This window comes from Neovison vison, chromosome 10, assembly GCF_020171115.1.
Source record: "Neovison vison isolate M4711 chromosome 10, ASM_NN_V1, whole genome shotgun sequence".
In the NCBI taxonomy this organism is placed as follows: Eukaryota; Metazoa; Chordata; class Mammalia; order Carnivora; family Mustelidae; genus Neogale; species Neogale vison.
The window spans coordinates 60,667,778-60,956,135 of NC_058100.1; the positions used below are offsets into that span (position 1 = coordinate 60,667,778).

A 288,358-nucleotide genomic window follows, 5' to 3' on the forward strand; every position below is an offset into this window, starting at 1 on the left:
TGAAGTCTTGGATCCTTAATAAAAACAGCTAATAGCCAACGTTTAGGGAGCACTTTTACCGGACACTCTGTTTAATTCTTTATTTGAAGAATTCATTACTCTTTTCAAGCACTTAAGAGGGAAAGTAATACTCAACATGACCCAGGTCAGACAGTTGCTGGGGGTCAGTGACATCCTTTCTCCACAGACACAGCTTGCTTTACACTCAAGGAGGATAACTTGAAGGAAGGAGAGAAGGAAGGAAGGATGGACGGACGCACATACTGACTACTACATCTGGGATCACAGTTTATATATAATAATACTGTTATGATATTTACATATAATAATACTGTTATGATACTGTGCTGTTAGATATATAAAGGTAAGACTCAACTAAAGTTCTCCAAAAGAATAATTTGGGGGATGGCATCTAAGATTATCATGGGGAATATCTGTTATCATTTAAGAATAAAAAATGAAAGCTCTACACTAATAGGTCAACTAAAATCCAAGAAAATCCAAGACAATAATTTTTTTTCTTACCCATTTTGATTGCCTTCATGATACCTACCACATTCTTTGGAATTAGTTAAGACTCACTTTATGGCCCAGTACTGTGGTAAGTTTTGTAAGTGTTTCAAGTGATTACCTGAAGAGATTTTAATTCTCTAGCTGCTGACAAAGCACATCTTTCCTACCAAGGACATCCTAGGATTCCAGCTGCTGGGCAGTCTGTTTCCCCGAAGGGGAGACACAGAAACCTCCTTTCTGGGACTGTCTGCGGGAGGCAGACAAAACTGTTCCGTAGAGATACATTCCCTTGCTAATCCCTGGAACCTGTGAATATTTTCTGATACAGCAAAAGATGGGACTGAGTTTATCTCAGATAATCCCGATTTAAATGCAGTCACACGCTCCTCCTGAGAGCAAGGCAGAGAGACACACAGACACGCAGACAGTGAGAAGAGGGCGTGGACACCGGAGTGACGCAGCCACAAGCTCCGGGGTGCTGACAGAGCACAGGCCGGACTCTCCCTCTGGGCCTTGGCAGGGACAACAGTCCTGCCCACAACCTGGAGTTCAGACTTTTGGTCTCAGGTACTTGAAGATGTCAAGTCTGTAGCCATTTGTTATGGCAGCCCTACAAAGCAAATACATGGTCTCCTACTACTGTCTTTTTTTTTTTTTTTTAAAGATTTTATTCATTTAACAGAAAGAGACACAGCGAGAGAGGGGAACACAAGCAGGGGGAGTAGGAGAGGGAGAAGCAGGCTTCCTGCTGAGCAGGGAGCCCGATGAGGGGCTCAATCCCAGGACCTTGGGACCATGACCTGAGCTGAAGGCAGATGCTTAAAGACTGAGCCACCCAGGCGCCCCTCCTACTACTGTTTTAAATGTAAGCACCACTGAGATATCACCTTACACCAGTTAGAATGGCCAAAATTAACAAAGCAGGAAATAATGTGTGTTGGGAGAGGATGTGGAGAAAGGGGAACCCTCTTACACTGTTGGTGGGAATGCAAGTTGGTGCAGCCTCTTTGGAGAACAGTGTGGAGATTCATCAAGAAATTAAAAATAGAACTTCCCTATGACCCTGCAATTGCACTCCTGGGTATTTACCCCAAGGATACAGATGTCGTGAAAAGAAGGGCCATCTGTACCCCAATGTTTATAGCAGCAATGGCCACGGTCGCCAAACTATGGAAAGAACCAAGATGCTCTTCAACAGACGAATGGATAAGGAAGATGTGGTCCATATACACTATGGAGTATTATGCCTCCATCAGAAAGGATGAATACCCAACTTTTGTAGCAACATGGACGGGACTGGAAGAGATTATGCTGAGTGAAATAAGTCAAGCAGAGAGAGTCAATTATCATATGGTTTCACTTATTTGTGGAGCATAACAAATATCATGGAGGACAAGGGGTGTTAGAGAGGAGAAGGGAGTTGGGGGAAATTGGAAGGGGAGGTGAATCATGAGAGACTATGGACTCTGAAAAACAATCTGAGGGGTTTGAAGTGGCGGGGGGGTGGGAGGTTGGGGTACCAGGTGGTGGGTATTATAGAGGGCACGGATTGCATGGAGCACTGGGTGTGATGAAAAAATAATGAATACTGTTTTTCTGAAAATAAATAAATCAATTTAATTAAAAAAAATAAAATAAATGTAAGCACCTCTAGACTCTCCGGGAGTTAGAGGCTCCAATATGCTCTAGACAGAGTTGCTGGGAGACTGCTCTGGAAATGAGGGACATTTGTGGTATCCTTGCGTGCCTCGGAGGCAAAGCCAGGAGCCTGAGAAAGAATGCGCAAGAGCAGAGAGAGAGGAAGGGACAGGAGGGAAAAGGCCAGACAAGAAGAACCACAATAATTTTTGGTGTCAGGAAGGACCAAGGGATTTTTAAAAAGCAAAACAGTCTGATTTTTAAATTTCTTGCTGTGCTTTACTCTGATAAAAATTCCCAAATCTGGGCACCTGGGTGGCTCAGTGGGTTAAAGCCTCTGCCTTCGGCTCAGGTCATGATCCCAGGGTCCTGGGTTTGAGCCCCGCATCGGGCTCTCTGCTCGGTGGGGAGCCTGCTTCCTCCTCTCTCTTTCTCTCTCTGGCTGCCTCCCTGCCTAATTGTGATCTCTATCTGTCAAATAAATAAATAAAATCTTTAAAAAATCCCCCAATTCTCTTTATAATACAGTCAACTTCACACAACCACATCACCTGCACGATGGTCTGTAGGACCAGGGGGCGGGCTGTCACAGCTGTGCAAGCACAGACAGACAAAAGACAGCTGCTCCTCATGGCAGCAGACTGACAGCACGCTGGACGCGAGATCCCCAGTCCAGGTGTCTAGAAGAACTAACTGAGGCTTTTCTATGATGCAAAGAACATGGATCAGGGACTCCCTCCCTGGAACAGGTCCTCGTACAGCAGAAAGACTGGAGGACTGGAGGACGTCAGGAGGCTGATTCCTGGTACTCCTGCCTCTAATTCTTCCCAACGACAAAGCATTTCATAACAGGTACCCATCTACCTGCCATCAGTCTTACATAGGCCATTTTGCAATATATGCCTTAGTTCCTTCATTTGTAAGAAATAACATACTATGGTTGAGCTAAAGCCAGACCCCTGACTCTTCCCCCTCCCCACAGCGTTCTGTGCTTGGTGCTGTATCTAGGTACCATGAACAATCTGTAACACTGGCTGTGTTTTAATAATTCATGTAAATGGCATATTGATATGCCCTCTTACAACGTATTCACTTTTTTCATTTAATTTTTAATGGGTAATACATGAATATAGCCCCAAATCAAACCCAAAGAGGTCCGCCCCTTAGCAACAATGGAAACAAATTGCTCACTTCCCTATAGCTTCACCAACAAAGTCCCAACTTTCGTATTTTTGCCCATCGGATGAGAGACATTTCCATTTTTAATGTGCATTTCTCTCAGGAGTGGGGCTGAGTATATTTTCATGTATTTAAAAAGTTTTATGTTTCCTTTTCTGAGAACTGTCCTTTGCCCATTTTGCATACGAGTCCTTCCCCGTGTTCTCCAGGCAGTGCTCCCATGTCATCAGGGTGAGCTCTCCCTCTGCCCAGAGAGCTGCAAATATCCTTCTTCCCAGTTCAGCACTCAGCCCCTGATCGCCCAGTGTTTTTTGACCATTATCACTCTTTGCCTTAGCTTCTAGATTTCGAGTCTTAGTTTTACAGGTCTTCTGTAATCCAAGAAAATAAAGGACATTTTGTTTCTTCAAATCCTTTTACGTTTTCAGTCTTTTGCTCCTGTTATCCAGGTAGATAACGTTGGCCGTGGCTCCAACTGTGTCTTTATGCACAGGGCACTTTAGTTTTCCCAAAGACAATCACTGGAAAGTCTGGGAGTTTGTTCTTGCCTCACAACTGACAACGCACTACACACCCAGAGCGTGCAGTAATGCCTCTGGGTTCTGTTCTGTCCTGATGACTTGTCCCTCTCTGTTCATAAGCCACCACCAATGCAGCTCTATAATAGGTCTCAGTAATAAACGGGAAGTTTCTCCTTCATTGCTTTCATTTGTTAATATCTTTCTAGTTAGTCTTAACTGCTTTTCTCTTTTTTTACGATGCATCTATTCATTTGAGGCAGAGAAAGAGTGCACTTGCACACGCGAGTGCGAGCGGAGGGAGGGATGGAAGGAGAGAGAATCTGAGGCAGACTCCCTGCTGAGCAAAGAGCCTGACTCAGGGCTCCATCTCATGACCCGTGAGATCATGACCCATGAAATCACAACCTGAGCCGAAACCAAGAGTCGGATGCTTAACCGCTTGTGCCACTGAGAAGCCCCTTTCTATTTGAACTTTAGAATCTGTTGGCTCAAAAATAAACAAATAGTACCTTTGGTATACTCACTGGGAGGTTTTTTCATTCATAAATGAGCATTTAGAGTCTTTGAATCTTTATGATGCTAGACCATCTAAGATGTTATATTAAGTACATGATGTATTATTTCATTTATTCATGTTTTCATTTGCGTCCTTCACAAATGCTTTCTTCATATGAGTTTTACACATTTCTCATACAGATATATTCATATAGGTCTTACATTTCTCATTAAATTATTGCTCTTTTAAATAAGGCCTTTTATTCCAGTGTATCTTTTATTATATAAAGGTTCAGATACTTTTTTAAAAAAAGATTTTATTTATTTATTTGACAGAGATCACAAGTAGGCAGAGAGGCAGGCAGAGAGAGAGGACGAAGCAGGCTCCCTGCTGAGCAGAGAGCCTGATGTGGGGCTCGATCACAGGACCCTGGAATCATGACCTGAGCAGAAGGCAGAGGCTTTAACCCACTGAGCCACCCAGGCGGCCCAAGATACATTTTTTTAAACAATAGGTTCTTCTGGGGAAAAGTCCCCGGGGATCTTGTGCATTTTTTTCTTCCTCTTCTTTCACATTCTTAAACACCTCTATCATATTTCACTGTAACATTCTGGGAGCTCCGTTTTATCTTGTCAGTGTTACTTAGACTTTTACCAATTATTTTCCCTGTGTTGCCTAACTTCATTTGACCTAACGATTCAAAATTCAACTCACCATTTAAATACCTGTTTCTTCTTCCCAGCCATTGTTAAAACGGTCTTCAGAGACCTCAAGCCAAAATCATAATGATCCTATAAAGCATTAAAATATCTGAGTTATTACATTTCTGAAAGAAAAATGGGATGACTTGGAAATAAATACATATATTATACAGTTAAATCCCTAATCATGTATACTGTGAAGAGAGACTGTGCTGTAAATCAAGAAAGACTGCATTTGGCTTCTAGTGCCTTCACTTCCCCCCAAAGTGGTGCCCCTAAAGTCTTCTTAAGAGAGAAAGTCAGAAGTATTAAAGCTGTTAAAAAACTATCAGTATCTAAACTAAATTTTCTCTGAAATGGAGAGAAAGAACTGAAAGAATAGGGTAAAGAAGAACATTCTGGAGGTGGTGTGGCTGGTTGTCCAAACCATGTTGAGTCATAAACAAATGCTCATCCAGCTGGCATATCCCAGAACAATCATTTTCAACATGTGGTACTCAGATCAGCAACATCAGGAACTGTTGAGAACTGGTTAGAAATGCAAATTCTCAAGAGCTGCGCCACTCAGAAAGTTGGTGGTAACGTCCAGGGATTTGTGTTTTAACAAATTCCCCCAATTATCTCGAAGCACAAAAAAAGTGCGAGTCACTGCTATAGAGGTTAACGTCCTCGTATGGAGAAAGTAGTCCCCAGTTTCGCACAGCAGGTGTTCCATTATTTTCTCCAGGCCCTGGAGGAAAGGCTTGCAACCTGCACCGGTTTTACACATCCCCTCACCTCCATGTTGGCTCGCCATCTTGAACTGCTGACCGGATTCTATCTCCATTATTTCCCGGGTCATCCCATGGTCCAATACCAGAAAAGTCTTATTTAAGGTTTTCTATAATCCCCTTGATTTTGAAAAAAGCCATGTGTTACCTGCTGTGAGAGCTGCTTGCTGGCTAATTCGTAAATGTTAACCAGCTTTCCAGAGAGTGATTTTGCAGATTTGAAACCAAATGAAAACAGCATTATCTCAGCAATCATTTGATAATGGGGAGTCATCATTGCCACTGGGCGAAACAGAGATTTTAGGTTATCCGGGAGCTCTACTCGACCTTTATATCTTAAGAGGGTAAGAAAAACAAAGAAATAAATAAGCAGAAAAGCAGTTATTTCATTTTCATTTTTCCCGTTGAGGAACTACACAATATAGTTTTCCCCAGAATAACCCTGTTTGTGTCCTATGTGACCTTCACTCGAAAGCAAGTGTCCAAGACAGTTTCTATCGTACTTTTCATTTCCAGAGTGTTCTGCTCTACCGACCTTTCTCCCTGTGCCTCCTCCCATGGTGCGCCTCACATCAGGTCGCTCCCACCCCGACCGTTCCCTCCACACGTTCCCTCGACAGGTGTTCACTGAGCCTGCCCAGCCTCCGCTCCTCATAACCTTCAAGTTCTCTTCCTTCTGCTACTCTCTGCTTTTTAGTCTGTCTTCTTAGTGACAAGTGGCTAACCTTTTCTTTTCTCCTGGCCATTCTGGAAGTGAAAACATCCCTCAGTCAGAAAGTTAACGTGAGACCACCCATGGGCATAAGTACAAGTAACACTTGTGAGTGTGCAGGTACAGGAGGGGTCAGGCGGCGGCAGTACATTACAATGGTACAATGTGCCATGGTACACTACAATGTCAGACGACTGCTTTGTGGCTAAGATCTCAGAAAACGATTTTGACTGTCTCCACTCCTAGCACAGATACTTACCCAGGGATCATGGTGACAAATACTGCACAAGACATGTTGATACGAATTTCTTTTCCTTCCAGCACAAACCTACAAGACATTGGTAGGAGTTCGGAATGAGCACCCTGCAAAATGTGCCACTTCTTTACGTACATTATTTTTAGCTAAAGACAGTGAAGGCCCAGAAGACTCAGGAAGAGCTTTTTACCTCCCCCTTTAACTGCTTCTACGAGTTTAGGTAGAGGGCTGGGTACAGGAAGACACCTCTCACCGGAGACAGCTACAGAGAATATGGGCTGGGCGTAGTAAGCTGTGCGGAGCTCAGCAGACCTGTTCATTCAGATTCCTCTCTGTGTCCTGTTCTCTCTCTCACCAAACATTTGCTCTTCCCGTCTACCTGTGACTTTTCTTCTTTCCCTTTGAGCCCCAGATACCTTTCCCCTTCTCCTTAGCTCAAGATGGCATACAAATCTTAATGGCCTGTCTCTGAACCTCTCATGTCTGTGTGAGGCTTATGTATGTATGCAATTAAACTTTTCTCCCGTTAATTTATCTTATGCCAATTTAATTAATGGACCAGCCAAAAGAACCTAGACAGGAAAAAGAAAAATTTTCCTCCCCTGTCCATTATAGTATTCATTACTAAGAGAACTGTGTTCTCTAAGTCAAAGTATGTTAAAACAGTAAGTGAGTTTGGTAAAGTTCCTAAGGCTGTGTTACATTTAAATCCAAACAGCACATGCTGGGGAAAAAAACAATTTTTTTTTAAAAAATTATTTTTTATTTATTTTCAGCATAACAGTATTCATTATTTTTGCACCACACCCAGTGCTCCATGCAATCTGTGCCCTCTCTAATACCCACCACCTGGTACCCCAACCTCCCTCCCCCCCCGCCACTCAAATCCCTCATCTTGTTTTTCAGAGTCCATAGTCTGTCATGGTTCATACTTTGGTTTCTTCAAGTGAAACATCCTAACATGGAAAGGTACTAAGAGAGTTTAAAGTTCAAAGAAAAAGTCATTGGATATATCTGTGACCTGTCCTGGTGGCCGGGAAGGCCTTTCCAACACTGGACAGGAGCCTGGAAACCTCCAGGCTGGCAGGAAAGTCAGTTCCGTATATTTGCTCTCTACTTGCCCAGCAAAGGAGACGTCCAAGATGTCATTCATTTCTTCTGGTCTGTGTTTAGGAAAAAAAACAACACCCGAAGCACTTCCCGGAGAAGGAATACTAAGCAGCAAGGAAGCAGAGGCACCCACCCCGTACCTGACAGAGTAGCTGTCTTTTGCTGCCTTGATCGTTAGGATCTGTGACGCAATCACGGAGAGGACCTTCACGTCAATCCGATTGAACTCGTCCAAACAGCACCACGCTCCCGACTGCACCAGTCCGAAGAAGAATCTCCCCATTATCTTGAAAACAATTACACACGGGTGAATGCTCTTCCTGGGCTGGCCCCGTGTGGTTCCGCAGTGTCTCCAAGGCCAGCGCACGCCTTCCCTAGCACAACAGCCGGGTGTGCACAGCGCTTGGCCCGCGCCCCTGGCAGGTGCAGGCAGAGGCCTGGCCCTTGGTGTTTGTGGGGGCTTCCAGGTGGGGAACCCACGGATGTCCATGTGCCGGCAGCCAAAACAAGAACACCATAGGCCCAACACAACAAGCGTGAGTGAACACACGCGCAGGAATGCGTGCTCTCCGTGTGACGCAGGAGTGCACGCCAGAGTCCCGTGGGTCCGAGACACAGCAGCCAGTTCTTCCCACTGGTTGCAGGAATCAGCTTGTGTCTCTACTGAAAATTTCGATATTTCATTTTTTCATGGTTTTTGGCCTTAATTTTGATTCTAAAAATCATTAAAATACGATTTATCTTGATGAGCAGGTTTCTGGGCTCCCCGCTCAGCTGCTCAGCCCTGCTCACTCCTGAGGGCAGTTCCTGGGGAGGAAACTAGGGTCTCTAGGTCTTGACAATACTCATGCAAACAGCTGACCTGTGTTTATTGATACTTTTCATGTGTTAAGTGAGCACACACTGGAAAGGTAGGTTCTCACAGCTAATGTGCTTTTAGCTGCCAATAAAAGGACCCTAATAAAAGGTAAATGGTCTGGACTTAACATGCAAGACAAAGTAAATGGGAGTGTTTTGAAACTGCAAGTAAATTTGGCAGAGGCGACAAAGGTATATGACATTTGAAATATGACATTTCAATGAATATTTCACAATGTTAGGAGCTGTGTCTTCTTAGGTAATATACCACCAGAAAAAAATAAGGCTGACATAAAATTGTAATCATCACTACAAACTCTGACTCATATTTCTGTGTTAATTATAACAGCCTCATTGTTTTTAATGACTACCTTTTCAGTAAACAGGAGTATACCTTTTCAGTAAATAAAAGTATAAAAAAGTAAATAAAAGTATAAAATAGTAAATAAAAAGTGAAAGTAAATAAAAGTATAAAATAAATTTATATTAATAGAGCAGTACTCTTAATTTTGTTAACAAATTCATGTTCCATATCATATTTTGTTAGGAAAAACCCCATCAAAAAATTTGAAAACCACTGTCATAAGAAGTAGTTCAGTTTCATAAAAGAAAACTGCATGATATTTTAAGTTTCTATTATATTCTAAGTTTCTATTTTATCAATTTAGAAGAATCAACAGCATTTACAGTTCTGTTAATACTTAATGTCTCTCCAAGAGAAATATTTTTCTTGTTCTTTCAATCCTCAATGAATTCTTTCTTTTATGTGCACAATATTTTTTCCCACATATAAACGAATAAGCCTTACCTTATAATCCAAATCCTCAAAACAGTTGAAGACCACACAATGTTTGCCTAAGGACTGAGAAACAAAAATATTATTTTAATAAATCTCTTGAATTATGACACAAAATACTAATGCTAAAACTTCAGGAGTAATAAAATGTCTTTACTCTTTTGAGAAAACTGCAATCTCCAGATGAAGTACATATTGAATTTAGAAAGTCACAAAACTTAGTAGAGTGTAGAGACATATACACTATTAAGTTGATTAGCACATGGAATGCTAAAAAGTCATGTTTCTAAAACACATCAATAAAAAACTAAGGAAAAAAGCATTTCAAGGAAATCATTTCAGTGACATCAAACCATCTCCTCCACTTTCATAGTCTCTGTCTCTTTCTCTGTGTCACACACACACACACACACACACACACACACACGACCAGGTAGAAGTCTGCATGCAGCTCGAAATCACCCTTAAATGAGGGCGATGCTGCCGCCATTCACTCATCAATGAGCACCGTGGAATCCCAAGTAAACAGAAGCAAACTGAGCCTGCAGAAGGCCCATGTCCCAGCACACAGCAGACACTTAAATGTGAACAGATGAGTTACATGACTTCATGGACCTGGTGTCTGTTACATGTTCTGAACATCTTACTAGCAGGAATGGGGTATATTTAAGATACCATTAAGGTCTGTGTGACTAAAAACCCCAGAAAGCGGCATTCTGGATACCAAAGGCACTTACTTTGGCTAGATCTTTGACACTCTCTGTTTTGCCCGTGCCGGTGGGGCCTGCGGGGCAGCCCCCCAGATTCAGGAGCAGCGCTCTGGTGAGGGTGAGCCAGCACCTGTTAGTGAGGGGCGTGATGACCAAGCGGGGCGTGCAGCCCAGGTACTCGTAGCCGTATGTGAAGCTGGCATCTCCTTGAGACACGGAGCACAACTTCTGTCTGTCGTTCCACTTGTAGTGCAAATGCCTGAAAACAGTGGTACAAGTGTGCATGTTATTGGGGCAAAATTAGTTTTTGTTTTCGCATGTAGAAACCTAACGAACATTAGAGGGAGTGTTGACTAAAAAACAAATGAAAGTGTTAAAAAAAATGGGAAGAGTTATGGCCAGTACATGAGTGACAACGTTAGAATGAAATACTAGAACGCCGAATCCTACAAGCGCGTGAGCACTTGCCCTGTGAGGAAAATGGTCTCGTGGAGTCCTGCTGCTTGGCTGTGATGTGGGCACAGCACAAATCGAGGATTTATGCAAGAATCCTCCCTACGAAGTGTATTGTGGTTTTCAATAAAGACGTGGCTCAGACATTGTTCATTATAACCAGGATCCTTACTACGAGGGTAACTGAAATGTTATTGTGGTATTTATCTTAAGAACCCAGAGAATCGTGAGGCTAATCCTAAGTTTGCTCATCTATAAGGCTACCAGTAAAAACCGTGACCCAGTTGTAGCTTTACAGTATATATTCTTTCCCCCCCAGATTTACGGAGATATTGAGCTAGAACTTCATAGTAGTTTAAGGCGTGACAACATAATGATTTGATATATGTACATACTGTGAAATGATCACAGTAAATTTAGGTAACATTCATCATTCACACAGTTACAAATTCACTTTTCTTGTGATGACAGCACTTGAGATCTACTCTCTTAGTATTCTTCAAACACACAATGAAGTATTATTAAACTATAGTCCCCAGGCTAGCCATTACAATCCCAGAACTTATTTATCTTCTAACTGGAAGTTGGTACCTTTGACCTCCTTCATCCATTACAAATATCCCCTGTCTCTGGCCCCCACCCATTTCTCTGTTTCTATGAATTCAGTGTTTATGGGTTTCACATATAAGTGAGGTCATACATTGTCTGACCTATTTAATTTAGAATAATTCCATCAAGTGTTGTAGCAATGGGCAAGACTTCTTTCATTTTTTATGGCTGTGTCATAGTTCATTTTTCACATGTACTACATTTTCTTTATCCATTCATCAGTTAATGAATGTCTTGGCTATTATAAATAATGCTGTGAAGAACATGGGGAACAGATACCTTTTTGAGATAGTACTTCATTAGGGAAAATATGCAGAATTGGAATTGCTGGATCATTTGGTATTTATATTTCTAATTTTATGAGAAACCACCATACATTTTCCATAGTGGGTGAACCAATTTACATTTCCTCTAATGGCACATAAATTTCCCTTTTCTTCACATCCACACCAAAATTCATTTCTTGTCTTTATGGTAATAGGCATTCTGACAGGTGTGAGGTGGTATCTTATTGTGATTTTGATTTGTATTTCCCTGATGATGAGAAGTGCTGGGCAGCATTTCATGCACCTGTTGGCCATCTGTGTGTCTTCCCTGGAATATGTCTATTCAGGTCCTCTGCCCATTTTTTAATAATAATAAAAAAACAACAACCTTTTTTTTTTGCTATTGAGTTGTAGGTGTTCTTTATGTAATTGGGGTATCTATCCCTTAGTGGATTCATGGTTTGCAAATATTTTCTCCCATTCAGTAGGTTGCCTTTTTATTTTGTTTATGGAAGTTTCCTTTCTTGTTCAGAAGCTTTTGGTTTGATGTAGTTTCACTTGTTTATTTTTTGTTTCCTTTACTTTGGGCATCTAATCCAAAAGTTATTGCCAAGACCAAGTTTACTGCCTTATGTTTTCGAGTAAGAGTTTAATGGTTTCAAGTCTTACGTTCAAGTCTTAAATCTATTTCAGTTGGTTTCTGAGAGTGGCATGAGATAGGGGTTCAGTTTCATTCTTTTGCATGGGGATGTCTAGTTTTCCCAGCGTCATTTAGTAAAGAGACTCTCCTTTCCCCATTGTATATTCTTGGCTCTTTTGTTACTGATTGGCCATATATGTGTGGTTATATTTCAGGGCTATTCTGTTCCATTGGATGATGTGTTTGCTGATGTCATACTGTTTTGATGACTACAGCTTTGTAATACAGCTTGAAACCAGGAAGTGTGTTATCTCCAGCTTTGTTCTTCTTTCTCAAGATTGTTTTGGATACTTGAGGTATTTTGCAGTTCCATACAAATTTTAGGTTTTGATCTATTTCCAGTTGAAAAAGGTCGCTGGAATTTTGAAAGGTTTTATATTGAATCTACAGATGACTTTGGGTAGAATGGACATTTTAACAATATTAATTTTTTCAATCCTCGATCATGGATTGTCTTTTCATTTACTTGTGTCTTCTTCAATTTCCTTCATTAATGTTCAAAGAGTTTTCGGTGTACAGATATTTCACCTCTTTGGTTAAATTTATTTCCAAGTATTTTATTCCCTTGGTGTAATTATAAATGGGATTGTTTTTTTCCCCATGGGAAAAAGCTTGCAGCCTTCCCATTGAGATCAGGAACAAGACAAGGATGCCCACTTTCACCACTCTTGTTCAACATAGTATTAGAAGTCCTAGCAACAGCAATCAGACAACAGAGAGAAATAAAAGGTATCCAAATTGGTAATGAAGAAGTCAAACTCTCTCTCTTCGCAGATGACATGATTCTTTATATGGAAAACCCAAAAGACTCTACCCCCAAACTACTAGAACTCATACAGCAATTCAGCAACGTGGCAGGATACAAAGTCAATGTACAGAAATCAGTGGCTTTCTTATACACTAACAATGAAAATACAGAAAGGGAAATTAGAGAATCGATTCCATTTACTATTGCACCAAGAACCGTAAGATACCTGGGAATAAACCTAACTAAAGAGGTAAAGGATCTGTACTTGAGGAATTACAGAACACTCATGAAAGAAATTGAAGAAGACACAAATAGATGGAAGACCATTCCATGCTCTTGGATCGGAAGAATAAACATTGTTAAAATGTCTATACTGCCTAGAGCAATCTATACTTTAAATGCCATTCCGATCAAAATTCCACCGGCATTCTTCAAAGAGCTGGAGCAAATAATCCTAAAATTTGTATGGAATCAGAAGAGACCCCGAATCGCTAAGGAAATGTTGAAAAACAAAAAGAAAGCTGGTGGCATCACCTTACCTGATTTCAAGCTTTATTACAAAGCTGTGATCACCAAGACAGCATGGTACTGGCATAAAAACAGACACATAGACCAGTGGAACAGAGTAGAGAGCCTAAATATGGACCCTCAACTCTATGGTCAATTAATCTTTGACAAAACAGGAAAAAATATACAGTGGAAAAAAGACAGTCTCTTCAATAAATGGTGCTGGGAAAACTGGACAGCTATATGTAGAAGAATGAAACTCGACCATTCTCTTACACCGTACACAAAGATCAACTCAAAATGGATAAAAGACCTCAACGTGAGACAGGAATCCATCAGAATCCTAGAGGAGAACATAGGCAGTAATCTCTTTGATATCAGCCACAGCAACTTCTTTCAAGATACGTCTCCAAAGGCAAAGGAAACAAAAGCGAAAATAAACTTTTGGGACTTCATCAAAATCAAAAGCTTCTGCACAGCAAAGGAAACAGTCAAAAAAAACAAAGAGGCAACCCACGGAATGGGAGAAGATATTTGCAAATGACAGTACAGACAAAAGGTTGATATCCAGGATCTATAATGAACTCCTCAAACTCAACACACACGAAACAGGCAAACACATCAAAAAATGGGCAGAAGATATGAACAGACACTTCTCCAATCAAGACATACAAATGGCTATCAGACACATGAAAAAATGCTCATCATCATTAGCCCTCAGGGAGATTCAAATTAAAACCACATTGAGATATCACCTTACACCAGTTAGAATGGCCAAAATTAACAAAACAGGAAACAATGTGTGTTGGAGAGGATGTGGAGAAAGGGGAACCCTCTTACACTGTTGGTGGGAATGCAGGTTGGTGCAGCCTCTTTGGAGAACAGTGTGAAGATTCCTCAAGAAATTAAAAATAGAGCTTCCCTATGACCCTGCAATTGCACTCCTGGGTATTTACCCCAAAGACACAGATGTCGTGAAAAGAAGGGCCATGTGTACCCCAATGTTTATAGCAGCAATGGCCACAGTCGCCAAACTATGGAAAGAACCAAGATGCCCTTTAATGGACGAATGGATAAGGAAGATGTGGTCCATATACACTATGGAGTATTATGCCTCCATCAGAAAGGATGAATACCCAACTTTTGTAGCAACATGGACGGGACTGGAAGAGATTATGCTGAGTGAAATAAGTCAAGCAGAGAGAGTCAATTATCATATGGTTTCACTTATTTGTGGAGCATAACAAATAGCATGGAGGACAAGGGGCATTAGAGAGGAGAAGGGAGTTGGGGTAAATTGGAAGGGGAGGTGAATCATGAGAGACTATGGACTCTGAAAAACAATCTGAGGGGTTTGCAGTGGTGGGGGGAGGTGGGAGGTTGGGGTACCAGGTGGTGGGTATTATAGAGGGCACGGCTTGCATGGAGCACTGGGTGTGGTGAAAAAATAATGAATACTGTTTTTCTGAAAATAAATAAATTGGAAAAAAAATTTTAAATATACAAAAAAAATGGGATTGTTTTACTTCTCTTTCTGATAGTTCATTGTAAGTGGGTAGAAATGTAACTTGATTCTTTTGTATTGACTTTGCAACTTTACTGGACTCCTTTATTAGGACTACCAGTTCCTTGGTGGCATCTTTAGGGCTTTCGGCATATAATATGTCATCTGCAAAGAGAGACTGTTTTACTTCTTCCTTTCCAATTTGGATGCCTTTTGTTTCTTTTTCTTGTTTAACTGTTCTCACTAAGACTTCTACTACCATGTTGAATAGACATGAGGAGAGTGGACAACCTTATCTGGCTCTAAATCTTAAAGAAAAATCTCTCAGCTTTTCGCTATTGTGTATGATCTTAGCTCTGGGCTCATCATATGTGGCTTTTACTATGCTAAAGTAAAGGATTGGTAAGCTAAGTAAAAAGGTATCTGCTATCTTAAGACCCAAGATTTGTTTTATGATTCGAGTACTAAATCATTTAAATAGAATTTTTATTCCCAGAGCTTTACTCCCCCAATTCTTCTTCCCCTAACAAAATTCCCAAACTTGCTTGACTGCACCTATAGTATACAGTGATTTTTTTCTTGATTACCATAGTCAAAAGAAATACCTCACAGTTAATTTAATTAATTTTTAGATTCAAAGCAGCTTAAAGGTATTTTTTGTCTTAATGAACTTGGTAGCTTATTTTTAAAATATATACAAATAAATTGAAAGGAATTTTATATCATTCTTGAATAATCACCATTACTTACTAATGGGACATGTATACCTATTGTGCACTGCACAACTTATCAGACCTTAGAATCAGATAGGATACTGTCAACTTTGTTTCCTATATCATATTTTCATTTAGTCCTTGCTTTTTTATCAGAGCAACTGCTCAAACCTAGCTTTGCAAGAATGAGAAATCATCAATATGATGATTCTAATGTTTAATGGTCTAAGGTTAAACTTGTCAACTACTTTTGAGCTACCAGTTTGTTTGGTGTCTGACACATGACGCATATCCCTCTGAGTCTTTTAAAAGTTTAAAATGTTTTGCAGTGTCCTGTAAGGTCTCTATGGGGCCTTGGGACACCCTGGCATACAACTTGGGAACTGTAGCCCTAGAATCATGATGCTCCCAGAGTTGTTTAGAATCATACGTTTCCTACTTTACTTTTCTATTTATGTTCTTCCACCTTTCAGTTTCACTTTCAAAGACAATTACTAGAAAGTAATAATGACATACTGAACTTTTGGGTAATGGTTCATCAATACAACATATTTCTTTGGCAGTTAACAATGGTATACAGTTACACTTCTGCAGTAAAAGGAATATGTGAATATATATCAAATATAAAGTATTCTGTAAAATTCAAGTGGTGTTAGTCAAATATATCAGCCTCTGGGCTCCATTTTCCCTAGAGGCTAAAGGAAATTGTCACATTTAAATAAGGAAATTTATACTCATGCAGGATTTCTTAAAAATTAACTTTTCTTGAGAATCAAAGACATTATGTAGTCAGGACAGTTATTTTTTTTTATGAACAGAGGTTTCCTTAGAAAAAAATAACTCAGAAGTTTGAAATTTCAGGTTTATCATAGGAAACTTACGCTTGCTCTCTTCTCCCCAGGGTCAGTGTCTCTATTCTCCTACAGTTTCACATTTGTGGTGTTTCATATATAAAATATTTATGTATGAATATGTACTACCAGGCTCCTGGTAGGAGAACGGGGGCTCTGAGGTAAAAAGCTGGCTAGAAACATGCTCTGGGTTGTTTCCCCGTTTAGAGTGTTCCAGAACGGACAGCACATAGGGAGAGTCGAGGCCTGAGGGAGGGCAGTGCTCTGGCGGAATGACGAGAGGAGCGAAGCCCATCCAGGAGCATGAAGCCCAAGGAAGTTAAAATAATGGAAGGGACAGTGTAAAAGAGAAGGAAGAAAGCATAGGCACCAGGAACTCAAACTGACACAGTTTGTCCAGAATTTCTATTAATCCCAGGAAAATGAAAAGTTAGATTTGACAAAATTTGAGGTAGAGAATGAATTTCCCTAGAGGTAGCCGTGTGATGAGTTATTTTAGGCAGAGTGGTAACGGGATCCACTTACCTCGTCCACTCAAAATCCCCCACACTGAAGATGCCTCTCAGCAATAAATCTCTCACAATGTCTCTGTGGTGCACGCAGAGCGTGAGCAGCGCTCCCAGGACAGCCTGCGTGCGGGAGTTACTGGTGTCCAGCATCACCAGCTCTGCAATCTCTTCTAGGTGATGGACCATGCTGCTGTGGACCTTCTCCAACTCTGGTCTTGACCGAGAACTCCCAAAACATTTGATGCAGTCATTATAAAACATGATCTGGCTCTGAAAAAGTAAGATATAAAGATGGTCATTGAAAAATAAGCTTTATAAGTTAAACCAGATGTTTTCACGATGCGTATGTGTATGTGTGTGTGAAAGAGAGCATACACGTTTGAATGTATTTGAGATTCAGACACTGAATTTTATTAATGCTCATGGTCTTATTTTTAAATAAATTGAAATATATTTACCACCAATAGTTCTAGTTTCAAAGTCTGCTATTATTAGCAATCATCGCTAAACTGATAACATCACTAGCAATCATCATTAGACTAATAACCCAGGACAGTAATAATGGTAGAAAACTCCAGCATGAAATTAGGACCATGTGCTCAGTTGAAACCAGAAATACTCTTTTTAGAGTATGTTGTCTGTAATCATAATTTTCAGAAACTCTGTATGACTTCCATCATTCAAGCATCTTTTGACACTCACCCGCTCCATAGGCGCCAGAGTTTTTTTAAAGAAGGCTGCTGGATTAATGTCGCAGTGACCTGGAAGTCAGTGGAGGGGACTTCCAGGAGGCCTGCAGGTTTCCAGCCCACGACTGGGTGAACTGGGATTGTAGTCCCTAGGATAGTACCTACTGAAGGAAGAGCATGTTGGAGGTGGAGGGGCGCAGTGAGTTCGTCTTGGGATATCGTGAATTTGAAGTGCCTATGAAACACGTAGGTAAGGCTATAAAGAAATAAACATCAGAATACTTAGCCTAGGGGTAAGAGGTATAGGGGTGGGACTTTGTTCCAGAGCAAGGTAAGAGGGGAGAGAATGTGGAACCTGATGCATCAGTCCATGTTCTAGGCTGCGTGCAACAGAAACGAACTCTTTCTTATAGGATGTGGCGGGTCAGCAGGTAGAGAGAGACCATGGCCTGGGTCTCTCGGGAGTGGGCAGGAGTGAGTCTGGGCCGGGCAGCAGGCAGCGCTGTCAAGGCCACCGCACTGCTGTGTTTGAAGCATTTATTCAAGATTCCCAGCCTCAGAGGCAGCACCCAGCAGGCCAAGTCCCCTTGCTAGGTGGCGTCCGTGCAGGTTCTGGGGAGGTAGCCTGCGAACCAGATCTCTCTCTCCTCAGATGGCTGGAAGGGAACCGTCCGTTGCTCTGGCTTAGATAAACCCGCGCTGAAATTCTCAGTGGCCGGAACATACAGGCCTATTATCATCCCCACTCCCCCAGAGCCATCTGCTGGGAGAAGGCTCCTGGTCCCGTTCCACATGCAGAAGCACAGCAGAAAGGGACATTGTCAGCAGTACACTGGGATGGGAAATTAGCAGCAGCCTGGGCAGACAGGGGAGAAACTGGCAAAATCTGTTCAACGATTCCAGTTCAAGCCCATAAGGAACTGCTTTTTATTGTTCAGCATGTTTGGAGGACCGGGGACCTGGGATGATCTTCTCTTCACAGAGCAGATCTAATGATCTGGATGCCTGGCCAACCACAGGAATGTCTAGGCTGATTCATCATGACTTCACTGCCTTTGTAGACCACGGCTTATATAAGTCCTTGCAGCGCAGGACCTTCGAGTACTTTATTAATATTTAGTCAAGTGCACAACAAAGGAAACTGGGGAGATTGGACATCGTTATTTGTGTCCATAACCCTAGGTTCTCAGAGATGTGGCAGTTGTGGTGGGGCAAGGCACAGTGAAAAGATGTGATGTTATCTTTAAGTTTAATAGAGAATTTAATGAAGTCAAATCTGCTTTACAAACACTTGAGGAGGGTAACTCAGGGGACCAGGGCTTCTTCCTGCATCAGTGCAGAACCACTGTTCCCAAGGTACGTGGGCTCTCATCACCAACAGACGTTATTGGAGTTTGCAGACCTCTCTAGAGCATTTTAAAATGATGACCGCTCACTGTCTCCAGACAAAAGTCAGTCCAGTTCCCTCTCTGCTCCCTTGGCTTCCATGACGCCTCTGGCATTCTTCTTCATGGAGCCCCTTCCTTCATCTTTTTGTTACATGGGGCTGTCCCATGGGGTCTTTCCTTGTCCTTCTATCATTATACATGGTCTACAGGGGAGATTCCCTACTGTCCTGGCTTGAACCACTACTTCCCGAGTTGTTCTTCTCAAAAGAAAACACAGGCTTTGGCTTCCTTGCTATCATGCATACCTCGTTTCTCTTTCACCTTTGAGGTCCAGAACAGCAACAGTTAGTAAATGAAGGCTCCCTGCAAAGATATCCCTGTGCTAATGCCCAGAGCCTGTGACTATGTCACCTAACAGGGCAAACGGCACTTTGCAAATGTAATTAAATCAAGACCTGCAGGTGAAGAGAGTATTCTGGATTATCTGAGTGGGGCCAATATGACCATATGTACCCTTAAACTTGGAGAACATTTTTTGCCATGTGAGCAGAGGGAGGTCTGACTGAAGAAGAGCAGACAGATGCAAACAGGGCTGGCTTTGAAAATAAAGGAATGCCAGCGCCTCTAGAAGCCAGGAAAGGGAAAGGAAGGGACTCTCCCCTAAGCCTTCAGGAAGGAACGCAGCGTTCAGGAAGGAATGAGCCTGCGGACACCTTGATTTTTGCCAATGACACCATGAGGCCTTCAACGGACACAACTGCGAGCTAATATACACGTGCTATTTAAGCAACTAAGTTTGAGGCAACTTTTTAATGACAGCAGTAGAAACCAAATACAGTGCGGGATATCCCTGAGATAATAGAGGGATATTCCTGAGGGATATCCCTGAGAAAATAATTTGTGATTTATTTTCATTCAACATTTTATTATGAAACAATTTTAAAACAAAACATAAAAAAGCTGAATTATAGATTCTTCTCAATCCATGAAACAAGATGGGATAGGGAGGGAGACAAACCATAAGTGACTCTTAATCTCACGAAACAAACTGTGGGTTGCTGGGGGGAGGGGGGTTGGGAGAAGGGGGGTAGGGTTATGGACATTGGGGAGGGTATGTGCTTTTGGGTAAATTGGAAGGGGAGATGAACCATGAGAGACTATGGACTCTGAAAAACAATCTGAGGGTTTTGAATTGGCGGGGGGGTGGGAGGTTGGGGTACCAGGTGGTGGGTATTATAGAGGGCACAGCTTGCATGGAGCACTGGGTGTGGTGAAAAAATAATGAATACTGTTTTTCAGAAAATAAATAAATTGGAAAAAAAAAGCTGAATTATAAAACCAATACCCAGATTCCCACCACCTATATTCTAAGCAATTCTTTGTTAAATTTATTTTCTCGCTTATCTATCCAGTTTTCTATCCATCTATCTGTCTCATTTTTTGGTGCATTTCAAAGTGAATGACACATATAAGTACCCTTCATAATGGTTTCTTTCTAAATCTTTGCTTTCTGGGCAGTAGAGCCACAAACTAACTCACCACCGTGAGGACCACTTGTCCTGGATGAGACACTACCCATGTGGAAAAGATCTGGCGGTTCCAGTCCTCGACCCCTTGACTTAGAAACCTACAAACAAAACATTTTACTTCTATTATTACGTGCAATCACAGTGGCCATTCAATGATCAAGCATGACAAGGCCACGGGGGGATTTTCCTTTAGGATCTCTGTTTTTTAATTCTCACTTAGGTATACGTATGGCACCAAATGTCAGAGTTACTAGAGCCTTACTGATTTATGCAAATGCATATTCCCTATATTTTCCTTTAATGTCACCAGCACTTCCCCAAAGGGGCCACTGAGTTTCTGGGTGGTAGAATTAGAAGGGGGAGATGACACATATTAGCTTTGAATTTCTAATACTATCAATGACAAAATCAGTATTTAAAATGATTTGAAACCATCAAATGAATTTTAGCAGTAAAGCCCCATATTTAGCTTTAAAAATTAATCATAAGAAAAAAAATAAGATTCATGAAAAATATGCAGACGTTTTTATTTAAGATCAAGTTAATATGTGCCAATGTATATGTCTGCATATTGTTACAACTAAAAACACTCCAAAGTTTTTAGTTTCTATATAGTCAAATTGATCAATCATCTTCACATTTCATCACTGATGCCATGTGTCATAAATTCTTGATACCAAACTTCACTCATATTCTTCTACTTCGACAGCTTCTTTTCTTTACTTATCACCTTAATTTAGAATTTAGTTTGCTTTTAAAATAAATATTGGTTCTTCTAATTTTTGATGTAATTGCAAGTGGTTTTGAGTAATTTTTAAATTATTTTCTTATCACTGCCACTGTGGAGAAATAAGTTTATAACAACTTTCTGTACGTTTCAAAACAACATCAGTGACAAATTTATGTTTTATCAATTAAAATGACCTTTTATTTTATGTGTTTGTTTTCTTTATCTCTCAAACAACATGTAGTTCCATTTCTCTTTTGACAAAATCTTTTAATTAAGATCTTACTTCTATTTTGACACTTAGCCCCGTGTTTATATTTGTATACACACACAGAGCACAACACTATATTTTCTTTATTTTATTTCCTCCAGAGTTTTGGAAATATTTATTCTGATTTTTTATAGTCTCTTGGGAGAGAGTGAATCAAGATTTCTGACTTAATAATCCTGTCTTCATTGTGAACCATACTCCTTCAAATGATAGGTAATATATGAATACTATGTAATGATATATATGTCAATTATATTCTACACACACACACACACACACACACACACACAGAAAACACTGGAACACACAAAAGTGTGCTCCAGGGCATCTACAACTTGAAAAGTCTTTATCAGATGGCAAGCAAATTGGGATTGAATTCTAGAAAGAAGAGCAGACCCACCAAAGAACACTCCTGCCAAGTTTGACAACCACAAGAAGGAGGCAGGGGTGGCTCTTCGGGATGATGAGGAGAGAGCATCCTAAGCAGGGAGTGCAGTGGCCTCTGCCTGTTCCCACACCCCCTGCCCTATTGCAGCTGCTGATGACCACTGTGAATGGAAATCTCAGAGGGCCACTGGAGCTGGAGGGGGAAGCAGAGGAGGGCCTGCAATCACATCACACATCCTAACACATGGCAGGAAAGACAGAGGAAGAGAGGAAAGTGGAAAGAAGGGAAGAAAGGAACCAAAGTTCATCAACACTGGCATTTACTCACAAGACGGTGTATCTGAAACAGCGCTGGAACCCACGTGCTGGGGATGGGACAAAGGCAGTTTTCAGCACCCAGGAGAAGTGGAAAGAAATGTCCACACCCGGGAAGATCCGCCACTCCCAGACTGGGCCTGTGCACCATCCTGTCCCCAGTGGCTGTGCAGGCCACCTGCTGCGATTAAACACAAGAACCCACAGGGAGAGAAAGAGGAGAGGGACTCGCTCATCTGACTGTGAACGACAACCAGTGCAAACACAAACCTGGGGAAGCAGGGTTAGCAAAGCTCATGCAGCCACAGACAGCTCCCTTCCCAGTTCCAACACCCGGCTGAAGCTCTCTGGGTTCTGGGGCAGCTCACAAGCTGCTGGTATCTGGCAATCACTCGTCCCGCAGGCAACGTGACACAGGAACATGAACACGTTCTGCTAGGATCAAACACCGCCAGGTCCAGCATTTGATGAAAGCGAAAGCATCTCCCCAAAGGAAATAGTGCAAGTATGTGCTCAAAAGCTAAGAAAAGGTTTCCAGATAGAAGACACTGTTTTGCCAAGTTGAATGTGTTATGAAGGTAATACCTCACCATACCATCCTGTGTGAAAACAAAAACAAAGCTTTTTCCAAAACCAGCACCAAAGGGCAACCCCAGCTCTGCTGTGTCCTCCAATCCCAAACAGCTGTCCCTGATCTCTACCCAGCTATAATCAAGCCCCACACTGCAAGGCCTGCCTGAAACCAGACTGTCACACATTCCAGTTTAACCCTTCCTTGCCAGGGCGCTCTGGGGTCCCAGCAGGGCTTCTGCTTACCCCATACACTCAGCTCTGTCTTAGCAACATGTCGTTTGGGTGACATTTGGGGGAGCTAGCATTCAAGAAATTGGATTTGAACTTAAAATTAATTCCATTCAAACTAGCCTGCAAGTAAGAGGGCAAAAATAAAAATATCTGCCACTCACAGATGCTTTCTGGAAAAAATTGCTTGGAAATGTATATAGCAGAAGGAAAACAAACTCTAAAATGTGAGACCTATGAATCAGTAATGAACAAAAACAAACCAAACCAAGAACCTTACTAAGACTAGACAATTACTGATCCATAAACAGAAAACTAACCCCATTTGGAATAAGATCCTGCATGACTATAATACAGAGGTGATGATGGGGTTTTATGCAGTGATCCAAGCTTATTGCAGACAAATCGGAGCCATTTACTATAGGCTTTGATAAAAGTATGTTTCACTTTGTACATTAACATTTTAAAAAGTATTCACTAGAAAAAAGGAAATGTTTATGACTTTGGCATGGCTGCCCCCCAAAATATGAAGAAACTCAATATAACAATAAATGACACCCCCCCTCCCCACCCAGACCTACAGCCTGGTGGTTAGAAGACATACAACGGCATGGGGAGCAGTGAAGCAACAGGACACACTGCAGGGGAATGGTGGCTTGAGAGTTCAGTAGAGGGACTCTTTGCAGACATGGGGGCAAGCTTAAGGGAGTCAACAGGGCTGGTGACACAATTATTTATTAGAAATAAATGCTAGAAATAAAACAAGGATAAGGACAAATCCACAGAAAAGGAGAACATGTTTAATACAGTTTTCCAGAAAATAAAGTAAGTGGACCGAGAAATGAACAGGAAAATCAAGTGGAGATCAACATAAGGAAATCTGTTATTGTAAGTCATAACAACCACAAATTAAAGGCAAAAGAGTATTTGGGGTTCTCGATTGATTCATTAAAAAAACTTTGAATGAATTAGATGTCTTTTAATTATTAAAAACTTTGCAAACAAGGAACAGGATTAAACTCTACTTTGATGAGGGGTATATTCCCGAAATTCAAGCATCATAAACAAAAGACAAAACGTTAGAAATGTTCCCAGTAAAATTAGGAAACAAAGAAGGATGCCGTCAACTGTACTTTTCAACACTGCACAGAATCTGTCATCCTAAACAACAAGGAAGAGATTTTTTTAAAGAAAACTGTAAAGAAAGAGAAAGAACTGTCATTAATAACAAATGGTAAGACTGTCTGACAAAAGTTCCAGCACAACGAGTGAATTGCTCATCAATTGAATTTGATTTTGAATCAAGTGAATTCCTCATCAATTGGTTTGTCTCTCAAGTGCCCGGATGCATTTTTCAGGGTTCCTTGCCCTCACACATGAGACCGCTGGCTCTCATCACATCACTCCAGGTAAGAACTGGAGCCAAGGAAAGCCACTGTAGTTACTTATGTAAGTAAGTAATAATCTGCTCTTCTCCAGAAGCCTTGTGTTGGCATTCAAGATCATGTTCATAAATATAGATCTTAAAACCTCAAGACCAATAGACAGCCCCTCTATAACCAACCACAAATAACTAGAAATGTACAAGGCAGCTCCAGTCAAAGTCATTGAAAAGTTCATGCTCGGAGGCTCTTTCCTTACTCTAAACAGACTGGAAGGTAAAAAGGAGAACACTACAGAGCCTGGGCCCAGCAAGTAATGCAAGGAAGCAGAAGCGGGATGGGCGGCAGCCCGAGCCTGCTGGGCACTGGGTCCTTCGGAAGCAGGCAGCAACATCCCGCCATGCATGACCCTAACCCTAACCTGCTTGAAAGCAGTCCCTGATCATGCTTTCCAACTGCAAAAATGCCTATTTTCCATTCAGCCACGTGCTGTCATGTTCTATCAAAGCCCATTTCATAACAGACTTTACTCCATACATTTCTGCAGATACTTCCCACTTGGATTCACAGATAATTGAACAAGTTTAAGTATATATACATAATGTGATCTTAGGATTAAAAATTGTACTCACTTTTTCAGCACATCAAACATGCTTTTCTCTACATTCACCAGCCACTGTTCCACGGCACTTCTTACACGAATTTTCCTACAGTGTTTTCAAAAATAATTTGCAAACAGTTTTTATCCATGTTTCTTGATAAGGCTGTAGACTAACTTTTCTACACTTGTAACATTCATATGCCAAAGGACCACAATTCTCTAACTTTTGTTTTTTTTCTAGATCTCAATTTGGAAAGCTACACACACAACGTATCACCTAACCTTACGGAATTCTGACATCGAAATCATGAACTTACAAAGTTAAGAGGTTCCAGTAAAACATGAGCAAACTGGGTAAGTTGTATCACAGAGATTTCTTGTATTCCTTACTGGGTCTTTTAAACAGCCAGCTGAGGTCGGGGTTGAGTTAGGGGCTCCAGTGGGCGGGAACACTGGGACGTAGCATTTTTTAATCCAACCCCATCAGGAGCCGTGTGCCAAAGGCTGGCTGGCAAACTGGACCTGTGTGGTGGCAGGACCCAGCAGACCCATAAGCCCAGCCTGGAGCCGTCTACAGCCAGAGGCGCAGCATTAACAACGACAAGCAAATAGTAGATTTCCTTCCTAAGTTTCTATAATAAAACCCTGTGTTGGCATTCAGGATGATGCCAAGAAATAGAGACATGAAAAAATAAAATTCTGCATAGGTACATTATCTCTGAAGAAACAGTTTGCTTAGCAAACTTCTATGAAATATCAGACATTTCCAAGCCGAGGTTTTCAACAGCGATGTTGTATAGAGTCTAAATGCTTAGTTTAGAACACATGTGTCATACTTGGGCAGCAGAAGAGATTCCCCTTCAGCAGATATGAGCATTATCACAGCAGGAGGACCGATTTCTTGTTTCCATATCAGTAATTGTTTTATATTTTCAAAACACTTCACAAGATGAGGCTGTGGACCAGAAACAAATGCCAATAACACTATAAAATTCTGACCTGGTTGGGAAAGAATATCACTGAGCAGAGAATAATAATATTACCTGTACAGACTCGGGATTTCTGCTATCAGCTAGAATATCAAGGAGTTCAGCATTGCTAAGAAAGTAAAATCTTGGGAAAATCCTTCTTTTGATTTCAAGGTAGTCCTGTCCAGAATCAAATGAAATTGCAGTTCATAATGTATATTTACTCATGATTATCACAGCCTTATCTGGGCCTACATTTGCACACAAAAAGCATGATATTGAAATTGCAGTATACATAGCAGCACTAGTAGAAATAAGAACCCATGCTTAATTAATTCTTAAATTGCTAAATTAATTTTTAATAAAGCAAAACTAAAACAAATGAAAGTATGACCCCAAAAACCCCACCCATGAGCACACACGCACACAGACGCCCCGCTGCATGGGGGATCAGTGGGATCACCGGCATTGCCTTCCCACACGCCCGCCTTTCTGCTGGTTTCCCAGTCCTCGGGGAGTCAGTGGTCACCTCACAACCTGCTATGAACACAGTCCTGCCAACCCCAGCCCCGCCCGCCGCTTAGTTGCCCTCACATGGGTCTTCACTCCACTTCCTCTTCTCCAGGCAAGACACCTGTTTCTACAGCCCAGGCAAGCCATCCTGTGTCCCCATCACTCTCCTACACTGCAAGCTCTCCTTTGCAACAGGCTTCCCTTTTGCCTCTCTCTCATTAAAAATAAATGCAAGCAGCCCCCTCTCGCACTTGGTTTTCCCCTAGCTACTGCCTACTAGCCCGCCTCCCCTCCATGGTCACAGTGGTTGAAGAGATCGCCTATAAACTTGGGGCCTTAGCTTACGCATCCCTCAGCCACCCCGGTGCCCTGCCATGCCGCCCCGCTGCCAAGGATGGACTGGGAGCTGCTCAGTCTTCAGGCCACGTGACATCTCGCCATCTCGCATCTGATGGCTGGCTCTGTCCCTCATCCTGCCTGGGGTGTCATGCTCCTGTTTTTCTCCATCCCTCAGCCAACTCTGTACCATTTGCTTTCAGGCTCCCTCGTGGTCCCCACACCTTAATGCTGACATGCCGTGTATTGAATTTCTGTTCCACCCGTTCTGCCCATCCTGGGCTGCTGGCTCTACGGCTCCAGCAAGGGGCTCCCTTTGCCCCATTGCTGTACACCCGAATGCTGACTGAAGAGATTTTCAACAAGTACAACACGTACTTGTTTCTACACAAGCTTCTCCTTCCTACTTCCTCTCTCTGCAGCGTGCGCCCCTTCCACATGGGTGGCCAGGCCAGAAACCTCGACAGAAGCCTGGATCTCCTTCCTCTCTCCTCCATTTGTCATCTTTCATCCTCACCACTATCTTCCTTTAGTCCCCCCAGATTTCTAGTCCTGCGACTGGTTTCTTTTTCTCTATTCTCACTGCGCTCCCATCTACACATAACTCCATGCTCCCTTCTAGTGAGACATTTCTAAATCAAATAATTTCACTCTCATGTTCAAAATCCTTCATTGTGATATTCTAGGCCCCCTGTCATCTGCCCCTGCCTCCTGGGGACTCTTACCTTTCCCGACTTTCCCTTTTGCAAACTAGGCTTCACTGGTACCGTCTGGTTTACTACTCCAGAACATGCCATGCTTGCTCATGGCTCCAGATCTGTACTTCCCCCTTGCTTAGGACGCTTTTCCTATCCACAACCACCCACACACCCTGATCCTTCTAACTGCCCAACTCAGACATTCTTCCAAAACCCAGCTGAATGATCACTTCTCCCAGACTGGGTTAATCTCTCCTCTTTCATGTGACTGAACCATCCAAACCATCACAGCATACATCACATGCTGGTATCTCTCTAACTCGCTTCCTATGACAGACCTTGATTTCTGTGATAGAAGGGAACTAACTAGGGAGTACCAGCATGTAAAGCAGGTGCTCAACACAGGAATAAATGGAAAATTACTGGTTGGTAATGATGCTTAGTAATAAAGCAAAGATACGCAAGAATTAATCAGAGGGCTTATCACAATCCTTACTCAGTAAACTTGCTGTTACTAACGAGATCATGGATTCATATAGCAGAGGGGCTTCCTGGGCAGACAACTTTCTCTAGGCTGTAACTGCCATATATGCCTATTCTGGAGGGGTCAACACAACCACTGGGACTTGTGTTTAACAAAGAAAAGATATGAAAACCTGGAAAGAGATCTTAATGGTTTATGAAGTGAAGCAAATATGTTCACCACAAATCTCAGATATTAAAACCCAGTATTTAAAATATGTACGTCTAGCTGACAATTTAATGTTTTGGCAGTGTTTAAATATATGGAATCAATAACTTATAAAATCATCAAACATTGACCTCTGGGGACAATGGTGGAGTAGGAGGACCCTGAGCTCACTTCATCCCCCCACATAAACCTAGATCACACCCACAATAGCATAAATGACTCAGAAAATGACTTGAAGACTGGCAGAACAAACCCCACAACTGAAGGCAGAGAAGAGAAGACGCCACACTGAAGAGGAGAGGAAGGGCAGAGAGGCAGCATGGAACTAAAAGGACTTGAGGGTCTGTGGGCAGAAGAGAGAGACCCACAAGCCCTGACTGGGGTGGGGGGTTGGGGGGGGCAGAGAAACAGACCCTCTCACAGGGGCCAGCATGGGGAAGATGAATCCTCCTAACATTTAGCTTCGAAAATGAGACGGGTCAAATTTTACAAGTTCTTACAACCAACAGAACTTAAAACCTGGAATTTTAAACATCAGTGGCTCAGCTCTGGGAGAGCCGGGAGGGAGAGAGGAAATGGAGTCCGACTGTTAGAGAGAAGAGACCCGCAGAAATACAGCACAGTAGCTGCAGTTTGAAAAATGCCTGGGGCATACAGGAAGGAATAGTTTACTCTCCTCAGAGCCTTTCCCAGAGGGACAGAGATCAGTGAGGGACTTCTCTAGGAACCAAGGAGCTAATGGTGTGGTTTCCCTCCCCTAGCCTAGACCCTGATAAGGCTGGAACGAACTTGCCAACAGCAACCCCCTCACTCTGGTGTGAACACAGCACCCCCAGCCAGACCTCAGCTCCAGGTCCCCTCTCAGAGCAGATGCGCACAGACTTTACAAGCACCGCACCCCTGCCCACGCGCATGTTGTGGATCCACCTCTCTCTGACAGGCCCTTGGCAGGAATGCATCCAGAGTGCTGCCACAAGCCTGCCAGGGTGCAAGCAGCCCAGACGGGGCCAGCCCCACACCTGGGGAGTGTGCAAGCAGCCCAGACGGGGCCAGCCCCTCTACAGGGAGAGGGGAGGAGAACCACAGGCCAGACTGTGACCCCAGCAGTGGGCTGGGGGTGGGAAACTGGTCTGACTGCAGGCCCTGCCCACCACCAAAAGCTCAGGGGACAACATAGGTTGTCCCCTGGTTGGTGAAGTAGTTTGGGACTACTTCATCTCTGGTAAACACCTGGTCTGACTCAACTCAAGCCCAGGGCAGCGCTTGACTGACCCACTAATGCCACAGGGACCAGACTCTGCCCACAACAGGCAGAGAGCCATCGTAGGCAGGACTGAAGGCAAACACAGCTCTGCCACAAGAGGAAGGTGCCTACAACATACAGGCCAGACACCCTGAAGTACCAGGCTCTGGGGGCCAGGGGACACTGCACAGCAGGGCCCTGTAGGCCCTCTTCTTCATAAAGTCACTACCATCAAGTGTGGGAGAGAAATAGATCCAGAGTCAGAAAAAGGGGACAGAGGAATATGCCCCAAATGAAAGAGCGGGACAAAATCACAGCAATAGGCCTAAGCAAAATGGAGATGAGTAACAAGCCTGACAGAGAATAAAAGAAACCATCATAAAGATATTCACTGGACTCAAGAAAAGAGGTGATCTCAGTGAGACCCTCAACAAAGATAGAAAACATAAAAAAGAACCAATCAGAGATGAAGAACTCAATAACTGAAATTAAAAGTACACCAGAGGGTATAAATAGATAGAGGAAGCAGAAGAACAGATCAGTGACCTGGAAGGCACTTAATCAAAAGCAATCAAGCTGGACCTGCGAAAGAAAAAATAATAAAAATGAGAACAGGTTAAGAAAGCCCAGGAACACTGTCGAGCATAACAACTCCCACTTTATAGGGGTCCCGTCCCAGAAAGAGAAGAGAGAGAAAAAGGAGGCAGAATATTTATTTGAAGAAATGATAGTGGAGAACTTCCTGAATCTGGGGAAGGAAACAGAAATCCAGATCCAGGAGGCATAGAGAGCCCCCAACAAAATCAACCCAAGGAGATCTGTACCAAAACACATAATGAAAATGGCAAAAAATGGTGACCAAGAGAGAATTTTAGATGCAACAAAAGTAAAGATTTGCATATAAGGGAAACCCATAAAGCTGATTTTTCAGCAGAAACTTTGCAGGCCAGAAGAGAGCAGCATGATATATTAAAAGTGCTAAAAGGAGAAACCTGCAACCAAGAATAGTCTATCCAGCAAGGCACTCATTCAGAAGAGAAGAAGCAATAGAGTTTCTCAGACAAACAAAAGTTAAAGGAGTTCAGGACCACCAAAACAGTCCTCCATGAAATATTAAAGGGGACTCTTTGTTTTGTTTGTTCTTTTAAAAAAATTATTTATTTTCATTTAAATTCAATTAACATATATTACTGGCTTCAGAGGTAGAGGTTAGTGATTCAACAGTCTCATTATATCACATGCCCTCTTTAATTTCCATCATCCAGTTACCCTATCCCTCTATCCCTCCCTCCAGCAACCCTCAGAATGTTTCCTATGCTTTAGAATCACTTATGGTTTGTCTTCCTCTCCGATTTCATCTTGTTTTATTTTTTCCTCTCTTCAATAGGGACTCTTTGAATGGAAAGGAAAGATCATAATAAGTAGGAATAAGAAAAGTAGGGACCTCAAAAGCATTAAAAATAAGTATATATATAAAAATCAGTCAAGGGACTCACAACATAAAAGGATGTACAGTATGACACCATATACTTAAGATATGGGGAGAAGTAAAAATTTAGTGCTTTTAGAATGAGTTCAAACTTAAGCAACCATCAACTTGATATAGACTTCTATATGCACAAGACATTATATACAAACCCAATGGTAACCACAAATCCAAAACTGGTAATACATATGTGAAAAGTAAACAGAAAAGAATCTAAGTATATCACTAAAGATGCCAGCAAACTGAAAGAAAAGAGAAGAGAAAGAACAGAGAACTACAAAAACAACCATAAAATGAGCAACAAAATGGCAGTAAGTGCATACTTATCAATAATTACTCTGGGGTGCATGGGTGACTCAGTCCTTAAGTGTCTGCCTATGGCTCCCCACATCAGGCTTCCTGCTCGGCTGGAAGCCTACTTCTCCCTCTCCCATTCCCCCTGCTTGTGTTCCCTTTCTCGCTGTGTCTATCTCTGTCAAATAAATAATAAAATCTCTTAAAAAATTACTCTGAATGTAAATGGACTAAACATTCTAATCAAAAGACACAGGTTGACTATGGATAAAATGGATAAAAAGCAAGACCAACCAATATGCTGTCTACAAGAGACTAATTTCAGACCAAAAGACATCTGCAGATAGAACATGAAAAGAGAGAAAAACAATTCATGCAAGTGAAAGTGAAAAGAAATCTGGGGTAGCAATACTTATACTGGATGAAATTAACTTTAAAACAAAGACTGTGATAAGGGACTAAGAAGGATACTATATAAAGGGGACAATCCTACAAGAAGATATAACAATTGTATTTATTTATGCATCCAACATAGGAGCACCCAAATATGTAAAGCAGCTCATAACAAACATAAAGGAATTAATTGATAGTAATACAATAATACTAGGGGACTTTAACTAACCACTTACATCAGTGGATGGATCATCCAAATGGAAAATCAATAAGGAAACAGTGACTTTGAATGACATATTGGACCACATGGATCTAAGAGATACATTCTCAACATTCCATCCTAAAACAGCAGAATACACATTCTTTTCAAGTGCACATGGAACATTCTCTAAAATAGATCACATGTTGGGCCACAAAACAAGTTTCAACAAATTAGCAAAATCAAAGTCATAAGATCTATCTTTTCTGACCACAGTGGTTTAAAACTAGAAATCAACCACTTGAAAAAATCTGAAAAGAGCACAGATAACATGGAAGTTAAATAACCTGCTACTGAACAATCAAGAAACCAACACGAAATAAAAAAAAATACATGGAGACAAATGAAAATGAAAGCACAATGGTCCAAAGTCTTTGCAATGAAGCAAAAGTGGTTCTAAGAGGAAGCTTATAGCAATACAGGTCTACCTCAACAAAGAAAAATATCAAACAACTTAAACTTACACCTAAAGGAACTAGAAAAAGAAGAACAAATAAAACTCAAAACTAGTAGAAGGAAGGAAATAATAAAGGTTAAAACAGAAATAAACAAAACAGAAATTAAAAACAAACAAACAAACAAAAAACCCCACAATAGTACAGATCAAGGAAACCGGGAGCTGGTTCTTTGAAAAGATCAACAAAATCGATAAATGTTTAGCAAGATTCATATAAAAAAGGGGGGGCTCAAATAAACAAAATCAGAGATGAAAGAGGAGAAATAACAACTGACATTGCAGAAATACAAAGGATAAGAGAATATTATGAAAAATTACATGCTTAACAAGTGAGACAATCTAGGAGAAACATATAAATTCCTTGAAACTTATAACCTCCCAAAACTGAATCAAGAAGAAATAGAAAGTTTGATCAGACTATCAGCAATGAAATTGAATCAGTAATAAAAAAAACTCCCCAAAACCAAAAGTCCATGACCAGATGGCTTCACAGGCAAATTCTACCAAACATTTAAAGAAGAGTAAATACATATTCTTCAAACTATTCCAAAAAGTTGAAGAGGAATGAAAACTTCTAAATTCATTCTATGAGGCTATGCAGCATAACCTTGATACTGAAACCACAGAAATATACTATAGAGGCAGAGTATTGTAGGTCAATATCTCTGATGAACATAGATGAAAAAAACCTCAACAAAGTATTAGCAAACTGAATCCAACAATACATTAAAAAAAATAATTTGCCATGATCAAGTGGGATTTATTCCCAGGATGCATCTGTGCTTCAATATTTGCAAATCACTCAACATGATACATCACTTCATAAGAGAAAGGATAAAACCATATGGTCCTATCAAGAAACACACAAAAAATCATTTGACAAAGTACAACATTCATTCCTGATAAAGACCCTCATACCTCAACATAATAAAGGCCATATATGAAAAGCCCACAGCTAATATCATCCTAAATGCGGAAAAACTAAGAACTTTTCCTCTACAGTCAAACAAGACAGGGATGTGGACTCTCACCACTTTTATTCAATATAGTATGGGAAGTCCTAGCCACAGCAATCAGATAAGAAAAAAGGAATATCAGGTATCCAAATTGGTAAGGATATTTGCAGAATAACATGATACTATATATAAAAAGCTACTAGAACTGATAAATGAATTCAGTATGGTTACAGTATATAAAATCAACATACAGAAATCCATTATATTTCTACACACTAAGAATGAAGGATCAGAAAGAGAAATTAAGAATACAGTCCCATTTACAAAAGTACGAAAAATAATAAAATATCTAGGAATAAACTTAACAAAGCAGTTGAAAGACCTGTACTCTGACTAGAAACTATAAAACACTGATGAAAGAAATTTAAGATGACATGAACAAATGGAAAGATAGTCTATGCTCATGGACAGGAAGAACAAATACTGTTAAAATATTTATACTACTCAAAGCAATCTACACATTAATGCAATCCCTATCAAAATACCACAGCATTTTTCACAGAATGAGAACAAACAATCCTAAAATTTGTATGGAACTGCAAAAGAACCCCAAAAGCCAAAGCAATCTTGAAGAAGAACAAAGCTGGAGGCATCACAGTCTGAGATTTCAAGATATATCACATATCAGTAGTAATCAAACAATATGGCACTGATACAAAAATAGACACATAGAGGGGTGCCTGGGTGGCTCATTCAGATAGGTGTCTAACTCTTGATTTTGGCTCAGCTCATGATCTCAGGGTCATGAAACTGAGCTCTATGTCAGGCCCCATGCTGTGTGGAGCCTGTTGGGGATTCTCACTCTCCCTCTGCCCGCCCTTGTCACTCATGCTCACCCTCTCTAAAAAACAAGACGTATAGATCAATACAACCGAATAGAGTCCAGAAATAAACCCACAATTATATGGTGAATTAATCTTTGACCAATGAGGCAAGAATATGCAATGGGAAAAAGATGGTCGCTTTAACAAATGGTGTTGGGAAAACTGGACAGCAACATGCAAAAGAATGAAACTACTTTCTCACATCATACATAAAAAATAAACTCAAAATGGATTAAAGACCTAGATGTGAAAACCTAAACCCATAAAAATCCTAGAAGACAGCACAGGCAGTAATGTCTCCAACATTAGCCATACTAGCTTCTTTTTAGATATGTCTCCTGAGTCAGGGGAAACAAAAGCAAAAATAAACAAGTGGGATTACATAAAAATAAAAAGCTTCTGCAGAGCAAAGGAAACCATCAACAAAACCAAACAAAAACCTACCGAATAGGAGATATTTGAAAATGACATATCTGATAAAAGGATAGCATCTAAAACACATAAAGAATTTATATATCTCAACACCAACCCTCAAATAATCCAATTAAAAAACAGGCAGGAGACATGGACAGACATTTCTCCAAAGAAGACATGCAGATGGTCAATAGATACATGAGAAGATGCCTAACATCATCAGGGAAAGGCAAATCAAAATCACAAAATACTACCTCCCACCTGTCAGAATGGCTAAAATCCAAAACACAAGAAACAGCACGTGTTGGTGAGGATGTGGGGAAAGAAGGAACTGACATGCACTGTTGGTGGGAATGCAGACTGGTGAAGCCGCTGTGGACAACAGTATGGAGGGCCCCTGAAAACTGAAAGAACTACCATATGATCAGTAATTCCACTACAGGGTATTTACCAAAAAATATAAAAAACACTCATTGGAAGAGGAGATGAACCATGAGAGACTATGGACTCTGAAAAACAATCTGAGGGGTTTGAAGTGGCGGGGGGATGGGAGGTTGGGGTACCAGGTGGTGGGTATTATAGAGGGCACAGCTTGCATGGAGCACTGGGTGTGGTGAAAAAATAATGAATACTGTTTTTCTGAAAATAAATAAATTGGAAAAAAAACACTCATTCAAAAAGATATATGCACCCCTATGTTTACTGAAGTATTGTTTGCAATAGATTATGGAAGTAACCTAAGTGTTCGCATGGGGAATGGATGTGTATATACTATGTGGTGTGTATATACTATGGAATGCTACTCAGTCTTAAAGAAAAATGAAATCTTGCCATTGACAGCAACATGGGTGGATTTAGAGGGTATAATGTAAAAATGAAGTCAGTCAGTCAGAGAAGGACAAATACCATATGATTTCACTCCTATGGGTGATTTAAGAAACAACAAAAAAAAAAATGAGCAAAGCGGAAAAAATAGAGAAACCAAGAAAACAGACTCATAATTACAGAGAACACACTGCAGGTTATGGGGGGTGGTGGGGAAGGGGGAAATAGGTGAAGGGGCCTTGATGAGCACCGAATAATGACAGAACTGTTGAATTATTACATGGTAACCCAGAAACTAACCTAATACTTTATGTTAACCATACCATATTTAAAAGAAAATAAAATCATCAAACTATTCTATTTCAATTTCTGCTGATTTTGTCAGTTTTGTAACAACCATAGTGCTAATGTGAATAATTAGCTCTCACTGGGTATTTCCTTGTATCAGTTCTTGTGCTCTAAGCACAAAGCCCCCCCAGGTAGGCACTACCATTATTCCCAGTTTAAAGATAAGGAAACCCAGGCACTTAAAAAATTTGTTATTTTGTCTAAGGCCTTTTAGACTGGTGCACACACTTTTTTTTTTGTTTGTTTTGGTAGTATTTTCATTAACCCTATAGTTGGCAAGAGTTGGAAATATTGTTGACAGCCAGAGGAAAGAAAATCTGCACCAAAGTGTTTCTGTTGTCTATTACATTCCCTTTTGAAGATTAAATGATTCTCCACTTTAAAGACAGTTATGGTTTTACCTCCAGACTTTTCATTATATAGTCCAGACTTGCATTGCAATTTTGCAGAATCTCAAGGACACCTGAAGAGGTGGTTATTCGCAAAGCATCCAGTTTGTTTTGTATTTTTAACATTATTTCTCTCCACATGGAAATCACATGTGAGAAGAGTTTTGCTTCTGCTGGAAGCTGCCTTTAGAAAGAAAATTTGAGATAATTTTATCTTTTGAAGGTACCATAATTAAAATCTGTAATCTAAATGCAATTTCCACAGATTATTGTTCAATTTTTAAAATGTTGTGATGTTTTATTTTTGCTCATCATTAGTTGAAGATATTTTGGAGTGTTTATTATGTATGGTGATGTGTATGGTAGGCAATACTAGGATAAATCAGACCTGCGTCCATCATTTAACAAGACTATACTCAGTGAGAGGTGTAAGATAGGTATACACAAGTTCTACTTAAAGTAAAAGTGATCTGAGTCCTAGGAAATGTAATAAAACAAAGGTTACTAAAATTCTAGAGGAAATGGGATCTGGAGAGAGCTTCTTGAGAAGAGGGTACTGATCTTCTTGAAGAAGCCATTTTTGGCATGAGAACTGCCTAATGTGCCCTTGAGGACGACAGCACCTGTGGTTGAGAACCAGTGGTCCGCCTGTGTGCTCTTGTACTTCTCTGCTCTGCTACTAAAAGCTGCTTCAGAGCTCGCCAGAGAAGAGGCAAGTCCTAGTTTCTAATGCCCCAAACCCCAGGGCAATACATGTCAAGTTCTTCCATGAGCCACCTTCCCCCTCTGCCCCCAGCCCCGCCATTTTCCCAGTCCCTATTCTGGGCAATGGGCCTAAAACTGTCTTCAGCACAGTAACAATCCTGCTAGGGAGGAGCCTACAACCTCCCCACTGTTGGACACCCTCCCAACACTCTCAGGAGGCTCTGGTGTGTCCTCACAGTGAGCATGGCGGGAGGGAACGGGCAGCATCCCCTTTCACACATTCTCTTTAAACAAGTCTCCCTGCTAACGAATCTCTCTTCCTCTTCCCCTTTTTTACACTCCCCCCTGGTAGCAGAGCCCCCATCCTTCTCTACTTGTCAAAGGCAAGTCCATTATAAACTCATGTCTTCTTTTCTTAGCACTCTCGGACAGGACTCCAGCAACCCTTCATTGAGAATCCCCTTTTCTCTCTCACGAATCCGTGAAGAACAACTTGGTGACATTGGGAACTAAGAGTCTTATCTTCCCATCAATTAAGAAATCTTTAGGAAAGAGTAATGTTGAAGTTTAAGTTTAAGGCAGTAAGTTGTTATAACCGCAAGGGATACATTCCTTAGGTATGTGGTTTCACCTCTGGGAGTCATTTCTTCAATAAACTCTCTAAAATAATCCACCTTTGGACCCAGGAGTATAATCTGAACCCTGCAAAGTAGTGCTCGCATCTTAACAGTTTTCTTTTCTGAGCCTCTCCTAGCTCCCCTTTGCCCCTAAAATAAAACTTGTAACACTTAACCTGATATTCAAGGTCTCCTATTATCTTCTCTAATACACCTTACAAATACACACTCTAGGACTTCCTACCCTATATGAGAATGGCTCCTAGACTCGTTTGTGTGATATACGGTCAACACTCCAAATTCTGTCCAGGTAACACATGTGTCACAACTTACACACTCTTAAGACCGCTTTAAAGAGAGACCAATGAATTGAGTGCTCTGAATAAAAAGAAAAGGGACACTTTTCACCAACTATCTAGGACCTCTGTTCTTTCACATGGTCCAAAGTAAGAAACTACCATTCGTGTATGAATGTTACTAAAAGCACATTTATTATTCATATCAAAACCACACTAATATTCTAGAACTAAATAGACACACAGTATTGTGGTTTAGGGATTACATTGACCTGACACTCCTTTCCCAGTCCTACCAACAACTGAGAAACAGGACTTTCAAAAAAAAATTATGCTTGCAATCTTTCATGAAAAAAATTCAGATTATACTCCTGTGCCCAAAGGTGGATTATTTTAGAGCGTTTATTGAAAAAGTGACTTCTCAGGGATTATAGGCAATAAATACCCACCATACATTTTTTTAACATGTTTAAGGCATTTTTTTTACCTTTGTATTTCTACAGAATGAAAGATTGGTTCAAGATAAAGCCAATTTCTTTGACAATTCATCCATTCCTCAAGAGTGTGAGAGAAGAGAGTCAAGTTCTGATCCCACTCATCCACAAGATCCTGAAAGATGAACACATACATAAAATCTAAAGATTCATTTAGTAAAATAAACTAAATATTTTAGTAAAAATGCTGATGTCTAAACTGATTATCAGTCACTGACATACACTGTGTTATAGAGGGTAGGATAAATAAATGTAAATCTAATTATAATATTTAGTTTGGGGGGACATTTGAGATATTCTGTTCATGCAATTTTCTATTTTATTATATAACATACAAATATTTTTAACATATGCATTATTTTATTTTTTAAAACTTAAATTCAATTAATTAACATATAATGTTTTATTAGTTTCATAGGTAGAGGTCAGTGATTTATCAGTCTTATCTAACACCCAGTGCTCATTTCATCACATACCCTCCTTAGTGTCCATCACCCAGTTATTACTCCATCCCCCACCTCCTTCCCTCCAGCAACCTTCAGTTTGTTTCCTATGCTTAAGAATCTCTTATGGCTGGTCTCCCTCTCTGATTTCATCTTGTTTTATTTTTTCTTCTCTTCCCCTATGATCCTCTGTTTTATTTCTTAAATTCCACATGAGTAAGATCATATGATAATTGTCTTTTTCTTATTTCATCTAGTTCCAACCACGTTGTTGTAAATGGCAAGATTTCATTTCTTTTGATGGCTGCATAGTATTCCATTGTGTATATATACCACATCTTCTTTATCCATTCATCTGTTGACAGACATCTAGGTTCTTTCCCTAGTTTGGCTATTGTGGACATTGCTGCTATAAACATTGGGGTGCATGTGCCCCTTCAGATCACTACATTTGTATCTTTAGGGTAAATACCCAGTAGTGCAATTGCTGGATCGCAGGGTAGCTGCGAATATTTTCAACAAATATTTTTTTGGTATGTATATTCTTTCAGTCCTTTCTTTAAATATTTTTGTACTTAAGGACATGTAATATCTTTAATCATTTATATCAATGCAACTATACTGTACACAGTGTTTTGCAACTTCTTTTTTTAATCTCATTGTGTTTTAGAGAGGTTTTACATCAGTACTTACAGGTTTTCTTCATTCTTTTAATTAAAAAAAATTGTTGGATATAACATCTTTTCCCAACTTGTATGTTTATTAAAGTAAGAGGAAAATGGTTAAAAATCAATTAGTCCTAAAATCCTTGCAAACCAATAGACTGGCCATCCCATAACTTGGGCCCCTCAAAGGGAGCCATGTATAGCCCATTTAGGTCTCCTTCCTGTTATGTGTCTCCCTATTTAAAATCTACTCTATGTTTCAATAGCTTTATTGAGGTATAAGTGACATACGGTAAGATGGCACTTTTAAAAATACACAATTTCATGTTTTGACATCTGTTTCTGTGAAGCAATCACCACAACCAAGATCATGAATATATCTATTACCTTGGAAGGTTTCCTGTGCCCTGCTGCAGCCCCTTCCTCTAGCCCCTGCCCATTTTCATCCTTAAGCAGCCACTGATCACCTGCTGAAACTAAAGCCTAGTTGGCATTTTCTAGAACTTTCTATGAATGAAACCATACAGTGTGGACTCTTTCTGGTCTGACATCTTTTACTTAGCATAGTTATTCTGAGATCATTCACGACTCAGCATGTGTCACTCTTGTTTCTTACCACTGAGTAGTGTCCTGCGGTGTAGATGCAGTGATACATTTGTCATCCAGCAGGTGGCACGGGGGCTGCTTCCTGCCCTTCACTACTACCAATAAAGCTGCTATCAATATCCAGGTGTCAGCACAGACAAAGGCTTTCCTTTCTTTTGGGCAAATACCTATGAGTGGAATGCCGACATCATGTGGTAGGTCTGTCCTTCTAACTTTTAAGAAACCTTTTAAGAGACTGTAACATTGCGAGAGGTCCCTGTTCTGCTACATCCTCGCCAACACTGGGGCTGATCCATCTTTTCAGGCGTTCCATACAGTTCTAGTGGTACCTCACTGAGATTCTAAACCTTCCCCTGATGGATAATGAAGTGAAGCATCTTCGTATATTTATTTTCCATCCAGATATTTTCTTTGGTGAAATGTCTGCTTCAGTCTTTTGCCCACTTGTTTATTTATTTATTTATTTTTTTGATTTTGAGAATTCTTTGTATATTCTTGAAACAAGTCCTTTACCAAATACATGCTGGGCAAATATTTCCTTCCAGTCTTGGCTCTTATTTTTCCCCTTAATAGTGTCTTTTGAAGGGCACAAGTTTTTAATTTTTAACAGAAATCCTTCTGTTGATCATTCTTCTGGTGTCATACTGAAGAAATCTGGCTAGCCCAACGTCACAAAAATTTTCTGTTTTTGTTTTTTTTTTTTCTCAGTGTTTCAAAAATTTCTTCTGATGTTTCAGGTTTTACATTCAGGCCTACGATCCATTCTTGAATTAAAGTTTATAATGCTACAAGATACAGTGTGAAGGGTTTTTAAAATTTTGTTTTGCATGCAGCTGTCCAATTTGCCAGCTCCATTTCTAAAAAGACTAGTTTCTTTCCAGAATTGTCCTTAAAGTTTTATTAAAAATCAGGTGTCCATCTACATGTGGGTCTATTTCTGTACCCTCTATTCTGTTCCATTTTTCTATCTTTATCTTTAAATCAATATAAAATTGGTGGTAAGTCTCAAAATCAGGTAGTGTTGATTTTCCACCTTTTTCTTTTCAAAATTATTTAAATTCACTAATCTCTTCTGCAATGTCTAATCTGCAATCAGTCTCATCTAGCGTATAGTTCATGTCAGATATTATAGTTTTCATCTGTAGAAATTTGACTTTGGTCTTCGTATTTATATTTGGTCTATATTATCTTCCATGTATCTACTTTTAAAAATATGGCATAGAGGGGCGCCTGGGTGGCTCAGTGGGTTAAGCCGCTGCCTTCGGCTCAGGTCACGATCTCAGGGTCCTGGGATCGAGCCCCGCATCGAGCTCTCTGCTCAGCGGGGAGCCTGCTTCCCTCTCTCTCTCTGCCTGCTTCTCTGCCTACTTGTGATCTCTATCTGTCAGATAAATAAATAAAATCTTTTAAAAAAAATATGGCATAGAGTTAAAATACTTGTTTCAGGGGTGCCCAGGTGGCTCAGTCAATTGGGCATCTGCCTTCACTCATGATCTCAGGGTCATGGGATCGAGTCCCTCATCAGGCTCCCCGCTTGGCAGGAAGCCTGCTTCTCCCTCTCCCGCTGCTATTCCCCCTGCTCGTGCTGTCAAAAAATAAATAAAATCTTTAAAAAAAATAATTGTTTCACTGTCCTTGTCTAATCCTGACATCTGTGTCAGTTCTGGATCAGTTTTCTTCAGTAAAATTTTCTTTTTATAACAAACTCTATTTTTTTGCTTCCTTGAATGTCTGATCAACACTGGTTGGATTCCAGATACTGTGATTTTTATCATGTGGGGTACTGGATATTTTTGCATTCCTTTTTAAAAAAATATTTTATTTATTTGAGAGAGAGTGTGCACACGAGCGGGGGTTTGGGGTAGAGAGAGAAGCAGACTCCCCAGTGAGCAGGGAGTCCAATGTGGGACTTGATCCCAGGACCATGAATTCACAACCTGAGCCAAATGCAGACACTTAACAATGGAGCCACCCAGGCACCCCCTTTTTTTTTGTATTCCTATAAATATTCTTGGACTTTGTTCTAAGTGTTGTTAAATTACTTAGAAACAGTTTTATCACTTGGGGTTTTGCGTCTAAGATCTGTTAGCGCAGCATTTAGTTTACTGCGGCAAGATCCTTTCAAGCGCTCCATCTATGATGCTCACAAATCAGTCTTCCTGTTGCGGCTGATGGACATGGGCCTTATTCCCAGCCCTGAGTAAATGGTTCCCTCAGAGCCTCTCAACTGGTCATACCCCTGGCTTCAGGGAGTTTCCTTGAGTTCACATGCCAGCACTCGGGGCTGTGGAGTCCTTGAGAAGGGAGCTTCCAGAGCTCTCTGGGGTTCTGCCCTCCCTGGGATTCTGCCCTGCGGGCTCTGGCCTCTCTGCCTCCTGGGACTTCAGCACATGTCCTCCTATCAGGGGGTCTGCCAGGCTGTGGCTGGATGAGCTCTGTCCCCACCAACCGAGGCTTGCACACTCAGGTTGGGGCAACCACGGGGCTCCTCTTGTTTGTTTCCCATCTCTCAAGGGTCCTCATCGTTCAAAGTCTGAGGTCAAGTGTCCTGCAAATCACAGTTCCATCTGTTTCTTCCATTCTGCTTCCGGTATTTCAGGCAGGAAATGAGCCTGCCCCTCTCCTGGATCTTGCTGGACGCGGGAGTCTGTGTGTGCTGTTCTTGAAGCACGCCCAGTGCAGCACTCACTACATTCATTTTGACTTTGGAATGAAGGCATTTGGTGTTCTAAGCCTTCATTTTCATGGGGGCTCTAAGCCAGTTGTGACAGGGTTTGATTTAGGATCCTCTCCTTTTGTTTATTTTTAATGAAAAATTTTTAATCATATTTCCTGTATATTCCAATGGATGTTTTGAAATCTGGGTGCTTGTGTGTATGTGTGTGTGTGAGATAGTTCTGCTGTTATCTATTTTTTTGCTGTTTCTCTGATGTTTATTTTTTATTTTAATACATGTGGTTAGAGAATACAGTCTATTTGGCTCATCCCTTTTTTGCAATTTATTGAGTTTTTTCTAAGGTTCACTTAACTGACATTTTCCCTAAATGCTTGTGTGTTTGCAAATAACGTGAATTCCATTTGATGGGTGCACATGTCTCTCTATCAATTATGGTAACTTTACTATTATGTATTTGTATATGTATACATATCTTCTTGAATTTTCTGAAGTGTTTAAATGATTCTTGGCAATGTTATTGGACGTGGGGCAGCCCACGTGGGCCAGCTCACAGCTGGCCCTGTGCTTCGGTTCCCAACTGTCCCCAGCAGTAACTGCAGGGACACAGGCACGCAGGTTAGGTTTAACCCTTAGGAGCAACAGCACAGGCAATGAAAATGAAGCACAGGCAGTGGGCTAGGCAGGGGCTCTGCTCAAACTGTGGATCTTTCTAGCCACAGTGGCAATGCTGGGAAGTCATGGTTTATAGGGTAATATTCTTATATGATCTAAATTTACTTTATCTGCTCAAATGGAACTTTATGACAATTTTTCATGGACAATTAATGTTTCCATAAGAAGTTACTTCTAGTATCTAAACTACTAACATTCATTGTCATTTCTACGTAAGTATGTGGATGATTTATACAATTCAAAAGTTAATGAAATGTAAAAAAATTAAAGTGGTAAATAAAACTGTGAACAATTAACAATAGTTTCCCTTTGCCACAATATTTACCCGAATGGGCCCAACAGACGAAGATCCTTTAACTGTTGCGAGTATCATCTGAGACTCTTCTAACTGAGTTAATATGTCGTCTATGGATGAAATTATCGGGATGGACATTGTCTCTGACTGATGAACAGCTAAGTGTAACGGGGTTGTGTTCCACTGATCAATAATTTTAAGCAGCATTTTCTCAAGAGCAGCTTCATTAGTGGCAGAGGCCGAGATTTCGTTAATTTCATTTTCGTACTGAAACATCTAGAATGAAAACACTCATTAATATTCACCGGACGAATGACTCCTGATGTGTTTACAACACAAGACTTACGTGAACATGCACATCACAGGTCCTAGAGACCTGGTCCCAGGACAGTGATGCTCTGACCGGAGATCAAGCACCCTGACCTGCATGACAGGACCCTTTGTGGGCTTTATCCATTGTAACCATTTCACGTTCTGCACGTGAAATTTCTAGTCACCGTGTGTGTTTTCTTTAACTGTAGCCCACAGGAAGAACAGCTGACAGCACCTTCTGCCCACGAACAGATGGCATTAGCCACCCCCCCAGCTTTCTTTTCTCTGGACTAATGCCAACTGCTCCTTCATTCTGTGACACGTTTTTACTTTTTACAATAATTCTCGAGATACAATTATCTGAGAGGATGTAATCCTAATGGACCCAAGATTTCCATGGCTTCTCTTTCTTTGCCCTATGGCCATGAGGATAGATGGCTCTCAAAACACATTAGTGGAGTACAGACAGGCCTTCTTTCCAATGGGCATGGACTACCAGTTCCCAGAGGCCAAGATCCTGACACAAGATCTCCAGGCTCACTCACTGAAACAAACACTCAGAGGGATTCTCATTCCCACATTGTGGAACTAACTAGCTGGGCTAATTGCTTTTATCCGTGAAAGAAGAATCTACCACTGTTTTCATATGTCAACTCCATGGGGTTAAAGAGTGGTGCCTAATCCTTATGTTCTGTAATGCAGCTCAGTGGGGACTCTGAGCAAATGGGACTAGTGTTCATCATCTGCCAAAGATGCTGTCAGAATGGTGGGATCAGTCAGCTCCTCATGGCCTTCACTATCGGGGTGAGGAGGAGGCTTGCCTTTTGATACAGAGTATTCACCCAAAGGCAGATGAGGAGCTACAGGACTATCAAGTTTCTATGCTGAAGAAAGAACTTTCACTTAACGGTGACATTCCGAAATTGCTAAAAACTAAATACAGACACTGATCATGTGTAAAGCAAAATTTCAACCACCTGCACTGAGCCCTTTCAAGTCCTTATGGTCAAAGTTTGGGACCTGACTGACAAATGGTCAGTTCTCCCAGCAAACTCGGTAATACCTAAGAGGTTTCAGATGAATCTTAATGTCTCCAATTGATTATCTGCCTCTACGATAGAGCACCTGGTTTCTAAAGTGAAAAAGATCAACCATGAAATGATAGTGATCACTTTATGCATACTATTGACCTCTTCCTCTTAATTTACTTTGGTATATGGACATGCTTTTCATGTCACAGGCTTTACAGAGCCTACATAACACGCTGGACAGAAATGGCTGTCACTGAACATCATCGTTTATTCATCTGATAGGATCACAAGTGAACTCCTGCCACAGACTGTCCTGGGCACTCCTGCAGCATGGCTGCCATCCCTGGTTCTGCCCACAACACGCACACACTATGACTGCCGTCCCTGGGTCCACCCCATGACACACACATACTATGACCACTGTCCCTGGATCCACCCCACGACACGCACACACTATGACCTCCGTCCCTGGGCCCACCCCATGACACACACTATGACCACTGTCCCTGGATCCACCCCACGACACGCACACTCTAGGAATGAAGGCTGAGCTTCTGGGCCAAATCTTGTCCATCTAGGTACACTTATTATACTGGATAAGTTGGCAAATAGAAATAAGATGATCAGTCTTCCAGGAACTCTTTGGGTTCAGGTGAGACAGGCAGCTGATTGCCTGCTATGCCCTCGGCCTACTTTAACAATCCACCGCAGGAAGGAAGGCTTCCTTCAGACTCCTGACTACAGTACTTCAGAGGCCAAAGACCTGTTCATTTTTGTTCAGATGTTGAATTCTCTTAATTTCGATCCTCCAAAAACTGCATGGAAATTCCTTTTTAAACTATTTACTCACGTTAGAAATACAGGGACCGCTCACTGGAACACTCTGAGCTACTGTAGTCACCAACCCCAGGAAGGCTGATCTGCTCGAGGCCTGTCTGCCCTCTCATTTACTGCTTGCTGCTAGACAGTGTGCCAGACTTCACCCTTTACCTGACCTGCCCAGGGACATCTCCAACAACCCAAGACTTTGGAAAGGAAAACGTCATTTCAGCTGCGCTACATTTCTGGAATGCTGTTCTGAACAAACGTAAATGTTGATGTCCATGTTCTGAAATAATGTAGATATTTTGCTCAATTCACTGTTGGTACACAGATCAGTCAGGAGGCCCGGTAATAATCCAAGAAAGGTTGAGAGATTTAGATGGGATGATGACTGGGAGAGCAAAAGAAGATTTAAAGATTATTTCATGATATTTAGCCTATAACGTACTGAAAAACAACAGAGGTGCCATTAGCTGAGATGGGGACAGAAAGGAAGAGGAGCATCTGGGAGGCGGAGCCTAACCATGAGCTTCCTCTGAGACATGTAAGTGCAGACACCGAAACGGGAAAGTGCATGTGTGAGTTCAGGAGGAAGACTGAGGCCAGAGCCTGAGATAAACAGCAATCAGATTTTAAAGATCAATGAAAAGTTCTTCTTTTTAAATTCCTTAAAATTTCCCATTTCCTCATTATAACGGATAATTTAGTGGGAAATTATAAAATAGTGCTAATTACATTAGACACTGTTAACCATGAAGCCTGAAATATAAATGAAGCTTACTGTAAAAGCTAGGTTTGAAAACAGACAAATTTTTAGCGGGAAAAATCATGCAATCTATTTTTATGACAACACCAAGATGGCAAATCAAAGAGCTTCTAACTCTGGGTTTCAAGTGTAGTATCGAGTTCTTGGGAGAGCTATCTTAACATGCTCTTAATGTATTTTTCATTTTATGTCGAAGGGTCTATAGCAGCTTGGGTGTTTCTGTCCCTGGATTCTCTGTAAGAAGCAGCCATGTTAGTTCCATAATAAAACACCAGCTTCATTTGTCACATGTGTAAAGCACAATCACCACGTTTGAGTCACCAGGATAGTGGTGTAATAAACAGGTGCACCCAGACCCGCAGCCCCACGGGACTTGGGCCACCTGACCCCCGCCGGCCTGCCCCCACCTTCCCAGTCACTAAGACCGCTCCCTTTTATAATTCTTATTCGTATTACTTGCTTGCTTAAAATTGGCCCCTCTGGTATTTCAACCATTTTTTCAAATGCTGTTTGTTTACCTTGAGTGCTAGAAGATCCTCTACTGTACAGTTTTTATCAAGAGAAACAGACTTCCCAATAATCCCCTGGAGAGTCTCCCAGTGCCTTGGCTTGAGACAGGGGTTTCCGAGAGCCATGATGATAGGCAGTTCTTGCTTAAATTCTGTCACTGACTGCTTAAGATGGGTTACCATGTCATTTTTAGGTAAACCTATAAACAGCAATGGGGCAGAAAGTTATGGTCCATTCATTGTATTTTTTTAAACCAGAAAATATGCCTGTTATTTAGTGTAATTCTAGTTTCTTAGTTTTCAGGCTGCATTAAGGTAAAGAGTTTTATTAACATCACCCTCCCAGAAGAGTCAAGTATGGATTCAAACAAAGAGAAATAGTTATCAGGACTGGTGATTACAATATGAGGCCATCAAAGCCAGGTTTTCTTGCAAAATCTGGTAGTAGGGATAGCCAGCTACCACAGAGTTGCCCAGGTCTCTCCTGACTAGACAGACAGACATGCACATACGCTCAAGAGACTCTGACAGGTTTGGGGCTTTTAAATTCTGCTCAGTAAGGAGGAATATCAGAAATCTCTCACTACCATGTCATAAAGAAAATATTTCACACTGAAACATAGGAAAGGTAGGTAAAGTTCATGCCACAGACCAGGACAGGTCTGTCCTCTGGTGTTGATAGATCACAGGGGTCCAGGTCTCACAAGCTCTGCAGTGGAAACTTCAAACCTCAAAACCTTTTTATGTCAAGGCATAAAAGGCCAAGAGAGGAGGCTGAGAAGCAGCCAGAGTTGGGGACTTCAGGGCGCTGGAATGTATGCCTATCTGCTTAAACAGCCACCTGGTGCAGATGGGGCTTCTAGAAAACCACGTTAGTAGTAAAACGTTGTTCAAGACCCAGTGAAAGAAAAGGACAAAAGAATAACTTTGTTATCTAAGTCTACGTTTTGGCAAATAGCATGATTTTATCTGGGAAACTATGGCTCAAAGAAGGTACTGTCCCCTTGTCCCTGCACAGCTCGTCCTTCCAGACAGACGGAGGACAAAGCCCCGAGAGAAGATGCACAGAATGAGCGTTTGGTCGAAGCAGTGAGGCTATGGGCGGTTTGTCCCGTTTTTCCCTTTGGTGAGTTTTTGCGGTATCGTTCTATGTCTAATCCAATTCGAAAACGGGCAGATTGAAGTATTTTTTTCTGGAGAGGAAATTACAGCTTGAGATACAGAGGAAGGGAAGGGAGGAGGCTCAAAAGCCAGCGCTCTCTGGCCGGGTGAGAGGACACGCGGGCCTTGCGGAGCAGAGGGCAGATCTTACAGAATCGCCGCAACACAAACAGCATCTCTGTGTCACCAAGGCTTCACGTTTGAGGATCAGCAGGAGGGAAACCTCTCCAGATGACCTTTTAGCTCTTTTCCCACCAGCCAAAGCAAACTGCTGGCATAAACAGTGGGGATCTGGGTGAGCGCTCTGCAGGTGGGGCTCTGCCACCAAAGCATGTGTGGCTCGAGTAAGAGCCACAGCCCGGTGAAGCCTCAGTAGTTCTGCCCAGGGAACACAGACACAGAACATTGTTCTTAAGTACTTAACCTTTTTTTTTTTTTCTTCCCCAAAGCTTTCCTCTCTTTCTTACTTCAGGGAATGATTCTTACACTTATGCTCTGTACTACCTCTTCAGACATTAAGGCCAGGCCTTGGCAACAGGTGAATAAAGAAGATCAAGGAAAATGATCTTATTGGCCCAGGAAGCCACTCTGGGTATAATCACAGGCGGGAACCTTGAGAAAGACACTTTTACCTTTTTCTAGGACAAGGATTTTGTGTATCCATCTTGAAACATTTCTCTGGACTGACTCTGTATCAATACCGTGAAGAGTACTACTCCTCCATTCGCAAAAGAGCGCTCTCCATTCCTCCTGGACCTCCCACAGGATCTTCCTCAAGGTGAGGTCATATTCAATGTCCGAAACCTCCCCCAGGACAAGCTGTGTGATCTCCTCCATGTTCAGGGAGTGCATCTGGGACTGGGTGTCATCGAAGCGGCTCTGGTAGCTGCAGTAGGTTTTAGCCCTAAGCGCCAAGGCAGCAGCCTCCTCTGTGAGTGCCCGCATCATCTCCATGGCGGTATCCACGTGCGTGCTCATGCACAGCAGGACGGGAGTTCTTATCTAGGGCGCCATGGGAAGACAGGGTTAGACATCATAATGGTCAGGACTTATACGTGTTTATTGACAGCGTTTCTGCCCCAAATCAAAGCTTTAACAACCCTTATTTGTAGCCATTACCTGGAGAGACTGTCCTTAATCTATAATGATTTGTGTTTATCACGATTCCCTTTAATTATTTTGACCATCATGCCAATAATTTGTCATGTTCCTTCTCTAGCTTGGGCTCTGTGGTAAGTAATGCATTACCTTACTTACTAAATCCATACAATAATCCTGAAAGACAGTCAATATTTTTCACAAATTTTCAAGGAAGTTCTAAAGTTATAGTTGTCACATCAGCCAGTGGTAAGTGGCAGTTTAAGGATGTGACTTCTAGCACATGGTACTGACTGCAGAAGTCATTTCCTTTTTTTAAGGCCTGTTTAACCTTGTACTATTTTTTTTTTTTGGAAGATCGTATGTTTTAAAGTAATCTCTACACCCAATATGGGGCATGAACTCAACAACCCTGAGATCAAGAGTCACACACTGCTCAAATGACTGAGATAGCCAGGTGCCCCATAACTTTGCTCTTTTTTTGTTTTGTTTTTTTGGAGACTTTGTTTACTCATTTGAGACAGAGAGACAGAGAGAGAGAGAGAGAGAGAGAGCGAGCGCACAAGCAGGGAGGAGAAAGAGAAGCAGATTTCCTCCTGAGCAGGGAGCCCAATTCGGGGCACGATCCTAGAACCCTAGAATCTCATCATGAGATCATGACCTCAGTCAAAGGCAGACACTTAACCAACTGAGCTCCCCAGGTGCTCCTAACTTTGTTGTTTTTATGGTGTTTGTCACATATTGCCTTATATCAGAGTTTAACTATTGCACATGAAACTATAGACATTTGCAACAATGACCTCCAAAGACCTAAATTTGCCCTGATTTATCCCTTATTAAATTATAAACTGCTCAGGATTAAGGATAGTCTTGTCCATTTATTTCTGAACATCTCACAGAACATAGTACAGTAAGATGCAGACAGCAGTGTTTATTAAAAAAATTATTGAAAGAATAAATGAATTTGGATCTTATCACCTTAGTCTTTTTTTAAAAATCTGACCAGTGGAATTGGAAGTGACATTGTGTTGTGTGGTGTGGTCATGCCGTATAAAACTGATAAATGGTATTTGTGACAAAAGAACAGAGCTTACAGATTATGTAAAAGGGATGCTCATATAGTGAACATATAATAGAGTTTTCATGAGGCATCTCCCATAAAAGCGTTCTCCACTCATTGAAATTTATTTATGTTTGTCAGTGAGCTATCTTAGGGGAAGACAGTCAGAGAAATGATCTTTCTAGCTTCTGTGCTGTCACAGTTTGCCAGTCCTACCAGCAGTGTTCCGCTCGAGACCGTGCGCCACGAGGGGTATGGATGAAATTGTGTGAAAGGCACACCAAGTCCAGAGACAGAGGATGCGTACCCCACCCTGGCTCTCCCCAGGGAGCAGCGACCGAGGGGTCTGAAAGTGAAGAGCACAAGGCAGGCCGGGACGCAACGATCATCTGAAATGCCACCCGATTAGTGCTGAATTTACCACGGTGTCCTTCTAGCAGACCCTGACCTCATCTCGGTGTGTGGGCAACCTGGACGTGAGCTTCAGGGCCACAAAGCGTGAGAGCCCTGGGAGAACCCACGGCTGGGCAGGAGAGGTTCTGGTGGGGATTCTCTGCCGGACCACAGGGGAGTCAGGCCCGTCGGCGCATGTCTGCGTCAAGGCCGGTTTCTGTTTAACCCGAGCCTGTCCCTGCCCCATCTGGTCAGACCCTGCCCCGTCCAGTGCCCCAGGGCTGGGACTGGCTTTACTCCAGCCTGTCTCCAGCCAGCATCCCATCCAGCTGGTTTGGCCGGAGGCCTCCTCACCCTGATGTCTGCCCTCAGGAAAGTGTCGGGCGCCGACCCTGTCACAGTGCCCGGCCCTCGAGCTCCATGCTGTGTTCAGAGTTAAGCTATTCTCTACTGAGCTCTCTTTCCGTGTCATCCACTTGTGTTCAGAATTAAGCTATTCTCTACTGAGCTCTCTTTCCGTGTCATCCACTTGGCCCTCACGGCTGTGTAGCCCCGGCTCTCCTCTGATGGCTGCAGATGTTCACATGTGGAAGGCCTCTTTCTCCTCTGGGTTCTCCCACTCCGGCCCTCAGGCAATCCCCAGGGGGTGTGACAGCTGGAGGCAGTGTAAACCTCAGGAGGGACAAGTGTTCTCTTTTCTAGGGAGGGGCTACCCGTGGACTGCTCGCTCTGTGTCTGCTGCTTTGCCCCAGAGGTGCATGCAGTTATGGAAGTGACCAGCTGAGCACAGCAGCCAGCCCCAGCTTCCTGACCAGAGGACTGAAAAGAGGAGACCCAGGAATGTGGAAAATTCTGGGATGATCACAGAGAGCAAGGGACTCCGGAAAGTGAGCTCCCCACCAAGCGACCGTATCCCCTGGGAGCTGCATGCCCGCAGATCTGCTACCATTCAGCACTTCCGAGACCTGGAGACTCAGCTAACCGACCACCCCCCAGAATGAGACTGAGCGCTGCAGGGGCACCAGGGCGGGGGGTGGGGAGAGTGGACATGCATCCGGGCACTCCTGCCTGGGCTGTGACAGCTACAATGACAACCAGACCTCGGCCTGAAGAATGTGGGCGGGGACTGCAAACCCGGCAAGGTCAGCTGCCTTCTAAAACAAAAATATCAACCTTCCACATAGTTTAAATAAGACAGAGTCTTACAGCCTAATATTGAATACAAAATATGTAACACAAAATTATTCAGCATATTAAAAAAATCAGGAAAACCTCAACTCCATAAGATTCATCAAACACCAATGCCTCGATGACACAGATTTTAAAATGACCTGAGAAAGGACTTAAAGCAGGTATGATATGGGGCTCCTGGGTGGCTCAGTGAGTTAAAGCCTCTGCCTTCAGCTTGGGTCATGATCCCAGGGTCCTGGGATCGAGCCCCACATCGGGCTCTGCTCAGCAGGGAGCCTGCTTCCTCCTTTCTCTCTCTCTCTCTTTCTCTGCCTGCCTGTCTGCCTACTTGTGATCTCTGTCAAATAAATAGATAAAATCTTTAAAAAATAAAAAAAAAATTAAAAAAATAAAGCAGGTATGATAAAAAATGCTCCACCCAAAAAAAAAAAAATGCTCCACCAAAAAATGATGTTCTTGAAACCAGTGGGAAAACAAAGTCTTAGCAAAGAAACATGGTGAAATGTGGGAAAGAACCCAATGGAAAGTTTAGAAGTGAAAAACATCATCGGCAGAAATGAAAGCTGACTAGGCAAAGCCCAGGAGAAGGACAAGTGTTGGTTCGTGAACTGACCGACAGATGCTCACTCGGCATCACTGAGCCCCTTCCCAGGAGCTGCCCTTGGCCAAAAAGAGCTAAAGTCACCCACGATCATGCCCCTGGGAGGGCTGGGGATGCAGGGACAAAGGCCCAGCTAAGGATAGCGCTGCAGAGATGCCCCAGCTCTCGATGCCCGCAGGGCCTCTGAACCCTTGGTGACAAGGGCACAAACTCTCTCCTGTCCCAGCCCCACACCTCTGGACTGCCCTGTGCTTGCCCAGAGCATGGCAGCACACTGACCACAACACAGACTCCCTTTCCAGGCGGTGTCCACGATCTCATACACTGTAACAAACAGCATTTGTGCACACCCGGAACTTTTGTGGGTATACAATTCTAGTACGGTTTTACAGGCTGCAGATGGGTTGTGTGCATCCAGTGCTTTCAGGACTAGTTTGTTTCATCTTCACTGTATTTGTGCGAAACGGTGCAGATTGTCTGTGCCGCTGGAGAACCGGAAGCCCAGTAACTGCAGTAAGTCATGCTGTGTCTAATGCACGCCGAGTGCTAGTGCATGGCGGTGCCGGTGAGGAGGCTCAGAGTGAGGTTTCTGGAGCCCTGACTCTTGCTGTATAATCTCCAGCAGGTTAGCTGACCTCCCTAAATCTCATTTTTTTTTTTCCAGGCGTGTAAAAGGATTAAGAACCAAGGACTGTTACTGACACTTGGGAGGGGTTCAGCAAACATTGGAGGTTTACTTTATGCCTGCTCCCCAGGAGTGCTCCTCACACAGGGCCCAGACCCAGGCTCAGATGGATGTCAGGGGCGTTGTGGCCCCTTTGGTGGGGGGCCCCCTGTGGCCCACTGTTGAATCGTATGGAAAAAGCCAACACTTGCGGCTATTTATTGTCTATGTTCATTTATAACTGAAGAAAAGCCTACATTTCAGGAAGAGGTTAGTGAAAAAGACATGCAATGTCTCTTTCCAGTGAGGCTTACAAACCACCAAGATTCTGTCTGTGGATTCTAAGTCAACAACATTTGTATTAAATTACTGACCCAAGACTCCACAGAAAGCAAACACCTATACGCTTAGGCCTATGTGAAAGGAAGATCCGGCTGATACTTACTGAATAAAATACTGACCTTGGTCTTTAAGTTACTGAGGTCAACTCGCAGCCCAGTGATGTGTGCTTCCAAATTGTCTCTGAATCTAGAAAGAGCCACATCTTTATTTGTTTTTCTTAGCTTCAGAGAAGTTTTTAGTTGACCAAACCTGCCAAGGAGAATTCTGTATATGGCATTTTGCTCTTCTGGGATCTGGATCTGGTAATACCGTACGACAGAGTGCAGCTGATTGATGGTGGAGTACTCTTTCTCTAAGGCAAATATTTTTGAGGAAACTGAATCCAAAAAAGTAAAATGTTCCACAAATTCTTCTATTTCAGTGGGATCAGAGTCCAGCTTTCGCAGTGATGACTCCACGACCTGAGATCATTAACACATCAGTGAGAATTATATCATGGGTTCTAGTTTACTGAGTCAGTTACTCTTTTAATATTGCTCACTAACTTACACCATTATAATTTCACAAAAAAACGAAGACATCATCTGAACGTGATTCTAACTATTTGAATTCTGGAGCATTAGCATGCTCTAGTCCTTCCTATTGTTAACAGAAGGAACCTGAATGTACCTTGCACCTAAGATAAATGCCACTAAGACATAAAGGAAGTAATATTTTGAATAACTTTGTTTCTAAGATATGGACTAAGAGCTACATCAAGGGTACCGCTGCATAACTGCTACCCTGTTTTGGGCCGTGATGTGCTAGTTCTCACGTTGATCTGATAGCACATTTGCTCTTTAGGTGCTATCTTCTCTAGTTTGCACAGGAGAAAACAGAGTCTCAGAGGACTCATTAGCCTAAAATCAGAAATTTGGTGAGTTACTGATGAAACCCAAATCTGATTCCAAATCCCATTTTTATTTATTTTAAGTGTATGTATTCATTATATGTATAATATCAATACTTTTCTAAGTGTATATATGTCATTCCATGAAATTTTCAAAATAATTGCATTTTTACACCCAAATTACAATTCTGTCATATTTTTTCCATGCATAATTTTGGAATCAATGTCATTTTAATTTTCAATTTCACAATCCTGAATTAATTGCCTAGATGTCTCTAATTTTTTGAACACTTTATTCTGTTTCATTATAAAGTAGATGCTCATACAAAAACTGCAATACAAAAAAACCCTCTTAATATAGAAAATACCTCTTATTGCGTCACTCAGAAATAACCACTGTTAACCACTCCACCCCCCACGGCAGTTTCTATGGACAGCCTTTACAACCAGAGAGGCCTGTTTGAAATCTAGCTCCAGAGTTTCCTAACTGTGTGACCCTAAGCAAGTAGCTTCACTTTAATAAACTTGGATTAAATAGTTTAGTAACAGGTTGATAATGGTGCCTACCACATTTAATTGAAATCCGTGACCAAAACCGAAGGTAGTAAACATAGCTATCTTGACTCTAACCACAAATCCCATTTAAATGCCAGTAAAAAAAGAAAGAAACACATGATAATGCTGATTTGTATCAAAAAGAAAATAGGTAATCCCAATTTCATGCAAAAAACAGATGGTGGAAAACAGGTGAAATACACGCAAACTCCCTTTGTCACTAGTAGTACACTGATAGCAAAGACAGATACGGATGCGAGAAGAAAGTCACAGACCAATTTCACTTGTAAGCATGAATGCAAACATCTTAGAATGTGCAAGTCAGTGCCCATGCGTGCTGGCACCAACCTAAGAAAGTCAGCTAATGTAATAAACCACATTAAAAGACTGAAGAAAACAAATGTGTGATTATTTCAAGGGATGCAGAATAAGCATTTGATAAAACACATGTATGACAAAAATACTCTCATCAAAATAGGGGAAATTCCTTAGCCATGTAAAGGGAAGCTACTCAACGCCTCATGAAATACATAAAAACACAACTGGGGCCATGCAGGAGCCTGAGAGAATGAATAAACAACTTTCAAACCTGGTTCCTAAAAAAAATTATAGCTCAGGGGCACCTGGGTGGCTCAGTCAGTTAAGCATCGGTATCTCGGTTTCAGCTCAGGTCATGATCTCAGGGTCTTGAGATCAAGCCCCATGTCAGGCTCCACACTCAGTGCAGAGTTTGCTTAGACTCTCTCCTTCTCCTTCTCTCCTCCCTCCCCTCACATGCTCTCTCTCAAATATATGAATAAATCTTTAAAAAATACATAGCTCAGAAAGTTCTCTGGAATTCAACACCCTGAGCCTTCTATGTGCAGCAGTCTGGTTTCCAATGACTTACATTCATCTGGCGCTCACTAAGTGCCAGAATGTGTTTAGGGTTTTATAATCCCTAACTCACTTAACTCTCACAACCTCTCTAGGTTAGTCACTAATATTACCCCATCTTACAGATAAACTGAGGTACAGCAGGAATAAGAGGTGTTTCAAATAGTAAGTGGAAAAGCCGTGATTTTTTAAAAAAAAAAATCAGCTGAAGCCAAACTGACATACAAAAGAGGTTAACTGTACATCATGATGAGTTTTAACAAATTTATACACCTGTGTACTTACCACTGTAATCAAGTATAGAAAACTTTCATTGTCCTAAAAGAAGCCTTGTGCCCCATCCCAAATAACCTCCTCCTACTCCTGGCCTCAGAAAACCACCATCTGCTTGTTGTGACTACAGATTAAATTTTATTTGTCAAGTTCCATATGTATGGAATCATCCGGCACATACTCTTTTGTGTGTGGCTTCTCTTAGTCAACATATTTTTGCAGTCATTCCAAACTGTACGCAGCTCTCGTTCATTCCTTTTCATTGCTGAATGCTATTCCAAGGCATAAATGCACCGTTATTTTTCCTTACTCATCTCTTGATAGATCTCAGGTTTTGGCACTTGTGGGTAAAGCCTCTACGACTTTGTGAGTACAAGTCTTTGTGTGGATCCTATTTTATTTTTTGTAAATAAATAACGTGGAATGGCATTGCTGGGCTGAATGGTAGGTGGAAATTTAACATTACAAGAAATGGCCAGTTTTCCAAAGTGACTGTGCCATTTTCATTGTCACCAACAATGTGCGGAAATTCTAGCTCCTCTGCACCCTTCTCAGAACTTGCTATTGGCAGTCTTTTCAATTCTAGCCATTTACACATGTGGTTTTTACTTCCCTGATGATCCTGTTGAGAATATTTTGTATCTATTGGCCAACTTCAAATTATTGGTGACAGATTATTTGGTATCAGTGTTGTCTGCTGTTGTGCTTGGGGCTCAGAGCCGTGCTAGCCACAGCTGCAGCACTGGGGAAATAGTCAGAAACATGCAGTGTCATACTCTGGTTCTTTTTGTTACTTCCAGTGAAATGCTAGGAGATGAACTTAGGCTAAAATGAGTTAAGCAGAGACTGAGGGAACTACAGCTCGGATAAGAAAATTCTCCTCTGCCTTTTGCGGAGACGACCTGAGGATTCTTTAATCCAAAGGCTTGCAGAAGTTGAGACAGCAAACTGTTTCTGAGCTCTGGATGAAAGTGGTGGCTTCCAAGTGGCAACCTTAGCAGAGGAGAAGACCAGAGCTCCTATCTTTAATCAGGCACCTTGGCTGAAGATGGTGAGACCCCAGGATTAGTGGGAAGCTCGCTGACACAAACTATTAAGGGTGTAGATTTTCTTCCCAGGTCTGTGTTCCAGACAGCCTCAGATACGGAACCATACTTTTAGGGCACAGAGGGATGTGTCAAGCATAGATAGCAGCTAAAAATATAAAGTTCTCCAGCTTCAAAATCATGTCTAAACTGAAGTGTGGAGTTAACCAGAAGCAAAGAGCAAAAAACTATTTTAAGAAGCAAGTCCAAATCTAATAACCAACAGCATTTCCTAAGACTCACGCCAATAGGAGATTCACTGGCGTACTTGGTCAGGGTCCAGCAAGTACAAGCCCATGATGCCCGGCTTGGATGAGATGGTCAAGAATACCAAACCCAGAGAGTCATCCTACAGGGCCTAACTGGGAGTCACCAGGGCAAGAGACCTGAGCCAGAGGCTGACAGACTGGCCAACCACAGAGCTTACTCCACCCTCAAAGAAAGGAACTCTCAGTATTTCTGTCCAGTAAGATTCAATATTTGCACTAGACCACCTTCGCCGTTTCCCCACTTTCTTCTTTATAGGATGGAGGTTTCGGTTATACATATCCTGCTCCTTCCCCACCATCTTATACTGGGCAAGCGGGGCCTTTTACCGTCTTTACTTAGAGCTCACGGGAAGGCTAAGCGCCACGTTGCACTTGATAGAGTGTGCATGGCAGCTGGGTGGGGGCAACACTCACCCCCACTCCCGATGTCTCCATGCGGCGGGGGACTCCACTCATCCAGTCTGGCGGTGGCCCCTCCGCCCCACAGTCACTTCCTGGGAAGACGAAGTGACTCCTGTGACTGCTGAGTTTGGAAGGAGAAGGTGGAGAGGCAGAGCCTAGACCCTCCTCGCAAAAGCCCGCCTGTGGCGGAGGGTACACGTTCCTCTCTGCTCACTGCGGCCAGGATGCTGGTCATGTTTCAGGGCAACCCGTGCTGAGGGGCTAAGTCTCTCCCTAACTCTGAGCTTCAGTTTGGGGAAGGTTCATCTTAAGTAAACAGAAGCCATATTCTCCAAGGTGTACTTTAATAATAATAAAGGAAATAGTTTAATCTCTTTTTGCCTTAATGTGCTGTCTTCTTTCTCAGTCGGCTCTCAGTCGGCTCTACCGACTGGCAGATACCGTAAGTCTGACGTAAAACCCACGCCATTCCATCTTTTTTTTTTTTTTTTCAGAAAAACAGTATTCATTATTCTTTCACCACACCCAGTGCTCCATGCAAGCCGTGCCCTCTACAATACCCACCACCTGGTACCCCAACCTCCCACCCCCCCACCACTTCAAACCCCTCAGATTGTTTTTCAGAGTCCATAGTCTCTCATGGTTCACCTCCCCCTCCAATTTACCCAAATTCCCTACTCCTCTCTAACACCCCTTGTCCTCCATGCTATTTGTTATGCTCCACAAATAAGTGAAACCATATGATAATTGACTCTCTCTGCTTGACTTATGCCATTCCATCTTTTGCTTGCTTTCTCCAACCACCGAGGAAGAGGAGCTTATGAGGGGCCAACTCAGGTGCTTCTGCAGCAGCGGCGGCGTTGTTACCCAGCGCAGGCGATGACAAGGGAAGTAAAACGGCCCAGGCTGCTGCTGCAACGTTTCTGTCTTTCTGCCTAGAGCACGAGCCCAGAGCCTGTGGGGCAGCAGCCCTCGTCACAGGGAGCAGAGCAGAGAGAAGGGGAGGCCTGGCTCACCAACGCCGAGATGTCTTTTTGTATGAGGCAAAGAAACTGCTGTATAATATACTTTGTTTGCTTGTTTTCTAATACTTGTTGGGGAATATAACCCTAAGTGAAAATGAGAGTAATTCTGTGTATGTTTTAGGATTGCTGTGGTTCTAAAGATAGACAGTTCTCAATCCTCTCTTGACCTCTCCGTAGCATCAAAAACTACTACACGTTCCCTCTTTCTCGAAATACTCCCTTGCTTCCCTTAGTCTTCTCAGAGAGGCTGCGCCCTTGCAGGGGCTTTGTAGGCTGCTGTCCGTCTCGCAACCTCCCGCATACTGGCATTCTCCAGGCTTCTGATGGGGGGTTCTCTCCCATCCTCACCATACACATAAGCAGGCACCTTCTCCTGAAGGACCTCAAAGACCACTCGCACACCAGCCCCATGCACGCGGGCTTCTGGCTTGGACTCCCTGTTGGTGGCCAGCCCCGCACTCCGCCCAGGTCCACCTGATGGTTACGCAGTAAGGTGCACTCTGTGCTCCCCGGTCCAGGGGCTGCAGCCCTGCTCGCCCTGCGGCCCAGCCCAAAAGCTCAAAGTGTCATTAATTCCTTCCTCTTCTTCCTACAATCTGCCAGTCACTACATCCTGTCCATTCCATCTCTGAAACAGATCTCAAAGCCATTTGCTTCTCCGACTCCACACCACTTCTGCCCTGGTGTGAGCATTCATTGCCTCTTCCCTAGATGCCACAAATAGCTTTCTTCCTGTCCTGTCCCACTTTAACCCATTCTTTACGCTGCAGCCAGAGTGGTCCCTACAAAAACGTAACTTGTGTCGTGTCGTCTCCATGTTTACAAGTTTGCAGGGATTCCCAACAGGGAAAAGACAGAGTGAGGAACATGGGGTGCCATTCTAGAAATGGCAGACAGAGAATGTTTCTTTGAGGAAATGATATCAGATCAGAGACCCACACAGGTGTTAATACATATTAGAATTTTCTGAGGATGACACTCATCATTTGGATTTCCTAAGTACATATTCTAAAATAATAATCTAATAATCATAAAGATTCTCATGCAATAAGAATTTCCAAAATACTTACTTCCAGCAGATTTGTATTCTTCTTTTCAATTACAGATCGCAGGAGGTTGTGGATCAGATGTAGGACATTCTCAACATAGGGTAAGCATTCTGACTGATAACTGAGACTTATGACTTTGAAAATACCAATGCGTTTCTCAACGGCCATGTTAATAATATACTGAAGATAGTTTCTGAATTTAGCCAGGATCATTCTAAACTGTGTTGAAGTCAGTTCATCCACCAATGAGATTTTCATGCTCATGGCTTTGGCCTTCTGTACCATGGAACAGTATTTTATAAACTTGCAGCTGTAAACATTAACTTGCCCCATGCAATTACCAACAACAGTCAGGAGCCTGGCAATCTGTAAACAAAGTGTTGACAAGTCAGAACTGGTGAGAGTAACTAGTATGGGCTGACAGGCTGGTGGTTCTGTCAGACTATGATGAGAATCGCTCCCTATATCCATTTCGTGAAGAACCCACACTACAGAATTATGTTGCAAACCTAGGACTTTAAGAAATTTCAATGGCCTTTTTAACATTTAGGCCATTTCTCTTTCTAGTCAGCATGCTGTTTGGAGGTCATGTATCCCCGTGCTTGTCATCCTGGTTAGGGCAGATGCTCCATGGGAAGCCCCACACAGGGGCAGGTCCGTGGGCTCTGTGACCTTGCCCATTCCCAAGACACAGCTCCCTGTCCAGGCAGAATTTGACCCAAGAGGAGAGGATGAGATTCTCCTGTGACTCTGAACCACAATACCCAGCGGGATCATAATGGGAAGTCCCAGCCACCGCAAGTCAATGCACTGCCAAGTCAGTGTCAGGAGGGAACCATATAAGAGAAAGTTCCTTTCATAGCAGAAGTTGGAAAAAACAAAAGAGGTGAACAGAGCCAGAAGCCCAGGAGCAGGAAGATGGGAAGATGAGATGGAAATGACACCTCCATTGCCATAAGTTAGGATACTCAACAAGTATATATATTTATATATAATAAATAAGTATATATATACTTATTAAATTATAATTTAATAAGTATTATACTTATTATACTAATAATATTATAATAATATATTATACTAATATATTATATATACTATATATAATATAGTATATATACTAATATATACTAATATATAATACTAACTATATAATAATATTATTATACTAATAATAATATAATAATATTATATATTATTACTATTATACTTATTATAATAAATAAGTATGTATATACTTAAAAATTATATATATATAATTTTTTTTTCAACAAGTCCCGTTAGTCTAAGAATCTCAGGGGGTTTCTGCTTCTAGAGCCAAGTAGTCCTTGAGAGAAACCATTTTTAAAACTTACTTTACTTTGGTACGTAGGATCCATTTCAAAAAGGATCTGACAATCTGGCCATCTGGCTGGCTTCTTATAGGCCATTCCACTTTCAGTCTTATTAGGTAAACTTGTAATTAAAACCGATTCAGTAAAGAGAGACAGACGAGGATCTTGGCAAAGAGGAATAATCCTGGCTAAAATACAGAGTTCAGAAGTTAGTATTTTTAGGAGTCCCATCAAAAGCAACATCTTAAAATTATCCATGAATCTAAAACTACTGGAAACTTGGGCTGATTTATTATGAGGGCTAGAGAGTGTTCTGTACTGATAAATGGAATCTAAGACAAGTGTAAAAGTTTGGATTTTATGGGAACAACAGACTCACTCACAGGTACTGGGTGGTGGTGGGTCAAGGCATAATTAAAAGAGAGGCTGAGAAAAAATTGTTAAATTGAGAAACAGCTGAAATGTCTGTGCTATCTGATGCCATGTGGAGAGCATGAATCCACCCCAGTGAGGAAACAGACACACAACCGCCACCACCAGCAGCTCACACACCGTCTAGCTGAAAAACCGAGGGCTGCGGGCAAAAACAAACACACGAACAAACAACAAAACTTCCACCTACCCTTCATACATTATGCGAAATTAACTAAAAATCAATTATGTACTTAAGTATAAAGCACAGATTTATAAATATTCCAAGAGAAAATACAGGAAAAATCTGTGACTTTGAGTTAGACCAGGAGTCTATAGATACCAAAGCATAATCCATAACAGAAAAAAAATTGATAAGCTGCTGTTAAGAAGGCTCATTCTGTGAGAAAGAATGAAAAGATAAGGCACAGGCTGGGAGATAATGTTTGCAAATCTTGTGTCTGATAAAAGACTTGTACCCAGAGTACACATAAAGACCTCTTGTAATAAACAATAGGAAACAAACATCCCAGTTAAGAAAATAAGCAAAATATCTAAAGCTCTGACCACAAAAAATGTACATAAGCATATGTATATAAGCATATGAAAAGATGTATATGATACATATAGATGAATATACATAAGATGAATATGTATATGAATATATATAGGCATATGAAAAGATGAACAATATTAATCATTAGTGAAATGCAAATTAAACCACAGTGAGATTATCACTGCTCACCTATTACAATGGCTAAATTTTTTTTATAATTGGACAATACCAAGTGCTCACAAGGATGCAGAGTGACTGGAACTTTATGCAGTGTTGGTGGGAAAGCAAAATGATACAACCATTCTGCAATTCTCATAAAATTAAGCATACACCTACCATATGACCCGGCAACCTCACCCATGGTTAACAACCCAAGAAAAAAGAAAACTTGCGTTCATCCAAAAACCTACATGGGAATGTTTACAACAGTTTCATTCGTCCTCAGCCCTGGACGCGAGGGGACAAACGCACTGTGGTACATGCAGACTCCAGAACACAGCTCAGCAGGAAGAAGGGACCAGGCTCTCGTTTCAGGCAGCAATATGGATGCATGCGAAGTGCATTTTTCTACGTGAAAAAAGCCAGAACCACTTTCGGATATTTGGGAAAAGGCAGACTGGTTGCCAGAGCCAAGAGGGTGTAGAGGAGGGCTGGACCGGGAGGGGCCGCACGGGGAAGCTGGGGATGCCTGCTGCTCGGATCCACATCAAGCTGTCGAGCCCATGCGCAGGGAATCTCACCAGAGGCAAAAAGGATCTGACAATCTGGCCACCTGGCTGGCTTTATCCTGGTTTTGAAGAACCAACCAGGATACCGGGAGAACCCAAGACAGAATACTGCCTGGGACGAAGTAAACTAGCTATGCTACAAATAAATTCTATAACCTCGCTCAAGGGGGTGGAGAACAAGGAAGTTGACAAGGAACTTGGGAAAACCGTTTTGTCTGAAAACAAGGACAGAGGGGAAAACAACAGCACACAAACGCTGCGTGTTAGCTGACGCATTTCCTTCTCGAGAAGGTCAGAGCAGCAATTCTGACCTGACCTTCCATGTGTAGGACACAGAATTACCTGCCATGATGCATCCCACATGGACTTCCCGGCTCCCTTCCCTGCAGGACACCCCTGGCAGCGCCCCTCCTGTAAGTCACAGGCATGCCCCATGGCTGGGGCAGAGGATGGACAAGCGGGACCTGTGGCATCCTGTGGCCCCACAAGCTACAACAGGCACAACAAAGTGTTAGGGTGAGGTGAAAAGGCACAGGACCCATTGGGAAAGAATCGTTCTGCAAAAGCAAAGCCAGATAACTGGAGCACCAAAATAAGTCACAGTAATACTCTGTTACACTCCTAAGATGAAAACAAGCATCAGTAAACCTAGAACATTTCTGGGGGAGAAAAGAAGTTCCAGAATTACAACAATATAGTACTGGTTCATGAGTTACTGACAGATCAACTACACAGTCCACAGATAAAGAAACACACTACAATATAATAAACGATAAAAGTAGCATTTCAAGCCAGTGAGGGTGTGGAAGGGACGGCTCAGTGAGCGGCACTGTGACAGACAGATCATCAGTCATATGGGAAAAAATGACAAGTCCACACAAGCCAAATAAATGTTAGGGCAACCAAATATTTCAACATAAAAGTGAAATCATAATAGAATTAGAAGACAAGTAGGAAAATGTTCTTATGATGTGCTCACTGGACAAGCCTGTCTAATGAGGACACCACATCCTGGAGCCTTTTCTACAAGGCTCTGCACATCTTATAACTATTAAAATAATGTTCTGCATGGCAAAAATATCACCATAAAATCAAGCCAAACAACCTACTAATTTTTCTTAAAACTTGTATTAAAAATTTAAGATTTGGGATGTCTGGGTATGTCAGTTGGTTGGGCTGCTGCCTTTTCTCGGTCATGATCCCAGGGTCCTGGGATCGAGTCCCACATCAGACTCTCTGCTCAGCAGGGAGTCTGCTTCTCCCTCTGCCTCTGCCTGCCATTCTGCCTGCTTGTGCTCTCCCTCTCTGACAAATAAATAAATAAAATCTTTAAAAAAAATTAAAGATTCATTTTCTTAGTCCAGAAGAACCACAGATCGGTAAGAGAAAGACTTTAGCCCCATCAGTTTCCCTCTCACGCAATTATTCTGTGAGAAGATCCACGGAAGACTCAAGCTTGCACCAGACGTTAATGGCAAGACCACACATAGTAACAAGCATGTTTAACTTTGCACTCATGGTTAAACATATTATTGCACATTAATGGAATGGAATACTGCAAAGCCATCTAAGTGACAATTATAAGAGCACACACAGCAATGTGGAAAATATCTATAATATATTGTTAAATAATAATAAAATATGTGAAATATAAGCTTCACTAATGTATGCCAATGAAAGTAAAAATGCAAGGTGCAAACAGTTATTATATGAGGGTGGCTGAAATGATGGGGTGATCAAGATGTATTGTTTTTCTCAGGTCCACCCATAAATGTATACATACATACACATACAAATATGTACACAGATCACTAAATCTATATTTATATAAATAAATAGCTGAATAAAGAAATGGATCCACTAATTAAGGAGTGGCAAGATCCACAAATAAATGCTAAAATTAGTGGACCAAATTTTCAGAAGAAACAAAGATATCTGACCATCTCAAGACATCCCTCTCCAAATTTATTAATAACAAAAGGAAATATAAACATTTAAACAGTTGACAAGGGTTGTGCTTTTTTAAGATCTTTATAAGACTTAGATCGTGAGAAGGGATAAATTCATTGGTCAAGCTAACAATACCCATGTACTTTCAGATTATATACACATAGCTAGAGAAGAACTAATAAAAGTCTGTTTAGATGGAAATAATATCTTTGTTATGATATAAGATATGCCTTATTTAAGTCTCATAAAATCCAAACTTTAGTCTATTATCCTAATTCCTATCTTTTATGTACTCTTTGGATATATGTGTAATTCACACATTCTTAAATAATCCCAAGTTCACATTGATTGATCCCAAAGACTGGGAATTTCTGATCTCCTGATACACTGTAAAGTGTGTCACATCTCTGGGTGTAAGTATCAAATGCCTACATCTAAGAAAATATTGCCAAAGAAGACAGTGTATCTATTTAAACTTTAAAATACTTACTTATACATTTTTCAATGTCAGTCACCATATTTTGAATTTTTATTGAAAATTCTAATCTGTTGGGAGCTAAGGAGAGATTTGTAGCAAATTCCAAAAATCTGAAAAATAAAACTCATTTCAGAAAAATGCATAGCTAACGTAAATTATAATTACTTATAATTTTAAAAATGTCTACTTACTCATCATGTATGTATTTATTCTCAAACTCAGTCATGATTTCTATGCCTGTAAGAATCCATTGAAAAAAGAGAATAAAACATTGATAGGTATTTAAACCAGTTAAATGACAAATGAAAGGTAGTGTTCGAGCAGGACACCTCACCCTCAGATCCTGATGGGGTCCAAGAGTCTGAATTGTTAACAAGCATCCCAGGTGGTATTCATCCTCCCGGGGGGTGGGGGGTTCCTCAGGTCCCCACGAGTGAGAAATGGTGTGAGTACGGAGACCAAAATGAATGATGGTGTTATTACTTACATGCAGCACAAATAATCTAAGTTTATGTTCATGTTGCGCATTCTTAATATTTACAACTTAGTCATGGATCATATGTAAACTGCTAGAATTTCTCTCATTTGTCTTTTCCAGCTGTTAGGCCATTTCCCTTCATTCTTACCAGCCTTCTTCATCTTACCTGAAAGAATTCCTTCCAAGTTGGAAGAGACATTTTCTGTTTTCTGCATTATTGGCAGTTCTTCACTGGAGTGTCTTATGAGACAACCGACTTCATTTTTTGATGCCTCATCTTCACATGACTTGGATCCTTCAGAGGACTTGTCAGCCTCATGAGAGTTCTCTGTGGAACTTTCTGAAGAGCCACTCTCTTCGGGAACGCTCAAGTGTAGAGCTACTTCAAATACCGGTGCATATACTTTTCTCAAATCCTCATCCACTTTAATACTATTCAAAATCTAATGAACAGACATGTTAGGATGACAGTGACAATATGTAATGGAAAGAACATTCCTTTAAATTAGGATGATGCAGATCTAAATTTTAAACGATCAATAATTTCAGTATAACTGAATAACATAATATTAACATGTAACTGACACTTGCATATTAAAATAAGCTAATGTGAAACAGAGGATACATTATAATGTATAGTTCCCCTCCCAGAAGACTGTAAGTTAATGCCAGAGTAGCTAAATAGTAATCATTGGAAAGTTTATTAAAAACAGTTATGAGTTAAAAGATCAGGAGCAGGACACAAGAATACTTTTTTTTTTTTAAATTGAAGTGTAGTTAATAGGTGCACAATATATTGATTTTGAGCAATTTTATACCAAGAATTTGAGTCATTTAAAAGCTGAGCAGGAGATTTTACTGTGTACTCCACATTAAGAATTATGAGTCAGGAATATATTTCAAATCCATTTCTATAGGTGCTAGTTTCTCACTCTAACATACATATCCTAGTACAGGTATCCATCCCCACCGAGAAATAACCGGAATAGTTTACATATAAATATCTTACTTAGACAATGTGTTTGCTCTTAGGCTCTGTCTCGACATGGGTTCTCCACTAATGTATGGATCCCTCAGAGCCCACATACAACCCACCGTTCTGGAGATATCCATTCTCGGTGGTCACCTAGGCTGCCTGCTAGAACCTTGACCATTCATTTATAAATAAAGGCAGTTAACAGTATAAACAAACACCATTCACACTCTATTAAGCTGCTGGGGAAAGAGTTTTGAGTAGATGCTGAAGGTGATATACAATCCTTAAACACTCCACACAAATAAACGGGGAGTTTCTATGGGATGATAAAAAGCTTCTGTAAAATGGGTAGTGCTGATAGTGTCCCCCACTGTGAATGTACTAGTGCCACTGAATTTTATGTGCAAAATGGTTAAAATGGTAAATTACAAGTTATGTATGTTTTATCCCAATAAAGAAGTTCACAGACAATTCCAAGCAAATATATAATGTGTTGTATAGCTTCTTCTGGAAAATAACTTCTAATTCTGGTAATGACTGGACCTCAAATCCTACGTAACTTCTAATATTATAGTATATAAGTATTTGCATAGAACCATTCTTGAAATATGTATACTGTACTTACTACTTGATACAGTATATTTGGATCTATATCAAATATAGAAGTATACTTGATACGTATACCCAGAACATACTATACTATTTGATATAGTTACTATTTGGTAAGTGTTTATCATGTCCTAGACACTACAGTAAATAAGTTACCTTTACTTCGTCTTCACAGTAACCCTGAGAAAGAAATGATTACTCTCATTATGCATAAAAAGAAACTCAGACTTGGGAAGTTTATATTAACTTGTCAAAGGCTACATTGCTAGCATGTAGTCAAGGCTGAAATATATTGTGGGTCTATGACTCTAGTTACAATATGAAGTAGGGCTTGAAAATTTTTTTGTAGTAAATTTTTTTGATATTTTTTTATGCCAAAAAGAATGGATCAGCAACTAGACTGAGTTCCTCAAGACTGCACATTACAAGAGAGAAAAGGCTACAACTAAATTCTACAGTATGCAGTGGGAAATGGGGACCTCTCCCACTTTAGCCCTGCTCTCTCTCTTGAAAGTCAAATCTAGATTTCCAAAATCCTAATAGAAATATTGTCACCTGATTGCCCACAGGTACCTCTGACTCAACACATCCCACCATAAAATAATTATCTATCTTTTTAAAGATTATTTATTTCTTTGAGAGAGAGAAAGAAGAGACAGTGCATGCACAAGCAGAAGGAGGGGCAAAGCCAGATGGAAAAGCAGGCTCCCCACTGAACAGGAAGCCCGTGCAGGGCTGGATCCCAGGACCCTGGATTCATGACCTGAGCTGAAGGCAGATGCTTAACTGAGCCATCCAGGCCCCCATTAGCTATCTTTTCTTGGACTAGATATTAGAACAAGGTAAAAAAAACTCAGTCTGTACCAACATGAGTTTAGCAAAAATAGGAGAGAACCAAGGTCAGATATTGGAAGGTGAAGCACGAGCGAGATGCGACTGTCAGGACTGTGAGCCAGAAGTGGAATCGGGCACACACACGAGATTTACGCCAGCATCACAAGGCTGTCTACATCAAATCTACTCAGAAGCAAACTGGAAGATCAGGTTCAGTGTTGAATTTTAAAACATGTAAATTAAGAATTTCTATCACCAAAGATCTATACCTAATGTTAATGGACAGGAACAAAGCCTGGGTGGCTTAGTGTGTTAAAGCCTCTGCCTTCAGTTCAGGTCATGATCTCAGGGTCCTGAGATCAAGCCCCGCATCGCACTCTCTGCTTAGCAGGGAGTCTGCTTCCTCCTCTCTCTCTCTCTGCCTGCCTCTCTGCCTACTTGTGATCTCTGTCTGTCAAATAAATAAATAAAATCTTAAAAAAAAATAAAATAAAATAAACAAAGAGTCAATGTCTGGAATACCCAAGAAAGTCCTAAAAATCAGTAAGAAACCCAAGAGAAAAAATTGTTTAAGAGTATCAATATGCGATTCAAAGAAGAAAAGTAGAATATGTGTATAATATGTAATAATCAGAATAATATGTAACAATCAGAAACGATAAATTACAAGCATTCTTATGTTTATGTGTGTATATAGACTGGGTTCCCTGACAGGCAGGACATAAACATTAAGGAATGTGCCTGGGTCAATATGTGTGGAAGGAGAGAAAGCAAGCAGGGTGGGTAGAGGGGAAGGCTGGGCTGTTACACAGGCCACACCACAGACTCAGCCAAGCCATGGGGAGCTCAGGAGCTGGAACAGGACTTCAGAGTTTTTTATACCCTTGTCACAATTAATTGTTCATTGCATGTGGGTCTCCCCGCAAAAGAGGCATGACCTTGAATAAGAGGGCTGCACTTGAAGCCATGTCTGAAAAAAGGGACAGCTAAAGGCTATCTGCTGACAACACTCCCAGCAGCTGGGGGACACGTCCCACGCTGAAGGCATTTAGTGGCATGTCACTGTGCGATCTGGACCCAGACCCACTGATACATGATACAAGTCTTGACAATTTTGAGTGAGAACATGTGCAGATGCAGTGTTGTACTGACACCCGAATATTCCAGTAACCAATAGTTTATTGCAAAAAAGTTCACTGTGAGCTATGGAGGGTGGAATGAAGAATGCACACAAAAAACAATGCATTAAGATTTACATTTTCATGGTATAACAAACGGTTATGGTTTGTATTTTATAAATAGTTTTGTAATTCAGTAAGAAAAAAAATTCCATCAGAAAAATGGGAAAGAAAATTAAAAATTCATAAAAATGAGAAATACAAATGGCTAATGAGCATAAGAAGAGTATCCAAAAATTAAGACCAGTTTATCCCAGATTTTAACTGTCAATAAGCAACAGCCAGTATAAAATAGGATACATTTAAAAGGCAGTCTTTAATAGAAATTGGTGTAACCTTGTCTAAAGATACACTATGCAATGCAATTGGAAAACCATGAAAAGGTCCATAGTGCTGATTTAATGTTAATCCTAAGGAAAAAATGAAAGCAGTGCATGTTTTTTATCTAAAAATATTTCTAATCTAAAGTGTTCATAAAGAACTACTAGAAGCAACTAAAATAACAATTCCCTTGCAGAATGGGCTGGAGCAATAATCCACACACACACACACACACAATACACAAGATTTTTATGGGAAAAATTATAAAAGAGACTGAAAGACATTAAAGAAGACAAATAAATTGCACAATCATATGGGAAGACTCAATATCATAAAATATTAACTCTTCCCATCTTCTAGGCAATTTCAATGAAAATCCAAGCAGGGTCTGATTCTAAAATGTATATGGAAATGCAAATGTTTGAGACTAGAGAAGACACTCTTAGAAAAGGAGACGACTTATTTCAAAGCTGTGCCCTTCATCTGGTGTGGGATCAGCACTAACCGGCAAATAGATCGAGACAGAGTAATAGTTTGGAAACAGAAGACACATGTGTATGGAGACTATGATAAAGAAAGAGCCGCTGTGCAGATCAGCAGGGAAAGGATGTAAAGAAACTGTGCCTGAGTAACAGTCACTGATACAGAAATAAGCGAAAATGAACCCTAACATACACTACACCCAGATTTAGAAACAAATGGAAGGATGGGCTCCAGAGCTTTTATAAGTAAATAAAGAATGGGGCACCTGGGTGACTCAGTCATTAAGCATCTGCCTTCGGCTCAGGTCATGATCCCAGGGTCCTGGGATTGAGCCCTGCGTCAGGCTCCCTGCTCAGCGGGAAGCCTGCTTCTCCCTCTCCTACTCCCCCTGCTTGTGTTCCCTCTCTTGCTGTGTGTCTCTCTCTCTGTCAAATGAATAAATAAAATCTAAAAAAAATAAATAAAGAATATATTTATGAGTCAGAATGGTAAATAATTTCAAACATGAACACAAATAAGGGGACAGATAAATTCTATTACATTGAAATTAAGAATTATTTGTAACAGAGGTGCTTGGGTGGTTCAGTTGGTTAAGTGTCTGACTCTTGATTTTGGCTCAGGTCATGATCTTGGGGTCTTCAGACTGAGCCTTGTGTCAGGCTCCACACTCAGCAGAAGTCTGCTTCTCTCTTTCTCCTCCTCTCTGCCTCCGCCCCCACTCCTGCTCCTACTCTCTCTCTCCCTCAAATAAACAAATCTTAGAAAAGAATTATGGATAATAATACATCAAAAGGGAACAAAAATAACAAGCCATCTAGTAGGAAAAGACAATGGCAATATAGATATGAAAAATTCCTACAAAATAATAAGAAAAATCAATCCAGGAGATTAATGAGCAAAAATTTCCAATAACCTATTTTCTAAAATACACTACTAATAAGAGAAATACAAATTAAAACAAAGCATACTTTACCATACTTTACCAAGCATACTTAAAATATTTTTTAAAGGAAAAAATGTGTCAAGTATACATATTATATACAATGCTATCTCATAAAGTGCTGCTTTTGCCAAACAGGACAAGCATCTACCACAAAAAGTTTAATCCCAGTAAAATACTGTGTTGGGGTGGGTGGGATATAATTCTTGATGGCAAGAAAAGATTTCCTAATGGAAATTTTTCTAGGATTCTGTCAAGATTTTTCATATTTGTCTTGAGTAATTTTTGAGTTAATAACAATGAAAAAAGTACTCCAAAGAATAGCAAACAGAGGTATACAGTAGTGGGGGGCTAAAGGGAGTAGCTGCTACTTTAAAGAGTGTGGTCTCTCCTAACCATTCCCGTGTAAAGCAGGATACAGTATCACTCTGCCTTCCCTTATCTTCCTTTGGTTTTCTTCATAGCACCCATCGCTTCATTATCTCCTCTCTTGGCAGAATATAAACTCCAAGAGGCCAGGGGCTTTTTCAGCCCATCGCTGTAGCCCAGTGCCTAGCTCAGTAACTGGTAAATAGTAAGTACTCAGTAATGCATGAACAAACAAACCACCTGCATTAAGTGTAATTATAGCTTTCCATAGTAGGAGGGATGTCTGTGTGTGTGTGCATGTGTGTGTGTGCACGCGTGTGTGTGTGTGTGCATGCACGTGTGTATGCAAGAGATTGTGAATGATCATAAATCATATTTTTAATTCCCCCAAATTCCCAAACTTATTCATTTTACACCAAAAATCTATGCTTATATTTTTCAAAGACCATTTTACCTCGTTAATATCCGCTTCTGTTTTTACTTCTGACTTTAAAACAGAAGTGACATGTAAGTCTGAATCATCAACAACTTCTTCATAATCATCTGTTATCTTTTCAGTGACAGAAAAGACATTCTTGTATAATCTAGATTAGAAATAAGAAGGAAAAAACATGGTCTCTCTAAACTTTCATATCTTATTAATATCCACGACACCTAAATAATTAGACATTCCACCAGAGAAGATATGTACAGACGGTCAATCAGTACAAGGTAAGATGTTCAGCATCACTTATCATCAGGGAACTACAAATCCAGGCCACAGTGAGCTATAACTTTGCACCAGTTAGGACGGCTACTATTTTCTAAATGAGGGAAGCAGTAAGTGTTAGTGAGGATTAGAGCCCTGGCACTTGCTGTTGGGAATCAAGCTAGGGCATCTACCCTGGAAAAGAGCAGGAAATGCCTCAGAGAGGTAACATGCAGAATGGCCATAGGATCCAACAACTCCACCTCAGGGCAAATACACAAAACAGTTGAAAACAAGGTCTCAAACAGAAATTTACACATCCCTGTTCATAACAACATCATTTACAATAGCAAAAGGTGAACATGACCCCAAATGTCCATCAGTAGAGATACAGGAGATAAATAAAATGTGGTATATACATACTGGATTATTATCTAGCCTTAAGAAGGAAAGAAATTCTCAGACGTGTTACAACATGAATGAACCCTGAAAACATTATACTAAGCAAAGTTCAAATATGGGATGAGTACTCCACTGACTAAGGGACCTAGAACAGGTAAATTCATGGAAACAGGATGTATATTAGAGGTCATAGGGCTTGGTGGGAGGAAGGGGGCCATGCACAGGGAATGAAGAGTTATTGTATACGCACAGAGAGTCCCAGTTTAGGATGATGAAAATGTTCTGGAAATGGATATGGTGATGGTTGCACAACACTGTGAATGTGCTTAATGGTACTGAATTCTATTTCTTATATTTTACTACAGTAAAAAAAATCATGTTTCACTTCAGCAAAATATTCTATGATTGTTAACTGGGGGAAATAAAAAGATGAAGCATTTTTATGGAAAAGTGAAGATTTACATATATATGCTAATAGGGAGATAAAATTTAAGTCATTATTATTAGAAAGATGGAAAATTCATAAACTGAAAAACATAAGAAACACTAAAACGAGGTAGAGGGATGAATTGGGAATTAAGAGTCATCAGACTGAATCAACAAAAATGAGAAAACTGAAAAGGAAAGAGAAAAAAGAACAAAGTAAAATATATAATAAGCATAAGTGAAATGGAAAGAATAAAAGCAAAGCATATCGCTTATTACTAAGTGTGAATAGATTCAATTTCTTAATCAAAAAACAGAAACTACCAGATGGAGTTAGAAAGTAATATAAAACCATATGACAGACATCTCAATTTAAGGTGAAAAAATAAGGTAGAAAATAAACCCGTTAGGAATTTCTGGCAGAAGATAATGCCTGAAAATTTAAGAACATCTTTCCACATACCCTCATAAAAATCAGAGAAATAGACAATTTGAATAGGACCACATCTATTAAAGAAATTTAAGAAACAACTCATAAGCTTTCAAAATAGAAATCCACTGACCCAGACAGGTTTTCTTGTGAATTCTGTCAAACAAGAAATTATACCAGTTCATTCTATAAGCCCACTATTTTCCTGGAACCCAAACCAGACAAAGACATCACAAGAAAACTACAGACCCATAGCCTTTATCCTTTATGAACGGAGACACAGAATTCCTCAACAAAAGACCAGCAAACTCAATCTAGCTGCATATACAAAGGATTCTATACCACAATTGAGTGGAATTTATCCCAAGAATGCAAGGATGGTTTAATGTATAAAAACGAGTATATTTAATTTAATGTACTATACCACATTAGTAGCATAAAATAAAAAAACACACAACCATTTCAACTGACACAGAAAAATAGCATTTAACAAAATCCAACATTTCACGTAAAAACAGTAAACTAAATAGAAGGAAATTTCTTCAACCTGATAAAAAGCACCTGCAAAAAACCCATAGCTAACAATGAAAAAAAGACCAAAATTTCCCCTCTGAGATCAGGAATAAAACAGGAATGTTCACTCTTGTCGCTTCTAGTAACATCGTACTGAAGATTCTAGCCAGGGCAATTAGGCAACAAAAAGTAATAAAAGATGTAAGACTGGACAAAAAAGAAGTAAAACTATCTTTCTTTGCAGGTGTCATGATCCTGCATAGAAAATCCAAAGAAGCAAAAACAAATAAACAAACATAGAACTCATAGACAAGTTGAGTAAGATTGCTGGATACAAGATCAATATACAAAAACCAGCTAAATTTCAATACATTAGCAATTAATAATCCAAAACAAAATTTAAAAAATCAATTCCAGTTATAACAGCATCAAAAAGAATAAAATACTTAAGAATAAATAAAAGAAGCACAACATATACACTGAAAAACAAGACCACTGAAAGAAATTAGACTACCTACATAAATGGCAAGACAATCTCACATTCACGGATTGGAAAACTTTATGCTATTAAAATGGAAATGCTCCCCTTATTTACCCACAGATTCAATGCAATCCCAATATAAATTCCAGCTACTTTTATTTCAGAAACAGGCACTTTTATTCTACAGTTCATATGTAAATGCAAGACAGCCAGAAGAGCCAAAACCATGTTGAAAAGAAACAATGTTGGAAGATTCACACTTTCCAATTTCAAAACTTACTACAAAACTATAATAATCAAGATAGTGCAGTACCAGCATAAGGACAGACATACAGATCAAGTGAATGAAATTTAGAGTCCAAAAAATAAACCCACACATCTGTGGTCAACTGATTGTCAGCAAGTGTGCCAAGACCATTCAACGGAGAAAGAAGAGTCTTTTCAATAAGTCGTGGTGGGACAACTGGACATCTAATGGGAAAGAATGAATTTAAGACCCTTACCTCACACTGTACACAAAAATTAAAACAAAATGGGTCAAAGATCTGAATGTAGGAGCTAAAACTGAAAATCTTACAATACAGGTATCAGTCTTCATGACCCTGCATTAAACAATGATCTTAGACATGACACTTAAAGTACAATTAAAGGAACAATAAATTGGCCTTTTTCAAAACTAAATACTTTTGCTCCAAAGGATACTATCAAGAAATTAAAACGAAAAAAAAAAAAAAAAGAAATTAAAACGACCCAGAGAATGGGAGAAATTTTTGCAAATAATCTATTATATGGTAATAACAGGGGTCTTGTACCCAAAATATATCTTAAAAACTCTTTATAACTTAACAATATAAAGACAACACAATTGAGAAATGGACAAAGGACATGAAAAGACGTTTCTTCAGAGAAGATACACAAATAGCCAATAATCATATGAAAGGATGTACATCATTAGTCACTATGGAAATACAAACCAATACTATTAAGGTCAACAGAAACATTAAATAATAGTTCCTACTCAGCAGGCATTTACTCTGTTTATTCTCAAACAACATTATGTCTAGGTATAATTGTTATCTCTAGTCTACAGATGAGGAAACTGAGGTCTAAAGATTTTATTTATGTTTCTTAGCTTACTATTATTACTAGCTAACCTAAGTTATGCAATATGTCAGAGATGAAACAGGTAATAAAACCCGGGTGGTATGACTCCAAAAACATATGTACTTGAACCACTACACATATATTCCTTCTATAACATTAAAATATGTAAATATACATATACATACATATAAATGCATATATATATACATACACATACATGAGACACTCTGTATTTTTAAAATGAACTATGAAATAGTACACTAAGATTACAACAGAAAAATACATAGGAAAATTCTAGGAGAAATTATACTAAAATAATAAGATATTGTATTTAAGTGATGGAATTAAGGTAATTTCTGTCTTCCAAATTTTCTATTATATGATGAATTAACTATAATATCTTTTAAAAATTATGTTCAAAATTAAAAACTTCTCCTAAACACACAAACACACAGATAAATACACACCTGTGGTTTTAGGAGAAATACAATTCTAATGTGCTATTACTACTAAATAGTTGTGCTCTTATATTGGTTAAAGTCCTAGCATGGACTTAAAGTACTTATGAGGCCTCAGAGAAGTGATTTGAGCTCTGATGGATTCAGTAACAACTTAGAGAAACAGTATATTATCTTTAAGAGTCTTCAAAATTTTATGAATTTATTTTTCACTAATACTGAAATTCTGATTTGACTTAAAGTGAAATAAGTCAAGCAGAGAGAGTCAATTATCATGTGGTTTCACTTATTTGTGGAGCATAACAAATAGCATGGAGGACATGGGGAGTTAGAGAGAAGGGAGTTGGGGGAAATTGGAAGGGGAGGTGAACCATGAGAGACTATGGACTCTGAAAAACAATCCGAGGGTTCTGAAGGGGCGGGGAGTGGGAGGTCGGGATACCAGGTGGTGGGTATTATAGAGGGCACGGATTGCATGGAGCACTGGGTGTGGTACAAAAACAATGAATACTGTTATGCTGAAAATAAATTAAAAAAAAATTTAAAAAAAATGATATTGCTAAATTCTGACAGTTTGAACATGAAGTATTCTACAGTGTCAATTCATATTCCATGGTTCACAAATTACAGCGATAGATCCAGTTGTGGAAAATAAGAAAAATGCTTTAACATTAGTATTTAAATATAAGGTGAAAATACAGGGCACATGGGTGGCTCAGGTAGTTAAGCATCTACCTTCAGCTCGGGTCATGATCTCGGGGTCCTGAGATCGAGTCCTGCATCAGGCTTTCTGCTCGGTGGGGAGTTTGCTTCTCCTCCCTCTCTGTGAGTATGCACGCATGCTCTCTCTCTCTCTCAAATAAATAAAATCTTTTTCTTTCTAAAAGATGAAAACATTTTGTTTTCAATAGATACTTAGAATTGCCTCAAATGCAAACCGAACCTTGTGGCTACTGCCAGAATCATTCTTACAAATGATTTTTTAAAAACTAGTTCTGAACTTTGAAGATACAGCATACCTATACATAGGATTGCCAGATTTAGCAAATTAATACAGAACACCAAATTGAAGCTGAATTCCAAAATAAACAGTGATTTTTAGTATATGTAATATTTGGGACATACTTACACTAAGAGTATTATTCATTACCAGAATTTCAAAACTCACTGGACATCATAGAGGTCACATAGCAACCTACCCTATGCAGAATATTTTTGAGGGGGAAGGAAATTTTCTTAAATTTTATGCACAGTATTAATGAAAGTACTACCAGATAAGAAATTCAGATAATTGCAAAAACTGAGTACATATAATTTGCTATGAGGAGAATTTTCAAATTCTAGTTTAAATTATTGGATATTTCCTCCATAAGTGATAATATTACACTGTGATCACAAATCCCTTTTATAAGTAAAAAAAATTTGATTTACTTAATGAGATCTTCGTTCCTTTTTTCCCTTGAAAATGGCATTCTAGCAGAATTATTAAATAATTCCAAAAGTAGTGTGACTGCAGTATTCATTAGTTTACGGATGAGTTCCTGAAATATGTAGTCAACCAGCAGCAGAAACCTCAGAACAGTTTCTAATAAACGTCGATATGTAGGCAGCTTGAAATGTACAGTGTCATCTTCAGAGAGGTTTGACTCAAAATATTCTTTAATTTCTTTCTTTTCTGCCACCTGCAGTTAAATAAACATTTGAGAAACAAGGGATAATTTCTTATGTTAATATAGCATGATTATTAATGTATAGTATTTTCATTAGTTTTAACAACACTGCAAACTATACACTATTATGACAATTTTCATGAAAATTTTATGGTTGCACTGTATTTAAACAAGGAGACAAAAAGAAGCCTATGAAGTTTGGGGTCTCACTTATGAAGAGATAAGTTTATAGAACTCAGACAGGAAGGACATAGCCATGATTTCTAAGAGGGACCCTCCTCAAGTACACCCTCAGGGACACAGCAAACAATGGGGGGCGGGAGTCAAGTATAGGCTTCCTAAAATCCAGCCCGATACTGCCTCTGTTATACTAGGCTATAGCAATTTCACTCCTTTTTTTTAAACACATATATAATACATAATACAGAATTAAGAAAAAATTTAAATTCACCAAATCCAATGTTAGAGTTTTACCCTTTAAATAATGTATCTCTTAAGACAACTGACATAGTATGTTACTAGGGAATGGCCATCAGGACTTCCAAATTGTGCCCTCTAAAATAATCCCAAAGTTGGGCAAATGGTTCTTTTTAGACAAATAAACTTTTTTTTTTATTATTGATGGACCTTTAAAATTCTAAAAATATTTCCAAATTTGTTCACCTATTCATTCTTATTTTTTGTTCCATTGATACTTAAATATCCTTTCCAATTTGTTTTCTAATTTTTAAAAACACAACTGCATTTATTTATGTTGCCTCTCTTCATGTCTCTCTCTTTTTTTTCAACTTGTATTTTTTCTTTTTTAAATTAATTAGGTCAGTTGATTATCAATTTGGCAAGTTTTTTTTCCAGTACTGGTAGATTCTCTGGAGGAATGGTTACCACGGTGATGTAGTTCTTTACTGGGCACAGCTATGCTGGGCCTGACAAATGAAATACTGATTTTGTTAATAGATTATGTATTTATTGAAAATGTCATGTTTTTCCAGGATAGGCCACATGATTTGAAAACTTTATGTGCAAAATGCATTTCAATTAGTAAAATAGTGAGGCAGAGTCTATTAACTATTCAAAATAAGGATTTTTAGCACTGGTACTAAAAGAATTTTAAGTAGCTCAGTACCTGTATCAGTATAATACAGTAGTAGCCTGGTAATGCTGGCCTTTTTATGGACTATTCTGAGGCTGATGGAGATTCTGAAACCAACAGGCAGCTAGGTAGATATTCTCTCCCATCAGAGGCTCTATTCTAGGTCAGGCATATCCCAAGGCTGATGGCAGCTTTCGGCTTCTATCCCATCAGTTCTGTGGTGCCCGTGCTGTGTCTGGGCAGTCCCCACAGGTGCCCAGAACCCTTTTTAACCCAGCCGTACTTTACTTTAGATCCACCTGCTGAGCTGAGGCTCTATCATTAGAAACTCTGATTTAATTGGTCTAGGGAGGTCCCAGATATCAATATTTAGTAAGAGCCCCCCATCACCACCCCGCCAGCTGATTCTGGTGCGCTGCCTAGAGTTTGACCACTTAGTCATCACACATTTCAGTTTTACAAAATCACCCAAATGGCACTGTAGGAAAGCCCAGCTTCTGCCCCCGACAAGGATCAACAAGTAAGACAGGTGTCCATGAACAAAACCAGTTGTGGGAGAGCTCTGGAGTCCACTGAAGAAACTTCCACAACACAGTGAAACAGAAGTCCTGAGAACAGCCATGTGAAAAGAGAAGGAAGACAACCTTAATTTGCCCACATCATCCCATCCCCAGCTGGCATTGCTTGGCACCAAGAGGAAACTTCCCAGCTAGAAGGAGTTGCCCTCATCAGGAAAGAAGAGCAGAGTAAGCAACCGGTTTCTCTGGACTTCAGGGCACTGAACAAAAGGCCCCAATTCCATTTTGCCCTGCCCAGACCAGCAAAGCGGAGATGGACAGAGATGGCTAAAACAAGGGAGAAAAACACACACCTCCTATTGCAGCCCATGTAGGAGTGATCCCCGTTCCCAGTGACCTGCTCAACATAAAAATGCAATAGCTTTTGCCACTAAAGAAGGCCTCGGTAGCCAGCACAGCTGCTGCAGACCCCCAGCAGACCCCACTAGCTCTTGACACACAGGTATTTGTATTCAGATGCCAGCTGCCTAAGTCCATCTCCATCTCCTCCCTTCTCCACCCCCACCAGAGCCTGGGAACCACACTGTCAGCCAGCCCCAGTTTCTGCAGGTGCATGAGGACAAGACCCCCATGACTGACCCCCACCATGCACATTCTTGGGGCTATTTCCTCAGATGTGTATTTGCACACTGCTGACCTAACACCTGTCACTGGCCTTGAATGCCATGTACAGTGGTGTGACCCAACAGCCACAGTAGTACATGATGACAGCCCGTTGCCCGCAGCTACCAAGTCCACCCACAGCTGGCCTGGTCCTTGCTGCTTACCCTGACCCTTACCAGCATGTGTGTCTCCAACTAGCCCTTGCCACACTAGAGAAGCCTGCAGATGACCTGAACAGTCATGTGTACACCCCACCAGTTCCAGCCACCACAACCACCAGCCGTGGTCCCTAGCCATTGGACCTGGAGCCACTATGGAAAACCCTCACAGCCACAGCAGGCCTCCATAGTATTTGCCAAGGACCACAGAGCTGTCAATGCTGTGGTCCCCAGAGGCCCAAGCAAAGATACATCGTCATGCCCCAGGACCTGGAGCAGTTACACAGCCCCATATCTGGCACTCTGTGCCACTAGCTCCAGGATCCCAGATGCTCCAGCATGCCCTACTTACAGTGAAATTCTTCCCTTATTAAAGGCAGGTCTTAGTGTCTGGAAGAAGTGACTCCTTCTTCAAATGCACAGATACCTTTACAAGGCTACAGGGATCACAGAAAATCAGGGAAACCTGAGTCCACCAAAGTAAAACTCAGTCACTGATCCCAAAGAAGTGGATATCCAAGGATTTCCAACAAAGAATTCAAATTAATTATTCCAAAGATGCTCAGGGACAAAAACAGACACACAGATCAATGCAACAGAATAGAGAACCCAGAAATGGACGATCAACTCTGTGGTCAATTAATCTTCAACAAAGCAGGAAAGAACATTCAGTAGAAAGAATAAATGCTCTTCAATAAATGTGTTGGGAAAACAAATCAGCAACATGCAGAAGAATAAAACTGGAACACTTTCTTACACTTTACACAAAAATAAGTTCAAAATGGATGCAAGACCTAAGTGTGAGACAGGAGTCCATCAAAATCCTACAGGAGAACATAGGGAGCAACCTCTGCAACTTCAGCCACAACAACTTCTTGCTAGACATGTCTCCAGAGGCAAGGGAAACAAAAGCAAAAATGAACTAGTAGGACTTTGTCAGGATAAAAAACTGCACAGCAAAGGAAACAATAAAACTAAAAGAATGGGAGAAGATGTTTGGAAATGACCTATCTGATAAAGGGTTAGTATCCAAAATCTATAAAGAACTTATTAAACTCAACACCCAAAAACCAAAAAAAAAAAAAAATCCAGTTAAGAAATGGGCAGAAGACATGCATAGACATTTTTCCAAAGAAGACACCCAGATGGCCAAGAGACACATGAAAAGACGTTCAACATCACTCACCATCAGGGAAATGCAAATCAAAACCACAATGAGATTATCACCTCATACCGGTCAGAATGGCTAAAATAAAAAACACAAGAAACTAGAGATGTTGGTGAAGATGCAGAAAAAGGGGAACACTCTGACACTGTGGGTGAGAATGCAAACTGGTGCAGTCACTCTGGAAAAGAATATGGAGGGTCCTCAAAAAGTTAAAATAGAGCTATCCTACAACCCAGCAATTTAACTACTAGGTATTTGCTCAAGGATACAAAAATACTAATTCAAAGAGGCACATGTATTTCAATATTTATAGCAGCACTATCAACAAAAGCCAAATTATGGAAAGAGCTCAGGTATCCATAGACAGATGACTGGATAAAGAAGATGGGATATATATGTGTCCATTGACAGATGAATGAATAAAGAAAATGTGATGCGATGTGTGTGCATGTATATAAATATATACATATACACATATATAGGAATATTATTCAGCCATTACAAGAACAAAATCTTGCCATTTGCAATAATGTGGATAGAGCTACAGTATATTATGCTAAACAAAATAAGTCTGTCAGAGAAAGACAAATACTGTGATTTCACTCATATGTGGAATTTAAGAAACAACAGATGAACATAAGGAAAGGGGAAAAAAAGAGAGGGAGGCAAACCATAAAGAGACTTTTAACTATAGAGAACAAACTGAGGGTTGATGGAGGGAAATGGGTGGGGGGATGGGCTAAATGGGTGATGGCTTTTAAGGAGGGCATTTGTGATGAGCACCAGGTGTTTACATGAATCATTAAACTCTACTCCTGAAACCAATATTACACTATATTACCATAATCTCATTGTGGTTTTGATTTGCATTTCCCTGATGATGAGTGATGTTGAACATCTTTTCATGTGTCTCTTGGCCATCTGGGTGTCTTCTTTGGAAAAATGTCTATGCATGTCTTCTGCCCATTTCTTAACTGGATTTTTTTTTTTTTTTTGGTTTTTGGGTGTTGAGTTTAATGTTAACTAACTAGAATTTAAATAAAACCTTTAAAAAAAGATGCTCAGAGATCTACAAGAAGAGAACACAGATAAATAATTTCATGGATATGAGGAAAACAATACAAACAAAAATGAGATGCTCAAAAAGAGAAAACATAAAAAAGAAACAAAAAGATATAATAACTGAATGACAAATTCAACAGAAAGCTTCAACAACAGACTTCACAAAGTGTAAGAAAAAATAAGTGAAATAGAAGACAGATCAATTTGTGTTATCCAACCAGAGATGAAAGAAAAATGAGTAAAAAGAGTGAAGGAAGCCTACATAATCTATTGGATACTAAGAAATGAATCAATTTTTGTATTATTGAAGTTCCAAGAAGGAAAAGAGAGGGGAAAAGGACAGAAGGCTTTTGTAAAGAAAATGGTAACTTTCCAAATCTGGAGAGAGACTTGTGTAACCAAGTTAATGAAACTCACAAGCCAGTAAACAAAATCAAAGAGATCCCCTCCAGAACACAGAATAAAACTGTCAAAAATCAAAGACAAGGACAAAATCTTCCAGCCAGGAGAGGAGGGGAAAAAAAATTTGTAACTTACAAGGGAATTCCCATAAGGCCATCAGCAGATTTCTGAGTAGAAACTTTACAGCCCAGGAGAGAGTGGGAAAATATACTCAAAGAGCTGGGGAAAATACTGCCAATTAAGCATAACTTATGCAGTAAGACTGTCCTTCAGAAATGAAGGAGCACTAAAGACCTTCCCAGACAAACAAGAGCTGAAGAAATTCCTTACCACTAGACATGCCCTACAAGAAATGACAGAAAGTATTGTTCAAGCTCAAGTGAAAAGGTGCTAGGTTGTAAAATGAAAATATACAAGAGAGAGATAAAGGAAAGAACACATTCAGACTTTGAATACTCTAAAAATGTAGTACAGTGGGGTATTAACCACTGACTGCCATGTAAAAGTTAAAGAACAAGAGTACTAAAAAGAACTATAGCTCCACTAACATTAATGTTAATGGACATACAAATTACAGGTAAATTAGAGGTAAATTATGTCAACAAAAACATAGAAGGAGGGGAGAATAAAATGGTAGAGTTTTGTTGTGATCAAAGTTATCAATGTAAAATAGATTGATATCTAGAAGATGTTTTATGTAGCCCTCATAATAACTACACAGCAAAAAGCTATAGGAGATTCATAAAATATAAAGAGAATCAAAATACAGCACTATGGAAAATCATCAATTCACAGTGGAAAGCATCAAGAGAAGAAGAAAGTAACAGGGAACTACAAAACAGCCAGAAAACATAAGAAGGTATTAGTAAGTCCTTACCTTTCAATTATCATTCTAAAAAAAATGAATTGAATTCTCCAATCAAAAGATAGGACTATGAACATTTATATGCCAACAAATTGGTTAACCTAGAAGAAACAGATAAATTACTAGAAACATAGAACCTACCAAGTCTGAATCAGGAAGCACAAATAACAATTAAGGACACTAAATCGGTAATCAAAGACTTCCCAACAAAGAAGAATCCAAGACTATTTGGTTTCCTTTGCAAATTCTACCAAACATTTAATGAAGAATTAATGCCAATCTTGTTTAAACTCTTCCAAAAACCCTGAAGAGGGCACACACTCCCAAACTCATTTTACAGCATTAATCTGATACCAAAGCTAGATAAGAACACCACAAAAAAAACTACAGACCAATATCCCTGATTGAATACAGATGCAAAAATTCTCCACCAAATACTAGCAAACCCAATTAACAGCACATTAAAAGGATTACATACTATAATCACGTAGGATATATCTCTTGGATGCAAGGATGTAAATAAGATATATCCCATTAACGGAAGGATAAAAATCACATGATCATCTCAATAGATGCAGAAAAAGCATATGACACAATACAACATTCTTTGATGATAAAAATGTTCAACAAATTGGGTAGGGAAGGAACATACCTCAACATATTAAGTTGACATACATGACAAGTTCACAGCTAACATCATCATACCCAATGGTGAAAAGTTGAAAGTTTTTCCTCTAAGATTAGAAACAAGACAAGGGTGCCCAGTCTCTCCACTTATATTAAACATAGTACTGGAAGACCAGCAAGAGTAATCAGGCAAAAAAAAAAAAAAAATGGTACCTGAATCAGAAAAATAGAAGTAAAATTGTCTCTGTTTTCAGATGATACCATCTTATATGTAGAAAATCTTAAAAGATTCACCAAAAATATACTAAAACTAATAAACAAGATACAGAAATTGTTGCATTTCTACAGCAACAAAATAACCTGAAAAAGAAATAAAGAAAACAATCTCATTCTTAATAAAACAAATAAAAACAAAAAACAATAAAATATGTAGGAATAGTAACCAAGGTTAAAAGATCCACACACTGAAAACTTTAATTTTTAAAAATCAAAGTACATTGACTTTGTACCCTGCCACGTTGCTGAATTGCTGTATGAGTTCTAGTAGTTTGGGGGTGGAGTCTTTTGGGTTTTCCATATAAAGAATCATATCATCTGCGAAGAGAGAGAGTTTGACTTCTTCATTACCAATTTGGATACCTTTTATTTCTCTCTGTTGTCTGATTGCTGTTGCTAGGACTTCTAATACTATGTTGAACAAGAGTGGTGAAAGTGGGCATCCTTGTCTTGTTCCTGATCTCAATGGGAAGGCTGCAAGCTTATTCCCATTGAGGATGATATTTGCTGTGGGTCTTTCATAGATAGATTTGATGAGGTTCAGGAATGTTCCCTCTATCCCTATACTTTGAAGCGTTTTAATCAGGAACGGATGCTGGATTTTGTCAAATGCTTTTTCTGCATCAATTGAGAGGACCATGTGGTTCTTCTCTCTTCTCATATTAATTTGTTGTATCACATTGATTGATTTGCGAATGTTGAACCATCCTTGTAGCCCAGGGATGAATCCCACCTGATCATGGTGAATAATCTTTTTTTTTTCTTCCAATTTATTTATTTTCAGAAAAACAGTATTCTTTTTTTTTCACCACACCCAGTGCTCCATGCAAGCCGTGCCCTCCATAATACCCACCACCTGGTACCCCAACCTCCCACCCCCCCGACACTTCAAACCCCTCAGATTGTTTTTCAGAGTCCATAGTCTCTCATGGTTCATCTCCCCTTCCAATTTACCCAAAAGCACATATCCTTCCCAATGTCCATAACCCTACCCCCCTTCTCCCAACCCCCGCCCCCCCAGCAACCCACAGTTTGTTTCGTGAGATTAAGAGTCACTTATGGTTTGTCTCCCTCCCTATCCCATCTTCTTTTTAATGTGCTGTTGGATCCTGTTGGCTAGGATCTTGTTGAGAATCTTAGCATCCATATTCATCAGTGATATTGGTCTGAAATTCTCCTTTTTGGTAGGGTCCTTGTCTGGTTTGGAGATCAGGGTAATGCTGGCTTCATAGAAAGAGTCTGGAAGTTTTCCTTCTGCTTCAGCAACGTGGCAGGATACAAAGTCAATGTGCAGAAATCAGTGGCTTTCTTATACACTAACAATGAAAATACAGAAAGGGAAATTAGAGAATCGATTCCATTTACTATTGCACCAAGAACCATAAGATACCTGGGAATAAACCTAACTAAAGAAGTAAAGGATCTGTACTTGAGGAACTACAGAACACTCATGAAAGAAATTGAAGAAGACACAAATAGATGGAAGACCATTCCATGCTCTTGGATCGGAAGAATAAACATTGTTAAAATGTCTATACTGCCTAGAGCAATCTATACTTTAAATGCCATTCCGATCAAAATTCCACCGGCATTCTTCAAAGAGCTGGAGCAAATAATCCTAAAATTTGTATGGAATCAGAAGAGACCCCGAATCGCTAAGGAAATGTTGAAAAACAAAAAGAAAGCTGGCGGCATCACCTTACCTGATTTCAAGCTTTATTACAAAGCTGTGATCACCAAGACAGCATGGTACTGGCATAAAAACAGACACATAGACCAGTGGAACAGAGTAGAGAGCTCAGATATGGACCCTCAACTCTATGGTCAATTAATCTTTGACAAAACAGGAAAAAATATACAGTGGAAAAAAGACAGTCTCTTCAATAAATGGTGCTGGGAAAACTGGACAGCTATATGTAGAAGAATGAAACTCGACCATTCTCTTACACCGTACACAAAGATCAACTCAAAATGGATAAAAGACCTCAACGTGAGACAGGAATCCATCAGAATCTTAGAGGAGAACATAGGCAGAAATCTCTTTGATATCAGCCACAGCAACTTCTTTCAAGATACGTCTCCAAAGGCAAAGGAAACAAAAGCGAAAATAAACTTCTGGGACTTCATCAAAATCAAAAGCTTCTGCACAGCAAAGGAAACAGTCAAAAAAACAAAGAGGCAACCCACGGAATGGGAGAAGATATTTGCAAATGACAGTACAGACAAAAGGTTGATATCCAGGATCTATAATGAACTCCTCAAACTCAATCCACATGAAACAGACAAACACATCAAAAAATGGGCAGAAGATATGAACAGACACTTCTCCAATGAAGACATACAAATGGCTATCAGACACGTGAAAAAATGCTCATCATCATTAGCCCTCAGGGAGATTCAAATTAAAATCACATTGAGATATCACCTTACACCAGTTAGAATGGCCAAAATTAACAAAACAGGAAACAACATGTGTTGGAGAGGATGTGGAGAAAGGGGAACCCTCTTACACTGTTGGTGGGAATGCAAGTTGGTGCAGCCTCTTTGGAGAACAGTGTGGAGATTCCTCAAGAAATTAAAAATAGAGCTTCCCTATGACCCTGCCATTGCACTCCTGGGTATTTACCCCAAAGACACAGATGTCGTGAAAAGAAGGGCCATGTGTACCCCAATGTTTATAGCAGCAATGGCCACAGTCGCCAAACTATGGAAAGAACCAAGATGCCCTTCAACGGATGAATGGATAAGGAAGATGTGGTCCATACACACTGTGGAGTATTATGCCTCCATCAGAAAGGATGAAACCCAACTTTTGTAGCAATATGGATGGGACTGGAAGAGATTATGCTGAGTGAAATAAGTCAAGCAGAGAGAGTCAATTATCATATGGTTTCACTTATTTGTGGAGCATAACAAATAGCATGGAGGACAGGGGGTGTTAGAGAGGAGTAGGGAGTTGGGGGAAATTGGAAGGGGAGGTGAACCATGAGAGACTATGGACTCTGAGAAACAATCTGAGGGGTTTGAAGGGGCTGGGGGGGTAGGGGGTTGGGGTACCAGGTGGTGGGTATTATGGAGGGCACGGCTTGCATGGAGCACTGGGTGTGGTGAAAAAATAATGAATAATGTTTTTCTGAAAATAAATAAATTGGAAAAAAAATCAAAGTACAGTTGACATACAATGTTGTAGTTGTCTCTGGTACACCACATAAGGATTTGACAATTCTATACAGTATTACGGTCACCACAATAAATGTTCTAACATCTCTAACCATACAATATTATTACGACATATATCCCCTATGCTATACTCTTCATCTCCATGTTTTATTTATAACTGGACATTTGTACCTTTTAATCCCCTTCACCTATTTTGCCCATTCCGAAAGCCCCTTCCTTCTGGCAACAACTAGTTTGCTCTATAGATTTACGAATCTGTTTGTTTGTTCCTTTTTTTAGACTGCACATATAAATACACATATATGGTATCTGTCTGTCTGACTTATTTCACTTAGCATAGTACCCTCTGGGTCTAATTCATGTTGTTGTAAATGGTAAAATGCCATTCTCTTCTATCGCCAAGTAAAATTTCATTGTGTGTATGTACCACACCTTTATTCATTCATCTATCACCCGACATTTAGGTTGCTTCCATATCTTCACTATTGTAAATAACGCCACAGTAAACATAGGTGTGCATGCATCTTTTCAAATTAGTGTTTTCATTTTCTTTGGGTAGATAACCCAGTAGTGGAATTACTGAATCATATGGTATTTTTATTCTTAATTAACCTCCCTACTGCTTTCCATAGTGATTGCACCACCACATATATTCCCACCAACAGTGCACAGAGGTTCCCTTTGCTCTGTATCCTTGCAAACACTGTTGTTTTTGTCTTTTTGATATTAGCCAATCTGACAGGTATGAGATGATACCTCATTGTGGCCTTGATTTGTCTTTCTCTGAGGACAAGTGATTTGAGCATTCATATGTCTATTGGCCATCTCTATGTCTTCTTTGGGGAAATGGCTATTAGGTCCTCTGCCCATTTTTTAATTGGATTATTTGGGGGTTTTGGTGTTGAATTGTACAAGTTCTTTATATATTTTGGATATTAACTCCTTTTCAGATACATTGTTTACAAACATATTCTCCCATTCAATAGGTTGCTTTTTCATTTTGTTGATGGTTTTCTTTGCTTTAAATGTTCTCACTGCAAAAAAGTAATAGTAATTATGTAACATGATGGAAGTGTCCATCATTTCCAAAATTCTGTGAATGGTGAAAGTTGACAGGAGAAATGCTTAATAATCCAAATTCTTCTTAAAGTATAGAGCCATTAAAACTTAAAGCATGATTCATTATTTGTTAAAATCTGCATCTGAGGGGCGCCTGGGTGGCTCTGTGGGTTAAAGCCTCTGCCTTCAGCTCAGGTCACGGTCTCAGGGTCCTGGGATCAAGCCCCGCATCGGGCTCTGCTCAGCAGGGAGCCTGATGCCCCCCACCCCCTGCTTGCCTCTCTGCCTGCTTGTAATCTCTCTCTCTCTCTCTCTGTGTGTCAAATAAATAAATAAAATCTTTTTTAAAAATCTGCATCTGAAATTGTGACTTTATTTCTAACAGATAGCTCTGAAGCTCTCTGAAATTGATGCTTCTGCTGAGCTCAGGGAAATTCATAGTAAGAAATAAAGTCTTAGAGTGTGTTCAATTCACATATCAAGTTTGAGTCTGAACACTGAAATAAATGGTCAGTTTTCTCCTGGAGGAATTCCTGGAGTAAGTGATTCCAAGACCAGCAGCATCAAGCTTCCCCTAGGAACTTGTCAGAAATGTAAACTGCCCCTCTCCCTGCCCCCAGGTACAGTGGCTGAAACCGAGACCCCTTGTTTTACCAAACCTCCTAGGAGATTCTCTTGCCCACAAAAGCTTGATAATCATGGTCCTCAGCATTTCAATATGAAAATAGGAGAGATACTGTCAGTGCTTTCTAATTACACTTAGTCCAGAAATGGGGAGCGCTGCCTGCCTTAGGTAGCTGCATGGGATGGGACCGAGCAACTCAGCCCAGCTTTGGCTTGATTAGAGAGTCATGTCAACAGACAGGGAGCCGAACTGTGAGAGACTCTGGACTCTGGGAAACAAACTGAGGGTTGTGGAAAGGGACCAGGATGGGGGGAATGCAGTAACTGGGTGATGGGCATCAAGGAGAGCATGTGATGTGATGAGCACTGGGTGTTATACACAACTAATGAATCACTGGCCACGACACCAAAAGCTAACTATGTACTATATGTTGGGTAACTGAATTTAAATAAAATAAAATAAAATGCCAAGTCAAAATAGGGCATGAGTCCCTGTTAGAGACAAAGCACCTAAAGAAGGAAAAAGCAATGCAACGCTTTATTGATACTTCCATTCCGCATATCCTCTTTTTTGTTTGGACCCATTCTCAGTTTTATGATCTTGTCATTTTTATTAAATCTGCATACTTCCATGGGGTAAATAACCAACCAACAGGGTTGGTTGGCAGTGGGTCTAATGGGTTCTTATCTGACATTTATTTAAATAGAAATCTCTGAACAAATATTTCTGACCAGATCCTGGTGTTTCTGAATGGGAGACACTAGAGTGATTATTAAGAATACGTGCCCTAAGACATACGCTGTCAATCCCTGTTTGATTTATCTGATCCTTGGCCAAACCGTCCCAGAGTCTTCCCATATGATGGGGCTCAGTGGGGTTAGGGTGACTGCAGAATACAATGAGGAATGAGATCCTTCTTTCATTGATGTGAAAGAGCCGCACTTCATTTTCTTGTCAAGAAGCAAAGCCTATGGACTCTGAAAAACAATCTGAGGGGTTTGAAGGGGGCGGGTGGGAGGTTGGGGAACCAGGTGGTGGGTATTATAGAGGGCACAGATTGCATGGAGCACTGGGTGTGATGAAAAAAATAAATTTAATAATAATAATAATAATAAAAATTGTCCTATGAAGTAAAAAAAAAAAAAAAGAAGCAAAGCCTTGAACTCAGGGTTACCCAAGATCTATCAAAAGTTCAATTCCAAGAAGTAACATCTGAAAATGTCTGAGGGAGATGCAGTTCACCTATTCCTCCAGAGAGCCTCAAGTATCCCCTGGATTCCACCAAAGCAGCAGAGGCAGGGACACTTGCCTCAGCCCCTCACCGAGCCACACCTGTGAACCCTGATTCCATGTGCTGGTGTTCCCTATATCGGGAGGCTATAGAAGATAACCCTGTCAACTGAATCACAGCATCTCAGTAAAAATGTTCTGAGGACACTGTTCATTGTATTATCGAGTCCTTTTTATAAAATCCTTAGGGAAGTTTTGTCTCATCTAGGCATGTTTCTCTTGAGCAGGAAGTTTTCACCTTAGAAATACTGAAATGTGCAACAAATTTTATTTTCCTATATATGTCAGCTCAGGTTAGAGTTTAGGTATCTTTAAGTATGTAAACTCACATATACACGCATTTACACACACACACACACGCACATGCACACACTCTCATACAGGTCTCCCCCACTGTCCAAAAGTAGAGTTGCTATGAAAACTTCCATAAGCCAAAATAGCACAAAGAGGCAATGACCACTCATTTATATGAGAAAATGTTTGAGCATTCCTAGACCCCCAAAATCGCCTCTGCTAGGCTTTTCTGATACTGTATTGCTAAAGGACGCACAGACCAAGTCCAGAAGAAGCACAGACGCTCACAGACACAGTCCACAGCTCCAGCGGCCTGATATAGAGATGCTGAGCGTGGGTCCCGGCACAGGGTCTGGGGGGGGGGGCTCTCATTGCTTCAGGTGCTGCCTCCATAATGGCTCGCTGCAAAACGGACACTGAAGGCTATTTCTGCTTCTGGCTTTTTTTCTCATAAAAGTGAAAATTCTCTCTAAATTACTTTCAGTTAGTTAGCCAAAACAGGTACAGACGCAGATCTTTTGTAAAAGCACTGTGGTGGAGCAGGAACCTCGAGAGAGCAGGGGCGGTACCTGTACACGTCAGTACTCGCATTTTGCGCCGCCCCTGCAGAGTGCCTGCACCCAGGAACCGTGCAGCGCCAGCCGGTGGCTAACCAATCCGCCTGCCCGCTGCCAGCACTGTTCCCAGAAAGGCAATCTGGAGCAATGGCTTTTAACCAGTACATTCAAAATGGACAGAAAGAGAAGATATAAAGAATTACCTTTAAAATTGTATTTCTGATTTCACAAAGAGCTTTATGTCTGATATCCTCGAGCTGCTTCAGCGCCAGGGTAGCTTGCTGTAACTGCTCTTTACAAAACGCATCTAGAGAGTATGTTCGAGACCTATCCAGCTAATGACATGACAGAAAATGCTCAGCGTTGGAAAGTCAAAGACAAAAGTCATATTCTATTTTTCCTTTTGTATACATTATGCTTTATATACATGCTTCTTACATTCTTCAAAAACAAACACCAGTAGCTGAAACAAACTAAATCTTGATAAAAGACAGAAAAATACATTATTGTTTTAATCATAACTAAGATAAAGCCTCAGCAGAAAAATTCAAGACTTGATATATTTTTCAATTATCTATGAAACCAGGGGAACCACCAAATCCAGGAATTGCTTTTGGAATCCCAATAAGCACTGAATGGGGGATAAAGAGGCAAAAATTACATAATTCAAGTGACACGCATGTTCTTCTGAGTTCATTCGAATGTGCCCTGGAGAAATTCGACCACCTCTGCTACTGAGCCTTGCCACACACGAACAACACATATCCCAGCATCCTTCCTCCTTTCAGAACTTTCTCATTTTTCCCACATTCTGTTAATTCTCTTGCCAAAATGCATTTTCATCAATAAATAGGAGATATTTATCCCTAGTTATACTGTAATATTTTATAAATGTACACTCCCCTCAAAAAAAGATTGTGAAGTGCTGTTCTTGCCTTAAAATTCTGGATTAACTCTTTGTGTTCTCCTTCTCATAGTCTCGTATCTGGCTAGCAGATACGAGATCTGCTAACCTCCTACCTGAAGCTGTTCTTGCTCACCCCTGCATTATTCCAGCATTCTACTAGCAATCTCTTCAACTCTGTATCTCCTTGCTTTCAGTTTTTCCCATTAACCACCATCATGTTGATTTTCCTACAATAATACGTTCAGACACTTTCAATAATTGTTCTTTAAGAAAATGTGGTGCTTGGTGGCTCAGTTGGTTAAGCATCTACCTTTGGCTCAGGTCATGATCCCGAAGTCCTGGGATCAAGTTCTGCACTGGGCTCCCTGCTCAGTGGGGAGTCTGCTTCTCCCTCTCCTGCTCACCATGCTACTGCTCTCTCACTCACTCTCTGTGTCAAATAAACAATTTTTTTTTTAAAAGAGTAGTTCTCAGCTTCCTGGGTGGCTCTGTGGATCGATCACCTAACTCCTGATCTCAGCTCAGGTCTTGATCTCAAGGTTATAAATTCAAGCCTCACACTGGGCTCCACAATGGGTAAGGAACGTACTTAAAAAAAAAAAAAAAAAGAAAAGAATAGCTCTCAATGTTTACTCTCATAGGAAATCACCAAGAGGGCTTGCAAAAGGTGCAGATCACCAGCACCACTCACTGCACTCTCCACCAAAAGGGGTAGGACACAAATTTACATTTTTATTAACCACTTAAAAAAATGCTACCCCCAACACAATTCTTCCTGAACCCCAAGTCCCAACTCTTCAGCTTGTTCTTGGCTTTGGGTAAACTGCTGTCTCTCTAGGACTTGGTTTCTCAGTTGAAAGGGAAGGTCTGGATACAATGAGCCACGCATGACCTCTCCCATCCAGTCTGAGACACTCTAGCCCCTGCAGTACAGCACAGGTTATGCCAGCAGAGCACAGGCACCTGCAAGTGCTCCACTCTGACTTCTGAATGGTCCCTCGTCTGCACTCCGGCCCTGGCTTCGTTCTCCCTGCCTCCTTCTTGTCAATCCTCACTGGCACCTGCATCCCCAGCAGTTCTAAGGTACAGGTGGCCACCTTCTGATTCCAGACCTCCATATCTCGGTTCTCCTGGCTATGAATCTGTTCACCCTCCATTTGGCCCTGGTTTCTCCAGGCTCAAAAATTCCTGTTTTTTTTTTTTTTAAATATTTATTTATTTATTTATTTATTTCCCCCCAATTTATTTATTTTCAGAAAAACAGTATTCATTATTTTTTCACCACATCCAGTGCTCCATGCAAGCTGTGCCCTCTATAATACCCACCACCTGGTACCCCAACCTCCCACCCCCCCGCCACTTCAAACCCCTCAGACTGTTTTTCAGAAAAAAATTCCTGTTTTTGCTAACTTTCTTCACAACCCCTACTAGGAGTGCCCCAGCCCTAATGCCCAGGTTCAACTCCTACCTCTCCTTTATTCTGTTATTCTTGGGCCAACTTTCAAAACCCAGCCTAACTTTCATATCAAACATACACTGAATCCTTCACTCCCATTCTGCGCCATGGCTCCCCTGCTGCCGGATCCTTCCAATCCAGTGTGACCTGCTCATCACGTGCTCCCCCCACAAAACATGCCCCAACCTGGCTTGTCTGAATAGCTGGGGCATGAGTATTATACAAGTATTGTTTGCCAGGGAACCTTCCAACCTTCCTTGCCTTATATTTTGCTAACTGGCTAGTTAGAATGACTAGCAAAACTGAGGGACTAGCTCTGGAATCAGCAATCATTTTTGTATGTAAAGAATTTCCTCTTACAATAAACAGTAAGCAAATTACAAATGGCAATGCCTCATTTTTAGTTTGTTTCCACCTCCTTTGTATATAATAATTAACAAATATTTGCAAATTGTCTGGAAGTTTTGTTCCTTTCCTCCTGACATTCTGGGGGAAGCTGAAGGGCCTGGGGTCACTCCGTTAGTATTACCATGCAGTAGGTGTGGGCATTCACAGATATTCTGAAGTCTCTTCTACCTTACTGCCCATCATTAGCCAATACATTCTGCCACTGAGTCACTCATAAAACAATCTAATATAGCTGCCCAACCAATCTCCTTCTAGAATAAAACCATATCAAAAATACTCCTCTATGAAATGTGTCCTTAACTTGAATGGTAATCATTTTGAAAGAGTCATCTCAACATAGCTATAAAAAATCATCTGTAGTGATTAATTCATCTTTCTTCCTTAACTCTTTTATTCACTCACTTAAAGACTATCAACATCTATCATGTATCAGCCACTGTATACAATCAATTCTAAAAGTAAACTACTGACTTGGAAGTATCAAAAACTTACTACACATGTATAGTCAACACAATTTTTGAGTTGATGATCAAATTTATAACTTGTCTAAATCCTTTTACTATATTTAAGTCTAGGTGACTATAAACTTTACTTTCCAGCACCTTCCTCAAGTGGGTAAATGAAGTAAAAGCTGTTCAATTGTATATTAAACCCTTGAAAACATATACTTCTATGTACTTTGACTTCTTTAAAAGAATTATTCTATATAAACTGAATGAAGTCATCCACAAGGAAGGTCACCCTTTCTTAGAATTGTGGAACAGAAGAATTCATAAATTTAATCAAAACCTCTGTGCTGTAACTCACAACAATTTCTTGACATGCTATATTGGGAGACTAGCTGGTAACTATCAATTGTGGTAGAAATAATCATTTATAAATGATATTTCACATTTAGAGTTTTCAAAATAGAGAAAGGGCCTCATAACAGACTTAGGTTGAGTTTAGGGAAGAAATTATGTACAAGGAATATTGATTATTAAAAATGACTACCAGAGGGAATAATGTTCTTTGCGAGTATTTTAGAACATTAGTCTGTATTGTGATCATTTCCTGATGGATTGAGCAATATGGATTCCTTCAACTCAAAACTCTACTGTTCTGGTTTCCACAGACAAACACCAGCACACAGCAGTGCACATCTACCCACCTTGATGAGGCATATGGCAGATGGATGGTCTTCGTGGTTGTTACCTTTTTTTGTATCAACTGCATCTTCACAAAGTCCCTTTATATAAAGCAAACAGCCTTGAAATAACTCATCAGCCCAAAAAAGATGGCGAGTCAAAAACGACCTGAAAGTTAAAGAATTTCCAGGCTTATCTCCCATTCGAAATGAGTACAATGAATTTAGAGGTAGCCAGTATAACCTGTTTGGTACCCTGCACGTATTCTATCTCCTACAGTTTAAGTGACATTAATAGACATCAGTAAGCATGACGAGATCTGTTTGGCTGATAATGTTGAGAGCAAGGCTATGGTACTGGGTGTGTTGAGTATGAACAAAATAGTGGGGGAAACAAGTGATGACATTATAATTTTATGCCACTGAATTCTAATAATTTTGAAATAGTATGCAGTGACAGTTTTCTTAAATTTCTCCAACCACCCGAATCTTAAAATAGGAAAGATGGACCCTTCTCCTTCCTCAGCCCCTTCCTACTGTCTGGTCATGGTTACAAAGAAGACAAAAATCACTTCCAACATCCCAAGACAGACGTGGGGAGAGAAGAACAGAATGGAAGAGATAAGACTCCAAAAAAACTGGATCAAGAAAAGGGACGTTTGCTTTTCTTGATCCAGTTTTTTGCAACAGTGTCTAAAGAACAGGGGTTCTTCTGCCCTTCACTGATCACTTGGGGGGTAGCTGAATTTTATGACTGATTTTTGTATTTTATACAAAAGACAGAATTATCAGAAATTAGCCTCTTCCTGTCTTTCCATTTTACTGGCAAAAGCTTTATATACCATGAGGCCAGTGAAGCTGAAGCTCCATGGGCCCTTTATTCTCCCTGCCTCTCCCAAAGCCTTGTACTGTCTGTCTCCAAGAAGGCCTTCTCACTACACACACCTCACAGAACCTGGGGCTCCTCACAGAGGTGGAACTGGTTCAGGACATTCCCGAGTACTAGTATGGGCAGGAAAAATGACTGCACTAAGACAAATGGCATACCAGAAAGTGAAACACCACAAAAATCATACGCAATCTTGATATTTACTAACAAGAGAATGATGATCGTAAATCAAAGTCATGAATCCACAGTACTCAACACTGTTTTAAGACTTTCTTTTATCATTTAAAAAATACAATGGATTTTATTTACATATTTTAACACAGATATGAAGAAATTAGTAGAGTGTATTATTAAAATAACAGTGAGGAAGCACAAAAAAATTTAGAATTGTAATGGTGAGATCTGACAAGAGAAAAATAATGCATCATCTGATGACCATTCAAGCATAGGTTCTATGAGGAACTAAGCAACAAACTCCATTCTATTATAACAGCAAACTAATACATTCTCCAAAGCTTCTCACAGGACAGAACTACTTGGTAATAGAAAATATACCACAGAACTCTATGAAAACTCAGGTCTTAGCTTCTAGAAAAATGGAGAATATGTACTTTTCAGTGTTCTTCCCTCTGAGTACAACTAAAAACTGTGAACGTCATATATGAAGTGAACATAAAAAGATACTAAAAGGCAGAGAGGCTGGGCTGGCTAGGAAAGATGGCACTAAGGTCCTTGGGTAGTTTTTTTCCCCTTCCTTCATCCCAGGCTTGGAGTTGAAGAAACCAGCAAGCTGGAAACACCAACAGATGCCTGCTGTCCAGCTAAAGGATCAGGAAAGGGGCAGCTGAGCATGACAGCAAATTTTCAACAATAACCATTCTACTCTAGCGAGATACCACAGAAAAAAAAGGCCATGTGGAAAGCGTGAAGTTCTACCCTCGGCAAATGGTAACCAGGCTTCCATAGCATTCCTCTGGGGGTTTCCAGGGAAAGCTAAGTAGGGAATCAAGAATTTCAACTTCCCTGGGAGAAGCAAAGAAAGAGAAAGTCAAACAAAGAAACAGAAGACATAAAAAAGCACTAAGTAGAAATTTTAGAATTGAAAAATATGATGACTGAAATTTACAAAATCAATACACTGGCTCAACAGCAAAATGGAATGGACAGAGAAACAAATCAATGAACTGAGAGAATAGCAGAAATTGTTCAATCTGCACAGTAGAGAAGCAAATAGACTGGGGGTAAAAAAACAGACCCTCAGTAAGCAGAAGGACTATAAACAAGATCTGGCATTTGGGTCTGAAGTCCTAGAAGGGGAGGAGAAAAAGGGCAGAGCTGAAAAAATACTTGAAGAAATATAAATGAAAATTTACCAAATTTATCAAAGGATGCACAAACACAGAGGTGTGAGAAGCCAGGGTGACTTAAAACAGGTAAAGACAAAGAAATCCTACAAAGATGCATCAAATTCAGAATTCTGAAAACCAAAAGCAAAAGAAAGAATGTGAAAGCAGCAAGAGAAGAAACATCTATAGAAGAAAAGCAATCTGAATGACCCTGGAAGCCACAAGAAAGGGGTGTGCTTTTCTCCGGTGCTGAAAGCAAAGAACATCCAACTCAGAGTCCAGACTCAAGAGTCCGGTATTCAGCAGTAACAGTCTTCACTGAGGGAGAGATCAAGACATTCTCAGGTGAAGGAGAAGCAAGACAATTTGCTGCCAGCAGACCTGCCCTACAAGAATGGCTACAGGAAGCTTTCTAAACAGAAATTAAATGGCAAAATAATAGAAGGAACCCCAAAACACTGAGAAGGAATGAAGAACATGATAAACAAACCAAACTGGATAAATTTTAAAAAGGTAGGGGCGCCTGGCTCAGTCGGTTAAGCGTCCAACTCTTGATTTCAGCTCAGGTCATGATCTCAGGGTTGTGAGATCGAGTCCCCCAACGGGCTTTGCACTCAGCAGTCTTCTTCCCCCCTCCCCCTACCCCTACCCCACTTGTGTTCTCTCTCTCTAAAATAAATAAATCTTAAGAAAATAAAACAAATACAAAAATACGTAGACTATCCTTGAGTTTTACAACTTATATTTGATGATGGAAGCAAAAACGCTAACTCTTCTGATATAGTGCCTAATGCATAAAGAGGAAATATTTAAGACAATTATACTGTAAATAGGGGAGGGTAAAGGGACATAAAGCTAAGGTTTCTACAGTTCACATGAACTAATAAAATGGTAACACTAGTAAATTGTGTTATGTATATATAATGCAACCACTAAAAAGCCACACAAAAAGATACATTAAAAAATACTATAGAAAAAATCCAAAAAGAATTCTAAGAAATATTCAAATAATCCACAGGAAGAAGAAACAGAAAGTACGGGGAAGAAATTGAGACCAAAAAATTTGAGACCAAAAAATGAATGGGCAAACTTAAGCCCTAACATAAAAATAATTCAACTGAATGTACATGGTCTAATATATCAATTTTTAAAAAAAAGTACCAACCCACAGCAAGATCCTACCACATAGCCACGGGAATGTCTACGTGAAAACCAGTGACAATTCCAAATGGTGGCACTGATGTAGAGAAGCTGAGGCCCTCGGATGTCGCCGGTGGGGATGAAAAATGGTACAATCATTTCTGAAAAAAAACCTAAATATGCAATTACTGTGTAAGCCAGGATGGCACTGGCGGGAGACTTCTGTTCACATAAAGACCGTTCTATGAAAGCTGCGGCAGCTGTCTCTCACAGAGACAAGAACTGTGAAGCAGCAGGTGTTCTTCAACAAGGGAATGACCACCCGGCAGCACGTCCCCGTAGACTGCTCTCTGGCAGCAAAGGAACCATGCCAGAGGCAGCGGCCTGGACAGAGCTCCCCTCCCACAGTCTGCAGACTGTACCTGACTATTCCTGAAAAGACGAAACCACAGACACGAAGACCAGAGCCGTGCTGGCCCCAGGCTCAGGAGGGGTGAGGGGGATGGGAAGGGCAACAGGAGGGCTCCTGCCATGCCGGAGGTCTGCTGTATGTGGATTCTGCCCTGGTTGTCATACAACTATCCTACAGCAGGTCTGTAAGGCGTCACCACGGGGGCAACAGAAGATCTCTGGATCATCTCTGTGTTGTTTCTCACAACTGCATTCAGTCAGTGTTACTGCAAAGTACAAAGTTCAGCACAGAATGTGGCTGCTGGAGCTCCTCCTGCAAACTAGGACTAACAGCCGTCTCACTGGTTTGATGCAGTCACTCTCCTTCTGGAGGCAGAAAGTTACATCAAGTGACCAGAGGAAGTTATCCTAAGTGCTTTATAGTGCTGTGATTTCCTCATACCACAGACAGAAATCACAGGTATGATTTTCCTCATACCAGGAAATATAGTGTTTATTATTGTGTTTATATATGAATAGCGTTTAAAAATAAGATAGGTTAAATTTAATCATAAAGGTTTAAAATTTTTTTAAAGATTTTGTCAGAGAAAGCGAGGGCACAAGCACAGGGGGCAGCAGGCTCTCTGCTGAGCAGGGAGCCTGATGCGGGGCTCAATCCCAGGACCCTGGGATCATGACCTGAGCTGAAGGCAGATGCTTACCTGACTGAGCCACCTAGGTGCCCCCATAAATGGTTAAATTTAATCATCATAAAGTGACTTTTCCAATCACTGAGTGAAAAATGACTGATACCTGCTTCCATATTATCTGTTTAAATAAAATTTTTAGAGTTACGTTGCTTATCAAAACTTACCTGTTCGGGTCACCTGGGTGGCTCAGCGGGTTGAGACTCTGCCTTCAGCTCAGTAATGATCTCAGGATCGAGCCCTACATCAGGATCTCTGCTCAGGAAGCTCTCTGAGCTTCCCCCTCTCTCTCTGCCTGCCTCTCTGCCTACTTGTGATCTCTCTTTCTCTCTGTCAAATAAATAAAATCTTCAAAAAAAAAAAAGCTTACCTGCTCTTCTCTGTCTTAATTCTTCTAACATTCAATTTCCAGGTAACAAATGATTTATTGACTCTGAAAAGAAAAACATTTCCTATATTTCACACTCATAAATTATGTATTTAGGTAGAATACATTTAATAACATCTTAAGAATGCTAGATTCCCTAGAACATGTTTCATTCACCCTAAATCTCACCTAAAGTACATACTAGATCATATCACTTCTCTCCCAAACTGTCAACAGAATATAGAGCAAAAGTCGCTATAATTCTCATAGACACACAATTTAGTTACAATATCCCAATAAATATAAACACTATAAAATATATTCTTCTTGGAGGCGCCAGGATGACTCTGTCAGCTAAGTGTCTGACTCTTGATTTCAGCTCAGGTCACGATTTTGGGGTCATGGAATGGAGCCCCACAGTCAACTCTGTGCTCCATGGAGAGTCAGCTCGAGATTCTCCCTCCCTCTCCCTCTGTCCTTCTATCCCTTCTCCTTGCTCATGCTAAAACAAATTGACTAAACATATTCTTCTCTCTATACACTTATTAGCTTACTATATTTAAGAGACTCATATTTCAAGAGTCAATTGAATTTCCAGTGATAAGGAAAAAGTACATTGATAAGAAATTGTTGCATACTAATGTGTTAAAAAAATCAGCTAGTGTTTGTCATTTGATACTTGTTTTTGAAAAGATGTATTTATAATTTAAAAAACTCAAAGAAGCTATCTGAGAAGGAATTTAATGGTGATGCTAGTTTGCCAAAGTGAGATTCCTTATGCAGCAAGAGGAACTGGTGGGGTCTGTACTGCCCAAGAAGCCAACCAGCCCATCTCACTGCTGACTGAGACTCCAGAAGCCAGAAGGAATTCTGAAAGAACCCGCTGCTGTCACACAAACAGGCACACCTGAGGCCTCAGAAATCAGAAATGCCTCTGATTTAGCACCTTGACCTTAAGTCATGCTCCCAACAGGCATTCCAGCTAAATTCCTATCTCACTTTTCTCTAGTCATGGAACCTCAGGACTCCAGAAGGTCCCTGGAAAGAATCCCAGATGAATCCCCCAACTGATAGTGTGAGGCGTGTCCACAACAGGCCACAGAAGGGACACCTCCAGGCAGGGCCCCAAGGTTAAGAAGCTGGTGCTGCTGCTTGAGTCACCCTGCACGGCATACACCGCAAGCGACCGCACAGCCAGCAGAAGCCACCGGCACTGCAGACTGACCTTATTTTCTGTTTAGACCATTACTTGCTACAATGTTAGTCATAAGAAACTTTACAAAAGATAATAAAAATGGGACGCCTGGGTGGCTCAGTGGGTTAATCCTCTGCCTTCAGCTCAGGTCATGATCCCAGGGTCCTGGGATCGAGCCTCACATCTGGCTCCCCCTCTCTCTGCCGGTTTGTGACCTTTCTCTCTCTCTCCCTGTCAAATAAAAATAAATAAGTAAATAAATAAATAAAATATTAAAAAAAAATCAAAAATCAAATGAAGGGGACGCCTGCGTGGCTCAGCTGGTTAAGCTTCTGCCTTGGGTTCAGGTCATGATCCCATGCCGGGCTCCCTGCTCAGTGGGGAGCCTGCATCTCCCTCTTCCTTTGCCTCTTACCCCTGTTCATGCTGTCAAATAAATAAAATCTTTAAAAATATATAAAAAACAAATAAGATGAATTTATCAGTTTCAACGCAACTAAACTTTAATTTATACTTTTCTAAGAAAATTAATCATTTTGACCATGGAATGACTGATGCCAAATGTCATATAAAAAGATGACTCATCCTGGTTTCAACTGTGTTTCAAAAGTTTGATCAACTAAAATCACTCAGAGTGGAGTGGACCCCAAGGATTGATCACAGGCAAGGACAACAGTGGAAAGCCCAACACTGACAGTTTAAATAAACAGATTCAGAGAACAGTACTTTCCTACTGTCGTGAGCTGCTGCCAGGCTGACGGAGACACGGCTGTCACACACGTTCTCGAAGAGGTACTGCTTGGAACTGTGTCTCCGCGCCCCATCTCCACTGCCACATGCTTTGGCTCAGTCCATACAGGACCGGCTCCCTCACCTCCCACCCTTCTCCAGTGTTTCAGCCACACCACGTCTAGCCTTGAATACACACTCACCTTGGATCTGCCCTGGAGCTTCTCACCTTAGCTGTATTGAGACTATTCTCAGCATTCAGGCCTTGGATTCCACAGCACATATCTGTGCCATCCTTTCTAAAGCAGCAACACATACACATCTCTGCTTCATCTCTCCACTTTATTATCTTTCTGGCCCTCATCCCTAGCTGAAATAATCATATTACTTACTTATTATCGATCTCCCTGCATTAGAATTGGAAGTTCTACAGGAACACAGACTTTGTACATTTTCTACATGATTACATCTCATCAGGGCCCATAACAGTGGGACAAAAGTAGTACCAGCAAGTGTCTGCTCTGTGAGGACCTTCTCTGCCACAAATCCATTCACTTCTCTTAAAAAAAGATCTTCAACCGTTTATCATATTAAATGTAACCATTTAAAATACTACTACTGTCTTTTCCTAGCCTCCAGCAGATAGCAGCAGACCACAAGGAAACACAGACACAGAAGCAGGAAGATAGTGTAATGGCGCTGTAGAGACACATGGCAGCCGCCCTTGTGGGGAGCGCAGAGCACCCAGAGACCCAGAAGTACTCTGCTGTACACCAGAAACTGATGTAACATCACGTGTCAGTTACACACAAAGGAAAACACTAGACACAAACACTAAAAGAATAAGTCTGGGACTTCTGTGTGAGGGATCAGCAGTCCCAGGAATCCTGCTGTCATTTCCCGTCACTTAAAACTAGGTAAAATTTTAAATGATGACTTTGAATCAACAAGCTGTCCAGCTCCCTAATTCTCTGATTTATTTTCCATTATAACATTCCTTCTCTACCTGATGTTTTACGTATCTATATGTCTATATGTCTCCTACTAGAAGTTATTTGAGATCAGGACAATCATTTGTTTTGTTCAATAGAGTGTCCCCAGCATCTGGAACAAAGATTCTTAGCAAGCTCTCAATAAATATTTGTTTAGGGGTGTATGGTGACTCAATAGGTTGTGTCTGCCTTCTGCTGAGGTCATGATCTCAGGGTTCTGGGATCGAGCCCCACATCAGGCTCCCCACTCAGCAGGGAGTCTGCTTCTTCCTCTGCCTCTGCCTCCCCCACTAGTGCTGTCAAATAATACACAAAATATTTTTAAAATAAATAAATATGTTTAATGAATAAATGCATGAAAAACAAAAGGCCAATTAAATTAAGGTCATTATAGTTAATTTAAATTCAATCATAAAAAATAATTTTCTTATAATATTTATCCAAGAAGATGAGGAGTTCTAATATTTAAACGAGCAAACTTAATCTAAGTTTGCTCGTTTAACTTAGCAAACGAGCTAAAGTTTGCAAAACTTAATCTAAAAAATTTTTTTACTCAGGTATAATTGCCATACAATATTAATATATTAGTTTCAGGTATACAACACAGTAATCTGACATCAGTGTATACACTGTGAACCGAGGAGCAGTTAGTTAAGGTCTGTCACGATACAGAGTTAACATGATGTTACTGAGTGTACATTACATCCTCAAGGTCTACTTTACAACTGGAAATCTTTACCTTCCAGTTTTCTTCACTCGCTTCATCCCCCTTCCAACACCTCTCTTTTCTGGCAACCTACAACTCTATCCTCTATATCTCTGAGTGTAGATTTTTTTGTTTTTTAGGTTCTACATATAAGTGAAATGATGTGGTATCTGCCTCTTTCTCATTTCACTTAGCATGGCACAAAAGACAAGCTTTCTTTCTTTCTTTTTTTTTTTAATGGCTGGGTACTACTCCATTTTTTTTTAAGGATGTTATTGATTTGACAGAGAGAGATAGCAAGAGAGGAAACACAAGCAGGGTGTGGCAGAGGGAGAAGCAGGAGCTTCTCCCCAACAGGGACCCCGATGCGGAGCTCCATCCCATCCTGGGATCATGACCTGACCTGAAAGCAGACGCTAAATGACTGAGCCACCCAGGTGCCCCTGAGTACTACTCCATTGCATGTATGTATCACATCTTCTTTATCCATTCATCCATCAATGAACTGTGGTTCCTTCTTTATTTTAGCTATTGTAAATAGTGCTGCAATAAACAAAGGAGTGCATGTATCTTTTCAACTCAGTCTTTTTGTTTTCTCTGAATAGATATCCAGAAGGGAACTCGCTAGATCATATGGTAGATCTAATTTTAGTATTTTCGGGAGTCTCCATACTGTTTCCATAGTGGCCACACCAATTTACATTCCCACAAACAGTACACAAGAGTCCCCTTTCTCCACATCAAATCTTAATGACAGTCATTCTGATAGGTAGGAAGGAATACCTTATTTTGTTTTGCTCTGCATTTCCCTGATGATTAGTGATGTTAAGCATCTTTTCATGTGTCTGTTTGGCAACCATAGGTAGATCCTGGGAAAATGTCTATTCAGATTCTCTTCCCATTTTTTTAAAAAAGATTCATTCATTTGAGAGAGAGAGAGAGAGGGAACATACACAAGCAGGAGGGACAGAGGGAGAGAGAGAATCTCAAGCAGACTCCCCACTGAGCATGAAGCCCAATCCAGGGCTTGATCCCAGAACCCACAGATCATGACCTGAGCCAAAAGGAAGAGCCGGATACACAACTGACTGAGCCACCCAGTTGCCCCTTCTGCTCATTTTTAAGTGATTATTTTTGTCATCAAGTTGTATGAATTCCCTTTTTTGGGGATATCAATTCATTATATATATGATTTGCAAATATCTCATCCTGGTCAGTAGTTTGCCTTTTAATTCTACTGATGGGCTTCCTTCACTGTTCAGAAGCTTTTCAGTTAGACGTTGTTCCATTGGCTTATTTTTCTTTTTGACCCCTTTGCCTTTAAGTCAGATCCAAGAAAATGTCACCAATGTCAAGGAGTTTATGACCTACTTTTCTTCTGGGTGTTTTATGATTTCAGGTCATACATTCAAGTCTTTAACCCATTTTGAGTTTATTCTGTTTGGTATAAGAAAGTAGCACAGTTTCCTTCTTTTGAATGGTGCTGTCCAGTTTTCCCAACATTGAAGAGACTTTTTTTTTTTACCATTGCATATTCTTCCCTCCTTTGTCATAGATTAATTAACTGTACAACCATGGGTTTATTTCTGAGCACTCTATTCTGTTCCTTTGATCTATGTGTCTGTTTTTGTGCCAGTGCCATACTCTGATTACTAGAGCTTTGTAGCATGTCTTAAAATCTGAGATTGCAATACCTACAGCTCTGTTCTTTAACACAGAGTATAATGCCATCTTTAAAAAACAGTTTTACTTCTTCCTTTCCAATCTGGATGCCTTTTCTTTTTCTTGACTAACTGCTGCGGCTAAGACTTCCAATACTATATTGAATAAAACTGGGGAATGTAGTCATCCTTGTCTTGTTCCTAATTTTAGAGAACAAGATTTTAGCTTTTCATGGTTGAATATTATTTTAGCTGTGGGTTTGTCATATATGGCTTTTATTATGGTAAGGTATTCACCCTCTATACACACTTTGCAGAGCATTATCATACATGAATGAATTTTTCAGATTCTCTTTCTGCCTCTATTGAGATAACCATGATTTTTATCTTCAATTTTTTTAATGTAGTATATCACAGTGTATCACATTATTTTGTAGATGCTGAACTATCTTGCCATCCCTGAAATAAATGCCATTTGACCATGGTGGATGATCCTTTTTGTGTATTTTATAATCTGATTTGCTAACATTTTGTTGAGCATTTCTGCATATAAGTTCGTCAAGGAAATTGGCCTGTAATGTTCTTTGTGTATTGTCCTCTGGTTTTTGTATTGGGGTAATGCTGGCCTCATAAAATGACTTTGGAAGCATTCCTTCCTCTTCCTTTTTTTTGGGCGGGGGAAGAGTTTGAGAATAATGGGTATTAAATACACTTTGAAGGTTTAGTAAAATTCACCAATGAATCCAACAGATTCTAGACCTTGTTGCTAAGTTTTGGATCACTGATTCAATCTCATTACTATCTAAATTTTCTATTTCTTCATGATTCAGTCTTGGTAGGTTGAATGTTTCTAGGAATCTATCCATTTCTTATAAGTTGTTCGGTTTGCTTGTGCATAATTGTTCATAGTGACTGTCATGGTCCTTCATATTTCTATTGTATCAGCTGTAACTTCTTTCATTCTGATTTTATTTGAGCCCTTTCTCTTTTTTTCTTGGTGAGTCTACCTAAACATGTGTCAATTTTATCTTTTCACGGAATCAGCTCTTCATTTCACCAATCTTTGCTATTGTCTTTTTAGTCTCTATTTCACTTATTTCCACTCTGATCGTTATTATTTCCTTCCTTCTACTAACTTTGGGTTAGTAGAACTTGCTTTTCTTTTCCAGTCCCTTTGGGTATAAAGTTAAGCTGTTTGGGATTTTTCTTATTTCTTTTTTTTTTTTTTTCTTTTCAGCCTAACAGTATTCATTGTTTTTGCACCACACCCAGTGCTCCATGCAATCCGTGCCCTCTCTAATACCCACCACCTGGTAGGATTTTTCTTATTTCTTAAGGTAGGCCTGTATGGTTATGAACTTCGCTCTTATAACTGCTTTTGCTACACCCTATACAATTTTGCTATGTCACATTTGTTTTCATTTGTCTCAAGGTATTTTTTTTTATTTCTCCTTTGCTTTCTTCAATGACCTTTTTGTTATTCAGTAGCTTGTTGCTTAAGCTCCTTGTTTTTATGGCTTTCTTGGTTTTCTTCTTATAATTAATTTCTAGTTTCATACTATCATGGTTGAAAAACATGCTTGATTTCAATATTGTTAAATTTGTTGAGACTTTTTTGTGGCCTAACATGTTATTTATCCTGGAGAGAGTACCCTGTGCATGTGAGAAGAAATGTATTCTGCTGCTTTTGAATGTAAGGTTCTGTGTATATCTATTAACTTAGTATTGTAGTCTTAATTTTACTACATTGGTCTTTTGACCTGTTAGCTTTATAAATGATTATAAAAGATTAATTCACTACCTTCACTATATATTTACCTTTTCCAGTGAGATTTTCACTTTCATATGTTGTCTTGTCATTAATTAGTACCATTTCTTTTCAGCTTAAAGAATCCCCCTTAGAGTTTCTCATAAGGCTAGTTTAGCAGTAATGAAGTCCCTTACTTTTGCTATATGGAAACTCTTCATCTCCTTCAATTCTGAATTATAACCTTACTGGGTAGAGTATTCTTGGTTGCAGGTTTTTATTTTTTCATTTAGTACTATGAATATGTTCTGCCTCTCCCTTCTGCCTTGCAAAGTTTCTGATGAGAAATATGCTGATAGCCTATGGGTTTATCTTGTATGTAACAAGTTATTTCTCTCTCATTGCTTCTATGATTCTCTATCTTTAACTTTTGACATTTTAAGTATACTATATTTTGGTGTGAATCTCTTTGGGTTCTTCTTATTTTATATTCTCTGGACTTCCTAGATATAGATGTCTGTTTACTTCCCCCAGGTTAAGGAAATTTTCAGCCATTCAAATATATTTTTCTGTCCCCTCTTCTTCTGTGACTCCTATAATGAGAATGTTACTCCACCTGAAATTGTTCCAGGTCACTTACGTTATCTCCATTTAAAAAAAAACCAAAAAACAAAAAACACCTCTTTTCTTTTTGCTGCTCTGTCCAGGTGAATTCCATTGTTTTGTAGTCTAGCTCACTATCTGACCCACTCTTCTGATTCATCCAGTCTGCTGTTGAACCCCTTTAGTGTATTTCTAAATTAACTTATTCTACTTCAGCTCTGAGACTTCCATTTGGTATTTTCTCTTTGCTGCAGTTCTTACTGTGTTCATCCATGTGTTCTTACATCCAGTAAGATGTGTTCATCTTACTGTGTTCATTCCCCCAAGTCTGGAAAGCATCTTTCTGACCATTACTTTGAACTATTTATCAGGTAATATACTTATTGCCATTTCATTAAGGTCTTTTTCTGGGATTTTGTCTTCTTCTTCCATTTGAAGATATTCTTCTGTCACATTTTGCCTGATTTTCTGTGTTTTTTTTTTTCCTATGTATTAGGCAAAACAGCTACCTTTCCCAAACTTGAAGTAGTAGCCTCGTGCAGGGGATCTGTGAGGCTGAGAAGCAAAGTCCCCTCTGGCCATTGGTGCCAGGTGCTCAAGTGGAGTGCTAAATGTGGGCTATGCACACCTGCTGGCTGTGGTGAGGTCACAGACGTAGCACTGGAGGGGCAGGGCACTCACCTGGCAAGCTGGGGTGGGGTTACAGCTATGGCTAGGGATGGATGGGAGGCCTGCTCAGATGGCTGTGGTGCACCTGTGGTATGGGGGGTTGGGGTGTGCTCAGGTTATAGGAAGACTGCCAAAACAGTGACTGTCAAGGGAGAATGGGATTGCAAAAACAGACCCTGCTAGTACTTCTATCCCAGAAAGAGTCCCAAAATGTTCCTGCTTCTCTGGCATTCACTTTAAAAATATTAAGTGGGTCTTCTTTACACGTGGCCCAGCCACTTTTCAAGGTGCAGCTTTTGCTCTGGGTCCCAGGGTGAGCTGAGTGTGCATACAAACCCTTTATGAGCAGGTTCTCCATTGCCTAGGTTCTGTGGATTTCCTGGACATAATTCCCATTGTTTTCCATTTTGGTGGCTCCTCTCTTTGGTGCAGAACCCAAGGACTGGGGTGCCTGATGTGAGCATCTTTCTTTACTCCTCAGGTAGTTTCCAAATTTTTAAGATCCTTCCTGATTGTGGGTTGCTGCACCAGGGGTGGGGTTTTTGATGAGCACCAGTCTCTCTTTCCTCTACCTATCTCCACGTTGCCTTTATCCTCTGTTGTGGAGATACTGTCTGTCTAGTTCTCAGAACTCTTCCAGAGGAAATTATTGCACATACAGCTGTGGGTCTGTTGTGTCTGTGGGAGGGAGGCAGTTCAGGATCTTCCTACACCTCTATCTTGCCTAAAAAACTTCTATCGAATACCCCATTTTCTCTAATATTCCCCATAAAAATGTCATTATGTAGTAGAACCCACACATCAACCAGCCAGTCACTATTTCCACAGGACCATACTAAAAATAATTGGTTTCATTTTCTTTTCTCTCACCGAAAATTAGAAAATATCTTGAATTGCTGTAATAAATGGTAACATTTTCTTTCTAAAAGCCATTCCAAAGTAGGTATGAGTTCTATTTCTTCTACATCACCTATTTTAGTAACCTGCAAATATAAAGCACAAAAATCATGACTTTATTTCTTTAAAAAATATGCACTATTTTCAAGAAATTAAGAAAGCCTGTGTTTGCCTCATAACCTACTTGCTTTCAAAATTAAGATTGTTCTATAGATGACCTCTACCACTTTATCTATACCCAAAGTTGATTTCCCTTCCCACACTGATTCAATAGTTGCCATTTTCTAAGGCTATTTCTCATTCTCCAATAGAGAAAGAATAAGAGAAACTTCTTCCTCACTCTTAGATACGTCTCACAAATATCTGTTCATTTTTCATTCTCATAATCTGTACATTTTCTGTAAATGTAATATTTATGAGCTCAATTTTAACTACAGGGGCATAATAGTTCCAAAGGGACTAATAATCCCATTACCAAGATACCTTACTTTGACAACCGAGAACCACAGGCCTTTATCAAGAAATTCCCTTCCCCAGAGTCACTCTTCCCCATCTGAATGTTAACATTTTCTTCAGTTTCTTCTGGAAATAAAAGTCTGCCTATATCAGCACATATGTACTTATGTGCACATTTTTGTTTATATAGAAGTTGTCCCTCCCACTTTCAGTTGATAATACACATCAGAGATATCTCCACATCCACACCTACAGATCTGCTTCATTCAGGTGTGGCCCTGCCCATGCTCAAATACTCTCCCAGCTGGGAGGCTGGGAGAGTAGCGGGAAGCAGTCAGACACTAAGAAAATGATAAAAATAAGTAATTCTATAATTACAACTTGCGATAAGTATCAGAGTGTCATATAAGAGTGTAATAGGGGGTTTATACATCTGGCAATGAAGTTTCTGACAAACCTGAGAAAAGGCTTTTTTCTTTTAACTATTATAATTCCTATATGTCAGCAAATCCCTGTAGTCTAGTTTTCTTTAAAAACAAACAAACAAACAAAAAAAAACACTACACTTGGGGGTGCCTGGGTGGCTCAGTTGGGTTAAAGCCTCTGCGTTTGGCTCAGGTCATGATCTCAGGGTCCTGGGCTCTTTGCTCAGTGGGGGCCTGCTTCCCTTCCTCACTCTCTGCCTGCCTCTCTGCCTGCTTGTGATCTCTGTCTGTCAAATAAATAAATAAAATATTTTTTAAAAAACTACACTTAATAAGTATTTGAGATAAAAATTATTAAAATTGAGGGGCACGTGGGTGGCTCAGTGGGTTAAAGCCTCTGCCTTCGGCTCAGGTCATGATCCCAGGGTCCTGAGATCGAGGCCCGCATCGGGCTCTCTGCTCGGCGGGGAGCCTGCTTCCTCCTCTCTCTCTGCCTGACTCTCTGCCTACTTGTAATCTCTGTCTGTCAAATAAATGGATCTTTAAAAAAAATTATTAAAACTGAATCTTAAACCTTTATCTCTATAAAAAAAGAGAGAAAAACTTGCTGTTAAATTTCTCCCAGAGAAGTTTTTTTTTAAAGATTTTATTTATTTATTTAACAGACAGAGATCACAAGCAGGCAGAGAGGCAGGCAGAGAGAGAGGAGGAAGCAGGCCCCCTGCTGAGCAGAGAGCCTGATGCGGAGCTCAATCCCAGGACCCTGAGAGCACGACCTGAGCTGAAGGCAGAGGCTTAACCCACTGAGCCACCCACGTGCCCCTCTCCCAAATAATATCTTAAACATAAACTATCCCTCAAATGACCAGGTTTACCTGGTCATTACACGCAAAGATATTCTAAATTGAATAGTATTTTTCCATTATGATTCTAAAAGCTGAAAACACATATTCTATCTTACCTTTGAGATAAATGATGCAGTAACAATCCAAAATTTTTTGCAGTGTCTAGCTCTGTGGGCAGAGACCACCTGAAGATCATACGGATTATCGAGAATTTGACGATTTTTCCGAGGAAGGCAATATACAAATTCTCCATCATCTGTTAAAGGTTCCTGAGGTTAAAAAAAATTTTAATTAACTTGACCAAATGAAGTAATAAAATGGCTGAACAACAGGTCACTCAGTTAATTGAAACAATTTTAGATTAAAATTAAGAGTAATATCACTGAAGAAAGCTAACATCAAATTATGTCCAAAGTTCCGCAAGATCAATCTTATGAAATATTTAAAATATGTAATTTTCATTCTTACACTGTGGTGAAGCAACATTCACAAAAACTCCTCTATGTGCCTCCTAATGTGTGCTTATTCACACAAAGAACTTGGCAACGTATCTTTAACACACATGCCCCACTGCCAGTCAGTCTGTCTGCCAACATCAGAAGCTTTTGGAGCATGTTAATCATTTGTTTTGATAATGATGGTGGCTTAGTATTATAATAATAACTACTATTTGTGAAGTAAGTAATAAATAATTTGATAAGTAATAAGTGTTTCATATACATTATTCACCAGAATTTAATCTCTTAAATTTAATCTTTTAAAGTACCCGCAGGGTTTATGATTATTTTAGCTCATTAAACAGATGCACAAGTTAATATTTTGAGGAATGAGGCAATTTGGGGAAAGTCACAAAGACAGGAAGGGCAGGTTGAGATGAAAATGCGAGTCACACTGAAGCTGTGTTCTGAGATTCTGCGGTATTACTGGAGCCTCTTTCTTACTCACCAGCCATTCCTGAGAAACCAGCCACTTCGTATTAAGAAAATATTTTACATGAAATTTATGTTTTTCACCTTTGAGACTTTCTCATTATTGGAATTTTAAAATCTCAGACCCAGTTTTACTTCTTAAAACAGTTTGTGTCCTCGTTGAAGAATGTCACTGTTTCTCCCTAATTGCCCCAGGTGCTCACTGTCTTGTTTATTTTTAGGATTTATTTATTGGGGGAGAGGGGCACAAGTGGAGGGACAAGCAGACTCCCCACTGAACGTAGAGCCTGACATGGGGCTCAAATCCCATGACTCTGAGAACACAACCTGAGCAGAAACCAAGAGTCAGACACTCAACTGACTGCACCATCGGGTGCCCTGCACGGTCTTCTTTTGACCACTGAGAGGATATGAACCTGGAAACCTTAAGAAATGAGTTTAAAACTACAAGTAAAATGAAATAAGCCTCAGGTGATGATTTGTATAGTACATGGTTTGGTTACAGTTATGTGGCCACTTGAGCCATTTTTGTTCTAATTACTTACAGGAAGTTGAGGATACTAGAAAAAAATTTTTTTAAGATTTTTAAATTTATTTATTTGACAGAGAGAGGGAGATCACAAGTAGGCAGAAAGGCAGACAGAGAGAGAGGGTGGGAAGCAGGCTCCCCACTGAGCAGAGAGTCTGATGTGGGGCTCGATCCCAAGACTCTGAGATCATGACCTAAGCCAAAGGCAGAGTTTTACCCCACTGAGCCACCCAGGTGCCCTGAGGATACTAGAAACTTAATGTAGACACAATTATCCAAATGGGTCATGTATGTAATTAAATCATCCACTTACCAGAAGCATAATATATTCCAACGAAATTACTGGTTTTCAATTAAAAGCAAGTAGTTTTTCGTATTCTCAATCCTTTCTTTATAAACAAATGAAACCTCCATTATCAGTGAGTCCAACATCTGGCTCAGCAATGTATTTTCTAAGCCACCATGCCTGCTACATGCCAGACACCAGGCCACCTGCATTCTTCATTTAATTTTCACAGCTCTCTAAGGTTAAGTACTATTATTTCTAATTTAAGTTCAAAGAAGCTAAAGCTCAGAGAGGTCAGGAACTTGCCCAAAACCACACAGTGAGCACATAAACAGAGATGCAAAACTGGGCAACTCTGCTTCCATTATGCATGTTTCCTTGCTTTACATTAATGCTGTCTCTGACAATGATCCAAAGACCATTTCTCCTCCTGGTAACAGTCTAGAGCAGGGATCAGCAAACTCTGGCCAGAACTAAGTGCCTATTTCTATAACTAAAGTCTCATAGGAACAAAGCCATACCCATTTGGTTATATCTGTTTCCTGTTGCTTTTGCCCTACAGTGAGAGAGCTGAGTAATAACAACAGAGATCAGAGAGCCTGCAAAGCCTAAAATACCACCTGACACTTCTCAGAAAAAATTAGCTGGCCCCTGGTCTAGAACAATGGTTCTTAATTGTGCATCAGAATCATCTGGAGAGCTTCATCAAGTATGGACCACTTATCCACCCCCAGAGTTTCTTTTTTTTTTTTTTAAGATTTTATTTATTTATTTGACAGAGAGAAATCACAAGTAGATGGAGAGGCAGGCAGAGAGAGAGAGAGAGGGGGAAGCAGGCTCCCCGCTGAGCAGAGAGCCCGATGCGGGACTCGATCCCAGGACCCTGAGATCATGACCTGAGCCGAAGGCAGCGGCTTAACCCACTGAGCCACCCAGGCGCCCCCACCCCCAGAGTTTCTGATCCACAAGGTCTGGGGTGGAAATGAGAGTATGTATGGTGGATGAGCTCCCAGATTCTGCGGGTGTGATCTACCCGGGAACTGCCTTCTGAGAATCCTGGGTCTAAAAGTAGTTATGATCCTGCCCAATCTTCCATCTTCTGTCATGAAGAAGGGCACCAGAGGCCGACCTCACTCCTCATGGCTGCTCGAGCCCTCTGCATGTGACCCTGCACATGCTAAACCTTCTCCAAAGAGGAAAGGATAAAGAAATACAAAGATAATGAGATAGAAAATTGGGTACCAGGCAGTAAGAACAAGGATACAATGTTAAAGTAAAGTGATGCCCAATGCTTTCATAAGCATTTACCATGAAACAATGATGCTAATTTGTTATTAATGTAGTAATGGCTAATTTTAATACAATATGTGAGTGAATGAAATTAAGATTAAGGCATAGTTTTAAATATTAACCTTTGTATTACAAAACTGGATAAAACAGAAGAATACCTTTAGAATAATCTTCTGAATTGCAGTTTTGGAACTTTTGTGCTCCAAACAGTGCTGTGGTAACGTCGTTTGCCAACCAAACTTTTCTCTTAGCCTTATAATATGTCTTGTCACATCATCATCCTCTGGTTCTGGTTTAGAACATAAAAAAAGAAATATCTAATATAAGTGTGAGTATGGGCATCACTTAAGGATAATGTATAAATATTCCAAATATTTCTACATAGAGAAAAAATTTAAATGGAAACTCATACTTACACAAAGACTATTTAACTGGAAGAGAAAATATAGCTTAAAATTTAATTTTAATACAAGCTGGAAAAAAGGAATAATATTTTCCATTTAAAAAAGAGATTACAAAGGCCTAATTCCACAATTACACAGGTAGTTGTCACAAGAAGACCCTGGAACAAGAGCCAGTTAGAAGGCTTTTCTTAATAAAAGCTTAAGATGATGTGGAAGCAGTAGGATCAGGAAAAAAGTGATGACCATGCAAGGTGGAAATATTCTTCCCAAACAGTCTCATGCAATACACTTCCCTCCTCCTTCCTTTGTTCCTTCCTCTCTCCCTCCCTTCCCTCCCTCCTTCCTTTCTTCCAAGTAGACTCCACACCCAGCATGCAGCCCAATGTGGGGCTTGAACTCATAACCCTGAGGTCAAGACCTGAGCTGAGGTCAAGAGTTGGACACAACTAAGTGAGTCGCCCAGGTGCCCCTCAGACCTTCTTTCTTGATCTCTTAGCAGCTAATAATTCTCTCCTTCTTGAAACATTCCCTTTTCTTGGCTTTTATTCACCATGCTCTACAACTTGTCCTCTTAGCCCTTCTGCTTTTCTTGATAAAACTAATCATGGGAAGAGAAGCAACCCAGAAACCATGCTGACAAAACTAACAATGCTAAGAAGTTGTTCAGGATTTCTGGTTCTCTAGAAATCACAAACACCAACTGATAAAAACAGCTTAACTCAGGACTAAACAGGATTTGAACTTTTGTATAAAACAAAGTCAGGACCAGTGTACAGACCTACACAACCCTAAGAGTAAATTCTTTTAAACTTGTGTTCTAGGCAACTCACCTGTCTCACCCTAGTCTAGGCCCTATCAATTGCTTATACAGGAAAGAAGTTTAAGATACTTAATTGAAAGGAAAGCTAGTTAATATTAGGTGAGAAGAGAGAAGGGGAGGTGCAGACACTAATATAAGGGACACCACAAAGTATTTATGTCTAGCTGAGAGGTAAGCCATACAGACTAGGATATAACAACGTACACCTATCGAAACCACGGTAGTGCGCTTACAACACAGGAAAACAGATCAGTAGAACCAAGTAGAGACCAGAAATAGGAACATTTACAAAAGACAATCTAGTAAGCAAGAAAAAGGTATTTCAAATCAGTAGAGCAATCATTAGCTGTTCATAAATCATAATGGGAAAGTAGTTAGCCACTTAAAAAACTATGCAATTATATGCAAGTGTAAATTATAGGTGAATTATAGGAGTAAATGTGGAAACAGAAATTACAGAAAATATATGTTCCTGAAAAAGAATTAAAGCATGTTAAAAAAATAATAAATTTGACTTCTTCAAACTTAGCAATTTATAAAGCAGAAAAGCCACCATAAATAAATCTAAAGCATAATTATCAAGTTAGAATGTCTCTAACCTATGTAAGAAGCTAGGGATTAACATCAGATATTTAAAGAGTTCCTACCAATCATAAGAAATAAACATTTTGATATAAAGATGAACAATTTATAGGAAAGACAAATGGCCGGTAAACATACCAAAAAACATTCAACCCCATTAGTAATCAGAAAATTGCAAATTAAAATTACAACATTCTCCCCCATCAGACTTGCAGAAAATTAAGTTAGGAAATATCCACTGCTGGCCAGGGTATTCCTCCTATGCAATACTGCAAAAGCATAAATTAATGCATCCATTCTTGGTGGTGACCTGGCAGATTTAATGAAATGATAGAGACCATTGGAGAATGGAAGTGATTTATGACAAAGTTAAAATAATGATTTTTCAGAATAAGTAGTAAATTTAGAGAAAGTATGTATCCTCCAAAATGCTGGGGGGAAATTTTTCTAAAAAGCCAGATTAATTCATAAATCAAAGATAGGGATACCTGGGTGGCTCAGTTGTTTAAGCAGCTGCCTTTAGCTCAGGTCATGATCCTAGGGTTGTGGGATCAAGCCCCAAGTCAGGCTCCTGGCTCAGAAGGAAGCCTGCTTCTCCCTCTGCCTGCCACTCCCCCTGATTGTGCACTCTCTCACTCTCTGACAAATAAATAAATAAAATCTTAAAAAAAAAAGAAAGAAAATTACAGGTATTTAATAAAATGAGACAATCCATTATGCACCCAACATGGCAGAGTGAGGCACGGTCCTAGCGTGTTGGGTGCATGGTATGAGCCGGGACAGCAATTCTTTCTATCAGAACTACAAGGAGACTAGCCTGTATTCCACTTTCATGGTGAGTCAAGAATATAGGTACCAGAAGTAAGGTCAGGAAATTACAACTTTCAAGAGAAGGTCTTCCAGAAAAAAACCATGGGGGGAGAAAAAAGCAGCATAAAGACATTTATTTTGTCAATGTAGACACAGCCTCTATCTTCTGTTAGAGACGCAATGAAATCTCATCAGTGAACACTGGGCTGGGCTCCCAGTGCCCTCCCCTTCTAATCCACAGCCTTGAAAAAAGCTCTATCACCAGACAGAATCTTCAGCAGGAGTGACAGTGAAGACAGAGCTTAAGGAGGAGTTCCAGCATTTAAGGGTAAAATCACATATCTTTACGAAGAAAATAAAACCTTTCTTTTAAGAAGTTTAAAACAGGCACCTGGGTGGCTCAGGCAGTAAGGGTCTGACTAGTGATGTCCGCTCAGATCATGATCTCAGGGTCATTAAGACAGAGCCCATGTTGGGTTCTGCACTGGTCATGGAATCTGCAAGGGACTCTCGCGCTCCCTCTGCCCCTTCCCTCATTCACTCTCTCTCAAAAAAAAAAAAAAAAAAAAAAAAAGGTTAAAACAGAACTTCTGCTACCTTGGAGTCGGAGTGTAATTGATATTATCCCACCATAGGACTGTGTCTTCCTAATGAAAGATAATATATAAAAACTGTCAAATGAGCCGCACTGCTGGTAAGTACTGTGTCAGCTCCAAGGAGAAGGGTCGCAGCAGACTAGGGACCTCACTGAGAGCTTATAGAACCTGCATAAATATCAATCTTAACATAAGGACTGAGGGGGGCAAAAAGAGAAAAAAGGACATTCTAGACAAAGAATCATCTTAAAAGAAAGAGACAAAGAGTAAATTCCAAAAGCACACATCAACATGAATGATCTCAAAAGGACACAATAAAATGTCACAATCGTACATATTTCAATGCTTTTACTGAAGTATAACATACATACAGATGGTACACATACCATCCGTAGGCATACAGCCTGATGTGTTTCAGACATTAATATAGCCTGGAGCCAGCGCACCCATCATGAAAGAAAGCATCACCAGCCCTCCTGAAGTCCGCCTTGAACCTTGTCCAGTTACTATTACCACTTCAGCCCATTCCCACAAAAGTCACCACTATCCTGCTTTCTCAGATTAGAGATTAATTTTTCCTAGTGTTTACTCTATAGAAGTGGAATTGTACCATGTGTATTCTTCCCCATCCAGCTTATTCTGGTCAACAGGGTATGTGCTTCTGCATAAAATAATGCCACATGTTTTGTGGCTATATTAGTTGTCTATTAATATGGGAGCAACTGTCGTAAAATTTAGAGGTTTAAAACAAAAAAATTTTTTTCACAATTTCTACGGGTGAGTAGCTCAGTTTCCCATAAGGCTGTAATCAAAACGCTGAAGGCTCTCCTGGGCCTGGAGGACGCTCTCCCACACAGACCTGCTGATAGGCCAGAGATCTCAGCTCTTTGCCCAGTGGACCCCTCTATAGGGCCACCTACATGTGTCACAGGAGAGCACACAAGAGAAGGGATCTCTCTAGGCCTATCATGACTTCATGACTTCGTCCTGGAGGGCACATGGCATCGTTCCACCACGTTCTACTTTGTACAACTGCAAACTATCACATCCACTGTATTATTAGCTAGAAATGAGTCACTAAAGTCTGGCCTTTATTTAAAGGGAGAGGAGTAAGGCTCTGACTTTTGAAGGAAGGAGCATCAAAACATATGTGACAAATTTTTAAACTCCCACAATGGACAAATATAAATGTAGACAATACATAAAACCATCCATGGAAAGGACAGTCACCCATGTGAGTGTGACTGTCAGTTGGTCCTACTGTTAACTGTCGACAGGGAGCGGAGAGGGGAGTGCCCTGAGCTACTCACTTTACTTGGGTACCTGCTCTCCACTGCCGTGTAACAGATGACTGCAGACTGGGTGTTTGTTATCGCACAGCATCCAGAGGTCAGATACCTAGCAAATTTTAGCTGGGTCCTCTGCCTAGGGTCTCACAGGGCTGACATGAACATGCTGGCTGATGACGCCTCATCCAGAGACACTGGCTCCAAGCTCCCCTCGGTGCTGGCAGAACTCGTTTTCTTTGTGGCCGCTTGACTGAGGTCCCGGTTTTCCGGCTAACAGTTGGCCCAGGTACCACTGTCGGCTACAGAAGTCTAGTTTGGGGTCCTTGCCCCAGGGCCCTCTCCACACAGGGCCATCTTCCCCTTCAAAGACACCAGCGTGGCATCTGCTACTGCTCTGGTCTCTTAAAGGCTCATCAGATGAGGGCAGGCTCACCCAGGAAAACCTCCTCTTACAACCTTATTACACCTCAGAAATGCCACACAGAATGACCTCGTCCAGGAGCAACGCTCCATCGCACTCGCAGCTGCGGCTCACACTCGCCAGGAGGGGAGGAGACAAGGCCTGTCAGCTTTGTGCCATCGGAGGCATTCATAATAGTGACTATCTTCTTTTCAAAAAAAGGAAGCCTGTTTAAATGAGGGGCCCAGAAGTCTACATTTCAATAGCTTTATGACTAATCTGGCTTGGACCATGGTAAATCAGTGAAACATAGAAAAGTTTCCTTTTTCCTGTCAAACTTAAGATACTAATACAAATAAGAATTTCAGTTATATTATCATATGGTTTCACTTACTTGTGGAACATAAGGCACAGCATGGAGGACATTAGAAGAAGGAAGGGAAGATTGAAGGGCGGGGAGTGGAGGGGGAGATGAATGATGAGAGACTATGGACTTTGAGAAACAAACTAAGGGTTTTAGGGGGAGGAGTGTGGGGAGGGGGTGAGCCTGGTGATGGATATTAAGGAGGGAGGGCACGCACTGCATGGAGCACTGGGTGTTATACACAAACAATGAATCTTGGAACACTATCTCAAAAACTAATGATGTACTGTATGGTGACTAACGTAACATAATAAATAAATAAATAAGAATTTCAGGTATAAAGAAAGTAACCTGGAAAACACGAGAAAAATCAGTTTAAATGAATTATTTGGGGAGTTAAACCCTGTGTCAGAAAAAGATGCAAAAGAATTAAATACAATGATACCATAAAGTTTTACTAAAAGGTTAAAACAAAGCCATATAACTTTATTTAAATTCTATAACCATAACCTCCAGAGATTGTTCCTAATTAAGAACATAGTCAATCTATGTTTTTCAATCTATCGATATTCTAGGTTTTCAATCTATTGATATTCTGGGTTTTCAAGAAGATTTAAAAAAAGCTAACAGTTCTCTAAGCAACCAAACACATAAAATTCAGTAAGACTCTTTCTTCTAAAGTCAGTGTCCTACTCAAACACATAAAACCACACAATTATCTGAAAGAAAATGTCATGTCTTCCAAACAAGCTGTCTACCTGTTGTATCATAGGACACAAGCCTTTTCTTCTTAACTTTTGGACAAGGGTGAGTCTGATCCTTTTTTCCCTTTGATTTCTCTTTCTTCTTAGGAGAAACTGGTTCTGAAGGATCTTGTTGAGTTCCAGTTTTTTGGAAGTAATCTGAAAATAAAAGCATTATTAACTGAGTAACCAGCAAGAGCTATAAATAATACCACAGCCATTCTCCACACCAGGCCATACAGGGGATCATGACACAGTGTCAATTTTTAAGAGTACAGGCTCTGAGTCAGATGCCTTCATTCCAACCAGTTACAAGCTTTGCCACTCAGTGCTGTGATTTACTCTGCAAGTAGCCAGTCAGCCTTTCTTTACCCACCTGCGAAATGGGGACAGTTAGAGTGAGAACCTCATAGAGTGTTACAAGGATTAAGTTAGTTAATATGTTTAAAGCATATAGTCAGGGGCGCCTGGGTGGTTGAGTCAGTGAAGCGTCCACCTTTGGCTCAGGTCATGCTCTCCAGGTCCTGGGATGGAGTTCTGCCTTAGGCTCTCTGCTCAGCGGGGACTCTGCTTCTCCCTCTGCCCCTCCCCCTGCTTGTGCTCACTCTCTCTCTCTGTCTCTCTCAAATGAATAAAATATTTTTTAAAAAGCACATAGTAAGTACTTACAAAGATAAATATTAATTCTATCATTACAATAAATGTGAATTCTCGTGTGAAAAACATGAACAAAAGCTTTTTATCAGGGAGGGCCTACTCTCCCCAGAGTATAGCCCCGTCATTCTGGTGGCTGACACAATACCCCGCCCCACTCTCTAAACACCCTTTCATCTCTAGTGCGCTTCAACCAACCCCTCCCAAGATCACCCCCGAGAGCCTGTCATCACCAGCCTCTCCTTCCAGCCTGCTTGGCGCTCCCGACATCACCATTTTTTTCTTGACGTCATTGGCACCTCCAGTTCACAGCCCCATGACTTTCTACCCATCACCCCCTGCTTCTTTGCCTCTTTCTTTTGATCCCCCTGAAATTATGTTGTCTTTCAATGACACTCTTGCCGGAGCCTCCGCTCTCACTCTTGATCTCATCTCCGTGGCAGAACAGCGGCCCTGGCAGATGCCAGCCCTACGTGCTCAGTGTGCCTGCGCTTGCATACCTCAGAGCTGTTACACAAGGCCCAAACGGGAGTGGACTGCAATCGACTTTAATTGATCACAAATGGCCCCGAACACTTACCATTTGCCTGGCTCCCTTGCTCTTCTGGCTTTGAACGGCTAGCTCAGATGCGCCTCAAACCGCAGCACCTTCACCTTCCCACCCCTCCACTTGACGGATCTTCATGCCTACTACCCAGAGCACGCAAAGGCATCGGACGGGAATTCCTTCAACGTGCTTGTGCTAAGTAAGCCAATGAACCCACCCCAGCAGCATCCTTTCCTCCTGCCCCTCCTGACTTCATTAGGAAGGTGTTTCTCCTCCCATCCAAATCAATCCTTTCCACCCTTGTTTGCAACCCACCCCCTCATGCCTACTCTACTAATTATTTCTCTTCCCCTTCGCATATCAAGCTCCCACCATCAAGCCTGAGCAGCCAACAAGCCTCACCCATTCCTAGACCACATTTCCCTCTAGTTGGTGAATTCTATCTCGCCTTTCTTCACATCATACTTCTCAAAAGAGTTGCATGTGCTCACTCTTCTATTTCCTCATCTGCTCCCACTTCCTAATCTAGTCTAGTTGAGTTTCAGACCTCCACTTAAATAGCACTCAAGTGACCATATAAATTCAATGGGGATTTTCAGTCCCCATTTGACTGAGTATAATTACTTTCGACTGCTCCTTCTTTTTGTAAAATTGAGATATAGCTGACAAATAACATTATTAGTTTCAGCTATATGACATAGTATAATATTTGTACATATTGCAAAAAGATCATCACAACATTCCTCACATAGATGCAATATTTTTGTGGTGAGAACTTTTAAGATTTACTGTCAGCAAATTTCAAATTTACAACACGCTATTGTTAACATTCACCATGTTGTGCATCACGTCCCCATAATTTATAACTCCAAGTTTGTACGCTTGACCACCTTCCCTCATTTTACCCACTCCCAACCCCTGCCTTGGGCAACCACCAACCTATTCTCTGTATTCATGAGTTTAGATTCCACATACAAGTGAGATCATATTGTATTTGTCTTTTGATGATTTGTTTCACTTGGCACAGTGCTGTCAAGGTCCATCTGTTTGTCACAAATGGCAACGATTTCATTTTCTTATGGCTGAATAATCTTCCACTGAATAATCTTCCACTGTATATACATATCGCAGCTTCTTCATCCATCAATAGTTTATTTCTATGTCTTGTAAATAATGTAGCAATGAACATGGGGATGTAATGCATCTTTCTGAGTTGGGTGTTTTCATTTCTTTTAAATAAATATGAAGAAATGCAATTACAAGATCATATGGTATTTCTAATGTCTTGAGGAACCTCCATACTATTTTTTGCAGCAGCTGCCTCAACTTACATTCTCACCAACAGAGCATGAGGGTTCCCTATTCTCCACACTAACTAACACTAACACTAACTATCTCTTCTCTTTTGATACTAGCCATCCTAACAGGTGTGAGGTTATAGCTCATTGTGGTTTTGATTTGCATTCCCCTGATAATTACCTGTTGGCTATCTGCATGTCTTTGGAAAAAAGTCTGTTCAGGTCCTCTGCCCATTTTTAATTGGAGTTTTGGTTCTTTGGCTATTGAGTTGTAGAAGTTCTTTATGTATTTTGGATATGAACTCCTTATTAGATACATAATTTGCAAATATTCTTCCATTTCATAGCCTTTTCATTTTGGTGTTTTCCTTCACTGTGTGGAATTCTTTTGGTTTGATGTAGTCCCACTTGTTTATATTTGCTTTTGTTGCCTTTGTTTTTAGTGTCAAATCCAAAAACAGATCACAGCCGAGACAAATATCCAGGATGTTTCCACCGATGTTTTCTCTTAGGAGCTTCATGCTTTTAATGTATTTCTGAATTTGCTTTGCTAATATTTTACTGAGAATTTCTGCATGTTCATCAGGGATATTGGTCTGTAATCTTTTCCTGCGGCATCTTTGTCTGGTTTTGATATCAGGGTAATACTGACCTTGTAAACTGAGTTTGGAAGTGTTCTCTTATTTTGGGGAAGAATTTGAGAAGGATTAGTATTAACTCTTCTTTGAATGTTTGATAGAATTCACCATTGAAGTCAGCTGGTCTGGACTTGCTTGTTGGGAGGTTTTTGATTACCAATTCAAATTCTTAATACTAATTATTCTGTTCAAATTTTCTAATTCTTCATGACAGCCTTGGTAGGTTGTACGTTTCTAGGAATTTATACATTTATGCTGGGTTATCCAATTTGTTGGTGCATAATTGTTCATAGTGTCTCTTTGTCCCATGGTATCTGCTATACCATCTCCTCTTTCATTTAAGTCTCTGTGTGTGTGTGTGTGTGTGTGTGTGATTCTTGCTAAAGGTCTGTCAACTTTATCTTTTCAAAGAACCATCTTTTAGTGACACTGACCTTTTCTATTGTCTTTTTCGTCTCTATTTCATTTATTTTTCTCTTATCTGTTCTTTTTAAGACTTTATTTATTTATTTGACAGAGAGAGAGAGAGATCACAAGTAGGTAGAGAGAGGTGGGGGGAAGCAGGCTCCCTGCTGGGCAGAGCCCCAGATATAAGGCTCGATCCCAGGATCTTGAGATCATGACCTGAGCCAAAGGCAGAGGCTTAACCCACTGAGCCACCCAGGCGCCCCTGATCTCTGTTCTTTCTTTCCTTCTACTAAGCACTGGCTTTGTTCTTTTTCTACTTCCTCAACTGAGATTTTTCTCATTTATCAAAATAGATGTGTGATGCTATGAACTTCTCTCTTCTAATTGCTTTGCTATATCCTGTAAATTCTGGTATATCATATCTCCATTTTCATTTGTCTCAGGCATTTTTAAAAATTTCTCCTTTGATCTTTTTCTCTGGCTCTTGGTTATGTATTTGTGTGTTTAAGATTTTATTTGAGAGAGAGCATGCACAAGCAGGAGTGGCAGAGAGAGGGGGAGAAGTGCCATGCGGTACTTGATCCTACGACCCTGGGACCATGATGCATTAATGCACTGAGCCACCAGGCGCCCTAGCCCTTGGTTATTTAGTAGCATGTTGTTTAATCTCCACATTTGTGAATTTTCCAGTTTTCTTTTTCTAACATTTCTAGTTTTTGGTTTCTTTTTTTTTTTCCCCATTGTGGCAGAAAAGATCCTTGACATGATTTCAAACTGCTTAAATTTACGGAGACTTGTTTTGTGACCTTGTATGATCTATCCTGGTGAATGTCCATCCCACGAACACTTGAGAAGTTGTGTGTAGTTGGCTGCTTTGGGACGAAATGTTCTACTACACCTGTTAAATCCATCTGGTCTCACATATTAAGACCAATGTTTCCTTATTGTTTTGGTGTATTTTTTTTTTGGTTTGGTTTTTTCTGTCTGGATGACCTGTCCATTGATGTAAGTGCAATGTTGGAGTCCTCCACTGTTCCTGTCTTGTTATCAATTTCTTTTAGGTCTGTTAATCTGAATTTAGGTACCCTTATGTTGAGTTCAGATTTACAAATGTTATATCCTCTTGCTCTATTGGCCCCGTTAGCATTATCATTAAATATTAACCTTGTTTGTCTCTTATTACAATCTATTACAGCCGCAGCTTCTGGTTTCCATTTGTACAGAATGTTTTCCATCCTTTCACTTTAGTCTGTGTGTGTCTGTACAACTTAAGTGAGACTCTCGTAAGCAGCATAGAGATAGGCCTGGTTTTGTTATTTTTAAGATTTTATTTATTTATTTGACAGAGAGAAACACAGCAAGAGAGGGAACACAAGCAGGGGGGGTGAGAGAGGGAGAAGCAGGCTCCCCGCTGAGCAGGGAGCCCAATGCGGAGCTCGATCCCAGTACCCTGGGATCATGACCTTAGCCAAAGGCAGACGCCCAACGACTGAGCCACCCAGGCGCCCCAGGCCTGGTTTTTTAAAATCCATTGGGCCATTCTTTATCTTCTGTTTGGAGAATTAGTACATTTACACTTAAAATAATTAATCATAATTGATTTCTGGCTGTTTCATAATTCCCTTGTTCCTCTCTTCTTCTCTTTCCCTCTTCCTTTGTGATCTGATGGTTTTCCGTACATCTCTCTCTCTTTTGTGTATCTACTATAGGTTTTTTCATTGTCCTAACAAGAGGCTCATATAAAACAACTTAAACAATCTATTTGATAGCAGTGTAAGTTTGAATGCATTCTAAAACTCTACATTTTTACTTCTCCATCCCACATTTTATGTCTTTGATGTTCACAGTTTACATCTTTTTATCCTGTGCATCCATTTAACAAATTTTGTGTTTACAGTTCTTTTTACTACTTTTATCTTTTAACTTTCAAACTAGCATGTAAGTGATTAACCTCCCCCACCCCTTACATTATTCTCCCAGACTGTGGGTGCACCTCAGTATGCTAGCTCTGCTCTGTACCCTGGGGGGAGAAGCAGCCTGTTAGAATGGTTTCTCCACTTGTAACAGTTCAGCAGGACTCACATGTACAAACCCCCAAGGTCACCAGAGCCAGGAGGTCAAAAGGCATCTTCCTAGGTGGCAGATGCAAAAATCAGGGTGCCAGACCAGTTCACAAGCTCCCACCCCAGAAGATTCCAGTGACCCAGAATGAGGCAGAAGGAGAGCACCAAGATGGTGCCCACTGGGTTCTGTCCCCCGACAGGACCTTGGTAGGCTCGAGATGTCTTTGGGGACAGCATCTCGGTAGTGCCAAATAAGAAGCCTGTACTACAGGTTCAAGCTCCAGGACAAACCAACAGACCCCTTTCCCAGAAAGACTGCAGGTATGTTTCAGGCTGCTGTGTCTAGGCTGGGCCCTGGGTGGAGCCAGTTAAGAACTCTTCCTCCACTTACTACAGGACTATGGCACCTGTGCGTGTAAGCCCTCTGGCCACCAGTCAAGCCACCTAGTGGTAACCCCAGGGTGGCAGCCACAAAATTCAGGGTGCCAAAGAAGTGTACATGCTCCTTTTTGGGAGATACCTGGAGAGAGGGAGAGGGTGAGGACAGCATCTGCCAGCCTCTGTTTTTAGACAGCATTTCAGTAGGCCCTTGAATGTGTGTTACATCAGATGCCTGATGCTCAGAGTGAAGCTTTAAGATAAGCAAATAGGCCTCCTTCACTGAAGGTCTTAGTCACCCACCTACCTCTGTGCTGGGCCCAGGGTGGCGAGACTGCAGCCCTTTAAGAACTGTTTCTCAGTTCAGTGTAGCCTTGTAGGTCTTATGGATCAAAGCCCTTGGTTTCAAAGCTAACTGTTTTGGGAGCCCATTGCTAAGGCACAGGTCTTAAAAGTTGAGGTGCCCAATGTGGGGGTTCCAACTCTTTGCTCCTCAGGGAGCACCTCAGGATTGTGAGCTCCCTCCTGATTGTGGGTTGCTGCACCACGGGTAGGGTTTATGGTGAGGTTGTGTCTTACCCACTCCTACCCATTTTGATGTGGCTTTTTTCTTCATTCACCCCAAGTGTAGGGCTCAATCAGCTAGTTTTGGGGTGTCTTCTCAAGGGAATTGTCACATATGTGGCTGTAGATTTGGTGTGTCTGTGTAAAGAGGTGAATTCAGGATCCTTCCTGAATCCCTGAACCAGGACCTACTCCTTCGTTTTTGATACCATTTCTTACTCCAGCATCTGTGACACCCCACAGCCATCTCTTGCTTGCCATCCTCTCTAGCCTGACTCTGACCATTCCCATGTGTGCACTGCAGCCACCCTCCTCTCTCCGGGTCAGAGCTGCTGTAGTTCTGTGGCCCTGATTCTGTGTCACTTCATACACTTCCCTTAGGCAGTCTCTCACTCGTGGCCATGCCTTAAGTTTCCACCCACATAATAACTCCAAATGCATCATCTCAGCCCTGGCTTCTCTGAGCCCCAAGTACACACAGTCAACTGCTCCCTTGACATCTCCACTGGAATGGATGGAAGGTAGCCCAAATGCAACATGTCTCAAACTGAACCATGATCTGTCCCCAGACGCCACAAACCCTGACCCTTCTTCAGGGCTTCCTATCTCAGAGAATGGAACCACCATTCATTAACCAAACAACCCAGAAACCTAACTATCATCTCTGACACCACCTCTCTCTCTCCAACCCATCACCATAATTGATAATCCCACCTTCAGAATATCCAAAACCTCTTAACTGAGCTCCCTAAATCAATTCTTGTTTACTTCCAATCTATTCTTTTTTTTTTTTTAAGATTTATTTATTTATTTGACAGACAGAGATCGCAAGTAGGCAGAGAGGCAGGCAGAGAGGGGTGGGGGGAAGTAGGCTCCCTACTGAGCAGAAAGCGCAGGATCCTGGGATCATGACCTGAGCTGAAGGCAGAGGTTTTAACCCACTGAGCCACCCAGGTGCCCCATCTTCCAATCTATTCTTAATCTATAGCCAGAGTGATCTCTGCAAAGCAGAAATCTGATCATGTTAACTCTTTGTGTAAGCCTTCCTGTGACTTTTATCTTCACGGTATAATGCCCCGATCCTTAACAAAGCCAACGAGCCATTGCTCCGCCTGGCCCTTGTATTCCCATCCAGCCTTATATTCCTATCCAGGCTTTTATTTCTGCCCCTCTTTACTGAGGAAAGTAACAGAAGGGTCAGAGGACTTCTACTTTCCACTTTGCTGGAAAGGAAGCTACGTCAGGCCTGCAAACACTTAACTAGAAGGCCCAGGCACTCCCTCTGTTTTAATCCGTCAGAGAAAAGAGTATCGCCCAACACATGCCAAAGTTCTTAGGCTCCTTCAGAACATCAAACATACCCATATTCAGACACAGACTAAAGACAATTACAGAAAGCACCTACATGCTCTGGGTATATACTTAATAAGAAATATAAGAAGAAATGTATTGTTATTTAAAATCATCAAGCTGTAGTCTAGTCCACAAAGGGAACACTAATTTTGGCAGAACCCCAAACACCTGAAAAGCAACAATATTTAAAGGTCAGAGGAATAAAGATCCATGAAAGAGACCAAAAGAGAGGAGACAGAAAAGTACAAAGAAAGCCAAGAGAGTAGTATCCTCAAAGTCAAGGGGAAAGAAAGGAAGGAAGGGACTCCTGAGTTGGTTTATTCGAGACAGGTAAGCCTGCAGTAGGTTTGTGCACTGACAAAGAGCTGTTAGAATGGAAGACAACCCCACATTCCTGAGCACGTGGCAGAAAAGGAGCTCCAGAAGTGAGACAAGTACAGAAATGGGACTGCGGAGCTGCAGGTTACAGGATTCCCTTTGATTCCTTCTATTTTTATTATTTTTATTATTTTTTTTTAAAGTAGGAAGCATAATTGAAGAGGAGAGGTTAAACTGTGACAGTGTAAAGAGATGCGGTGAGTAATGAGAGGCAAAGCTGAAGGGAGGCATAAAGGGCCCCAGGCAGTGTTGAGCACCCCCGCCCCCCAACCGCTCCTGGAGACCATGATTTGTGAAGAACAAACCCACAGAAGTGTGACAGGTTTCTGCAAAAAGGCTTAGTGGTACGGGGTGGAGGCATGCAAAATTGACAATTCTGCCAACCCTGGAGCAGAGGAGAGAAGTGGAAGGGGTTAAGGACGCTGCTAATAGGCTGCTGGAGGGAGAAGGGGGCCATGGAAGGAGATCAAAGACCAACCTTCAGAAAAGCGAGGAAAGGAAAGAGCTGGATAAAAAAGGAAGTGCGGTGAAAAACTGTTTTACATACTGCTGATGGTGCAGTTGGGACAGGTGGAGGGAAGGATGACAAACAGCAGGAGTCTGGGGAGGAGTAGCAGGATCCTGACAGATAAGCGCACAGAGGTCACAGACCAGCCAGAAGGCATTGGGGCCTTCAGGGAACGTGACCCAACTTTAGGGTCCTCACCTCACACAAACCCTAAGAAAGATGACATGTGAAGAAGAGTGATGTGAACTCTAAGATGCTCCAGAAATGTCAGATATTCTTGGCGGTGGGAACAATACCACTATTGTTATTTTATAGTGATGACCAGTATTTAGATTACTGTCCCTTTAAGAGACAAGCTCTGCATCGGAAGATCTCACCGAAGGTCCTGGTTAACAAAATTGGTAAAGCACCAAACCTTGTACTTTGAAAGTAAACTAGTATTGCAATGTAGCTTACTGGTTTTTTAAGTTAATGCCATGACAACTTCCTTCCATGTTCATAAAAGAAAACATAGATTGGCTTGCCTGGATAGTAGTAATCTTGATAGAGTTCAGTTTCCTCTGACTTCAGGGCAGAAAGCGTTCTGAGTGTTTGGTATTTCAAGGTTTCTTTTTCTGCTGCTTTAGCTGGTTGATATTCTGACGGTGTGACACCTTCATATTCTTGCCTTTCTCGTTTCTGAAGTCTAGTATGACAAAGAAAGTAAGACGCTATGGTCAACAGCCTCTAGGACTTAAGTTTAAATCTTTATACTGTACTTTACAATACAATATCTATCTTTCCAAACAATGTTTTTAAAGATTTTATTTATTTATTTGAGAGAGAGAAAGAACACAAGCAGGGGAGCACTAGAGGGAGAGAAAGAAGCAGGGTCCCTGCCGAGCAGGGAGCCCGATGTGGGACTCAATCCCAGGACTCCAGGATCATGACCTGAGCTGAAGGCAGACACTTCCACTCAGCCACCCAGGCACCCCTTTCAAACAATTTTTGATACACTTTTCAAAAAGTAGCTCTGAGGGCACCTGGGGGGACTCATTCAGTTAAGGAATGACTCTCGATCTGAGGTGAGGTCTTGATCAGGGTTGTGAGTTCAAGCACCGCCCTGGGCTCCATGCTGGGTGTGGAGCCTACTTAAAAGTTAAGAAATTTTTTAAAGTAAATAAATGAATAATAAAAAAATATATAGAAAGCATATCTGAAACAAGGAGAGTCTAGAGAAATGTAAAAGAGGTCTGATATTGTCATGGCTGGAAAGGACTTAAGAATCGTCATCTAACTTAAAAGAAGGAAGAAATATAAACCGATTCGCAGCAATGTGAGGTCAAAATAGTTTTTGAAGTTCTGTACTCACATATTACCTTTCCTTATAAAACCAACAACAACAACAACCCTTACCAAGACTAAAACCAAAACCTTTTCACGATACATTAGCCAACTGCCTATTTGTAAACGTTTTAAAAAACCCTTTCCATAAGAACAGAATCCACAATCAGTGCCTACAGCTGACTTACGTGGCAGAGCACATTTTTGCAAGGTGGAGGAAATGCAGGGCTCCGAAGAGCCTCATGTGCCGCTCAGTGGGCAAAACTTCCCACTGGTGTATTAAACGAAAATATGTAATCACATGAATAAGGAGGCAAACTTTCTCTTCAAAGGCAGAACGCAACTTCTTCACACTTGCTCGTGGATGGTATCAGGTATTTCTTAAATCTTTCTCCCTCGAGCGCTCTGAGTCCCTTTTGGTTTATAAACACCTTGAACAGTTTCCTCTTCACTGAAATGTCTAATCCACATTCTTTCTTTTTTTAATAATGAATTATATACTATTTTCTTAACAATGTTTAGGAGTTCTTTTCACATTTTATATAGTAATCTTTTGTCATTTTACATGTACTAAAAATCTCTTCTGGTTTGGGCTCAACTTTTCATATTCTTGACGAAGTCTTCATAAATCAAGTTCTTACTTTAATATAACCTAATTTATCTATCTTTGCATCTCTAATTTGTGTTTACTTTTAAGAAGTCTGTCCTTACTCCAATATTAACAAAATTCTTTTTTACTTTTACCAAATAGTTTAAAAGTTTTGCCTTTTGCAATTCTTACACTTCATCCTTGAGTCTGGGCTATGATGTGAGGAGCAGATCCAATTCTCCCCGCCCCCACCCCATAAAGATATGCAATAGTCACCACACATTACTAACACCCCTACCTTTTCTTCCCTGACCTGTAACTCCAGATATACAATTATATACAAGTCTGCATCACTCCAAATGTATACAATTATCTACCCCTGGTTCTTTATTTTTGTCTGTCCTCGTTTTTCTGTCCCACTGCTTTAATTGCTAGAGTTGTCATAGCTATAAGTTCATGCCTTCAAATTTCTTTTTCTTAAAGAGTGCTTACATATCTTTGGCCTTTTGCTTTTCCATATAAATTTTGTTGCATTCTCAATTAAATTTTGTAATCTTCTCTACAAAGATCATACTGATGCCTTTTCCTAGGTACTGGATTTTTTATTATTATACTATACACTACCATTATTATAAATGGTAGTGATGGTTAAAATTAAATTTTCAATCTACTGCTGAACTATAGGAATGAAATTCACTTATGCTGATTTTAATCTAGAAGTCTTGCCAAATTAAATTCAATTATTAATTATAAAACAATTATTTTGTACTTTTATTACTAGAGATCATATAAATGATTATGGTTTCTCTTTTTCAAAACTTCCAGCTTTCATTTCTTTTTATCTTTTTTTTTTCTTGCTTACTGCTTTAGGACCTTTAATAGGATGTCACACAGAAGTGGCAATAGCAAGTATCCTGGCCACTTTTCTCAACATAAGAGGAACACTTTTAACACTTGCCCATTAAAAATATTTGCTTCAAAATCTAATTTGTCTGATATGAGAATCGCTACCCCAGCCTTCTTTTGAGGCCCACTGGCATGAAAGATGCTTCTCCATCCCTTCACTTTCAGTCTGGGTGTATCTTTAGGTTCAAAATGGGTCTCTTGTAGACAACATATGGATGGGTCCTGTCGTTTTATCCAGTCTGCAACCCTGTGCCATTTTATGGGCACATTTAGGCCATTCACATTGAGGATGATTATTCATAGATACGTTTTTATTGACATCGTGTTACCTTTGAAGTCTTTCTTTCTGTAGATTGTCTCTATATTTCTGTTCAATGCTATTCTTGGGCTTTTTCCTCTTTTATAGAACCCCCCTTAATATTTCCTGCAGTATCAACTTGGTGGTTGCATAGTCTTTTAAGCCTTGCCGGTCTTGGAAACTCTTTATCTCTCCATCCATTTTAAATGTCAGTCTTGCTGGATAAAGTATTCTTGGCTGCATGTTCTTCTCATTCAGCGCCCTGACTATATCTTGCCAGCCCTTTCTGGCTTGCCAGGTCTCTGTGGAGAGGTCTGACGTTATTCTGATGGGCTTTCCTCTGTACATAAGAATCTTCTTTGTCCTAGCTGCTTTCAAGAGGTTCTGTCTACAATTATAATTCTTCATTCTTACTATTAGGTGTCTCGAGGACTTTTAAGAATCTGTAATCTTGGGGGGAAACCGTTCGGCCTCTAGTACATGAACGCTGGTTCCATTCACGAGATTCGGAAAATTTTCACGAAGAACTTGTTCCACTCTATCTTCTAGACTTCTTTCTTTCTCCTCCCCTTCAGGGATTCCAATAATTCTGACGTTGGAACGTTTCATGGCATCATTTATTTCCCTGATTCTGTTTTCGTGGCTTCTAAGCTGTTTGTTCCAGGCTTCCTCCTGATCCTTTCTCTCTATCTGTTTGTCCTCCAGATCACTAATTCTATCTTCTGTCTCAGTTACTCTAGCTTTGAGAGAATTTGATTAGATTGGAACTCATTGAGAGCATTGTGAAGCTCATCCCTGGAAGCTTTCAGCTCTTCCCTAATATTGAAAACATGATCTCTGGTCGTTTTCAGTTCAGCCCTAATTAATTCCATTTGGTCACCCATGGCTTTCTCCAACCTAGCTATTGCTTGGATAATTGTTAGCCTGAATTCTCTTTCCGACATATTGTCTATGTTGATAGCCGTTAGCTCTGTTGCAGAAGGTCCATCCTCTGTATTTTTCTTCTATTGGGCATTCCTCCTCCTAGTCATTTTGGTGAGAGATGGCTAAATGGGTGTAGCTGGATGTATCGACCATGGTGCAGTCAAGGTGCACCCTGGAATGCTTCTGAGCAATCAGGGTTCCCCACCCAAGTGAAAGGAAAAAGAAAAAAAGAGAGAGGGAGAGAGACAGGAACGAAAGGTGAGATAAAAGAGAAGGTTCAGCCCAAATGGGCCCCAAGGTAAGATTTATGAAGTATACAAACAACAGACAAACAAAAAGACTGATAAAAGTATATGACAAGAGAAAAAAATACATATATATATGCATATATATATATATGCAAATAAAGGAAGAACCTCGTCAAAAAGAACCCCAAGTGTAAGATTTATATACTATCAGGACAAATACAAAAACACAGAAATACTAGTGGAAGAAAAAGATGGGAGAGTGGTTGTAAATTCTCAGTGTGGGTGAGAAAGGTTGTTTTGATTCTTCCTGGATGTATCTTGATATCTTTGTTAAAGGATTCAACTTTCCTAAGATAAAGGGGGATTAGGAATTGGTGGCTACGGTCGCCAAACTGTGGAAAGAACCAAGATGCCCTTCAACGAATGAATGGATAAGGAAGATGTGGTCCATATACACTATGGAGTATTATGTCTCCATCAGAAAGGATGAATACCCAACTTTTGTAGCAACATGGATGGGACTAGAAGAGATTATGCTGAGTGAAATAAGTCAAGCAGAGAGAGTCAATTATCATATGATTTCACTTATTTGTGGAGCATAACAAATAGCATGGAGGACATGGGGAGTTAGAGAGGAGAAGGGAGTTGAGGGAAATTGGAAGGGGAGGTGAACCATGAGAGACTATGGACTCTGAAAAACAATCTGAGGGTTTTGAAGGGGCGGGGGGGTGGGAAGTCGGGGTACCAGGTGGTGGGTATTATAGAGGGCACGGATTGCATGGAGCACTGGGTGTGGTACAAAAACAATGAATACTGTTATGCTGAAAGTAAATTTAAAAAAATAAATAACTTTTAAAAAATATTTGCTTCAGGGGCGCCTGGGTGGCTCAGTGGGTTAAACCTCTGCCTTTGGCTCAGGTCATGATCTCAGGGCCCTGGGATCGAGCCCCGCATCTCTGCTCAGCAGGGAGTCTGCTTCCCCGTCTCTCTCTCTGCCTGCCTCTCTGACCACTTATGATCTCTCTCTGTCAAATAAATAAGTAAAATCTTAAAAAAAATTGTTTCAGAATGTAAAAATAAAAAATAAATAAATACATTTGCTTCAGGTTTTTGGCAAATGCCTTTCATCATGTAGTTTGCTAAGCGTTGTGATGGTGATGGGGATAAAGCACCTGTCCTGATGAGCATGAAGAGATAATGCATTTTATCAAATACTTTCTTCCTTTAATTTATTAATGGTAATTGATATTGATGCATTTTCCAATGTTGAACTAACCTCGCAGTTTTTAGACAAGCTGCTCAATCTGATCTTGGTGTATCATCCAATTTGATATCCTATTATAACCTGCAGGTTAGCATTTTATTTCGGGTTTTCTGTTTCTAAGAATGTGAATGAAACTGACTTAAAAGATTGTATAAACTGGGGTGCTGGGTGGCACAGTGGGTTGGGTGTCCTGACTCTTGGTTTCCGCTCAGGCTGAGTCCTCAAGACCATGAGATGGAGCCCACCTCAGCTCCAAGCTCAGCACAGGGTCTGCTTAAGTTTCCCTCTCTGCCTCTTCCCTTTCTGCCTCCTTTTGCCCCTCCCCTCCATGTGCATGCATGATTTAGGCACTATTTTCCCTTTTTCTGTTCTGTGGAAGAAGTTGTATAAGATTGGAATTCTCCATTTCTTGAGTTTCTTTTAAAACTCATAACCTGGTAGAAACTCAGAAACTCTGGAAACCTGCCTGAGCCTAGTATGTGTGGTGGTGGTGGTGGTGGTGGGGAGTTAGGGAGGTGGTCATGATTCATAATTACAAATTCGACAATTTTAGTGGATGAAAAGGAATGAAATCTTGCCCTTTGCAATGATGTGGCTGGAACCAGAGAGTACTGTACTAAGCAAAATAAGTCAGAGAAAAACAAATACCATATGATTTCACTCATACGTGGAATTAAGAAATAATTAAGAAATAAATCAAATGAGCAAAGGGGATCAAAAATGAGAGAGAGCCAAATCAAGAAACAGACTCTTAACACTGATGGTACCAGAGGGGTGGGGGTCGGGGGGGGCTGGGCAGAACAGGTGATGGGGATAAAGCACGTGTCCTGATGAGCACTGTGTCCCATGGAGGTGCTGAACCACTATATTGTACACCTGAAACAACTGTAACACTGTATGCCAACTAACTAGAATTTAAATAAAAACAGCAAAGTTCCCCTTGCCTATTACTTATTGAGCCTATTTTATTCATATTTTTCTTAAAACTTCTACATTTTGTTTCAGACTAATTGCCATGAAAGAGTTAATTTTCTCATCTCTAACTGCAGATGGCTCTGCTCTGAGGGTCTCCCATTCTGGCCTCCTGAGTAGTGCTCACAGACCCACTGCCCCGCCCCCCTGCGCAGACAAAGCGAGCACATGCTAAGCGGTGTTGAGCTGTGCAGTGTCACAGCCTAACCGTCCCTGGGTGACTCTCTTTTTCCTGCTCTGGTCTGTCAAAGATTTGCCAATGTGATTGACAGCTGTTGCTTTTCCTGATTTTCTCTCTCTTTGATTTCTATTTTCTTAGTTTTTGATACTGTTTATCTTCTTCCCTCGATTTTCTTTTGGCTTATTCTGCTCAATTTTTCCCCTTAACTTCTTAGAATGGATCATTACCTCATTAATTTTTCAGCCTATCTTACTAATGTAAGCTGTAGGACTATAAACTCTCCACACAACAGAACAGGCACCACCATACCACCTCTAAGTGTGAAAGGATTAGTGGGCCAGGTTCAGCAACTACCTCTCTTCTTTGTTTCTTGCTTTTCTAGACTTAGTTCTACTTTGTTTCCTCCTGGGTGGGGGTGGGGGAGTCTTTCAGAAATGTTTGTTTGTCAGACATCATGTTTCATTTCCAAACCGCAGAGTGGTTTTCCTAGTTAATCTCTTGTAATTGATGTCTACAGTGATCAAGGAGTATGTGATCTATTGAGATGTCTTGAGAATTTGTTTAAACAAGTTTTATGGTCTCGAATGGTGAAGTCTTGTAATTGTTCCCTATGACCCAGAAGATAATATGGAAGCATCTTTCTTCTTTCATCTGTTGGTAACTTTTTGCTTCCCAAGATGTTTCCACACATGCATTTAATCCAGTCTGACATTTAAAAAAAAAAAACAAAAATCGAAGTCTAGCCCATTTGCATTTACTGTGATTACAGGCATTTTTGGAATTTATTTCTATCTTATTTTTGTCTCCTAACATAAACCTTTTCTTATCTTTACTCTCATACCTTCTATACCTTTCCCTTTTCCCTTGTGGAAAACTTCATCAGCTTTATCTTTCACCTATTCTATCTCCATTTCTGCTATTATATATTTAATTTCCAAAAGCTTTTTTTTTTTTTTTCTCCAAATGTCCCCTATTTTTTATTCTCTTAAAGCTATTTTCTTTGGTCACCTGACAATCCAGGATAGACCTGTGCTGGTTGTTACTGAACATTTCTTCTCCATGTAGGGTCTATTTTCTCCAGGTTTCTGTGATTTGAGTTTCCATCAAGCTATAAGCTTTCCTCAAATGATCATGGGTCATCTATTCGTATTTAAGAATCATCACTGAGACAGCAATGAGACCACTCTTCATGCACTGACAGGAATCTGCCAACTGACAGATTTCACTGTGGGGTAATGCTTAGTTGAGGTTTTCCCAACCGGCTTTCCAGTACCCTGGCCAGTTTCCCAGGGTACAACGTGCTTAGATTTTGGCTGTGAGCTTCCTCAAAGTCCAGCAGAAGAAGAATACTAAGGTCCCCTATGATCTGGGTACAATAATGGGTGCGATACTCTCACTGTGTCTGGTGCCCCTGCATCCTGGATGTCTTCTGCTGGAATGAAGGAAGGAACACTCTCTTGGCTGAGAGAGGTGAAGGAAGGGGATCTGTGCTCTAAGCACTGCTTCTATGAACTTCCAGGTTACTGCTTTTGCTGCTGCTGCCACCTGGAGAGGATCCTTCCAGGCGGGGTTGTGGGGACAGCAGGCAAGAAGCAGCTGCCTCTGGGCTTCACCTCTGCCACCTTAGGTTTGTACTGTTTGCTCTGCAAAATTAGTGATCACTTATCCTTCCATTTCTGAGCTTCCAAAAAGACACTGGCAGTTCTTTCGTCTTTTGTGTTTTTGTCTCTTCTCACCTTCTCTTGTGGATTTATTCTTTTTGATAATTTGGTAGGATTTCAGAAAGGAGAGCAGGAAGAGCATAGTTCAACCCATCAGACTTAATAGAAGCCAAGTTTCTTCAAGCACTTCCTCACTCCATTATACTCTTCCTGAGTGGACACTGATCCACCAAGACAAATGTGAAAAAGGAAGCAAGCATATGAATCTCTCTAACCTCTTCTCCATCTGCCCACACCTAACCACCTTTGGCCCTTCTGGGGTTTCCCAGCTCTTGGTTAACCTCTCATTTTCAGCAACTTCCTTCTCATCTTTTTGGTATATCCAAGACTGCTCTGGGGGAATGAGCTGGTATTAATCTGCCTATTTTACCAGGAACGCCTCCCTGAGGTTTGCTAAACTCCGGCACCCTCATCCATTCCTCAAAAGACATTGTCCATTCTTCATTGTCAGAATGGCTTACCACTATTACCACATGTTGTTGAAATTTTAATTTTATTAGATTTTACCTTACCTTTCTTTTGTGTTGCTTTTCTCCTTGTCCATGTCTTGATTTATTGTCGTCAAATCAACTGGTATATTTTTGATTTTTTTTTCCTAGACAGAATTATGAGGTAACAGGCTGTAAGAAATATGTTCACGTTACTTTTTAAACATAAAAGTTGCTTTCACAGCTGTGACTATCAGTTTCAAAACTGCAAAAAAGTTGGTTCTCAACTTCCCACTAGGCTTAATTGAATATCTCCATCACCTTCAAGTGTTTCCGCCATATAGTGTGATTCCCAGACCCTTCACTATGCTAGTTACCCTTCTCAGGGCAGCCTCCGTACTGTCTACCTCCATCTCTAAGGCAAGGTTTTCTTTCTTACTTGATGGGTTCATGTACATACAATTCTAATTTACCTTAAATTCTATATTGAAGAGGATGCTAAGTTTTAAGATCCTCTCCTCAAGGAATATCATCAGAAAGAATGTAGGGAATTCAATGGAACTGGTGGCCCGAGGTGTTAAACGTATTTCACCATTCACTAAGTACTAAAAGTCCATATCCATATGCTACTAGCATTCTTCAGACAGAACAGAAGGGAGTGGGTTTTGAAATATGGAAAAGAAGAGTTCTCTTTCTGATTTCTGAGGGAACTCTAGCCTCCAAATAAAGAAAATGCACTGCATAGGCATGGAACTATACTCTATCTAAAGAAGCCAAGATGTAGCCTAGAATCAATGGAATCAATGTAGGGTAGGAAAAGCTTTAATTGTCAAGTCAATAGCATCAGACAAATCAAATATGACAGACTGAAATGGGCCAGAGGCAAGAGGAGTTCTTACTGACATAGAAATGATAGAAATTTCCACATCAGAAATGAAGCCAACAACTACACTATCAATGCAGGACTGGTCTATCTGGTGGTGAGACTCAGGGTGTAGAAAGGGTCCTGATCAGATCCCAAGAGCATCAAGATTGGCCACAGAAGGATTATTTACTATAGCCAGGAACAGAAGGCTACAACTCTGGGGCCCACACTTGAGACAAGGTTCAGATCCAAGGAACATTCCCCCTACATTCAAAAGCAACCCTGAATCAAACTCATTCTGTATTTACAACAGAGTGGAGGTCAGCAGAATTACTCTTTAAAAAGGCCAAAGAGTAAATATTTTAGGCTATGGACCAGAGGACAAAAATCAAACATATTACACATTATTCATGCAGCGAGAGAAAATGGATTTCCACAAATGTTTTATTGATGAAATTCAATATGAAAACAGTTGAATACAAATTTTTAAAATATTCCTATTTAAATGTTCCTATCAATGAAGAACACAGAATTCTTTTGAGTCGGGTAACATGTTACATATTAGGATTCAAGGTTAATGTTTTCCATCATCAAATTGCTTGTCATTATTCCTTTATAAAAACCATTCTTATCTTGCAGACCTAGAAAAACAGGTCGCAGCCCAGATCTGACCCATGGACTATTATATGCCAGCCCCTACGAGACTGTATGTCAATTACAACATCTACTTTAACTCTGGAGTAGCTTGTATTTGCATGCTAACAGCATACCACCAAACATTCCCACCACCAAAAAAGAGAAGTTTGATCTCACTATTAATCAAATAGTATAAAAAATCAAATGAACTATTCTTTTTTCCTATGAGACAAGCGAAAAAATCAAGTTAACCTCGCACTTCTTCACAGCAACACTCAAATGCCAGAACATTTCCTCAGGAGAAAAGAGTGGCTAAAGAAGTTTCTACAGAGCCAAGTTTTCATGTAACTATGAAGCTAACAAACATTTCCACACATGCAAAATGCAGTAAGGATATCCATGAACCCTACTTGTAAAATGTACGTGGTAATAAATTCCACCCTCACAGTGATGAAGGCAAAAATATGGCAATGAAGAAAATAATAGGAAGAGCATTAAATCCATTTAAGTATAGAAGTAAGTCAAAACAACTATAGGACTTTTGACACGCAGCAGAACTTTGATAGCACAGAAATAACAGAGTATCGAAACAATCAAGAGGGGGAGAAAAGGAGGTAAATGGAATATAGGGAACATAAGTGCTCTTCACCTCTCAGATACACAGAAGTCAATAGATGATACTTAATTCTGATAAATAAAATAGTAAAAGTTTAGCTATATTATTTAAAAGTATAAAGGTACCTGAAAAAAAAAAACTATAATTACAACATATGCAATAAACATTAGGGAGTATGAGATATCAGATAAAAAGCAAATGCATGAATTATGTTCTGATTTCTTCATTTCACAATGTGGAGCTAACAGATGCTACCTAAAGTGCATAAATCACAAAGGTTGAAATATATATGATGTTTTAAGTCTAGAAGAACTAAAATGATGCACAAACCTTCTCAAATATCAAAAGCAAAACTATGTATTCACACAAAACAGGGATTTAAAACATTAAAAAAAATAAAGGACAGTTGTGGTTGACTTTAGTAAGTTGCCTACATAATATTCATTCCCTCTTTCCATTTCCCAAACAGTACTCGGACTCTTATTCAGGTAGATCTGAACAAATTATCAAAAAAAGATGAAAAAATGAAAAGACAGGTTAAGAAGTAGACAGGAGAGAATGATAAATCTGACATAATACACATCAAAAGTCTGGAAGAAGAAAGAAAATGGGGAATATAATGACAGTTTTCTGGACACCAATCTAAGTTCACAGAATCCTGCAAATTCTAAGCAGGATGAACATATAAGTGTACACATGCGCATGTACACACACACACACACACACACCCTTCCAATGCAGTGGAACTACAGAATGCCAAAGGCAACAAGGAGATCGAAGCAGTAGCCAGAGAGAAATTAAAGTGAAAAACAGACTAAGTATGGGCTTCTTGATAACATGTGCATGCATGCATGCACACACATGCAAACACACACACACGCACAAACTAAAAGAGTGGCACAACATCACCAATGTGATATGGAAAAATAACTGTCAACTTAGAATTCTATACCTGGCAAAAATATATTTCAAAAATGAAGACAAAATAAAGACATTTTGGGCAAATAAAACCAACAGACACACAAAAATAAACCATACAGGACTTTAAACAGGTGGACTATGGATCCCGAGATGACAGGTCTAAGATGTAAGAAATTATCAGCAGAAGTAACGAATCTGTGTAAACCTAGACAAACACTTACTAAATAAAAGAGTAATGATTTCTTGTGGGACTCCAAGTGAGAAGGTACTAGAGTACACTACAAACAACAGCATAGAGGTCAGAAGGGAGATGATTAAAGTTAAATTGTTCTAAGATATTTGTATTTTCTGGAGGAAGATGGAAAATTATTAAATTTACACATTGGCAAGCTAAGCATACATCTTAAAACTTCTGTAGTAGTCACAAAATAAGGTGGCAGAAATAAATCAAAACATATTAAAAATAAGTCAATACAAATGCACCAAATTTTCTAAAAAGACAAAGAAAAACTGGAGGAAAAATCCAGTTATATCCTATTTAAAAGACAAATCTGTTTTTCAGAGTCCATAGTCTCTCATGGTTCATCTCCCCTTCCAATTTACCCAAAAGCACATACCCTCCCCAATGTCCATAACCCTACCCCCGTTCTCCCAACCCCCCTCCCCCCAGCAACCCAGGTTTGAAGTGGCGGGGGGGTGGGAGGTTGGGGTACCAGGTGGTGGGTATTATAGAGGGCACAGCTTGCATGGAGCACTGGGTGTGGTGAAAAAATAATGAATACTGTTTTTCTGAAAATAAATAAATTGGAAAAAAAAATAAAAGACAAATCTGTAAAACAAAAGGATACAAAAAGGATGTAAGAAAAAGATAGTAAAAAGATCTATCAGGCAACTATTGGGCAAAATAAAGATATTAGAGCTGTATTTCTATCAGAAATAATAGATATTAAGGCAGAAGTAGTCATTAGACATAAAGAAGTTCATGGCATAATGATTAAGGTTCATTTCACCAGGAAAATAAAAGTTCTGACCTTCCACCTAACAACATCACTTCAAAGTATGTAGTGCAAATATGTAATGCAAAACACATAATTCAAAAACTGGCAGAACCATAAGGAGAAACAAATAAATATAGCAGATAACAGAACATTGTAACAAATTCATTTCAGTTAATCAGGCCAACCCCCCCACCACCACCAAAACAAAACACAAACAAAACCAGTAGTGACACAGATTATAATAATCTAATTTTAAAGTCTGTTCACAAATACACTATGTACAACTCAAGAAGTGGAGCATGCATGTATTTTAAAGTGCACATGGCAGAGTTTCAAAATTAACCAACTACTGGGTCATAATATAAGTCTCAACAAATTTCAAACACTGTATCATCATACAATCCAAATTCTATGACCATATTGCAATCAGATTAGAAATAAAGTGATAAAACGTGAAATCCAATAAATCTGGAAATGAAGAAACACCTGTATAAATAACTCATGTTCAAAAAAAGAACCATAAAGAAGATTTCAAATATTAAGAATACTAAGATATTAAATATTAAAACTTTTGAGATGCATCTCAAGAGGCATGTACAGGCAAATAAAAGCTTTTAATGCTTATACCAGAAGAAAGGAAAGACTATTTAAAGAAGTTAGAAAAAGCAAAACTTTGTAAATCCAAAGAAAGTAGAAAGAAAAAAATAAAGATGAGAGCAGGCCTCTGGACATCAACAAGGTAATGGGAGTGGGACATACCACTCTTTGTCCACCCCCCCAAGAGAGGACAAATAGTATCCATGAACAAAAATAAGCCTGGGAGAGCTCAAGAGTCTGATTAAGAACTACGGCAACACATGTTGTTTCCTGTTTTGTTAATTTTGGCCATTCTAACTGGTGTAAGGTGATATCTCAATGTGGTTTTAATTTGAATCTCCCTGAGGGCTAATGATGATGAGCATTTTTTCATGTGTCTGATAGCCATTTGTATGTCTTGATTGGAGAAGTGTCTGTTCATATCTTCTGCCCATTTTTTGATGTGTTTGTCTGTTTCTTGTGGGTTGAGTTTGAGGAGTTCATTATAGATCCTGGATATCAACCTTTTATCTGTACTGTCATTTGCAAATATCTTCTCCCATTCCGTGGGTTGCCTCTTTGTTTTTGTGACTGTTTCCTTTGCTGTGCAGAAGCTTTTGATTTTGATGAAGTCCCAGAAGTTTATTTTCGCTTTTGTTTCCTTTGCCTTTGGAGACGTATCTTGAAAGAAGTTGCTGTTGGAGAGGATGTGGAGAAAGGGGAACCTTCTTACACTGTTGGTGGGAATGCAAGTTGGTGCAGCCTCTTTGGAGAACAGTGTGGAGATTCCTCAAGAAATTAAAAATAGAGCTTCCCTATGACCCTGCCATTGCACTCCTGGGTATTTACCCCAAAGACACAGATGTTGTGAAAAGAAGGGCCATCTGTACGCCAATGTTTATAGCAGCAATGGCCACAGTCGCCAAACTATGGAAAGAACCAAGATGCCCTTCAACGGATGAATGGATAAGGAAGATGTGGTCCATACACACTATGGAGTATTATGCCTCCATCAGAAAGGACGAATACCCAACTTTTGTAGCAACATGGACGGGACTGGAAGAGATTATGCTGAGTGAAATAAGTCAAGCAGAGAGAGTCAATTATCATATGGTTTCACTTATTTGTGGAGCATAACAAATAGCATGGAGGACAAGGGGTGTTAGAGAGGAGTAGGGAATTTGGGTAAATTGGAAGGGGAGGTGAACCATGAGAGACTATGGACTCTGAAAAACAATCTGAGGGGTTTGAAGTGGCGGGGGGGTGGGAGGTTGGGGTACCAGGTGGTGGGTATTATAGAGGGCACGGCTTGCATGGAGCACTGGGTGTGGTGAAAAAATAATGAATACTGTTTTTCAGAAAATAAATAAATTGGAAAACAAAACAAAAGAAAAAAAAAGAAAAGAAAAAGAACTACGGCAACACAGTGGGGAAAAAAATGAGACCAACTCCACAGAAAGGATCCCTGGGGAGACTGGCTGAGCTGAGACAGCTGGCTAAGAACCAAGAAGATGGTGGGCTGTCAGCGTCTGTCACACAGGGGCTGACATCATAGTCCCCAGTGACATGTTCTAGCATCTCAGCAGCTCCCACAACAGCGCAGACTCTACACAGAGCTCATGGTGGAGGATCCAAGAATGTCTGTCACGTGGACAACACCGTGCTGCTCCCCAGAGGACACCAGGGCATCAGCTACCAAGACAAGCAACAGGCAGCACTGCCCAGAGCTGTGGAGCAACTAGAAAGGGAGACTCTGCTGCCCCTCCCCCAGAAGCAGCACAGCCACAGCACCAGCCCCACCCACACCTTGGTTCCAGAGTCCCAAGGGCTCCACACGTGTGCACACTTCAGACTCCATCTCCTTGGCTACTCTGCACATGGCCATGCTCCAAACCCGAGCCCCATGGCTGCTCTACAGGCATCCCTGTGGTGGGCACTGGGGTCACCACTGCTGGGGAATACCCAGCTTCTCAGACCCCAGAGCTTCTGGGACCCCAGAAGTGCCCACATATCAGACACCAATGCCACCAGCACTACAAGAGCCCTCGTAGCTGTACCCTATGCCAAGATGGATCCCTTCAACCATAATACCCTGCACAGCAGGGAAAAGGACCAGGAAGTCCCCAGAATTCTCTGTCCAGCAATTCATATGTCTCCCATTTCTTTGAGGTCTATGAGTGGAAGATTACTGTATTCCTTTGGTGGCATCATGTTTCCTTAATTTTTTATGAAGAATATTTTATCCAGAAGAGGTGTCCTTTAGAAATGAAGGAGAGATAAAGACTTTTTCAAACAAAAGCTAAAGGGGTTCATCTCCATTAGACCTGCTTTAGAAGAAATGCTAAAGGGAACTCTTCAAGGTGAAATGCAAGCTGCTAGTGAGTCATATGAAAACATATGAAAGTATAAAACTTACAACTTACCAGTAAAGAATATAGACAAATTCAGAATAATACCACAATAGTGTTATGCAAATCACTTAACTCTAGTATAATGATTTAAAGATAAAAGTGTTAAAAATAACTATAGCTAAAATAATTTATGAATGTATACAGAATAGGAAAAGATGTAAACTGTGACATCAAAACCATAAAATGTTGGGGGGGGGAGAAAAAGGTATTTCATATACAATCAAAGTTAAGCGGTTTTCAGCTTAAAACAGACTAGCATTAAAAAAAAAAAAAAGGACTAGCATTACTCTAAAGGGTTTTACATAAGCCTTTTGTTAACCTATAGTAGGTGCATAAAAGAACAAAGGAAAGAGTCAAAGCATACCACACTGGAAAATCATCAAAATCACAAAGGAAGATGGCAAAGAGGTAACAAGTAATAAAGGAACTATAAAATAGCTAGAAGGGGTGCCTGGGTGGCTCAGCCTGTTAAGAGTCTGCCTTTGGCTCAGGTAATGACCTCACGGTCCTGGGATCAAGTCCTGTATTGGGCTCCCTGTTCAGTGGGGAGCCTGCTTCTCTCTCTCCCTCTGCCTGCCACTCTCCCTGCTTGTGCTCTCTCTCTCTTTCTGTGTCAAATAAATAAACAAAATCTTTAAAAAACTTTTTTAAATAGCCAGAAAACATTTAACAAGATGGCAATTATAAGTCCTTATCTGCAAATAGTTACTATACTATACATGTAAATGCACCAACTTTTCCAATAAAAAGACAGAGTATCTGATAGGATTTAAAAAGGCCTAACTGTATGCTGCCTACAAGAAACTCACTCAGCTTTCAGAACACATATAGGCTCAAAGAAAAGAGATGGAAGAAGATATTTCATGCAAACAGTAACCAAAAAGACTAGGGGGAATTGTATCAGATGAAATGTACTTTAAGTTCAAAATTGTAACTTTGTATCATCAAGAGGATATAAAAATAGTAAACATACATATGCCCAACACCAGAGAACATAAAAATAGTAAGCAAATACTAACAGATCTGAAGGCAGAAATACATAGCAATGCAATAATAACAGAAGCCTTTAATACTCTAATTTCAACTTGAAGAAATCATCCAGGCAGAAAATCAACAAAGAAATATATGATTTGAACTACACTTTAGACCAAATGGACATAACAGATATATGCAAAACATATCCAACAGCAGCAGAGTGCACATTCTTCTCAATTGAATGCAGAATATTTCCTAGGATAGATCATATGTTAGGCCATAAAACAAGTCTTAAAAATTAAAGAAGATTTTAAATCAGATCACAATGTTTTTTTGTGTTTTTTCCAAACACAATGTTATGAAAACTAGAAATCAAAAACAGGAGGAAACCTGAAAAGTCCAGAAAAATGTAGAAATTAATCAACACGTTCCTGAAAAAACAATGTCTAGGAAGAAATCAAAAAGGAAAATCAAAAATATCTTGAAACAAATAAAAATGGAAATGTAACACATCAAAAACCATATCATGCTGCAACAAAAAGTAGTTCTAAGAAGAAAGTTTATAGCAATTAAAAACCAACTTAAAAAAGAGAGACCTAAAATTAATAACCTAACTGTATGCCTTAAACAACTAACTAAAAAAAGCACCAAATTAGAGCAGAAGTAAATGAAATAGAGATCAGAAAAACAATAGGAAAGATATAAACTGAGAGTTGGAGCTTAAAAATATAAGCAAATCGACCAACAAGTAAAATAAGAAAAAAAGAGAGATTCAAATAAATAAAACTGGAAATGAAAGAAAAACATTACAGATGATACCACAGAAATATCAAGAATCATATGAGATTATTATGAACATTTATGTCCTAACAAATTTGATAATCCAACAAGTTGAAAATGGACAAATTCTTTGAAATTACAACCTATTAGGAAACAGAAACAGAAAATGTGAACAAATAACAAGGAAGATGGTTTCACTGATTAATCTTATCGAACATTTAAAGAAGAACTAATGCCAATCCTTCTCAAACTTCCAAAAAAGAAGTGAGAAGAGGAGAGAACACTTCCAGGGTCATTTTATAAGGCTAACATCCAGATCTCAAAGTCAGATAAGAAAACAACTAAGAAATAAAATTACAGCCCACATTCCTGAGGAATACAGAGGCAAAACCCCTCCAAAAAACTAGCAAAGTAAATTCATAGCAAAATAAAAGGATGATACAACACAATAAAGTAGGTTTTATCCCTGGGATGTGAGGATGGTTCAAACAAGCAAATCAATAAATGTGACAGATGACAGAAACTGAAGAAGGCACAAATAAATGGAATGATCTACCATGATCATGGAATGGATTAATAATTAAAATGTCCATACTACACAAAACGGTCTACAGAGCCAATGCTATCCTTATCAAAATCCCAATGGCATTTTTGACAGAAATAGAAAAAATAATTCTGAAATGTGTATGAAACCACAAAACTCCCTAAATAGCAAAAGCACTCACTAAAAAATAAAGCAAGAAGAATCACACTTTTTGACTTCAAGTTATATTACAAAGCTACAGTAATCAAAACAGTATGGCACTGGCATAAAAACAGACACCTAAGGGGAGCCTGGGTGGCTCAGTTAAGCGTCTGCCTTCAGCTCAAGTCATGATCACAAGGTCCTGGATCAAGCCTTGCTTCAGGCTCCCTGCTCAGCAAGGAGTCTGCTTCTCCCTCTGCCTCTCCTCAGCTCATGCTCTCTTCTTCTCTCTCTCTGTCAAATAAATAAATAAAATAGTTTTAAAAAATAGACCCATAAGCTAATGGAACAGAACAGGGAGTCCAGAAATAAACCTACACATATACAGTCAACTAATTTTTTGACAAGGGCACTAAGAACATACAATGAGGGAAAGGATCATTTCTTAATAAATGCTATTAAGAAAATTGGATATTCCAACACAAAAGAATGAAAATAGACCCCTTATACCATACACAAAAATTGACTCAAAATGAACTAAGGACTTACATTTAAAACCTAAAATGGTGAAACTACTGGAAGAAAATGTAAAGGGAAAGCTCTTTGTCACTGGTCATGGCAATGATATTTTTTGGATATCATTGACACCAAACACACATGTAATAAACCAAAAGTAAACAAATGGAACATCAAACTAAAAACCTGAACAGCAAAGGAAATAATCAACAAAATGAAAGACAATCTACAGAGTGGGATCAAATGCATGTAAACCATATATGTGAAAAGGAGTTAATACCCAAAATTTGCAAGAAACTCAGACAACTCAGTAGGAAAAACATCCACAAATAATTGGATGGAAAAAATGGGCAAGGAACCTAAAAAGAAATTTTTCCAAAGAAGACATCCAGATGGCCAACAGACGTGAAATGATCCTCAGTATCACTCACCATCAGGGAAATGTCAATCAAAACCACAAAGAAATATCATCTCGTGATATCGTTAGTATCAAGCAAAAAATAACAAATGTGGTGAGAATGTGGAGAAAAGGGAATGCTCATGCACTATTAGTGATGTAAACTGATACAGTCACTATGGAAGTTTCTCAAAAAATTAAAAAATAGATGATACACCTGGGTGGCTTAGTTGGTTAAGTATCTGCCTTGGGCTCAAGTTGTGATCCCAGTGTTCTGGGATCAAGCTCCACATCAGGCTCACTGCTCAGCGGGGAGCCTGCTTCTCCCTCCCTCTGCTGCTTCCCCTGCTTGTGCTCTCTTTTGAAGAAATAAATAAAGTCTGGGGGAAAAAAAGAACTATCACGTGATCCAGCAATCCCACTTCTGGACATATATCTGAAGGAAATGAAACCAATATCTCAAAGAGATATCTGCACTCCTGTGATCACAGCATTATTCACAACAGCCTAGATATGGAGATAATTTAAGTATCTGTCAACAGAAGGATAGATAAAGAAAATGTGGTATATATAAATACACAATAAAATATTGCTCAGGCATAAGAAATAAATAGTGCCATTTCAACAAGGATGAACCAGCAGGTACTACGCTAAATGAAATAAATCAGAGAAAGATAAATAGTATATGGTATCATTCATATGCAGAATCCGGGGGGGGGGGGAGTTGAACTCCTAGAAAGAAAGCCAAATGATGGATGAGTGACAGAGGCGATGAGTGATGGAGGGGATGAGGAGACACTGGTCAAGGGTACAAGCTTTCAGTCGTAAGATGATTAAGTTCTGAAAATCTAATGTACACTGCGAAAATCAGTGAGGGAAATATCACTAAAATGCAGACAGGAGTTTTCCACAGGGGAGCTCTCAGCACTCCCACTCCTAGTTAATTGCAGACCCAACAGGAAGAGATGGATTTGGCCTTACCCAGACTTGACCTTGCACGGGGTTACTACTCTACTACTCCAGCAGGAGGAAGAGATACTTTCCTCATCCCCCACCCACCAGGACAGCTCAGCCAAAAAGAAGTCACCACACTAAACCCCTAGTTTACTCCAGTGGACTTTTAGTTCACAAGCTTCATAACTCACCACTTTTCTTCTTAAAAAAGTGTACCTCTTCTTTGTTCCCCAGACTTGCCTATAGTTTTGTGTCATAGCTTGTTTGTTCTGGATTACAATTTGCTTTTATTCCCTAACAAACCCACCTTCTCTTGGTAAAATAACTGACAGTTTCTACTTTTGAGCTTAACAATAGCACTGTGACTATAGTGAATAATGCTGTATTGGACATCTGAAATTTCTGAGTGTAAGCTTCTCACCAAACACACATACATGTACACACACACATCATTGAAAGATGACAGATATGCTAATTAACTTTGTAGTAAACATTAGACAATGTATATGTATATTAAATATCACAGTCTACACCTTAGTATATACAATGTTTTTGTCAAATATACTTCAATAAAGCTAGAAACAAAATTTTCAGAAAAAAACCTAGAGCAAAAACAAAAGACAAAACAAACATGTAATAGAGAAGACCAAAAGAACTAAATATTAATGAACAGAGAAACTTATTAAAATGTCAGCTGTCTCTTTTATTTTTTTTTAATTTATAAGTGATATGAGCACTAGGCACATTTTGTGTTTTAATATTTGGTCTGATCCTGGTTCCTGACACAGGATTCCTAAATCCCTTGAAATTTTGGGGGCCACAGGAGTTTATGTTGTGTTTTTTTTTTTTAAGATTTTATTTATTTATTTGACAGAAAGAGAGAGTTCACAAGCAGGCAGAGTGTCAGAGAGAGGGAGAAGCAGGCTCCTTGCTGAGCAGAAAGCCTGACATGGGGCTCCACCCCAGGACCCTGAGATCATGACCTGAGTGGAAGGCAGGCCCTTAACTGACTAAGCCACACAGGCATCCCTGTTGTTCATTTTTTTTTCCTGTTGTTATTCTAATAAGGTTAATCTGGTTGAGCTTTTGGATGGCTCCTGAATGGGGGATGGTTACCAGAAAGATCTAACCATGATTAGGAGCTTAGAATTTTCAGCATCACCTTCCCATCCCCAGTTCTCTAGAAGAGGGAAGAGGGGCAGAAAATGGAGTTACTATTACTTGGCCATGCCTATGTGAGGAAGCCTCCATAAAAGCTCCCGAAAGCAAACCTGAGCTGATTACTCAGCCCAGCCCCTGGTAAGGGCGGTGCAATTCCGCCTGGGGCAAAGACACTTGAGAATCACTAAAACAGGCCCCTCCCCCAGAAGATCAACAAGAAATCCAGCCAGGACCAAGTTCACCTACCAAGGAGTGCAGCTTCAATACCAAGGAGAGCAGCAGGATTCCAGAGGAGGAGAAAGCAAAGCATAGAACTCATGGCTTTCTCCCCATGATTCTTTAGTCCTGTATTTAATTTAATTTTTCTTTCTTTTCAATTTTTTTTCCTTCTTCTGCTAAATTTTTTTTAACTTTTACCCTTTACTTTTTTAATGTTTTTTTTAACTAGTTTATCTAATAGATATTTTTTCTTCTTTATATTTTTTCTTTATTTTTTTCTTTTTTTAATTGTTTCTCTTTTTTTTCTGAACCTCTTTTTATCCCCTTTCTCCCCCCAGCGATTTAGGGTCTCTTCTGATTTGGTTAAAGCATATTTTCCTGGGGTCTTTGCCACCCTTTTAGTATTATACTTGCTCCTTCATATACTCTTATCTGGACAAAATGACAAGGTGGAAAAATTCACCACAAAAAAAAAAGAACAAGAGGCAGTACCGAAGGCTAGGGACCTAATCAATACAGACATTGGTAACATGTCAGATCTAGAGTTCAGAATGATGATTCTCAAGGTTCTAGCTGGGCTCAAAAAAGGCATGGAAGATATTAGAGAAACCCTCTCCAGAGAGATAAAAGCCCTTTCTGGAGAAATAAAAGAACTAAAATCTAACCAAGTTGAAATCAAAAAAGCTATTAATGAGGTGCAATCAAAAATGGAGGCTCTCACTGCTAGGATAAATGAGGCAGAAGAAAGAATTAGTGATATAGAAGACCAAAGGACAGAGAATAAAGAAGCTGAGCAAAAGAGGAACAAACAGCTACTGGACCATGAGGGGAGAATTTGAAAGATAAGTGACACCATAAGATGAAACAACATTAGAATAATTAAGATTCCAGAAGAATAAGAAAGAGAGAGGGGAGTAGAAGGTATATTGGAGAGAATTTCCTTAATAAGGCAAAGGGAACAGCATCAAAATCCAGGAGATGTAGAGAACCCCCCCCTCAAAATCAACAAGAATAGGTCCACACCCCGTCACCTAATAGTAAAATTTACAAGTCTTAGTGACAAAGAGAAAATCCTGAAAGCAGCCTGGAAAAAGAAGTCTATAACATACAATGGTAAAAATATTAGATTGGCAGCAGACTTATCTACAGAGACCTGACAGACCAGAAAAAGCTGGCATGATATATTCAGAGCACTAAATGAGAAAAACATGCAGCTAAGAATACTATATCCAGTTAGGCTATCATTGAAAATAGAAGGAGAGATAAAAAGCTTCCAGGACAAACAAAAACTGAAAGAATTTGCAAACACCAAACCAGCTCTACAGAAAATATTGAAAGGGTCCTCTAAGCAAAGAGAGAGCCTAAAAGTAGCAGGTCAGAAAGGAACAGAGACAATATACAGTAACAGTCACCTTACAGGCAATACAATGGCACTAAATTCATATCTCTCAATAGTTACCCTGAATGTAAATGGGCTAAATGCCCCCAATCAAAAGACACAGGGTATCAGAATGGATAAAAAACAAAACCCATCTATATGTTGCCTACAAGAAACTCGTTTTAGACCTGAAGACACCTCCAGATTTAAAGTGAGGGGGTGGAAAACAATTTACCATGCTAATGGACATCAGAAGAAAGCAGGGGTGGCAATCCTTATATCAGATCAAATAGATTTTAAGCCAAAGACTATAATAAGGGATGAGGAAGGACACTATATCATACTCAAAGGGTCTGTCCAAGAAGAAGATCTAACAATTTTAAATATCTATGCCCCTAATGTGGGAGCAGCCAGCTATATAAGCCAATTAATAACAAAATCAAAGAAACACATCAACAATAATACAATAATAGTAGGGGACTTTAACACTCCCCTCACTGAAATGAACAGCTCATCCAAGCAAAAGATCAGCAAGGAAATAAAGGCCTTAAATGACACACTGGACCAGATGGACATCACAGATATACTCAGAACATTTCATCCAAAAGCAACAGAATATACATTCTTCTCTAGTGCACGTGGAACATTCTCCAAAATAGATCACATCCTGGGTCCTAAATCAGGTCTCAACCGGTATCAAAAGATTGGGATCATTCCCTGCATATTTTCAGACAACAATGCTCTAAGCTAGAACTCAATCCCAAGAGGAAATTTGGAAAGAACCCAAATACATGGAGACTAAACAGCATCCTTCTAAAGAAGGAATGGGTCAACCAGGAAATTAAAGAAGAATTGAAAAAATTCATGGAAACAAATGATAATGAAAACACAACGGTTCAAAATCTGTGGGACACAACAAAGGCAGTCCTTTGTTGGAATATATTTTTGAGGAAAATATATAGCAGTACAAGCCTTTCTCAAGAAACAAGGAAGGTCTCAAATACACAACTTAACTCTACACCTAAAGGAGCTGGAGAAAGAACAAGAAGCAAACCCTAAACCCAGCAGGAGAAGAGAAATCATAAAGATCAGAGCAGAAATCAATAAAATAGAAACCAAAAAAAAAAAAGAGAACAAATCGATGAAACTAAGAGCTGGTTCTTTGAAAGAATTAATAAGATTGATAAACCCCTGGCCAGACTTATCAAAAAGAAAAGAGAAAGGACCCAAATAAATAAAATCATGAATGAAAGAGGAGAGATCACAACTAAAACCAAAGAAATACAGACAATTATAAGAACATACTATGAGCAACTCTACACCAACAAATTTGACAATCTGGAAGAAATGGATGCATTCCTAGAGACATATCAACTACCACAACTGAACCAGGAAGAAACAGAAAACCTGAACAGACCTATAACCAGTAAGGAGATTGAAAGAGTCATCAAAAATCTCCAAACAAACAAAAGCCCAGGGCCAGACGGCTTCCCAGGGGAATTCTACCAAACATTTAAAGAACTAATTCCTATTCTCCTGATGTTCCAAAAAATAGAAATGGAAGGAAAACTTCCAAACTCATTTTATGAGGCCAGCATCACCTTGATCCCAAAACCAGACAAGGATCCCATAAAAAAAGAGAACTACAGACCAATATCCTTGATGAACACAGATGCGAACATTCTCACCAAAATACTTGCCAATAGGATCCAACAGTACATTAAAAGGATTATTCACCACGACCAAGTGGGATTTATTCCAGGGCTGCAAGGTTGGTTCAACATCAGCAAATCAATCAATGTGATACAACACATTAATAAAAGAAAGAACAAGAACCATATGATACTCTCAATAGATGCTGAAAAAGCATTTGACAAAGTACAGCATCCCTTCCTGATCAAAACTCTTCAAAGTGTAGGGATAGAGGGCACATACCTCAATATTATCAAAGCCATCTATGAAAAACCCACCGCAAATATCATTCTCAATGGAGAAAAACTGACAGCTTTTCCGCTAAGGTCAGGAACATGGCAGGGATGTCCGTTATCACCACTGCTATTCAACATAGCACTACAAGTCCTAGCCTCAGCAATCAGACAACAAAAGGAAATTAAAGGCATCCAAATCGGCAAAGAAGAAGTCAAACTATCACTCTTCACAGATGATATAATACTATATGTGGAAAACCCAAAAGACTCCACTCCAGAACTGCTAGAACTTGTACAGGAATTCAGTAAAGTGTCAGGATATAAAATCAATGCACAGAAATCAGTTGCATTTCTCTACACCAACAACAAGACAGAAGAAAGAGAAATTAAGGAGTCAGTCCCATTTACAATTGCACCCCAAACCATAAGATACCTAGGAATAAACCTAACCAAAGGGGCAAAGAATCTATACTCAGAAAAGTATAAAGTACTCATGAAAGAAACTGAAGAAGACACAAAGAAATGGAAAAATGTTCCATGCTCCTGGATTAGAAGAATAAATATTGTGAAAATGTCTATGCTACCTAAAGCAATCTACACATTTAATGCAATTCCTACCAAAATACCATCGATTTTTTTCAAAGAAACGGAACAAATAATCCTAAAACTTATATGGAACCAGAAAAGACCTCGAATAGCCAAAGGAATATTGAAAAAGAAAGCCAAAGTTGGTGGCATCACAATTCCGGACTTCAAGCTCTATTACAAAGCTGTCATCATCAAGACAGCATGGTACTGGCACAAAAACAGACACATAGATCAATGGAACAGAATAGAGAGCCCAGAAATAGACCCTCAACTCTATGGTCAACTAATCTTCGACAAAGCAGGAAAGAATGTCCAATGGAAAAAAGACAGCCTCTTCAATAAATGGTGTTGGGAAAATTGGATAGCCACATGCAGAAAAATGAAATTGGACCACTTCCTTATACCACACATGAAAATAGACTCAAAATGGATGAAGGAACCTCAATGTGAGAAAGGAATCCATCAAAATCCTTGAGGAGAACACAGGCAGCAACCTCTTCGACCTTAGCCGCACCAACTTCTTCCTAGGAACATCACCAAAGGCAAGGGAAGCAAGGGCAAAAATGAACTATTGGGATTTCATCAAGATAAAAAGCTTTTGCACAGCAAAGGAAACAGTTAATAAAACCAGAAGACAACTGACAGAATGGGAGAAGATATTTGCAAATGACATATCAGAAAAAGGGCTAGTGTCCAAAATCTATAAAGAACTTAGCAAACTCAACACCCAAAGAACAAATAATCCAATCAAGAAATGGGCAGAAAACATGAACAGACATTTCTGCAAAGAAGACATCCAGATGGCCAACAGACGCCTGAAAAAGTGCTCCACATCACTCAGCATCAGGGAAATACAAATCAAAACCACAATGAGATATCATCTCACACCGGTCAGCATGACTAAAATTAACAAGTCAGGAAATGACAGATGCTGGTGAGGATGCAGAGAAAGGGGAACCCTCCTACACTGTTGATGGAAATGCAAGCTGGTACAACCACTCTGGAAAACAGCATGGAGGTTCCTCAAAATGTTGAACTAACCTACCTATGACCCAGCAATTGCACTACTGGGTATTTACCCTAGAGATACAAACATAGTGATCCAAAGGGGCACGTGCACCTGAATGTTTATAGCAGCAATGTCCACAATAGCCAAACTATGGAAAGAATCTAGATATCCATCAACAGATGAATGGATAAAGAAGATGTGGTATACATACACAATGGAATACTGTGCAGCCATCAAAAGAAATGAAATCTTGCCATTTGTGACGACGTGGATGGAACTAGAGGGTATCATGCTTAGCGAAATAAGTCAAGCAGAGAAAGACAACTATCATATGATCTCCCTGATATGAGGAAGTGGAGATGCAACATGGGGGGGTTAGGGGGGTAGGAGAAGAATAAATGAAACAAGATGGGATTGGGAGGGGGACAAACTATAAGTGACTCTTAATCTCACAAAACAAACTGAGGGTTGCTGGTGGGGGACGTTGGGAGGAGGGGTTGGGGGGGTTATGGACATTGGGGAGGATATGTGCTATGGTGAGTGCTGTGAAGAGTGTAAACCTGGCAATTCGCACATCTGTACCCTGGGGATAAAAATACAATATATGTTTATTAAAATAAATAAATAAATTTTTAAAAATAATTTAAAAAATAAATATATATTTGGTCTTTGTCCTCATCTCTGGTACAAAGCTCCTCAAACTCCTAGAATATACTAAATAAATAGGGTGATAAAGGTTACATTATATTAAGGAGGTGACTTTTGGACCTCACCTAAAGATGGAGGCTGGTTGCCAAGAGAACCAACTATATGATTGATTAGATGATTGAAGTTTCAGCCCCAGCACCCTGACCTCTGGGGATGGGAAAGGGGCTGCGGGTTGAATTAACTGCCCATGATTTAATCAACATGTAGGTGCAATGAAGCCTCCATAAAAGCCCAAAAGGAGGGGCACCTGGTTGACTCAGTCAGTTAAGTGTCTGACCCCTGATTCTGGCTCAGGTCTTAATGTCAGGGTTGTAGGATCAAGCCCCTTGGTAGGCTCTGCACTGGGTGTGGAGCCTGCTTGGGATTCTCTCTCTCTCTCTTTCACTGACTCTCCCTTCACACACATGTGTGCACATGCTCTAAAAACAAGACAAAACAAAATCTTTTTAAAAATGGATGGGTTTCAGACATCTTCTGAGCTGACAAACACATGGAGATTTGAGGAAGTGTGGTTCATTGAAGGCATAGAAGCTCTGTGCCTTTTCCCCATACCCCAACCTATGCCTCTTGTCTTTCTGGCTGTTTCTGAGTTATACCCTTTTATAATAAACTGATAGTAAGTAAAATATTTGCTTGTGCTCTGTGAGCCACTCTAGCAAAGTGATGGAACCCATAGAGAGGGTCACTAAAGCCTCCCATCTACATTTGGTCAGACAAAGGCACAGGTGATAACCTGAGCTTGAGACTGGCATCTGAAATGGGAAGGGGAGGTAGGATGGTACAGTGTTACAGGACTGAGCCCTTAGCCTGTGAGATCTGATGTGTTCTCCAGATGAACAGTCCGAGGGGGGGCTGAATTGTAGGACACCAAAAGTGTCGGAGGACTGAGTGCTTGGTGGTATGAGGGGTCCCCCGCCAAGACACACACACATTGGAACTGGGTACAGATCATATTAACTCACAAAAATTAAAGCAAGATGAATTCAAGACTTAAATTTAAGACCTTAAACCATAAAACTACTATAAGAAAACATAGGGGATAAACTTCTTGACATTGGTCTTGAGAATGGTTTTTTCAGGTATGACACCAACAGCAAAAATAAAGAAATAAGACTACATCAAATAAAAATGCTCTTTCACAGCAAAGGAAACCATCAACACAAGGAAAAAACAACCAATGGAATGGGAGAATATATCTGCAAGTCATCTATCTGGTAAGGGGTTAACATCCAAAATATATGAAGAACTCACACAACTCAGTAGTAAAGAAATTAACAATCCGATTTAAAAGTGCTGATTTTCCAAAGACAGACAAATGGCTGGCCAGCAGATACATGAAAAGGTGTTCAACACACTCATGAACAGGGAAATGAAAATCAAAACCAGTATGAGATAACACCGCACACCTGTTAGAATGACCATTACCAAAAAGGCAAGAAATAACAAGTGTTGGCGAGGAGGTGGAGAAACGCAAACCCTCATGCACTGTTGGTGGGAATGTACACTGGTGCAACCACTATGACAAAAGTACAGAGGATTCTCATAAAATTAAAAAAAAAACTACCATATGATCCTCCAGTACTACTTCTGGAAATACATCCAAAGGAAATGAAAATAGAATCCTGAAGAGGTATTTCTACTCCCATGTTCACTGCAGCATTATTCTCAATAGCCTAGATATGGAAACAACCTAAGTGTCAACCAGTGAATGGATAAAGATGACATCCTGTATACAATGTCACATTACTCAGCCATTAGAAAGAAGGCAATCCTGTGAGAACATGGATGTAACTTGAGGGCACTTTGCTAAGTGAAATAAGCCACACAGAGAAAGATAAATACTGCATAGTACTATTTACATGTGGAATTTGAAGAAAACAAAATTGAACTCTCAGAAAAAAGTAGAAAGTAGTCATCAAAGACTACGGGTTTGGGGGAAAAGGGAGGAGTTGGTAAAAGGTTTTTTGTTTTTTTTCTTTACCATTCTTTTACCTTTTTTTTTTTTTTTTAACCATTCTTTACCAAGAACAAGGTCTGCGGATCTAATCTATAACATAATGATTATAGTTACTAACACTGTACTGTAAAATTGGAATTTGTTGAGAATAGTAATTAAATGTTCTCACAACAACAAAAAAGGTTTTCTGACACATGCTACAACACAGACAAACGTTGAAGACATCACGCTAAGTAAAACAGGCCAAACACAAAGAACAAAAATTGTATGCTTCTTGTATACTTCTACTTGTATGAGGTGCATAGAATAGCCATATTCAGAGACAGAAAATAGAACAGAGATGACCAGGACCTGGAGAAAGGGGTAATGGGGAGTCATTGTTTAAAAGGTGCGGAATTTCCCTTTGGGATGATGATAAATTCTGGAGGTGGATGCTGGTGATGGTTACACAACAGTATGAATGCACTTAAAATCATTAAAATGATAACTTTTATGTTGTCCATATTTTACCACAATAAAAAAAATAAGGGAACAGAAAACACTACAGCATGCCAATGCAAACCAAAAGAAACTGGTTAACAATATTCTACCAGACAAAATAGAGTTTAAGGGAAAAGTATTAATAATGAGAAACTGGGTTTCAACATAATATTAGAAGGGACAATCAAGAAGCTACAACTTATTGGGCACCTGGGTGGCTCAGTGGGTTAAGCCGCTGCCTTCGGCTCAGGTCATGATCTCAGGGTCCTGGGATCGAGTACCGCATCGGGCTCTCTGCTCAGCAGGGAGCCTGCTTCCTCCTCTCTCTCTCTCTGCCTGCCTCTCTGCCTACTTGTGATCGCTCTCTGTCAAATAAATAAATAAAATCTTTAAAAAAAAAAAAGAAGCCACAACTTATATCTTTCATGTACCTAACACTGCCTCAAAATCAATAAAGCAAAACCAGACAGAATAACAAAAAATTTGACATTTCACAAGAACAGTCATAGTGAGATATTTTAACATACCTATCTCAATGATTTATGATCAAGTGAACAAAAAAATAACAAGTAAATAGATTTGACCTTCACGAACAGGCTTGACCTAATAAAGAATTCTGTACATGATAAACAAGGAATTTACTTTTCAGATCACTTAAGACATTTATGAAAATTGACCACATCCTAAGTAACAAAAGGCTTCACAAATTTCAAAGAATCAATATTATGCAGACCCCATTTTCCCATAGAATACAAATAAATTATAAGTCAACAACAAAAAAAAACTTTTAAAAAGTACCATATTTGGAAATGTAAAATAACACTCTTAAATCAACCACGGATTAAAAAGAGAATAAAACTGAAAATAACTCTCTAGAACCATTTAACAATTAAAATATCATACATTCAGGGGCACCTGGGTAGGTCAGTTGGTTAAGCTTCTGCCTTGGCTCAGGTCATGATCTCAGGGTCCTGGGATTGAGTCCTGCACCCCGCTCCTTGCTCAGCAGGGAGAGCATGCTTCTCCCTCTCCTCCCCTCTCTTGCTATCTCTGTCTAAAATAAATAAATAAATAATCTTTTTTCAAACATAGTGGATATAGCTACAGGAGTTCCTAGAGTTTAGAAATTAAAATTTAAGAGTACTGAATGCATTTACTATTTTAAAGATTGATGTGTGGGGCACCTGGGTGGCTCAGTGGGTTGAAGCCTCTGCCTTCGGCTGGGGTCATGATCTCAGGGTCCTGGGATGGAGCCTCGCATGGGACTCTCCGCTCTGCAGGGAGCCTGTTCCCTCCTCACTCTCTGCCTGCCTGTCTGCCTACTTGTGATCTCTGTCTGTCAAATAAATAAATGAAATATTAAAAAAAATAAAGATTGATGTGTTCAGTAAAGCCAGAATGTAAACAAACAAGCTAAAAGGGAACTTAATGTAACAGAAAAAGAATAATCAAGATCAACAAAACTAAAAGCTGATGAGAGGGGGAAAAAAACAGTACTCAAAAGACTCCCCTTTACCTCAAAGAAGTAAAAGACACAAGACCAAAGCAGTTTTACAGGTGAGTTTTATCAAATATACAAAGACTAGAAAATCCTTACACTATGCAAACTCTTTCAAAAATAAAGGAAAACTACTGAACCCACTTTTTGAGAAGTAAAACAGCAATGGTTCCCAAACAGACAAGAACAAGTATATGCACCAAAAAAATTATAGCCAGTAATACTCCTGAACATAAATGCAAATATCCTAAACAAAATACTAGCAAATCAAATCCAAAGTGTCAGTGTATGTATGTGTGATATACACAGACTTACACATATCTTAGCGGAGTCTACCTCATGAATATAAGCACAGTATCGACTAACGTTATTAACGTAATCCAACGTATCAACTTATTAGAAGGGTCATTTAAATCTCTACATTAAATGACATACATACTCATTTATATTTGTGTGTGTGTACATGTAGATATGTATATAATACACAATCAGTACGGGCACAGCTGCTCAGAGCTCATGAGTCAATTATGAATGCAAAACGAAACCCCAAACTCATTAACCTAGAACAGAAGAGAGAACGCTTGGCCTGATCAAGGGCAAGTAACAGTCCAGTGAGAAGGTGAGCCCCTTGAGGGCAGCGATGGGTCTAACTCCAGTCCAGGGCCCGAATGCCTATAGCATGAAGACTGAATGTGGGACTTGGGGGCCACCCGGCACCCCCAGGCCAACCCCAGGCCAGACCACCATACCTCCCACTCTGCCCCTCCAATCCTGCCCCACACCCCAGCCCTACACCCAGGCTCGCTTCTCAACCCTACTTCCTATTCCCCAGGGCCCTGCGGGATCGCCTTCCCTGCCTCCCTCACCACCCCGACTCCTCTACCCCTCCCCATTCCCCACACCCACGCCCATTCCCCCAACCAGAGCTCCAACCCTGCCCCGCCCCTCCAGGACTGCCCTACACCCCGCCCACTCCTGAATTCCGGCCTTGCTCCCCAGATCTCGCCCCTGGGCATCTGACCCAGCCCACCCACGTGACAGCAGCCTGTGGCACCAGCCTGTGGCCCTGTCTCCCCGGCCCACGCACCCCTGTGGCCCTGCCCCCAGCCAAACCCTAGTTCCTACTCCTCTGGCCGGTTTGGCAGATAAGCTCAAAGGGCGGGGATCGGCAAGTGTCCCAACCCCCTGCCCTCACTGGCAGCACTGGGGCCCGGCGACCACTTGGAGCCTTAGGGCCAAGAGGTGAAGGTCCCGCTCACACACGCCAGATCCAGGCGGATCCAGGCGAGGACAACTCCGAGGGACGATGCCCCTACCCTTCCTCGCCGTAACCGCCGACCAGTCAGGCCAAGAGCCTACGCCTCGCCCAGCTCGCGGGTTGGGGCGGGGTGTGTGTGTGTGTCATGGGGGTGGGTTAGGAGGTCCGCGGAGCCTATGCAATGCACCCTGGGAGTTGTGGGGGGGGGGGGTCACAAGGCCCGCGCAATGCACGTTGGCAGCGGGGTTCACGAGGCCCGTGCACACACTGCGCAATGCACGCTGGGGGCCGGGGGTCGCGCAGGGCATGCTGGGGCTGGGACCGAGATGGAACCCAGGGGAGAGGACCTGGCTGGTGTTTCCTTGGAGGCTCCTACCAGGCGATGCTGGCCGTGCGGTCCGCGGCGCCCAGAAACGTGCGGCAAAGGCGGATGGGAGACATACGGTGCGCACGTTACCGACGGCTGCCCGAGTGTGGTGGGAAGGCGGGAGAAACTGGCGACTTCGCAGAACGGCTGCTCTGGGACCTTCAAGAGGAGCGACTCTCGTGGAGGCTCCCCCGTCCCCCATTTTATTTATTTATTTAAGATTTTATTTATTTATTTGACACAGAGAGAGAGATCACAGCTAGGCAGAGAAGCAGGCGGGGGGGGGGGGAAGCAGGCTCCCTGCCGAGCAGAGAGCCAGATGTCGGGCTCCATCCCAGGACCCCAGGATCATGACCCGAGCTGAAGGCAGAGGCTTTAACCCACTGGGCCACCCAGGTGCCCCTGGTGGAGGCTTTTTTTACAGCCTGGGGCAGGAGTTTGTCCTTCCGGAGCCTGGGGTCATAGGAAGAGATGGTGTGTGGAAATGCAATAGCACGGATCAGAGAGAAGTTCTAAGAAGCGTGGGCGTGCAAATCCCTCTCTTCTTTTCGTGTGTCTTGTGAAAGGTTGAGCAAGCGATGTCCTGCGTTTTGCTTGCGCGCGGCGGCTCTTGGTTGGGCGCTGACCCTGCGCTGCACACACCAGCCACAGGTCCTCTTCTTTCTGGTTCCTGGGGGAGGCTGCAGCAGGGCAACCGCGGAGATTTACTGCGGTCTCCTGTTTCTAAACTGCTTACTTGTTTAAAAGGATAAGCTTTCCACTTTGACTGTTAATAAGCTTGAGGATGTCATCGTCCCGCGTGTCACAGCAGAATTGGAGCAGGGTTCTGAGTCTTTGAGGAGCCGCGAAGAGGGCTCGGTGTTGAAGGGGAGGGAAGATACCAGTTAAAAGGGAAAGTCATTTTGGAAATATTATGGGCCAATAATCGCTTATATTTGATAAAATTAGCCAGAAAGTCGAAAGTCATCTCCGTTAAATACCAGTCAACAAACTGTGTAAAACAAAATAGAATTTAAAAAAAAAAAAGAGGCAGAGCATGAGGCCATGTTCTCCAACCTTCCCAGTCTCAGCAAACAGCACCTCTCCTGTGGGGTCTTCCTCAACACTTCGCATTCCCTATTCCCTACTCCAGTTGAATTTATTACCAAGACCTGTAGATTTTACCCACGAACTATGTTGGGTCCGTCACTTTGGTCCAGCTGTACTGCTTCAGCTCTAGACAAAGCAGTGGTCTTCAAATTAGGGTGCAGTAGGTCCGGAGGAAGCACAGACTTTCAGGGCTTTAAGGATAGTAATGGCTTTAAAGGAGTCCATTGATAGCTCCACATCTTCATATGTACCTTGAGTTAACATTATGCAGATTGGTCTTTTCTAACTTCTCCTTCAAAATCTCCCTTCACCCACTTCATAAGAGAAAGACAAGCTCTTTCCTACTCGGAATCCCACTTTACTTTTTACTTCCCCGGTGTAAAAACTTGCAAGGACACCAAAAAGCCACTGCAAAACACACAAAAAAATTAAGATGAGACACCTCTCTTAAGACTAATTAAAGCATCAAAAAAAAAAAAAAGACTAAAGCATCTATAGATATATTGTAGGGCTTCCCATTTTTCTGTCTTTATTTCAGTGAAGAGGGATGCCTGACATTACAACCATTAGGCTGTCCTGGTGTCAGATTATTGTATAATATGGACAGCCGATTATTGTATAATATGGACAGTGGATTCATGAATGTTTTCTTTAAATGGACTCATCTCTTTCATACCCCGACCAGTGTCAAATAACTCTTTGCTCTTAATGGAAAGTAAAATAAATGCAGGACAGAATCTGTAATAAATATTGCTTACTAAATTGGGTTTTTATTTCATGGATTAAAAGGTAAGCAGTATTTTTCAGCTGTTCATAATGCTCATATCCTAGAATACATTAGCTAGAAATAAGAGCACCTTCAAACAGTGAAGCAGTACTGGCTAGGAACACTAATTCTTTTAAATGTAACTGGAATATTTTCTAGACCACAGGTTCTTCAAAACACGCTGAATAAAACCTGAGGACAAAATGTTATGTGATTTCTTTTAAAAATTAATACTGTGAAGCAATAAGTTAAAAATTACCTAATTGTATCATAACTAGATATTCCAATTACATTTTTAATTTATTTATTTATTTTCAGCATAACAGTATTCATTATTTTTGCACCACACCCAGTGCTCCATGCAATCCGTGCCCTCTATAATACCCACCACCTGGTACCCCAACCTCCCACCCCCTGCCACTTCAAACCCCTCAGATTGTTTTTCAGAGTCCATAGTCTCTCATGGTTCACCTCCCCTTCCAATTTCACCTAACTCCCTTCTCCTCTCTAACTCACCATGTCCTCTATGCTATTTGTTATGCTCCACAAATAAGTGAAACCATATGATAATTGACTCTCTCTGCTTTGTCGGAGGCAGGCCCCTGGCCAGGGCAGCCTCCGCCATTAAAAGATGGCACCTGGCTAGTTGCCAGGTTAGGGTTGCCTCATGAGACTAAGCGGAATGCCCAAAGAGGAGGTAAACAGCATCGGTTGCTAGCCAAGTTGTTCGTTTAGGTGCACAGCCTGATTCACTCCCTCCTGTACCCTGCTCGCTGATTGGTCATGTAAACGTATATAAGTGTGTAGACTTGCAGAAATAAAGAGAGAGAAGATGAATCTGAACTGGGGCTTCTTGTCGTCCTTGCGGGTCGAGGGCGATAAACACAAATAAGTGAAACCATATGATAATTGACTCTCTCTGCTTGACTTATTTCACTCAGCATAATCTCTTCCAGTCCCGTCCATGTTGCTACAAAAGTTGGGTATTCATCCTTTCTGATGGAGGCATAATACTCCATAGTGTATATGGACCACATCTTCCTTACCAATTCGTCTGTTGAAGGGCATCTTCGTTCTCTCCATAGTTTGGCGACCATGGCCATTGCTGGTATAAACATTGGGGTACAGATGGCCCTTCTTTTCACGACATCTGTGTCTTTGGGGTAAATACCCAGGAGTGCAATGGCAGGGTCATAGGGAAGCTCTATTTTTAATTTCTTGAGGAATCTCCACACTGTTCTCCAAAGAGGCTACACCAACTTGCATTCCCACCAACAGTGGAAGAGGGTTCCCCTTTCTCCACATCCTCTCCAACACAAGTTGTTTCCTGTCTTGCTAATTTTGGCCATTCTAACTGGTGTAAGGTGGTATCTCAATGTGGTTTGATTTGAATCTCCCTGAGGGCTAGTGATGATGAACATTTTTTCATGTGTCTGATAGCCATTTGTATGTCTTCATTGGAGAAGTGTCTGTTCATATCTTCTGCCCATTTTTTTTATATGATTGTCTGTTTTGTGTGTGTTGAGTTTGAGGAGTTCATTATAGATCCTGGATATCAACCTTTTGTCTGTACTGTCACTTGCAAATATCTTCTCCCATTCCGTGGGTTGCCTCTTTGTTTTCTTGACTGTTTCCTTTGCTGTGCAGAAGCTTTTGATTTTGATGAAGTCCCAAAAGTTTATTTTCGCTTTTGTTTCCTTTGCCTTCGGAGACATATCTTGAAAGAAGTTGCTGTGGCTGATATCGAAGAGATTACTGCCTATGTTCTCCTCTAGGATTCTGATGGATTCCTGTCTCATGGTGAGGTCTTTTATCCATTTTGAGTTTACCTTTGTGTTCGGTGTAAGAGAATGGTTGAGTTCATTCTTCTACATATAGCTGCCCAGTTTTCCCAGCACCATTTATTGAAAAGACTGTCTTTTTTCCACTGTATATTTTTTCCTGTTTTGTCGAAGATTATTTGCCCACAGAGTTGAGGGTCCATATCTGGGCTCTCTACTCTTTTCCACTGGTCTACGTGTCTGTTTTTATGCCAGTACCATGCTGTCTTGGTGATCACAGCTTTGTAGTAAAGCTTGAAATCAGGCAGCATGATGCCCCCAGTTTTATTTTTGTTTTTCAACATTTCCTTAGTGATTCGTGGTCTCTTCTGATTCCATACAAATTTTTGGCTTATTTACTCCAGCTCTTTGAAGAATACCGGTGGAATTTTGATTGGAATGGCATTAAAAGTATAGATTGCTCTAGGCAGGATAGACATTTTAACGATGTTTATTCTTCCGATCCAAGAGCATGGAATGGTCTTCCATCTATTTGTGTCTTCTTCAATTTCTTTCATGAGTGTTCTGTAGTTCCTCAAGTACGGATCCTTTACCTCTTTGGTTAGGTTTATTCCCAGGTATCTTATGGTTCTTGGTGCAATAGTAAATGGAATCAATTCTCTAATTTCCCTTTCTGTATTTTCATTGTTAGTGTATAAGAAAGCCACGGATTTCTGTAATTGACTTTGTATCCTGCCACGTTGCTGAATTGCTGTATGAGTTCTAGTAGTTTGGGGGTGGAGTCTTTTGGGTTTTCCATATAAAGAATCATGTCATCTGCGAAGAGAGAGAGTTTGACTTCTTCATTGCCAATTTGGATACATTTTATTTCTCTTTGTTGTCTGATTGCTGTTGCTAGGACTTCTAATACTATGTTGAACAAGAGTGGTGAAAGTGGGCATCCTTGTCGTGTTCCTGATCTCAACAGGAAGGCTTCAAGCTTTTTCCCATTGAGGATGATATATGCTGTGGGTCTTTCATAGATAGATTTGATGAAGTTCAGGAATGTTCCCTCTATCCCTATACTTTGAAGCGTTTTAATCAGGAACGGATGCTGGATTTTGTCAAGCTTTACAACAAAAGCTGATGACCAGTTTTCAGTAACAAAAAAACCCACACTTTTTAATCACACTCTTCCCTGCATAAATAGTGTATATTTTAATTACATATTACATTGCAGTTTTACAATTTAAGTAATGAGAAATGGTATATAGGTTTATTCTTATTTGTGTAACTTATTAACATGAATAAGGTATATAACATTGTTTAATCTTGACTTGACTGGACTTACTAACCCATTTCTAAAAATAGATTCAAAATTTCTTTCCCAGTACTTACTGTAGTAGCTTTTGAAATGTTTATTAATTAGTTTGAACTGAAAACTGAAGTCAGATTTTATAATCGAAAGTCAGTCTGATTTGTCTAATTGATTTGGCAATGCTAATAATACAGCAGACATTTTCCATAAATTCAATGAGCTAAATCCAGATTCAAGGTTTTGACAAAAAATATTACTGAAAGACATGAAAATAATGAGTCTTTAAATTGTATTGGCAGAAGTGTACTAAAATTAGTTCAAATACTTCTATTTACCTAACCCTTTCTGAAAACATTGTGTTAAATGAGACATCTATTAGTAAAAAAGATATAATACAGCATAATTAAGTTATTTGATAAAAATCCAATATTTTGGAGGTAATACTGGTCTAAAATTGAGAAAACAAGTGATTTTAATGAGTAGGTGCTCTGCATGACCTTGAGACCTCCCTCTACTACTGCACAGCCCAGAGAGCTGGGAGTTGGGCACCAACCCTCTGCCCTTCTCTCCCAGACCTGCCAAACTGAATGGACTGTTTTGGCTACACTCCTGCATAGAATTCCAAGGGGTCTGATACTTTTAAATGTAAATCTAGCCTTCTGTGTCATTATGAAACTCTGTACCAATACGGAGGTAGATCCATGATGATAGAGATCCATAAAACCAATTTTATTAAACAATGTATCAACCTAGGAGCACATCCTCATTATTTATGGGTTCCAGGTTGTGAATTTGCCTACTCACTAAAATGTAGGCATGGTCTCCAAATCAATACTTGTGGTGTTTTGTAGTTATTTGGGGCCTGCACAGAGTGGTGACAATTTTGAGGGGCAGGTTCCCAGCCTGCTTTCTCGTTTCAGCTCTTGTGCTGTAAACAAGAGATCTCCCCTGAGCGACTCAGTGCTATGTTTTACACATCTTTATGCTTTTTGCTGGTGGTTTTGCTGTTTAAAATGGCCCCCAAACGTAGTGTTGAATCGTTGCCTAGTGCTCCCAAAGGCAAGAAGGCTGTGATGTGTCTTACAGAGAAAATAGGTGTGTGAGATTTGCTTAGATCAGGGCATGGTTACAGTCCTCTTGGCTCTGAGGTCAATGTTAACGAATCACAATATATATTAAATACCTTCAACCAGAAACACATAAAACAAGGTTATGAACTGATCAGTTGATAAAAATGGGAGTCAATGCTGTCAGAAATGTAAACCTGTACTTCCCTCGGAGCAATGGTTCAGTATTTGCTAAGTCAATATTTGTGGCAACTTTTTAGAACCTAGCTGCTGCAAATAGCAAGAAACAACTGCATATTTTTGCAGAGTTAAATATATGGCTTGGGCTTTCTTTACCTCCAGCCCGGCGAATTTTGGGGCCTCCAGCGTTTTGCTTTCAAAAAAATTGAAGGAAGACCTAATAGAATTGTTAGCTGGTAGATTATAAAAAAAATTTTTTATGATGAATTACTATTTGGATTTTTGCAAGTAACTCAGGGGTTCAAAGAATTACTACAATAAAACTTTTATTCTTGTTGTATTTATATGAACATGGCTGTTCCCTCTTTTATGTATAAGAATGAAAAATAAGACCAGAATTGTTTCTGAACCCTGTCTCATGCCATCAGTAACTGATATAAATCATATATATCCATGGACATGTAGAGTACTTGGAAAAAAGGTATCCCATTCATCTCATTAAAGCTTGATTTCCAAAACAATTTTATTTTATCTAATAATTCTTTATAAACATCTCTATAGGCTTTGTGCTGTTTTGATCGATTGTGTACTAGTTATAATTGTGATTCCCCAATCCATATTGAACTTAGAGCCTTTTGGTAATTTAGATGCATATTTTGGTTGCATAATGGCATGTAAATTAAGACAATCTTGTGGGGAATTTGGCATGGAATCAGAAGAGAAAAAGGAGTGATACGAAGTTCCCCCTGGTAAAGAAGAGCTAATTCCCGGAATTTTCAAATGGATAATAGAGGGTATCAAATCACTACAGTTTTTAGATTCCTGTTTAACCCATCGGAAATAAAGATGCAATTATTTCATTTTAAGCTGTTACAATTTAGCAGAAACCATGTCCTTTGTAATTATTAAGCATGATGAAAAATATAAATGTTATGTCAAAAATGTATGAGGGGACACGTTATTTTTGCAATAATTTGAGACCAAAAGCCAGAAGACCACTGGACCAAGGCGCCATCATCTTGGTCTATGGGGATGACTTGTTCTGCGTCCACTTTACCCTCCTCCTGTCCATTCTCCCACAAACCCAGAATGCTATTTGAAATGCAGATAGCTCAGCACACCCCCTCACCCCCGTGAGACCCATAATCCTATGGGTGCCACAGGTCCTGTATGGCCAGAGCCCTGCCCGGCTCTCTGATTCCTCTCATCCCACCCCCCTTCTCCCAGCCATTCACAGTGACCTTAACGCCTCTGCCTGAGCTCCCCTTCCCACAGCCCTCACCTCTTTAACTTCAACTCACCCTCCAGTGAATAACTGAGATGTCACTTCCTTAATGGCTTCCCTGGTGCCCCAGTCTAAATTGTGTTCCTTGGCAAACCCTCTCTTGACACCCTGTCATTTTTCTTTACGGTGCTCATCCCATTTTATAATTATGTATTTATCAATATAATTACTGGTTTCGTGTCCGTCACCCCCACTAGTCTCTGTTCCACAAGGGTCTGTTCTCTGCCTTATTCAACCCCATCTGCAGACCCGTGGCTAACACATAGTATGTTCTCAATGACTATTATACAAATGATATAAGATGGCTAAGTACATTAGCATTTCTTTTCTTATAAAAAAGTACCAGTACCCATGTGAGTCATACATTTCTTCCACTTTTTAGCTCTCGTTTTCAAGACTGAAATTCATCTATTTTTGAAAAGCTCATCCTCGTCTTCTTTGTTAGTTCACACTCCCCCACAATCTGAAAACATACCTCAAAACTCACCTTTTTGGTTAAATCCCCAGCAGTTACCCTGCTGGGTTCTGAATGTGTGCCCATTTTAATTATGTTTTATAGACTCAAACTCTTTTCCACATTATTGTTGTGGATCTTTTTTTTTTTTTTAATTTATTTGACAGACAGAGATCACAAGTAGGCAGAGAGGCAGACAGAGAGAGAGGAAGGGAAGCAGGCTTACCGCTGAGCAGAGAGCCCGATGTGGGGCTCGATCCCAGAAACCGGGGATCATGACCTGAGCCAAAGGCAGAGGCTTTAACCCACTGAGCCACCCAGGCGCCCTGTTGTGGATCTTTTGAATCGAGTGCTTGTCAGTGATTCTGTAACCTGTCCAATGCCGTGTGAGCATTTACACAGGCTCTGGTCAAAAGGTCCTGAATTGAAACACCACTGTCCGTAATCAGAGCTGTTTACCCCAGCACAAAATCTGTGGTTTTCAGGGCAGAAAGGTCTTAAAGGTCATCTGGTTTTTCCTTTCCATTTTTCAAATGAGAGTGATTTTACATTGTTAGGTGTAACGATCCCTGCATCCCACAGAGAATTTCCATTTTACTCTCCTAAATGAAAATCAGTCAACATTAAAATGATTTCCCCAAAGGAAATAATCTTCAAATCATGAGCTTCAGAGTTAAAAGTATTGCTCTCCTCCTCTGCACACTTACTTCTAGCTCATCCATCACTTTAAAAAAAAAAGTATGACGAACTCAAATTCAGTTATTTTAGGTCATCTAAATACCCCCATTGCTAAAAACCTGGCAGGGCCTGATAAATCAGCCTTTCACTAACCTATTCTTGGTTAATCCTAATTTGCATTTCAAAAAAATGTGCGTGATGACTAATCTTTTTTTTTTTTTTCCTATCTTAATTGCTTAAATCCAAACTTGGAAGGAAGTTCACTGACAGGTTTCACATTGAGCGGCTGACTGGCCGAGTGGAGCCAGGGATCCAGCAAAGACTGGGAAGTCGTGTTGGATCTCTCAAATCCTCACTTTCATTGTGTTCATTATGTTCAGCAGATTGGTTTCTTTCCCAGCCAACGCCTCGGTGCCCCTGGGGACTCCCTCCTCTCTCAACCCTAGCACAGTCTCCGTGGAAGCAAAAATACCGCTCAAAAACATTACCTTTTTTTTCTACTTCAAGGAAACAACTAGATACTTGAATTTAATGGGTCAAGAGAAAATCATTTACTTGGTATTATTTGGATTTTTAGCAAGACGTTCATGAAGATTCTCATGATATCCTCATGCACACCATGGTGATACTATGCCTAGGTGGGTTTGTAATTAGTGGGCTAGGTTTCTAACATCATGTTGCCAGGCTTTTCTTGGCCCTATCTCATTCCAAGTTGTTTTTAAAGACTCAGACCTTGGCAAGTACAGCACACTGTTCTAGGTGCATACATGCAGCGTGAAACCGGGATGCAGTACATAAGGCCGCTGAGCCAGGACCTCGGAGAACCTCAGTAAGCTGGAACAACACACCAAATCCACCATGACCCAGTATCACAAGAGACTATATAAAATCGATATGCATTTAAAAAGCTAATTTTGCCCCAACATGAGAGGGAATATGTGTTTAAGAATAGCAATCGTGAAAAATCTTAAGATTTTTAGTCCATTCTGAATTCATTGACTTAATAGTGTGATCTGGCTGACGGTACAGCCAGTCCTCACGTATCCTGAGGACATGGGAACAGACATATCCTTGGATGCCTCCGAGCCCATTATGGCAGCCTATGCATAGAAACTACAGAGAGGCAGACGGACGTTAAATAGGAAGGGAAATTTTCTCATTAGTCAAGCTGTCTAAGCATGAGTTCTACACCGGGATGAGCTGTGATGTCTCTGCCACAGGAAGGAAATGTTTAAACAGAGCTCCGGCCAGCACTTGAAGAGAATGTGGAAGGGGAGGTTGATGCAGTGGATGGGAAATTGAGTCAATGATTTGTAAGGTATCTTCTAGACCAACTTTCGGTGGGATGGTGGGCCGCTGATGAGCCATGCGTGCCCACAGCAGACTCTCAACTGCCCTCTCTTCCCCTGAAGGTGTATAAACCTCGGAAATCACCACCAATCTAGAGAGAACATTCTAGATGCCTCTGGTAGTTACCTGTGGCTATTGTAACAAATTTCCATAAACTTGGGGTTTCAAGCAAGAAAAAACTATTCTTAAAGTCATGGAGACCCGGAAGTTTGAAATCAGTTTCACTGAACCAAAACCAAGGGGACTGCAGGGTCATGTTCTCCTCAGAGGCTCTGTTCCCAGCCTCTTCCAGCTCCTGATGCCCATATCCCTCCTGTCTCTACTCCCTGGTCACACTACCTTCTCACGCCAAGTCTCTCGCCAGGCCTTCTTAGAATGTCCCACATGGTTACATTTAAGGCCCACCAGATAAGAAGTAAGATCCTTACTTCAACCACGTTGGCAAAGCTCTTTTTTTTTTTTTTGCCAAACAATGTTACATTCACAGGTTCCGGGAACGACAACTTATATATCTTTCGGGGGAGTGACTATTCAGCCTGCCACCAAGATTATACACTATTCCTAGGGTAAATAATATGAAAATTCATGGAATTAAAATGTAAAACAGGGTTTCCGGATGGCTCAGTCAGCTTCAGCTAAGTGGCCAACTCTTGATCTCAGCTAGGTCTCCATCTCAGGGTCATGGGTTTGATAAAAAATGAAATTCTTTCAACATTTCTCCTCTCCAGTGAACACACCATCCTGCCTTCTCAGTAGAGAGTGCTTGAGAAACACTGCCCAAGGAGGAGGCTCTCCTGCCCTTTACCGCAGAAACTGGGGTCCGTGGGAAAGGTGTGAGTTCATTCTGGATAACCTGCACCAGCCACAAACCCTGAGACCCTGCAGCCTTGGCCTGGCCATACCCTTCCAAAGCCATTCTCAGCACGGACGCCATGGGGCCCCTCCCCAGGCCACAGGCTCTGAGGGGCTCCCGTTCCTGCAGATGCTGGTTCTCCTTCTGCATGCCCACGGCGCACCTGCTTGCATTCTAGAAGGCAGCCTGCAGCTTTGCCCACCCAGCAGCTCCAGTCTGGTCAACCAGGTGAACTTCTTGCTCCTTGTGGGCTGACCCACCTGTGCTTCGGCTGAGCCCTTTCTAGATCTGTCCTTCCTGCCTTCCTCAGCCCGGAGGGCCACACGGAGTATCCTTCTACCATAAATTGCTCTTTTATCATGGTTAATCCATTTTGACATGACACTTCCCCAGCTTGCCTGCTGTATGATTTCTGTCTCTGGGCTGGACCAGACTCCCAGCATTTTATGTGTGCTAACCCCTTCACCTCCCATACCAAATCCACGAAGTGAGTACTAGCATGAACCTTATTTTCAGATGAAGACATTAGGTGAGATCATGTGACTCATAAAACAACAGAGCCTTGATTTTTAAAGTTCTTTGAATCTAAAAACTCGGAAGAAGGGCATGCTCTCAAAAATACTTTGTGTAGGGGCGCCTGGGTGGCTCAGTGGGTTAAGCCTCTGCCTTCGGCTCAGGTCATGATCTCAGGGTCCTAGGATCAAGCCCCACATCAGGTTCTCTGCTCAGCAGGAAGCCTGCTTCCCTTCCTCTCTCTCTGCCTGCTTGTGGTTCCTGTCTGTCAAGTAAATAAATAAAATCTAAAACAAACAAACAAACAAACAAACAAACAAAAAACACAAAACCTTTGTGTAGGATATAGAAGAAAAGCTTAGAAAACTTGTGCTTGATTTTTTCAAGGAATCAAGGAAATGGAGTGTTTCTGTAATTGGAACAATGTACTGAAGAGAGTGAGGCAGGAAGGGGCACATTAATTCCACAGAAAACTGAGTGGCTGTCTAAAAAAACCGCTCTCCAAGAATGCAGAGGAGAAAGAGGTGAGAATAACGGGAGAGAACATAGAGCAGGCCAAGGAAGTGAGGGTGTCAGCAGCCACACCCTAAGACCTGACCTTGACTGTCCACCTGCTTGTCCTCACCCACCCTCGTCCCACACTTTTCCTTAAGCTCTTCTTTCCAGCTTGATTCTTTTTAAATTTTTTTTATTATTATGTTCATTGAGCCAACATATAGTACATCATTGGTTTTTGATGTAGTGTTCAACGATTCAGCCACCTTGTCTCTTAACTCCGGCAAATGGAAACCAAAACCACCCCTGAGCAGCAGCGACTGACCTGACCATAACCCCAGCCAGCCCAGACTCCGCAGACCTATGTGAGCATAACCCCCAAGTCACTCCTGCACAGGGGGACAACGGAGTAGCCTCTAGAATGACAGATGACTACCTTTCCTCATTAGAATGCTAAAAGCCCCGCCCAGAAGGAACACAGTCCTCATTTACATAACGGTACAACGGAGGCATTGGCCTTATACCCACCTCTACATATGATGACAAGGCTCTCCTACCCAAATATTCATCCTAGCCCTAAACAAAAGGAATGCATTTACTCTGTCTCAGGAAGTCACCACTTTGGAAGCCGTGGGTAATGATCTCCTTATTTGCTGCAAAAAAAGCTTCCTTTGTGCGACAATTCACCTAGTGCAGTTTCTGACTCACCCAAGGGGCGAATGCACGCTGGTTCCATTACAAAGGCAAACCTACAAAATGTAGATCTGCCCAGGGAAATAACTAGAATAATGGGGCCAAACATACCCAGCAGAGATTCTAAGAAGAAACTGAAAATCATGTATCATCCATCAGGGAGATTTTTCAAATTATTATTATATGACTTCCTTCGAACTCTTCTAGCACTTTCTTTACACACGGCATGTGACTCTGTCTTGAGCATGGCAAGGGCACTAGAAATGCACTGAGAGTCCTTTCACTTATCATCTGTATAATGTTATCACGCCTCAGCTCCTGTCGCAGGGTTTCAACTACCTTATAATATACCTTATATTTACTGAAAGTAGTTTCTCTACCTTAAAGGGTTATTGGATGATGTAAATAAGAACTTACATGGAAATACCTAGAAAATGTCCCCTGAACTGGAACCTTTATCTCTCCACGTGAGCTTAAATATTTAAGGAGAGAAATTGGGTCTGTTCCCCTGCATCTCCCTCAATACCCTGCAATTGTTAATACTCTATAAATAATTATTGAGCGTGTTTAATTTAAAAAGAAGACTAGGAGAATAATCTCTCAATCTGTCCAACTGTCGCAGAAGGAACAATGGGTTCCATAAAGACCAGAAAAGTAAAGTGTGTTTGTAAACCAAAACAAAGTTCATTTCTTATTGCTAATTTTCTTAATTTCCATGTTTACGAAAGACCATGAACATTATGAACTTTTCGGGATGGAGAGTTAATTTTGATAATTTTCTCCATTCTACATTATAACAGAAACACTTTAGTTCAATATACTGTAATTTACTACTAAACTATGATGCCAATCGGTGATTTGTAACAGTTTGTTTTCACACACACGAAAATAAGAAATTGATTCAAAATGACAGTTAACATAACCATCCAAAGCAATTACATTCTAAGATATCAAGATGCCTAGCATTGTCAGTGGAAATTTTCAGTAATTTAGATTCACAAATATGTCAACCGAAATCAGGAACCTTAAATTTCCAAATGTAAATCAAATTGTAAAAATCAGTATCTAGGGGCTCCTGAGTGGCTCAGTGGGTTAAGCATCTGCTTTCAGCTCAGGTCATGATCCCAAAGTTCTGGGATGAAACCCTGCATCAGGCTCCCTGCTCAGTGGAGAGCCTGCTTCTCCCTCTCCCTCTGCCTGCCTCTCTGCCTACTTGTATGCTCTCCCTCCCTCTCACTCTCTCTCTGTCTGTCAAATAAGTAAATAAAATATTTTTTTAAAATCAGTATCTAAGCTCATTATGAAAATAACTGGTTTGAATCATTTTAAAAACTAATGTTATCCAAATACAGAGTTTTCTCAGACTCTTGCCTGGGAACATGCCACCGATGTTGGTAACTGAGGCTACTCCCAGAGAATTCACCCAACTCCAGAGTGTCCTCAGAGTTTGAATTAGTATTCACCTGTGTAAAGAGGTCCCATCTCTCAGGTCACTAGACAGGTTTTATTCTGAATTGAGTTGATGGGCATTTCCCACGTTGACACGTGCCACCAAGAATCTTAACACACTTAGAGATTAAGTCCGGAGAGAGCTTTCTGGTGACCTCCACCCTAAAACCCCTGCCCCCCTCCCCGAGCTTGCATTTCATCGTACCCAGTGAGGCTGAGCTGCTTCTCCAGCGTTGCAACTTCTGCATTGCTTCCCACTGATTACACGGTTAAGGTTTGTGGAATGCTCAGATCCATCTAGATCAGGGCATTTTTGCTCTCTGACTCTGTACAATTCCCATGCACAGTTTAGACCCATTGGGAGCAGGAGCCTTCCCTGGAGGTGCTGGACATGTATTCAAATTCAGGACAACAGGGGGAAAGGGGTAGAGTTTGAAAAGTCCCTTGTCCCAGGGCGCCTGGTGGCTCAGTCAGTTAAGCGTCTGCCTTTGGCTCAGGTCGTGATCCCTGGGTCCTGGGATCGAGCCCCATGTCTGGTTCCCTGCCCAGGGGGGAGTCTGCCTCTTCCTCTCCATCTGCCTCTCCCCTGCTCATGCTTTGTCTTGCTCTCTCTCTCAAAAAAAAAGGGGGGGGTTGATTAGATGGCTTCTGTTCTCTGATCTGTGCCCTCTGTCTTAGCTAGAATAATCAGTTTTCCACCCAGCTAGGAGGAAGAAGGCAGGAGTCTGTGCCCCTGAGTTTGTGGAAAACCCTGCAATGCTAGTCTATTTCCAATTAGACAGCATTTCCTCCCCACCTGACTCATCCATGCCTGTTAACTTCCTGCTCTTCTACCAGTGTTGCTGACCAGGTTTGCATCAGGTTGTCTAATATAACAGCTGACCCTTCTTGCTTTCGGCAACTTTCACAACCTAATTCCCGAATGTAACTCACTCTGAATTCTTACTTTGACTCTCTTTCCGTATAGACAGAACGGAATTTTCTAAGGACGGTCATGATGGAACATGAATTCTGCCTTCGTTTTCCTGACTACAACTCTCCCCAGCCTCTGAGTGATTTGGAATGTGGGCACAGGGTGTGAATGGAGCAGGTTGTGGCAAAGATAGAGCCGTAATCCTGGGGTTTGGGGCCACTTGCATGGGAAGGCAGCTGAGAGGGCCACGGACAGCAGACAGGAGATACAGAAAAAGATAAGAGAATCTGGAAGTCTGACCTCACTGAATCCGAAGGACTTGGAACGTGTCCTGGTCGTTGGAACCATATGTTCCCCATATGCCCTTTAGCACTGCAGGTGCAACCATCCTCTCTAGCCACTGTGTACTCATGGATGCGGTCAACTCCACTATGGGCTGTGTGTGTCGGTCAGGGATGGAGTCTGCCACCGGCCTCTGACCCTGCCTTTTGTGGTCACCACAGAGTGGAAGACATGAAGCTGTCTTTAAATTAGACCCAGGGTGCCTGGGTGGCTCAGTCGTTAAGCATCTGCCTTTGGCCCGGGTCATGATCCCAGGGTTCTGGGATCAAGCCCCACATCAGGCTCCTTGCTCTGCAGGAAGCCTGCTTCCCCCTCTCCCAATCTCCCTGCTTATGTTCCCTCTCTCACTGCGTCTCTCTGTCAAATAAATAAATTCTTTGAAAAATAATAAAAATAAAATTAGAGCCCACTAGGGGCGCCTGGGTGGCTCAGTTGGTTTTGGGTCAGGGCTGTGATCTGAGGGTTGTGGGATCGAAGCCCGAGTCAGGCTCCACCCTCAGCAGGGAATCTGTCTGAGATTCTCTCCCCATGTCCCTCTGTTCCTGACCTCCCCTTGACGTCTCTCTCTTTCTCTTAAAAAAATGAAATAAAATAAAATTAGAGCCCACTTTCTTATGCTTTGCTGATTAAGACCATGTCAACAGAATAGCTACTAGATCTGCTTCTGTGTTGTGAGGAACTTGGCCTTATCCCAAGAGAGGACTGGCATTTATCTTTGGCTCCTGGGAGGTGACTTTGATCCACTTGGAATTTCTTGATGGGGACGCCTTTCTCATTAATGGCAGGACCTTTGCACCATGCCTGATAGCTTATGCTGCTAATGACTGGTGGTGGAGTGGGGACATCTCTAAGAGTCTTAGGGTGAGGGCAAGTCAGATCAGAAAGACCAACCATGGGATGAAATTGCTGATACCAGCCTGCTGACCTCCAGAGAGGGAAGCTGAAAATTGAGTTCCAACCAATGGGCAACTGATCAACCAAACATGCCTCTGTAAAATCTCTGGACACCAAAGCTTTCGTGAGTTTCCAAGACGGACAACCCTCTGTCTGTCCAGCCACACATCGGTGCCGACAAAGGAACACCTGAGCGTGTTGGGATCTTCACCTTTGTAAGCTTCTTGGACTCCGCCCTATGCTTCTTCTTCTGGCTGAGTCTACTGTGTGTCCTTTCCTTGTAATAAATGTGTCCATGAGCATAACAATTATCCATGAGCTCTATGAGACTCTAGTGAACTCTTGAACCTAAGGGTCGTTTTGGGAAACCTGTGAACTTGTGGTTGGTTGTCAGAAGTTTTGGGCAGACTCGACCGTCTGGACGACCATGCCCCTGAGCTTGAATTTGGCTAATTCCAGGTAGATGCCTTTCCTGCACTTGAACTGGACATGGTGTTGTTATTCTGGGGTTCTTGGAGCTTATTCTGTTGGGTCCGTTATCAAAGGAATGAGACTGAGACAAAGTGAAAGTTATGCAAAGCCTTATTCTATGCCAAGCATTAGAAGTTAGACTGACCGGCCAGGGGAACGAGGCTGAGACAAAGTGAAAGTTAGGTAAAGCTTTATTCTATGCCAAGCATTAGAAGTCAGACTGACCGACCAGGGCTACCTCCGAAGAGAGCGACCCCCCCTTGGTCTTACAGGTTAGTTTTATAGGGCGCAACCACAGACCTCTACGAATGTGGCTTTGGCTAATTGGATGTCTCCTACCTGTGTGTTTTAGTAATGATTACCCAGAACTGATACTAGTAACTGCTGAGGCATTTATTAAACAACAAAATGGCCTTGTTTTAGGTATGTGTTTTAGCGACGGTTACCCAGAACTGGTATCAGTAACTGCTGAGGCATTTATTAAACAACAAAATGGCTACCTAGGCAACATGGAGTCACTATAGCTAAGTAGGCCCAAGTAGGCAGTAGGGGTTTAACAGGTTTTAACATGGAATCAGCCCCAACAATTCTTTCTCTGAGAATAAGCCTCATTCAAAGTACATGGTCTTGCCCTCCAAACCCATAGTTGGCTGAATATGGGGTCAATGCTTGACTGAAACTGGCCAGTCAGACCCTCCCCCTGTTGACTGGGACTGAGAGACAGGCAGTCCCCATGCAGGGCCATATGCTACAACACAGGCTGAACCGACAGGAAAGCCAGCCTGTGGGTAAAGGAGAAGAGGACAGACACACAGAGACAGACAGGCAGAGAGGAGAGGCAGAGTTTCCTCATGCCTCTGCAACGCTCCCTTCCCAGTTGCCCCCCAACCCCCCAAGCCCTCCATGCTTCCTAAAACCTTGAATTGGTTCCTGTGACTAATGACAAAATGTCCTATCTGATCCCAACAGTTTCCCTTCAGTCACATCTGATTCTTGGCCCCTGCCTCTCAGTCCTGCTCCATCTGTGGGCATCTCCCTCTGGACGTGCCCACCACCATGGCAAGGATCTTCTGGAACAGTAATTCCTTCGATACAGATCGCTTGTGATTGTATAAAGTAAGTACTGTACAGATGCACATTTTTAAGGTTAAGACTAAGACACCTGTGAAATGCAGGATACTTCATGGGATTAAATCCTGAAGCAATGTGTAACAGAACAAGGACGGCCACTGGGCAGCAGGATAGAAATGAAAGTATTTGGAGACGTCTACACCACTGGAACCTGGCAGTAAACACTTGTCACATGGCCTCATCCTGTTGGCCCCAAAGAATTAAAGATAAATCCTATATTTGACTTGAGATTCAGGTGGAGTAACAGGTTCAGTGTCCTAGGGCCATCTCTCCCGGTGGCCTGAACCTCCCTTGTCTACTCCAGGTTGACACTTAACAGACAGCCCCAAGGTGAGAAGACGATCACTGGGGCTTGGACTGGGAAGTGTGAGGCTGATGTGGACACACATCCAGGACTCTGCTCACTCCCTTTGTTGGTTCCCATACGCTTTGTGCGCACTGACGTTCCTGGCAGATGGAAAGGTGCTTGGGTGTGAAAGCCATGTCAAGTTCACCTTTACCTTCATCGTGGGAGGGTGATCTACACCTAGTGAGTGTTTATGTGGACACTCTTAAGTATGCAACACACAGATAGAAGAACCTGCCTTCCTTTTAGGGTGAGGAAAAAGAAAGGACTCACCATGACCGTCCTTGACAGAGGCCTTTCCTAGACCTGCCACACATTGCCAAACTGGATATGCTTCCAGGACCTAAAGGCATCATTTTGCAGAAGAAACAAGAGTTGTTGATGTTTTAGAAATATGGAGTAGCTGGCCACACAGTGGGCTTTCCCACGATACCCAAAATCTATGAACATGCGACGTTACGCGGTAAAGGAGAGTTACAGTAGCAAATGGAATTAGGGCTGCTTATCAGCTGATCTTAAAATGTGCAGATTATCCTGGATTATCTGGGTGGACCAGAGAGTCCTTAGAAGTGGAAAAGAGAGTGAGATACGTAGGTCATGAAGATGCCATGTGAGAAAGCCTTCACCAGCCCTGGCACAGAGCAGTGCAGTCTGGGCTGGAAGGGACCCAAAGCAGGGGGAGGGGCAGAATGCTCCGGCATTTCTGGGCACCCACCTTCCATCTTCAGCAATGCCCACCTCTCCAGAAAGCCCCAGGGTGGCAGAGCCTAGAAAAGGTGCTTCCTGTCGCTCAGTACAGAGGAAAGGCAACATCTGAGAGCAGGTCTTGCAACACTTAGAATGCCTCCCAGTAGTTGTTACCTGTGACTAAATGAAGACTTTCATGGCCATGGGAAGGCAAACGTCTCTCCTGGTCCTCTCCCGTCTTCTGTTTCCCACTGACCACATCCAAGGTCAGTCTGGAAGGGTCACACCTTTGTGTCAGGGCCTCTGAGGCTAGACCCAGGTAACATCCAGTTGGAAACATCTCAAAATGCGACTTCAATGTGGTCATGGATGTTGGTGGCCCCCGGCCTGCTCTGAGTTGCCCTGCGATGATGGTGGACAGTTTCTGTGCACACAGACCCTTCCAGACTCAAGTTCTCACACCTGTGCTTCTCTGCAGAGGCTCCCCCGGGCACCTCCTGGTTCAGGAAAGGCCGCCCCCAAGAACTGGGACCTAAATGCCCCCCCAGTGGCAACCCTCAGTCAGCCTGGGACTGTCGCCAGTGGGTAAGACTTCCAGCTTCCTGGTCCTCTGGTGGGACACTCCTAAGCTCCATCCATACTGTTCCCTGGAGGTCTCCACGGACTGAGCCCTGGTCACCTACCGAGGGAGCCCACACAAAAGTGTGTCCCTTCTGGCTTTTCTCCCTTCCCTGACTCATGTTCCCTGCTCCGTCCCTTGCATCAAAGTCCTTGTCTTAGAGTTTATTTTAGGGAAAACCAAACTAAGAAAAATGTAAGGCAAACACAGAGTCTTCCTAAAACATTGGCTGGCCCTTTCTCTGAGGGCGTGGTGTCTGTCTTTCACATCCTTGCTCACACCTCCTGGGGCATGGTTGGCTGGTGCTGGTGCTGAGGAGAGGTATTTATACTCCAGCACGCCCTGTGATGGGGCGGGGGGGGGGGCGTGTTCAGCAAAAAGAGGCTACCCAGCTTTTCAGGAGCCCTTGGATTCCAGGATATGATTTGTGCATGGTTATGGGCCCCCTCCTTTGCTGTGGTTGTATCTCCCGCATTTCTGTTGTACGGGCCATTGTTTTCCAATCCTGGTTTGTATCACAAGCACCCAGGAAGCTTCAGAAGTACAAATTCCTGGGCCCCGACCTTTCATTGACAGAATTTGCCTCTTCGTCAAGAGGGAGGTTTTCTGTGTGTGTTTAAACCCCCAGGTGATCCTGACACACAGTTCAGTCTGGGAACTGCCATTTCTTACCCTTCATGGGTGGGGGTTACAGTTACAGAAGATGGTGTGGTACGACTAAGCGTGGGAGCGAAGCTTATAGCAGGCGGTAATTGAGACATTAGAATTTTACAGCTCCGTCATGAAGATGATTTCCTGACAGTGTCAAAAGCCTGCACCCGGCTCGCTGAGCTGTCTCTCAGACTGATCGTCTCCTCGACAGCCTGAAACGTAGGTGGTAAGGACACGAGCCTCTTTGATGATCAAGCATCATCCTTGAATATCTTTTATGTAAATGTGACCTTTAGGTGAGGAACGGAGAGAGACCATCTAATCGGTAAATCAAAGGCAGACAATCAGCTCCTCGTGGTTATTGGCATATAATTACAAGGCTGCGATCTCTGTACTTGATATTTGGGCAAAGAAGTGAGGAAAAACACCCGCAACTCATTCTGAAAGGTTAAAGCAGGATTCTCTGAAGTCTGTTCTGACACAACATTAAACAGAACACTGAACCAACCAAATTAAGAAAAAAAAAAAAAATCTTGTGAAACTGCAAATCCAGAAAGCAGGTACAAACGATCTTTCTCACTTGGTATCTACTTCACAAAACCGTTAGCAATGAGATTTTATAACCCTCTGGCAAGATGTAAAGACTATATCAAATTTTCTGATGCCATAAAACACCCCTGTGAGTAAATCTGTCAATGTGCCCAATTTCCATGAGACCTCCACACTCACAGGTGTTTGCAGAAAGTGCTGTCGGGGGAGCGGTTCGTGTCTGGGCGTCTGATGTTCTCCCCTGACATGGATTCCATGAGCCAAGCAGCTCTGTGGGAGCCATCGCTCACTGCAGTGCCTGGGGCATGATTAATAAAGGCATAGGTCAATGAATGAATGAATGAATGAATGCATGCACAGCCCCACACTCCTCTATCCCAGACTGGCCTCGCAGGCCCTTCCCCAACTTCCACAATAGAGGCACCCAGCCTATGCTGGGATGTCAGAGCTCAACAAGGCTGGACATCAGGTAGTGTGGTAGAGACAATATTCAGTAACTGCTGACAGCAAGGGACGAGGAGAGCGTTGTTCTGATTAATGCAGACGTGACTGGGAATTTTAAGGGGAACATGAGGGGGTGGGTAAGGACGCAAGTAGTCACAGAAGTGAAAAATGACAAAGCATAGATCAATGTAAATGAGATTAGGCAGCTGTGTCTGCTGGCTGGCAATGATCAGAGTCAAGGATCCATCCTCCCACTGACACGGGAGGCAGAGGCCCTGTCCTTCCCCATGGCTGTCAGGTCCCTGAGAAAGACACCCCTGAGTCATCGAAGATGCTTCTATACCTCGGAGGGGCAGAGAAGGGATTTATGATTGTAAGACCTTTATAGCGAATGCCTTAGAAAGATGGTCAGGGGCCATCATCAGATGTTGGCTAGAATGAACAGTAAATACTTTTCATTTATTTTTTTAAAAGATTTTTTTTATTTATTTATTTGACAGAGAGAGATCACAAGTAGGTAGAGAGACAGGTAGAAAGAGAGAGGAAGAAGCAGGCTCTCTGCTTAGCAGAGAGCTTGATGTGGGGCTTGATCTCAGGACCCTGGGATCATGACCTGAGCTGAAGGCAGAGGCTTTAACCCACTGAGCCACCCAGGCACCCAGTAAATTCTTTTTATAGCCCTGCACTTTTCCAGACAGGAACTCAAGGGGGGCTGTTCTGTCCCAGGGTTTCTGGCCTTAGGCTGCCAGAACCCACGTTAACGTTTGGTCCTGTCTCTTGGTGCAGGAGTCTGGGGAGACATCACATGCAGAGCATTCTTGGGAGATTTGGAACAAATGATGGTGGGTCAGACCAGCTATGTATCTTCAAAGTCTTCACCATTGGAAAGAGATAGGTAGAGCAAAAAATTTATATAGAATAGAATATTACACACCTAGGAGAACTTGTTTCTACAAAGCACAGTGGGAGGGATTCATGGACCTTATCCGGGAATGTGGAAAGATATTGTAGATCAGCAATGAGGGAATACTAGGAAACGAACCAGAAATCAGAGAATGTCTCAGCAGAGGCGTGAGTACATTGGAAGGGAGGCAGTCTGAACTATCTGGTAGCCCAGAGAAAGGAAGGAAAAGTAGGACAGGGATGGAGATCCTTGTGTAGAGGACAGAAAACATCACTTTCCTTTTACTCCTCTAAGTTTTCTATTGTGGCTCCTGCCACAAAAGACAAATTAACAGGAGAAAAAACAAACGAAAGTTTATTAATATGTAGACCTCAGGGGCTGATGGGACATGCCTGGGGAAAAACAAGTACATCTCAAAGAGGTGGTTCAAAATTCAGGCTTCAACGCCATCTTCAGCTACATGGAAGAGAGAAAAGGTGTGTGTGGGGGGTGGGGGGGGGTTGATGGGGAAAGTATGTAAACAGAGAGAGGTTAGTAAAGCAGATCTGAGTTGTGTTTTCTCTGTTGGTGAGCACTTTCTGACATGTAGATAGCCTTCTCTTCCTGAACAGGAAGGGAGATACCCTCGGCAGCTGCCCAGTCCCTTACAAAAGGCTAACTTCTATTCTATTTCCAGAGCTTCTCCTGTGTCTGCTGACTCCCAAAATAACCAGCTCAAAATAACCCTTATGCCAAAGAGGCCTATTCTGCTACCCATCCTTCGCGCAGACCTGGCTCAGCCACAAAGGTGGTGAGCGAGGGGGGTCGGGGGGGCAGGGAGGTGGCTTCAGGCTCTGTGCCCACCCTGATGGGCTGGAAGTGATGACCCCGTCACACCTGCATGGGAATTCTTAGGCCAAATCTGAACAGTGGTTGGTGGGACCTGGGGAAGAAGGACGCTCATGAACTCCAGAGGCTGACATCTGATTCCAGGCTCAGCAAGACTGAAGCAAATGCACTGAGTAAATTAGGGGATGAGAGATAGCTCATCAATAAAGTATCTGATAGCTCATAAATAAAGCAGGGAGATAATCAAGCAGCCAACAAGCTTGGAAAGAAGTTTCACACCCAACATGCTTCCCACCAAACTTTCCAACTCTGGAAACAATCAAAACACAGTGTTCACCTTGACCAATCCATCAAGGTTAGACAAGGTAGCGCAAACCTATTCCAGGAAGGATCCCTGGTTTTATATTCACAGGTTTATTTTCATATGTGTTTTCCAGCTTATGCCCTAGATTATGACCATTTACCGAATCTCAACTTTCCTTATAGAGAGCATCAAACTTGAAGCTTCTGCAAATGCATCCCAAGGTGGACCTGTATTGCTATACATTTCCCTCTCAGGACCACTTTTGCTGCACCCCAAAGGTTTTGGACTATTGTGATTTCATTTCTATTTGTTCCCATGTACTTTTTAAGTTTCTTCTTTTATTTTCTGGTTGATCCACCCGTTGTTTAGTAGGATGTTATTTAACTGCAATTTATTTGTGGTCTTTCAATATTGTGGTCTTTACATGTGTTTGACTTCATAACCTTGTGGTCAGAAAAGATGCATGGTATGACTTCGATCTTCTTGAGTCTGTTGAAGCTTGTTTTGTGACCTAATATGTGATTCATTCTGGAGAATGTTCCATGTGCACCTGAAAAGAATGAGTGTTCTGCTGCTTGAGGATGGAATGTTCTGTGAAATCCATCTGGTTGCAGGTGTCCCTCAAAGCTATTGTTTCCTTGCTGATTTCTTTAATCAGATTGCCGTTTTTTCCATGCTGTCTGTGGTGAGTTGTTGGCTTGCCTTCTCTCCAAGAGCAGCAGTGTCCTCCTGGCTCTCCCCTGGCCCAGCCTGCTGACCTTTGGAACTCCAGGCTTTCAGCCCCTGGTTGCAAGACTCAGGAAATCCAGCTCCTTTTGCTTTCTAAGCCAATTGCTATGGGGCTCATTTTTCCCCATGAGATCCCCTGTCTGCTAGTTTGTGTCTTGACCATGTCTCCCTCTCTGAGAGATCCAATTCTCTCCCAAACCACTTCCTACCTTCTTCGATGTGGCCTCTCCTCTCCCTTTAGCTGTGGAGTTTGTTCTGTCAGTCTTCAGGTCAATTTCTGGGGTCTTTAGGATGATTTGATAGTTATCTAGTTGTGTTCATGGCACAAGGTGAGTCTGGGGTCCTCCTGCTTTGCTACCATCTTCTAATCCCCAGTTTAAGTGAAATAATTTTCATATACAATTCTAACAAACATTTTTTCTTTGGTAGACCACTGTTAACATTGCTTAATGGAAAACTCAGGTACCGAATACTCCATGTGTGTTTTGGGTTTTTTTCTTTTATTCAGATCTGAGGAAAATACAATTTTCTTTTGATTAGTTCTATGGAAACTGAAGAATTAATACTTGAACAATTCTGCTATGTGAGCCAATAAATCCTCCTGTATTTAAAAAAATCCATAAATTTTACAACTCACCTCATATCTGCCCATTTGAATTCACTACAGAGACAAGGACTCATGGTGAGAGTAGGATGAACAGATTTAGAAAAAAATAAGATCCAGGAATTATGTGCTATTACTTTAAGTTACTCTGAGCACTTGAAGAAAAAAAAATTAATCTTTATTGAGCCAATATAATAAAGCTGCTATAGTCCTTACTGAATAACCATAAAAAGATAACTAAATTTTTTCTTTCAGAAACCACCCAAGAATAATGAAACCATAACTGCCATTTCAAGCGCAGACTCCATTAGCTTCATACCTCATTAGGTTGCATCCTAAGGTAGATACTAAAAGGCAGCAACAGATAGAAACCTGGAGATACTAATCTGTGACTGTCTGATCTCTGATGGTCTCTCCCCCACACTATCATCCTGTAATCAGGATCTATAAATGTGAGGTTCTAGCAGCCATCTCTGGGTGTTTAAACTGGTGAGCGGTGTTGTTACATAACGAGCACATTTCTTTCTCTTGAGCTTATTCATCAAGCATAACACCATTAGGTGGACAAAGTAAAATTGAAGGGCAGAGCTCTCCTTTGGGTTTATAACTCAAAAGTGAATTTTCTGGGGCACCTGGGTGGCTCAGTGGGTTAAGCCTCTGCCTTCGGCTCAGGTCATGATCTCAGGGTCCTGGGATCGAGCCCCACATCGGACTCTCTGCTCAGCAGGGAGCCTGCTTCCTCCTCTCTCTCTGTCTGCCTCTCTGCCTTCTTGTGATCTCTCTCTGTCAAATAAATAAATAAATAATCTAAAAAAAAAGTGAATTTTCTGTGGGCGTTAATATTTGCGCAAAAGAAAGAAATCATTTACACATCTTTCTTCGGCTCTTCAACATGGACTGTCAGGATGTTGCCTGAGGTCAGTTTATCCAGTGATTTTCCCAGTTGCAGAAGGGGACACGTATAAAAACCAGCAGATGCTCACTTGCTACAAAGCCCCTTAACATGAGCTCTGGCTCAAGACCTGAGTGTGATTCCTGCTTGGGTCTCTTCAATGTAACGTTGGGCATGGGCACATTATTTCTGCTTTCTCTGCTTCAGTTTGTCTTCTAGAAACTGGTGGTGATAATAATATATACCATTATAATAATAGTATATGATAGTATATACTATTATATATATTAATATAATATATAGTATATACTATATTATAGAGTTGATGTGGTCATCATGTCACCAAGTTCATGGATAGCATGTTAGAGCTGTGCCTGTCCCATACATTTTAGGTACCATTTTTTGTATCAATCCAGTGTTTGGGTAATTGACTGTCATCCTATGGAGTAACTAACATAAAAACTACAACTTCCAGCCTCCCATTGCTGGGACTTACAGCATTCAAAACACAGCATGACCAGTTCCCCACTTTTCTCCCCACTCTCCAAAAACTGGCTGCGATGAGCTTGCATTTCGAAAGCTGTCATCGCAGGTCCATGAATATGGGCCTTCCTGGGGAGCCCAGGTGGAATGACCAGAGAACGCATGCATCCGCATGTGAGCACCAATTCCTCCACCTCTAGCACTTCCTGCTAAGGAGCACTGCACACATGCCATTCCATACCTTTGCCCATGACTGATTTAGGAAGAGGTGTGCTGCCCAATCAGCCAGCAGTAAGGAGGGGAAATCTGCTAAGAGGAGACTGGGCAGGTCTCTGTCTCACTTAGAAAGGAACACAAAGATGGAGTGCCCTGTCCTCTAGCTGTAGGATCTTAGCACACGAGGATGGCAATCCTGGGAAGACGGCACATCCTGAGGTCTGAGAGGAGGACAGGGAAGCAGAAGGGGGGACAGTGGTGATCGTTGAGCCTCTGGATCACCATTCTGGGGGGCCCAGTCCTGGACCATGTTGTTACAGGAGATAATGAATCTGCCTAATTGTTTAGGTTGCTTCTTAAACTGTAATATGAGTCCCAAGCTCCTGGAGGTCTTGTTACGTATGGCTCTGATGTCCTTGGTGGGTGGCACCTGCCATCCTGTTCCCTAGGGAGCCCGAATGACAGCTCTGATGTTGGTCCATAAATCCCAGGAGCAGGGACAGAGGTCTAGGCCCCTGCAAGTGGGGCTGAAAGACACCGAGGGTGCTTTGGGCTATGGAAGGAATTTGAATTTGAAGATGGGGAGAGGAGGAATACAAAGACAATAGACTCATCATCTCTGCAGCTGGACCTAAAAAGTCAGGAACCACCATCGTTCTAGTGGATAAATGAGCAGAAGATGAGAGGGAAAGAGAAGCAGGCAGAGAGAGACAGAAGCAAGAGCCAGACTCCTACTGGGCATGAAATTTCCTGGTTTTCAGGGCCTTCCTTCCCAAGGCCCTGCTGCATCTCTGCTCTTGGGAAAACCTTCCTGCTTGCTCCCAAATTACCCCATTGGTTCATCAATAGGGTCATGGGAGTATGTTTATATTCTTGAATCGGAAGCGTTTCTTGAGCTCACATAGCGTGTGCTTTTATCCGCCCCAAGGCGTTGGCAATACTCTCTAGGACTTGACATTTCTATATATGGGTGTTTATACAGAAGGGTATTTATATATTCATTGGTTTATCTATTCCTCCGTACCTGAAATAATACACGATCCAAAAATTCTGACTTAGTGAATAAAAAGAAGACACATCTACTGGAAATGTATAGAAAACAGAAATGTGGTTCCACCAATTCTTCCTTCATGTAAATCTCCATATAATTTGCTTTCACCAAATCTGTTAGTACGCAACTCCTTTGTGCGAATGACTATGAAAACGATGAAGTAAGATACATGTTCTCTCGATCTTAATGTTTAGGTCATTAATCTAATGTTTAGGTCATGTTTTTTAACCAGAAGGGCTGTGCTATAGGCGAACAAAATGGGGCTACCCACCAGCGTCTTTTTTTAACTCTCTTACTCGGATACAACTCACATACCATATGAGTCACCCATTGATGATCCAATTGTTTTTATTATATTCCCTGAGTTGTGCAACCATCACAATCAATATTACAACATTTTTAGAACACACACACACAAAAAAAAACCCAAAGTCTTTAGCAGTCGCTCCCCATTTCTTCCCAGGTCTGTTGCTGTAGACAACGGTAGATCTACCTTCTGTCTGCTCTGGACAGCTCACACCAATGGCATCGAACAACACGTGGTCTTTCGTGAACGGCTACTTTCTCTTCACAGGGTGCTTTCAAGGTTCATCCTTGTTGTACACACATGTTGTACGCACTCTTTTCAGCCCAAGTCCCCCAACACCGCGAGTGTGTATCGTGCTTCGTTGATGTACGTGTCTGTTGGCGGACATCTAGGTCATCTCCAGTCTCTGGCTACTACAAATAACGTTCATGCGCACATTCAAATGAAGTTATTATGTGGATGTATGTTTTCACTTCTCCTGGGTAGATACCTAGCGGTGGAGATTCTGGGCCCCAGGGTAACTCTGTCTGTGACCTTGTGAGGACCTTCAGACTTTTTCCATAGCAACTGCAACATTCTACATTCCCATCAGTAGTGTGTGAGGGTTCCATTTTCCCCACAGTGTCTCCAACACTTGTTATTACCATCCCAGTTGGTGGGTGCCTGGGTGGCTCAGCTGGTTAAGCAACTGCCTTCAGCTCAGGTCATGATCCTAGAGTCTCAGGATCAAGTCCCACATCAGGCTTCCAGCTCCATGGGGAGTCTTCTTCTCCTTCTGACCTTCTCCCCTTTCATGCTCTCTCTCATTGTCTCTCTCTCAAAGAAATAAAAAAATCTTAAAAAAAAAAAAAAAAAAACCATCCCAGTTGGTGCAAAGTGGTAGCTCCTTGTAGTTTTGACCTGCATTTCCCTGATGCCTAAGGAATACTTCATCTTTACACTGATAAAACCTAGAGGAGATGAGCTTTTTGAGATAATGAGCTACCTCTTGGTTGCTGATGAAGTTTCTTTCAGATGGGCTTTTTTTTTCCAGTGACACCATTTTTCATTATTTTTAATTTATTTAAAAATCAGGACAACCCACCCATCATCATTCTTATCTAGGTGTTTCACTTACATATGCACACTGAGTGCAGTTGATAGTAGTTCTTTATGCGATGTAGGTATTTTTAAAATGCATAATGAATAAATGGGATCATACTAGTCCAAAGAAAAGCTATATTTATCTTGGTGACTATTCTCGTGAGAATAGCATGTAGCAGTTCTCAGAAGCGGAACTGTCTCTGAACACCTGGATTTTTGTGATTCAATCTTTGCCTGCCTCCTAACTACACACATTGCACCATGAATAACAAAAACAAGACTCTTTCCTAACTTCCCAAATCCACAGATATGTAAATCAGAACTTGTAGTTCACAACACAAAATCTGGGTGAAGAGAGAATGGAGACAGTCCATGCATTGAAACAGGTGAAAGACTGAATATGCAGATAAACAGAGTGAATGGCCAGACCACATATAAGAACAGAACTCTGACCATGATCTTTAGCAGCACATCCAAGCCACCTGCATGTGCTGGTGGCCCATCACCTGCATGTAACCAGCCCAGGACTACCTACAAGTCAGACTCTTCAGAAGTCAGCCTACTGTCTCTAAGAATGGTCCAACAAACCAAACAACTCCTGTAACAGTTGGCCCCAAATAGTCAAGACTTGGTTAATAACAATCAATGAAACTAAAAGGCAACCTACAGAATGGGAGAAGATATTTGCAAATGACATACCAGGTAAAGGGCTGGTATCCAAAATCTATAAAGAACTTACAAAACTCAACACCAAATAACAGATAGTCCAGTAAAGAAATGGGCAGAAGACATGAATGTTCATGACTGTTCATTTCTCCAAACAAGACATACAAATGTCCAACAGACACATGAAAAAATACTCAACATCACTTAGCATCATGGAAACACAAATCAAAACCACAATGAGATGCCAACTCACACCAGTCAGGATGGCTAAAATGAACAAGTCAGGAAACAAGAGATGTTGGTGAGGATGTGGAGAATTCAAACTTGTACAGACACTCTGGAATTCCTCAGAAAGTTAAAAATAGAACAACCCCCTGACCCAGCAATTGCACTACTAGGTATTTATCCAGAGGATACAAAAATAGTGATTTATAGGGTCACGTGCAGCCCAATGTTTATAACAACAATGTCCATAATAGCCAAACCGAGGAAGCAACCCAAGTGTCCACCAGCAGATGAATGGATAAAGAATATATATACAATGGAATATTACTCAGCCACCAAAAAGAATGAAATCTTGCCATTTGCAATGATGTAGATGGAAGTAGACGGTATTATGCTAAGTGAAATAAGTCAGTCAGAGAAAGAAGAATACCATATGATTTCACCCATATGTGGAATTTAAGACACAAAACAGATGAACATATGGGATGGAAAAAAAGAAGGAAGGAAACCATAAGAGACACTTAACTCTCGAAAACAGACTGAGGGTTGCTGGAGGGGAGGCGGGTGTGGGGATGGGGTAACTGGGTGACAGGGATTAAGGAGGCTGCGTGATGTGATGAGCACTGGGTGTTCTTTGCAATGGATGAATCACTGAACTCTACCCCTGCAACTAAGTATACACTCTAGGTTAACTAACTTGAATTTCAATAAAATCTAAATAAATAAATAAATAAGAAATAACTGACAGCATTCTTAATCCATGTCTCTACCTCCAACTCAGAGCTAGCCAGAGAAATTCACATCAGCAGTCACATGGATGCCCTGCTTCTGGTTATCGGTCCTGCAGATTCCCTGGGCTAATAGCCTCCAGCCAGAGCCCCCTGGAAGCCTTCCCTGTTCTAGCCACAAAGCTCAGGCACTCTTCTGCCTGCCTTCGAGTCACTGCCTGAGCCTAAGTGGTGGTGGTGGCTGCCCTTGCTATTGTGAGCTTGGTACACGGAGCCCTTGCCTGTTTCTGTTTTGTTGGTCTTCGTTTATCTCCACATATTTGAATGTAATATTCTAGCCCCAACTTAGAATCTGATAATTTTCAGGATCCAGGTGAATGAAGTAGGATGAGCACAAGCAGGGAGAGGGGCAGAAGGAGAGGGAGAAGCAGATTCCTAGCTGAGCAGGGAGCCCAATGAGGAGCTCAGTCCCAGGACTCCGGGATCATGAACTGAGCTGAAGGCAGATTCAGCTGACTGAGCCACCCAGTGCCCCCAAACGCATTTAATATAAACTTTACAAGACACAAGAGTCTTTATAAGGAAATGAAGAGCCGGAGCAACAGTTAAGCCCAAGTGTTTTGATGCCAGGCTTGCTGGAAAGTCGTGGGAAGATGTGAGAGGGCACAGAGTGTGAGCCAAGTGTAGTAAACGGGGAAAATTAGCAAGATCTGTTCATTTGGAGTTCTTCCGGGTGTCCCTCTGGCAGGAGACAGATGGTCCTTTACTCCAGGTACACGGTGGGCACCTCTCTCATGAGGGGTTTATGATTCATTTTAGGGGAAAAGGGTCAGAGAGGAGGTCAGAGAGACCTTCCCGCTTCTGCCCTTTTCTCAAACTTATCCTTCTGCTTAAAATATTCAAGGGGCCCAGGTCCCGTCTTTGGGGGTAGTGTGTCCTGAACCCCGTCACTATGAAGTGATGAATAGCCCAGACACCCAGGATCCAGACTCAGACCCAGAGCTGCAGTGGTCATCCTATGGTCATGCCTCCAGTTTAGGGAATGGCAGGCGCCCAGGTCAGGAGACTCCTTCATACCTCTCCTCCAGAGCTGAAGCTGCATTTCCCTCCATGCAGCCTGAGGCAGACGGATTGGTTATGCGGATACTCTTGGGTAATAAACAGTTCATTTTTCCAGGTACGGAAGCACTGAGGAACCCAGACTCATCCAGGGTAAACCTTCCCTAGCGTGGCCTGACCTCGGGCTGCAGAGGCCGCAGCAGGGGTGGTTGGAGGGGGGCTGGTAGCGAACAGGTGGGGGACAAGTGCGGTGCCTTCTGCGCTGTATTCTGGGGCTGGGGTCTTCCCACTACAGGCTCCGGTGTCTTCGCCCCAGCTCCTGCACGCATTCGCATCCGCGCGTGCGCAAAGCTGACCTCAGCCCCTGGAGCAGGTGCCACTGGCTCCTGGCTGCTCAGTGCTGTCCCCGCCCTCTGGTTTCCGCAGTGTTTGGTGTACCTCCAGCCTCTTCTCACCAAGTCGTCCTCACGCTGGCAGGATGCTTCCCGGGACAGGTTCTTGGGAAGGGCATGGAGCCCGTGTCCTTCTGACCTGCGAAGATCTCCTCCTCTGACCCTCCGCGGCGGAAGGGGCACCTCGCCACACGCAGCCCTCCTCCCTCCCGCTTTAGCCTCTCATTTTATTGTTTTTCCAGGTAAGAATCACTTCACAGTTCCCGCATACTCCAGGGGACCTGCCTAAGCTCTGGAGATTTCTCTTCAAGGTTACAGATGTCATCGTTCTCCAGGCCCAGAGCAGGGCTACCCCCAGTGGCTCCCAGCACAGGGACCGAGTGCAGGGCAGCGTTGTGGCAATCTGACCTTGCCACATCGCGCAAGAGCAGGGGTTTGTAGTTCACAAAAGCATCTTTCCACAGCAGACCAGATGGTCCTTCCTTAGAGGTTGAACGATTAGAATGTATCTCAGGATATGGGGGACTTTTTAACCCCTTGTTTTGTTTCTTAGTCCTTTGTGGCCTCTGCTGAAACTCTGACAGCTAATATGCTCCTTGATCTCCGGATTGTGAAGACTTGATCCTACTCATCCACCGCAATCAAAGGGGAAATCCGAAAGCCCAAATATGCCGGCAAGGCTCCCGGCTCCCACTCCCGCGCTGTGCAGCCCCTGCAGAAAGGCCGCCTTTCCAGCTGTGTGGCTATGTAGCCTAGCCTCTAAGCAGCCACACATGAACCTCAGCTTTGAGCCGCCTCTTTCCCCTGACTGAACACGGTCATGCAGGTTGCAGACATCTAACTAGGAGGCTGGCTGGGAGGGTGACGGGGCTCAGGCCAGCTCTGCAATATGGCTTGTGGAGGAATGCAGGGATGTCTGCTCCGCACAGTCACGTTTAGGCTGGGTCCGCTGCTCCACCAGCTACTAAGAAGTAGGCTGTCCAGGGCAGGCTGATCTCTACCCACCTCCAGACCCCACTGACCAGTGTTGAGACTGTCTGTGGAGAACTGTGGCAATCAGCTGCCCAGCACATACACACATCCACATCTCCGGGCGCAAGGCAGCCAGCCCTACCTGCACAGTCCTACCCGCAGTTTTCCCACCCAGAGCCTTGTGGCTTGGCTCAGTGGCCCAGGAGGCCACCCAGCCTTTCATGCTGACCAGCAAGAGGCTGATCGCTGCATTTCCCTTGCCCTGTTGTGGTGCAGAGAGTAATAACAATACTAATTATAATTGTAATTGTTTTTAAAAGATAAAATGATGTTCTCCAGAGACCCTGCCAGCTTGGCTACAAATGCCGGCAGCACAGACCACAGACTGTGAAGACTGTAAATCTAGGAACAGCCCGGGGTTTTATTTCCACGGTTCTTGAAAGCTGCGTCGCGCTTGCAAAATGTGAACCGATTCCCAGGAATCGCATACATTTAATTACTCGATGCTGACTCCAGCTACTTTGCCAATTACTTTTAAGGGGGAAAGAAGTAGAAGGAACGTCTATTAAGGGGAAATGTGTTATTGTAAGTCAGTAGCTAAAAGGACTGGATACAGAGAACATTTGACAGGAAGGACAGATACGAGTTTCAACGCTGGGTTCCTGCCGAAAACACTCGAAATGTCCTTATTTTGTGTCCTTCCAACGTCCACCCCACCAACTGTTTTCTGGCAGAAAAAAAAACTCCACCGATACGGATAAACTTGTCACGCATATGCAAGGCAATGGTGAGATGATTTGGGTGGTATTTGCGATGATGGAAGGCGGCACGGGGTTTGGGGCAGGGGGCTGTGAGAAGGGAAACCTCAGCAAAAATAGAGTCAAGGGACTTCTGGGTGACACAGTTGGGTAAGTGTCTGACTCTTGATTTCTGCTCAGGTCATGATCTCGGGATTGTGAGATCGAGTCCTGGGCCTGGCTCTGCACTCAGCATGGAGCCTGCTTGGGATTCTCTCTCTTCCTCTGCTCCTCTCACCCTTCCCGACTCGAGCCCTCACTAGCTCTAAAATAAATCAATCTTAAAAAAAAAAAAAAATGGAGGGGCACCCGGGTGGCTCAGTGGGTTAAAGCCTCTGCCTTCAGCTCAGGTCATGATCCCAGGGTCCTGGGATCAAGCCCCTCATCAGGCTCTCTGCTCAGCAGGGAGCCTGCTTCCCTCTCTCTCTCTCTGCCTGCCTCTCTGCCTACTTGTGATCTCTATCTGTCAAATAAATAAATAAAATATTAAAAAAAAAATAGAGTCAGGAAGGCCTGAGGGCTGCAACCTACAAACCAGCATGTGGAGGGAAGACAATTCCCACGTTGGACTTTAGCTCCAGGTTTAAGAAAGGAAGGAAGGAAGGAAGGAAGAAACAAAGAAAGGAAGAAAGGAAGAAAGAAAGAAAGAAAGACAAACAGACCCCTCACCCCCTGCAACAGGGTGCCGACCACCACCCACAACCGGGGACACACAGGCATGACCTCTTACTCTTCTTCAGTGAACTCTTGATCAGAACAACCCTCCGCAGTTTCCTCCTTACCCCTGATAATGAGAGCTGACCTTCCCTTTGTCTCTTCCGACTTGCCTTTGGTTCGTGATAGTTGGCTCGTCCTGGCTTGTGAGTATTCCCGAATACACTTGTTTTGCTTGTAAAATACGTGGCTGAAAGGGTCCGTAGACAAAAGGACGAGACTAATACAAAGTGAAAGTTAAGCAGGGCTTTATTTCGCACCAAGCATCAAGAATCAATCAAACTGACCGACCAGGACCATCTCTTGCAAAGAGGCGACCCCTCCCAGCCTCACAGACTAACTTTTATAGAGCAAAGGCCATGTGGTTGAGCCTGGCCACGCACAGGTGGCCAATTGAATTACAATTCACCCTATAGTAGTTATTTGAACTAGCCTATCACTCTGGTCAGAATTGGCGCCCAAAAGGCGGGGCCCACATTCTTGGGTGGTTAGGGAGGTGCTTTCCTGATTGGATGCCTCCACCTGGCTTGGCTCATCCTTGGCGGGTAGGGAGGTAATACGTGCGCTTTTACTGATTGGACATTTCCACCAGGCCGGACACGTCCTTGTATCTGGGCTCCGTTATCTCTGCCCAGCCTGACATGTCCTGATATCTGTGCTCCGTTATTGGGGCCTCTTTGGCCGTATTTCACCAATTCTATTTCTAAGTGTTTTCCTCTTAGGGGGAAGGGGCAGGTTCAATCTAAGTTTACTGCATAAACAACAAAATGGCTCGCTCTGGCTAAGTAGGCCCTTACAGTGACTATTTTATTTTTAAGTTTGACAGGTCTTGCACGGCTGGCTTGGAGTTCTGCCTTTACTACCATTTAAGTGTGACCTTGGATGCTGATTCAGACTCCGAGTCTCTCTCTCCTGTGAAACAAGAGCAGTGCCGTTTCCCTCACAGCCCCACGCGTCGCTGAGCAGGGTAGGGAAGTGCTAAAACTGAGGACATCTGTGATACTCGACAAATCTCAACCTTCCCTTCCTTTCTCTTCAGTTCCTTCACCAAGAAGCCAAAGCTACCTGTCTCCCCTTCTCCAGTGTTGTCTACATTAACATAACTTTACTCTTCTAAGCAAATAACCTGGTTGTTCACTGTAAGAAGTTCCCGAAAGTTCTTCACTTTGCCCATTTTCAATCTTTGCCCTGCCGTCCCCACCCATCCAAAACCGTGGGGGAGCTCAACACACAGCGGACAGTGCCCAGACCACATACACAACCAGAACTCTCACCTACAGCCTGCAGCAGCCAGCCCAGCAACTGGTCAATGTCAACAGTAACCAGCCCAGGAAGCCAACCTAGTACCTACAAATCAGACTTCTAAGGAGTCAGCCCACTGTCTCTAGCCAGCAGTCTGGGAAGCAGGGACTTGATTAATAATGCCAGCTTCCTGATTGCTGCACCCACTTGCCACTTGGACCAACTGAACGAGAAAGCCAGGCAGGCACCCTGAACCAGTCACATGGGCTTCCCAGCATCCCGTCAACCTGCCTGTCCCTTGCCCTGTGCCTCCGATCGGGGCACGCGTGAACTCCCTTTCTCCCAGCCCTCTGCCCTCCTTTGTGTCTGTGCCCTTACCAAAGGGTGACTTCTCAGTATTCAGAACTTCTCCTGTGTCTGCTGTTTCTTAAAAATTACAAGCTTAGGACGTCTGGGCAGCTCAATCAGTTAAGTGTCCAACTCTTGGTGTCAGTTCAGGTCATGATCTCAGGGTCATAGGGTGGAGCCTCATGGAGAGCTCCAAGCTCAGTTCAGAGTTGGCTTGAGATTCTCTCCCTCTGCCCCTTCCCTGCTTGTGCATGCACTCTCTCTCTCCAAAATAAATAAATAAATAAATAAATAAAATCTTGAGCAAAAAAACCCAACTCAAGATCATCCTTATGCCAAAAAGGCATATTTTAGGTGACATAGTCTACTCCCCTTCAGTTCAAAAGAAGTGAGGGCATTAGCCTCTGGGGCATCCAGGGGAAGGATGCTCAGGTAAAGGGACTAGTCAGAGCCCCTGAGAGCTGAAACTAATCCACAAATCAGGCCACACAAGGCATTCACTAGAGTCGCAAGTCCTCCTAAAACACTTTCTTAACTGTGCCTTGAAAGAAATTTATCTATTTCCATATTTCCATTGTATTTGAAACTCAGCTCCCAATTAGAAATACAGTACTATAACTATCAGTGTGCAAGGAGAGGGAGTTAATAAATTATGCCTGACATTTCCAGATGGAAGTTTCTTTACAAGGATTAAACTTCAGTGTGCTTAGGAAACTAAATATTTTATAGGATTTGCAGCAAGAAAATGCCACAAGGAGAGCCAAAGTTTTAATAGCACAAAACAAAGGTATTGAAATGTCTTGCATTTGCAAGCCCTTCTTGACTCATGAAAAGATCCAATTCTGGTCGATTTCAGTCTTTAAAACAATGAAAGATTGTCGCCAATTGTTAAAAACATCTTTCTTTGCTTTAGTAGTGTTTATTTTTTAAATATTTTTATTTTTTAAAGGAGTATTTGAGAGAGAGAGAGTGAGAGCATGCACATGCACGCGTGCGGTGGGGGAAGGGGTAGGGGAGAGGGAGAAGCAGACTTCCCACTGAGCAGGGAGCCTAGCATGTTGCTGGATCCAAAACCCTGGGATCAAGATCTGAGCCAAAGGCAGACGCTTAACCGACTGAACCACCCAGGATGCCCAGTAGTTTTTATTTTATTAACTTAATAAAAATCTAACCATGTATCATAAATAAGCAGAGAGCCCCTACCCCAGACCTATATGAGGCAGGAAGTAAGAGCACACCTTGGTCAATTCACAGCCTCAGGAGAGAAACATATGGATATGAAACATATGCACTAAAAATGGTGGGAAAACATGGAGACCGTTCATCAGGCTTGATGTAGCTCACAGAGGAATGGGCTTTGGAGCCAGCACTTGAAAAATGACAGCAGCAAACACAGTGCTGGCTTTGTGTCGGGCATTGCTCTGAATGTTTTATGACTATTAGGTCACCTTATCTGAACCACAATGCCATGAGATAGAAATTGGTTTTAATCACATTTGTAATTGAGAAAACTAATACAAGGGGGGTTAAGGAACTTGCCCAAGGTTAACATAGCGAGTACAGAACCTGAAGAGAGCCCATGGGCTCTGGTACCCAAATGTGTGCCCTTACCCCCAATGCTTCTTCTCTAAGAGTGAGAGTTTCCCCTTTCTGGAGTCTGACTGGTCTCCCTTACACACTGCAGGGAAGGAAGACATTTTCTGCACCTGCTGAGGTTCCCTGGCTGGGTCTGAACAAAGTTTGGTTTGTTTGGTTTGGTTTGGTTTGGTTTTTGCCATATAACATTGTATCAATTTTAAGTGTACAACATAAAGATTTGATTTATGTATACATTGTGAAATCATCCTTCACCTCACATAGTACAATTTATTTTTCTTGTGATGAGAACTTGGAGGATTTACCCTCTTAGCAACTTTCAAATCTATGATGCAGTATCATTACACATGCACAGTCAACATAGCATAAACTGCCTCCCCAGGACTTACTCATCTGATAACTGGAAGTGTGCACCTTTGACTCCCTTCACCCATTTGGTGCACTCCCCCACCCCCACCTCTGGTAACTGCTGGTCTGTTCTCCACAACTATGAGTTCAAGGGTTTTTTTGGATTCCACTCTAAGTGATGTTATTCTGTGTTTGTCTTTCTCTGTCTGGCTTGGTTCACTTAGCATATCGCCCTGAATCATAAATTATTACTGAATTCATTTATTAGTTCTGAGAGTTTCTTGGGGATCCTTTAGGGTTTTCTATATATAGTATCATGTGATCTGCAAATAGAGTTTTATGTCTTCCTTTTTTTTTTCTTTTTGCCTAATTGCTGTGAGTAGGACTTGCTATACTGTGTTGAGTAAGTGCCAGGAATAGGCATCCTTGTCTTATTTCTGATCTTAGAGGAAAAGCTCTCCATTTTTCACATGTTGTCTTGTCTTTTCCGCCTTTGTTATGCAGATGGACATTCCCTCTATACCTACCCTTGAACTTTTCATCATGAATGGGTATTGACTTTTGTTGAAAGCTCTCCTTTTTTGTCAAAAATTTCCCCTTGACCCTCTTAGGGTCTCTGACTGGGTCTAAAACAGAACAAGAGTCTTTTATAGCTTTGAGACAAAGAAGCGATAGATTTGTGAAGCATTGACAGGACAAAGGGGAATATGTGATAAAGTTGAATAGGAAGATGAGGGTTGGTTTAACAAAGTTTGTAAAAGTTTCCTGGCCCCAAGTTCCAGGAATCTGGGTCTGATAATGAGAATGTCTTCTCTCTTCCTGATACTGGAAGGGTGCCTTTCACATTGGGGTTCTTTTTTTTTTTTTTTTTAGGATTTTATTTATTTATTTGACAGAGAGATCACAAGTAGGCAGAGAGGCAGGCAGAGAGAAAGGGAAGCAGACTCCCTGCGGGGCAGAGAGCCCGATGTGGGGCTGGATCCCAGGACACTGGGATCATGACCTGAGCTGAAGGCAGAGGCTTTAACCCACTGAGCCACCCAGGTGCCCCTTCACATGGGGTTCTATGGCCTGTTTTGGGGAGGGAGAATGGGGGCCTGGGCAGGCAGAGTGACTTTCCTGATTCTTCCATTCCTATTTAATCCACCGTATTTTGGAATAGTGTGTTCTGAACCCCATGCATGTACACAAGAAAAGCACCAGGCCTCCCCATTGACTTCACGACAGCACAGCATTCCTGTCTCTCTGTAGGCACAGCGCTAACTCAGCTCCTGGACGGGAACAAATGGGTCCTGGGCTTCCTCCACTCCAAACTTCAAGGCAAGGCCCAATGCACCATGCTTTTGTTCACTGGACTCCCTCCACAAACAAACCCTTACTGGTCCTTCAAGGCTTACTCACACCTGCAAAGCCCACTGCCTCCCTTTCATTCACTTAATGTTTTACTTGCACCGTCTACACTAGCAGTCCTTAGCCCTGAGCTCACCTCTGCATCTGGAAAAGGTCCCGGCGCTCAGGCCCTGTCCCCAGAGTCTTGGACTCAGCTGTCTCAGATGAACTTTGACTTCTAGAAGGGCTGGAGCCTAGTGTTCATCCTCCACACCTTCCCCAGGGCCTGGCACAAGGCGGGATGTCAATTACACATCCTGTTGGTGGAGTGAGTAAGAGAAGCAGCGCGCACCACTGCTCTGTGAGTCGGGTGCTCATTATCCCATTTTGCAGTTGAGGACACTGAGGCTCAAGGATGTTTGCCCAAGATTACAGGGAGTAAACAGGCTTTAATTCTTTGGATGCCAAGTCCAGCATTCTGCCTGCACCTGGAGAGGAAGGATGGCCCTCAATAAGGTGCCAAGAGCAGGAGGAACTGGAAGAGCCAGCCCCTGTGAAGGAAAGTGCCCCTGGGGTCTTGGGCTGCTCCAGTCCTCTGTAACGTTTGCTGAATTTTGAAGGTTCTCCTTAAAACTCATGCTTCCTTAAAACTATTCCCATCCTCTTGTTTTTAATGAATTATGAGCCATCACTTATTTATAATCCATTTACATCTGCCTTTATGGGGCAGAAAATGAACTACTTGCCAAAGTAATTACCCTTTTTATAGACTTAGAACAAATGCTCCTAGCCCATTCCTTTCTAAATGGCTGTTGTGCTAGGTTTCTGCCCTTTCCTACCTGCCTCTCTACAGTCATGATGGATCCAGTTAGGGTGGTTTTTCACACTCACCCTAGAAGCCAGACCAACATGTGCAGAAAGCTGGCTTCTTTCCGTAAGAGCTCAAGCATTTTTAGTAAAAGGCTGTTTCTTTTCCAAGAGTGAACAGGTGTCATCAGACCAACACAGCCCTCTCTGAGCACAGGCTCGTAATCTGCTTTGCACAGATGCTGTAACTTGGGTGTGTGGCTGTCTTGTCCAGCCAGGTGGCAAGGAGGGAAGCCTTGTAATTTGTTCAGCTCAGTGCAGAAAACATCAGGGCATTCATGCCAAAAATAAAATAAAATAAAATTACTAGTTACCGATTTGACTCAACATTCAGAGTTAATAGTTATTTTTAATATTCCAATTGATAAATGTATGCAAATGTATACCTATGGAGCAACGTATTGTTCAGCCAGTAATTACTCCAGAAATTATTCTGGTATCTAAAATGAACTGAGCACATGAAAGCTGCTTTCTCCTTGATCACTTTTCACTGTATGTTATTTGATTAGAAGTCAGAAGACCTCCAAACCCTGAACATAATTTCTGGAGGTGATATTAAAGAAGCAATTTAAAGAGTGAGACTAAGAGAAGCAATAGAAGTGCAAATGGGTTACAGATAGGATTTCAATGGTTGGGATTCGTTAAGAAACAGGATTTTAAGACACAAATGCAACAGGCCAGTAGTCAACCTCATTCTAGGGTTTTGGTCTCAGGAACAAGCCAGGTCTGGACTCTCCTGTGCTCTTCCCATGCTTAAGAAACAACAACTTTGAGCTCAGCTCCAGTGTTTGCCCAAGGATTGACTGCCAAACGGACCGTGGGAAGACTTGAGGTGTCATCTAGCCTACGATGCAGTGATTTTAAGCTTTATTCAGGGACGGTGGTTTATGCCGTAAGCAGCTGTGTGATTTTACGTGAGTCACTGAGGCCTTTTCCGGCCCCGGCTTCCTTACTGTGAAATGAGGCATCTGTGAATCTGTGACAAGATACCAGGGGGGATGGAGTCAGCTGTAGGTGGGAACAGATCACCGGAGGACAGAGCTCCATATAGAGAAGATGGGGACCTTCCATGTCCAGGACACACCTAGGCATCTCTTCCTGCCCCTGAGAGAAGGGGAGGATGGGAGAGTCGGTGGAAGGGAAGGGAGAGAATGGGACAGGAGAAGATGAGTGGATGAATGGTCCCAGCAGGGCAGAGAGTGAAGGATGAGCCCTTCCCACCTGGTCATTGTTTTATGGCCACTTGCTTGGACAATTCTTGAAGTGCCTGAGACTTCTAAAACATGACCTTTCAGTAATAACGAGATACTTTCTAGAGAATGCCCAATGAAAGGTGGCAGGTTGAGTCTCCCTGGATTGTCAATGCATTAAGGAAAAAGACCATGAGGAGTTTTGTAATTTCATACCAGACACATATTTACACACACTGTCCTGCTTATAGACTTGTAATACTCAGTCACAGACTGTACACACATGTAATGGACACATATATGCACAGCACATGTCACACACAGCATACCTGTACCACACATACGTGTGCCTGTAAGACACGTGCACATGTATACATATCTGACACACATGCACATGTGCTCACATTCTCTAAGTTGAGTGTCCTGCACCAGGAGGCCAGTCCACAGCATGCCGCATGACTGACAAGGCCATGCGTGACCTCACTTGGCCCATCATGCTTCTGTGGGACCATGCCCTTCGTCCTTCTCCACGAATCATTTCATGCATTTGAAAGGATTTGTTGGAGGAACCAGAATCCAATAAGAGGACTGTATGTTTGACATGGGTTTTACCGCCAGCTCACCTCTAGTATGAGTCCCTTTTGATCTCACCCATCCCAGAATGCCTGGATTCTGTTTTCTTCTCTTTAAATCATGCTTTCAAACAGACCAATGTGATGTCATCAAAATTAAGTCACATCACCAAGAAAACAACAAGATAAACCATTGGTTCAGCGAATACACTTGTAGATCACATTTCTGATGACGGACTTGTATCCGAAGGGAGAATACAAAGAACTCTCAAAACTCACTAATTTAAAAATAAATAAATAAATAACCCAACAACACATTTTTTGAAATGGGCAAAAGATTTGAACAGACACTTCACCAAAGAAGACATATGGTTGACATGGAAGCACATGTAAGATATTCCACATAACTGGCCACAAGAGAAATGCAAACGTAAGCCCCAGTGAGGCAGGGCCACTTCTCCGTTGGGTTGCCTAAACCAGGGAAGGTTGGCAATGGCGCCTGCAGCCAAGAATGGGGAGCATCTAGAGCTCTCGTCCCCTGCTGGCGGGAATGGAAGACACACCAGTATTTTGGAAGCTGGAACAGGGTGTCTTCCAAATTTAGACGTATACTCATCCCCCACCCAGCAACCTCACTCCTAGATAAATACCCAAGGAAAAGCAAAACATAACTTCACTCAAAAACCATTATGCAGGGGCGTCTGGTTGACACAGTCAGTGAAGTGTCTGACTCTTGGCTTTTGCTCAGATCATGACCTCAGGGTCATGAGAACCTGCTTAAGATTCTCTTCCTCTCCCTCTGCGCCCCCACCCAACCTCCTCCCCCTCTCTAAACCAAACCAAACCAAACCAAACAAGACAAAATAAAACAAACAAACAAAAAACGGTATGCAGATGTTTATGGTGGCTTTCTTTATAATTGCCCCAAACTGGAAAGTACCTACGTGTTCTTTAACAGACAAGTGGATCAACTGTCGTATATCTAAATAGTTAAAAAAAAAATATTCAAAATTTTAAAAGACTAAACTGTTGACACACAAAACCGCACGGGCGAACCGGAAATGCATAAGCCAAGTGATGATAATCAGACTCGAAGCCCGCCTACAACAGGATTCTGTTTCCAGCACATCTGGAAAACACAAAACGACAGGGACAGAGAACAGAAGAGTGGTTCTAAGGGGCTGGACCTGGAGGCAGGGGCTTCACTCCAAAGAGGCACAGGGCAATTTGTCAGGATGATAGAATCGTCCTATATTTTGATTTTGATGGTGGTCCCATGATCATATATACTTGTCCAAACTCCCACACCGTACACTAAAAGGATGGATTTGCGGGTGCCTGGCTGGCTCAGTCAGTAGAACATCTGACTCTTGATCTCAGCATCGTAAGATTGAGCCCCATGTTGGGCATGGAGCCTGCTAATAAAAAGAAAAGAAAGAAAAGAAAAAAAAAAAGGATGGATTTTGCCATGAGACAATTGTACCTTCAAACAAATAAGCTGATTATTTTCCAAGTACCTCTTTCTTTTGGCGCCTTTTCGGATACAGCAAAGAACAACCAAACAACACTGTAAACATTCTGACTTGAAATCTCTTCACCCAGAGCCACATGTCCATCAGTATATTTTGGACAGTCCCATCAAGTAATCTGCATGGCGAAGCTTGCACCCTGGTTGTCTCCCGATGCCAGAGCCTACCTTGCAGGATGCATTCTGGTAGCAGCTGGACTCAGGAACCCATTTCTGTAGCAGTCAGCTTGGGCAACAGCAACAGATCACACCGATTCCAGGTGACACGACAGAGTCTCTGTCTTCCCTGTGAACCACGAGGGCTGCAGGTGGACTGAGGGGCCCCCGAGTTGCGCTGGGTGCTGCCAGCCTGACTGGCTTGGGCTGCTCTTTGTTAGCCTCCTTGTGTCTGCTCTTTGCACACCAAGGATAAAGGAGTCACCACTCACCACTCTCTGGGGGGTGTTGTTTTCACAACAGAGGGCAGAGACTCACAGGAAGCAAAGCCCAACCACACAACTGCAGTGAAAGGTTTTGCTCAAATACGGCATATGGTCCATTGGCCAAAACAAGTTCCATGGCCAAGTCCAAAGTCAGCGCAGGAGGGAAGAGTACTCTCCCACCTGGACACTCAGCAAGGGTCGAGGACACAGTAATTGCCAACAGAACAGCCATTCTCAGGAACGCTGTACAAGGACAGGACTGTTTGTGTTAGGGAAGAGCCAGATGTGAACCTCAGTGTGCTTCAGAGGGAAATGGGGACCTGAGATTCAACTTAATTCACCGTGAACTGTGTCTTACACAGCAGCTGAAATTCAGCTATTCATATCTGCCTGTCTACGTCATCAGGGCTCGTGCTCAAAAATACGATGTTGAGTGAAGACACTAAGGTGATGATTTGGTTGGTGTTAGCTGTTTAGCTAAACTGCTCTGGAATGGTGTTGCTTCAGCACCCATCCTAGAATTGATTATTTAATACCCGCCCCCAAGAAAGAGAGGCAGAATAAACCCCCTGCAAAATTACTGAGACTTGAAACTCTCTAGAACCTATACCCAAGCCGTGGCCCAAAGCATCCCCTCTTTGCAGACCCCGAGAAAGACTCCACACCATCCAGAAGTCAGAAGCTCACCTCAAGTAGCTGGTGTGAAGCCATCTCTGAGGGGTTGTAGGAAGGTGCCACTCTGCAGGTGGGCTGCAGTCAGAGGCTCTCCCCCATGCCACCTGCCCTGTGGTCATGGGCAAGTGACCGAAACACCTCTGGGCCTCAGTTCTTCCAAATGCAGAACAAATGAGGATGAGAATGAGGTTGTTCTGAAAAAGGAGTGAGGTTGTCCACAGGATGCCTTGGAGAAGGGACTGAAATAGGACTCTGTTTATGCTTCAAATAGCTGGATAGTCTACCCACAACCTTTAAAATGGAGACGTAGCTAGACAGTTCTTCCTGTCCAGTGTGTTGGGTATGACATTCTGCCCTCTCTGCTGGCCTGCACGGGTCTGCTGGGGAGCCCCCTGGCAGCCTTCTGGGGGGCTCCCTTCCTCTGTTCTACCCCTTATCCACCACACGCACAGTAAGTGTCATCTTTGTCTTCTGAGAAATAACTTCACAGCACCACATGCAGCTGTGCCAAAGAGCTTTCTTTCTCCAGGCTGAGCATGGAGGTAAGTGTAGTCTTCTTGGAGAGGCCAGGAACACAGGGTGAGGGATGGAGAAGGCCAGCAGGGCTGGGGAGAGCTGCAGAGAGGCCACTCCCCATGTGCCGCCATGCCTCTTCCTTCATCTCTGATTCTAACTCAAACCGTTTTAGGAAATAGCTTTCAAAGCCGAAGAGTTTGCCTGGGGATACTTACAACCTGCCACCGCCCGTCCGCCGTCCACCCCCCACCCCGATGCTCTAGAGGGCAGGTTTCTGCCAAGCTGTGGGGGCACGTTCATAGGAGGAAGCATTTTTGGAAATAGATCCTCCACACCCCTCAAGATAAAATGAGAATGTCTACTTCTTGGTAGGGATTCTGAGTGTTATTTCTTACTCTACGGTGCAAGAAAGAGAAGCATATGGTGCGCAAACACCTTTCAGGTCCATGGATGTGAAGTCATGAAGTTGTTTGTGAAAAACAGCTCAGTTCTATACTTAAATGTCTGCAACACAGCTGCCGTCACGGCGCGATGTGCGGTGCTTGGGGGCATTTGGTGGATTGACAACAAAAGAAATTGGTACTGGATGTACTCTGGTGTCACAGGAATAATTATGCTACCGAACAGTTGCTGAAATCTATTTTTAACATAAATCTCAATAATAGACATAAAAATGAAAGATTCTGTAAACCTGTTACAGGGGGAAAAATGACTCAGGTTGAGAGAGTTTCAGTAAGCGGGGGAGGTTGTTACTAACTTTGTCCTCTTGAAGGTCAAGAATGGCCATGGTCATCCCCCTTCACTTCTCTTCACCCCTCATGCTTTGTGGTACCCCACCCACCCACCCCAATTCCCAAATACCCCCATCTCTCGATTCTCTTCCTCTCTGTTCCTTCAAGTATGTTCCTGCCCTTCTCTTTTCCTCCCTCAGCAAGTGAAAGAAGTGGTTAAGAAAGTGAGTTGGAGTCAGATACCCGTTTGATATCACTTCTTAGAGCAATCTTCAGCCCGAGCCGAAGGCTGAGGCTTTAACCCATTGAGCCACCCAGGCACCCCACTTCTTAGAGCAATCTTGAGAAATAACTTAATATCTGTAAATCTCCATGCTATCATCTATCTAATCAAGATTATGAGTATGTTCCTACAATGTAAGCTCCCTACAGGACCTCCCCTTTCTACAGCTTCAGAGGGCCGCATTTCACTCTGTGTGGATGCTCCCTACCCTGTACACTGTATAAGGCAGCAGACAGCCCTGGCTCCCTCGCCGGTTTGAGATCTATGTGGGCAGATACTGTCTGTTTGGTTCACCAAGTGCCTAAGACACTGTGTAGAGTACAGTAAACACCCGGTAAATGCATATGAACATCAGCTCTGTCACCATCTGCCACTCAGATTCTTATCTCTCTGCTCCAACGCCGTCTTGTGCGACTCCTACACTCAAGGTCATATCATGGTCCAAGACGGCTGCTGGAGTGCCAGCCATTGTATCCATACTCCAAACAGCAGAAAGGAGAAAGGGCAAAAGTGTGTTTCCCAGCTAACCAATTCCCAGTAATAAGCCTTCCCAGGAGCTCCAGGAAATGCCTCTGCTCACAGCTCTTGGTCTTGAACTTAGATGTGTGGCTACACCTAACCACAAGGGATTGAGAAATACAGTTCTTGGCTAGCTCATTGTTGCCCCATAAGAAATCAGGGTTTATATTTTAAGAGAAGGGGAGACTGTATATTGGTAGTCACGGAGCTATTTCTGCCACAAGGGCCTGGGGTATGGCTCAGAGACCTCTCTCCAGGACTGCCTGCAGCGAGGCCCGGCCCGGAGCTCTGTCTCCACAGCCTCACGTTAGGGAGGGCACTTCTCTGCGGAGCGGCCTGTCACATTTTTAGAACACTCAATGTCTGAAAGTCTTTGTCTGTTTTTTATTTGGTTTGCTTCTGGCTCTGACAGCCATTTCCCTGTGACTTCTGCCAGTCTGTACTGCCTCTGCTTCATGAGACCATCCTGAAAACAATCTATGTTTTTCCTCGGTATGATGGCGAATGCTCTCCTGAGTGCTTGGACAATATAGCCCTTCACATTTTTAAAGGAGGCCACTCTGTAATCAGTGAGAACTTGCCATTTTCGAGCTCTATCTTTCCAGATCCCTAAACCTTTCTTCCCAAGACCCTCTCCTGTTCTTACTCTTCACCTGTCTGTCATGGGCTTTCCTAAGACCTGGCTTCCTGGCTGTGCGGGATGCTCCAGATATGAGCCAGTCAGCGGGGACCATGGGGGACGTCACTCTGTCCTGTTCTTGCCGCCCCCTGTATCATATCGGTGGCTCGTAGTGAGCTGAACTATGGGTGGCTCGTGGTGAACTAGCTCACCAGGAGCCACCGATAGTTCACCAACTACCTGAAATTCCAGGTAGTTTTCCCAGGAACCTCCATCAGGACAAGTGCTCCCATTTTGTAATTTGTAATGTCATGAGCCTGAGTACATTTCTCTCTGAACTTGTTTTTTCTTTTTAGTGGGTGGTCTCCAGATTTCAATTTGTGGAGACATTTTAGAATCTTGATGCTGCTGTTTGGGGGTTTTCTGTCCATCCCCGCCCATCCTCATATCTGTCCCATATCTGCCTCCTGAGTCTTTATCTAGGCCAACCATTTAGCATGAGGATCAGAGTCGTGTACTAGGACTTGGGTGAATTTCACAGTGTCATGCAACTCAGGTAGGGAACAGGCCCTTCTAGGAAAAAAACCTTACAAAATGAGGGTTAGCAAGAACAGGGAGGACATAGGTTTTTCTCACACTGTCTTCGGGAGAGGGGGCCAGTTGGCATGACAGCTGACCTTCCCATGTGACTTTGGGTGCCAGGGGAGGGGACTGGCTCCCAACTGCTGTCCCTTCTTTCAGGGCAAATTTGAGAACAACCTTCCTGGGCACCTGGCAGCCAGGATCTGGGCTTTCTGGGAAAGCAAGCTGCCTGCAGCCAGAGACCCCAGGGCCCATGGATGTTGCAGAGCTCACAGAAGGACGCAATGTACCACTGGAGGGCGGGGTCCCCCAAAGCCCAGCTATCTGGTCCAGAAAACCCGGGGCGGGGTGTTCCCAGGGTCATTTGTGCTCAACTTCACCACCCAGGTAAGGACTTTGAATTCAGTGTTTCATTCAGTTACACTCACCTAAGAGTATTGACGTCTGACCCAAAGTATCTTTCTATAAATAAATCAGTAAAAACAGGCAGCCCTCACCAAAATCTCACTGCCTGAGTTACATATGCATACTCAACCCTAGTCTATCCCCTTCCAGAATAGCAGATCTCTAAGCACCGAGACTGTGTGTTATTCAGCCACGAACTGGAGGTTAGGCACTGCACCAGGCGACCTGTCCCTTTCAAATCTCCCACATCTGCTGTTTCACCGTCTCTGGAACCCTTCAAGGGTGGGTAACACCCAGTGAACAGGAGAAGAAACCAAGGCTGAGACAGGTGAAGTGTTGGCCAGATGACGGGCACCGGGGCTGGATTTCAGCTGAGCTCAGAGCCCCAAGCCCTGTCCTGTTGTATTTACTACCTTACTAAATGCAGGTTCATGGTAACTATCAAGGGAGAGTCTAGTCGGTGTGTCTTTGCACTCCCAGGCAGGATTATGAGTGATGATTTCCAACAAGGATAGACGTATGTCCTTGTAATAGAGTATGCATGGTTTTCCCAAGGGGACATTGGGTAATGGGCACCTGTTACCAGCTCATGAAATGAGTGACACCCTGGGCATGAACTCCTGTAAGCCTCTCCAGGACCTCACCAACCTGCCATCCCAGGAACCCGTCACATGAAGTCCTGGCCCGCCCTGGGGGAGCTCAGCCACTCGCCACTGACAGCAGGTGATCGGCTCCTCTCGGTCATCAAATGTCCCCTCTGGCCAATACCAAGACTCCAGAATCTCATGCAGTTCAAGTCTCCCCCTGCTCCACACTGCCCAGGAGTTGGGAGGGAGGGAGTTGGGGTCCTGTAGACAGCTGGCCCCCTCTTTTTCTCAGTCTGTACCGCATTCATGAGCTACTGTTGGGGGCCTCTCCCGCGTGGTTAAGGGGGAGGGTCAGGAGCTGAGCACAGGTGCTCCCAGGGAGGTTGCTACGGGTTCCCCTGTAAACCCTCTTCCTGGGGACCACGGCCCTGATGCGGCTTGTCCCCTGGCGGGCTGCGCCCAAGCTTCCCGCCCACGGCCAACGCAGTTTCTGCAGCCAGTAGGGGGGCGTAGGGCGTGGGGTGGGGAATTAGCGCACACCAGCACCCATTAGAGGTGGGGTCACCCTGCCCACTCCGTTCACCCTTCTCCAAGCCCACAGATAGGGAGACGAAAGTTCATGCCTTTCTGGGGAGCACAGGTGACACAGCTTCCAAGAAGCTGGCAGGGAGGCTGGCCCCTGGGAGCCACGAGGAAGATGCACAGCCCGCTGTCCCTCGGGCCACGCTGCCGGGGGTGTGGCCGGGAACCCCTGACTTGCGCTGCTGCGGATCCCGTGACAGACAGGTGTGGCGGTTCAGGACATTGTCCCATCAGAGCTAAAGCCTCCACTCTCCGTCCCAGGTCGTACAGCGAGGCCGCTAGGCACGCCCAACGGGCCGCTGGGGACCCTCCACTCCGCCGGAACAACTGCTTTCCTGGCCCGAGATCAGCGAATTCGCTTCAGTGTGTGATACGCTTCCCCCCACAGAGAGGTCACCCGATCCTGCCGCAGCCATCCACACAAATGTCTTGTTTCAAATCCCGACTCAGACGTCATGTGACATTATAAGGGCCGCATCTCCGCACGCACTTCGGCGTTTCCCGGGTTCACAGAGCACCGAGAACGCGGGGGGCCGGAGGAAACAGACTTGCAATGGGCCCTTGCGGCCGCTAGGTGGGGGCCGTACGCCGGCGAGACAACAACGCCGACTCGGCTTCCGGGGAGCCCGAGCGCCTGCCTGCTGGAGGCTGGAGGCTGCGCAGCCCCCGGCCAAGGCGGTCATACAGGTGTGCTTGTGCAGAAGCAAGCGAGCGGTGAAATGCAAGTGTGCAAGAGGCTGGGCCTGCCTCTTGTGGGTTCGCAGCGTGTGACCTGGTGTGTGGCGTGCTCGCGAATGGGGGCGATGGTGTTCGTCTGTCCGCACAGAGCCGCGCGCTCGGGACAGCCCCAGAGAGGCTTCTCCTGGGTTCCCAGTGGAGCTAGCGGGTGTCCAGTCGTCCTCCGACTGATCTAGGGTCATCAGCTCGGCCCCTTTGCCTGGGCGGTCCCTCCCTGATAAAGACACAGAGGGCAGGGCGCCTGGGTGGCTCAGTGGGTTAAGCCGCTGCCTTCGGCTCAGGTCATGATCTCAGGGTCCTGGGATCGAGTCCCGCATCGGGCTCTCTGCTCTGCAGGGAGCCTGCTTCCCTCTCTCTCTCTCTGCCTACCTCTCCGTCTACTTGTGATTTCTCTCCGTCAAATAAATACATAAAATCTTTAAAAAAAAAAAAAAAAAAGACACAGAGGGCAGCGGGAGGAGCAGCAGGACTCTCTCGATCAGAACGGGGTGGGATGGGCCAGGCAATCCGCTCGGGGGACAAGGCTGAGGAGTCGGGGCCTCACCTGCTGGGCAGCGACACCGCCCTCAGCAGCCCCTGCCGCTCCTCCGTCCTGGTCCCAAGCCCGTGGCCAGAGACCCTCTCTGGGACGGACTGACTTTAATTCAAACCATGTGGCGGCCCAGGAGGGCTTTGTGTCCAGACCTGCCCTTCCTCCTGGGCGTGCGGGGCAGGTGTCCACCTCCAGCAGAGGGCACTGTGCCCGAGCTGGCTTTTGTCAGGCATCTGCAGGCTGAACACGCCGTAAGAAAGTTCTGGAAGCCGCAACCTTGCAACTTCACCCGTCATAAACACTGGGCTCTAGTTCCAGGACATCAAATTAAGCATGCTTTGCAGAACTGGGCTAATGCAGCAGGGGGTTAGGAAAATCTGGTTCTGCCTCCCTTTGAGGTCAGGCTGTGGGGCACCGCCAGTGGCCGGTCGCCTGGGGCGCTGTCCCCTGGGTCAGTGTCCCCCCCCCCGGCACTGACCAGCAGGGGGCAGTACTGAGCGCTCCGCGTGCGCGGCCCCTGCCAACCCTCTCAGTCCCCTATCCACCTTCCTGGAGGACAGACGGTCCTCAGTGAGCCACCTGCCCTGACCATGGTCACCTCGTGACCACGCCCAGCGAGGCCAGGGCAGGGTGGGTGGTACTTAAAGAGGGATTCTCTCTCCCTCTCCCACTGCCCCTCCCCACTCTCATGCGCTCTCTCTCTTAAAAAAAAAAAAAAAAAATAGATCAGAAGCAACCTTCCCGGTTGAAAGAGCGCCTGAGAGTGGGGAGGGGCAGTGGGAGAGGGAGAGAGAATCCCAAGCCGGCTCCCTCCCAACACGGGGCTTGATCCCACAGCCCGAGATCATGACCTGAGCCAAAACCAAGAGTCAGACGTTCAACTGCCCCCAAAACTGATTTTTTTAAAACCTGGAGTGTGATTCTCCCTGGAAGGTCTAGTGCTGCTCGTGTTTCAACCACAGCCATTGTCCCAGAAAACAGTCCAGCTCCAGCTGCTGATCATTCATTCCCTGGGTTCTGGGACCCCCATCAGCGTTGGCAGGACCGCCTTGGAATGAAGCCTATCCCGCGGCTGAGGCTGACAATCCTCCACACGGTGGCCTGTCCCTCACGGGTCCCTGCTGCAGGCTGTCTGCCAGACGGCACACAGAGCTATCCCAGCCTCCCTCCCCCATCAGCCCTGTGCAGAAGCACGTGGGCGGGCATGGGGGTCACAGAGATGGTGGAGACATGGCCTTTGTAGGCCGAGGTGAGCAGTCTTCACGTGAACCCTCCAGAGAACTTCCACGTTGTGTCAGGAGCACAACAATGGGGGCAAACAAAGGGAGCTAAGGGGGTACAGAGGGGATCCTGGAAGGCTCCCTGGAGGAGGCAGTGCAGGAGACAGGCACTGAGAAAGTAACCAGGCCAGGGTGGGAGCTGATGGGAGGGCAACACAAGGTGAGAGAACACTGCGAACAGCAGGGTGTGGAGACAGCGGGTGCGTGCTGGTCCCCCTCCTCCAGGTGCTGCACAGGCAGGACTTTCTGGCTAATGAAACTCGGGTAGCTCGAAACTGGCCTTAGTGGGAGTATTTATATCATGGAAATTGGCAAATGCTGCAAATAAGGACTGTTTTTGTTTATGGAGCACCGTTGACCAACACCAGGGTGACTGATCAACTTTAGAACTACCACGGGTCTTGGTTAGAAGGAACAGGAGTTTATATGACAGGTCCTGGGCTAGCTCGAGGCTCCAGGGAAGCTGCACGCCTTTGGAAAAGGACATAACCATGGAGCTGAATGCTGTCAGAAACTTCCAGAACCTTCCAGCCCTCAGCTACCTTCTCAGGACATCTCTCTGTCCTCTCTCTCCCTCATGACTCTCTCTCCTCTGTGTCCCAGTCCCAGAGAACATGGCTGAAATGGCTCTTTTATTTTTTTTTTAAAGATTTTATTTATTTATTTGACAGATAGAGATCACAAGTAGGCAGAGAGGCAGGCAGAGAGAGAGAGAGAGAGAGAGAGGAGGAAGCAGGCTCCCTGCTGAGCAGAGAGCCTGATGTGGGGCTCGATACCAGGACCCTGGGATCATGACCTGAGCCGAAGGCAGAGGCTTTAACCCACTGAGCCACCCAGGCACCCCTGAAATGGCTCTTTTAAATGTTAAATGTGACAGCTCACCTCCTGAGAAAGACTTCTTTCTCCTTCTCTGCTCTAGTTCCAGAATGTTCTACAGAAAAACTGGAATCCGTGCACTTTGGCCAGGTGTTCGCTGCTGGACTAGCCGGCCATGGCAAGGGAGGTGTGCTTCCGGGAGGGAACAGGAATTGGTCCCCTATTCAGCTGCAAGCCCAACCCAGAACCAGTCAACGGTGACCAGAGGTCAGGCGAACACCGCCGTCTGTCGGGTGGTGTGGGGATGGGTGGGGAGGGCAGTTCCCAGAAGGAAGGAGGCCGGGTGCAGAAACAGACTTCAAGAAGGAGGAGAGCAGAAGGTAGCCGGCCAGGTGGGTGGACTTCTGCAGGGCAGGCTTGGGCTGAACCCAGTGGGTGCCCCAGGCCTAGGGTGGGGGAACCTGAGGAGGAATGCCCTGCTCAGATTTCTTGGGGTGGGGTGGTTTTGGTCTGGTTTTGGTTTCGACACAGGCTGAATGTTCATTACTGTTACGTACAGAAGCCTCAGTAGCATCCACCCAGCCCAGTTTGGTGGCCAGTGCTTTATCCTTTGCCTTTTCCAACTTGGGATAGGAGCCACTGGCTTTGGACACGGGATGGTGCTGCCCAGTGACAAGGGACCCCATTCTGTCTGCCACTGCAGCGGGTCCTGGTGGCTTCCACCAGCCAGGCCATGCTCCCCCAATCTTCCGAGCTGCCCTGCGTGAGGACAGCAGGGGAGCAGATCTTCCTGCGGACAGGACGGCTGGCCTGCCTTCTCTCAGAACAGTGCAGTCAGACGGAGGACAGTGGACTCGGTGGGATCCACATCTCACATGACCACCGCTGGCTGAGCCTCCTTCCTTCCACCAGGGTGGTGGTGGGATTCACTGTTGCGTGGCGGACAGGTGGCCTCTTGGTGGGGGCAGCACCCTCTGCGACTTCTCTCGCTTGACTCCTGGTCTGTGTCTGTGTGGCAGCTGCTGCAGGAGACCACCTGGTCAGTGGTCCAAGGCTGGGTCCTGCCCAGCCACAGGAGATGCTTTTGGCGGACTTCTCTGCGGCCGCCAGCACCATGGAGCCATGGATATGGCGGGTGAGGTCCCTTTGGGGCTGCATGTTTTATCAGATGCCCAAATCCTAGGCTCTTTCTCCAATAGGCACTGACCTCCTTCCTGGCCTCCTGCCAGGTGCCTGGAGGGAGAGTCAGGATTCCGTTTGGATTGCGGCGGCCGGTCCCCATCATCACAGAGGATGAGTGTATGACAGACCAGGCGGCAGGAGAGCCGTTCCAGGGCGAGTCTCCGGCCCAGGGGAGGACTGGTTTTGTGCACTCCCTCCTGCATGGTGCTCGCAAGACTGTGCTTTGTTCCTGCCTTCCCGCCCCTGCCCCACTCAGGCTGCAAGTGCTTGTGGTCCTGGTGGTCACCTTCTTGCACCCAGGGGTCATGAGCAAACTCATTTCTCTCCACTCTCTATCACTGCAAAATCCGTGCAAACGGTTGGGGGCCCCTGCGGCCTCCGTCCTCATCCTTGTGACCTTGATGAGCTGAGACGCAGCAGGTGTCAATCCCCAGCATTTTCCCAGAGACCTCACAGTCCTTGTCCAAAGTGGGTTGTAACTGCCTGGTGCCCTGATTTTACCTCATTTTAACGAAGGAACATCGTGTGGTGTTCAGAACATTAAACAAGAAGGACAGTGAAGTGAAATAGGTGAGACTGGAAAAGCAAGAGAGCCCAGAACAGCCCAGAGCTCCGGAATGAGGGGGAGGCAGGGGGAGCTGTGCCTGAGGGCGGGGCGGGCTCCAGAGCCGTGTATGGGGAGGGCTGGAGAGGGAGGCCAGACCTTGCTGACATATGTTATAATTTGCTAAACCCCTTTGTAAAAACTAAATTGCGTGAACTTTGGGGATTTTTTTAATTAAAATACACGTGCAGGGGCTTCTGGGTGGTTCAGTGTGTTAAGCATCTGCCTTCCACTCAGGTCATGATCCTGGAGTCCCAGGACCGAGTCCCACCTCAGGCTCCCTGCTCAACGGGGAGTCTGCTTCTCCCTCTGCTGCCCCCTCCAGATTCGTGCTCTCTCTTTCTCAAATAAATCAATAAAATCTCTAAAAATAAAATAGACATTCAGAAAGGGACTCATAGGTGAACAGTTCAAAGAGTTTACACAAACAAAACGGAAATAAAATTACATGAACCCAAGAGGACCCCCTCCCCACAACACACACACCTAAAAGCTACAGTCCATAAAAGCTACACAGATCAGCCCAGCCTTTGCTTCTAACAGGATAGATTGAATTTGACCCTGTCTTATACTCTGTGTCCGTAAACAGATTCCTGTGGTATGTTCTCTCTTGGGTCCAGCTGCTTTGGCTCAGCATCATGTCCATGAGGTAAGCTGCAGCAAGAAGCTGTGGGTCACTCCTTCCCGTTCCGGCTGGCGAGTGTGCGACCCCTGATCTGTTCTTTGGTCGATGAGCATTTGGGGGCAGTTTCTGGTGTGGGGTCACTGTGAGTAGTGCTTCTATGGCCCACCCAGTTAGCTGTGAATACAAAACTTGTCTTAATCTCCTTATTCCTAAATTATTAATTTATTCAGCCTCAAGGAGTAGATAAAACCAGATTTTAACCAGGGCTGGATTTAGCAGATCTATTGTGAAGTACTAGGAGGCATGAGACAGAACAAAATTAGAGAGGGAGGGAGGATAGGGGAGAGGGAAGCTATCAGAAAAGAGGATAACTTTGCCTGGGGACAAATGAACTCAGTGGCAAGATTGCAAAATGCAGAACGCCTTAATCTCTGTGGAACACTCTGCCTGGGTAAACTGGCTTCCTTCCCTCACACCCAGCCTCACGCAATAATAATAGAAGAGTGTAATGTTTCATTTAACCCATCATTAACACCATGGTCACACTTCCCTCAGCGTCTGCCCATATAATCACTTTTGCTGGACAACAAATGCAAAATTTAATTATTCATTTTGTTGAGAGAGACCCTGTCGCGTTTTAAATTGCTCCCCTCCCCCATTCCCCCGTTTCTTTATCTCTCCAGATATATTTGCCTCTGAGATTGGAATTGAGCCTATTCCTTATCTGGGAAACAAAATAAGGAATAAACTCAACATGAGGCAAAGCACGGTGGGTCCTCAGAGCTTGTCAGAAACACACGCACAGGGTTTTGCACTGCTAGAAGTTTCTACCTTATTAGAGTTGACATCTAGCCCGACGTCTGAGTTGGAAGAAAGAAATCTTCTAAAATAAGCTGGCAGAACACGGATGACCTTGCCATCTGCACGTATTATTTTGGCTTTGCAGTTTAATGAAGGACATAAGTAGCAAATGTTGCATTCCTGTTTCGTGGCTTTACCCACAGACATATTTCCTGTCTCCTGCCTAAAATGAAAGGGGAGTGGGAGAGGGGAGCTGGGATGGGTCTCCCACCAGCCAGTGACTGCAACATGACAATGACATCTTGCAGACGTCCTGAGGACAGCAAGGAGGGAACGCAACGGTGTAGTAAACACGGTCACCCCGGCCACTGATGCCCTGTAAACACTGCAGTTAGCTTGAGAATTGGGGAGAGAAGTTCTGCCCACAAGCCTAGACAATTTTTCCTTTTTCTTTTTTTTTTTTTTAAGATTTTATTTATTTATTTATTTGACAGAGAGAGAGATCACAAGTAGGCAGAGAAGCAGGCAGAGAGAGAGGAGGAAGCAGGCTCCCTGCCGAGCAAAGAGCCAGATTCAGGGCTCGATCCCAGGACGCTGGGATCATGACCTGAGCGGAGCCGAATGCAGAGGGTTTAACCCACTGAGCCACCCAGGTGCCCCCTAGACAATCTTTCTAAATCATTGATTGGGTCTTTGTTTGAAGAGAAGAATGCCTGATTTGAGAAGCTCTGTGTTTTTAAGTAGCTTTTGGCCCAGGAAAGAGCACTGGAGCCCAAAGACCTGTGCATCAGCCCTGTGGCCATGGCGTGTTAGCTGTCGGATCCTAAACAAGTCATAGCCTCTTGGGCCTCTGTTTCTCCACTAACGAGTCTCAAACAAATAAAAGAATCAGTGTAAAAACGTTCTCTGTAAACAGCACCATCCTGCTCTCCGCCAATGAGTTAAGCTTGTGACAAGATATTTCCCTGGGGAAAATAACTCTTACAGAAATAATGTGCCAGTTAATAATATAAATGTTTGTGCTCTGTCCTTCTGTTCATTTTTCTATTCTGCATGTGGCTTCTGAGCCACATGGAAGAGCCACACGTACTCGTAGGTGAGCCTTCTGGAAACACAGCAGTGTTGGAAGGGCCCTCCACTAGGATCATGGTTTCTTGTTCTACAAACAGAGGGTATGAGTTGGGTGTGCCGCTAGGGATGGTGTCTAGGAGGACGAGGCAGGGGTCCTGGGCTTCCAGAGTAGCATTAAACATTTTTTATGGAAAGATAAATTGGAAGATAATAAAAAGAAATCAGTCTCTTCTCTGGGGACAAGCCCTCTGGGGACGCGGTCGCTGCAGCCCCAGCAGGAGAATATGCTGCGACAGGGTAAGAACCCTGGGCAGACCCCTCAGCTCCGAGAAACCCTGCAATCCCTGAGTACCAAAATCCCCACCTCAGACTTTTTGGGAAAATGGAACCCAGATGGGATGAGCACTTCCAACATTTAGTTAGTTGAGTTTGTGGGCATCAAGTCAATTTTCCAGCACCAGGGACGACCTTGGACAGCACTGTGGGCCTGAGAGGCAGGATGGAGTGTAGTAAATTAGAGAAAGGGAAAAGTTTTGCAGAAAGCCAGCCCAGGACTTGGTTTAGGGGTAGAATATACAGACTCTGTCCTCAAGGAGATTAGTCTAGTAGGGACCAAAACATAAGCCAGGTTAATGCAAGTTAAAGAGTGCAAAATATGGAAACCCATAATTAATGAGTCCCGTATGCTCATTTTATAGGTGGGAGAGCGAGTAAGAGACTTGTCCAAGGTCACTCAGCTGGTGGCAGAGTCACACTTAGGATCCAGGCCCCCCATCCCCTCACCAACCCCTTTCCCTGGCCTTCTTGATTCTTCTCTCTTCCCAGAAGGGCTGCTGTTTCTTAGCGCCTCTACTGTGCCAGAACTGCACTAAGTTTACATGGATGTCTTTTATGACCACAATAGTATGAAACTAGAAATTAATTGCATGAAGAAAACTGGAAAATTCATAAATATGTGACAATTAAACAACACTGAACAATTAAACAACTGAATAACTGATGGCTCAAAAGAGAAATTAAAAAAAAAAGGAAACAGAACCTTGAGACAAACAAAAATGAAAATGAAAATGTAGCATTCCAAAATTAGTGGGATACAGCAAAAGTAGTTCTAACAGAGAAGTTCATAGCAATATATACCTACCTTGATAAAACAAGGAAGTTCTCAAATAAACAACCTAGATTTACACCTCAAGGAACTAGGGAAAGAACAAAGCCCAAAGCTCTTAGAAAGAAGGAAATAGTAAAGATTAGAGCAGAAATAAATAAAATAGTGACTAAAAAGAGAATAGAAAAGATCAATGAAATTAAGAGTTGTTTCTTTGAAACAATAAATAAAACGGACAAGCCTTTAGCTAGACTCATCAAGGAAAAAAGAGAGAAGAGTCGTATAAATAAAATCAGATAAGAAAGAGATGTTACAACTGATACCACAGAAACACAAAGTGTCATAAGAGACACTATGAACAACCATACACCAATAAATTAGATGACCTAGAAGTAGAAAAATTCTTAGAAATGTACAACCTACCAAGACTGAATCATGGTGAAATAGAAAATCTCAACAGACTGATTACTAGTAAGGAGATTCAACCAATCATCAAAAACCTTCCAAATAAAGAAGTCCAGGACTTCTACATTAGTGGGTTTTTCCAAATATTCAAAGAAAAGTCCACACCAATCCTTCTCAAACTCTTCCAAAAAACAAAAAGATAGAACTCTTCAAACTCTTTTTATGAGGCCAACGTTACTCTGATACTTAAACCAGAAAAGGACCCCCCAAGAAAAGAAAACTATAGGCCAATATCCCTAGTGAACATTGATATAAAAATCCTCAACAAAATATTAGCAAACTGACTTCAACAGTATATATAAAGAATCATACACCAATCAAGTGGGATTTATTCCACAGATGCAAGGAAGGTTCGACATCCACAAACCAACGTGATACACCACATCAAAAAAATAAAAGATAAAAACCATACGATCATCTCAAAAGATGCAGAAAAAGCACTTGACAAAACTCATCATCCATTTACGATAAAAATACTCAACAAAGTGGGTATAAAGGGAATGTACTTCAATATAACAAAGACCACAAATGACAAGCCCACAGCTATTATCATACTCAATGAAAAACTGAAGACTTTTTCTCTAAGATCAGGAATAAGAAAAGTATGACCCCACTTCCTATTTTCATTCAGCGTAGTATTAGGAGTCTTAGCCACAGCAATTAGGCAAGAAAAAGGAAAAAATGTATCTAAGTCAGACATTATACTATATACAGAAAACCCTAAGAACTCCACCAAATAAACCATTAGAACTAATAAATAAATTCAGTAGGGTGTCAAGATACAAAATCAATACACTAAAGTCTGTTGTTTTTGTATACACTGATAACAAGCCAGAAAGAGTAATTAAGACGACAATCCAATTTCAATTGCATTGAAAAGAATAAAATACCTAGGAATCGGTTTAACCAAGAAAATGAGAGACCCTTACATTGAAAACTACAAGACATTAATGAAATAAATTGAAAAAGACACGAATGAATGAAAATGCTCATGGATTGGAAGAATCAATACTGTTAAAATGTCCATCCTGCCCAAAGCAATCTATAGAATGAATGCGATCTTTATAAAAATCCAGTGACATTTTTCAAAGAAATGAGTAAATGATCGTAAAATTTGTATGGAACCACAAAAAAGTCCAAATAGGCAAAGAAATCTAGAGGAAAAAAAAAGAATAAATCTGAAGGCATCTTGCTCCTGGATTTCAAACTATATTACCAAGCTGTAGTAATAAGAACAATGTGGTATGTGCATAGAAACAGGAACATAGATCAATGGAACAGAATTGAGAGTCTAGAAATAAACCTACACATTTATAGTTAATTAATTTACAACAAAGGAACCAAGAATATATGAGAGAAAAGGATAATGCTTTCAATAGATGATGTTAGGAAAAACAGCCACATGCAAAAGAATGAAATTGATCACTGTCTTACACTATATACAGAAATTAACTCAGAAAGGATTAAAGACTTGACCATAAGACCTGAAACTCCTAGATGTTGGTATCGATGATGATTTTCTGAAACCAACCAATAGCGTAAGAAACAAAAGCAAAAATAAACTATGGGACTTCATCAAAATAAAAAACCCCTGCACAGAAAGGAAACAACCAACAAAACTAAAAGAAAACCTGTGGAATGGGAGGAAATATTTGTATGTTCTATATCTGATAAGGGGTTAATATCCAAAATATATAATGAACTCACACAACCCAATAGCAAGAAAACAAACAATCCAATTAAAAAATTGACAGAAGATCCAAATAGACATTTTTCTCAAAGAAGACATACAAATGGCCAACAGACACTGGAAAAGATGCTCAACATCACTCATCATCAGGGAAATACAAATCATAACCTGATGAGATATCACCACACATCTGTCAGAATCCCTAAAATCTTAAACACCAAAAACAACAGGTGTTGGCGAGGATGTGGAAAAAAAGACATCCCGTGTACGATTGGTGGGAATGCAGACTGGTGCAGCTGCTGTGGAAAACAGTATGGAGATCGCCCCCCAAAAATTTAAAATAGGACTAACTTATGATCCAGAAATTCCACTTCTAGGTACTTAACCACCGAAAACAAAAAACTGACTTGACAAAGATTTCTGTGCCCTCATGTTCATTGCAGCCTTATTTATTATAGCAGGTAGATGGAAACAACCTGTGTCCATCAATGGATGAATGGATAAAGAAATAGTAGTATAGAGATGCCTGGGTAGCTCAGTCATTAAGTGTCTGCCTTCAGCTCTGGTCGTGATCTCAGGTTTCTGGGATCGAGTCCCACATTGGGCTCCCTGCTCAGCCAGAAGCCTGCTTCTCCCTCTCCTTCTCCCCCTACTTGTGTTTCCTCTCCCAGTGTGTGTATCTCTCTTTCTGTCAAATAAATAAATAAAATCTTAAAAAAAAAAAAAGAAAGAATTAGTAGTATATATGCATATAATGGAATACTATTCAGCCATAAAAAGAATGAAACTTGCTTGCCATTGCAACATCACAGAAGGACTTTGAGGGCATTATCCTAAGTGAGAAAAGTCAGCTAGAGAAACACAAATACCATATGATCTCTCTTATCTGTGGAATCTAAAACCAGAAAAAGAAAAAGACCGGCTTATAGATACGGGGAATAGTTAGTGGTTGCCAGAGGCAGGCAATGGGAGGGGGAGAAGTGGGTGATGGGGTCAAAAGGTTAAAAAAAAAAAGTGTATTGTGTTATGGCTATTGTATAATTGGAGCTATTTGTGCAGCTGTTGGCTACCCAAACGATTATGAGGAGATGTAACTTAAAATGGTTTAATTAACATATTCAAGGCCAGTCACAGCAATGCAGTGATTTGGTTATGATTTTTTTCTAAGGTCTAAACTTGAAACCATTGGTCTGCCAAGTGGGGCATGAGCCATTCAGGAGGACGGCGTTTAAGTGGAAGTTCTACTCATACCTGTATTTTGTGTACATTTTTAAATGAATGCATTGTATTAGTACCATTGGATATGAATATAATTTCTAAATAAAGATGTATACTTATTTTGGTGATATGTGCTTGAAATTTGCGTACTTGGGAAGTGAACGACCCAATGGCCGGCCTGAGCAGTCCTCAGTGTGCAGTGGAGGTGGGCACTCGGGGCTAGTTTTACCCCAGCGGTTTGCTGTCTCCAGCTTCTCTGTCAGCTTTTGCTGTCTCTAGGCTTCTCATATGCTGCCTTCCCTCTTCACGGCCAAGAACTTCAACCGACACCCAGACTCCCTGCCGTCCTGTTTGCATGAACTTCTGTCCATGACTTTAAGCTTTAGGGAATTTGTCTAGTTATTCTCGCTGCATAAGAAATTACCCCAAACTCAGCATCCGAAGACATTGATTTTACCCATGTATCTGCAGTTTGGCAGGGCTGGGTGGAGCTAGCTTGTCTCTGCCCCACATGACCCGCTATGGAAGCTGCCGGAGCATCCAGCCCCAGCAGGTGTGGGCATGCGGGTCCGACGCACCTGCTTCCCCTTTGACTCTGCCTCTTCTCCCGACTCCTCCATCCTGGGAATGATGCCAGCCATCCCTCTGCATGCTCGCCGCACCACTCCTGCCGAACAAGCCCTTCCTGCCAACTGTTTGGAGCTGGAGACCAGGATCACCTGAGGACTCGCTGACTCCTGGGTTTGGGGGTAAACGCCAACTGTCAGCCCATCTAATGCTGGTGACCAGAGCAGCTGTACGCGACCCCTCCATGGGGCATGGTCTTCCTCAATACATGAAGGCTGGGTCCCACCAGCAAGGGTCTTGAAAGACAGACTGAGCCACGTGGAAGTCCTATCACCTTCCATGACCCAGCCTTACAGGTGTCACTTCCGACACATTCTATCCATTGAGGCAGGTGCAACACCCCTGCCACCACCGCCACCCAGTTTCAAGGGGGAGGGAAAACAGACTCCATCTCTGGGTGGGGATGGGGCGCCGTTTCAGGAGCATGTGGAGATGCAGGTACATCGCTGTGCCTTTCAAGGGAAATACAGTCAGCCACAGAGACCTTTGTGATGGGGATGTTGTGAGTTCTCCTGGTCGGGAGCTTTTTTTTCTTCACATTTCTAACCATGATTGGAGTACGTAGGGCTATCTCAAATTGCTAGCTTCAGAATTTTCATTCTTTGACTTAAATGTTTAAAATGAAGGGGCGCCTGGGTGGCTCAGTCGGTGAAGCCTCTGCCTTCAGCTCCGGTCATGATCTCAGGGTCCTGGGATCAAGCCCCGTGTCGGGCTCCCTTTGCTCAGCACAGAATCTGCTTCTCCCTCTCCCTCTGTGCGCTCTCTCTCAAATAAATAAATAAAATCTTTTTTAAAAAATGAAATTAAGTAAAACGGAAATTCTCAATAATTTTATAGACAAAACTGCACACATTCATATGCTTTCTTTAAAAAAAGTATTGTTTGTCAGGAATAAAATAAGATGCTTATTGTTTATGTCAGCCCGAGAGTGTGTACTTCCAACGATACTTGTTCTGACACCGGTAGGAGACATGATTTTTCAAGAGCTTTCAAAATAAATTCTCTTGCCGTCTGCACACATATTTCCATCTGTTCATGGCTGACACGGGAGACGGTCCAACTTCCTTCAAGGTCATTTGAAGCAAACTTTTGTTGCACGGCAGTATACACTGTCACTTGGTAACAGACTTGTAGAAATTTGGGCTGGATGCATATCGCTGCACTTCCAAACCCACAGTCATCTCGGATCTGCCTACGGCTTCCCACTGACAGCAAGGCAGCCACGGTTGTGAAAGCCAGATCTTAGAAAAGCAGGAAAAGCTAAACTAATTAACCTGCGAGACATGTTCAAGACTGGCCAGCCCCACTGAACGCACCTCAGCAGGAACGCCCGAACCCAGCTGTATGTCGTGAAAGGGCACCTCGAGTGGGATGAGAAGGAGGCCATTCGCCTGGAGGGGACGTCCTCTGCCTTGTTCCCTCGAGGATTCGCGCCCAGCCCTGCCGGTTCACCTTCCCGAAGCAGAGTCTGTTCTCAATTTCACCGTCTCTGTCTTCTGCCCAGCAGGGTCACCTGGCCGGGCTGTCTGTCCCCCTCGCCCCAAACCCGTGAAACCTGTCCTCTGACACCCTTGGCCCCAGATCAGCAGCCTTCCTGACTATGAATTAACAACTCCATGTTTTTCATGCACAGGGAAAGTTATCTGGCCGCCTCTGACTCTGGCTACCCTCGGATGTCTCCCAGCCCAAGCACTGGGTACCCCCAGCACGGTCCATGCTCTGAAGGTCATGCCTCAGCCCCTGGCTCTTCTCTCTACCCATCCAGATCCCCGCCTGCTTCTGGAGATCCAACTGAAATGCTCTTCCCTGGGCTCCTTCCCTCATCCCTGCAGCTGGAGGGGATGCGGTTCTCTGGGTCCTTGTGCTCACACTCCCTACTAGCCCTTCTATTACTCAAGAACATGTCACTTTGTTTATGAGGGGGCCAGAGTTTCTTGTGGACAGAGGACACCTGTGTGATCCGCTATGGAAGCTGCCGGAACATCCAGCCCCAGCAGGTGTGGGCATGCGGGTCCGACGCACCTGCTTCCCCTTTGACTCTGCCTCTTCTCCCGACTCCTCCATCCTGGGAATGATGCCAGCCACCCCTCTGCATGCTCGCCGCACCGCTCCTGCCGAACAAGCCCTTCCTGCCAACTGTCTGTCTGTGCAATCCACGTCATCCCTACCTCCCTGCTCTCAGTCTGACCCCCGGACCTTGGTCACAGGCTCACAGAAGCACTCGAGCTGCACAGGGAGCCCACGGAAAAAAGTGTCGGCCAAGTACTTGGTTCCTGGGTTCCTGACTGCCTCGCGTGGGGTGGTGCGTCCCGGTGGCTCTACCTCCCAGACCCCCTGCCCCCGACCCTCCTCCCCAGCCCCATTCCTGGCCTGCCCCCGGCACAGCCAGTCCAACCATTTGGACTCTGCTGGCCTCTTGGGACCCTCCAGCCCTCCACCCTGGGCTGAGCCCCACATCCCTCACGAGGCCTTCCTGCCACACTGAGAGCTGTGTGGGGCCAGCCCGCCAGGCAGGCTGGGTCTGTGTCTGCCACCATTCGCAACGGACAGGTTAGACGTCTGTGACTGATTATGAAAACATGTCATTTTAAAACTCTGTTTTGAAATATCGGTGGAGTCCTTGCTCCGAAGTCCTGTTCGGCTCTGTTTCCTGGATCAGCCCAGCCCTATTAGCAGGCCCCACTGGCCCCACTCACTGCCCTGGGCCCTGACACCTGCTGGCCCTGCCCTCTGCCCTGGGGCTTCTCTGCAGCCTGAGGGGCCAGCCGGGCGGGAGCAGGAATTGACACATCCTCGAATCAGGGACTGACAGGAGAAGGTGACCAGGTCCGTCAGACCCCTCACCCCTCCGGGATTCATCTGAGGAGACTGTTGGACACTCATGCAGTTTCCCCAGGGATTAAGCTCCTGGCCCTCCGGGGGTCTTCTGCCCCTCACATAATCCACATACTTTGTCCCCTCCCGAGGGAACACCCCCAGGACCCCAGGCGAACAGCCCTAATGTCCACCCCATTAGAAGAAGCTAACATCTTCACGATCAGTTTTTGTTTAGCATAAAGATGATTCCCTCGCTCCTCCTCCCGGCGCCCAAGCAGAGGGAGCCTTCCTCCCAGACGAGCGGCTTCCATCCCCTGGCCTGCTCTGACCCCTGACCTCTAGCTCACACTTGGGCGTGGAAGCCAGCCAAATGGGGTTCATCGGATCCACCACCCAGATCCATCTCCCACCCTGCCGACTCAGATCTGCAAAACTCCCCTCTTCGGGTCCCTCCCCTGCCGGGTGCCGGGTGCCAGCTGCACCCTCTTGGGCGCGGCGCTCAGTTCCCCTCATATCCCCCCCTCAGGCCTGCCCACGGCCTCAGCCCCATGCGCAGCCAGCCTCTGGGGACCACGCTTGCTTCCTCTCCCCTGTGCCCCCGTGTGCCGCTCTGTCCTGGGAGGTCCCTCCCCGCTGCCCTCGTCCCCAGAACTTGGGAGTATTCGAGGAGCCGATGTTGTCTGCCCTGGACGCCTCTCCAGGGCGGGAACATACCTTCCGCCTCTGCCGCCAGGACTGTTCTGTCTCTGCCCCGTCTGCCAGGCCCTCGCCCCACCCGGGGTTTGACCCCGCGGGCTCTCTGGAGCTGGCTGAGCTCCGCGGCGTAGCTGCTCCGTGACCGCAGGACACTCAAGCTCTCTATGCCAAAACCCAACGGCGAGGCTTGCTGCAAACGATCCATCACAGGGGCAAAACGCAACACGACACAGCGTCTGACACCTAGTAAGCATGAAAGAGTGGCAACTGTGATGGGGGATGTTACTAGAAATAGTAGGATTGTCAGTGCTGATGTCGGTAACCCTCACCCTTAAATGCCAGAGCAGAGCCCCCCGGAGGGGGACCTGCATTTGTGAAGCTTTTGGAAAAGGAAACCTCGTGGGTCCCACCCCAAACCTACGAAGTGAAAAAGTTTCTCAAGAGGCAGATTGGAGGAAAGGAAGGAGACCTGAGACCTAGAGGCCACCCAGAATCCTGAACCCGAAAAAGGACATTCGCAGGCCACTTGGCAAAATTTGAGGAAGCGCTGAAGATCGATTCATCACACTGTGTCGGTGCTCACTTCCCGGCCTGCGTTTAATTCAGAACAGAAAAAGGACTGAAGTTTTTCCTAGGATGGGGCCCGTGCATTATCACCAGGCCCCTCTGGGGGGCAACGACATGTGGCACCACTGGGTGACAGTCCTCTCACTGCACTGCTGCCACCAGTGAACGGATTGATCCGGCCGGCCTGCCTGGGAGGCTGACTTAATGTTTGGCTGCCGCCTGGCAGCCTCCCCAGGAAATCTACCAGCACCCAGTAGTGGGGTTCATTCCTGGGGGGCTCCCCCAGGACCGCGCCTGATGCAGGGCAGGCTCATTAACGCACCACATTTGCTTAATTGAGTTTAATCAGCACTTTCTTCTGTGCATTCCCAAGACAGCGTTCAGTAGCTGTCCTCGGAATATTGACCTCTTTCCCAAGATCTAATGAGTCTGTTTAAACTCAGTGCTGCAGCTCAGAATACAGATGAACGTGTTGGACTCCTACCCCCTTCTCCGCCTGCCTATTGTACCCAGAAGGAGTCCCAGAGGAAAACGGAAAAGGACAATCTTCAGCTGGTGGTTTCTCTGAAATGCTGCAAATCAGCATGACCTTGGTGGGAAGAGGAAATATTCCTCTGCTTCATAGGGTCGGAGGCAAGAAAGTTGCATGATCGGCGGCACTGATGGGTGGGTGGGGCCTGTGGATGGCCTGGGACGGGCAACGAAGGTGCACGGGGAAAGCATCTGTGAGAAGTCGCTTGGCCTGTAAAGAGCCCTGCAGCCCTGGGAGGGATCAAGATGTCACCGTCATTCAAAAGGGCCAGTGACAGAGGATTTTGTCCCCAAAATGCAGTTTAATGGCTTCACACTATGGTTGGTGGCAACTCTGAATCCGGGTCAGCATCCAAGCTTGCCTCACCTGACCACACCTGGCCTGTCCGTATCAGAGGAGCTCTCTGGGTTTCAAGCAGGAGCCCTTTCCGGGAGCCTGGGAGCGTCTGCCTTCGGCTCAGGTCATGATCTCCAGGGTCCTGGGATTGAGCCCCACATCAGGCTCCCTGCTCAGCCAGAAGACTGCGTCTCCCTCTCCCTCTGCCACACCACCTACCCCCCATGCATGCTCTTGCTTGCTGTCTCTCCCAAATGAATAAATAAAAAATCTTTAAGAACAAATGGGAGGCCTTTCGAGAGCCTTTGCTGTTGACCCCTACTTGATCCCCTTTACAGATTTCCTGCCCCCGTTCCACGACTAGGGCCTCCCCACACTGCAAGCTGAGTCTGCTGCCATTCCTGCCTATTCCAGGACTGTTCACGCAGCCAAGGACTGACGTGGAGACTAGGGCCCCTGACGGCTGGCGTGAAGGAGCAGAGAGTTGAAATCAGAATCTCAGGAAGAAAAGCAAAGTGCCTGCCTTTCCATGTTCTTGCAGTACATTCCTGAGTCCAGACTCGGGCAGAGCAACACAATCTCGAAGCTGAGAACCGATCCCATGAGGTCAGGCCAGCTGGAGACAATGGGCAGCACACCACACCTGGGTTGTTCCCAGTGCCACCCCAGCCCCCACCCCTGGGAAGGTGCTGCCCGGTGTTCTAATGACCCGGCCACCCCTTGGCCTCGCTCATGCCCCCAGGGCAACCTCAGTGAGTCAGACTCTGCTCACAGCCCCTGGCTCACCTGCTAAGACCCTGCAAGCGACAGAGTGGGTGAGACGGTCTCCCGCATCATGGCCATCCCGAGGCCATGATGGGATTAATCATCATGTCCACCAGAGCCAGGCTGCAGCCCTGCCATCCCACCCTGCACACACTCCCGGCCCAGCACAGGTCATGGGCGCCCAGCCACCAGAGAGGAACGGACTGTTGTCCCCTGCCCTGCTCCTTGGTGGCCTCGACCCCTGGCCGGCTTTCTGCTTCCGATGCCAGCCCTCTCTCAGGCCCTGACCTCCAGCTGCTCTAACGCTCCCTCCAGCCCTGGGTCCGCGGTGTACAGATTCGTGTAGGAGTTAGGAGCGCTTCGGGGGCTCTTCTCACTTAAGGAGAAAAAGCAACAAAAAATCAGCCATTTAACATAATGAAGCAGATCGCTCAGAGGGAAGGCGAGTTTCTCCTCCCCACTCAGGAAATGCTCCCACTGAGGGGACCGGTAGAGGCCCCACTAGTCACCCTAAGTCTCCTGAAGGCTCTAAATATTTTCCACCAAGAGTCATTCCTGGGACTGATGCATAAGGTTATTAAAATCACAACTTTGTGCTTTGATGTAGAACCCAGACACATAACCGGAATGCCAAGATCCACTGTGGAGGTGAGGAAGGGCGTTTGCAAGTCGGTGGACAGCCCACCCTCGGGAGGTGGGGCCCCGGCCTCCCGGAGTCCGGGTGGAATTTTGCGACTGCCTGGACAGAAGGTGTCTGCGGCACAGTCGCCCCCAACACCAGCTCACCTGCAGTGTCTGCTGACCTTCCCGGGAAACTTCATCCCCGTGGAAGATGAGAAGGATCAGAGAGAGACCCTTCCCGAGCGTCCCACCAACCCAGCCCCACTGACGGGTCTCCCAGCCACAAGCCCGCACGTGGACCAAGACCCTGCCATTAAGCCCCACACTAACTCACACACTGTGACCTGGTGGGACCTGGACGTCACAGGAAGCATCTGGGCATTGATCTGAAGGCCTCCAGAGGGACCTTTGCTGCAAGGAGGGTGCAGTTTCCAGGGGTTTCCATGTGACCCAGGAGCGAGCATGCTGACCAGAACAGTGGCACAGCACTGTCCTCCCTCTGCTTGGGAGTGGGTGACCCCAGCTCAAGGAAGCTTCTGAGGGGCATCAGTGGGAGGGACCCAGCAAGGGAAGGCCCTGTTCCCCTTCTTGGGAGGATGGGCCCCCATCGCCCACGGCGTTGTGCTCTGTGCCATTCGGCTGGTGAGGACTTAGCTGGAGGCACCTGCACGTGGTGAGGGCCGGGCAGCCAGGTGGGGTTGGGGTACCTGTGGCTCCCAGGGCAGGGCAGACCAGCCTCTCCATACAGTCCATGTCGGACAGGTCAGAGATGTGGAAATCCCGCGTGGTGAGTGGGGGAGCGCTCGGATTAGAAGTCTGAATGACTCAGTCCGTCGTCCCAGGGAATCACGTCTAAGTAAGAGCCGCAGGTGCTGAGAGGGAGGGAACCATCCCTAACTCCGCTCCAAAGGTTGGAAGGAAACACATTTTGTGCTTTCTGGGACTTTAGCCACTCCCAGGTTTCCAGAACCCCCAAAGGGCAGCTGAGGCCTCCCCAGTGATGAGGCCATTGTGTCCCAGGACCCCGGGAACACACGTGTCTGGAGGACAGGGGACTGTTGTGGAATGAATGTCGAGTCCCCCCCAAATCCACGTTGTTCGAATCCTAACCCCCAGTGTCACGGTATGAGGGGGCGGGTCCTCCGGGAGGCAGTGTCTCCTTCCAAGAAGGCGATGGGCCCTTCCAAGACAAGGAAGAGCCCTCCGTCTGCTCTCCACCCTACACGGCAGGACCACACGCAGAGATGGCCCTCTGCAAACCAGAAAGAGGGTTGCCGGCAGACACCCCACCTGCCAGCACATTGATCTTGGACTCTCAGTGTCCAGAAATGAATGAGAAGCAAATGCCTGTTCAAGCCACACAGGCCATGGTGATCTGTCCGGCAGCTGGAGCTGCCTGATGGGGGAGGGGACACCGGCGGCTCCCCAGACTTGACCCTCCTGGGTAGGCAGCTCCAGCACGGGTTCCCCAAGCCCACAGAGATGCCCCATGGGCATATGGAATCTGCGTTTGAACAGGTCCCCCTCAGGGAATTCTGATGCAAATGATACAGAGAAGAGTTTGAGAAACTGTAAAATGCAATTCTCAGGTTTCCAAACTTTTCTGAGGAGGATGTTGTAAGAACCCATGTTCTGGTCCAAAATACAAGCACTTCCAGGGCTCAGCTATTTTGTGCTGTTTTTATTCCATCTCATTTCTTAAATGCTGCCCTCAGCCAACTAGATGCATTTGCAAACCACATCCTGGGAGAAACAAGCAACACCGAGTAGAGGGTTTCCCGGGTTTCTCCCTCCTCTTTACAATAAAATTCCAATTAGCCATCCCCACGCAAGATCACCGCCACTCCCTGTGCTTGGATTAGAAGGGCATCATGACCAACTCTCCCAGTGACGTTTCTGCCACGGGATATGTGGTTTGACCTTGCAGAGCCATGGTCCCCGACACTGGACAAAGTCAGTCGGGAGCTGCCATGAAGTCCTCAGTGGTTGACTCCTGTGGGGAGAGAGAGCCTGCTGGAGCCCGAAGGACCACCTGGGTGAGCCTGCTGGGAACAGGAGCTGAGGCCCCCAGCGAGTGGCACCCCGTGGGGTTGGAGCCCCGATCCTGAGGAGGAGGAAGGGAGGGGAGGGAGAGAAGGGGAACTGCCTGCAGGGGTGCACCACAGAGCCTGTCTTCTCTGAGAGATGGGGATGGGGGTGGAGAAGGCAGGGGCAGGCCCAGCAGGTGAACAGGTTGTGTGCACCTGTCACCCTCCCTCTTTGGACTCCCTAGACTCCGGGGAGGAGGGAAGGCGTGAATGAGCCCCGTCCCTGACTGAGTGGGCTTGCTTGCACCGTTAAAGGAGCCAATATGCATTTGTAGTAAGAGGAGAAACCATCCCAGTGGAATGGCAGTAGCAGAGCTGGAGGGGCAGAGATGCACTCCTGACCTGTGGGTTTCTTCTTCTTTCTCACTTTGCAAGTAGAAAGGTCAGGTCGTCCTGTACTTTGGAAGCTTAATCTGTCCTGGGAACAAAGCTACCCGACCCTTCCTGCGGGGTATCCCCAGGCCCCTCCGGAAGCATTGTCCAGACAGGAAGAGGAGGGCGGGGCTGGCCTTCTGAGGCGAGCATGCGCAGAACCTGCCTCCCACCCACCGGGCTCTGTGACTCTGGGCAGGACTGTGCCCTGCGTGTGATACAGCCACTCGCGCCCCACCGGACCACCCGCACGAAGTCACAGAATATTATCCCCGTCTCCAGTGAGTCTGCAACACCATCGCTCTGACCCTTGGGCTGCCTGGCTCAGAGTTGTTGGCCATTCTGCCTGGTCCGGGAGGGCAGCGCACAGCCATCCCTCCGGGTCGCGTCCTCACACCGCAACCCAAGAGCCAGCATGTGACAACAGGGCTCAGCGGACCGCAGCCCCATCGAGCCACGGTGCGGTCACACCTACAATGACCACGCACTCTGTGCCACCAGCAGGCCTCACTGAAGCCCCACAGAAGCCCCCCGGGTGCCTAGCTGATTCTTCAAGGCAAATAACTGGTTATTCTTCGGCCACATTTCGAAATGTCACCAACGATCGTGTTTAGGATGGCGTGTTTCAGTCCGAACTACTGGCGTCAGTACAAGTGATTTGGAAAAAAATCAGTAATTCTATTTATAACATAAACTGAAGCCAGTGGAATGGTCTTCAGCTGTGCTTGCTAGGGGTATAACACAAAACAGCGAGCACATGGGCATAGACAGCGTCAAGCAGCAGCAAAGCACAAGAGAGAAAGAGAGAGAGAAGAGAGACCTCGACCCCAGGGAGCAGAATGGCACCGGCCGTGTGTGGAAAGTGCCCGGCCCACCAGACCTCAGCAGGTGAGCCAAACAGTTCCATGATGGGGACTTTACCTGCATTTACAAACCTTCCATAGGGTTCACCGCGAGGACTATGGATTTGAACACGTTGCCTCCCAGGCACTGGACCTGTCTTCCCACGTGTGTTCTTGACTATCACCGTCCAGCAGCGATAATAACGACCCTCCATCCGGTTGGGTTTCAACAAACAGCCCTTTATTTCCTATGGCCATCGCTTATATAGGGGAGCTAAGCCAATCAGCATAGACAGCGATATGCATCCACCAATCTTAAGCTTGTTACCAAGTACCCACAGCATAGCAATAGTTCAATAGCCAATAGATAGTACTTCCTGTTTACAATCAGTCACTCTAGACACACCTTCTGGCAAATCGCCAGGTGCCTTTTTGCAAAGCTCTGCGGTTGAGGGATCTCTGGGCCCCTGGAGCATCCGCCCTCAACACTTGACCTCCTCCCTCGGTGCCTGGCAGGTCCGAAAGGGATGGGGAGAGGAAAGAGCTAGACAGGTAGCCCCTTCTCATTGGCTCTTCTGGTCCCCCAAACTCAGCTTCTCGTGGGCCTCCTACTGAAAACCCTCACAATCCTGCTTCTTGAGGTTCACACGGTCTAGACTCCTGCCCCACCTGGGCTGAAAGTTCACTGCCTGCGGATAGGGAACCCTTGACCCCTGAACTCCATCGGCGCAGGAACACATCATGGCTTGCGTGGGCCACCCCCCGCACTTGTGCCTTTGTGAGTCTCCTCCTCTGTTAAAATGTATTCAAAATTCTATTTTGTGACCTTGCTGCTGGAGAGACAAGTAGAGTCCAGGCTGGATTCACTAGCACAATTCTTTCATTATTAGTAGTATATTCTTTTTTCCCTTCTGATTTTAAGAGAAATTGAAATGAAGACGTTTTTGCAGACTCTGAAAGTGGCCCTCAGGCCCTGAGCTTGTTGCTCCTGATGGGTGAGAAGTCCCTGGGTCACAACTGGTGGGGGGGTGACCCTGAGCAGGTCACAAGTCCTTCTCTGCAAAGCTAACCAGCCCACCCCTCCAGGCAAGCGAGGACCCCGGGGAGACCAACAAAGCCCGCCCCTGTGGCCCGATCGGGGCTGGGGCTGCTGCGTGGCCCTAGGCCAGTGCACTGGGTGGGGACAGGCTCCAGAAGGGGCTCAGCCGGCCAAGCCAAGTGCGCATGCGCATGCACGCGCGCGCGCGTGCGCGCGCACACACACACACACACACAGACACTCACAGTGCACTAAGTCACGGTCACCAGGAGCCAGCAACTCGGCTTCCCAACGTTACATAGCACGTGGTACAGTTCACACGCTCTGAGCCTACGTCCCAATGCAGCAAACCTCCCAACGTAGTTCCCGAACAAAACTAACACCAGACTCAGTTCCACCTGCATCGTCTCAACCGGTCTTATTTCTTGGACTTCTGATCCTTCCAGCCAGACCACCTGTGTTCCCACCTCTCGACGTGGCTTCATGTCGGTGATTAAATTTGGCCTCCAGGCTCTGTGCTTCCTCAGGCCCGTGAGCCTGGCAGCTGCCACTCCTCAGCTCGTGCAATGTCACAGTAGGCCCCCAAGTAGCTCTGGCTGCACGTGGCCTGATACCCTGGCCTCTGCTGAAGGGTCCAGAGCAGCCAGCACCTGAGTATGGATGGAAAGCAGCCAGACACCCTGGCGGTGAGGATTCTTGCTTCCATACCAGTCCAGTGGAGAGACTCACAGTTGTGAACTCGGGGGACCCCTGTGGGTGCCTCCCAGGGTTTAGTGCTGAGCAAGACAGGCAAAGCATAAAGAATATCCCCAGTCAGCTCTCTTGTGTGAGAAACTATGTGCACCTGCTTGTTTGTGCCAAGCTTTGTGCTTGTTTGGACATGGGAATGGCAATAGGAAACAATAAAGAGAGGGGTTGCCCTGGGTGGGAGGGGGTAGAAAGGTCAAGGGGGCAGGGGTAGGGCCTCTCTGAGGACACTTCCTGTGTTGTTCTGACTTGAGAATCATGTTGTTGTCTCAGGCCATCACAGACTGGGATGGGGGAGATTTAAAATAGCATCACAAACGGAATCCAGTGGCCCCAATGGTATTTCAAATGAGCCAAATCACTAGACTTATAGGGGACAGGGGTGCGGAGTACAGGACTCTCGGCAATGACTTTGGAATGACATGTTTGAAGTCATTGAAGGGTGCACTCTGGTTGGATTCATTTCTGCTGCACTATGGCTCCCCCATTCCGAAACTACTCTAGCTGTATCCCAGCACTTAGCAGGTAAGTGAACACGTCGCACACAGTGAGAGAGGTTTCTCACTGTTGGAGAAGACGCTCATAATAAGAGAGGTGGGGGGCTCCCGTGACCCGTGCGGCATGGGAGGGGAACCAAGGTCAGTATGAACCTACGCACACACGTGGACATGGATACAGTCGTATACTGCTGGACACACATGTAAGCCACGTCCTAGCTCTGTTCACCAAGGAGGCTCGCAAAGAGTGACACCAGAAAAAGGGGAAACCAATGTCTGGGCCTTCGTTTCTTCCTTCTTTTCATTCTCTCTCTCTCTCTTTTTTTTTAGAGAGAGTGGGGGTTGGGGGAAAGAACAGAGGGAGGAGAGAGAATCTTTAGTAGATTCCATGCCAAGCATAGAGCCCGAGGCAGGGCTCGACCTCACGACCCCGAGATCATGACCCAAGCGGAAACCAAGAATCGGATGCCCAACTGACTGAGCCACCCCAGGGGCCCCTAGACCTTGATTTCTAAGTCCATTTTCCAATCAGAGAACCAGGTCTGCTGGGGGAAGTGAAGAGTTTCCGCCTGCGGGAAGGAGCTCGCAGATAAGCCTGGAGCGCCCGATGCCGACAGGAAGCGAGGACGGGCTCCAGAAGGGTGAGGGCCAAGGGCCGGAGGGGCAAGCTGCAAGAGGCCCACCCGCCAAACGTGCGGCGAGTTGGGCGACAAAATCTCCGTGCATTCCATGCGATTGAACAGAAGCGCCCGTGACTCCACACTGACACCAGCAAACAGACGAGGGGAAGGAGACGCGTGTCCATGTCGTAAAAGGAATGCAGACGACAGGAGTGGGAATCCCCACTTGGAAGCCAGCACAGCTGTGACCATGTCCGGCCAGAGCCGTTCTAAGAGGGGAATGTAGGGGGAGAAAGCATGAGAAACAAGACATTCACGTATCCACCCAGAAAACATCTACTAATTAGAAAGGAAAAACTGGTTAACCCCACAACGGAGAAATCTGGCTCCTACCACCGAGGACACGTGACCAAAATCACCATCACTTTTTATAAAAAGAGACATAAAGTGGTGTCTGGATGGCTCAGTGGGTTGAGCGGCTGCCTTCGGCTCAGGTCATGATCCCAGGGTCCTGGGATCGAGCCCCACATCGGGCTCCCTGCTCAGCCAGAAGCCTGCTTCTCTCTCTTCCTCTGACTGCTGCTCTGCCGACTTGTGCTCGCTCTCTCTTTCTCTCTCTCTCTCTGTCAAATAAAATCTTTTAAAAGAGAGAGAGAAAGAGATAAAGACAGCACATGATCGTGGGCTAGGAAAGGATGCGTGGGGGACATTTGGCAAACTTTGAAGCCAGTCTCCGAGGAAAATCAGAGGAACGTTAGTTTGATGCTTTGATGAGTGCACTACGGTTAGGCCCCTCTATTTAGGGAATGAACACGAAACTATAGAGAGCTCAATACTTTAAAATGTTCAGAAAAATAATTGTGTGTGTTTGTGTATGTGTGTGTGTTTGTGTGTATATGTGTGTCTGTGTGTACATATGCATGTCTGTGTGTGTGCGAGTCCATGTATGAGTGTGTGTGCATGTCCATGTGTGGATGTCTCTGTGTGTGCACGTGTGTATGTCTACGTCCATGTGTGTATCTGTGTGTGTGCATATCCGTGTGTGCACATCCATGTGTGACCGTGTGCATGTCCATGTGTGTGCATGTCCATGCCTGTGGGGGGGGTAGAGAACAAATGGTTAGCAGGTACAGTAAAATCTACATGCAAATTCTGTGTTCTGTGTCTTTTTCAAGTCTGAAATTATTCAAACAGTTTAAAAAAAACCTCACATGAACATTAGCCGCTCATATTAACAACAAAAGTCACTCTTTTGAAACATTTCAGCTCAAAGCGACTGGAAAGCTACTTCTAGGCTGACAAACAGCACATAACACGGTTTTAAACCGATGTGTGATGTGGTTTTTCTGGACCCCGGCCACTTTCATGTCGTTCAGTCTGGTGATGATAAACCCTAGAACATTTCTGTCAAGATGCGAAGAATCACAGAGCGGGACACCCTTTTGCTGAGAAGTTGTATTGTAAACATCTCTGATGTTCTGTATGTGTGCGCTGTTCTGACATCTCAGGACACCCATCTGGCTGGAGAGGGCTTCCGGTGGGTGAGCCAGTTCCTGGAGACGGTCAGGGGCTCCGTGTTCCTTTGCTCTGCAGGCTGACCACGCAGGGCCGAGGACACAGTGCTCCTCCGTCTCCATCATCCCGGGGCAGGGACCAGGCGAGCAGGGAGGGACACTTGAGTAGCCCCAAGCTACTGCAGAGTCATTCAAACTGGCCAGAATGGGGCCATTCAGCTGCCCGGACTCTCCCTTTGGCCTGAGCCTTCCCTTGCTCCCATCTTGTGACCTGACCACATGGGGTCTTCACTGAGAGCCCACACGCCTCTGCCTCTAGCACCTGGAAGTCCAAGAACCATGCTCCTGGGCCTCTCCTCAGCCTCCCCTCGTGGCTGCACTGGGTTGACAATCTTGTAAAGGAGCACAGGGTAGAAGTCAGGATCATGCTGTCTTATGGCGGCTGCACCCTGGCGGTGGTCAAGGCAGAAAGCTCCTGGTCTCATTGGGAGCAAAGGTTGGCATCAGGGCAGCCCGAAAGGCCCTTGCAGGTCTCTTGCTGACTCCTGGGCTCTGTTGCCCAGGGAGAGCTTGGGCTGTGCAGGACAGCTGGGGAGCCCGTCCTTTGTGGCTTGCCAGGATTTGCACTCGGGCGCTGGACCCCCAGGGCAGAGCTGTTCCCTGTACTCCTGGCTACTGTTTTTTCTTTGTTCCCATCCACCAGTGCTTGCAGCTCTTTTTCAAAAGACTTTCCCCCACACAAGAAGAAAGCAAGACATCTGGGAATTTGCTCTCCCTCTTCCCTGCCTCTCACTTGGAAGCCCTTGGTCAGTGACCAAGAGCACGGATTATGAGCTCTGGCTTCTTCACCCCAGGGATGCATAGCTTACATGCGAGCCTCCTCCACAGGACCCCAGAAGCTCCCCAGGGGAGTTGGCCTGAGACCGCTGTAGCCCTGCTCAGCATCCTCATCTTCCCTGTGGTTTCTGGAACCCGTCTTAGGGCCCCCACGAACTGCACAAGAACGCTATAAGCTTCGATGGGGCCAAACGATGGACACAGACCACATGGCCCCGTTATCATTCTGGGCGTTCTGGAACCTGTCCTACCCATGAACCTCCAGGACCAGGCTCCAACCAGACTCAAAGCTTGGATTTCTCTGCTAACCTACAGACACTCACCTGTTAATTCTCCGGGTAACAGTCCAGCCCCAGACTGGGAGGCTCGGATGGCTCACCATTGCTCAGGGTCCTGTGGCTGACCGGTCCTGCAGGGACGCACTCAGGCCCCTGTGTCTGGTCATTCGGATGGCCAGGGTGCCTCTTCACATCTTCTCCTGGGTCGGACAGTTTCAGAGGCAGTGGCTGCCAAGCTCCTGGAGCAGGAAGGGCCCCTCTCCTGATTTCGGGGCTGACACCTAGGGGCAGATCTGTTGGAGGCTGGGGGAGGGGCAGAGCCAGGCCAGGCAGGAGGACGCAGGCCAGTCGAGAGCAGGCCTGGGCAGGTGGTGTTCCCTGTAGAGTGTTATTCCAGGAAAGGGACAGGCTGATCACACCCAATTTGCGTCACCAAAAATAGAGTTGTTTGTGTCCCCGCCTCCTGTCTCTGTTTATCTTTCATCCTCCGAGGGGCAGGAGGAGGCCCCACGGCCTTACCTCCATGGTTGGCAGAGGTGGCAAAGGGATTGCTGAGGCTTGTGAAACCTCTGGTTTTCCAGCCAGACCGCGTCCACCCTGCCCGGGAAGCCCAGACAATGCGCGAGGTGCGGGCAGTGACCCCTCCCTTCTCCGCCTTCCCGCTGCTTGGGGTTCAGGACTCCACAGGCATGTCAGCAAACCTTCTCAAGCATTCACGGGGTTCTACATGTTGTGATCCACTTCAATCTCCTAAAGACACCGTGTGGGCGAGTTGGTTAACTGTTCTGGTCTCCCAAGAGGAAGTCGCTTGCCAAAGGCCACGGAGCTGGGAGTGGCAGGGCTGGGCCAAACCCTCTCTTTCCCTGCAAGGCCCTTCTTCTCAACAATGAGGAGCCTCAGATGCATTGTCTGTGCACCAAGGACGGAATGTGTACCCAGGCTTTCGAGATTCATAGCACACAGACCACCTGCTGATTGCTGATGAGCTTCTGGGCCTTTGCCAGGGTCACCTCAATCAGGTTTGTCCAGACGTTTCTACTGCAGGGCTCTGGGCTCTGCACAAACAGCCCAGGCTTGCCCACTCTGGGCCTCTACCTTCGCCTCAATGATACTTCCTCCCTCAGATAAACTCCTAGTAAGTGCGACAGCAAAAAAAAAAAGTTTCTTTTGGGTCCAGCTTAGTGCTGTTCCAGGGTCCTACCCTTAATTTATGGACACGGCTTTGGCCGACAGCTGAACGCAGAAGCCTCTCTAGTGTCTCTCCCCAGAAAGGCCGGCAGGACGGCTGGCCTCAGCCCGCTGCCCCATGCTGGCACCGGGGGCCCTCGGTGGCTCTTACGCCTCCCACGGCACTCGGTGGGATGGGAGGGAGGAACAGTAAAGCTAAGTATGGGCCAGGGCCCACACTTGGCACCGAGAAACAGCAGCGGTGAAGGTCTGTGAAACTGTGAGCGCGTTTCACGGACCCACGGAAAAGAACTAGAGGCAAGGCGTTGGCTCCAACGTTCCTTCCAGAAGGTTCTAACCAACAGTCATGACCTCGGGTGGATGGACAGGGAGGAAATGTATTTTGGTCGATCAGAACGCACATACATTTTAACTGGTTGGACTGGATAGAATAATCAGAGTACAGAGGAGGGAAGGGCACATGGGGAAAGTATTATGTGTTTAATTTACACACTTGCACACACACACACATGCATACACTGGGTCACAATGCATTCCTTACTGTGGATCCCGTCCAAAAACTGTGTGCAAGCCACTGGCTCGTCCAAATCCCGACCTTCCCTTCTACTTTCTATGCTGCCTCCTCAGAGAAAGAGACCTCCAGAAGTTTTCTAAGCCTCCTGGAAACTTTCCTGAGCAGTCCTGGTCCCGGATGCACAGGGGGGAGGTGTTGCTGCGGGCCTGAGGCCATATGGATGTGCCCCCACCGTCCCTGCAGGGGGGCAGGGGTGGGATTGGGGGAGGAGCTTGGTCCCCCAGGAACGCCCTGGGCAGGTCCTCCACGCTGACTGTTGTCTCACTCGGGTCCTCCAGTCTGAAGAGTTGCCCAGGGAATCTCCATGGCAACCACCAAGAGAGGATGGAGATCACCTAATTTTGGATATCACTTAATAATCAAAGGGTGGCAAACGATACGGGAAAAGGACAGATGATACCAACAATGTTCTTCAGTGCCATAAGCATGGTAACGTGCTGACCCCAGAACCCTCATGTGTATTTGTCTGTAGCCACTGAGACTCGAGGCGGGTTGTGGGGGCTAGGAGGGCAGGACACACGGTGATGTCTCCAGTTTCCAAGGCATTCTGTGGCCCTTCCACCTGAGACCAGACTCCTCCCCTGGCATCTGTGACCCCTCTCTGAGCAGCTCCTCTAGTGTCTGGAGGAGGAGATGGGAGGGAGAGAGGTGCTGGGTGGGTTTGAGGAAACAGCCCCTCTCTGCCAACCAGGGGACTGGGTCTGGTCCCAGCCCTGACCCTCAGCACACAGGGACCTGAGAAAGTCACTTAGTCTGTGAGCAAGCATCAGGATCTCCCCTCTCCAGTGGAAATAAAAAGGACTTGCATGATTTTTTCCATTTATTTATTTGAAAGAGAGAGACAGCACGCATGTGCATGAGTGGAGAGAGGGGCAGAGGGAGAGGGACAGAATCTCAAGCAATCTCCCCGCTGAATGGGGAGCCCTACGTGGGGCTCGATCTGATCCTGATATCAGGACCTGAGCTGAGAGCAAGAGTCTGACATTTAACCAATTGAGCCACCCAGGCGCCCCTAAAGATTTCCATTACTTACAGGGTTACAAAGATTAGTGAAGATCTCACAACCAAACCATGTGCTATAAACTCAGTTTAGATTCAACTGATGTGCAAAGATGTGCAAAGGCCAGAAATGAAGGAATGTAGATGATCTTTCACCCAAATGGAGATCAAGAGAGCGGGGTGCGGTGCTTATACTTACATCAGAGAAAATGGATTTAAGGCAAACGCTGTCACAAGAGTACAAAGGAAGACACTGTATAACAATAAAGGGCCAATCTGCCCCTACCCAACACAAGAACACAGGGACAGAACTGAAGGGAGAAGCAGTCCCATCACGGCAGGACACTTCAGCCCCCACTGTCAATACAGGACAGAACGTCTGGCAGAAGATCCACAAGGAGGGGCACCTGGGTGGCTCAGTGGGTTAAAACCTCTGCCTTCAGCTCAGGTCATGGTCTCAGGTTCCTGAGATCGAGCCCCGCATCGGGCTCCCTGCTCAGCGGGGAGCCTGCTTTCCCCCCTCTCTCTGCCTGCCTCTCTGCCTACTTGTGATCTCTCTCTGTCAAATAAATAAATAAAATACTTAGGGGAAAAAAAAAAAAGATCCATAAGGAAACTGAGGACTCGAACAACACTGGACCAGTGCCCTTAACAGGTTCATGAGGAGCGTCCCCCCCGCAATGGCACACTCCTCTCTCTGGAACCGACCACACATTAGATCACAAAATAAGTTCTGGCATGTAGGAAGATGGAGACCCTGCCAAGTATCTCTTTCAACCACGACAGAATCAAACTAGAAATTGAGGGCATAAGGAAGAAGGGAAATTCACAACGAGGCAGAAATTAAACCAATGCTACGTTGAAAAAGATCTCAAGTAACAACGTCACTTTAGCCGGTAAAGGACCGACCAAGTGCAACTTTGGCACTAGAAAGACACGGAAGCCCCCGCCCCGGGTCCCTTCTTCTTCCAGCAAGGCTCTCCCCATGTCTTATACTGTAACACCTTGTTTTATTTGAGACTCTTTTATTCACAAATAACTGAAACCAACTGGAACCAGTTTAACCCAAAGCGGGGAAAAAAAAAAAAAAAATAGAGGGCGGCAAATGTGCCGAGAGCTCGGGAGTGTCTCACAGATGGCAAGGGGGAGGTGGAGCCAGGCTTTGGGGCGTCCGTGGGACCTGAACCGAGAACCTTCAAGCTGTCCGGACACACAGGACAGCTCTGGGTCGGTCTGTCTCTGGGACCGTGAGCATCACGCCTCATTCTCCGGGAGGTCAGCCCGCCTTCCCGGCCTGCCCTCGGATGCTGCCTGCTTCCCCGAGTTAGGGCAGCCCCACCGTGGTGCCGGCCCCACTCAGGCAGGCGGACACCTGCTCCCTCCCTGATCCCAGGCAGAGGCAGTGATTGGCATGTGGGGGTTGGGTGTCCACTCGGGTCCAACCAACTCTCTTTTGTGCAACTTCCTATTGGAACACTGGGGGCTCTTGTCAGAAACGTGAACAGACATGCGGTGTTTGCATATAAGTTCAGGAGGCTCACAGATCCTCTGGGGCAGAACGGTGACCCAGGGTCCCCAGATGAAGACTCCCTGGGTGGGAGAGTTTGATGGCTTTCCCTCTTTTATCCACGAAGGAGGCGTGTCGGTAATGTCCTGTGCACAAAGGGAATGTCCACCTTCCAGAGGCCCGTCTTCCAGCCTGATGACAAAGCGCTCCTTGGATACGAATGCAGCGACAGCAATGGGAGTTTCCCTCCCTTTTCCCGCTGACTATGGCACCCACGCGTCCTGATACCCAGTTCCCGTGCCTCTCCTCCAGCACAGCGCCAGCCAGCCCCGCCAGCCAGCAGCTGGCGCTTTGTGGCCGGATCTTACTCTACGGCCGCCACACCTGTCATGCCCACACTGTCCCCCGGAAATGCAGAAGGATCCCCATCTCCTTTCCTTCCTTATTTGGCACCTGGATGCAGTGAGCCGTAAGCCCCGCATGTCCTATCCACGACTCCCTGGTCAGGTACCCTTCCTACCACGTGGCCCAAGCCACATGCCTCTGCCAGGATTCACGACAGATAAAAGCAGAACCCTAGCTCCAGCCGACCTCAAGGAGGGAGAGCTATCAGCTCATGACATCAGATCATGCCACTGGGAAGTCCCAAGTCAAGAGATCTAAGATCATGTCCAGCTGTATCCAGGGACTGAAGAAGGTCCTGCAGACCATGCCTGTTCCATTTGGCCCTCTGTCAGCCTCATCCCAGACAGGACTTAGCCACAACGAGCCCCTGCCACCTCTGGGTTTATATTCTCCTGCCAGCATCCCTGGCAGAAGACTCAAATCATGTATGTGTGGTCCCCCATGCCCGTCTCTCTGGTGAGGGAGATGAGAGATCTTCTCTGGCCAGATCAGGTCCCACACTTGTCCTGGACTTGGTCCCCCCAACTGCCAGTTGGTTTTCCAACCAGAACCTCATGAGTGAAAGGGGGTCTTCCAAGGAAAGTCAGGGGCATCGTCACAAGAAGAGAACGTAAGTTCCATTACCTTCTCCCCGCCATTCTCAGAATCATGGTTTTACAGCATTTTTCACGCCCCAGAGCAAAGACAGCTACGTTAAAGCTCAGCATCAACTCGGGGGAGGGGATCTCTCCACTCGGCGGACCCCGAAACGCCTGGACTCCCAGATAGACCAACAATGGAATAGAAGTAGGAACCTGCACTGTCCTGGCTCACACCCTGGACAAGAACACAGGTCTGTTTCCAGGCTTCGGTCCTTATGACGGTGTTATCCCCTTGAGAGTAATTTTACATACATGGAGCTACGCTTTGCAATCCTGACTCAGGATTATCATAACCACAGATAACTCAAGGGACTATCGAGGCCACCTAGAATTTATTTTGCTAGAATACCACATGAGGGGTTCTGACTGAGCACAGAGTAGACCCCAGTTTTTTCTCATCATGCAAGAACCAACCTAACTTGGGCTGTATCGTCTCATCTCTGAGCTTAAGAGGAAGTGATTGGATTTGCTTCCTAAGTCCCATTTGATATGAACACTTGCCTTGCCTAGTACACAATGGGCTCCAAAAAGCAAATAAGATCATGTATGTGAATGAACTTTGAAAATTATAAAGTACAATACAAGAGCAAGCTGTTGTTATTATTAAATAACAAACAGTTGTTTATTGAAACACTGAACAGTTACTTTCTAAATATGTACTGTCTTTTGAGCATCATGGTATTTTCTGGGGCTATGAATATGAGTAAGAAGGTCTCCAGGAGCTCACTTTCTAGCAGTGAGCAGACTTGTGAAGAAGGAATTGGTATACGATAGAACCAGAGGTGCAGGAGCACCCCGGTCTCTTGGGAGCACTCCCCAGGGAGAGAAGGCATGGAAAGAAGCAGCCAAGAATGGGAATCATCCCGCTGGATGAAGCATGGGCAGGACTGACGTACTGCCCAAGACACAACAGGATAAACAACTGAGCCTGGACAAGCCCGTGCCAGCTGGAGATTCGTCCAAAACTTCCCAGTGGTTTCCTGGCTTATCGGCTTCGAGCTTGTGCTCCCATCACTCTGTTTCTTGTGCTTTAATGGACTTGCTGTCACTTTAAACAGCACGGCAGCTCAATGCTCCTTGTTCCCAAACCTTTGCTACCGTCCACCATTCACTCCTTACCTCCTTCTTTCTCTTGTTTTTAATCTGTCCTTCCTCTTTCCTCAGAGGACTCTGTGGCCATTTTGCCCAGTCTGCTTTAAGGGGAAGACCCAGTTTTTCTTTGGGTGCAGAACTAAACACCCACCAATGGCTCCTGTACATTTGGGACTTAAGAGCCCACGACAGCTAAAACTTTCCTAATTGCGCTTATTTACTGAAAAGAAATCAGTGTCGGGGCACCCGGGTGACTCAGTCAGTTAAGTGTCCAACTCTTGATTTCGGCTCAGGTCATGATCTCAGGGTCATGGGATGGAGCCCACATCAGGTTCTTCATTCAGTCCCCACTGAATTGAGATTCTGCTTGGGATTCTCTCTCTACCCCTCCCTCTGTTCCTCCTCCTCCTCCTCCTCCTCCTCCTCCTCCTCCTCCTTCTCTCTCTCTCTCTCTATCTCTCAGAAATCAATCAATCATCTTTAAAAAAAAAAGAAAGAAAGAAAGAAATCAGTGTCATGGAGATACCTCTCTCCAAGTAGAGCAGAGCAGCATGCCACATGAACAGGTGTATTGAACAGCTAGCTCCCCAAACAGATGGAAATCCACAGTGTTGATTGAGACTGTTGGTTGAGAATGGTTTCCAGGCTACACAGCGTGAGCTGTGAGCAGGGCTCCAGGGCTCAACCAATCACGTTGTTCCAGCAAAAATTCTCTACATTCCTCCCCAACCAAGATGTGGATTCTCTGCCTCAGTCTCCCCACCCGCAAAACTGGGACCCAGCCACTGCTTCCACTACAAACGTCCAGAAGAAGAGACGGGTATGGATTCCCATCACCTCACCTGCTACCGCTCCTGACATTTTCGTGGCTCCTTGCTCATGCAGGGGAGACCATTGAGGTTGGACATGCAGATTCAATAATGAGGTGCTGCTGCCATTGGGCTTGAGAGGAAGTGAGGGGCTAGATGACCCGGGGCAGCACCCAGCCCGTGGGGCACTCATCGATGAGCTGACCCATGCTGTTTGCCCTGATGGTTCATATGGAGGGTGAGGGGCTGCAGGGGGTAGGTAGGAAGGTGGGTAGAAAGGCAGGATCCAGAGATTGTCTCGGGAACCACAACACACAAGAAACAAAGTGAAGGGCATGGCAGCCGTCCAAGGGGCTGGTCTTCATCCCACAAGGTAGTTCTGTGGACCATTCACTCTTCCCTCAACAAGCGGCCATGGAGGGCTGCAAGGAGTCTTCTCCATGGGCACAAGGAGGCCACCCGGGAAATAGGAGACACTGCCTCCAGGGAGCAGGTGATGTGGCAGGAGAGGCCATGGGAATGTCCCCAGTGGTGAACAAGGGAGACCCCAGGTGAGGCTGTGCAGCCAGCCAACAGGTCAACCCCGGCACGACGGAGAAGGGAAGAGGAGGCAGGATACCATCTGGAAGATGAAGTTGAATGCCTGGTATGTGTGAGTGTCTTAAAAGGTTTACATAACTGAGAAGTTTCCATAGTTGAGACAAGCTAGTGATGAGCACTTTCAAAACCTAAGCAAGAAAGACCATGATTAGCTCTCTCCTCAAAACTCCTAAAGAACCATGTCATGAAGGAGATATATTTGGCTGGGCTGGTGAACAGGGTTGGCATGGTCATAGTGATGTGAACCCTGACTATGGAAATGGTCAAAATCACCATAAAATGATCTTGGGAGGTTGCAGAGAAGGGAAGCTTGCCTGAGCGGGACGGGGAAGCCTCATGTTCTTGTCCTCTGTGGAAGGAGGTCAGCACGTAGCAGCAGACACTGAGACATCAAGACACAGCAATACAAGCCCAACGTTTAGAGATGGGACGACCTTCGCCAGAAAAGCCAGAGGAGCTAGAAATTGTCACCTCTGAGCTGGGAAAAGTGGAGAGAGGGACAGAGAACTGCCCAGATTTTGCAGCCTGCCAAGGGGATCTTGGACCTCCCTGACCCTGTGCATACAGAGTATGGAGAAAAATAAGATGTTAGACAAACAAAAGCAACCTTCAGAGTCTCAAAGCTCTATTTACCACGAGTTGGTCTGTGAGATAAAATATGGAAATCCCGTTAAATCTGAATCTCAGATGAACATCAAATTTTTAAAAAATTTTTAATTTGATTTTTTGGCAAGAAACATTGTATATATTTAAGGTGTACAACGTGATGTTTTGATGTATGTATCCATTGTGGAATGATCTTCACCAAGCTCACTGGCATGTCCACCACATTTTCTGTGTGTATGTGAGAATACCTAGTAAATTTCAGGCATACAAGTCAGAATTATCGATTGTCATCACCTCACTGCATAGTAGATCCCAGAACTCCTTCATCCTGCAGGACTGGAACTGTGTACATTTGACCAGTGTCTCCCCAGTCCCCACCCAGCCCCTCACACCACCGCTCTACTGTCTGCTTCCAAGACTGACTTTCTCACCTATCGGTGAGATCACATGGTATCAAACAAGTTTTCAGTATAAGTTATGTCCCAAATATTTCATGGGACATAACTTATACTAAAAAGTTGTTCATTGCTTATCCGAAATTTAAATTTAACTGGTAGTCTGTATTTTTATTGCTGAAAGCTGGCAACCCTCAGGGTGAGACTATGCTCTTACCAGACATCTTGGTCACTATAGTACCGAGGACCCTTTGTAAAGAACTGTAGGAGGGGCACCTGGGTGGCTCAGTGGGTTAAGCCGCTGCCTTCGGCTCAGGTCATGATCTCGGAGTCCTGGGATCGAGCCCCGCATCGGGCTCTCTGCTCAGCAGGGAGCCTGCTTCCTCCCTCTCTCTGCCTGCCTCTCTGCCTGCTTGTGATCTCTCTCTGTCACATAAATAAATAAAATCTTTAAAAAAAAAAAAGAACTGTAGGAGTAATTTCTTTAAGGTCCCAGAAAGAGTTAATATTATCTTCTGGTCAACCTGTTCATTTTTTCCTTCTGGCCCAGACTAGACATTTGTTATGAACATGGCGCCTTTCTGATGATGTCTGCCCACGGGTCTAAATCCAACAGAACTACCAGCAAGTCATAGCTATGACCGGCCGTAGACAAAGAGGAAAACAGCTACATCAACACAACAGGCGAACTTTATTATTTAAAAAAAAAAAAACTATTATAAAAAATACAGAAACTCAATAAACAACAACAGCCAAAGCAATTATCCACCTAATTTTCTAAGCCAGGCCATTCCTGATGGTCTGAAGGTGCATCTCGAGCCCGTGGGCAGCGGCACCTGCGCTTACAGCCGCCCCAGCCACTGGCCAGCCCCTTCCCCCCTTCTCGCTGGAAGGAAGGCTTCCTCCGGCAGGAAGCCCCAGCTGGCCCCTCATTAAGATGCCTGCTTTTGCTTCTTTCCCTCTGTAGGAAGAGAGTGTCTGTCATTGGGGAGGTGATATTCTCGGCTGCCGGAGAAGGGGAGTAAATGATCCCTCGTCTGGCATCCCCTGCCGGCTTGTTAGCAGCTCTGACAGCGGCTCGGAAGCAGCAGGGCAAAGGGAGGTGGGGAGGAAGGAGGCATAAAATGACCACATGGAAGCTCACACAGGGTAGAGTCTTATTCAGGGCACTTAGCTTGCCCAGTTCTGCTCCGAAGCTCTAGTCTGGCTTAGCTTCCGGCGTGACAAGGCAAAATGAAGCCTGCTGCCCCATAGTGGTCAGTGGTCAGTGGTCATGGTCAGGTGCCTCCTCTCTGGCTCCACCTCCTGCTGAAGGGCATCAGGAAGGGAGGAGCCTTTCTGCAGAGCTCCCTCCGAAGGCTACAGGACATAGTGTAGGGGTTAGAGGGCACTGACTGTGGGCACTGACATCAGGAGGGCCTAAGGCTCAAATCCTGGCTGTGCCATTTACTTAGCTGGCTTTGCCTTGGGCAAGTAGCCTCCTTAAGCCTCTGTCTTCTCCTCTGTAAAATGGGTATGATGGGTCAATCTTTCCCCAAGTTTACCGTGAGGACTGTATATAAAATGCTGAATGGTGCTTGGCATGGAGTAAAGGCTCACTGAATGTTCTTACCAACCTGCAAACCCAGCCCTCTGAGCTGTGTAGTCTCCCCTCCCTCTTCCTCTGCCGCTTATCAGCCCCGCAGATGGAGGCTGAACAATCGGTCTTTGCACATGGTCGGAAGACAGGTGAGATATGTCTACTCTGGAGGGAGTGCTGGTTCCAGACCTCAGAGCAGCAGGGTGCAGTAGGAAGCCTCCATGTGAGAAGAACACAGCTGTGGGATGGCCCCAAGGCAGGTCCCCAGGGCAGCACCTGCCTCTTGGAATGCACCTTGACAGTACAACAAAGGATCCCTTACTTTCTGAACCAGCGACTTGCTCATGTGATACAAGTGAGACCTAGTGGCCTGGGTGGCCTCCCAGAGCTCGTGGCAAGATTCTTCCTGGGCACCTGCTTGGAGCATTGTGGGGGTGGGCTGAGGGTCAGGAGATGGCTCCCCACTCTAGGGGAGGGGGTGCAGCAAGAAAGGACAGGCTCATTCGAGATCCTCTTGGTTACTTAACCACAGGGGTCTGAGGCCATCCCCTTTTGGCTAGGACATTGCATCTTATGGCCAGAACTATAATTTGCCACTCGGCTCTGCAGTCGCCCTTTCCCTTGCAGTGAACTGTGGCCGTGGGGCTAAGTGCTGGTCAATTAGATGGAAGCAGAGTGTTCCGTGGCAATTTCCGTAGCCCTAAAAAACAGCTGACTTTACCACTTTGCCACCTTTTCTCTTATTCTTGCAGACTAGATGGTGGAAGTGACGGCTGGAGGCTAAGCTGCCTTCTTGGGGCAGAAGCCAAATGTTGAAGGAGGAAGAGGTCGGAAGAAGGAGCCTGGAACCTGGGTTCTGGAGACTCGAATGACCACATTAGCTCAGTACTACTTCCCTCTGACTTCTTTTATGATGGAGGGAACTATCTTGTTGAAGCCACAGCTTGCGGGCGCCTGGGTGGCTCAGTGGGTTAAAGCCTCTGCCTTTAGCTCAGGTCATGATCTCAGGGTCCTGGGATCGAGTCCTGCATCGGGCTCTCTGCTCAGCAGGGAGCCTGCTTCCTCCTCTCTCTCTCTGCCTGCCTCTCTGCCCACTTGAAGCCACAGCTTGCTTATCTGTTTATTTCTGTCATATACATTTGGACCTGATCTTAACATATACGTCTTCTAACTCAGAAAGAATTCCTGTAGCAGACACACACTAGCAGAAAAGACTGTCTGTATGGTAAGAAGACCAAACAGTCGTCATCCCAATCAGAATTTTTTTTCTATTTTTAAGTTACTTTGCTATTGTTTTGGTTTTTTCCTCTTTTTCTTTTCTTGTCTTTGTTTCCGTATTTTCTCCCCCCTCTTTTTTTGCATGCCCATTCAGAACATTAGACAAAATCTCCCTTGGCTCCCAACCCTTTTCATTCTGATTCTATTTCTGATAGTCCTGCTAGCTGCCTGGAAATAAATGCTTTATGACTTTGTTTTAATCTTTGAATTGCCTCAACGTGAAATTCTCATAGATTTCAATATAAATTAAAGGTTTTCTACATCTTCTGTCCTTGTCATTGCCGTGGACGTGCTAGCTTTCTGTGCTCCTGTCCAGCAGCCTGGAGGAAGGACACTCCCTCGGAGGACAGACGTCCCAGCCACTCGGGCTGCATGGCTGGACAGCAACACACACCTGCCAGCGTCCCCACCGCCTAGTGCACGACGGCCTCCCGGCCCAAGACGTCTACTTCCCTCTGTCATTTGGAGGTTCCGTCAGGTCATTCTGGCATCTTGCGACATGTAGTCTACAGCAGCTAATGACCCTAACTCCGCGCCATTACCGTCGTCCTGGTTACCAGCCCGTGTCTTCCGTCCCCAGCCGTGAGAAATCAAGTCAGGCCCAGAGGAATCGGAGCTGTTGTCCCACTCGGGTTTTTCCACCTCCTTCTGTGGGATTTCACAGGGACCGCATCTTGGGAAGCCTGATGGCCTCCCGTGTACACATGTGTCTGCACTTCAGCCTCCACGTGTCACAGCTTGGGGCCGTGGGGGAGGGGTTTGAGGGCCCTGATGACAGGAAGCACCTATCCGATCCCAAATCCTGCTAACCCGCCTAGACCCACTGGACCAGAAGCTGCGGGGGAGGGGCCGGCAGTGAGAGCCACGCTTCCCTCGATCTTCGTGAGCAAGCCAGCACAGACGGGGCCAAGGCTTTGGAGCTGGCCGACCGGACAAGCCTGTCTTGGGCCAGCGAGTTAACATCTGAGGGCCTCAGTTTCAAGATCTCTCAAATGGGGAGGAAGGTGCAACCATTGGGAAATAGGGTCTCTTTGACAAGGCGAAAGAGTGCTCAGCCAGGGCTCGGCCCACAGCGCCACCAGCCTAATCACTGGTGACAGTGACTTTCTCAAGGCTGCAGAAGACTTTGAACCCCACCCCAGGGCTGCATTTCCCCTAACTCCCTCACTGCCAGGAGCTGTTAGGACAGCAGCCAGCAGGAGACAGGAGGGGGCGAGGAGGGCTGCCACACGGTCCAGCCCCAGTGGCCGACCTCTTGGTCACATTAGTGTCTCAGGTGTGGGCTCATTTGGTCTGGGAAGAGCTTTCCACACAGTAGGCTGGTGGTTCCCCAGCAGGGGATCAGTGGGGTCCTGCCTGGTTCAAGCAGCAATCCCATATTCACGTAATATATTACGTAATATATTCAAGCAAACCAGTTCCCAGGTCAGTCTTCCACAAACCCAAGGGAAGTCATTTGTCCTAAATCATCTCCAGGCTTCTGCTGGGGCCTTTCTCCTGGGGGGGCCACCAGGACACCTCCAGGCCTGGCTTAAAGTCCTTTATGGCTTGGTCCCTCTATCCACACACATGCTGAGGCCCCAGTATGGGATTTGGGGATCAGAAGGTGGGGGGTTCCTGGGGAGCCAGGTGGGTCCTTTCCTCCTAGAATAATGCGGAGACTCCGAGTGGACCCACACATGTTCCATCGGCCTGTCCTCTCCTGGCCAGACCTGTCCACAGAATGGACAGCTGTTTTGCAGCAAACAGCTGACCTTGAGGATGCTTGGCTGGTGTGAGGCCCTCCACCGAAAGCCCCAGATACAGCAAAACACTGGGGGTGGGGGGGAGGGTGTGGGTGACATGGATGGGGACTATGTAAAACTCCGAGACGCCAGGAGCATTAGGACATGGTTTGCCCTTCATGCTGCGCTGTGAGTTGGGCGTTATCCCGCTGTCTTGAAAAACCAGGTGGAATTTCTCGGTCAGGCTCATGGTCGTGCAAGCCGTGTGTTAGGGAGCCAGGGTGGAGACCCGTAACTGTTGAATGGCCCAAACCTGGGCCCTTTACCCTTGACCCAGAGGCTGCTGACAAGAAAGAAGAGAATTAAGACATTCTCTAACCAAAGTTTTTTTCTTTTCTTTTTTGGAAGGCATTGCCATTCTCGGTTTAGATTTCCCTGTTTTCTCTTGACATGAGCAGAGCAACCTCGCCTCCGTCTTCTTTAAACCTTGATCAAAGGCTGACCTACCCCCATGAGGCTTTTCTGGCCTCCACGGTAGAAGCAGGAAAACTTTTGTGTTTTAGGCTTTGCCGTCTGCAGTCCGTGAGACAGGTCAGCTCCATCCATTCAGAACCAGCCACCACGGGGCAGTGACACCCTGGAGACGAGGTGCACGAGGCTCTTGCCTGCCTGCGTCCCCGCTCTCCTCTGTGCCCCCACAGTGCATGTGTGGAGTATGAGGGCATGGCCTGTAGCCAGATGTCCGCTGAAGCCACATGGAGGCAAACCTGCATCCCACCCCATCTCTCCAGGGGCGGTGGGCCTGCCCTGTTCTGCCGAAGGGACTTAGCTTATGAATCATCTTCCATCCCGATTGCACACCACATCCTGCCAGACATACAGCCTCACACCCTCCCTTAGCTCCCACGGACATGCACACCCAGATGCACACACCCAGTCATCCAGGAATTCTCGTTCAGCCAACTTTCCCATGGGGAAATGGATGTTGCCTGAAACCATGTAAACTATTTAATATCAGACATGTGACCTTTATTCTCAAAATTTCTTTGGCCACTTTCTCTTTAAGCTGGAGCCTCCTACCATCTTGATTGGCTTGCTGTCTTCTGGAACCTTCTGCCTCTTTGTTAGCAAAGCAGTGCAGCCCTCGAATCCACCATTTCTACGCCCAGCAGATGAGCTATCTGCTCTTCCTAGGCCCTGCCAGCTCCTGCCAGGGGAGGGGTGTAGCTCAGAACACCATCATCTCGAGGCCACCCTCCCCTTTAACATCAAAGGCTGCTTTGCAGGGACACCTGGGGACCTCAGTCGGGGAAGTGTCTGCCTTCCGCTCAGGTCATGATCTCAGGGTCCTGGCATCGAGCCTCACATGGGGCTCCCTGCTCAGTGCCTCTATCCCAGTTCATTCTCTATCTCTCGAATAAATGAATAAAATCACACACACACACACACACACACACACACACGCACACACACTCTATAGTTTTAGTTTCAAATGACATCTTTTCTCCGTGGTGTAAGTTATAAACCACTCTGTCTGCCAAGACATGTTTTACTCTGAGCAAATGAAGTGAACTCTGACAGTATCAGGAGCGGGGACCGGTTGCATGCATGCCAGGACAAGCTGGGAAGGTGGTTTCAGAGGGCGACCACGACCGGCCAGCACAGTCTGTGTTTCTCTAGCTCGGCCTGTCGCCCCGTGCATCTCTGTCCCACACGGGGCTCCAGCGAGAGACGCACTCCTAGTGTCCGGGCCGTGTACTGACTCCTGGAGCCTAAGCATGAGGACTGGCCTATCATAACCTCACGGGGCGTGGGAGGCACGTCCTAAAGCAGGGGTGCGGTGCTCCCCTCAAGAACTAACAATTTCTGCTCTGCTGTGTTTCCAACCAAAGGCTTTTCAGCCAAGAGCACAGGATCACTGAGCAGAACGTCTGAAAATGTGTAAGAGGCAAATTCTAAGGACGCCTAAACTTGGCTGTTAGACGCCTCTCACTTTTCTTTTCTTTTTTTAAGATTTATTTATTTATTTTAGAGAGAGAGAGAGCAGGTGTGAGCAGGGGAGAGGGGCAAAGGGAGATTCTCAAGCAGACGCTCCTGAGCATGGAGCCTGACGTGGGGCTCGATCCCACGATCCTGAGGTCATGAACTGGACTGAAACCAAGAGTCAACTGCTTAACTAGCCGAGACATGAGGTGCCGTGGCACCGTCCTGGCGCTGGCTAAGGCAGTGTTTTCTAAGCTACAGATACACTCATACTGAACCCCCGCCTCCTGCGATAGCCGGCCTCCCGTAGACCCATCCTTTCACAATAGCCCCGCAAACTGCTAGTGAGGCTGTTTCTCAGACGCACCCATGGCGGTTTGTGCCAGAGCTGGGATGTGAGATCAGTGCTTACTACTCCAAACCTCCGTGGTGGGGGCCTTGAGGTCTCTTGATTATGTGGGTCTCCTGCATACCCAGACCTGTCTGTTCCAAAGAAGCCCTTCCCCCACCTGCCTATGTAGAAACCGGCCCTGTGAGGACCCCCAGTCCCTCTGGATTCCCAGGGGAGCAGGGGGCATCTCCCAGGGGCTCCCCACCAGGGCTCCTGGCCCCTCTGAAGCCACACCCTCCAGGAGGATACCGACACCAAGGACACCCCCTGCAGAATTTCCCTGCAGAAGCCAGATGTCCCAGGGTCCCAGATGGGCCTCCATGGCGCTCAGATGGGGACCTGGGAGCTAAGTAGAGGAACAACCCCCTGTCCAACTTGGGCCGCACTGTTTCTTGGCCCCAAAGAGATGCTGATGGTTCCCAACATTGACAACGACTGTTGGCAACGCTGATCTTCCAGCTTCCGGCCCGAGCCTCCCCCAGCTCGCCAGCTCCAGCCTTGGAGCACTTGCTGGCTGCTGGTGTGCAGCACTGGGGCCACAGGAAGGTGCAGATGACACTTTTCAACTCACAGCCCCTGAGTCCCAAATGCACAAAGAGGGTTCCAAAGTTGGGATCCAAGAAATAGCAGATAAAAACATCGAGTGCCCATGAGGAAGCCACGTAGCCCCCCAAGCCCCTCTCCTCCCGCAGCTCTGTCTCTGGATCCTCTGGCCTCCTTTGGTAAAAATAAGCAAACAAAGAAATATTAAAATCCCCCCTGCGTATTAGAGCTCGCAATTCAATACTGGGGCGGAGGCAGAATCCCACACAGCAGAGGAGTCATTTGCAAAATAATGAAGAAGAAAACTGCTGAGAGCTTTAAATAAGGCAATGCCAGAGAATGTGGCTGCAGACCCTTTCTTATTAAATATCCCCCTTCTCCTACCCTCGGGAATCAGGATAACTCAGAATCCTAACTGAGCAATAAGCTAGTTCATATATTTCTGTACAATTTCACATCGTTACCCTTATTTTATGAAAGCATTTTAATATTGCCGTGAGAAACATCCATAATTGCTTTTAACAAGCATTTTTAAAGAAATGGTTTTTACTTAAAAAACAGCTTTTGGGGCACCTGGGTGACTCACTTGGTGAAGCATCTGCCTTCCACTCAGGTCATGATCTCAGGGTCCTGGGATCAAGTCCCCCCATAGGGCTCACTGCTCAGTCGAGAGTCTGCTTCTCTCTCTGCCTGCTGCTCTGCCTGCTTGTTCTCTCTCTCTCTCTCTCTCTCTCCCTCTCAAATAAACAAATAAAATATTTCAAAAAATTTTTTTTAATTTTTTAAAAAGAGCTTTTATTCTAAGCGGAAGCTATAGATTAGAAGTTTTTAAACAGCAGTCTATAGTGGCTAAGTAAGCAAATTTTATCTGTGATCTGGGGGCTCATCCAGAAGAAAGGAAATTTAACGTTTGGGTGCAATACCGGCGTGGCGGCTCCTGGGAGGACTTCTCCACCAGCCTGCGCTCAGCAGCGGTGCCCTCCTCTCAGGGCCCGCAGGCCCTACACGCCCCTTAAAGAGACCCCCGTGGGCCGAACCAAACCCCACTCTTTAGATGTGAGTGGGCCCAACTGGCCCTGACCAGGGAGCCCAAGCCATGCCACTATCAGGCCCAGGATCCTGCCTCTCCCTGCCTGACCCCACCCTGACGGCCGTCTACAGCCCCTGGAAACACGCCAGGTCTGCCTCCAGGTCCCATTTCAGTGTCTCTCGTGGTCTTCCGTGGGACTGTGGCTCGCTGTCCAGCACCCTGGGCTCTACCTAACAAACGTTAATAGGGTCATGGCTCCTGTACTCCAAGCTCTTCCACGGAAGCCTCTTGCCCCCTTGAACAGGCCCAAGGGACCGTGCTTCCAGAATCTTCCTCCTGTGGATCCACCAGCATTCAGAAGGATTCTGACATTCGAGGAAGCAGCTCATGGGTCCGAGCTTCAGTTCTGGGGCCCGCAAGGGTTTTTCTCCCTCCAGAAATTTTCTCGGTCGTGCTGAGCAGGACTGACTCTGGAAATAACACCCATGTTGCCAAAGTAAATGTTTCACTGTGTCTCTGTTTTTCCTTCTCTAAACGTGGATATTTTTATTTCAGAAATATTCTCTGCTCACTTAAATACTTGGAAATGCAAAAGGTAAGAGAACATAAGTCACAGATTGTTTTCGCAAACATGGCGCTGGGTAACATGTCAGTGGTTTTCCTTCTGGGCTTTTCTGCAGGTACGTGGAACTGTCTCTCTTACAAAACCATAGACACACCACAAAGGCAGATTCTCGCTCAGCCTCTCGCTGTCAGCATTTTTCCACAACGTTACCTTCATAAGCATTCATCTTAACCGCAAGTTACTCCAGAGAGCAGAAGCAGCCTAATTTATGTAGCTGGTCCCTTCTGAGGGCCGTCAGGGTGTTTCTGACTGTAAATAACCCACGTCAGCTCCTTTGTGCAGTTGTAAACGGGGGAACTAAAACTTAGACATTCATTTGCTCTGATACAGAGCCCAGCCAGCGCTGCCCCTGCTCAACCCCTTCCCTCCTCCCCTCATTCTGGTACTGTATTATCTCAAAGGACATGTGTGTCCTGCCAATTCTGTCCTTTTCCCTTGGGGGTGAGAAATGTCTGTTTTAGGGATCTGCTTAGGTCTGAGTGTGTGACTGAGGCTTGGACCTGCTCTTGCCTTTAAAGTTCAGATTGCCAAGGCTAGTCCTTCCCTCTCTTCTAAGCTTAGAAGCCTGGTAAATCTCTCTTACTTTTTTTCTGTTTTTTCCATGCTTTGAATGATTTTAGATTTACCTCCTTATTCCATCAAGCATTTAGCTTTGCATGCAGAATCAGGTGTGGAACTTAGGATACAGAGTGAAGATGAACTAATTTCTCTTGAAGTCCCAACCCTGTAACCTAGTTCTGTGTGTTGCAGAAAAACTCTTTCCTAATGAGAGAGTAGATCCTTCATCTAAAATACAAAGTGTTCCTTGGCTTCCTCTTACGCTTCCATACACCCATCCAGCAAATATTACTTCAGTGTCTGCCGTGTGCCCGGCTCTGTGCTGGGTTCCAGGGGGGCCCCGGGGTAGATGCCACATGGGTAAGCAAACCAACCCTCGCTGAGTTATAACGCATGACACAGCCAGGGAGAGCCCAGAACGCCGTCATAGCTCATTGCAAGAGCAGACAATCCGTTCCCTCAGCTCTCTGAATTTTCATAACTAATAATTTACTATCCCCTTCCTAACTCACTGCTACTCCTGCCTGTTTATTCTGCCAGGTGGGAGTAAGAACACTTTTTTTTTCTCCACTTAGGAAAATATCACATGGTACGATTGCTTTAAATAACACGAAATAGAGTGATTAAATTGTAAAGAATTGACATTCTGATGTTCCAAGACAATTCTATTCAAGTGTTCTTTTCTAAGTCTTAGGAACTATTTGTAGTTTTATAGCTTTCTCCAAATGCATTGTTCAGTTCCCCCAGCAGGCTTGTTTGTGGGCAGCTGTGTTCCCCCTGAGACCACAATGCCCTATATGCATGTTTGTGGGCATTTCATATTTTTTCTGCTATTGTAATCAGGATCCTAGGTTTTTTCATGTTTTCGAACTTGTTTTTAATGTCATAAAGGCAAACTATTAATTTTTATGTATTTACTTTTATGTAAGTTACATATTAATTTTTATGTATGTACTCATCTGCTCTGCTGAGCTCATTAATTCCCATTCCCCCCCACAATTTACCCATTTCAGTTTTCTACAGATGCATTCCAGTCTTCAGACAATAGCCTTGTTCTCTTTCTTCACAATATTTAGGACTTCCTGTTTCTCTGTCCTATTTGTATCAAATTTGCCAGACTGTCCAGAAAAATAAATAAAAGTAATGGTGATTATGGGCTTCCTTAATTTGTGTCTGGTTTGGTGAAAATTCGTCAAAATTTCACGGTTTCATAGGCTACTTTTTAATCAGGTTAAGAAAGTATCCCTCTAGTCCTAATTTTTAAGAGCTTTTATTAGGAACAGGTGTTGGATTCTTTATTTCTGCGATCTCTCATGATTTTTTTTCCTAATGACTATTTGTGCAAGATAATGACTTCTTTAGATTCCTGGCAGCTGCACGAGTCACACTTGACCGTGTCATTGCCTGATGTCTCTCTAGAGACGGCCGTGGCGTCCTTAGGCACTTTGGCAATTCTGGAAAGGGCTTAACCTTGGAGTCATCCCCCCTTGGAAGGGCAGAGACGGCTCTGTGGACTCAATGGAAGACACTCTAGGCTCCAGACGAAGAGATCCAAGTCCCAGCAGACACCCAAGTGAGGACTGCCACGGAACGCTGTGCAATCTTGGGGGACACCCATTTCCAGGGAGAATGATGAATGGATCTGGGAATGGAAGGGGAAATGCATTTTTCAGTGTCACGGAGTGGCAGCCAATTTGGGGGCACATCCTCCTTCTGCTCTGCAATGTTCCTGGACCTTTGTGTAGTTTGATTGAGGTCTGGTCGGTTTGGCTGGAGGACGTGGCAAACATCAGCGAAATATGAAATTAACCTTGGCCATAACATTTGGGTCTGGTGTCTGGTCGGCATGGAGCGGGCCTTCTGTGCAGCATCTTCTTGCCCAGTCTTGGAGGCTTCTGGTAGCTGCATTCAACAGCCCTGGCTCACTCAGCTGCCCATCTCGTGGGCAATCACTCAACAAATATTTACTGAGCACCACTAATGTGCCCGCATTATGCCAGAGTATTTTGAAATGTAGGTTTTATTGTTTTCTGGTGAGGCCAACGGATCAGGCGGAGACTGTCGTGGACATGATCGTCTTCTCCTAGTGGTCCCCAGGAGGAGGGAGCATGGTTCTGTGCAGAAGGCTGTTCTCACCGTGACTTCATGAGTGGATCTCCCACACTAGTTCCTGCCCAACATCAAAGTCTAGCAAACACAGTTTGACAAACCCGAGTGTTGTTAGGAAAGAATGGGACCCAGTTGCCCAAATGTTCGTTCAGAATAAGACATCTAACCGAGCCTTGGGTGTTATGTATTTTTATATGTTCTCACAGGCAAGAGCACAGCGTCAGTGGTCCTCTTTGGGTTTATGGAAGGAATGGCACAAAGAGGTATACCCCTCAGGAAACCGCTGTCAGAGTAAACATCCTTCCATGACCCGGGTGGCTGACTACTGGGTCACACGGCCATCAGCATGTATAGACTTTCCTTCTGGCCAGTCTGCTCCAACATTCACAAGCGCGTATAGGGCAGAGTAGTGTCAAGAAAGCGGAGAACTCTGTATCTGGCCAAGACTGTTTACATCACCAGGGGTTACATGCACAGTTCTGAGGCTCAAGAAGACTCGTTCAATTTTTAGCACCTTGGCGCTGAAGAAGAGGCTGGGCATCTGAGACCTTACGTGGTGGCGAGGAGGAGGGTTGCACAGGGGTGTTAAAGGATGTTCTCATCCGTACATCTGAACGTAGGGCCAGCGTTTCCAGATGTCCTCAAAGACAATCCTCCCTAGAGCCCACCCGAGTGACTCGACCCCTTGCGCCCCTGCCCCCCACTCCTGGACCTAGTTCTCTCTCTGGCATCCTCACTGATGGAAATGCTCTGGCCTCTCCCACCAGGTGCTCCCACGAACATTCCCTTGGAATGAGAGGGGGAAGGACACTCAACAGGTTCTCCTTCACACTCAGGGAGGCGAAGCTCTCACTCTGTAATTTAATTTTTTTTTCTTTACAACTGTTCTCATCAGTGTGGCAACATTGAAAAGGCCAAGATTAGGATGTAGCTCTTGGAAAATTGTCCATGGAGCCCATCTGGCATGTTGCAGACCAGACCCCTGCTCCGGGGGTATGAGGGTTGGAGGTGCTTGGGGAGAGGAGACAGGTGAGATCAGCCTGCAGAGGACTTGACCAAATTATCCGTGCTTCTTCCGCAAAAATTCAGAGCTCATCCTCTCAACTGAGAATCAGTTTGATTCTCATCCTCTGGACTCCTGTAAAATTCAGTTTATCAGTAAATCCTGCTGAGGCTACTTGAGCATGTCCCCAGATCCAACCACCCAAACGGCCACCTCACCGGTCCAAGCCACTACCAATGGTAGTGATGGTCTGGCAGACCCGTGTATCCTGTTCTGTGACCACAGTAACAAACCGCCACGAACCTCATGGCTAAAAGCAGCACAGATTCATCATCTGCAGCAGATTAGCAACCTGATGCCAGGGGCAGCCTTATGGCCCCATGCGTGCAAAACAGCATGTCCATGGGTTCGGGGCTGAGGACGCGGACGTTACTGGGAGGCCCTTATTTGGCCTCTAATGTGTCACTCAGCTCCTTTCGCCCCTCACATCAGTCTCCTCTCCACACAGCCAAAGGGACACCATGAAGCCATTTACCAAACCACCTCACTCTGCTCAAAACCCTCCCAGGACCCTGCTCCCCACTCCCACGTCCCCAGCTCCCCAAGCACCACGGAGGTTCCCCCATGTGCAGTCCCGGCAGCCCCAGCACCAGGGAGGTCCCCCACCCTGCAGTCCTGCACCTGGAGCACTGTGGAGGTCCCCCGCCCCCGACCTGCAGGAGCAGGTTCGCAAGCATGGAACAAATCCCATCACTCCTGGCACTGACCCTACTACGTCCAGAGGAGTCAGACTGCACTCAGGCGCTCTGGATTATTCACAATGTCTTCATCCGTGCCCCCCCGGCGGAGGTTGGTCTTTGCTTTCTGGTTTCTGCGTTACTGTGTTATCTGTGTTTGGTTTTGCTTTGTAGAATAGATTGTTGGAAGCTTTGCACCTTCTAGCTCACAGAAATATAGCTAGCATAGAAATGATTTCTGCCTTTAAAATTCGGAAAACAACCCATGCCTTTCTACATTTTCAAATCTCAGTGAGCCTTCAGTTTAGCACGGCCAAGGGTAAGGCACCCCGTGAGGAAGTCTCACGGAGCAAGCTCTCAGAAATACACGTGGTTCATTGTCATGGTCCCCGTCTGTGTATCCACTACTCTAGCCCAAATACAATATAAAGACTCTGGTTACAGTGCTCCCTTCTGATCCGGGCCTGTGTGGAGCCTGAGTCTCGAGCTGTTTCCACTGCCAGGGCCACCCACTGGGGTGTCCAGACATTCCGCACTGGTGGCCAAATGGCTGACCCCACTCCCAGGGACCTTCACTCTAGCAGACCGTGCACTAACCGAAGGCCTGGGTCACTTTCCAGACTCTGGATGCGCCAGGAGACGCTTGGCCAGTCCTTCCCAGCCCAGGACCCCACGCAGGGTCTCTGACGGGCCAGCATGGAGACCTGGAGGAAGTGGCCACAGCCCCCCACACATCAGGATGGCGCCTTAGTCAGGCTCTGTAACAAAACACAGGCCCTGGGGGCTTGAACATCTATTCCTCATGTGTGGGGAGGCAGGAAATCCAAGGTCAAGGAACAAGTATGCCTCCTCTCTAGGGAGAGCTCTGCTCCCGGCAGCTCCCAGGCCTCATTATGAGGGGATCAGTCCCATTGTGATGACTCTCCTGTCATTAACCCTCACTATCTCCCAAAGGGCTCAACTCCTAACACCACCACAGTGGAGTTTCCAACGCAGTTGGATATAGATTTGGGAGACACAACGCAGTCCATAGCAGATGGGTACGCTTTAGTTAGGAGGAGGTCATTTCCACTGCAGTCTGCAAGAAGAATCACTATACACACACACACACACACACACACACGCTTTTATTTTGATTAGAAGCTACTAACTTGAAACTAACATTCTGATATTCTCCCCAACATCATATTCGCCAATATTTATAAAGCCCTTGTGAGGTCTGCTTTCAGAAAGAGCCTGAATCTGTTACGAGAGAGTCTTACGTCGAGTCCGTGAACATGACCCCAGAACAGAGCTCGGGAGTTCACTGCGTGTCTCGGAACAAGCTTTTGCTGCCTGAAAGAGAGGACAGGAGCAATTCCAGAAGCTTCCATTGTCACATCATCTGAGGATCCTTGCCAACTGGCTAATCCACACACTCCCCATCAGTCCTGGGCTCCCCTCGTGCTTCTGACATCCCAAGATTAAGATAGAGTTAGTTATATACACCTGTTTCCATGCACTTGGCCTGCATTTGCTTGAGGGTGAAGGGAAGCCTTCCGGGCTCCTCTGCATGCACCCCTGTGTTCTCAGAGTCACTTCAGTGGTGTCTGACCTCACAGCAGCACCCATGGTCAGCACAGTGCCCCCTGCTGGTAAGGGCGCCATGCACCTTCAGAGCATTCATGGGTGACCCAAAACTGGCCTGTCCCGTGCCTCCAGATTTCCCCTCTCTTTGAACTCCTCAGCTCCATCTGAGAAGTGCTACCTAGCGGGGGATGGGTTGAACTACAGGCCCCATAAGACCCTGAGCTCCACGACATCACACCGGTGTAAGTGAGCACCTGTGTCAGGGGAGCCCTGGCCCCAGGCCACGCACAGTGGAGTAGGAGAAATGAGAGAAGCACAACCTATGGTCCATTATTTGGTGCCCAGAGTCCTGCCGGAGGTGAAGATGGGTCCCCCTGCCTCTGGTGAACCCAAGTGGAGCGGTGAGACCAGAGCCAGGCAGAGCGCCTCCGAGCAGAGCAGACGAATTTGGAGCAAATCAAGGAGGCCCCTGGGAAGTGGTCGACAACGGAGCTGGGACAGCAGCCAGTCACCTTTCCGGGCCGCTGATCATGGCGGGGTCACCATCAGGAAGCTGAAGGATCAGGGTCCACGAGCAGGATGGGACCACAGTGGTTCTCAAAGTGGGGGCCTTAGTCCAACAGCACCAGCATTGCCTGGGAATGGGGAGAAGTGCGAATTCTCAGATCCCAGACCTGCTGACTGTGAAACAAAAGGTGGGTCCCAGCGTTGCTAGCAGAAAGACACCACAGGTAGGCAACAGCTAAGCCCGCCTTCCTCCACTTCAGCTCCCCCAGAAAGTCACCTGGGCAGCCCACCCTAGACCACGTGGGCAGAATCTTTGAGGGACAGGGCGGGGCATCTGGCTGTCTTTTTAGAACTCTCTAGAACTCTCTGGGGGATCCCAGTGCTGGAAAACCACCAGCTCGAAAACCATTCCTGAGAAGTCCTTTCTCAATGAACAGCCATAATCTGTCCTCACCGTCTCGAGGGTTGGAAATCGTGGACAGAGCACATGCTCCTGCCATCCTGGTCCCCGCCTCTGGTTCCACACAGCCCTGACCGGAGAGGGTTATCCAGAAAACATTTAACCGCATGAACTGACTGCACTTAGCCAACACTTCTCCTCTCCTGCTCCACTGCTGGCTGACTCCTTGGCTAGAAGCGAATCCTCAGAAGTGAGTTAGCACATGCTTTCCTGAGATCTGAGATCAGCGTGATGCATGTTGAAGGCAGCTGTGCTGGGGATTCGGGGACGGCCTGGGAGGGACCCGGTGTGGTTCCCAAAGAAGCCAAGAGTAACGGGTTTGTCGTACTCGCTGTGCGATGCTCTGAGTTTGGTCTCCCTCGGGGCTTCATCTTTATTGTCTGCTCAGCATTTCAACCTGGTTTCAGTTTTTCATGCTTCTCTATTGAATTCCAACATTATGATGCTCTCTCTGCTTTTCCCTCTTTTCTCTGGCAACGGGGTTTGGTTCCTCCGGCTCTTCCCCTCGCCGTCATCCCTCACACGGTCTGGGAAATGCTGCGTAGACCTGATGTGACACACGCTTGGGACTGGGCCTTGCTTGGGTGAGCCCATTCAGCATGACCTCCAGCGACAATCGCCATGATAATTGCGTGCAGTTATGGACTAAGTGTGCTAACCGAGATTAAGTGCCTTTCATAATCTCTTCATGCTTCCCATCAAGTTCAGGGGCTGCTTAATTCAGCCCTTCTTGTAAACGAATTAATCCACAAGCAATATGTGCTTTATAGTCTGACTGATTACCAAGCTTATCCAGTCTTTGCTAAGCTCAGCCCAGCCGGGCAGAGGCAAGGTCCCGGGACAGCAGTGCCCACCCAAACCCCTGCTCCTGCTCCTTCCTCCCCTGCCTCCTTGCCAGCAGGTGAACCAAGCCTCCTTCCCCTGACAGTAAGGTTTCTGATGGCTTCTCTGCTTCTTCTTTGAATGATAAGAGACGGGGAAGCAAAAATAAGCTCCCGATCTTACAAAAGCAGTCTCTTTATGCTTCACTCTCTGCTCCCCGCTGCAGGACGGCTGGGGGAGGTTTGAGGATGGGGACCCTAGCACAGCCAGACCTGTAGAAGTCGGGCCGGTGGGGGAGGGGTCCCAGGAAGCCACAGGCCTTCCCGCGCTGTGTCAGGTAGCTCAAAGACCTGCCTGCACCCCCCCCACTCCTGCCCCACCTCAGCCCTGCCCTGGGCCCCACCAGGTAAAAAAAAAAAATCTGTGCTCTGCATCACAAACACCCTTGGGGGACATTCCCCTCCATTCTTGGCTATTTCTTTAGTTCCTTGCACTTCACATCATCATGAGCAAACTGGAGGCAAAACTAGCCCCCACCTCAAAGGAGTGCTGGGCTGGCCTAGAGTTGGTGTGTGTGTGTGGGGGGATAGTGGTGCAGCTCCCTCAGCCCCATTCGCTCAGGGTGCGGCACATGCTGCATGGGATAGGGGGCAACGCCTCTCCTTCAATTTGGGAAGAGCAAAATGGCCGTGCTTGGCCCATGTGGGAATGGAACTGGCTGCTCCTGGGACAGACCTGCCCTTGAAGGAGGGAGGAGGCAAAGAGGAGGGAGAATCTGGATCCACCCAGATCCACCTATGGAGCCCAGCCATCTGCATTCAGAGCTCTGCAGTAGGAACCCATGGTGTGATGGCCCCCTGTACCGCCACTGCCGGTGACTGTGGAGATTTTGTGCTTCCCACCTCTTGGATTCTGGGTTTTTCAGGGTTAGGGGTCCAGGTTCAGGGTGGAGAGCATTCCCACCAGGGGACACACAAAAGAACTACTGAGCTGTGTGTAATGGCCCAGCTAGGGCTCTTGGGGCTCATGCCGAAAGACTTGGCAAGAAACAGAGTCACTCTGTCGGCAGGGGAGCTGAGCCTGACCAGCAGGAGCGGGGAGGGCTGCTGTCCATGGCAGGGCACAAGGAATCGGTGTTGTCAGCTTTGCGCCTCTTGGCACGACCCTGACCAGTTTTTATCGTAAACGGATGTATTCAGCCACGGTCAAGGGCCAGTCATTTGGGATGAGGGTCTTCGTCCCACCACACAGATTGGTGGAGGGGTTGGCAGAGGTGAGGGAGACGAAGACCTTCAGTCGTGGCCTCAGGATCAGAGACTGTGCTGAACTGCCGTTCACCCTCCGACCTTTCTCGTATGTGCTTCTGGCCTCCTGGAGAAGCCACTTCCAGAAACCAAATGAGGAAGATGATGGTTTTGTGCCTCCCTCCCCTCAATCCTGCGCATCCAGGAACTGCTCTGGGGACTGAAGGACTCATCCCCTCTGCTCACAGCCCTCTCCGGGGATTGTCCATACTGCACCTTGCTGTCCCCCAAGGTGACCCCAAAATCTCCCAAGGCAGCCTGGACCCAGTGACGGGCACACAAAGTAGCAGAAACACCTGCATGCACCAAGGGGTCCACAAGGCCTTTGGTAGGACAGCATCACACAGCGTCACTTTCCCTATGCCAGCCCTATGTCCGCTCCCCTCACCCCTCCCCTCCCACCACTGCGGGCTGGCCCCCAGAGGAACTCACTAAGAGACTTGCACAACCAAATCCCCAGCTTGTGCTTCCTGCCACAGACACCCCTTTTGATCTCATGGGAAGCCAAGTTCTCCAGTCTGGCCTTGTAGCTAAGGTCACTGTATATATGTAGCTAAGAGGGTTTCTGGCCTACGTCTACCTAATTCTGGCCTCGCCTGAAGCCCATCGCAGCATCCAACTCAGCTCTGGACTTTCTCAGGGACACGGGGGATGACGTGCAATACAGAGAAATGTCTGAGTTGGAGTGCAACCTGGTCAGCGTGGGGGGGGGACTTGGACCAGAGCACCGCCTTCTCACTCACCCTGCTTCCTCGGGCTCTTGGAATCAGCCCCCTGCGAATGCACCTGCTGCTGGCACAGCCCTGCCCTGACACCTCCCCTGAGAGGCCTCCCCAGACTCTAACCTCTTGTGTGTATGCCCCGTGCTCCCACAAAGACACATGCTTCAGCACTGTCTTGAGACTAACCTTCAGGGGTCGTTTCTACATTTTGTCACGAGAGAAGTTTCTAGAAATGTGCAGAACACGGAAGAATCCATAATAAGAAAAAAAAAAGTCCCATTATTTGGTGGGGGGGGGGGTCAGGGAATGACTGGTTTGTTATGTTTCTTGATTGTTTCGTGTTAATTTTATTTTTCCGGGGGTATTTCAAGATCTTTTGGGAAGGAGAAGTTTGACTCACTTATCTTGCTTTCTGTTTTTCTTCCTTTCTTTCTCCTTCTTCCTCTTCTTCTTCTTCTTCTTCTTCTTCCTCCTCCTCCTCCTCCTCCTCCTCCTCCTCCTCCTCTTCTTCTTCTTCTTCTTCTTCTTCTTCTTCTTCTTCTTCTTCTTTTAAACCTTCACAGCATCTGTCAGGGTGCCAGGGAACTAAAGAAACACTCGGTAACTATAGTCAGAGGATGGTGAGTGAATTCCACATAGGGCCACCACCCAGCACAGCACCCCACACACCAGAGCTCAATGGTGTTTGTTGAATGAGTGAGCGAGCATCCCCCCCATCTTGGAAAAGGCTCTTGCTTATCCACTCCTCTTATTTGCCAGCCTGGTGAATACGAAAAACAATATAAAAAGAAGGAATGAGACAAAAATATACAAGAGTGGGATGAAATACTTGGTATTTAAGTGATTTCTCAACTTTTTACCGGGGAATTCCGGCTCTTATCCTGTCTCCCTTGTTGGCAAAAGGAGCTGGGCGTATGTTTGAAAGGCCTTTCCTCTACCGAGTCACCTTCCAAAATCCCCCTTCCTCAGGTCGCAGGAAGGCAAGCCGCAAGACGGGAAATTCAACATGAAGAACAGTTGCATATATTGAAATGCCAGTGTCCAAGAGAAAACCTTCTGTGAGACTTTCAATCCTTTTAGCTGCTGTCTACACAGGCGGACTTTGGTTTACTGAGGGGGGCTTTAGGGCAAAGTCTTCAGCTTCACATAGTGATCGCTGGCTCTGGCTGACATGCTGATCAATTTGCCTGCTGTGCTGAATATCCCCCCTAATTTAGGATGCTGTTCCCATGCCTTCCAAAGAACCAGACCCTAGAGCTAGAACCAGAGCTAGAACGTGGAAACCTAACACAGGGACCAGTGACATTCCACGGAAAGAAACTCCAGCCAGGAAACCCTCAATATCACTTGAGCTATCTCTTCATTTGTGAAGTAGGAATGTGATTTGGAATTAATTGTAATCACTTCTGCAAAGCACTTAACACAGGAAGTGTGAGCCCTGTCAGTCACGATCACTGTATATATATTATTGTGAAATATGTTGTTGTTGATGTCATTGTTGCTGATGCGAGGGACAAGTCTGCAGGCAGGGGTCTGAGTTTCCGTGTGGGGCCATGAAAGAGATCTCAGCGCCTGCCTTCTCAGCTCCCGCCTTCTCAGCTCCCACCTGCTCAGCTCAGCTCCACTGGCCTCTTGCTTGCAGATGCTCATAAGGTTGCGTCCATGCCCTTAAGTCTGTGCCTGCTGCAGCCAACCTCCCAAATGGTCCACCACCACCCCCATGTGCTGTCCCCTCCACCACTGAACCGGGACCCAAAACACAAGGGGCTTCTCCCTCTCCCCTGAGTCGTCTGGAGGACACAGTGAGGGGAGGCCCACGCCGTGAGGAGCTGAAAGCCAGCACCCCCCACCCAGAAGCACTCAAGTCTTCCAGTGTCCTCCACCCAGCCAACACCCACACAACTTCAAGAGACACCTGACGCTGGAAGGACCCAGCTAAGCCACCCCCAGATTCCTGGCCCTCAGAAAATGGACGTTGGTTGTCCAATACAGCTAAATTTGGGGATGATTTGTTATGTACCAAGGATAACTCATACATGCCTTCTTGCTTAAACCTGACTGAATGCATAATGTCAAGCCAAGGTCCTTACTTCAAGAATGTTAGCTTAAGAAATGGAAAGGCAGGGGTGCCTGGGTGGTTCAGTAGGTTAAGCCTCTGCCTTCAGCTCAGGTCCTGATCTTGGGGTCCTGGGATCAATCCCCACATTGGGCTCTTTGCTCAGCAGGCAGACTGGTTCTCCCTCTCTCTTTGCCTCCTGCTCTGCCTACTTGCGATCTCTCTGTCAAATAAATAAAATCTTTAAAAAAAATAGAAAGGCAAATACAACTGTAATAGCTGAAGTTTCTCATGCTCTTTTTCTTTTTCTAGTGACCCTAGTTTTAGGGAATATGACTCACCTGCCTGTCTGTCATTTCCCATCTCTCACTCATCCATCCAGGCCATGCCTTAAGATTGGGGTTTTAAGATAGAATATATACAAATAAATAATACACAGTAGGGGGAATCCTTTTTCTTTCTAGAATTTCTTTCGGGAAGTTTTCTTCACAAAACTGTTTTTGGGGGCACCTGGGTGGCTCCAGGTGGCTCAGTTGGTTAGGTGTCTGTCTTCTGCTCAGGTCATGATCCTGGGGGTGCTGGCATAGAGTCCCACATCAGGCTCCCTGCTCAGTGGGGAGTCTGTTTCTCCTTCTCCTGTTCCCCCTGCTTGTGCTCTCTCTTTCTCTAATAAATGAATAAAATCTTCAAAAAAAAAAAAAAGAAAGAAAAGAAAACTGTTTTGACTACCTAACTTGGGGGAAAGTTAGCCTCTGGGGCATGATTTTTTCAATATGAGACTGTAGTGTGTGTGTGTGTGTGTGTGTGTGTGTGTGTGTGTGTTGGGGCCAGGAGGGTGGCAAGTCACATTTATTTGTGTATCTTCAGAAGAAACACAAGAGTGAGAGGAAGGGAGAGGAGAGGGTGAAGGACAAAGACTCCATGCTGTTGTTCTTTCCCTTGCTCCCCCTCATCTTATGTAAAATTACTAAACTCACAAAATAAGTGAGGCATATGAATTAGAGAGAAAAAAACCATGATGGTGCAAGCTTCTGTGCTCACACCAGTGAATTGGATTATGGACTGTCCAGACACAGCAGGAGAGAGGAGAAGGAAAGGTTGGGAATACAGAGGAACTATGGGAGGGATTTCAGAGTTTCACAGAGCTGTAATATTAGGGGGTTGAAGCACAGTTGAATCTCTGAGGGCTGCTGAAGACCCAAGGTACCTCGGTTGGATGGATGGGTGGGTAGATGGATTCATGGACAATGGATGGATGGATGGGTGGATGGATGGAAGGATGGATGGATGGACGGATGGAAGATGGATGGATGGGTGGATGGATGGAAGGATGGATGGGGGATAGAAGGATGGGTGAGTGTATGGGTGTAGGGTGGGTGGGGGGATGGGTGTGTGAATGGATGTAGGATAGATGGGTGGATGGATGGAAGATGGATGAATGGATGGAGGATGATTGGAGGATGGATGGATGGATGGATGGGTAGATGGATGGAGGATAGATAGATGGATGGATGGGTGAAGGATGCGTGGCTGGATGGATGGAGGATGGATGGATGGAGGGTGGACAGATGGGTGGATGGAGAGATGGGGTGGATGGAAGATGAAAGAATGGATGAAGGATGGGTGAAGGATGGATGGAGGATGAATGGAGAATGGATGGATGAATGGATGGTTGGAGGGTAGATGGATGGATGGATGGATGGGTGAACAGATGGAGGATGGATGGATGGATGGAGACATCCCAGGCAGAGTACTGGACAGGTGTCAGTTCCCTGAGGGCTGAGAGCTGCAGTTTCATTTTATTCATTTTTATACACTCAAAGTTTCACGTGGCAGACATTTCATAAAATCTCATGGAATAAATAAGTGGATAAATAAATAATATACAAATGAATAAATAGATGATTTAACTTTCAATTACTAATCTAATATATGCCCTCCATGTCTGCACTCACTGTATGGTTATCCTGAAACTTGGGAATTTATTTCATACACTTACATGTATTTCAAGGCTGTGGAAGATATTCTTCAGCTCAGGCATACTTGCCGCAAAGCATGCTTACTGCTTCCAGCAGGCAGCACCTTTCCTCCTGGTCCACCGGACAAGCGTTTAAGCTCTGTCTTCCCCTGAGAGATGCAGAACAGACATGGCATACACGTCCAGCCTGAACAGAGCAGTAGCTCTCACCATCAAGCTGGCTTGTGCTGATAACTGAGTTCCGAGTCTCTTTCTTGGGCTTCTCCAGGGTTCTGCAATGGGACCTGCCATTCTTTCACACACATCTGAGCTGTTCTCATCATGGGTTACACATGAGAGTCCTCTGCCCACAGTGTCCCGCGTCGGCCACAGGGGCTTTCCCAGCCGCACACACACCACACGTAGCTCCAGGGGTCTACACTGGAGCAGCAGCGGTCACCGATCTTAACTTAGTTTGCTGTTTTGTTTTGTTTTTTTTTTTCTAACCACACAGAAAACCTCACTAAAAGGAGATCATTGCAACACCAGCTGTCAGCTCCAGAGCAGTCCTGTAATTACCACCTTGCTAGACCTTGAAGTCCTCCTACACACTATGTCATGGTTCTGAGTTCATCAGAACTTATGAATTATTTGCAGAGATAATGAAACCTATCAGATTACTTTTCAACTTCATTCGAAAGGAAATGAACTGGCAAGGAGACTGTAAGGACTTATGAGAAGACTTTGATGTCCTTAAAATAGTCAACCGGCTTCCTCCCTCCTCTGCCCTCCGCCTTCCCTCCCCTCCTGTTCTGCTACTTCCTTTCCCTTGTCATCAGAAGCTTAGAAGGGGAGGAGACTGGAGGGGCCAATTGTGAGAAAAAGTGTGTGTGTGTGTGTGTGTGCACGCGCACACATACAGGAGTGTGCAATTGTGTGTGAGGTGACTGTGCACAAGCGGCTGACTCCGACTCACAGGGAAGGGACCCCACATCTTCCTGCCTGTTTCCTCCTGCCCCCCCACAACACCCACCGCTGCAGGTGAGATTGTAGAAGTCAAGCCTCAAGGATGAAAGCCCACCAGAATGGATATCATGAATAAAATTATTACTGCTCCTTTTCTTTCCTGTCCCCTCTCATCGCCCAGAAGGCTATTTATGGATGTCCAGCGCTAGCCCAGAACTTCCTTCTGAGACCTCACAGGCTACCTCACACCCTCTCAATGACCAACGAAGAGTCAGTCCGCATGCCCGTGGGAGGTGCTGCTGCAAGCTCAGCGTCCGGCGTCAGGGCACGTCTCTGCGTGGGAGGGCGTGTCTCCGCGCGGGAAGGCGTGGCTGCACATCTGAGCTCCAGGCCGATGAGCCCTGCACACTTGACCCTCCCCACTCTTCCCCACCGTTGACAGTGCAGACAACCGGAAAGGCCTCAAACAGGTGGGGCTATGGGACAGAAGGGCACAGCCGCAGATGAGCTCACAGGAGGCCAGGGGACCAGAAGCTTCTCCCTTGAACCATGACTTGAGCCAGAAATAAGCTCCTCGTTCTTATCTAGGGTCTACCAGTACCCACGTGCTTGCTTGCCTGGGAGGTAGGGGTTGGACCAACGGCCCACTCCAAATGTGACTTGCATGTTGAGCCTGATGGTGCCACATGTGGACCAAGAGGAAAGAAGAGTTTATAACTGAGGTGATGAGTCTCAGCAGGGCAGGGCAGGGCAGGCTCCCATTGGGAGGGCTGGAGAGCCAGGAGGGGTCTGGATTTGGTAGGGGACTAGAGTGAGGGGTCCCACACACAGGCTGGGTTTTGGGCAGCCGGAACTCTTCCCGGGTGTCGAGGGAGGGAGTGTGCAGACCCTCTCCTCAGCCAGCCCAGATATGGGAAAGAGGAGGAGGGGCCAAGGAGGCCTGGAAGCTGGCAGCAAACACACATGGGAAATGGAGTCAGTCTCCCTGTTACACCACGCCTGGAACTGCCTGGACTCACAGGACATCAGAACCAGACCCACGATCCACATTACCTGCTCGAGCCTGGCCACTCCCCTGCCCTCCTGGGGACCAGTGCCCCCAGCCCCAAGCTGGGTCTGAACAGAGGGTCTGTTGCACAAGTAACTGGGGCTAAAGTCTCTCTCACCGTCCACCCACCATTCCCACCCTCGTGCTCCCCGTGGCCGCCCTAGCTGGGAGAATCCCTAGGGCCCATGGGGAGAGGGGGGCCACCAGGCCCCTGTCTGCAGGAACGCCGCTCAAGGGCTGGACTGTAGCTAGGGAGCAGCAAGCAGAGGCCTGGCTCTTTTCTTCCTCCAGGTTTTCTAAGCTGTTACGAGCAGGGAAGGTGGTGGCATCGAGGGTTGGTCACTCCGTGACTCTGGAGAGCCACCGTCCGCTCCTGTGAGTCTGGGGCTTGTGTTTTCCTGATTCCAAGAAGAACGACTGAGCCCAACAAGGTGCATCCTGTACACGACTACACGAGCCTCCACATTCCTCCCAGGACACCGGTTCCCACCCACTGGAGCAGCTTTCTCTGCTTCCTGCTGAATCCAGAAGGGATACAGAATTTCACTCTACGTGTATTTGCGGCTGCCTAATGAGAACGGAGTCAGGTCTGGAGCTGCAGAGTGAAAGCCTGTCCTTGTGGAGCCTGTAATCCGTGGGATCCTGAATCCAGGCTTTTCCAACTTTTTTCTGCATTTGAATTATATGGATTCATTCTCTTGAATACCATCGTCCAATTTGGGGCAAGTCCTACTTTTTCACAGTCATTCCCCCCTGTGTAGACCCCTCCAACCCGAATACACGCTCGTGTCTCAGGCTGCCCTGGACCGGAGGGCTCTGCCCCACTCCTCCGCCAGAGTCCCCACGGCTGCATTTCCCAGAGAGTGCTCCATAGGCCAGCCTCCGCCTGGGGGCCTGGACCGGAGCTCCCTGCACCAGTGGGTTGGGACGGCCTGCGGTGTGTTTAGCCCTGCAGGCCTGCGAGTGCTTGACCACAGATCTCTGCTTCCACCCGCCAGCCCTCCACGCAGAAGGCTCTCTGCAGCCCATGGAGCCCCGCACATCACCGCACCGTCACACTCACTCCCCGTGCAGCTGCGGGAAAGGCAGACCAGCATCATGAGGCCCCCGCCCAGCAGCATTTCCCCGAGAATCTCCAGCTCGGCCCCGCTGTTTTCACCGTTTTCCACAGTCAGAACGGACAGGCCCCAGCACGGGGGCCTGATGGATGCCTTTTATTCTCATTTAATGTGGGGACTGGTGTTTAATGGGTTCTCTTTCCCCCAGGGCGCCTGCTCTGAATCTCAGCGATGTATTCCTAGTGGAAAGGTGATGACGTTTCTCGGAGGTGCCAAGCATCTCCAAGAGGGCCGGGGTCTGCTGCTCAGAGCCCAGCCGCGGCACTGGGCAGAAACACTGTGGTGATCTGTAAGTCTCTCTGCCGGCTGCCAGTCACTCCAGGAGCCAAACAGCATCCGGGTGCTGGTGCGTCTCTCCACCAAGTGGTGTGTGTTTGCCCCTGAGGTACCTGGTCCAGCAGGAGAGGGGCCTGCCCGGAGGAGGCGGGCATGGAGGAAACGCAGCCCCACAGCTGGCTGGGAGCAGACACCACACTCACCAGCCTGCAGAGCCGAGCAGAGAAGAGCTGTGGTTCCCAGGATTATTCTGTGTGTAAAGCACACGGCAGGCACCCCGGAGACGCCCTAGACCCTCCTCAGCCCCCAATGGAACAGATAACATGTGGAGTACAGTCAAGGTCACCCCAGCATTCACATGGGATGCAGGCGTCCAACTGTAGGACTGGGAAGACCCCTGGGACGGGACCCACCCTACAGGAAGGAGGGTGGCCCCCAAGGTAATTCAGGGGCACCGGGGTCCAAGTTCAGAAGCACGTTCACACTTGGCAGCATTCCAGACCTTCCAGACTTTCAGCTGAGAAGTCCAATCACCTCTCGGGGACAAAGCGTATAAGTGAGAGCTGCTGGTGTCACTGCCGGGTGGCGGGTCCGGCCCTGAGGGCCCTGGACACTGGGCTCTGGTGCACACGGCCTCAGCAGGGCTGGCTGCCAGCTGCCATGGAATCGCTGGCTCCTGGAGCATAGCTGTACTGCAGCCATGGACATGAACCCCGGGTACTGGTCAACATTCAGCACTGGGCCATGGGGTAGCACGCAGGGGAGAGGAGGGCACGCGATCCCCCCCAGGTGCAAATGTGCCCATCGCAGCCAACCTCCAGCTCCCAGCCTCAGCCCATGGGGATCCCCCCATATGCACAGCAGACAGAACCTTATGACCACAGAGAAGGTAAAATGCCATGAAATAACCAGGAGGTGGTGAGCTTTGACTATACGTTACCTTTGGAATAGGATTTATTTCACTGTGAGCTTACACAAGCGGTTTTCATAAGGGCCGTGTTCAGAGCAAGAGCCCTTAGAAATGTAGCGAGCAGCTCCCACAGCCCAGCGTTCTGCCACCTGGGAAGGAAGACTGGGTGGACATCGCACAGCAGCCGAGAGGTCAAGCACAGGAAGACACTCCTGGGGTGCCCAGAGCTATCTGGGCCGGGGTGAACAGGAGCAGAAATGGTCACGATGAGGTGTGGGATGAATCCTGGGAGGCCCTGCGCTGCGGCCTGCTACCCTGCCCCTGGCTCCTGGGCATGGGGGCCGCCAAAACCCAATCCAGGGTATGTGCCAGTGACCACAGTAACCGCAGCCCACCGCCTAAGCCTCACGGCCCAGGAGGCTGCCCTGAGACCGGACCGCGGTCACCAGCACGCTGTTTGGAAAGGAGGAGCCCCAGCCCGGGAATGGGAAGGGTTTAGAAAGGGGTCTGTGCAGGGCGCCTGGGTGGCTCAGTGGATTAAGCTGCTGCCTTGGGCTCGGGTCATGATCTCAGGGTTCTGGGATCGAGTCCCACATTGGGCTCTCTACTCAGCAGGGAGACTGCTTCCCTTCCTCTCTCTCTGCCTGCCTCTCTGTCTACTTGTGATCTCTCTCTGTCAAGTAAATAAATAAAATCTTTTTAAATTTTTTTAAAAATCGGGGGGGCGGTCTGTGCAATGGCCAAAGCACCTGCTGGCTCTCTTCAGCTCTCCCATGGGAGAACAAAAGTTTCTCAACAGTGATAGCTTCGGTCAACATTTGTGCAATGGCCAAGCCTAGAAATAGGAAGCAAAGGGGAGATCTTGAGGGGGCTGAGCTCTGTCCCCCAGGTCATGTGCCAGTGACAGCCAGCTGCAGGACTGGGGGATGGAAGGAAGGCAGCTGAGGTCCTATTCTGAGAAGTTTCCCTTCAAGGCTTAGAGGGCATCCTGCAGCCAGGCACTGAGGACCAAGGTGTGCCGAGCCTTTTGCACAAGCCTTATGCACATAACTCACTCGACGATCACAACCACACTGGCAAGGGAGGCACTCTTGCCCCACCTTAGAGGGGAAAGCTCTGTATCAGAAAAATCAGGAAGCTTGCACGAGACCCAGTAGATCAGATCCTCCCGAATGCTGCCAGGGCTGTGGGGACGGGAAAGGCGCTGGCCACACTTCTGGGATAGTGCCTGTCCCTTTCTCCCTGTTCCGTCCCTGTCCAGCCGCACCCCTTCAGGACTGCAAATTGGCCAGAGCCCAGCAGACAAACAGACATGGGTTGGAGTCCAGGCTCCCTGACTCCCCGGTAACTCTCCCTCATGAGATGTCCCCCAGCTGCGGTTCTGGAACCAGACCCCGGGGACAGCCCCTACTTCGAGATACTCTTGTGGGGTTAAGTGAGACTGTGTGCACAGCGTGCTCTGCATGGGAATGCACAGGGCAAGCTTTGGAGGGCAGCTGTCTCCGGCTGGAGAGCGTGGCGCTGGAGAGAGGGGTTGAGGTACTGTGGCCGGAATGCGGAGGCAGGCAGGCAGCTGGTCCAGGTGATGTCCCCTCCCCACCGAGGTCCTGAACCTGGGTGGGCACAGGGCAGAGTGAGGACAGTGAGGGCGACCCTCCCACAGCGGGGGGCCTCTTACCTGACTTCCCACATGCAGGGCACTTTTCCCAGTGCTCTGCAAATATGTTCACATTTAACTTAACGAGTCGGGGATGAAAAGGACATGGGGTTTTTGAAGTCAGATGACCTGCGTGTAACCATCTACCTGACTTATAGACATGAAAGTAAGTGACCCCCCAAGGTCCCACTCTGCCCCTTTGGGCACAGCCAGGCCAACGCTCTGTGTCTCTGAGGAAACAGGAATCAGGTCCCTACAGCCCCTTCCCTGTTGCCCGTGCCCCCGAAAGCCTCTCTCCAGCGTGGCCAGAGCTGTGCAGGGCAGGCAGAGCTGTCTATCAGTCACTTTGGGGATTTACCCAGCGCACTGTCCCCTGTTCTGCCCTCTCCCCTGCCTGTGGTCATTTTAGTGGGATGAAAAATGATGGAAAAAGATATCCCAGCAGGCAACGCTACGTGGTGGGGGAGGCACATCTGGGCCTGGATGCCAGTCCAGCTTTGCCTACCCCTTCCACGCTGAAGATCTCTGAGGTCCCACCACGTCCTCATCTATAAAATGGGGAGGTCGACCCCACAGTGCTGCTAGGAGGGGAGCGCCTGGAGTAACGTCCCACACCTCGATTCAGAGCTGTGATCACCACCTGCCACTCAGGCGCAGCCCCGAGCCCTGGTCTGGCCCCGTCTCTGGTGCAGACTCACCCACCGGAGCTTCCCTGGCTTCCTCGGTGCTAACATGGGGATAAGAACACCCACCTGCTTTGTGGAGTTGCCGTTAGTCTGGCAACGTCATGGCCCGGAGCTGGGCACCCAGCATGGTTCTCACCCCCCCGTGGTCATTATTAGCTCTCGCAGGATCCGAAAATGGCTGAAGGTCCTGACAGAGCAGCCGCATGGGTTCCTGGTCACAGCTTTGGGGAGGGAAGTCCTGGGGGGTCCGTGCACTCACGGCTCTTACAGCGTTCAGAGGACCCCCTTAGGGAAGAACCCGCCACGATAAAGCAAGGCTGAGGCTCATGCAGGAGGAAAAGAAAACCCGGCACTTTGTCTATAACTCTACATCTTTAAGTCTCCCTATCTCAAAAATTTTTATGCTCATCAAACCATCCCAGGAGCCTAAGCTACTTCACTCGCTGGCTTTCAGGGGATGGAAAGGACACGGGGGTCTTTGAAGTCGGACGACCTGGGTGTAAAGGCAGGTCTGTGGCTGCTGTGTGACTACAGGTAAGTCGCTTACCCTCTCTGAGCTTCTGCTTCCTCACTTAGACAATGGGAAAAAGGAAACTATTGACTCCTACGACTGTGAGGAAGGTCAAACAGGAAGCAAAAGGAACCTATAGAAGGTGAAGTTCTAGGCAAACGTGGACTACCTTTTACCGCAAAGAGAAGGCAACATTCAAGGTTCGGTCTCAGGAATCAGAACCTTGGGAAGTCTGTGCATCCTCTTTATGGGTCCGAATTCCCTACTTCCATTTTAATGATCTCTGTGTACTTGTGTCTGCTGCTACGAGCCCCATCGCATCTTTCTGGAAGGAGGCAAATTATGAAAGCAAACAAGACACCCCAGGGTGAGAAGTATGGCGGGTCACACCCTCCAGCAGCCTGTCTTCTCAGGAATGGGTTCAGAGATGGGGCTGGCCAACCCTCCAGCTACCCAGCCTAGACAAAGGGGCTCTGCTCCCCCAAACACCACCCGGAATCTCCTGGTTTTATAGCTTCAGGCTCAGAGCAAAAAATCTGTGTTTTGTTCTCTGTACAATTTTTAGAAGCAAAACACCGTTTGGAAACTTTTTTCCTAATGCACCAAGCTCGCAGAGCCCAATGCAGCCTGTATCGGGGTGTAGACAAGACCAGCCAGGTAGGCGGATGAGACGCCCAAGCTGCCACTGCGTCTCAAACATAACGCACGACGCGTCTCACAAACACCATTCATAAACCTGAGTCACAGGCCTCGGACGGGAGCTGGGTGCAGGTATAAATAGCCTGTACGTGTCAAACAGAAGAAAGGAAAGCAGGGTCGGGGAACAAGGTGGAAATCATTGTGCCCAATTTAAACATCAAACATTCTCAGCCTTGTCATTATTTACAACACTCGAGAACAACTCCCACCCAAAGAGGGGGGAATGTCGAATGGAAAATTCTCAACCAGCGGATGTCCCCACGTGGAGCAAACAGAAGGAATGAGGAAGCAGCACGTGACTGCGGAGTCACTTCCCGGCCGCCGGCCGTGCGGGCGCAAAGCAGACGCTGCCGCGTTTTCTGGGCATGTGGCTGCTCGGGGTCCTTGACACAAGGCAGCTGGACACGGGGGAGCCATCCATCGGCGTTCATGGGTTCCGTGATGCTTTTGGACTGACAGCTGAAGAGTACCGTTTGTGGGGGCCAAGAGCTAACACTTGGAACCTGTGAATGCTTTACAAAATCGTTCTTCCCTCGGATTCCCACCTCCCCTTGACTTTGGAGATAACTCATGACTGACGTACAGCCCCAAGTTGCATTCCTGGCATGGCCAAGCTGGCTCTCTCATGGCAGACAGCCCGCGGGCTCAGGGACGCTCGGAGCCAGAGGCAAATCCGTGCACCCTCCAGGCTGTCCCACGGAAGCACAGGGCATGGCCAGCAGTCAGAAGAAACACGAGAGGCTCAGACAGCCCCCAGCACCCTCAAGGCTCAGCGGGTCCCACACACTCAGCCTGGATCTGGGTCATTCTGTTCTGGGCAGGCCCCATGCAGCCTGCCGGCTGCCCCTCCTGTGGTCTTGGGGCTCTGTGTGCATGGCACAGAGCTGTCGGAGAGGGGCGTGCACTCAGGAGGCGGCAGTCCTTGCCCAGGAGAGGGCCCATGGCCCAGAAGGGATCGCGACCCAAGCACAGGCTGGGCAGCGATCCCTGCGCTCAGTAAGCTTGGCCCACCGCTGCTGCAGGAGCCCACAGTCCACAGTTGTCTCTCACGCGTCCCCATCTGGGCCTGGCACCCGTGAACTCAGCCTTGAAGGACGTGCGTGGTCTGAGTTAAGAGCTCACTAGCGTGTAGATCATGCTGAAGGCAGAGAGAAAAGGAAGAGAAGGAGTGAGCAGGAACCTGTGAGGGACTGAGACTGACCCTCGCCCGAGGGTCCTTCCGCACACCGGACCCCCTGGCTCTCATCCCGGTTCTGGAGCCCCACTCCTTCCACCCCATCAGACTACACCTGTGCTGTGAGCACGTACCGAGTCCCTCGGGTGGTGGATGTGATTACTGTAAGTGCAGGGTGTTACCCTCACCCATGTGGACAATCTGGCGGCTGTTCCACCTTCCTGCAACTGTACAGCAGGTCCCTGGGGTGGGGCACGAGAGGTTCTCTTCCTGCCACCTGCCATGTATGCTTCTGTGATGCCGCATGATACCCCAATGCTGGGGAGATGCCTGTCACCCCTGCTCTGAGGACCGACGTGAACGCAGACCGTCTGGGCACAAAAACAACATGGATTCTGAATTGGGTCACTCCCCATGTGTTGAAAACTCTGGCTTTTAACCAAATCCAGGCACTGAGCGTGCATTAAGAGCCTGTGTCCTAAGGTTGTGCCCCGACTCTACCAGGGAAGGAATGACGCAACCCTATGCTTTTAGTAAAGGCTGCGGGCTAATTCTGCAACATCAAGGAACATTCCATGACAAAATATACCACTTCACTCTCCTGGCACCAAGAAAACAACTACCTGTTCATATAAGAGAGAGGAAGAAGGATCATCTGAGAAAGGAAACCAAGGGAAGTTACTCTATTTTATGTCTAACCCTATCCAGCTTCCGAGGCCTGGTGAGCTCCTCTGAGCAGCTCAAGTACCATCTCTGAGAACCTAGTAACACCTGTGTCCACGGAGCATGACTGGCCGGACAGGAGTTGGAGGGTCTCCCTGCACTCGGTGTTGGGGGAGAGACTGCATGAGAAGTGGATCATTCAAGGTCATAGAGCCAGGGAGGACAAGGCAAGGAATCACATCCCATGGCCAAAGCCAGTGCTCTCTCCACGATGACACAGAGTGAGGTCACGGGTGTCCTATACCCACTCTACTCACTTTCAGACTTTCAGTCACTCATTCAGCATTTATTGAGCGCCTCCTACATGCCAGGCCCCGTGCTCGGTGCTGAGAGACAGTGCTGAGCATGCAGCCTGACACCTGCCTCGAGGGAGCACAGAGCCCAGCTTCCACGATAACGAGGAGCTCATGGGCTCCTACTGTGCACCACGCTCTGGCCAGGGCATCGCAGACACATGGTGAACAGGACCTGCGGGGTGTCTGCCACCAGGCCGGCCGTTGAGAAGATGCTCATACGGGGAGAGGAGCAGACATGAAGGAGGAGGCAGCTGTGACCTGGAGGAAGGGGCAGGGGACTGGTGCTACTTCCCCCTCCTGGTTTGACAGATGGTTATCTGGCGTGGGCAGGTCGCCCACACTGGACTAAGCCGCTAGTGTTCGCGTTCATGTTAGCTAGGATCAATTCCAGGAAACTGTGCGCATCTCCAGGTCCACGGGGCACCTGCTGGGGTGGTTAGCGTGGGACGCAGAGGAGAGCCTGAGCCCTGGGACCAGACAAACGCGTCTCAGCCAGGGCCGTGGACACATTTCTTAATCACTGGGAGGGCCTATGCAATGCCAACCCCAGGGTCCCAGCAGCTGTCACTGTAGTCCGTCACTGTGCTCAGCCTGGATGCAGCTGTCCACGTGCGTGGGTCACCCTCCCCGCCCCCCATGAGAGTAACCGGGGATGACAGTCCCGTATGCCCACAAGCCCTGGCGCTAAGGGGCTGGGAGCTCAGGAGCTGGAGATACACGGCCTTGGAGGAGCTCTGCAGAGCCCCAAGACGCCAGGTTCAACAAAGAAGGGAGAGTCCTGGCCGCCACCCAAAGTCCCTGCGAGGCAGGAGGAGCAGTTCCAATTATGTTTAACAACGAAGTAATTAGTAAATGCAACACGAAGGCAGAGCCAGACTGAACAAAAGGACAGACGGCCGAATGGAATGTCTGGGACACGATGTTTATAGGATGGTCACACTCAGCCAACAGACAGAAGCCACCCTCCCCCCCAATACACACACACACACACACATACACACACACACACACACGCCCGCCACCACCTCATGCCCCAGGGTGGATGCCCAGCCCCGAAATCCTGAGTCAGCAGATCCAAGCCCAGGAATCCACAGTTTTCAGAAACAAACCCACCTCCCTCCGGCTTCTGATACGGAAAGCCCAAAGACCCCACTTGATGAGACTTTTCTAGATCTTTCCTGTAACAGTCAGCAGTACAGGTCCCACGTTTGGGATCAGACTTAAGATGCACTATTAGCTGCGACATGGGAAAACATTGGACATCTGGGATTCCATCTCCTGATTGTTACCGTCTGGGCAAAAGGTGTTGAGCCCCAGGCTGAGCTCTTGGCTTGAAGCACGGCTCATTTTTAAGTGTGATTAAATGCAGCAACCCCCCCCCAAGCCTGCCCCAAGCCGGGGGGGGGGGCTCGCTAACACCCCACCCTCCTCTTCCTCGCCTGGGGATCAACAGCTCCCAGGAGGGGCCCCCAAGAGGAACAGGAGTGAGACACTTTAAGGAAAGGCACTCTGGGGGCCCGGCTGCTTATAGCCGTCTGCTTCCCTGGGCCACTCTGTGCAGAGGTGCAGACCTGGCGGGGCAGGGGGTGGGGCACCGAACAATCCCAAAGTCAGCCCAGTTTCCCTCATTAGCGTAGTGCCGTGTAACATCGGGAGAACCTGAGTGTGAGCACATGAGGACCTCGTGTGCCCCTTCGAGACACACGACCGCCCCCCAGGGTCTCTGTTCTCTTCCCCAGAAGCTCCCACGCAGACTAGGGGCTGCAGGGGACCCAAGGGGCTGAGCTGAGGAGGGAGCTCCATGGGGAAGGAGTGACTAGCTGCATGTCACCAACCGCCTACCCAGAGGGTGAGGACAATGCATTTCTTTGTGAGGTCCTATGGATGTGCCTGCCAGGGGCCAGGCCTCCTGTAGAACCCTCAACCCCCACCCCGACCCCCCACCCCGCCTCTGTGCACAAGCCCAGGCTCCCAACCGAGTCAGACGGCTGGCCTCAGACCCACATGGCTGCAACACCCACCCTCACAGCTGCCACCCCCCACCCCCTCCAAGAGCAGGAGGTGCAAAGCACCTGCAGGACCCAGAGCGCCCAGAGGGACAGAGACTCACCAGTAAAGGTAGTAGAAGAAGGAGAGCAGATAGAACGCCAATTTACACCAGGCCTCCTTCTGACAGTAGCTCAAGGTATCCGCGTTCATGACCGCCGGTGGGTCATAGGCAAGCTCTGAGCTGTCAGCCGGACAGTGGAAGTACCTGCAGGGACAGAAAACACAGCATCCTTGGCTCTGGGGCTCGGAAAGGACATCCGAGGGACCTCTGCCCTCTTTGCTGCCTGGCCCTGAGAGCCACTCCACATTCGGAGACCCTCCGGTACCTGGGGGACTGCGCCCACAGACAGAGCTACCCGATAGAAGGAAACTGAGTCACCTGGAGGTGCCGAGAAGGGCCTCCTTGCTCCTGTGGGCACCCCTGTGGGTGTCAGCCCAGAAGAGGGACGGTGACACAAGGGGTGGCATTGCCACCGACCACGTCCTACCCTGCGTCTCATGCTGTTGTCCACGCAGCTCTGCTTTTCAAATCCAGAATGCTAGGGAAGGGATGTCACATTCCCATGGGAGTGTGGTGGAGTTCAGACATTTTTCTTCTTGGTAGAAGGATCCAGAGTAGCCAAAGCGCATTGGCCTCGGCGGGGAGAGAACAGCAGAGGGACCCAGCGAAGTGAGCGCACAGAGCCACAGAGCGTGGGACAGAGGCAGGCTGAAGCAAGCTATGTATATCTCCATGGAAACACCCAACAGAGGCCGGACTCTGGTGGTGAAGCTGGGCGGGACACGGGGGTTACCCCGGGGCTGACCTCTGGCCCCTGGCAGGGCCTCAGCGGGCTGCGGTCTGTCACTAAGTGAAGGGGGCTGGAGGCCGGGCCAGAGGGGGGCCCTGAGCAGAGGACCCCTGGGCTCAGAAGAGCGCCCTGTCACTAGGAACCTGGGCCCTGGTGTTCCAGCCCATCCTCACACCCCAAAGGACAGCGACAGTGTCGGTCATCACAGGGTGCCAGGCGGACAGCAAAGGCTGTGTTCAGTGACGCCTGCCAGCTGGCAGGCCTCATTCCTCGCCTCTCCAGGGGCAGGTTGCAAACAAGGGGCCTTTGGTGAGACCTCGTTCCAGGGGGTCCAGGGGGCCAGGCAGCCAAGCAGCTCCGTGGAGAGAGTCAGGGCTCTGTGGGTCACCAGCCACCAGACTGACCTTCCTCCAGCCTACCACTGACCCCTCCGAGCCTCAGCTTTGTCATCTGTAAAATGGGGGCAAAAATGCATTGAGACAACTGGGTGTAGGATGTGATGCGGGACCACATGGATGTGCCCCGCTGCTTTCCACCAGCACCTAAGAAAGAGCTGGGTCGGCAGGACAGCATTCTGGCTTCCCGGGGGGAAGCGGGAGCAGAAACCCAAGGAAGTCCATCTTCAAGGACTCTGATTTCCAAAGGACCCTCTGCCCCTCATGCCTTTTCGTTTCCTGAGCACTTAGGAATTTCTGGAAGTAGGCTAGATGGTCAGACAAGGGCAGTCCCCACTCTGGGGATGAAGAGACCATAGCCATTCCCACCTCCCTCCTCCCTCTCCCCCCTCCCCCCCGCCTGCGCCTCCCCGTCAATGGCCTTGAGAAGCAGGGCACCAGTCAGAGCCTCATAAAGCCACCATGTCTTTGATACCCGGGGCAACAGGACGACTGATCCATACAGAGGCGGGGCTGAACCGGCCCTTCCCTGTCCTGACTCAGCGACCCTGGGGGTGCTTTAACCTTGTGAGTCGTGGGTCCCCACCCCCCACCCATGGGTGAAACAGAGAAGGGGCCGAGGCTCACCGGATTGTGCTCACCGGGCTGTCCGTATACTGGAGCTGAGCCCACACAGCCCCAGAGCCGGCAGGAAAGACATTCCAACACCATGTTCCCGCCTGACTGCTCTCTAAGCTCAGACCTCAGGGGGTTACGCTCACTCAAAACAGGACTCTCTCGTGGGCACCTGCGGGGCTCAGTCAGTGAAGTGTCCTCCCTTCAGCTCAGGTCATGATCTCAGGGTCCTGGGGTTGAGTCCTGTGCGGGCTCCCTGCTCAGCAGAGAGTCTCCCTTTCCCTTTGCCCGCCGTTCCCCCGCTTGTGTTCTCTCTCTCTTGCTTACTCTCTCTATAGATCAAATAAATACACTAAATATTTATAAAAAACGACAATAACAGCAGGACTTTTTTGTGTAAGTGAGTCATTTTCTTTTCTTCCTAACCTGTGCTTTCTCCTCTCCTCCTGCCCCCGGTCAGTGGCGCCATCCCCCTCCTTCAAGGCTGCCTCTGCCCCGCCCCCTGAACCTGCTCACAGGCCAAGTTCACCTCCACGGACCCTCTCTGTCTCTTCCAACATCCACTGCTCAGTCGCACTGGGAGTCAAGTTCTGTTCTCTCTTCCCCTGCGAGTCCATGGTGACCTCCTAATTCCAGATTCACAAGTTCACCGTCTTACCCATCTGCACAGCTGCCACTGGTTGCTTTCCTAAAACTCAGATCAGGCAATGCCACTTTCTCCCCCAAAAGCTGCTGAGAGTTTCCACTTCCTACAGAATACATTGATCCCAACGTCCCCAGCGGAGAGTTCCGGACCCTCTGCTGTCTGTCAAGCCTACATCGATTCACGTCCATTCACGTCTCCCCCAGGACCCTGTAAGCAGCCACGCTGAGCCAGGGCAATTCCCCAACACACTGAGCGCTGTCTTACCTCCGACCCTGTACCCACGCTAGCCCCCCAACTGCTGACTTGGCACCGTCTCCGTACCAGTCTAATGCACATGTTTGCTTCCCTGTGTGCCTTCCTCGTGTCTGCTAAGACTCTTCTTCCCTGTGGCACTAGAGTACACACTCCTCAAGAGTAAAGCGTCTGTCTCACATCCACATGGCAGTCCCCTCCAGTGCCCGGTGTGGGGCATGCCTCCTGTGCCTGCTAGATGAAGGAGTGCGCGCCCCAGACGTGACAAACACAGGCTACATTTTATGGTAAAATGAGTGATGAGATGTTGGTGGGAAGGAAGCTCTGGGAGCAAGGGGCAAAGGGCGGTTCGTTCACCTGCACAGCTGCCTTCTGTACTTCAGTCCCCCCTCCCTACGTCCTAAGTCCAGATGGTGACCGGATTTTACAGAAAGCCCGGATCACATGATCTGATGCATAGTCTTGACAGAGAATAGAATATTTAAAATCAGAAGTGTCCCAGAATATCCAGCCCATCTGGTAGGTCATTTTTTATTAAGATATAATTCAGGGGCTCCTGGGGGGTGCCTCATCAGTTAAGCATCCGACTCTTGGTTTCAGCTCAGGTCGTGATCTCAGGGTCATGAGCTTGAGCCCCAGGTCAGGCTCCATGCTGGGGGTGGAGCCTGGTTGGAATTCTCCCTTTGCCCCCACTCTCTCACTCTCTAGGATAAATAAATCCTAAAAAAAAAAAAAAGATACAATTCATATACCAGAAAGTTCACCTTTTCAAAGTATACAATCCAGTGATTGTTGGCATCTGTTCACAGAATTTTCTGGCTATCAGCAGTATCTAGTTCAGAACATGGTCACACCCAAAGAAGACCCCGTACCCCTTAGCTGTCCCCATCCCTTCCCTCCAAGCCCCTGGCAATCACTCATCTACTTCCCTTCTCTTCAGAGTTGCCCATTCTGGACCTTTCCCATAAATGGCCTCTTGGGACCGGCTTCTTTCCCTTGTCACCCATGTTATAGCATGTGTCGGTACGTGATTACCTTTTATTGCCAAATCACACGTCCTTGCAAGGACATACCACATTTTGTTTACCCATTCCCCTGTTGACCACAATCTGGATGGTTTCCGTTTGTGGACGATTGTGAATCATGCAAAATCATAAGATTGTGAATCTTAACACCAGTCCCCTGAGGGACAGAGCCGCCACCCAGGAGTTGCTGGAAGAATGGGTCTCTGAAAGGCAGGGAAGGGAGGGAGGAGAGGCTCGGGGCAGCTGGTCTGTTTGGACGACACGGTCTCTACAGGGCCGGCTGCCCACGCAGAAGGGAAGAAGCCCAGAGCAGTCCCGAGCAGACTCACCGCCAGAAGTGATAGAAAAGTAGAGGGATGTTCAGCCCCAGGGTGAGCCATTCCTGAGCACACAGGAACATGATGCAGAAGAGGCTGTGGATGGAATATTCTGGAAGCACCAGCTGCAGGGGGAGCAGAGACACAGGCCTGCATCAGCGGGAGGGAGAGTCACTCCTGCCCCACAGGCTGCCACCCTGCTTCGACCCCGAGGCTGCCCTGACACCATGGCCCAGCTCTGCTCTGTTCTCTTCCTTGGGGTCCCAAAGTCATGCTTCCTACTCAGGTCCAAGGGACGTAGGCTCTCAGCACCCTACTTACCAGAACGGGGCATTTGCTTCTGGGGTCACCCCTGCATGGTCGCAGAGGGCTGGAGGAGACACCCCCACAGGGTTTCCATGGTCCTGTAACCCCCCTGCTCCTGGCTTCCCAGTCCCTATGTACCCCCTCTACAAACTGACACTCCTACAGCAAACACATGTATTTGTTTCAGATGGAGGCAGACTGGGAAAGCATCGAGAAACAGCATTTTGCTGGATGTGGGTGGACTGGGAGCTCACGAGAGAGATGGCAGTGATGATGGAGGAGAGAGAGAGGCCACCCCAGACCAGGAAGGGGCCGACGCTCGGGGACCAGCAGGAAGACTGAGCTCGCCAGCCCGCAGTGCAGCCACATGAGGGTAAATGGTGAAACGAGCTTCAAGTCATGAACTCCCCAGGGTGTTTAATAGAAATCAAAGTTGTAACGGAGATCACAGTGACTGTGAAGGAGAAATCTGGTCCCCAGGCCAATAAATTCACCCCTAGAGGGACATGCACCCTCTTCCTCCTAACATATGCAACACGAATGCCTCCGCGCTCCTTGAAAAACCTTTCCAGTCAGCCTTCCAGACTCATCTCCAATGTGAGTTCACTGCCCGCTGCTTCGAGGACCCAGCGCGTGGAGCACTGAGCCGAGCGTGCATACTGGCCAGGAAGACCTCACCCATTTCATCCATGCCCCAGCTTCTTGCGTCACTCCTCCTGGTCCAATCCCCTGCCCAGGCCCTAGGTCTCACCTCCTTGTCCTGGCAGACATTTCCACCTGGATACTCCCCAACCACCCCCGTTCCTCCCGCCCCTGCAACCCCGCCAGCTCTGGCTCCTCCGTGGTGCTCGTCCCCTCTCCACTCTGCTTCCAAATCTTGCTATTTCTCCTTCACATGGACTTATGGTTGTTTTCCGCTTTCCCCAGCACCACCCCTGCTGGTCTGGGTCCCGGCACCCCTTCCCGCAGCCAGGGCAAGAACTTTCTGGCAGGTTTCTGTCCTTGCACGCATGCCCACGGTCTTGGAGAGCCGTCCTCTCTCCCCCCCACACACCTCTCTGCTCAGGTCCTGAATCCACAAACTTGTTTTGCATGTGATTTTACTCGTGTTAGAAGTGGTTTAACTACATTTACACATCTTCCTGTTCGCTGGTGGGGACCTTCATTCCTGGCATTAGGTCACAAAGATCTGTGCTGACTGCTAGCCTGAGGACTCGGGGAGCG

General features: G+C 44.5%; 3 protein-coding genes and 1 long non-coding RNA gene across 5 annotated transcripts in view; 1 reads left to right on the top strand and 3 right to left on the bottom strand.

Moving 5' to 3' along the window:
- Nucleotides 1-77,781: 77,781 nt before the first annotated feature.
- Nucleotides 77,782-239,106, bottom strand: DNAH14 (dynein axonemal heavy chain 14). Its single transcript, XM_044267422.1, has 11 exons — nt 238,947-239,106; nt 138,292-138,374; nt 129,878-130,038; nt 120,580-120,684; nt 114,715-114,845; nt 111,639-111,791; nt 109,770-109,882; nt 100,601-100,663; nt 95,783-95,927; nt 92,065-92,196; nt 77,782-78,036 (listed from the first exon to the last, which is right to left on the bottom strand). The coding sequence occupies exons 2-11, from the start codon at nt 138,321-138,323 to the stop codon at nt 77,782-77,784; spliced, it is 1,290 nt and encodes a 429-aa protein (XP_044123357.1). The 5' UTR covers nt 138,324-138,374; nt 238,947-239,106.
- Nucleotides 214,686-223,235, top strand: LOC122918695. 2 transcript variants are annotated; one of them, XR_006386655.1, is made up of 3 exons: nt 214,686-214,738; nt 216,722-216,781; nt 223,058-223,235. It is a non-coding gene; the product is annotated as an uncharacterized LOC122918695 (long non-coding RNA). The 2 variants fall into 2 exon arrangements; XR_006386656.1 differs by lacking the exon at nt 214,686-214,738 and adding an exon at nt 215,472-215,481.
- Nucleotides 224,647-233,605, bottom strand: LOC122917993. Its single transcript, XM_044266142.1, has 3 exons — nt 233,449-233,605; nt 227,266-227,490; nt 224,647-224,975 (listed from the first exon to the last, which is right to left on the bottom strand). The coding sequence occupies exons 1-3, from the start codon at nt 233,582-233,584 to the stop codon at nt 224,647-224,649; spliced, it is 690 nt and encodes a 229-aa protein (XP_044122077.1). The 5' UTR covers nt 233,585-233,605.
- A 39,493-nt stretch (nt 239,107-278,599) lies between the features above and the next one.
- The window catches only part of CNIH3 (cornichon family AMPA receptor auxiliary protein 3), an 89,126-nt gene continuing 79,367 nt past the window's right edge, over nt 278,600-288,358 (bottom strand). The window contains exons 4-6 of the mRNA XM_044266302.1: nt 286,841-286,953; nt 282,849-282,992; nt 278,600-279,683 (exon numbers count right to left, since the gene is read on the bottom strand). Coding sequence (XP_044122237.1) covers nt 279,656-279,683; nt 282,849-282,992; nt 286,841-286,953 — 285 coding nt within the window. The 3' untranslated portion in view covers nt 278,600-279,655. The remainder of the gene's footprint in view (nt 279,684-282,848; nt 282,993-286,840; nt 286,954-288,358) is intronic.

What these genes read in the sequence shown, in the direction of transcription:
- LOC122917993 (XM_044266142.1), bottom strand. Translation starts at nt 233,584, where the DNA reads ATGGAGGGTCGTTATTATCGCTGCTGGACGGTGATAGTCAAGAACACA. An exon ending in TGGAAGGTTTGTAAATGCAG is followed by an intron (nt 227,491 to 233,448) that starts GTAAAGTCCCCA and finishes CATGCTTACTAG; the next exon opens with GTGTCAGACGCTGTGTCGTG. An exon ending in CCTGGCGGCAGAGGCGGAAG is followed by an intron (nt 224,976 to 227,265) that starts GTATGTTCCCGC and finishes TGCTTTTCTAAG; the next exon opens with ATCTGGCTTTCACAACCGTG.
- DNAH14 (XM_044267422.1), bottom strand. Translation starts at nt 138,323, where the DNA reads ATGGACAAGGAGAAAAGCAACACAAAAGAAAG. An exon ending in TCAAGATTACTACTATCCAG is followed by an intron (nt 120,685 to 129,877) that starts GCAAGCCAATCT and finishes AAGATCCTTCAG; the next exon opens with AACCAGTTTCTCCTAAGAAG. An exon ending in TGTGTCCTATGATACAACAG is followed by an intron (nt 114,846 to 120,579) that starts GTAGACAGCTTG and finishes GTTCTAAACCAG; the next exon opens with AACCAGAGGATGATGATGTG.